Raw genomic sequence first — 264,147 nt, forward strand, 5'->3', positions numbered from 1 at the left:
ACACAGTTTCCACTGGACAAAAAGGGGATAAAAAATGTAATCTGAAAAGTAACTAAAGCCATTAGACAAATTTAATGGATTAAAATGTAAAATGTTTGCCTCTGAGATGTAGTGGAGTAGACCTATAAAGTTGCACAAAATGGAAATATTCAAGTACAAGTACTTGAGTAAATGAACTTAGTTACATTCCACCGCTGCTTAAATTAAACTTGTCTGACATATAGACTCAGGGAAGAGAGAAAGACGGTCAGAGAGATTTGACTCCCCGAGCTCTTTCTGGACTCTGCTCATTCAGGCGTGAAACCACACACTCATCACTGCACCAAACAAAGCAGTGAACACAACAAAAAAACACAATTACCACCACATTCCTGCTCTTTTTTTGGTTCATGTGTTTTTCATATCTGCCCACTCATGAAAAAGGACAAAAAGAACTGGAAGTGCCTTTCAGTTACCAAAACCTTTGAGTATGACATTTAATCATCTCGTAATAAATCTGTCAAGATACTGAATGGTTTCAAGCAACTTGGTGTAATTTGATTAAGAATCTGACGTTTATATAACAAGTGAAGACATGAAGGATTTTCTAAGAGTGTTGCATGTGTGCAGGAAAAAGGCAGAGTGGGAAAGAATGCTGTTAAAAAGGAGGGGAGATAAAAAGGATCCAGGGTCTCTGCTGGGCCTCAACTCTGAGCTGCTGTTGGACACATGAGTAAAAAGGCATTTATCTGGAATGGTGGCACATGAATAGAGAGACTTGGACGTGGTGCTCAGTGATTAATATGACAGTAATGTGTTTGATCCTGAGTGACCACGTGTTTTCTGCTGAAGGTCACAGTCAGATGGTCGAGAGAATCTGTAGCCTATTTAAATACAAAGCTGAGGTACTTGTACTTTACTTGAGTATTTCCAGTTTATGCAACTTTATACTTCACTACAACTCTGAGGTAAATATTGTACTGTTTACTCCACTACAATTGTCTGGATTGTGATTTTTCATCCTCTTCCTGTCCAGTGAAAGGGAAAATGTATCTCTACATTTGGTGTTTTGAATGTTTGTGATAAACTGAAGAATGAGGTGTCCCTTTATGGGCTGAGAAAATGTTTCTCCTTCTTCAGCTACATAAACAATTTAAAAACTAGAGGTTGATGGATTTATCGGTTCAGCTGATTAACTGGGGGCAACAGGACGTTTTACAAATGATAATTATTGGTGGAATTTGGCTCAGATAGTGGCCGATGGCTGAGCAGCCTCCCCCAGTCTAGTACTTCAACAACCGTGGTTGAGAAGGGGAAGGTAGTTTTAAGTATAAGATGCCGCATTGACATGTGTTTTAATGATGATTATTTATCATGTAAATACATACATATAAATTGTATTGTACTTGATCCAATTTAAAGGTCATCCATAGACCTTTTCATGGGTCCTCCCTTGGCCTTGGGCCAGCATCATCTGTACCCTTTGACCCCCCAATGGCTGGCCTGGATGCAGCTCCAGAGACAGCAGGTCTGATCTGCTGTGCGGCTGTGTCTGAATTTATTGTATTTTATGTATTTATATAAAGTTCTTGGCCAGACCGCAACAGCAGATCCAGCACTATAGCAACATAGTGCTTGAACAAAAGTTCGTGAGTCTGTGACTGAATAAAAATAAGTGTTTCAACTGTCCAGGAGTGTAAACAATTTAACAGCACAATGTAGCAGTCACGTGACAAACAAGGTATGTGGTCTTCTCAGCGAGCCCCATCAACAAACAAATAAAAACTTAATCCAAACCAGACAAGAACAGTTTTTTGCCAAGGACACTTTGTGCACATCACGCCACAGTTATTCACAAAATGGTACAACTAATCAATCTCATATTGCTCTGGATCAAATCACGGGACAGACTGTCTTCCCAGCTCTTTTTACTCTCAACTTTTACCCACATTTGCTAAGCATGTTCCCTGCACCCTAAAAAGAGAGAGGGACCCCTAAACTGCTAATTAAAGCCATGTGCAAATTCCACCCGTGTTTTTTTCCCCTCCAATCACAGCAGAGGTGGAGCCGTAAGGTCCTACCTCCCTAACTAGGTCATCAGTGTAAAAAGATACACATCAGAACATGTATGTTTGCATGTGAGTTGGTTGGCTGTCCTCCGTGTCTTTATGTGGACACAACCATTTTCTGTTTGAAGTCAAGGTCCTCAACTGTACATGCACTGTAAAATGTGCACACACACACACACACACACACACACACACACACACACATGCACATAACAGCCTACATATGTATTTCCACATTTCCTCACATATGTGCTCATGCATTCTCACGCAAGGCTGCACATTCATACTGCACCATGTACTTATATAAAACAGTGTACAGAGCTGGGTCAGTTATGTAAAAACTCAGTTACTTCATCTCAAAACACTATAATCTTAATCTTGGGTGACTTTGCCATATTTGAAAGTTCAGAAATTTCTTTTAAGTTTGCAAGAAAGTAGAATTACCACCTCTGGAAACTAGTCATGTTGCAGTTACAGTTTACGTCCATGTCTGTCCAGACTTATATATGTAGCCATGACGAATGATGATGCTTTAAATGTTGCTGCAAAGATGCTACATATTCTAAAAAATGGATGCTTCACACATCTTCAAACCGGCAACACAAAAGAGCTACACAATCACGGTTTTAAGGTTGAATAATGGCCAAGAAAGTGTTTTTACAGGACATTATGATGTCACAGTGAAGTTGACCTTTGACCTTTTGGATAAAAAAGTCATCACTTTATCATCTTATTCTATTAGACATTTGTGTGATGTTTTGTCATAATTAGTGGATGAATTCTTAAATTATGGACAAAAAAATGTTTTGAGAGATCACACTGACCTTGACCTTTGACCACCAAATTCTAATCAGTTCATCGTTGACTCCAGGGAGACGTATGCACGGATGGACAGACAACCCAAAAACATAATGCCTCTGGCCGCAGCTATCGCCGGTGTGGGGACATAAAAGGGCTTTTACTTAAAAGGTATTTTAGGGTGCTTTCAGACCTAGAGTTGTCTCCTTTGGTCTGAATCAGGGACTAATTTTATCACAAAGTTGTATAATTGCCTAGAGTTGGTTCGTGTTCTCACAACAGCATTTACAAGCGGACCAGATCAAATGCCTTGTGTGAGAAAGCTGCTCTTGATTGGTCAGAATTTCCATGTGGGAAAAATCCAGGAAGTAAAGCAAACGTTGAAGAAGAGTACACTTGCAAGATAAATGTGACACTTTCTAATGTCACAATGGAGGGACAACTACGCAGGTTGATTTTAGTGCTGCTCATCGTGGACTATATTGCTGTCATTGTTCATTTTAGTCAAACCATACAGTTTGAAAACGAGGCACAGCTCCAACTAGAAAACAATGTTTTGATGCATTGGATGTGCTGAATGTGCATATTAAGGCAGTACAGGAGGAGGTGCACATTAATAATCCTCCAGGACTGTAACATGCTCATGTTTAACCCAAACAATGTGTCATGTGACTGCAGTTGGTTCGGATCCAGGTCGGAACACGTTCTCACCACACATGAACTGCACCAGAGCTTGTTTGTAACCCTACTGAGACCACCTCTTCAAGAAGGCTCCGGTGTGGTTGTTCTGCTGCGCACCCAAGTGCGATTGCTGTGTTCACACCTACCCAAATGAACCACAGTTAGGGGGCAAACAAATTCATGAGGTAACTGTAATGTTTTGGTCACCTAAAAAAAGTCCTGTTCAGGATTTGGTTGTACTCAAAGACCCTCTAAGGTTTAAGATGTTCAGTTTTTCCAGTAAGTACATTTTGTTGAATGGTTTGAGGCTGACACAATTTTTCTCAATACTACTCAATATTTTAGAGTTGAAAAATCTGATAACAGTATACGCCCATTAGTGACAACATTAAAACCACTGACAAGTGAAGTGAATAATATTGATCATCATGTTAAAATGAAATGTTCTGTTGGGAAACCTTTGGTCCGGGCATTCATGTGGATGCCATTTGATACGCTGCAGACCAAGTACATCCCCTCATGGATACGGCACTCCCTGATGGCACTCGGCCTCTGGCAGGACAGTGTGCCGTGCCAGAAGCACAAAAAACTGCCCAGGAATGGGCTGAGGAATGTGACAAAGAGCTCAAGGCACTGTCCTGGCTTTCAAATTCCACAGATTTCAATTATATCAAGCATCTGTGGGCATCTGTACCCCAGAGATCCTGTGTCCATGCCACGATAGGTCAAAGCCAAATCCGATTCAAGGTGGGGCCTCTGACCTGTCGAGACATGGAAACCGGACATCTGGGAATGTCCTGTGGTGTCTGGCACCAGGGTGTTGGCAGCAGATTCTTTGAGTTCTGTAGGTTTCAAGGTGGGGTACTGGCACGTCCCACTTGGGGTGAAGGGGTGTACTTGGTCTGCCACGGATTTTGGGTGAGTAGTGTGTGTCCAGTGGATCCAAGTAAATGCCAGGACCAAAGATTTCCCAGCAGAAAATTGAATTGTAACAAGATGGTCTATGTTATTTACTTCCCCTGTCAGTGGTTTAATGTTGTGTTTGATCTGTGTATATCTCAATATTAATTTTTTTAACATAAAGCCATACCACAAACAACCTGTCTTGGTGAGGGTCCCTTGTGTTTGCTTATCACAGAATTGTGATTGAGATACTGTATGTGCAGAGGGGGGCATCTTACCAAAAAACAATCTTGCCAGTGCTCTCTAGTGGGTAAAATATTTGATAAAAACTATTTCTAAATTACTGCAAACATGCAGTATCTTTCCTGCATTCCTCATTATGTATTAGCCAACAAACACAGATATCTGTCAGGGCTCGACAGTGCGAGCGTTTCACTCGCATTTGCGACTAAAAATAGGTGTGCGTGAACTGTAAAAAATATTTAGGGGCACGTGTGTGCATAAAAAACACAGCCAAAGCAGCCTATATTTTTGTCAATAAAAAAAAATATGATAATCTAACCGCAAATGTTGGAGGAACTCCAGCCGCCTTCCCTCTTCCCCGTGTGACACGGTTATGGGCGGTTTTCAAAGCCACTGTCGGCACAATGAAAAGTCCCAATGTCGGCAGTGTGTAAATAAGTCAAAGTGTGGAGGAAGCGGCGGACCTATGTATGGGGAAGCCTGCTCCGTTCTCCCCGCAGTTAGGGACCGTTCGCCACTGTACCGCTGCTGGGCAGGGTGGAAATAAAGCCCTTTTCACACAGAGCGCGCAAAGCGCAGAACTCCGCCAACGAACCCATTCATTGTGTATGTGCTACTGCGGCACAAGAGCGCACCGCTCTGCCGCCGAGCTGATGCCGCGGCATCTGTGCGCCGCCAGCCTGCGCTCGAATTGAAATTTTTTTAATTTCACCGCAACGCGCTGTGACGACACCTCGGCGCGTCCAATAGCAGAGAAGAGCCTGAAGTAGACCCGGAAGTAGTCACCATGGAGCTGTAGCTCTTGAACGAGCCTGTACTCCCCCAAATCCTGTCTTGCGCGCCTTGCTCTCCGCTTGCTCTGCACTCTACCCCGCAGTGGGTGCCGCGAAAATTGCACTGTGTGTGAAAGAGGCTTAAGTCCTGCAGAGTTTCAGAGGACCTGGAGAATGTTTTAGGATAGTAATAACATTATATAAGATAATCATATTGCAAAGATAATATATATAAGATAATAACATTAAAGACAAAATTAAATTGCAATACTTTTTCAAAACTTGATGATTTTACCTTTCTGTACATTTTGTATACAAATTCATTAAATAATTTTGCTTGTAAATGTCTATTTGCATCACGTTTATTATGGAAAACACATTATTTGATCAATTTACATTGTGCCCCTAAAGTTCTTTGTGCGCTCCTTACTTTTTCAACTTAGGAGCACATGTGCTCCTTGGGAAAAAAGTTAGCGTCAAGCCCTGTCTGTGATAAGCTAATATTTGGCTGATTATATTGGCAGGCTGATTTATTAGTCAGAGTCTAATGGATCTACCTCTGTAGAGTCTCTAACCAATGGTCTAATGTAAATCCTCTGGTGTGTGTTACCCTCCACACATGTATGAAATTCCTGCCACAAAACATCTGAGACTTGTTTAACACTCGTCCCACAAAAATGACTGACCTTCCCTCATGGTGTTTTTCCCGCAAACAGCCACCTCCCCCACCTCCTCTTTCATCTCTGCTCATAAATGCCCTTCACTGTTGTAAGACAAATACAAAACAAAGACTTTGGACTCTCGATGTTTATAGCAAGAGTATTGACAGTTACAAGTAATACCTGCACTTTATATGCAATCACATAAACACACACGTATGTTTTTATCTAAAGTACACTGTATTTATAATATATCTCCAGCTGTTTATTCTGCATACTTTATCTATTCTAAATATAACTACCCATTCTCTAAATACCTTTGCACTTCTGGTTGGATGCTAAACTGAATTGCGTTGTCTCAGTGCTTGTACTCTGAGCAATGACAACAACGTTTAATCTAATCTAACATAATGTGGTATTGATTTGGGACACAGCTGGTGAATGGGAACCAGGATGCACAATATCAGAAATCTGAAACCAAACTAAATGGAATTAAGCCATTACATATTTTATTTTTAGATGAATGCATTTTTAGACATCTCTCTGACCCACTATCTTTCACTGATTTTTTCTGTCTTTATATGAAAAGTACGGTTTTCATTTAATTTCATTGCATTAATCTCAGATCTCAGACTCCATTTAAACTAAACTTCATGTGTATCACTGGTGGAATGCCCCTTTAAACGGGCAAACTGAATGATTATAACCTTTTTTATTGCTGCTCATATCAGCAGAGCGCATGAGAGGTTGGTATACTTGTGGAAATGTTTCCTGCATGGTCTCATATCTGCTTCTGTGTAAATGTTAACCCAAGCGTCCAACCGGACTAAATATAGTAATGAAGAGTGGAGCTGCAGGTCACACATACTTATGTAAGTATGTAGGTAGGTTGCCAGATATGTGGAATGACAGAGCATAAGCCATCCATTGTCTGAGGTGAAAGTATCCTTAGCGATAGGAAGCTTTTTTTAGCCATAACTGCCAAATATAATAGATAGCTCGATAGCTCGATAGATAGATAGACACTCACACATGCAGCACATACAGTATCTCACATAAGTGAGTACACTCCTCCCATTTTTGCAAATATTTCATTGTATCTTTTCATGGGACAACACTATAGAAATGACACTTTGATATAACTTAAAGTAGTCAGTGTACAGCTTGTATAGTAGTATAGATTTACCTTCCTTTGAAAATTACTCAAAACACAGCCATCAACATCTGAACAGCTGACAACATAAGTGAGTACACCCCACAGTGAACATGTCCAAATTGTGCCTAAAGTGTCAATATTTTGTGTGCCAGCCATTATTATCTAGCACTGCCTTAACCCTTTTGGGCATGGAATTCACCAGAGCTCACAGGTTGCTTCAGGAATCCTCTCCCACTCCTCCATGATGACATCATGGAGCAGATGGATGTGAGGACACCTTGCACTCCTCCACCTTCAGCTTGAGGATGCCCCACAGGTGTACAGGTGAGTTTAGGGCTGGATACATAGTTGGCCAATCCATCACCTTCACCTTCAGCTTCCTCAGCAAGGCGGTTGTCATCTACTAGGTGTGTTTTGGGTCATTATCATGTTGGAAAACTGCATTGCAGCGGGGCGATCATGCTCTGCTTGGAATTCATGTTTCCCTAAATGAACCGAGCTCCCCAGAGCCGGCAGCACTCATGCAGCCCCAAACCATGATGCTGCCACCACTATACTTGACTGTAGGGAAGGGACAGTTGTCTTGGTGCTCTTTCAGCATGTGTGGCACCTTGGTGAAGAGCACCAAGACAACTGTCCCTTGCCTACAGTCAAGTATAGTGGTAGCAGCACTCATGCAGTCCCAAACCATGATGCTACCACCACTATTGACTGTAGGCAAGGGACAGTTGTCTTGGTGCTGATGATCGCTCCTCTTCAGAAACTGGGCTGCAAGTTTTCATTATCAAGTTTTCCAACATGATAATGACCCAGAACACACCTAGAAGATGACAACTGCCTTGCTGAGGAAGCTGAAGGTGAAGGTGATGGACTGGCCAACTATGTATCCAGCCCTAAACTCACCTGTGCACCTGTGGGGCATCCTCAAGCCTGAAGCAACCTGTGAGCTCTGGTGAATTCCATGCCCAAAAGGGTTAAGGCAGTGCTAGATAATAATGGTTGGCACACAAAATATTGACACTTTAGGCACAATTTGGACATGTTCACTGTGGGGTGTACTCACTTATGTTGCCAGCTGTTTAGATGTTGATGGCTGTGTTTTGAGTAATCTTCAAAGGAAGGTAAATTTATACTACTATACAAGCTGTCCACTGACTACTTTAAGTTATATCAAAGTGTCATTTCTGTAGTGTTGTCCCATGAAAAGATATAATGAAATATTTGCAAAAATGGGAGGAGTGTACTCACTTATGTAAGATACCGTACATGTATGAAGTCAGTCTTATGGTTGTTGTTGTCTGACATCTAGTGGCACATTAGGAACATTACACAATTAGCTTCCTATGATTTTTTATTTCTATTGCCACATCACCACCTGCTGAATTAAAGTAGAATTTTGCATAAACCATGCTGGTCCAAAGAATTGCTGTCAACTGAAAGCTAAATATGCTTAAGTACTGTAATGTTTGGTGTTGTTGTATTTAATTATAAACAGGGCATTATACATTTCTATAAAAATCTCAACTTATTTTAAAGTGAACTACATAAACTCCAGGCAGTGGTGGAGAGAAACAGTAAGTAAATTTATTCAAGAACCAGACGTAAGAGCAATTTTGAGGTACTTGTACTTGTGTCATTTCATCCAATTTATACTCAACTACATTTCAGAAGGAAATATTGTACTTTTTACTCCACTACTATTTATTTGACACCATTGCTTACTTTACAGATTAGAAATACATTGCATTGCTGAAAAATTAAACCAGCAGTTTTCAACTTTGTTGGATTGTGACCTCTTACAAAAAGCAGAGTTGGGGCTTGTCATGTTGTAGATGTCTTTGTACTGTTAGCAGCATTTATATAATTGTACAAGGTCTAAAGAGCTCAAATTATCCAATAAAACAACAAAGATTAGAGAAATGTCCAAAATGTAATGTGAATTTGTGAAGCACATACATAATATATGTCTTTTTGTATGTAAACCAGTTAAAACTAGCTTCACTTCGACCAGCTACAACAGTAAAATGCTGCGTATTGAAGCTTCAATATTAATTTCAAATGATTAATACTATTATATTATATTATATTATATGTTATCATATACTCACAGGGGCCTGTTTTCTGCAGAAGTACTTGCAATGGAGTATTTTCGTATTACTTATATTTAAGTAAAATCTAAATAACGTTACTTCTTCCACAACTGGCCTATTTTAATATTTACACTTTACCTACTGAGCTATTCACTATTCATGACATGTACATTCATATTTAATAACTTTTTTCCTCCTTTTAGCTGTATGTTAATTATGTACATTATATTCTCAGTGGCCTTATAGGTAGAAAAAATGGTGGGGCAATAACTACCTTGCACAGATGCAAAACTATAGAATCATACTTTAATAACTGGGTATTTCACTTTCCCTACACAGTTTAGCACAGGTGATAATCCGACTGGACACATACCTGTTCTGTTCTGTTCTCCTGGATGTGCTGCTCCATTCTTCGTCAGTTATGGTAGCCATTCAGCGCGAGCAGAAACAAACGTCTTTCCAACAAGCTAGCTAGCTGTTAGCGTTAGCCATTTTGAGGGAGAGCCACTCCACATTAACCTGATTATTTTTGGGAGAAGTTTCGTTTTTTAACAATATCCTGGCTGGTGGAAACCGAGGTGTCTAATCTCAAATTTTCTTCAAAAGACAGACTTTTGAGTCTGTGTTGTAGAAGATAATCCACTTCATCTTTCACGGTGACAGCAGCGTAAACCATGCTAACGGCTCACAACAACAGCGACCAAATGACGTACTTAGCAAAGAGCCAATCGAATTGCAGCGGGCCAACTGCCGCGAGCATGCGCAGTGCTGTTTTCCCGTACGAAGTACTTGACTTTGTTAGCATGCAGCTAGCTTGTTCTTTACTTAGCAGAAGAGAGGGTGGCTTATTTTTATTTATTTATTTATTTATTTATTTACCCTCCCTGTAGCTACAGATATTTTTCCTTGAGCCTTCCTGAGTGACTGGCGGAAAACGGCGACCCTCCCTCCACCATAAATTAAATGTTAGATTTTTAAAACTTACCCGTTAATGTTTGAAAGAAAAAGTTTTAAGATGAAACCCTGCATTTGAAAAAGGCTCTGTTTGTTAATCTTGTGTGCATGCTGGTTAATTAGTGCAAACAATTTATTTTTGGCCAATTTTTAAATGAGACATAGAATAAAGTGATTTTGATAAAATATCAGTTTTAAGCTCAGATTTGTTGATGGTTTTTTTTCTGATGAAAGTGTTCCTCCATGTGATGTGTCTAAAGAATGTCAAAAATCCAATGATAATTTCTGTTTTTACACTTTCTGGCTGTGATAAATGGTGTAATTTTGGCAATTTTTTAAAGAAAATAGAGGCATGTTTTCTTTGAATATCTGCAGGAAAATAAATACAAAATAAATTAATTAAGAATAAATAATAAAAATAAAATTGCCAATTAAATAAATTAAAAATAATTACAAATAGATTAAATTGTACATTTAAAATTAATTTAAATGTATGTGTATGCCCTGCCCCTTCACCAAAATAAAAAACATTAGACCCTCCCCAATGGTTAAAAAGTTATTTGACATGCCTGCCCCTTTTTACACCACCCCTCCCCCTTACAAATTACGAACAGTCCCTAACAATGATGAATTAGGACATGATTTGTTATGTTGTGCATTGATCCAGAATTGTATTTTTTTCTAAATCATTCGGCACTACTAAAAGTATTTTTTTTTGCTGCCAGCAGGTGGTGCTTTACAGTGGTAAGTATTCAATTTATTTATTTATTTTTTTTTCTGTTACTCATGGATGCATATTCTTGTACTTCTGTTGCTTTGACACATATCCCTGCATTGGATCAATGCTTTTGTTTTGATATGCATTTAAAGAAGCTGTAAAGTCCCGCCCGCCTCTGACCGCAGAGCAGTTTAGTTACGACAAACACCAGGCGGAGGGATACACCCACAGTTGAACTCTTAATTAATAATCGTTAATTACATGATAATTGCTGCCCCACTGCGCCTCGTGTCAGCTGGACGCTTTCAAACCACCTGTGGCAGCTCAGGTGAGTATGAGTTATGATGAAATGCAACTTAGGCAGAGGTGAAGTAATTGTGTAAAGAGGAAACATGCGTTAACAAGATGTATCATAGTTCAGCCCTTTCATCGGAGTTCAGGCTTACATGTCGAGACAAGATGGTGAGTCAGCGTTCACCTGAGCTGTACCTGTCTCAGTCTGGGAGGACAACCTGTCTGCTGCTGGCTCTCACCTGTAATCATCAGCTCGAGCCTGTAAAGTACATTTACTCTATTTAAGTACAAGTTTGAAGTATTTTACTTGAGTATATCCAACTACTTCATACTTTACTACATTTATTTGCTAACTTAAGTTACTTTGCAGAATCAGATTAATTATACAAATTATAAATGATAATAAATTATGATGAACCCCACCTTTGCCAGCTGCAACATTTAAGTGATGAACATATTAATGCACCACTAATTGTAATCTAGTAATATAATATAGGTCTGCACTATCTGAAATGGGCCATTCTGCTTTGTACTTTCACTTATGTTAATTTATGTGTATTTTAATGCTGATACTTATGTAGGCTACTTTAAAATAAGATTGTGAATGCAGGACTTTTACGTGTAACCAGTATTTTACACACTGGTATTCCTACTTTTACTTAAGTTAAATATCTGAGTACTTCTTCCACCTCTGAGCCTCGGCTGTGTCTTGTGTTATGTGCTACTTTGCATTGCTGAAAAAACACTTAGGATGTTTGAGCTGTAGAAATGACAGCCAGTACCACAGATATTATAAACAGATAATGTCTAAATGTTTTTAAAGAAATAACAACGCTATGTTTAACATGTCTACGGCTCATTTTCACAATAATGATTTCATAAAATCTTACAAGTGACATCATGTGTTGACCTTTCTTACACCACCCTTCCCTTATACCAATAAACTCTGCCACGAACATCTCTTAACTCTTTCATGCTCAGAACAAGATTAACCCTTCACATGTAGGTTAACAGTAAAACAGTTATTCGTACAGTACACACTCTCTGACAGAGATAATACAGATTTTCGACCTGAGATTTTCTTAGTCTCAAAGTTTGGTTTTAGACAGAGCTGCTGGTGTTTTTAAAGTGGCACTCCAGTGATTTAATAACATAAATTTGGGGAACAAGCAGCAGAGGTTGAGACATGTTGAGTTTTAGTTTCTTATATCATGGCAAGGCTGTTGATGTATGTATACATTTATATACTTCCTGTGAATATAAATTAATCATATTTCTACTTGTACTTGTATCTACTGTTAAGAACTTGTTTTGGGCTGAGAAAATGCCCTCCAATGAACGATTACTTCGAGATCTCAAGGTGCAGCCGGGGGGAGGAAGGGATCCGGTTTGGGGACCTCAGAATTGCATCTCTGCTTTTTGCAGATGATGTAGTTCTGTTGGCTTCATCACACCGTGACCTCCAGCATGACCTGGGGCCGGTTTGCAGCCGAGTGTGAAGCGGTCGTGATGAGAGTCAGCACCTCCAAATCTGAAGCCATGGTTCTCTGCTGGAAAACAGTGGATTGTCCCCTCTGGGTTGGGGAAGAGTTACTGCCTCAAGCGAGGGAGTTCAAGTATCTTGGAGTCTTGTTCGTGAGCGAGGGTAGAATGGAGCGTGAGATGGATCGGTGGTTTGGTGCATCTTCTGCAGTGATGTGGGCACTGTGTCAGACTGTCGTGGTGAAGAGGGAGCTGGGTCTGAAGGCGAAACTTTTGATTTACTGGTCCATCTACATTCCAACCCTCACCTATGGTCATGAGCTCTGGGTAGTGACCGAACTAAGGAGATCATGGATATAAGCGGACAAAATTAGTTTCCTCCGTGGGGTGTCTGGGCTCAGCCTTAAGTTCCTGACACACTGAGCCGACGGTCGGCCGTTGACCAAGGTCGGGCTGTGGGTGAGCGTCTGCCGCCCTAGTTTTTGCGGTGTCTCCCGCACCGTCGGCAATTCAGCGTCGGCAGCTTTTCGGCTGATTGAGCATGTTGAATCGGTGGCGGAGCTTGTTGGTGAGAGAGATCACTCTGATTGGCTGTTCAGGTTTTATTCCCTCGCCCCTGTAGCGAGTGAATCTGCCTGTAGTGAAACCAGGGCTAACCGGTGCTTCCTCCTCAGGCGCCACTTCACTCAGCTGCCCGACAGACCTGCTGCTTCTTCCCACTTTAACCTGAATAACAAACCGGAGCTAGCTGTTAGGCTAGCGGAGCGTTAGCCGCAGCATGACCGGAGGGAAGCACAGCCAGTTAGCCTCCGCTACTCTCTGAGCTAGCCCCGGCTCTCTGTTTGGATCCAACCGGAGCACCGAGCCCTGGTTTGTTATTCAGGTTAAAGTAGGATGAAGCAGCGGGTTTATCGGGCAGCTGAGTGAAGTGGAGCCTGCGGAGGAAACACCGGGACCGTCGCGATGTAATAGTCCGTGGAGGTGCTGTGGTGCTCGGCTGCACAGATAGGAAACTCCTTGGCTGACAGGATGTACCACTCTCTCACTCCGCTTTCTCTCACGCAGGTGCAGAATGTACGTGCTACTTGGCCGTTGGATGTAGTCCGTGTAGTGTGTTCAAATGCAACTGACAGAGGGTGACGTGAGGCGACGTAGACGAGGCAACAGTTGGCTTTCGTCGCCACTAGTTCTTTGATGTCGCTTTGGTGTGTCCGCACCTTTAGAGATAGGGTAAGAAACTCAGACATCCGGAGGGAGCTCTAAGTAGAGCCGCTGCTCCTTCATGTCGAAAGGGGTCAGTTGAGGTGGTTCATCTGATCAGGATCCTCCTGGGCGCCTTCCGTTAGAGGTGTTCCAGGCACGTCCCACTGGTAGGAGGCCCTGGGGCAGACCCAGAACACGATGGAGGGATTACATATCTCATCTGGCCTGGGAACACCTCACGGTCTGCACCATTTCACAACACCTGCGGGAGGATGGAAGTATCAGATGGCATGTTGACATGTGTTTTAATTCTAAAATTATATTTAATTCATCATGTAAATATTTGTAAAACTTGCTGTAGTTGATCCCATTTAAGGGTCAGCTGTAGACCTTTTCATGGGCCCTCCCTTTTGGCCTTGTACTGGGGTCATCTGTACCCTTTCACCCCCCCCTGACAGCAGGCCTGATCGTGGCCTCCCTGAGTCTGAAGCTAATGACATCACCTGATGACATCACCTGAAGTTATTTTCTCAGACTTTAGAAAGCTCATCTGGAACCACAGAGATATTATACAACTGTTCATTGGTACTTCCTGTGACTAATAGACTGATGTTGAGGTGTAAAAATCTGGATTCCACTCTGACTCATACTCAAACTATACATATTACAACACGGACAAAAGTCGTGACTGTGATTCTCCTTTTGTTGAACTCTAACCAAGATGCACTAGAGGGAAGTTTGATGATAATACTCATCAGAAAAAACAACAAAGAGGAGCAGGATCGGACAGATTACTGGATTAAAAAATTTATATTTGTATGGGAAGATATCAGCAGTCTGTATCTTCTTTTGTTTTGCACGTGTCAGCAGATTATCTGAACACTGAATCAGGTTCCTGTGTGAACAATAAGAGAGGACTCATCCTTTCTCTTTCCTAATGACACTGTGAGTCACGTCACAGACGCTGATCTACAATGATGATTTCATATCAGATGATGAGTGTGTCCCCGCATGCAGTGTGTGTAGTTACCTGTGTAACTCATTGTCTAGCCTTTAACATGTAACTGGGTCATAAAGGATAATGGAGGTAATGGGCTCGTTGTATTGTGTGTCACTGTGAGCAGACATACAGGACAGCCATGTCATTAGGTACGTTTACTCAAGTACTGTACATGAGAACAACTTTAAGGTACTTGTACTTGAGTATTTCCATATTATGTTACTTTATACAGCTCAGGAATGTCATTTAAAAAATTTTAAAAAGCGAATAGACAGTAAAAATAATAATTTAACTGTGTAAACATACTATACAAAACAGTAGAAATAGAATTGACCTGCATATATAGGATAAAAAAATGCACATTTGGAAGAAGTCACTATGCAGAGTAAGATTATTAATAGCTCTATGTTGTATTAATACAAACACAACAACAAATAGATTATGATATATTATTCTACTTGTAGATTAAGCTACCTGGCAGTATATAAGGTAATTAAAATCAGCCTGTCCATATCCAGCTTCAACATTAAAGTGATGAACACATTAATGCATGAATAAGTAAATCCAAATATATATTTTACATGATTCTAAAATCTGCATATTGAGTGCTTTCGGTGCTTTAATTATATTTAATGCAAATAGTTTTGTGCTTTAATGTGAGTACAGTTTTGAATGCAGGACTTTTAATTGTTCCATTCTACCTTCACTTGTGAACAAGACCACAAGATACTTGAACTCCCTCGCTTAAGGCGGTAACTTTCTCCCAACAAAATTCCGATTTGCTCGTCCATCTGCGTCCCAACCCTCACCTATGGTCATGAGCTCTGGGTAGAGACCGAAAGAATGAGATCACGGATACAAAATGAGTTTCCTCCGTGTGGTGTCTGGGCTCAGCCTTAGAGATAGGGTGAGGAGCTCAGACATCTGGAGGGAGCTCTGAGTAGAGCCGCTGCTCCTTCGCAATGAAAGGGGTCAGTTGAGGTGGTTCGGGCATCTGATCAGGATCCTCCTGCTAGAGGTGTTCTGGGCACATCCCACTGGTAGGAGGCCCCGGGGCAGACTCAGAACACGCTGGAGGGATTGTATATCTCATCTGGCCTGGGAACGCCTCAGGGTCCCCCAGGAGGAGCTGGAAAGTGTTGCTGTGGAGAGGGACGACTGGGGTGCTTTGCTTGGCCTGCTGCCCCCATGACCCAGCCCCGGATGAGCGGATGAAAATGGATGGACGGACTTTTAATTGTTACTTGAGTGTTTCTGCAATAGAGAAAATGATTTACCTCCGTTTCCCAGAGCTAAATGGGATGCCTTCAGATGCCTTGTTTTGTCTGACAAATCATCCATCATCGTCATCATATAGTCTGCATACATCAAACCTGATGTCGTACACCAAGTTTATTAGATCCATGTCGCACAGTGTTGCTGCACTAAACTTGTAAGATGCTAAAATCGCACGGTCTGTTGGAGGCTTTAGGGGGATTTAGTGTAATCTAGCAGTGAGGATGGGAGATCAGCTGCAACCAGCTAAAACTTATACTGGTTAGAATTCTTTTAGTGTTTAATGTTCAGGAGGTTTTTAATGGGGAGCTGAATGATCTGCTCTTCCTCCCAAAAACAAACCAACATGGTGATTTAAACCGAAAAAAAAAAAAAAAAAAAAAAAAACACTGAATGACGCGGTTTCACATTACAAATTAGTGTTTCTGGGGACACATGCGAAACATCCGCTAATGTGTGCTCTCGTTTTTCTCTTTTAACTTAAGATCCAGATGTTCAGGAGGTTTTTACTGGTAGCTGAATTATCGGTAAAGGTTTCCTCCCCTCCAAAACAAACAGACACGGTAATTTAAACAAGTGGAACACTACATAAAGCAGTTTCACGTTACAATACTTGTGTTTTTCCAGTGCTAGTCCAGACGTGGAGGAGTTGCAAACTATGGTGGCTAAAGTGAAAACAATATTTGCCCTATCCAAACCCAGTGTTCAGTTTGTCCGGTCTGGGCTTCTGTAGAAATATGGCAGTGCAACATGGTGATCTCCATAAACAAGGACCCGCTCCCTATGTAGATAAAAACAGCTCATTTTAAGGTTATGAAAACACTTCAGTTGTTATTTTCAGGGGATTATACACTAAAGAAAACATACTTATGAGATTATCTGCCACTATATCCTGCACACTGGAGCTTTACATGCTGAAGTTTGAGAGTGAAAGAGAAAGATAAGATCAGCTCAAGTTCCTCAGTGCTTTCCCCACCTACACCTCCCAGCTATAAACACTGCAAGTGAAAATGAAACTAGCTTTGAGCCTTTACCTTGAGAATCCCAGGAATCCTGAGTGCAGTTGTTTGGATGAAGGTGAGATGAGGCCAGCCCCTCTCCACAGCCATCATGTGTTTGGGATTAAAACTGACTCACTGTTAACGTGACACTGATGGAGCTGAAAGTCTTAAAGGCCACCACAGAGCTGAGGTCTAATTATCCGAGAGGGCCTCGATGTAACCACCTCAAACGTGGCAGGAAGAGGGAGAATAGAGGAAGAATTTGTTTTAAGACGATTACTAACATATGTGAATACAACTAAAGCAAGTAGTCATCAGATAATGTGAAACTTTTCAAGCAAAAATAACAATTATTTGATGGTGTTGACTTCCCTTGTCTCAAATATTATAGTAAACTGAATATCTTTGTGTTTTGATGGTCGGTCAGACAAATTCGGATGTATGGAGACGTCACTTTGGACTCTAGGAAGTTAGGGTTGTGTTTCACTGTTTTCTGAGGTTTCACAGACTAAAATCAATCATTCATTAAGATGACTTAATGCAGTTATTTCATGTGAAAATATTATGATTACAATCACTTTATTGGTAATAAAGGTTTCTTGTGGTGTCATTTAAATAATCTGTGAGGCAGGAAACACTCAGCGAAAAAGGAAACACTGTTTTTTGAATAAGCACGAATAAAACACTATCCATAAATTCAGTGTCGCCTGAGACTTAAATTACGTGCAGGTATCGCTGAGCTATGGGCCTATGGGACATGAGTATAGGGTTTGTTTTGCTGTTTAGTTGGATTATGATGAAACTACTCTGAATATATCACATTAAACACTTTAAAGTAAAGCCAGGCTGTTTCTGCTGCTGAAGTAAAGACTGGAAAAGTAGTTAACGACTGATGAGTTTTATCTGACCGAGTGTAAAATAGCAACACTTTCAGCAATCACTGCTGACTAAAGTAAACTTTGCACAATTTTAAATACCGCTAAAATCATGTGTTTAGTGTTGTAAACTACCTCTGTTTGTTAGAAGCTCTGTTTTAAAAACCAGTGGGGAAAGAAACTGGAACAATTAAATTACTCTACTGACCTATAACAACATATAGACTCCTCTTTTTTTACCTGTCACTCCAGACTTTTGTCCATGGATACTTTTTTCTTCAGTGATCTGATAGGTCAGAGGTCGGAGTGTTGACAGGCTGTGGTCCAATACTCTGAAGTTAACCAGAGGCCTGTACTACGAAGCAGGATTTGGAGTTAGCAAGCTAACTTTGGAGTTAACCGGGATAATTCACAGTGGTAACTGATGCTGGAGCAGGTTAACTAACTAAGATCACAACCTGTCAACACTCTGACCTCTGACCAATCCAGTCACTTTAGAAAGCATTATCTATGGATGAAAGTCCACAGTGACAAGTAAAAGAGAAACCTTTATATTGTTATAGGTAAGTAGAGTCATTTAATTGTTTCCACTTGCTTTACAACAGAGCTTCGAACAAACACAGAGATCGTTTGCGCACTAAACACATGATTTTAGCAGAATTTCAACTTATGCAAAGTTTATTTGCAGTGACAGTGTTGCTATTTTACATTCTGATTTATCACTGCAGCTTAAAATAATGAGACACCTGCATAATGATAACTAGAGGAAAATAAAGCTAATGTATTTTGTAAAATAATCCACACACTGTTAATCGGCTCCCGTTATTATAAATGTGACATTTTGGACAGATAGACCTCATCAGTCATTAACTGCTTTTCCACTCTTTACTGCAGCAGCAGAAACAGCTCGGTGTTACTCTAAAGTGTTTTATGTGGCATATTCAGAGGAGTACTACAGCAAAAAATACTCCATATTAATGTCACTTAGTCCCATAGCTCAGTGATACCTGCAAATATTTTAAGTGCAGGATAACGATGACGTTTTGGATAGTGTTTTCAGTGTTTCTTGATTTTCCATTTTAAGATTACAAATTGTCGTTTACATCCCGCGCCTCTAACATGTTACTGTCTTGTAGTCGCAGACATTTTCATTAACGTTTCATCACATATATAAAGCAGCCTCCTTCATTCATGGTTCTGATGATAAACACTCTCGCCTCTTTCACATGAACGCGCTCGTGGCTGGATAGGAAAACCCAGAGTTGACTGAACTAGTTGATAACCAGCTTTGTAGTACCGGTTATCCAGACGGCCAATGTGAAGGGTTAGTCAAACCAGATAATGAGAAGATATCCTGGGTAAGCTGAACTGGCTTCGTAGCACAGGCCTCAGGTCGTCTCCCACAGAGTGAGATAATGGTACTATTTGCTGGTAGCAAACAAAGACGTAAGGCAGCAGTATCTTTTAACAGGCAGTATGAGTGAGAGGAATGATAACACTGCTTTAAATGTACATACGGGCACGTCAGTATTCTTTTTAAGACTTGGAAAAAAGTCATTTTTACTCAGGTTTAGTGGTTTCCTCTCCCTCTTTCTTTCAGTGCCGTCATCCAGGATTGTGAATGAGTCACATCCTCTGAAGTCTTGACCTTGTGAGAAAGTGGGCAGTCGATCATCAGTGGTTCACTCAACTTCCAGGAATCCAGCGTGGGATCCCCCCTCCCCCCTCTCAGCCCTACCCCCAATCCTCCCCCGCTGCTCGTCTGCCATGTCGGCTGCCCGGCTCACATACCTCCAGGCTGCTCTGTGCTCACACTGATTGGACTGGGAGGGAGAGCTCGTACCTGCCAGGTGGAGGTGAGTGCCGCTTCATTCATTGGCTGAGGGGAGTTGAATGGGAGCGGTGGGAACTCCTCCTACTTCCCTGTCTACTCAAAAGCAGCTAAGGAGTGAAAAAGAGAAGGAAATATACAAGTAGCAGCCGTCTGAACACACACACACACACACATCAGGGAGTAAAACAGCTGTGATAGTCTCAGGTAGGCGGTTTTTAAAATGTCTGCTCTCCTTTCTGACTTAAAGTGGAAACATGTCATGTTCAACTGATTTTTTTTAACCATGTGGTTCTTTGAAGTTTGAACTCAGACATCCATGAATTCCTTTCATCTTTTTAAAGACACCTTGTCGTGTTCTTTTAGCCTCAGGCTTCATCGCTGCTGATACTGTGGTTCCTTTTATTGCCTTTGACGCATGACTTTACAGCTTTGCATGAAGCCTGCACCAGTTTTACATGCTGCTTTGTTTATAATCTGAACATTTGGACAGAGAAGACCTGAGTTATCGTCTGGACAGTCACTTACATCATCCCTCATTTGTATTCATTTGTATTTGACGTAATTGGAGACTATGTGTGAACCTGAGCGAAGTGATGATGTGAGTAGGAGATGGACATTTAGCTAGAGCCGAAACAATCTGTGAAATAATGGGTTTAGTTAATTGACAGAACATAAATTCTGTAATATTAATGTTGATGTTTTAAGTCTTTTATGAAGACAAACTGACAAACGTGTTGTTTGCAGTCAGTATTTGCTGCTTTTCTTTGTTCTTCTGTCATTTTAAAATGAATATATTTGGGGTTTGGGACTTTTGGACAGAAGAAACACGATATTCTTAGATGTCACATTGGGTCTCTGGGAAATTGTCATGTGTATTTTAGCTCGACAGGTGAATTGTTGTTGTTAAAAATAATCATCCAAAACATTAGATGAGACTTATCTTGATAATGGGACAACTGATTAATCATTTATGCCATTTTTTTAAAGCAGAAATGACATAATTTGGATGGTTTTAGCATCTCACGTGGGAGACTTTGCGGATTCTCTTGTCTTTAACTTGTAGAAAAAGTAATATCTTTTGGTTTTGGCCTCAGATAAAACAAGACACACGAACACGTTTCACTATTTTCTGATGTTTTATAAACCAAATATGAATCAGTTCATTGAGGAAATAATCAGTAGATTAATTGATAAGGAAAATAATCCTTATTTGGAGGCTTACTGCTGTTATTTCATGAAAAAAAATACTACGTCACATTATCAGTTTCTTTGGGTGATATTTTAGCTGTCTCCATAGGTATAGATTTTGGGGGTGGGGGGGGGGGGGGGGGGGGACAGGGGACACCTCCCTGTCAATATCTAGAACATGTGCATTTGTCCTCCCCAATGTAAACATTAGAGCAGCAGAGGACTTTTATTTTGATGAACTGCTAGAATGTGACCTATAGATGCAACAATGCCTCTGGTCAGGGGCGTCGTAGTGGAGGGAAAAAGTGGGACTGATTACCTTGGGGCCCTTGAAAAGCCTGGAGTTAAAGGTTTGTTTGCAGTTTTTTAATTCTAAGTAATTAGTGCCATAACTAGATTAAAATTGGCTGAATTAAAAGGTTTAAAGACGGATGTTATATAGAAAAATGTGGAGGCTCTCTGAAGCTCCCCTCACCCTTTAAATGGTTTAGTCCGCCCCTGCACTAGGATTGATATCTGAACGCCTTAGACTGCTTTGAGACCTAGAGTCGTCTCCTTTGGTCTGAATCAGGGACTAATTTTGTCTCAAAGTTGTATAATTGCCTAGAGTTGGTTCATGTTCTCACGGCAGCATTTACAAGCGGACCAAAATGCCTTGTGTGAGAAAGCTGCTCTTGATTGGTCAGAATTTCCATGTGGGAAAAATCCAGGAAGTAAAGCAAATGTTGAAGAAGAGTACACTTGCAAGATAAATGTGACACTTTCTAATGTCACAATGGAGGGACAACTACGCAGGTTGATTTTAGCGCTGCTCATCGTGGACTATATTGCTGTCATTGTTCATTTTAGTCAAACCATACAGTTTGAAAACGAGGCGCGGCTCCAACTAGAAAACAATGTTTTGATGCATTGGGTGTGCTGAATGTGCATATTAAGGCAGTACAGGAGGAGGTGCACATTAATAATCCTCCAGGACTGTAACATGCTCATGTTTAACCCAAACAATGTGTCATGTGACTGCAGTTGGTTCAGATCCAGGTCGGAACACCTTCTCACCACAAAGGAACTGCACCAGAGTTCGTTTGGAACCAGACTGGGACCACCTCTTCAAGAAGGTCTCAGTCCGGTTGTTTTGGTGCGCACCTGAGTGTGATTGCTGTGTTCACACCTGCCCAAACGAACCGCACTGAGGGGGCAAACGAACTTGAGTTTCATTGAACTGAACCAAACAGGGCAGGTGTGAAAGCACCCTTAGTGACTGCTTGTGCTGCTGGAGCACCAATATACTGTCAAGTCTTTCCGCAAGAACATAAAAAAAGCGTGCAAAAGAAGACAAAAGGGGAAAAAAATTCAAAAGGTGCATGAGCAGGACATGGATCCAGAGAGGAAGGGCAGGGGACCCAAAGAGACTGCTTATGCATAGTGCCTAGAATTTGGTGCTACACCCCTGCCTCTGGTAAAGTAGGTGGTGGCAGTGTGCAACGTCAAAAGCAACAGTTGCAATCTGCCATAAAACAAAAAGAAGAAGAAGAAAGAACTATGCACGGCTGAAGCAGGACATTTCCGTCATAAACTGATGCTGAAAATGCAAAAATTGGTGCATAAACATTCACCAGAATGCAGGAAATTAAGTTTTCATGTTCAAAATTTCATGGAAGGACCCCCAGACAACCCGCTTAATATGTGTCCCTCCCAAAACCCTTCTTCCTCGGCAACTCAACTTAACACAAAAGAAACAGTGTTGTAGAAATTAACGAGCCACAACATCCCACAATAGTCCACCTGCTGGGTGACGTCGGGCCTGTATGAGTGGAGACCCTGGAGGCTCTGCCGTCACCAACATCGACCTCATTGTTTAATTCATCCGAAGCGTGTATAACTCACAGTTGACAGTTATTTATCGGAAGCCGACGGTGCTGCTGCATGTGTCTGCTCGCCCTCGGCCTCGAGGCTGTGAAGCTGCAGAAGCGGGTAGAGACGTGTGTAAGTGGGTTGTGAAAGTGTGTGTGTGTGTGTGTGTGTGTGTGTGTGTGTGTGTGTGTGTGTGTGTATACAAGAGGGTGGTTTTTGTGTGTGTGACACAGGCATATCAGTTGTCTTGTCTGCTGGAGTCACACAGGGAACAGATGGTCAATGTGCTGTGTGACACGCTCTATTGACTTTCTGACTCAGACACCAGGGCGGTCCATGCTGCAGTGACGGTGACACACAGTCAAATGAGGAGTTTGGCAAAATCTATTGATTTCTGGGTGAGGTTTGTACTGATGTAAAAACCTAACTGGCACGTCTGTGTTGAAAGCCTGTGTTTAACTACGCACATGAGGGAAGATCAGAGGTGAGTATGACATGTGTTCAGCAGAGTGAGAGGGATGTTATACAAGTTTAAATGTCCAGACGGGATGTTTTTTTTCAGCTCTTCACTTTTAGAGAAGGAGAAGGAAGTTTAAAAAACACCAGTCCATGTGCTTGTTTTGGCTCAACATGCTCTTTCTTTTTGTATCCTCAGAGTTACGACGTGTGTTCCTGGCAAGCCGACGAGACAGACTGATTGCTCAGACGTGCAGCAAAGATGGCCTCCGCCGCTCCGTTCAGTCGCAGACAGTGGGCGTCCCAGTCACTGAGGGTCACCGCCAAGGAGCTGTCCATCGTCTCTGCCCGGGGTAAAAACAACGCCATTGCAGAGCGCTTCTCCAAGTAAGTCAGCTCGCTCTGCCCCTCTGGCCTCAACCACGAGTTCAATTAATAATTTACCAGCAGCCACTCAGCAGATAAGTCTTCCTTTTTTGTCTGTCACGTCAGAAAACAAGGTCATGGGTCTAACTCAGCACTTTCTCACCACTCAGCTGTTTTCAGTTTCCTCTTTTCTATAAGACTATCACACCATCAGCTCCAACCAGTTACTCCAGTCGAGTCATTTTCTGGTTCACAGACATTAAACTAAAGCGAGATGAGCGAAACCACCATCCAGGGCTTTCCCCCTTTTACCTGTTCAACATATCAAGTTACTCACTTGTGAAGAGAGGAGGTGGTAGGATGTTTCCTCTCTGCACTTACTCCATCTGACCACTAGGAGTTAGTGCTGCTCTGTTTCTGGGCCAATAAATATACACTTTATTAAATATATATATTCCTTTATGTGAATAAGAAATGTGAAATATTGTTTTTGGATATACAGGCTAACTTTATCTGGAATAACATTCAGGAACAACAACACTCCACGACTGTTGTCACTGATCCACATCTGTAAAATACATAATCTTGCAGCATATTCTCAAAAATATATTTATATTTAAAGGGACAGTTCACCCCAAAATCAAAAATACATATTTTTCCTCTTACCCGTAGAACTATTCATCACTCTAGATTGTTTTGGTGTGAGCTGCAGAGTGTTGGAGATATCAGCTGTAGAGATGTGTGCCTTCTCTCCAGTATAATGGAACTAGATGTCACTCAGCTTGTGATGCTCAAAGTGCCAAAACATAAATTTGAAAAACACAACAGCAATGTCTCTTTCCAGAAATCATGAGCCAGTTACTCAAGATAATCCACAGACCTTGTTGTGAGCAGTTTCTACTAAACTTCACCTGCAAATCGTATCACTGTGCAGAAGGAAGCTGCATCTACTCATGAATGAGAGGCTCGTGCTCGTCATAGCATGAGATTTAACATTAATGGCGTCCTCCTGGGCTGAGCTGTAACCTTAGCTAGCTCAGTGGTGCTAGGTGAGCAAGCAGTAGATGCACACATCCTCCTGCACGGTGATACAGTTGGCCGGTGTAGTTTGGGAGAAAGAAAATAGTTCCTACATGAAACTGCTCACAACAAGGTCTGTGGATTATCGTGAGTAACAGGGTCATGATTTCTGGAAAGAGACATTGGGTGCATTCTGAATCACATTTACTTTTAGTATGTACTGCAGCTGCCCTCAAAAAGTACGTACCGTTGCGTGCAGTTGGGACATACTACTGTCTCATAACATTACGCCCTGAACTTCGACCCTCTTGCTTTTACATCCGTTACCTAAGAGATAAACAAACGCCACTGAGTTTGACAGAAATGGAGATGCGTAGTTTAACTTTAAAGTTATATGTGCACAGATTGTAGATTTTAACATTATGTTTGCGACTGTCGACATCTGCAGTTCTGTCGTTGTCATTTTCAGTCATGTCCTTTTGTCGTTTTGTTTACTTAATCTATCAATAGTCCCATTACGACTAGTTACCTTAATGCGCTGTCATTCATCATTGTGACTTCTGTCAGCTCTCAACAAGCTGTCATCTGTGTGCGGCTCAGTGGATGTGACGTATCGTCCGCTCTGCAGAGGATTGTGGGTCAATAGGCCAGACGAGCATGCTGGCTTGTATACTGCAGAATTGGACTGGATGTAGTAGAACATCCTGGTATTTCTGGCATACTGCATCTGACATACATCTTTTTCTGGCATACAAAATAGTATGCTGGTATGGAAATTGGAAAGCACAGATTGTTGCTGAGTTTATCAAGTGTTTTTCAAGCGCTTTGAGCACCACAAGCTGAGTGCCTTCTAGCTCCATTATATTGAAGAGAAGGCAGACATCTCTACAGACGATATCATCAACACTCTGCAACTCAAACCAAAACAACCTAGACTTTAAAAAAGCACTACAGATAAGAGGGAAAAATATGTGTCACACAATGACTTAGTAGACAGGAAAGAAGAGAAGAGAAACATGTTTCTTGTGAAATACTGAGTAGTTTTTCCTCCTCAGGTCTCTTTAAAATTCTCCAAACAAACAATCTGAGAACGCTTGAGACTGTGAAAGACAACAGAGTCTAGATTGTGTTTAGGTTTAGAAGCAGCAGTAAAACAAATCCACTTCCTGTGCCTCCTCTGTGTGACTCAACGTGGGCTGAAGAGTTTTCCATTCCGATTTACTGAAACATGAAATCATCTAATGTTTCTGGAGAGGAGCGGGGAGAGTTCATTGGTTTCCTGGGTGTGTACAGCAGGATGGTGCAGGACCAACAGTTCAGTTTGTGATGATAGTCTGACCACACATGTTCTCCCATTCACTCCAGACTTCCTCTTCCTCCTCCTCAGGTACCAGATGGCAGCAGAGGAGGGGAATGCAGAGAAGAAGAAAGCAGTAAGTAGCTTTGTAATTTAATATGAAATATGTCCTTCACAGAGTGGCAGATGTACTCAAGTGAAAGTATCAATACTACAATCCTCTATCACAAATCAAAGTCCTGCATTCAAAAATCAACTTGATAATATTAGCACATTATATCAACAAAATGTACTTAAGATATCAAAAGTAAAAGTACCAGGGTGGGTACCGAACATGGTGCTTTAAGGGTACCGTCGGTATTACTGAGTACTGGTTCACGCTAAATCATCAGTGCCAAATTTCGGTACTTGAGAGCACATCTGGGTAAAAATGCCAAGTTTAGACGAGAGGCAGGAGTGCCCTGAAGCTTTGAAGCCAGCCAGGGAGCTCCAGGGAGAAGCAAGGCTCGGGTCAGGAAGCCAGCCATGGAGATCTCCGGCTTCCCAGCAAGCCAAGGCTATTGCTGTGGCGCCTGTCACAATAATTTTGGCATCTGGACTATTTTAATTTCCATATTATTTTAGTAGTCGATGAGCAGATATGGGCACAGACACAGAAGCAGACAGAAGATTAGCTCTATGTGTGATTAGAAAAAAGTATGATGATATTATTTACGACACAATATAATCATTGTCCTCATAGGGAAATTTGTCTCGGACTCAGGAGCTGCACAAGCATTGATGCCTTACAATATCCAGTCCAGAAGACATGAAAATCATACACCATACAAGAAACACATACTACACAAAACAGTTCTGCACATCAGCCACTCATGTATTGCACACAACAGAGCAGCATAAGCAAAACACAAAGCAATCTTAACTGAGGTTAGCATAAATTAATTTTTAAAATGATTCAGTTTAAATTTGGCCGTCCTGTATCAACTGACTGAAGGTAAAAGCTTGTACTCAGTGTGGAGACTGTGATGATGATATATATCACAGAGCTGCCTGTCTTCCAGGACTCCATATTGAATATATAACATTAGTGTCGTTTTCTTTTAATGTAGCTGTTGAGGTCCTAAATCCAGAGTCCAGTTTTTGGGGGGAAATGAGGCGCAAGAAAGGAAAATGATCCCATCATCTTGCAGCTTTTATGAATTTTGTCAAACAGTACTGAGCGGGTTTGATCTCTTGGATGCAAGCTTGTTGAGAAATCAGTACCTGAAGTATCAGGTGCATATGACCAAGATGACCGTTCCCATTTTGTAGAAAAATTGCCTGTATTTTTTTTTTTTTTTTTTAAAAAGTAAAAGAGGTTTATCAGACAAAAACATTTATTCCATGTAGAAAAGGCCTCTTATACTTTTTCTATCAGTGTGCAGCCTTTTTTATTTTATTTTTTACAAGTTTTGTGATGAGCTTTTTTTAATTTTTTATTTTTTAAATTTTTTTTTTTACCATACTGTGCAAAATGTCTCTATAAAAGGTAAATCATGTGTCAGTCTCTAGCTCAGCAAGTACAGTGTCCACGCCATATAAACTAAGTCCTTTGCAGCAGCCTGGGTTTGACCCCAACCTTTGGCCCTTTGCTGCGTGTCAACTCCAGCCTCTCGCCCCCCTTCCTGTCACTCTGTAGCTGCACTGTAATAAAGGCAATAAAAGCCCAAAAAATAATCTTAATCTTAATCTTAAAAAAAGGTAAATCAGGCAGCAACATGCAGGAGCAGATAGCTGGTTGAGAAAGACTTAACTTGTGCTACTTTATAAACTGTTGTGTACTTCAGAGACCCTGCACACCCACAGGTCCACCAGACCCCACCTGTATTCTGACTTATATTTGATCTGATAACATGGTTTTTTTTTAATTCAGGGCTGTGTGGGCATGCACAGACAGGGCTTGCTTCATGCTCACTCGCCTTGCTGTCAGTGTTTTGCAAGACAAGTTACAACTTAATCGTTCTTATAAGTGTATGTATGGAGTTTTGTAATCCAGCACAGTCCAAACTGAGAACCAGCCACAGAACACATGTGTGTCCATGTGTTTTGTATGGTGAGCTATCTGTTGATTAACATCTCCTCACACACCAACTGTAAAGTAGGTGAGCCACATTAGCATCTGCTGTCATGCAGCGGTGTTAACAAGACGCCTCCATCCCACCTGATCTGTGTGGGAAGGCTTGTTAGACGCTGTCACTGAGGGGACGGAGCACAGCAGGGAGGGCGAGCAGGGTCACAGAGCTTCTTTACAGTCTCAGGTAGACATGTTGCTTCTTCTTCTCTGCTCAGCTTTACAGCCACATCGTGGTTACAAATTAAATTAAAGGAAATCAATGAGGAATTAAAGCTTTTCAGCCTTTTTGGTGTTTTCGGTTTGAGGGCATTTAAAACTTTGTTTGGGAGGTTTATGGTTTTCCTGCTTTGTTTGTACCACAAGTTACTTTCTATTTTAACAAATTTATATCTCAACAAATGTTGGATTGTTTTGAAACTTTGTACAGACATTCATGGTGTCAAGATAAATGACTTTGTTTATCCTATGATTTGTCCTCCAGCACCACCACAAGGTCAATCTTTGTGGTTTCCAGTGAAATATGAACAACTAAGGAATGTATTGCCACAAAATTTGTCTTAGACAGCCAGTGAGTGTGAGTTCTTTAAAATCCGATTAAGTTGGTTAAACTACTACTTCCCTCCGACAGGACTGAGCCAGTCGTGGTCCGTCTGCCTTTCCGTTTTATATTTGGAGAGCCTTTTTGTTTTTACGGCATTTTTAAAGAACACATGCCTGATTCTCTGTAACTATGGCAACAATAATGCAGACTAACAGACCTGTCATTCTCTGCTGAAAATTCTAAATCATTAGTCCTACTCGTACTCGTTGCCTTCCTGTGTTTGATTGGTTAGGTGTAGGCAAGAGGAGTGGGATTGGTTAGGGTAAGAATGTCAGGGTAAAGGCCTCTGCACACTGAGTCAGTTTTATCGGATCCATTTTTTTAATCCGACATCTGAAAACAAACGTTACGCACAGAAACCCTGCACACTGATGCCTCTCTCCGCTGTAGTTTCCGATCCGACTGTCACCACTCCCTCCCTGTCTTTCATTTGGCACCAAATGCCTCTAAAGGCTCTGACGGATGTGAAAAACACAGAAAATCGATCATTATCCAAAAAATTAAATGAGGGACGAAAGTTTTTGACTCAGTGTGTAAACGTGATTGACAGTCGCATGAAGTCGTATTTGTTTTTAGATGTGTGACAATTTTGGACCAAAAAAAAAAAAAACCTGTGCAAAGGCCTTTAGCCAGGCAGAGTAAGGCGGGCCATTCATACACCATCCTAGGATTCACAAATTCGCTTACTGTAGGATGTGCACACAAATACAGGACAAATTGCGTCGCTTATTGATTCAGTCTCTTCCTTTCACGTCGGCCATTGTAGGTAGCAGCTTCCTCCGCAAAGAACAGTGTAAGAAAAACACAGTTTTTTTTTTAAGTGAAGCTGCTTTATCCAGTGTTTTATGGGTTTAAATCATGTTGGTTTCGGCGAGGAACACACGTCTGTGGATAATTTAGCTCCCAATAAAAACCTCCTGAACATCTGGATGTGAAGTTATCAAACAAAAGATGAGCACAGATTAGCAGGCGCTAGGCTAGCAGCTTGTCTTTGACGTACCAAACAGCATCGAAGAATCACTGATTTGTAACGTGAAACTGCTTCATTCAGTGTTTTTACCGCTTTACATCACCTGGCCTGTTTGTTTTGAAGAGGAGGAGACCTGCGGATATTTCCACTAATGTTAAAAACCTCCTGAATAATGAACACTGAATGAATCCTAACCGGGAGTTCACGCTTTGCAGATAGTTTCAGCTGGTTGCGAGCTGCAGTCCTCACCACTGGATGCCACTGAATCCTACACATTCCTCCTTTAATGAATGTTCTGTGGCATTTTTCTGGCATTCATCATTGTCTTCAGTAGAGGAAGAAGAGAATGAGGCAGAAAAAGGTCGCCAGAGGTGTTTCTGTAGAATCCAATCTGTAAAGTAAACATCCAATGGAGATACAAGTCAAGACAGCTTGTCAGAAGATAATCATTTATCCAGGTTTGGTCTGCAGGGAAGTTCTTTGTGAAAAGTTTTTTCCAGCACGCTCTCCCTTTTACCTTTTCTCATTTCCTGGACTTATTTTCCCTCTTTGCCTCACTGTGTGTCTCTGTTTCTGATTTTCTCTCCTTCCCTGCCCCTCACCCCTCCTCACCCCTCGCCCCCTTCACTCCCTCTCTGTTTCCTTCCCTCCTTCCTTCCCTCTGTTGTAGGAGGGGGGTGGGCTAGTTACTTCATGCCGCTCTGATCACTTCTCAAGGCTTCTCACATCTGGGACAGCTTGTAGTCGGCCAGCAGACACACTCAGCACACACACACACACACACACACACTCAGACACACAACGCCAACTGGACAGCCGGGTCTTCAGCGTCTCTCTCAGGTTTTTAACTTTTCTACTTTGGTGGTTTTTCCAGCTTTTTGTGGTGTATCCAGCAGATCATAGATGTGCACGCTGAGCAGCTCTTTGTCTTTTGTGTTTCTGTTTCTCTTTCCTTCATAGCTCAAAGTGTTTCCTCGCATGAATGCTAACCTGTACTTTAACGTTTGTGTGGACAGTGTTGCATTCAGTGTTTTTAGTTTCATTCAGCTCTTGGATGATCTTGTAGCGTCAGTCCAGCATTGATAACATTCATTGAACAAAGCAAGAAGAGATTCAGAGAGCAGCTAACATCCCTTAGTGTCTCCACCAAAGCTTTAATAGAAATAATGAGTCATCCAATTTAAAATGTTGGTGTGTGACTGTTTGCATTGCTGGCAGTTTAACTTCTCACTGCTTGGTTTAAACACTCGTGCATCCAAAGTCTTTCTTACTTGCTCATATGCCCACATCTGTATCAGACTACTGCTGTTAATCCATCAAGCAGTTAATTAACTGTTTTACTTTTACTTAGCTTGTGTGACAGTTAACCCAGTGTGGGGGTTTTGGATTGTTGGTCAGACAAAAGCAGCAATTTGAAGACCTCACCTTGAGTTTTGGGGAAATTTTAATGGATATTTTTCACTTTTTTCAAACATATAATAGATACATAATCAATTGACTTTATGCTTGAAATAATTAAGTCCTAAATCTGAAGAAATGACAGACAGAAAAAAGTCAGAGGCCTTTTTTGTCTTGTAGATCAATCTACAACCTGTGGGTTTAGAGCTCCAATTGAACTAGTATGAATTGCTTTCTGATCAACTTATCAATTTAAATCATTTTTCAAACAAAAATGCCAAGAATGTTATGGTTTCAGCTTCTTAAATGAGATAATTTAATGCTCGTCTTTGTCCTTCCTGACAGTTAATTAATTATCTTTTGGACTATTAATCAAAATAAGAAATTTTAGGACCTCAGCTCGTGTTTTCAGGACATTGTGAAGGATGTTTTTTACAGTTTTCTGACATTTTATAGACAATAGAGTTGTTGAATGAAGAAAATAAACAGCAGATTAATTGATAAGTAAAATAATTGTTAGTTCCAGTCCTACATCTGCAGAGTCCAACTGTTAGTTTCCAAGTTGTCTAAATTATATGAATTTCTGGTACTTAAAGGGACACTTTCTGATTTTCAACCACCAAAATTCGCCTGATGATGCAAAACGCGCTATTTCTCACCATTCGGCAGATTTTAGCCAGTGGACGAGTGGGGAGCAGTGGGTGTGCCTTAATAATGTTCATGTGCACACAATGCTGAACTTATCAATGGACGACACCCACCTGTCACTCAGAGGGACCATGCTCTTAATTATGCATAACTTTAAGCCTTAATAACATTTAAATGGGCGAGTTATACAGAAATTAACCCCTGTACAGTTTTAACAGCTATAAAAACCAAAATTGTTTTTGTACCAGGCTGTAAATGTATTTATTTATGCTGTAAAGCTGAGCATTTTAACATGGCGGTCTATGTGACTCACTCTTGGAGCCGGCCTCAAGTGGCCGATAGAGGAACTGCAGTTGTTTGCACTTTAGCGTTGTCTTCATTTTTGTAACCCCCGAGGTTGCCGCTTGGTAGAAACCAGTAACCTTAGAGCTGAGAACCACAGACTGGATATCACAAAATATTGAGAGTCGGACGAACACATCAGTGATTCTGGTCTTTCATGAGATTTTATTTTAATTAATCAATTTAATTTATATATTTTATTAATCCTCAAGGGGGAAATTCAATCTTTTCACTCCGTTGTCATATACACATACACACAGGCCTGAAATACACACACACGCCCATGGACAGGCGCTCCGAGCAGTTGGGGGTTTTGGTGCCTTGCTCAAGGGTACCTCGGCAGTGCCTAGGAGGTGAACTTGCACCTCTCCAGCTACCAGTCCACGCTCCATATTTGGTCCAGGCAGGGACTCCGGTTCCCAAGCCAAGTCCCTGTGGACTGAGCTACTGCCGCCATTGATGCCAGCCTTATCTTGTAACCAAGACCTGGACCTTGAATTAAAATTCATTTTGGCTCTAAGTAACAGCTGGGTTCTTGTTTTTCTGCTCAGGTTGCAGAACCTCTTCCCTCCACACTGCGTAGCGGGAATCTGAGTGTTTTAAAGAAACGCTGGGAACAACAACAGCAGCAGCAGCAGCAGCCGTCCACCCATAGACCCCAACCTCAAGCCTTCAACGCTGCTGACCATCAGACCCACATCGGTCAACCAGCAGGCCCCACACCTAGACCCACATCACAGATCGAGAACCAGCCGCTCTCACAAGACCAGACCACTGAGGTGGAGACACAGGTTCACTCTGAGACCAGTGAGACCAGCTCCAACCAGCTGACAGACATGGAGGTGAAGCCCAGCAGAGAGTCAGAGGGAGCAGCAGCTGAAGTACCAGAGTCTGAGAAGCCCAGTGTTCCCCTCAACAGCCTCAAGATGATGTTTGAGAAGGGAGAGAACCTGACCCCAGACAGGGTGAGTCTTTGTCTTACTGTTACATATAAACAGGATACAATGCTTTCATTAGAACTGATCGGGAGTTTGGTTTCTTCTTCATGTGTGTTTGTGTGACCTCTGCTGGTTAACGCTGCTCCAATGTGAATGTTCCACGACATGGAGTAAGAAGATAATGAGTTGTAAATCAACTTTCTTTCTTTAGTTTCACTCTGACGAAAACAGGACCACGATTTGTCTCAGTTAAAGTACAAAAAAAAAGTCTGCTTGTTCTCAAAGAGGTCAGATCCCTCCAGTACTGTCATGCTGCTAGTCACATGGTGCAGCTTCACTCTGTCATCCCTCCCCTCAACACACACACACACACACACACACACACACACACACACACACATACACACACACACTCATGAGCGCACACACACTCAGCTGACTTGCACACCCTCTCGGCAAGCATCAGTGACTGGAAGCTTCACGCGCCCCGAGGCAGCTAATTGTTTTTAGTGGAGCATAAAAGTCGAGGTATTTAACATCCAGTCATGCATTCGCTCGAGGCCTGTAACATGTAAAGTGCTCACACTCGAAGTGTGACATGTTAACAACAGCCGTGTTGTGTTTCCTCAACACACCCATTTACGACAGGAAGAGAACATTACAAGCCTTTATATGGTGTTAAGAAGCGTACTGGTGTTTCTGTATTTACTGTGTTTTAAAGAGGACCTGTGATGCTTTTCCTTATTTTTTAACTTACATATAATGTTACGTATTCATATTAAATGTGACAAAGTTTCATATAATGAGGTAAAAATATGTAAAAGTCATCCCTGTGAGCAAAAATCACAGGTCTCTTATTGTGGTGAATATTGACGTCAGCTCGTGCCGGATTTCTTTATATGGTCATCTACTCCAGGCACACTACGGCAAGTGGTTGCATCAGGGATACTTAACTTGTATTGCCTGGGGGCCACTCTTGCAAAATGATAAAAGGCCAGCGGCCAGTCGCAGCAGCCCTGCACACGTATGCAAGGGTGTTTCTAGGATTTGGGGACTTTAGGGGCTGATCCAGACCTCTGTTGGGGGTGTGGGGTTCCTGTCGTGGCACATTTTTTGATTAACAAGCTCCATTTTGATGCTTTGTATGTGCACTCACACAAAAATAATTCCCTGTGTGAATCAATTTATCTTTTGTGAAATTAGGAAATGGTTGGGGGGCCACCTGGCACCCTATTAGGGGCCAGATTTGTTGAGGTATCACTGGTTTACATTATTTAGTCTTCACTGCTACATGTAGCTACATGCTAACACCAGGGAAACATGAAACCTTGGTTGCCAGTGTTGTTGATTTCTCCCCAAAATCAGATTATATTACTGCTGTAACATGTCCAGTTGTGCTTAGAAGCTTTTACTGGTGATTTTTCACCATAAAAAAATGCTGCTTTACTCCACTACAGTCATTCCCCAGCTGTAGTGACAGCAGAGAGATACAGAAGACCTGGAAACGCTGAGCCATCAGAGCAGGAGGGCTTAAAGAGACGGGCACTAAGAGTCTCTCAGACTGAGGGTGAATACAGGCGTTCCAGTCCAGACAGTATGAGATAATAAGTGTTTTTGAACAATAAAGCATGTAAACATGTACCAGTAGAAACCCAAAATACAAGTATGAGCCTGAAAATGAGTGTAATAGGTCCCTTTTAAAATCAACAACTTGAGGGACACTAAGGATCTACTGTGCTCTGTCCTCTGCACTATACTGAACGTGGCTCATCAGGAAAAATGGCACCACAGTAATGAAAGCCACTATGATCAAATTTTTAACTATGGATCACATGACTTGAAGACTTGTAGAGACAAACTTGTAACAATTATCCCTCAACTTTGCAGTGCCCTCCAGCTCCAGAGAGCTGTCGGCTCATTGTTTCGGTTTTCTGAAGCTTCATTTTTTATTTTTATCACTTCCGGCGCTCTTATATCATCGTTTTCATCTGCAGCAGGCGGCTGTTGTCAGAAAAAAAAAAAAAAAAAAACTGGTAAACTCCCAGTCCTCCAAGTGAAGTCAAAAGAAATGTGAAAGTAAAAATACTTGACTCTCTCTGAGTTTCCTTTCTGCCTGACTGGATGCTGTGAGCACCAGATACGAGCAGCTTCATTAGAGATGTTCAGTGAGCAGACAGCAGCTCCTGTAACCCAGAGACAACTCCTGAGCAAACAGCCACTCCTCCTAAAGAATTTCTGCTCGTCCATTCCTGTAAATCTTCTGTCTTATGAGCAGGAACTGTTTTGTCTGCCAGACGAGCATGCTCAAACATTACCCATCGCCAGTTATGGTTCATCTTTTTTTAAAGGATAAGGATGATGTTATTCTACAGTTTCTGCCCCAAAGCCCGTCGGTTACCACACGTAAACCTTTAAAAACATGTCACAGATATAAAGTTTTACTTTTTCTACAAAGTCTTAAACAGGGTTTGCTTTCATTCACTGTCATGCTAAGAATTAAATAAGAAAATTGACACCATCCTCATGTCTGTGCAGCCAATAAAAAGCTGCAGTCAGTTCGCTTAACTCTGCACAAAGACTGGAAACAGGGGGAAAACAGCGAACCTGTCTCTGTCCAAAAGATTACTGGGTTCAGTGGGAGCAATGGTTCACGTGGCTGAGGAGGGAAGATAGCAAAAGGTTCTGCATCATGTGTGGAAAAGCTAGCATGAGCAACAGATTTGTCCGAGGGTGCACAAAGACGTGAAAAGTGACCGTACAGTCTCTGTTTATAGCTGTAGATAAATACACATTTGGTGCTCCAGTGAGTTCTTGCATCAAGACGATACGTGGGATTGAGAATAAAAAAATATAAAAAAAAATCACCAGACTTGAAACCTGAGATAGTTTTTGTTGAGGTTTCATGGGATCCAGTACCAACAAAGGAGCGGCTCTTAAAAAAATTAAAAAATGTGCTGCTCTAACAAAGACTTTGTTTTCCCACCGCTCTCACCTCAGCACTGACCTCCTACAGCATGTGGGCTTTGTAAAAAGTGAGATCAGGGAGCACTCCGGGGAGCTGCAGGGTCTTTTACTGCATGTTGCACAGTTAGTTTTACTAAAGGGGGGATTGTTTAGGGGAAGTCCTTCAGCAGTGATACGAGATCTATACAGTTCTTGTACAATAGCGTCCACTGTATAGCCGACGCCGGGCCTTCTACTTCTCTTTGTTGAGCTGCTCTTCTTAGGGCCGATGATGTAATGGTGCAGGCTGGCAGGCTCATGACTGCAGACAGCTGATCTGCCCTCTGAGCCTCTTCAGACCGTCTTCCCCCTAAAGCCATCAAAGCTCTCCTTCTCCTCCCCTCCCTACCTCATCAATCACCCCTGTTGTCCACTGCTCTGCTCCTCTGCCCTCCGTCCATCTCCTCTGTTTTCTCTCTCAACTCTCCCTCCTCCTTCTAGACCTCGACCTCCACTCTCTTTCTTCTTTTTTTAAAGCCATGCTAGCAGCATCGCTCTGGGGATAGCAATGTTTGTTCGTCCATAACTGTGGTCCAGACTGAAATATCTCAACTATTTAATGGATTTCCATAACATTTAAAAATTGATGATCCCCAGAGGATGTGTCCTTATGACTTTTTCTTCAGCGCCACCAGCAGGACAAATTTCTCACCTATCTACTGGATGCATTGGTATTAAAGTTTCTACAGAGATCCCCAGAGAGTAATTCCTGACGACTCAATCCTCTGACTTTACCTCTGGCACCACCATGACGTTTACATCTCTGGTACTGAGTGTTTCAACATCTATCGGTTGGATCACCATGAAATTTCATTGGAATAAATTTCAATTTGACCAGTTGACCTTTTGCTAAGTCCCACCCCCCTTGGTTATTGTTGTCACAACTGTCAAGCTTTTGCACCCAGTGTCAGTATGCCTTTTTCAATTATATCAGTGAGCGATATTCCAGATGAAATAATAGCAAATTTCTGGAACAAAAGTCTTGAAATATCAGAGGGAAGTAGACAGAAGGGACTACAATTTGCATTTGAGAGCTACATTGACAATATAATTCGTCAAAGAAGTACTGAGTAAAGACGACGTTAAAATCAAGGGAAAAGCTCACCCGTCCAAATGCAAGCGTCAGACACCCCACAACCTGACAATGTACATGAAGGTAAAACTGGAACAACAATGTTCTTGCACAACAGAGCAATGGTTACATCCATACATTGTTTTATTTTGAGCTAAAGTTTAGTTATGACTCCTGACAGCTTTCATTAGCCTTTATATATGTTTTAGATCATTTAATTTTTTTAAATGCAAACAACCTCAAATTACTTAATTAACATTCAACCATCTTTGTTTGCGAACATGATAAAATAGCTAAAGTTAGTTAGCATCTTAGCTTGGAGGGGGGGCTATAGAGGCTAAAGGGGCTATAGCGTAGCATCGGCCAGCTCCGACAAGGGTTCGACAACTACACAGCTGTACTGCATCGACCCTAATGCAATCGTTTTAGATTGTCTTCATTATCAGGCTGGTTTTGTGGATTCAGAGCTAAACGTTGTACCAGGGTTATCCTGAGAGGTCGGAAGGACATTGGTGTTTCTCCCCTGTTCCAAAACCAAAAGCAAACCTTAGCCCCTTTTACACTGCCAGATTTTCCGCAAATGTTGGGCCGTTTTGCCAGCAAGCTGCGAGCGTTTAGACACACAGAGCTGGATTGGCGAGTTGATCCGAGGTCCCCAATTTCCGCCTCGTAGGGTAGACATATTGGTGGAACCCTTTTAGTTTAAAAAGACCGAGGCGGCCTTCTGCAACGGGAGGGGCTGTTGAAGACTTGTGGGAGGAGCTGTTGATGACGCCGCGCGTGCGAGCCACTGGCGGTGGATAAACAGGAAACAGCTGATAGCAGGAATTAGCGAGCAGCTAGTAGCAAGAGGGAAACGCAAACCTGACAGACACTGTAAAGATGAGCAACTGGGGAGACAAAGAATTGCGCGCCCTCCTTGTCCTCACAAACGAAGAGGCCATTAACCGTCAGATGACGGGGACGGTGAAGAACGGGCCGACTTATGAGAGAATCGCCGAAGGACTGACCAGCCGCGGCTTCCCTCCCACGTCACTGTTTACGTCACACGCTGAGCTACATGTTTTGTTACTTGCTCACGCCCCCCATTGCTCCAAAAAAGGCACATTCTGTATCAACAAAAGTAGGTAGGCGGCATTTGCTGCAAATTTGCACAATTCCTGTTTAAAAAGGGCTCTTGAGAGGTTTAGCGTTAGCTGGCTAGCTAGCTGATGGTGGTATAGCCTACTGTATGCATACATATGCTGCTTTTGCTTTTTAATGAAAGGAAATGGGCAAACCTTGTGTCATCACAGTGTGTGCAGATGAATGGTTTTTGTTTGCCTTTCCTGGAGGTCCCTGTCTGGCTGCTGGCAGCAGCACGGGGGCGAAGCCAAACACCGTTCATCTGCACACACTGTGATGCCACACAGCTGGTTCAATATCAGCAAAGTTTCCCTTTATAGTCATTGTCTTGTGTGGCGATCAGCAGTGATGTGGTGGTTCACTTTTACACTGTGATCTGTAGCCTATAGTTCGGCTTTAGCTTCTAACTATCTTTGTCTTTTTAACCTGTTGTTGCTGCTGAGTCAGTTTGACATCCTGGATATATCCTTCAAACACAGACTGTAGACCCCTCTGTCTGCTTCTCTCTGGAATCACTCTTTCATTTGTCCAAAAATATGATCATATTTCTTCAGGGAGTGCAGTTAGTTACAGTGTGGGCTCCATGCTTACTGCGACAACTTGGACCATCACAAAGGGGCGGGGCTTAGCAAAGGGTGTGTTGTTTATTTATAATTAGCTAATGTTACCATGCTAATGTGCAAAACTAGGACACTGAACGTGGTGAACATTACTCCTGCAAAACATCTGAGGATGTTAGCATGCTAATGTTAGCATTTAGCTCAAAGCACCAAGCTGCTATCATGGCTGTAACCTCTGAGTCTTGTTATTAATGGCCTCCCCCACAGCCTGTATATACATAACCCCCTCCCCACATGCTCCCCTCCTCAGGCAGGGAGAAGCATGCAGTCATGAGGCACTCTGAAATAAATTGACCCTCAGCCTGCTCGCCAAACACACCAACCCCTCCCTCCCACACACAGCTCAGCCCCACCTATCCCTCCCTCCCTCCCCTCTTTCCACCCACGGTCACCCCCTGCACCAGCTGCTCCTCCACCACCCTCCTGTCTCAAATGACTCCACCCCAAACCCCTGCCACTTTATTCTGAGGCTGGGGGGCCATGACAGTCAAAACAAAAACAAAAGCTGCGCACACACACCCTACCCATCTGTAACACCATGGCATACTTTGCCTCCCCTCCTGTCATCATCCCCACCTTCATCCAGCCACACCCCCCTTTAAGCAGCCCCCCCGGAACACCTGCTCCCTGTCGCCTCTTCCTCTTCCCACCCTGTCCCTGTTCCCTCCTCCTACTCCCCATCTCCAGAGGCCCTACCCCACATCTTTCCCCTGTCATAAGCCAGACTGGGGCTGCTCTGCTCAGTCTGTGCCTCCTCACTGCTGCTGTAAAAGTCCGGCTGGATTCAGTCATTCGATCCCTCCGAGCTGGCTTCACCTCCCCGTGTCTCCCTCTGCCGACTCTTTTATCCCTTGTGGCCTGTTTCTCCAGTCGCCTTCAGGAGAGGTAGCTATGGTGTTTCCATTCAGAGCGTTCAATGTGGGGTTTTTTGCTTTCTTTGTCTGGCCTCTGAACAGGCGCCCGGCTTCATTAGCCCGAGACACACTGTCTACTTTTAGTTTTTCTGTCTGTTTCTGTTGACTTCTCGGTTGGATGAGGACGTTTTCTCTGCAGCTGAAAGAGGCCTTTTAGTCTGCATGGCTGCAGAAGTGTTTGTGATGAAGACGGCTCCTCAAAGGGCCACTTCATGGGCGAACTTTATCACTGGCTCCTTTCAACTGTGTCAGCTCACTTTGAACAATATTATTGTGTGACTCAGGTAAATTACCTTGTTTATACACTCACGCTGTAGGCACCGTCCTCGTCTGTTTTTGTTTTGCCTAATGTAAGAACATGTGTTATTGTCTAACTGTGTGTGTGTGTGTGTGTGTGGTGGGTTCAGGGACAGGGTGGGGTTATTACTGCAAGTCAGTCTGCAAGAGAGCTTTAATAGTATCAGGATTAGCGGCAGATTCTTTGTCTAGCCCGCTGATCCAGCCTCCTGGGACCCAGCCTGGCCCTGCGTGGCCCGGCTGCTTGTTTACATCACACTGACCCCCCACACATGTTTACACCCCCTCCTCATATGTACACACACACTCATAGCAAACCAGTCTCAGACACCCCCTCTAGTTACTGTGCTGCACTGGAAGATAATCCACCCTCGGGGATAGGTCCATTATGATGATGATGGCGGTTTCTTTTGTCGGGATTTGACTCTCCAGTACCAGACACACACTGAGTGTTCATTTGTATGATTAAGAGTCAGCGTGTGTGTGATCATACTAACACATGAATTATTCATGATTGTGTGCTTGTATGTTTAACCCACTCCTCTTAGCGTCGTCTGTGATTGTCTGGCTCATCATAACTGCCCGAAAAAACGTAAGCGCATCATAGAGCATAAAGCTGCGATAATCGAAGAATTTATATGGCAGCGACTGCTATGTTCATGTTTCTTTTCCTTTTTTTCATGCCAGCAGCATGACGAGAGGCTGAGCATCTATTCTGTTGAAAATATTTTGCCTCAGCCGCTCGTCACTGTCACTTTTTACCTAGTCATTCAATAACAGTGGAGGGGGCGGGACAAATACCACAAAGACCAACTGTCACATCGCTGAACAATAACAACAATGGAGGAGAAATTAATACTAAACTCACACAGACCTGCAGGTCCATCCTCACTCCCCACGTGCTTTAGCCTTTCCCTCATTCAGATAAAGTTCTCTACCTTGTGCCAACATTTTAACTTCTCCAACTAGTCCATACTATAGCAACCATTCATTCATTCATTCTTTTTCTATTACCGCTTATCCTGTTAGGGGTCGCGGGGGTGCTGAAACCTAACCCTGGGAGAGAGGTGGGGTTCACCCTGGCCTGGACAGGTCACCAGACTATCACAGGGCTGACACATAGAAACAGACAACCATTCACACTCACATTCACACCTACGGACAATTTAGAGTCACCAGTTAACCTCCATGTCTTTGGACTGTGGGAGGAAGCTGGAGTACCTGGAGAAAGCCTCCCTTAATTACTGCAGGGGGATCTCCACCACTGCAACTGCTCTAATTTATATTAGTGCAATGCCGTTCAAAACATGCCTGTCCTAAACGTGGCCTGTGGTATTGCACACAGGCTGCACACAACTTCACAGTCAACACTGCGCTCCTGAGCAATACATCTGGGCCCAAAACAGCTGATTTTTTAGGATATTTAGATATGAAAAATATTAAATTGCATTGCTTATGTCATTTATTATACTCCGGAAAAAAATTAACAAAAGGCCGTCAAAGCACAAATAGGCTCCGCGGGGCATCAGTGGCTTAGTGCATAGAGCAGGTGCCCCATGTACAAACACTCTGTCCTTGCTGCAGTGGCCCAGATTCAATTCCAGCCTGTGGCCCTTTGCTGCATGTCGTCCCCTCTCGCTCTCTCGCTCTCTTTCCCCTCCACACTAAAACTGTCCTTTTCATTAAAGGTAAAAATGCCCAAAAGTAATCTTAAAAAGGCAACATAATGGTATAATACTTACTGTTTACTTTTACATTCTACGACTGCATTTACCTGACAGAGACATGTTACAGGCTACCAAGTGCATTGTAGATTCAAACACTGGTGAAACACAAGGTATTAAGTTCCAAATAGGTGTTTAATTATTTTAAGTTAGTATGGCAAAGAAAACACACCCAAGTTTTCAGCCACTCCCAGTCAGAAACAGTGTGAAGTACATCGGATGAACGTTTCTCAAGATATGTGCATATACAGACAGAGATCCTTTGCTTTGTCATTAGATGAATCAAATGACTACATGTTTGTGAAAGATGTCACTTGTAGACGAATCTACAGAGCATTAGCACACGACTCCATATAGCTGATGGAAACTAAGAAGTGTTTTGGCATTTTTCAGCTCAGTGTTTTGGTTTACAGCTTCAGCTTCACAGGTTTGGTTCAGTCTCAATACGTTGTTTCTTGGCTGCAGCAGGCAGCTTTGTTCAGAGAAACCCACAACACATTCCTGCTCAGCAGCGAACAGCAGACGGACAGTTTATCAGTCAACAGCTGGTGGATGCTTAGAACACAGCTTCATTCACTCAGCATGAGTGAAATAATTTAAGACACAAACTACTTGTGTTCATTTGTCGATATTGTGCAATGCCATGGTAATTACAACCTACTGCATCCATGGCATCACCAAATACTTCTTGGCGAGATGTTTGGCTGACTGATGCATCATATTCTTAACATGACGAAACTATTCATGAAGTGCGTCAAACATTTCATCGTGTGGTCTCTTAAAATTACTAATGCATGTAATCTCGCCAACGCAGGAACAGTTGACTCAACTAACCATGAGCGTGCACGCATGCACTCACGTCATAGGTGCGATCCGGTACTTAAACAAATAGCACTACTTCCCTGGTGCAGTTTAAAAACACAGAGGGAAGTGTTGTGTGTAGTTTGAGAGACCTTTTCAGTGATAACTGATAAGTGTTAACTCATCTGAACCATACTGTTGTTTTTCTGTGTTCACCACGACGCCCACTTTGTTTGTTTTCTCTTGTGAAATCTTTCCAAATTTCTACCTGCTGCAGCCTGCAGACACTCTGAGCCTGTCAGGACTCAGCAAGCAGCTCAGGTGTTTTATCAGGTGGAGAAAACAACCTGGCAGTCAACAGGGATGGAAAATCACAAGTACTGTACTAAAGTACACTGTTGAGAAGTATTTTCATTCTGTGCTGCTGTATACTTCACCACATTTCAGAGACTTCTTGTATTTTTTACTTCACTACGTTTATTTGACAGCTCTAGTTACTTTTCAAATTAAGATTCTGCATTAAAAACCTGTTAAAGGTTACACCAGTGGCTGGTCCAGTTTGGCCCCATTGTCATGTCTCAGATGTCTGTGTGTTGTGGTATTGTTTAAAAAATATGATACGTGTACCCTTAAAATGATACCAATACCAACAGAGTACTTCACTTGATACTTTTTTCCTACTTTATTTGATGCCCAGCATGTGAATAGAAGCATTCAGATGTGTAGTTTTGGTGGCATTTTGGCACGCTGAACTGCCAACTCAATCAAATACACCACACCACAGACTGTATGGGCTGTAGCTGCTTTGGTAGTGGGCCAGTCGCACGTCTGTTAAATCAAAGAAAACGTACAAATAGTCAATTGTTTTCTACATCTGGGTACAAAAAGAACTGAATGCAGGTATTGTTTGGCTTGAGAAGGCTGGCACTTCTTGGTACCGGGTTAATTTGGTTAATACCTTTTTAAAGGTATCAAGTACCGACACCCAAATATTATATAAATATATATAAAAAAGTCAAGTATAGTAATACAAACTTGAGTAGCAACACTTTGGCCCTGTTTCCAACAAACACTTTCGGTATGGTACCTTTGGAACCAACAGTAACCCTTCAGACATGGTACCTAGACTCTAACGTCTCCACCGTAAACAGTACTCTTAAATCGTCCACAGAACGAGGCTGCACGCCGACATTTTCAGAACAAATTAGAACAGGCTGCAGTGAGAGTCTCTCTCCATGGGATATTTAAAAATAGCAGGTTTGTGTATTTAGTCCTTCTCAGGCAAGCTCCGGGGTTTAGTGTTGCTGTAGCCCACAGGAACAACACTCTGTGACGCTTTTTTTTTCTCCGAGTGAGGATTAGAATATATACAGTTCACATAATATATATTTTTACATGCTTGAAGATCCACTCATTACTAAAAGTGTCTGTCATATAAAAACTAAAGTGATGATCAAAGCTGTCACAGTGAAATTTAAGGTGTGCTGATGGATTCATGTCATCAACTCATGCATTGAGTAACATTACAAGTTAACGTTCCACCTTAAAAGTCACCGGCAGTCGGCCCAGTGAATGAAGTTATTTTTTCTCAGACTCCAGCTGCTGTGAGAGGCAGCAACACATCCTTTCATTTTATAGTTACAGTTTACTAATAAAACTCTCCACAGTATGAACAGTGGTTACATGAGCCTCAAAACCAGACACAACTCAGCCCTGAGCAGAGTGACCGTCCTCTACTGACCAATCAGACTGCAGTGTTCACAGCTCCACCTTTTAGTACCAGATCTGTGTGCTAGGTACCCCAACAGAGGGGGGACCAAACATGGGGACGCTAAGGAACGGTTCCATTGGTACCATCCACAACTTTTCACTGTGGAAACGGAAACAAAAGCGTACTGAACTGTAACGTACCATACTGCTCGGTGGAAATGGGGCTTTCGTTTTTTTCTTCTTTCCTTCCCTCATTAATCATCTCGAGACCCCTCAGATTTATCTTGTGATGCTTTGGAGGGGCCTGACCCCTGTGTTAGGAACCACTGGACCACACTACAGAACTTCAGCTTTTTTAAGGAGGTTAAACTCGCTCCACCGACCATGTAAAATATTATAATAAGGTACCAAAAGTACTTGTTCTGCAAATTCTTTAATTACATTTTAATCACAATACCTCTTCTCTTTTACTAAAGATTTTAATGAATGAGTTTACTTGTAACAGAGTACATATACATCATGTTATTGGTACTTTTATTTAAGTTATAAATCTGAGTACTTCTTTCATTACTGGTTCTGAATCTTGAGTAAACACAGAATGGAAAGTTGCACCTTTTTGGGCGTTTCAGTGTTAATCTGTTCAGCGGTTGTTTGGAGCTGAGATGTTTCTCTGAAGGCTAAATGTGTAGAAGCGTCATCTGACCTATTGTGTAATCTGTACCTGGAGTGACTGACTGGAGGAGAACGATGTGTGTCCTCATCATGTTGGCATGACTGTCGGTGGGAGTGGTTTGACTGCTGCTGGAGAGTTGAGACCTGTCGGCTGATTCTACAAATCAATAAATTATATTCTTTCTAATGACAAAAGCTCCCCTTTTATTTTGGAAGGTGATGGCAGCTGCTGTCAGCCTTGTTCTGTTTAATTTAATTATCTGTTTCCTTAGAGACGGACCGGATACACACACACATATGACCCGGATCATATGAGCTGTATTAATGAGCACATTGTTTTAAAATTGGTTTTCAGATTTTTAAATGGAAGGTCTGAACTTTTTAGTGTGAAACAACAACGACAGATAAATGATCAGTTTGTGTTCTGGCCGGTGGTTGTTGACAGACGGGTGACTGTCTGAGGCTCCGTCTCTCTGAGCTCATAAGGGGATTAAAGTGGTTTGGACTGGACGTACACACACACACACACACACACACACACACTCTACCTCTGTGATTCTGTCTTGTCTTTGCGTTTCGCTCTACACTTTGATCTTCTTGATGGACAGTGTTGCTTCCAGCCTGTTTGCTCTACTGGCCGAAACATGTGAGCATCAGCAGGCTGTGTGTCTGTGTGTCTCTGTCTGTGTTTGTCAGAGGTCATGTCGGACACACTGAAGCTGTTTTTTGTTCTCGGGCTTCTGTTTTATTGCCTTGTGTCTGACCGTTTGTACATTTTGGTGCTTTTTGTTGTTGTGCAGGTGTCCAGAGAGCAAACAAGAGGAAACAACGGTAACACTGCCAACATGGACCAGATGCTAGGAGGTACATATTTCAAATGTTTTGTGAAGTAGTTCTGGGGCATTTTATATCTGTGTGATCAAAGGAAATGAGTTTGAGTTTGAGAGAGAGAGATAGGGAACAGCATACTACAAATGTCTCATACCAGACTCAGAGCAGGGACGTACAGCACTTCAGAAAAAGTCTACAACAAATTAATAAGGTTTATTATTATAAAGATAATTTTTATTTATTATAGACCGACACTAAGTATCCTTACCTAATCACATTTATTATTCTGGTGTATGCTGTGTACATACACTAGACTTGCTGACTTTGCTGCTACTAATCACACCGTTGTTAAAGATTCTTTTTTATGATTAAACCTTTTTTTTTGCCCTTTCAGCATTTGAAGATACACTACATTACAAATATACAAACTCTTTTATAGATTCTGTTTTTACTTCTATTTGATCGGGGTCCATACAGACCGGGGCGAGTCTAATGAAAGGACTTTCAAGTACTTTTTCAAGAACTAAGTAAAAAAAAATGTCTGATTTTCAAGGCATTCCAGTGCTCAAATTTCTGAGGACCAAATTCAATTACTTCAAGCAGCTCAAGCATCTTGTTCCAACCCTGTATTTTTTTATTTATTTTTTTTTACTTTTCTCTATTTATCTGTATTTATTTCTGTCCTTGTGTTGCTGTGACAGTTAAATTTCCCCTCTAAGGATCCATAAAAGCTTCAAATAACCATTTTAGCGTGGAAGAAATTCCCAATTGCCGACTAATTCTACAATTAATTAAAACTACAAGTATCCAGTGTTTCCAGTTTAATTGTGGAAAAGCCATAAATAGATATAGTCGGTACTTCCAAACATGATTACAGTGTTACTTCTTAATGGCATACATAAGTATTTTACATCAGAGTACAGTGATGTACTTTGTAGTTTACTAACATTTAGACCTATGAATATATAAATACTGAGCCTTCTTTTTCTTTTCTCGCTTTATTTAGCAGCTAAAGGACCATCTGTTTTTCTTGGATCAATATTTACTCTCTCCTCAGCTCCATTTTAAACTTACAATCATCAGCTGGTCTGAAATACAACCCTGAATGAATGATGATGTTGCTACACGTCTGATGGAGGTTTAAATAGGCAACTCTTCACTAACACGTTTGCCAAATCAACTTCAAAAGGTGATAGTTAATTTGAATGTTTGTTTTTTATAGTTTAATAAAGGTTAAATAAAAATATTCACATTTTAAGTATATGTTGGATACATGTATTTCTAATTTAAACCTAAAGAAGGGTATAACAGATTTTTGTCTGCATGTTCTGAACACATATTATTGCCTCTTAGGTGGATGTGGCAAACTTTATTTTACACATCCAGCATCTACAGAGCAACATTAGCATTTGTTTGGAGTCATGTTTGTGTCCAAATCATGAATGACGGTCCAATATTAACTCTCTTTAAGCTCTGTTTTTGGTCTCCATCAACTCCCAAGGGAAATATCTCTCTCTTTAGCTGTTAAACACTCCACTATGTTGACCAGGTAGCCTCTAACTGTGTTTGTCTGCTGTTTGCTGCTGAGCAGGTAGTGTATAGTGGTAGTTTTTAAAAGTTTTTTCTGCTGAACACAGCTGCCTGTAAACAAGATGGAGCCTTAACAGTGAACTTTGGAGCCAGAAAATCGAAACCGCACACTGAAAGATGCTAAAACACTCCGTAGAGCTGCAGAGCCCCGTGATAACTCCCTTGTGATTCATTGTTAACATGAAAATATTGATCATAGCTGCTTTAAAAACAAATGTGAAAGCTGCTCTAATGACCTCACACACCCAAAACCCTCATCTGCACATCCAGCATTGTTCTCTGGGACTTTTCAATTAGTCACAAAAACAACCCACAATGCGTCGTGTCCTCCTGCCTTCCTCTGGATGGATTACATCCTTCCCAGAAGTGAGCGCTGCAGAAACACAGTGATCAGCAGACCGCCTCAGAGAGCACAGGAAGTCAGACAAAACCCCCTCACTTTCCTCCACACTGCACACGACTCCTGACCTCATGTTCCCGTCCACAGCCTGCATGACTAACCAGCAGAGTCTGCACTCCGTCTGAACTGGGATGGGTGGAAAAAATAAAAATCCTGGACAGAAACGTGAAGTCTTGTGATGCAGACTTCACCAAACGTTCCCAACAATTAATAGAATGAGTTTGTGGTTTTGCAAGCTACAAGTTTTTCAACCAGTTTGAGGGAACAAATCTCAGCCGTGATGCTTGAAATGATGTCTGCTGTGCTGGGAAACCTCACTTATGTTGTTAAATAAAGTGAGGTTTTAAAGTACAAGCTGCTCTCTGTGATGATCTGTGGTTAAAGTTTAAGTACGACATTCAATCTTTTACATCGTCAGTATTTTGTGTTGTTGTACCAGATGGAAGTCTTGCAGAGTCGACTCCTCTCCGGGACAGGATGGCCCTCTACCAAGCTGCCATCTCCAAACAAGAAGTTTCTCCCTCCTCGGTCAATGTGAGTGCTCCCTGTCAATCACGCTCCGTCCCTCAAATTACCACTTTCAGCTGCTGAGTAACCTCAGCACACAGCATTTTATAGCTATTTATTCAACCTTGATTCATTCCTTATCATTGAGTATCTGATGCTTCTTTCAATGTAGCTTCTATTGTGTACTGTTTTTATTTAAATGTGTTTTAATGTGTCTTGTCTTGATGTGACACGTGATGACGCATCTTTTTAATAGCAGATTGTCCACATGCAAAGATGGCCGTAGAGATGTCTGCCTTCTCTCTAATGTAATGAAACCATATGGCACTTGGCTTGTGGTAGGAACTATTTTCTTTCTAGAGAACAACTGAATAACCACCAAGGAAGCGTGCATTTACCTACTCATGGACGAGAGGCTCATGCTCATGATAGCAACACCAATGGCGTCCTCCTTGGGTGGGCTGTAATGTTAGCTAGCTCAGTGGTGCTAGGTCAGCTAGCAGTAGATGCACACGTCCTTCTGCACAGTGATTCAGTTGGCGGGTGTAGTTTGGTAGAAAGAAAATAGTTCCTACATAACTCACAGCAAGGTCTGTGGATAATCTTGAGTGATCAGGTCATGATTTCTGGAAAGAGACATTGTTTTTAAAATGAGATCTTACTATATAATGATGAAAACTCTGTGTGTGTCTGTTCCATGTTTTTCTCCTCACTGACTTGGTCAATCCATGTGAAATTTGGCACAGTGGTAGAGGGTCATGGGAGGATGCCAATGAAGCAATATTACATCAATTGGCCAAAGGGGGGCGCTATAGCAACTGATTGAAATTGCAAACTTTGAATGAAACTTTGCACAGAGATGCCTCTCCTCATGAGGAACACATTTGTCTCAAGAACCCATAACTTCCGGTTATATAGATTTTCCGCCATTTTGGATTTTTTGAAAAACATTTCAAATCGATCTCTTCCTAGGAAGTTTGAGCGATCTGCATGAAACTGGGTGAACATAATCTAGGGACCAATATCTAAAGTTCCCTCTTGGCAAAAGTTGGAAAACTTACTAAAACTGAGCTTCTATAAGGCAATGAATATTGCGGAGGGCGTGGCTCATCACATAAAGGTGTATAACATCTCAAGGGTTTCACCCATCACCACGCAACTTTGTAGGCATATGACCACACATAATCTGAGGGGACCCCTCCATTATTGACCCCATCAAACAAAATGGGGGCGCTAGAGAGCTCATTTCTTATCTAGGCCTAACCACCATATGGATTTTTACTAAACTTGGTAGATATGTAGAACAGGACGCCTCAAGGTGACTGGAGAAATTTAACTCTAATTGGCAACTGGGTAGCGCTATAACAACAGAATAATGCTTCAAAATGGCTAAAATGCGACTGATCACTGTGGCTCCCCCTGTGGACCAATGTTGTTGTTTTTTTCTAATGTTTGGTATGACTAAGTCATGGTATGGTATGCTGTACATAATTACAGAAACTGTCAGTGTGTCATTCTGTCAGTCAGTCATTCTGTCTGTCCCACGTTTTTCTACTCACTGACGTGGTCAATCTATGTGAAACTGCACATAGGCATTGAGGATTGCGACGAAGACGCAGTGCGCGTTGAAAGCGTTTTTGCACCTTATTAAATATTTGAGTGAATCATGTCCTCCAGTATTTTCTTTGGGCGCAATCCCTGTAAAGTGGCTCATTGAACTGTTTGCAGTATTTTTATTTTTTTGGCACTGTGAGCACCATAAACCGAGTGCCATCTAGTTCAGTTGTATTGGAGAGAAGGCAGACATCTCTATAGCCGATATCTCCAACACTCAGCAACTCACCGCCAAAAAATGTAGACTGATAATGATGATGATAGTTTTTTTCTTTAATTTTGGGGTGAACTGTCCCTTTAAGTTTAAGCAGAAATAAGTGAAATGTCCTGTGTTAAAGTTTTACTGATGTAAAAGTACAAAAATATCTGCATCAAACTTTACTCAAAGTACCCATAGTAAAAGTACTCAGTGTGCAAAAGAGCTATTTCAGAATCACATACATTATATAAATGGTTAATAATTATGTACGCATTAACGTGTTCATTCATAATTCTGAACATCCTCTCATGTTTCTCTCAGAGTGATCAGCTGGACGGTTTCTGTGGGAAGCAGAAGGAGAACGTTCCTCCGTGCACTCTGGACCTGGTGAGGAGTCTAACAATAATTAATATCTGTATGACTTTAGATGATTATAAATGACTTCATATTTCAGAAATGGTGGATGAGTCACTTCCTCCCACGTCTGAACATGTGATGGTTCATGATGTAAAACGATTTAGCGATTGACCAGGATTGATTTGTTCTCTTGTTACAGACTCCAGAGTGTGAAGCAACCAGCAGAAAAGGTTTAACCTCAGAGAGCAACGGTAATTTACTTTCCATGTCTTCATATGACAGGAATTCTCTCCTCTAATGAGACGTTGGCGAGCGGCCCATCATTAGAGCGGATGTTTGGGTGTAGTTGATGGAAAACAAACATTTTAACCACCTAAAGTAGATTTTTTCAAAGAACCCAGTCTGTTAGAGTCACTCAGAAATGACAGAAACGTACATTTATTTATTTTTTGTTAATTTATCTACATTTTTAGTCCTGCACAACTGCTTCATTTCGACTCCTGAGCCTCCACCGTGTCGGTTTATATGTAAAGGTCAACTGTGCCTGTAATAAACATGAAAACAGCTCCATCTAGTGTTCAGAACACATCACTACCTTTTTCCTCATACTGGTCATGTTGATCCAACAGGTTCTGCTACTGGCACTCCTGCATCCTCCAATCAGAGAGACTCCTCTCAGCCCAAGACTCCCAAAGTGAGTGCTCACAGGAAATGCCTTCAAAGAGGAACAATACACATTAGTGTTGGGAATGAATGAATTAACTCTGTGTGTGTATGTGTGTGCAGGGCTTCCGTCTGCCTGCGAGAGAGACCTGTGTGTCGTGTCTGAAGACGGTTTATCCCCTGGAGAGGCTGGTGGCCAATCAGCACGTTTACCACAGCTCCTGCTTCCGTTGCTCACACTGCAACACCAAACTCAGGTGAGGACGGCATCGACGAAATGATGGTTTCAGAAAGAGAGACGGAGGGAGATGACTGTCTCTGGACTGAGTTCACTTTTTCAAAACTCTTCACACAGTTTTCTGTCAAGCACAACAGTTAATCCAAATTAAAATCGAACATAAGATAAACCTTCACTGATCCTCAGCAAGAAAATCAAGTTCTTGTAGCAGCACAAAGAGCAACAGGTACAGATTAATTGTGCTCTCAAACGTACGAGGATGAATGAGTTGGTTGGTTCTTGTCATTGTGCGTAGGTGTTTTAATATTTCTACATGTTAATGTGTATCTTTATGTTTTTATTTTGTGGTGGTTTGGCTATAACTTTTTGTGTGCTGCTGTCTTGACCAGGTCTTAACAGGACTTGCCTGGTTAAATAAAATAAAATAAGATGAGGTGAGAAAGCAAAAGAAATACATTACAAGAGGTATATAAAACTAAAATAAGAATCTAATTTTAAAATTAGAAACTATGCAAGAACATTTGGAGACAAAAATTACAGTGTAAAGCGACAGTAGTGTGACTGAAATGCACTAATGCAACCAAAGCAAGACGACTAGCTAAACTGGTAGCATGACACATTATATATCCCTGTACGTATTCTAGTTAACTTTTAATTTTATAAGCCAAGATTCCATCACATAAAAGGACACGTCTTTATAGCATAGATTGTGCGGTCTCACAGTGTTAGTCACAGAACTGCTGCTTTACTTTCCTGAACTCTAATGGTTACACTGCTAATGTTCAACCAGATGTGTGTCACCACAGTGTGGGGGAGTGTGTGCAGATGAAAGCTAGATGACTCTCAACACATTATTGATGATGTGTAATGACACCATTTGTGTCACGCGTTAGATTTTTGCTGACAGCACAAGCGGGAGTTCCCAGAATGCCGACAAGGGCGGGATGGGCTTCACATTCAGTGCTGTATGGCAATTAAAAAAATGTTATTGTAGGTTTTGAATATAAATTTAAAAGTTTTAAAAGAGTATGTAAACATGTAAAAACAAGGCCCTTAAAACAGTTTTGAGTTTGAGTGAGAAAATGATTCATGAAGTTTTAAAGATGTGTCGACTGCTTTTTTTTTTATTTATTTTGCGGGCTGCACTAATATGCAAAAAAAAAATCATTGCAATTATTTTTGACGGATAGTGACATTGTAATATCATGACTTCTTTGTGGGAATGGTAATTTTTTTTTTTTTTTTTTTTTTGCATTTCATTTTCATTAAAAAAAAAAAAAAGTATAAAAATGATGATGTGATTTTTTGCTGTGGTACCACACAGGCATGTTACGTCTGAAAAATGATTTGGGCGTCGGTGGCTTAGTGGTAGAGCAGGCGCCCCTTGTACAGGGCTGTTGCCGCAGCAGCCTGGGTTTGACTCCAGCCTGTGGCCCTTTGCTGCATCTCTCTGTCTCTCTCTCTCTGTCTCTCTCTCTCACTTCACTGTCCTATCAATTAAAGGCAAAAAATGCCCTAAAAAATATCTTAAAAAAAAAAATTTGCAGCTCCTGTGATTTGGATATTGCACTAGATAGAGTGATAATTGTGCAACCTGGGATTTTTTTTTTTTTTTTAATAAGGCTTTTTTTTTTCTTGATAATTCAATAAGATGCACAAAGCATCAACAAACAAACCAGAATGAACAAGGACAGAAATCAGCCCCACCAACCCAGAAACAACTGAGAGAGCCAGACCAGCGAAAGAAAATAAAAGACAAAAATGAAAAAAGAAAAAATAAATGAAAAAGAATATTACAACCAGAGCATTTATTGTGTTAAAATAAAAGTTCTCCACAGTTAAGTCCACACTGACTTACATTATTATTTGTGAAAAGTTTGGAAAAAGTGAAATAAGTACTTAGAAATGTACGTTACAAACAAATCAGTGACAGCAGGACATAAAATCTGGAGTACATCCAGCTGCTGTCAGCACTATAAAAGATATAATACTCCTCACCTTGTTGTAGCAGCTTGTTTGTATTTTCTAACTCCTGTTTCTGTTCCCCTCCTGGTTAGTTTGGCGAACTACGCCTCCCTCCACAACAACGTCTACTGCAAGCCGCACTTCTGCCAGCTCTTCAAGGCCAAAGGCAACTACGACGAGGGCTTCGGCCACCGGCCCCACAAGGAGCTGTGGGAGAGCAAAGGGGAGAGTGGCGAGACCTTGCCACAGCCCACTACTCAGACCAAGCCAAAGAGCCCGGCCTCAGACCTGGACAGCCCCAGTGTGGAGGACTCCCCGCTGGCTAAAGTCAACGTGCTGACAGCCAATATGGAGGCTCTGGGTCAGGGATCGGCAGAGAAGAGTGACAGACCCACTGAGACCCGCAGGCTGAAAATCTCCTGGCCGCCACGCACAGAGGGGGACGACTCACCTGGCCGCAGTGGAGCTGCAATAACCACAGAGGAGGGCTCCGCCAGCAAGCCCATCAGACCCAAGTGGCCCCCAGAGGACGACTCATCCCCAGAACAGCCCAGAGAGACGCCCTGCCTTCGCCGCACCTCCTCTCTGAAGGAGCGCAGCCTGCCCTTCACACTGGCAGAACAAGCTTCTGCTCCTGAGGCCAGAAAACCGCCTCCTCCTGTGGACGACCAACAGCTCAGCCCTGAACCCACCAGCATGATGGAGCTGCAGCACGGCGGCCAGTCGACAGACAGCCAGACACCCACCGAGGACAGCTGTGTGGACGTCCACACCAGCTCAGGAGAGGAGGAGCAGGAGGGGGAGATGAAGACTGAAAACATGCCGGACCATCAGGAAGATGACACCCCAGATGAACAACCTGAGGAGGAGGAGGAGCAGGAGGAGGAGGAGGAGCAGGAGGAGGAGGAGAAGATGGAGGATGAGGAAGATGGAGGTGTACTGGAGGAAGAGATGCCACCTCTGAAGCTGCAGGAGACGCCGACAGACATGTCGTCTCCTGAAGGTGAGGTGGAGGCCAGCCGGTCGTCTCAGGATGTGGGATTCTGGGACAGTGAGGAAGTGGAGGATAAGGAGGAGGTGGAGCAGCAGCAGGAGGAGGCGCTGACGGTGGAGGAGATGATCAAAAGAAACCGATGCTACGAGGACGAAGAGGAGGAAGAGGATGTATAAACTGATCTATCAACAACATGACAGCCGTGGACACCTGGAGGACTTCATGCCATTCCTTCTTCTTTTAGATGTTTTCTTCTTCTTCTCTTCTTAAAAGAGAGTTGCTGCAGTCTCTAGTGTGAACTCTACTGAATTCTTTGTGCCTCTGACACCTTTGAAGCCATTCCTACAGGATAGTTTTTACAAGACCGTGTCGCTCTGACATCGTTTGTTTTTTAATGTACAATATTTAAAATTACTCCCCATGTAATGAATATTTTTAGCACAGAAACGTCCAAATGTTATGAAACATAGAGAATTATTTTTGTGTACATGGCTTTTGTAATTTTCTATTTTCATTGAACGCCTCCTAATCTGGACTGAAACTGCTGTTATAAGCACCAGTAACATGATCCTCTTACTGTTCTTATACCGTGATATGGGATCATTACAGTTTATGTAGCGTCTGAATGGAGTCATTTTTGGTAGGAAAGCTACAAGACGATGTGCTAAATGTTGTAACACATGCCACTCTGTTTTAGAAAAGAAGCCCAGCACTTTGATCTGTAACCATAGCTTTCGACAACTTCTGTGGAGAATACATCTGTCACCTTCTTCTCTTTTCAGTTGCCATTCTGTATGTACGTGTTAAACTTAAAAAACGCTTTGTTCTTTTTGACTTACAACTGGATCTGAATAATGTTGTTCTGTTGTTTTTAAACCAGGGGACCAAATACTCTAGATTACTTACTGCTGTTTAAATAAATTGTTATATACAAAACATTTTGTCTGAGTGTCTAATCCTGTGTCAACTGGGACTTTAAGACTTTTTAAGACCTTTTTAACACCATCTTAAATTAAATTTAAGACCAAACCTGCAATGGAAATACGCATTATATACACTCACCAGCCACTTTATTAGGTACACCATGCTAGTACCAGATTGGACCCCCTTTTTAATTCTTGGTGTCACAGATTCAACAAGCTGCTGGAAACATTCCTCAGAGATTTTGGTCCATATTGACATGATGACATCACACAGTTGCTGCAGATTTGTCGGCTGCTCATTCATGATGAGAATCTCCCGTTCCACCACATCCCAAAGGTGCTCTATTGGACTGAGATCTGGTGACTGTGGAGGCCATTGGAGTACAGTGAACTCATTGTCATGTTCAAGAAACCAGTTTGAGATGATGTGAGCTTTGTGACATGGTGCGTTATCCTGCTGGAAGTAGCCATCAGAAGATGGGTACACTGTGGTCATAAAGGGATGGACATGGTCAGCAACAATACTCAGGTAGGCTGTGGTACTAAGACAATCTCCCCCACACCATTACACCACCAGCAGCAGCCTGAACCGTTGATACAAGGCAGGATGGATCCATGCTTCCAAACCATCTGAATGTGGCAGCAGAAATCCAGACTCATCAGACCAGGCAACATCTTTCCAATCTTCTATTGTAAGACTCTGAGTCTGTTTAGACCAGGGGCCGGATTCACAAATATATGGGAATACTCTCAAAGCTCCTGATTTAGCCTGAAAAAATTAATAAGGAGTCCTAGCTTAGGAGTGATTTAGGTAAGTTCTCAGAGCAACTCTGAGAAGGAAGGGAAAGAAACTGGTGACCTGTTCAGGGTGAACCCTGCCTGTCACCCAGTGTCAGCTGGGATAGGCTCCAGCCCCCGCGACCCCTATCAGGATACGCAGTTATGAAAAAATTAATGATGGAAAGAAGGGGGAAAGGGGTACAGTCAGTGTTGAGTGCATAAGCATAAGTTTGAATTGGTGGATTTGAAGGATGTTATGTTGTCAGACTGTTGAATGTGTGGAGGTAGGGAGTTGCAGAGCCTGGGAGCAGTGCAGCTGAAAGTCCTGGCACCCATGTGGTGCCACAGTAGTCAATAAGGGTTGTGACAAATGCATGGATCAAGACTTCAGTGCTGGACTGGTACAGTGATGGGCGGAGTCTGAGACCTCTACAGAGAGGTTATCAATGATGTGTGGGACTTGGGTGTCTTGGATTTTAGACGGGGTACTTTTTGAGCCAATGAGCAGGGCCGTGGTTTGCTGCCGTTGAGTTTCAAAAAGTTCCTGCTCATCCAACTCCTGGGCCCAATCCCAATACACCCCTTAACCCTACCACTTGCCCCTACCCCTCCGTTTTGCGCGTTCACACACAGGGGTAGGGATGTCCCGATTCTCATTGAGGCAGAGGGGAAGGGCGGAGTGCTAGGGCTATATGGCCCTCCAAACGGAGTTTTTTCAGAGGCACACTTCAAAAGCGAGTGCTACGAGAAATCTCCCAGAATGCCTTGTGAATCACCGGCAAGATGGCAGGGAAGGCTTCAGAGGCAATGAAAGAAAACCATAAATGTAAGTATTTTCTTCATAACTAAAGATTTAAAGACTATGATAACCATCGGAAATGTCGTTTCAATGTATTACATACAGTGCCCTCCAAAAGTATTGGAACAGTGAGGCCAATTCCTTTATTTTTGTTGTAGACTGAAAATATTTGGGTTTGACATCAAAAGATGAATATGGGACAAGAGATCAACATTTCAGCTTTCATTTCCAGGTATTTACATCTGGATCTGATACACAACTTAGAAGATAGCACCTTTTGTTTGAACCCACCCATTTTTCATGAGAGCAAAAGTATTGGAACATGTGACTGACAGGTGTGTTTTGTTGCCCAGGTGTCTCCCAATTACATTGATTATTCAAACAATAAATAGCACTGAATGTCTGAGCTCAGTTTCAGATTGGGTACGATAGGTTTTACCTGTGCAGACTGCATTTAGAGGTGAAACCAACATGAAAACCAGAGAGCTGTCTATGGGTGAAAAAGAAGCAATTGTGAATCTGAAAGAAGATGGACAATCAATCAGAGCCATTGCACAAACATTGGCCATAGCCAGTACAACCATTTGGAATGTCCTGAAGAAGAAAGAAACCACTGGTGTACTAAGCAACAGACGTCGAACAGGTAGACCAAGGAAAACATCAGCAGTTGATGACAGAAACATTGTGAGAGCTGTAAAGAAAGACCCTAAAACAACTGTTAGTGACATCAGCAACAACCTCCAGAGGGCAGGAGTGAAGGTATCACAATCTACTGTTCGCAGAAGACTTCATGAACAAAAGTACAGAGGCTACACCAGAAGATGCAAACCACTCATTAGCAAGAAGAATAGGAAGGCCAGGCTGGAATTTGCCAAAAGGTACAGAGATGAGCCTCAAAAATTCTGGGAAAAAGTTTTATGGACTGATGAGACAAAGATTAACTTTTTCCAAAGTGATGGAAAGGCGAAAGTTTGGAGAAAGAAAGGATCTGCTCATGATCCCAAACATACAAGCTCATCTGTGAAACACGGTGGAGGTAATGTCATGGCTTGGGCTTGCATGGCTTCTTCTGGGACGGGCTCTTTCATCTTCATTGATGATGTAACACATGATGGCAGCAGCAAAATGAACTCAAGTCTACAGAAACATTTTGTCTGCTAATTTAAAGAAAGATGCAACCAAACTGATTGGGAGATCCTTCATCATGCAGCAAGATAACGACCCAAAACACACTGCCAAAACAACAAAGGAGTTCATCAGGGGCAAGAAGTGGAAGATTTTAGACTGGCCAAGTCAGTCTCCAGACTTAAACCCAATAGAGCATGCATTTTACCTGCTGAAGAGGAGACTGAAGGGAGTAACCCCCCAAAACAAACAACAACTGAAAGAGGCTGCGGTGAAAGCCTGGAAAAGCATCACAAAAGAAGAATGCAAAAGTTTGGTGATGTCAATGGGTCACAGGCTTGATGCAGTTATTGAAAGCAAAGGATTTGCAACTAAATATTAAGTCTCATTCACTTTAATCTATTTGAAGTTTATATGTTCCAATACTTTTGCTCACCTAAAAATTTTGTGTTCCATTACAAATAATGCTATCTTCTAAGTTGTGTATCAGATCCAGATGTAAATACCTGGAAATAAAAGCTGAAATGTTGATCTCTTGTCTCATATTCATCTTTTGATGTCAAACCCAAATGTTTTCAGTCTACAACAAAAGTAAACGAATTGGACTCACTGTTCCAATACTTCTGGAGGGCACTGTACATTTGTTCTAACAAACATAACAAAAAAAAAAATCGCTAGTTGTGAGGTTTCTGGGTATGAAGGGTTGTCCCATTTCATAGGGGAATATTTCAACCCCTACCCCTTGTAACTTTGTTGCAAGGGGCACTCGAAAAAGAGGGGTAGGGGTAGGGGCGAAAATGAGAAATGGGATTGGGCCTTGATGTCCTTAAGGCAGGTGGCGATGGAGGTGGGAGGAAGGGCAGTGGAGGGTTCATTTGAGATGTTTATTGTATTATATCGTGTGACGTAAAACTCTTGATTCTGTCTTATAACAGATCTGTAAAACATTTAAAAGAATACTGATTAACTATCTAAAAAGCACACCTTATAAACCCTTCATACTGGCTGACCAAAATTAGCCACACAGCCAAAAAATGGTTGAATAACTTTTTACAAACCAAACAATCCACTCTTTGTTACATTACTGAAACCTTTATTGATGATCATACATGTACGGAACAAGGCCATTATAGTGCAAGTCAACAAGGCGAGGGATTATTACAGGAGTCCTTGGTGAGTAAAATCAGAGACGCTACAAAACTTTAAAACCAGATTTAGCTCTAATTTGGTTGAACCGTGACACATTTTGTAAACTGAGATTCTGAGTAAACTTTAACTTAAGTGACTTTAATACCCTGAACTTAAGACGTGGCCCGAAAAGTCCACATCAGTGTCTCGTTAATATCTTTGCACCGTCTAGCATAATAACAGTTCAGGCTGTAAAAACCTGATCTTAAGTCTCTGTCCAGCCCTGCAGGAGAAGAAGAAAAACACACGACTCATTTACATATGTTTACATCATCAGTGGCTCTAAAACAAAATGCATGACAACAGCTAAACACAAACATACAATCTCCAGCAGATATGTGATTTAATAGTTAACCCTGTGTAGTAATTTTACATCACGTTATTTTTCTAGCATCACTGTCTGCAGTGTGAATGATAAAACTACAGAGACCTGCTGAGAGCACCTTACGGGAAGGTGCAGAGGAATGTACATTATAGTTTATGTTGTAGGGATGATGTCACGGACAAACACAGATGTGGGGAGATGAAGAGGGACTGGATGATTTCAGCTAATTAATAATGATGTCATTCCCTTCGTTCTAAATAATTTATGTGGAAACCAGCTCCCACTCAAACTCGACAGTATTTCTAATCACCTGCACAGATTGGTTTAACTCTGAGGTCTGTATCACAAAGCAAGTTTAACTTAGTCTGTTCAGGTTATCTGGTTTAACTGAGCCTCACACGGGTAATCCTGGATAACCGGTGTTTACTAATCCAGCCTGGAGTGAGTTTGTTTAACCGTATTTACACATCAAAGTACAGGTATTTAAGAGTATTAAAATATGAAGACAGTTGTCAAGACTCCTTTGCTAACAGCTGGTTTGGTCAAAGGTACAAGATTAAATTGAAAAAATCCAGAGGGGTGGAGTTAGAAAGAAGTGAGCTTACCAGACCTGTGTAGCCCGCTCCTCATCTCTGCCTGACACTAGCAGCTCCAGGCTACACAAGCTGCTAGCATAACACACCTGCATCTCCACAGTAACTCTCTGCAGTTGCACTGTGGGTAATGTAGGCGGCAGGTTCTGGCAAAGAGAAAAATGTTGGGGTGCTTTAGTATTTCACTGGGTAGAGCATGTAGCATTAAGGCTAAGTCCTGACTGCAGCAGCCGGGATTCAGGTCTGGGCTCTTGGCTGCATGTTATCCACAAAAACGTCAATCAAGAGCCTGACAACATTTCTAGGAATGCAAAGCTAAATCAGTGGAGTACTCTTTAAGCAAAATCATAAAAACCGTTAGAGGAAATTCTTAATATGATGAGAGCTGAAACAATAATAATCTGCAGGTAGATGAGGTCGCTGCAGCAGCAAAATATAATCATGAAATACACACGTGTAATCACACAACTCGAAAAGCTGTGAAAAAAATGAGCAATAAAGTGACGTTAATGTTATAAATACATGTGACAATTTTCAAAGGATGCAACTCACAATCATTTTGTTATTATCAATTAATCTGCCTTTTTTTAAACAACAAAAATAATTAATCCCTTTAGATTATCAACATAAAAAAGAGTTAAGAACCATCATAACTTCCACGGAGGCCGGGGTGAAATCTTCAAGTTTTGTTCAACCACAAGTCCTAAACCCAAAGAAATTCAGTTTATTACTATGCTGTTAAGATGCGAATACTTTTTCACAATATTTTTGCTTGGAAGAATGACTAAAACTGTTAATTAATTGTTTTACACCACAAATTCTCATTTAGGATTTCAAAATACGGTCGCCATTTTCAACAATATTTTTTGTTTAGCCTGAAGCAAGTATATTTATTTCCTAAAGTGACATTTTAGTGCCTTTTTGTCTCATAATGACGAAACAATTATGAATAAGAGAAACCATTTCAAAGGAGTTTAAAGAAGGTACAACAGAGAGGGAAAGTACTGACAGTCAAAAACAGGGCTGAAATAAAGAATGGTAAACACAGACTATATTTACAGTATATAGGTACACAGCTAGGCAGCTTTCGATCGTTGATTTAGAATATGAATGTCATGCATGAAGCTTTGAACTATTCAGTGCAGCCATAATTTCTCAGCCTAGATAACAAAACATAGTTCAAAGTCTGGTTACTTCTCACTGGAAGTTTTAAAAGCAAACTCCATGACAGTATCATCAGATTGTCTTAGAAAATTATGATATAAACACTGACTACATTTATCAAATTATTAAAATTTCCACTGACTAAATCTTGACTAAAATAAAACAACTAAAACATGGATTAAGTGATGAAGACTAAACCTAAAATTCTTGTCATAATCAACACTGGTAACGATAGCAATCAAACCAAGTTAAAAGTGAGCCAGCTTTCTGATTTAAGTCATGCCCAAATTTAGATGACGACACTAATCTGTCTTTATGATACAGACCTCTGGTGCTGCTGTCGAATTCTGTGCAGACACACAAACGCAAACAAGCAGCAACCAAACATTATTATCGTTATCTTAAAAAACAAAACAATAAAACATCCAGCAGTTAATTCTACATCACATTTGGCATCACGGAGAGAAGGTTATCCTCTGACTACGAAAGCAAGAAGTTGATTTCAGCGGATCGTTTCGTTCTTTTAAACTAAACTGAAAAAATATCACATTATTCTAACTTTGTGGTAAAAAAAAAAAAGTGGGAAAAAGGAAAGATGGGAAATAATTCTTCATATTGAGAGCGAACATGCACAGTGTGTAAAGCTTATACAAGGAGAACAAAACATTAAAACACAGTATAACACATCGCAGTATGATGCTGTCCAATACCACAGCCCTGCAACTCGTACTCCTGTGTGAGGTTTGCAAAGGCAACTTTTCATTTCAGATGGTTACTTTTATGGCTGATGATTGTGCAGTTGCATCGGACTGCATTATACTGGAATGTTTTTGATTTCTTTTGTTCACCCACTGTATTCATGTCTGCCATAAAAGTCTCCTCAGCCTCCCCAAAGTGCAAAAACAGAAACATGTTCCCTGAACTTTTGACGTAGGAGATAAATTTAAATGTGTATTTACCAGAGCACTTATAGAAAATATACCTGTGGTTTGGCTCATACGTGAAACTATGAAAGCACTCACAAATCTTTTCAGCCACTCTGATCCAACGCTGCTCGGTTACAGCATCTTACGTGAGGTTGTGATTGCCAAACCTGTAATAATCCTTTACAATAATCTCATACAAAATGAGCGTTTCTGAGATACTGCAACAGATCTACGCTTCACTTCCAGCCAGCTCTGGGAAAGCAGCGAGCGAGGGAGGTGGGGCAACAGCAGGTCCCTGATCGCTCACAGGAGGGCAGCCTCACCCAGAGAGAGGACAGGGAGAGGGAAGTTGAGAGAGAGAGAGAGAAAGAGAGAGAGAGAGAAAGAGAGAGAGAGAGAGAGAGAGCAAGAGAGAGAAAGAGAGAGAGGGGGGGTCTATTCCCTGAAACATAAACCGCCAACGAGCTCTGACTCGGCACAACTGTTGGCCTCGCTCTGCTTTGCTTGGGGTCGTGACAAATAAAATAAACAAAGTGTGCCAGACCTCATGAGAGGGATTTAACAGCTCAGTGTTTGAGACACACACTGCATGCAGAGGGCGGTTAGATGTGAGGATGATAGCAGTACAGATTGCATAGAATTAACAGTTAAATATCTTCCGGGAGTTTTTAGCTTCGAGGTGCAGCTGTCTGGTCCGCATGCTGTAACCTACGCGGCTCATGTACGACCTCTCTGCTACGTCACGCCCAGGAGGACAATCCGGTTGTGTTGTTGTGATGACTGTGAAAATGTACAGGTCTTATAAATAAAAGCAGAGGCAGCGTCGAGGGCGACGACAGCAACGTGCATGTGTGCAACTGAGTGTGTTCTGACAAGTGTTAGCAGCATGCTAGGCTACGGTGGGTGAGCTCTACAGCGCAGCCAGCTGTTTGCAGGGCTTCACAAGTCCGGTCCACGCGCTCCGCTCATCCACTGAGGGGATGCAAATCAACCTTGACCTTCTCTCCGCTGCTCAGCATCCCCACAGTTGGGTAGAGTCCGCCAGGAGGAACCCCCATCTCCCTTCGACCCATCAGCTTCCCGTTCCTCGTGAAGAACACCTGCAGGACCACAGGGGGGCAACAGCAAGTTAAAACACACATTTCACTGTTGGTAAATCCACTGATGGAACAATTACTCATAAAAGAAATGTCTTTTCATAATGACTGATAGTAACACAAACTTCATTTTTGAGCACACAGTGTGCCAGCTGTAAACAGGAATTGCAGTTAGGAAATATCGTTAAACAAATAGGTGACAGTATAATGTCTGTGTTCTTGGAGCAGGAAAAAAGTCAATGTTTACAGAACATGTCTCTACTAAATCAGCGAATGATCAAACATTATCCAGCTGTTCTCAAAAGAACATCAACAAGCTTTTCAATGCTAATACCAAGGGCCTCTTTCCAAGTCTGAGAGCAAATACCGACACACTAAAACAACAAGTGAAGTACTGTGGAGTGTGTGCATTCAAAAAAAATCAGGCTGAGTCACTTATCAAACATTTACTGTACCACCCACCCGAAAAAAAAAGAAAGGCTTAACCGCTATTCAATTACAGATGAAGGGCGAGTGAAACTGCAACAGGCTTCATTAGTTTGAACAACACCGACACCCCCCACACACGCCTGCACACACGTGCAGCCAAGCCCACAGAGACCGCTGTGATGTCAGCGAGCAGTGCATTGAGGGTAATATGTCCTGCTGAATAAATATTGACAAATCCCTGGATTACGGCACAGCCTGTTCTATTCTCACCCACTTCGGTTTCAGTACCGCGTGCACTCACACCCGCTCGGTGACCCCCACCCTGGCCTCGACTTGCACAACTGTGTGGGCACGTTAGCCTGGCAGCTATGAGTCAAGACAAAGTGCAACCCGCAGTAATTAAAGCAACAAACAAACAAACAGTTGGAACATGAAGTGGTCAGATGAAGAGAGTGTAAAGTGACTTCCTGGACGTACGTTACAGCGAGAGGTGGACTGACATATAAAAGGTCACAGTGATGATACACCAGAATATGAAAGTATCTTTGTGATGCAAATTGCTGAGCTTTCTGGTCTTTTGAACAATATCAAAAAACTGCTGTATTCACAGACGGGTACACTTTATTTATTTATCTATTTATTTTTAAGGTTTTACTATCACTCTGCAGTTTCCCAGTAATGTTTCTCATGTATTCAAATCCAAACATTCACATTTTGGTCAAACTAAATGTTTTAGCATCAAAAATGTTATTTCACAAGCCCCGCTGAAAACGTTCTCCCATGTGACCTGACGTAGGTTTCTGCATGATGACGTTGTACATATAAACCACCCTGATGTGACTCTTTGTGACTGAGCCAAGCCTTCTTCAGGAATTCTGTGTAATCGATCTTCCAAATTAGCTTTAATCCTCTCAAGGCCAAAACACACCAAACTGACCTCAGAAAATTAGCAGTAACGAAAGCCTTCTGCAGTGTCAACTCATGTCACCTGCGTCTCAACCACAAAGATGCACATGAACACACTGCAAAGAATACAACCAACGGCCAGTTACCACGTATGTTTGTGCCTGCATGAGGGGAATACACTTCCACTCCAGCACACAGCGGTCGTCTGTAATCATCATTCAAAGAGAGACTGGAAGAACGTCTTGACCCTAGTCAGCCAGTTTACTCATCAACAACACAACCCAATGTTGACAGAACAAAGCATATTTACCTTACGCCCGTGAACAATAACACAAACCGTCAGGAAACGTTTCTGCTAAAGAAAAATAATCTTACTTAATGTCATAAGTTTGTTCCAATATCACTCCCTCCTGACTTTGGGCCTTTGTTTACTGTCCTGACTTCCGTTTCTCTTGTTGTGCGCTGAACTAAACTGCCAATCATAGATAGGCTCTGCCGATACCCTGACATGCTGAATCAGTGGGAAAAGGCTGACTAGTGCCGACAAGGGCCAACAGTGCGGAACACACCGCACCAACTTGGGCAAGGGAAGCTCACCGATGGCCAAACATTGACCAACAGCCAACTGTCAGCTTGATGCGTCAGGGCTTTAACTCCCTAACTGGAACAGAAGCTAATCAACGCAAAGTGGTGGATGCCAGGTAGGTTTGGATCTAAAAGTCACACAGCACTCAAACACACTGACACAGTGGTAGAGGGTCATGGGAGGATGCGAATGAAGCAATATTACATCAATTGGCCAAAGGGGGGCACTATAGCAACCGACTGAAATTGCAAACTTTGAATGGGCATATCTCATGCCCCGTATGTCGTAGAGACATGAAACTTTGCACAGAGATGCCTCTCCTCATGAGGAACACATTTGCCTCAAGAACCCATAACTTCCGGTTATATAGATTTTCCGCCATTTTGAATTTTTTGAAAAACACTTCAAATGGATCTCTTCCTAGGAAGTTTGAGCGATCTGCATGAAACTGGGTGAACATAATCTAGGGACCAATATCTAAAGTTCCCTCTTGGCAAAAGTTGGAAAACTTACTAAAACTGAGCTTCTATAAGGCAATGAATATTGCGGAGGGCGTGGCTCATCACATAAAGGTGTATAACATCTCAAGGGTTTCACCCATCACCGCGCAACTTTGTAGGCATATGACCACACATAATCTGAGGGGACCCCTCCATTATTGACCCCATCAAACAAAATGGGGGCACTAGAGAGCTCATTTCTTATCTAGGCCTAACCGCCATATGGATTTTTACTAAACTTGGTAGATATGTAGAACAGGACGCCTCAAGGTGACTGGAGAAATTTAACTCTAATTGGCAACTGGGTGGCGCTATAACAACAGAAAAATGCTTAACAATGGCTAAAATGCGACCGATCACTGTGGCGCCCCCTGTGGACCAATGTTTTGGTTTTTTCTAATTTTTGGTTTTTGGTTGATTTTCTAAGTCATGGTATGGTATGCTGTACATAATCATGGAAACTGTCAGTGTGTCATTCTGTCAGTCAGTCATTCTGTCTGTCCCACGATTTTCTACTCACTGACGTGGTCAATCTATGTGAAACTGCACATAGGCATTGAGGACTGGCATAGGTAGAAGGTGACAGAGCTACCAATGGGTATGGACTAGTTATTGTTATTATTATTATCAGCGCTGGCTGCTGCACTTGATTTAAAAGACTGAATGACAAAATAATCAGTAGATTAATCAGCTGCAGCCCCACTGTGAAGCATTTCTGTATGTCTCCCTTTGTTTACAGTATGTATATCTCCATATGTATGTACAGTATTTCTAACCTCCGGTGTATTAAAATATTTGTAGGACAGTGACTGGAAAAAATGATTTGTGTAATTGTGACCAAAACACTTTAAAAAAACTGCAGTGAATTGATCCAAGTGTAAACTGTGAATTCAAAGCCTGATACAGTATATCTCATTTCTCTGTGTTAAAAGCGCCATTGTTGTCAAAAATCTATTAAAAATACATAAATGAGAAACACTGATGAACTGGTTTACCCGATTAAACTCAGTAAACATCTGCTTAATCAATATCTTTATATTTGAAATGGATTAAATGACTGTGTGTAATGTGAAGGGAGACAAATGTCACCAACACTTCAGTGTCTTCGAGCTCGCTGCTTTGGTTTAAACAACGTTAAAGCTTGTTTCATTCTCACTGCTCTCATTAACCCATCATGACCCAGCTATCACCTGCTGGTGAGCTAATCTGTTAGCATGTTTACTGCTGACTCACCACTATTAGCTGAAAACTATCACAGTGTTATCTCACTGAACATACTGGCTGTGAGTTCGAGGTTCGCTGAGATTTTCTACTGTGTCATTTTCAGTGACAGTACAGACGTTCTAAAAACCTCACTCAACACGACTTATCTCAGCACCAGATAACAGAGACACAGAGAGACCAGCTTGTGAACACGATGTCACATCTAGCAGCTAAAGAGACAGATATTTCCCTCAGGAGCTGGTGGAGCTACAGTGAGAGAAAATAACTGTCACATTCATCAGGTGGCCACAAACATGACTCTAAATTAATGATAATGCTGCTCTGTCTCTGTCTCTGCTGGATGTGTAAATCAGCATCTGTTTGCCAACACGTTCACCACACAAAAATTAAAAGGTGATGACATGTCAGTGTTTACAGCATAGATATAGAAACGTACATACCTCACTGGCCGCTGGATTGTGCGTCAACGGCGACACCATATTTGAGAGTGCAAGACATGCCTATAACCAAAGTCAAGTAACAGGGGAGCTGCCGTGTTTCTGAATGAAAAGCACTATAAAGTTTATATTTGTCGACCAATTCCAATAAGTTGTTTTTATATTCAAGGGTTTATGATGTATGTGCAGTAGTTAAACAGAATCTCAATATTTAGGCTCTAACTGCTGCTGGATGCTCAATAGAGGAGTGTGTGTTCCACTTACATGAACTGAATTATTTACATGGTATAAAATAATTCCTTGTCTTAGGGAATTTTAAATTCTCATGTCTGTCAATCATGGATTTGGCTTATTGTCCTTGGTTAATACTTGAGGAGACATCCCTATATAATATAGTGTGGAAGTAGACAACATATTAACTTGCAAGCATGCTAGTTAGTTAACACTGTCCTCTTATTATTCCACTGATCATAACAGAATATCGTAACCTTCACCACCGCTCTTTTTTAAAAGACCAAGGCAAGAAAACCTGCTCTTTGTTTATGTTATTTAAGATGCGTTTAGAGTGGTTCCTCTCCATCCAGGCAAAATGAAAGGAAAGTGAAAGGCTCGCTAGCATTAGTGCGCTAGCTACGTTAGCTTTGACTGATCGCTAATATTCGGAAACAAACATATATGATCCACTGGCCCTTTGATAATCCAAACAAAGAACAAGCTATCTTGTGGTGGCCTTTCTAAAATCAGTAATGGTGAAAGTTACAATATTCTGTTATAATCAAGGATTTGATGAGTATAAAGCGTTAACTAGCAAGATGATAGGTTGTCTAACGTTACTTTCACATTAAAATATATTATATCGGGATGTTCCCACAAGTATTTAACTAATGAAAATAAGCCGAATCCATGCTTGACAGACATGAGTTTTTACAAATAAAGATCAGAAACCTTTAAATATAAAAACGACTCATTGCAATTAGTTGAGAAATATAAACAATATAGTGATTTTTATCCAGAAAAAAAAAACACAGTGGGGCGTCGGTGACTTAGTGGATAGAGCAGGTGCCCCATGTACAAGGCTGTTGCCGCAGCGGCCCAGGTTCGACTCCAGCCTGTGGCCCTTTGCTGCATGTCACTCCCTCTCTCTCTCCCCCTTTCATACTTGTCTGTCCTGTCGATTAAAGACTTAAAAATGCCAAAAAAATATATATATACAGTATATATATCTTTAAGAAAAAAAACACAGCTCAGCTGTTTACTGTCATTTGTGCACAGGCTGGCCTTGCACTCTCCAATATCAGGGTATCTGCAGATTTCAGTAAGTTAAATTTAAGACTTTTTAAGACCTTTTTAATGCCACCTTGAATGGAATTTAATATAATATAAGCGATGGTTGGGGGATCCCGCTGTACTATAACCAGTGCTTAATTTGTAAAATTAGAAGTGGGGGAACATTTTTTTAAGCGGCACCAGAGCCGCTTAACTGCGCAACTCCGAATGGAATGGTTGTGACATCTAGTGTTGTCACGGTACCAAAATTGGGACCCACAGTACGATACCAGTGAAATATCTCTATATATCATGGTTCTGAGTAGTATCAGGATACCACAGCGAAAATGAGGCAGATGTCCCTTATGTCATTTATAAAAAGATAAATCACTTTTCTATAATACATCAATGATATTTCAATGGAATAGATTACTTATTGACTTATTCATACTTCAAAAACAGCATCAATAAGTGATTAACATAGGGGGGATCAAAATAAAATAAATAAATAAAATAAAAATCAACCAGCCACCCTCCTCCCCTGACAAGTAAAGAACAGTCCCTTCATAAGTAGAGAACAGTCCCTAAAGTGCGGTGAGGTTTGTGGACCGTTACCTGCCACAAAGACAGAAATGTGAACGGCTCGTTTCTCCTCTGACACGCCACATACCTGTGTGCCACCACGGCCCGGTTGTCCAGGTACTACTGGGCAGTCATGACACCAACAAAGAGGAAATTAGGGTACTGGACCTGGGATCAGATTTCTCTGTCGCCGGTAGGGCTGTACCCAAATATTCGGATATTCGAATATTCGTTTCTATGGGTAGGTATTCTTTATGAAAATTTGGTATTCGATATTTGTTTTTTTATTTACTTATTTTTTTTATTTTTTAATTTTTTTTTTTTTTTTTACATATTTTTTTGGTGCTAAATGTAGTCTTTTTGTTGTTGGTAAATATAGGTTACCAATAAAAATCAAAACTTTTAAATTGCATTGTTAAAAATGTAAAAATATAGTACAGCCGTGGCCAAAAGTTTTGAGAATCACACAAATATTAATTTTCATAAAGTGTACTGCCTCATTTTTTATGATGGCAATTTGCATGTACTCCAGAATGTTATGAAGAGTGATCAGATGAATTGCAATTAATTGCAAAGTCCCTCTTTGCCATGAAAATGAACTTAATCCCCCCAAAAACATTTCCAATGCATTTCAGTCCTGCCACAGAAGGACCAGCTGACATCATGTCAGTGATTCTCTCGTTAACACAGGTGAGAGTGCTGATGAGGACAAGGTGGAGATCACTTTGTCATGCTGATTGAGTTAGAATAACAGACTGGAAGCTTTAAAAGAGGGTGGTGCTTGAAATCATTGTTCTTCCTCTGTTAACCATGGTTACCTGCAAGGAAACCGTGCAGCCATCATTGCTTTGTACAAAAAGGGCTTTACAGGCAAGGATATTGCTGATACTAAGATTGCACCTAAATCAACCATTTATCGGATCATCAAGAACTTCAAGGAGAAAGGTTCAATTGTTGTGAAGAAGGCTTCAGGGCGCCCAAGAAAGTCCAGCAAATGCCAGGACCGTCTCCTAAAGTTGATTCAGCTGCGGGATCGGGGCACCACCAGTGCAGAGCTTGCTCAGGAATGGCAGCAGGCAGGTGTGAGTGCATCTGCACGCACAGTGAGGTGGAGACTTTTGGAGGATGGCCTGGTGTCAAGAAGGGCAGCAAAGAAGCCACTTCTCTCCAGGAAAAACATCAGGGACAGACTGATATTCTGCAAAAAGTACAGGGATTGGACTGCTGAGGACTGGGGTAAAGTCATTTTCTCTGATGAATCCCCTTTCCGATTGTTTGGGGCTTCTGGAAAAAAGCTTGTCCGGAGAAGAAAAGGTGAGCGCTACCATCAGTCCTGTGTCATGCCAACAGTAAAGCATCCTGAGACCATCCATGTGTAGGGTTGCTTTTCAGCCAAGGGACTGGGCTCACTCACAATTTTGCCTAAGAACACAGCCATGAATAAAGAATGGTACCAAAACATCCTCCGAGAGCAACTTCTCCCAACCATCCAAGAACAGTTTGGTGACGAACAATGCCTTTTCCAGCATGATGGAGTGCCTTGCCATAAGGCAAAAGTGATAACTACGTGGCTCGGGGAACAAAACATCGAAATTTTGGGTCCATGGCCAGGAAACTCCCCAGACCTTAATCCCATTGAGAACTTGTGGTCAATCCTCAAGAGGCAGGTGGACAAACAAAAACCCACAAATTCTGACAAACTCCAAGCATTGATTATGCAAGAATGGGCTACCATCAGTCAGGATGTGGCCCAGAAGTTAATTGACAGCATGCCAGGGCGAATTGCAGAGGTCTTGAAAAAGAAGGGTCAACATTGCAAATATTGACTCTTTGCATAAACTTACTGTAATTGTCAATAAAAGCCTTTGACCCTTATGAAATGCTTGTAATTATACTTCAGTATATTATAGTAACATCTGACAAAAAGATCTAAAAACACTGAAGCAGCAAACTTTGTAAAAACCAATACTAGTGTAATTCTCAAAACTTTTGGCCATGGCTGTATAGCCTACCAACGGAGCTTGTGTGCACGGCACGCTTGAGCGCATCCGTCTGAGGCTGTGGATCAATGCCAAGTTTTACCACTTAACCACTACTCCCTCTAACTTGTAGCTGTTTTTTCGTTATCTTTTGAATTTAATATGAATTATGGAACCGTTTTTGTCAACGTTTGATTCCCCCGTTTTGTACAATAAATTGTTTAAAGTTTCAACAAGTTTCTTTTGGAGTGCGTGACACAAGTGTGTTTTGAAAACAACCGCGGACTGTCACCTGCTCAACGCATCAGTACCTTCGGATGCCATGACAGTAATAGATTATAGATTATAATAATAATAATGTCAAAATATCATTTACAGACCGATTTAACAGACGATTACTGCTGCCCGACCCGCAGGTCCATTTGCGGCTCCCGCGGGTTACGGGTCGACCTGCGCATCACTACTCAGCTCAGTCTATAAATGCTCCTACACAACAGTAGGCTATAGACATTATATTCTATTCAGGCCGGCAGAACCAGCAGCGCATCAGCTCTACAGTGCACGGCACTGCTGATTAACCATTTTATTGCAGCACAGAGTGTCTGCCAGCAACCAATTACTTGCAGAGGCTTCCTACAACTTGTTTCAGCGGTTCCGATTTAATCAGAAGACAAATTAAACAGGATGACTAGCCAATGTGAAAATCAAAAGAAAGCATAGAATAATGTACTGAAGGAGACTGTTGTGCCATCACATTTTTTGTGGTTTGAGAGCAAAGATCCAGTCGCTGCTGTGCAAAACGCAATATAATTAGGTCTGAAAAAACCCCGGAGGAGTGCTTCGCATGGAGTCTTTGAAAGGAGCCGAGCCTGGCGTAAAACCGGAGAGAGCAGGCAGCACGGCCACAGCACGCACCCGTTCGTTCCTGCTGCTGGTTGAAATCTGGACTCGCACTTGTGCTGAATGATTTATTTTGCTGGCACAAAACTATTTTTCGTTGCAAATGCGAGTAAAATGCTCGCACGTAGAGCTCTGTGGAAAACAAATCACTGCCGACAAGTAAAAAGTCATAAATAATAACTTTCACTGCTCAAAGATACTCACGTCTGGAAAACAAACGACTACAGCAGCATATTGAGTGTCAGGTGGCCAGCGCGCGCCGTTAAGCCCTTTTCACACAGAGCGCGCAAAGCGCAGACCTCCGTTGACGAACCCATTCATTGTGTATGTGCTACCGCCAACGTGCGCCGTTATTGGACGGCGCATGGACACTCACAGAAAAGTGCCGCGTGAATTAAAAAAAGAAAAGAAAGAAAGTCAGATTAAATATTCCTTCCGCAACAATTTTAAGACCTTTGAGTAATGAATTTAAGACCAATTTAAGACATTTCTAATGAATTTAAGACATTTTCAGGCCTTACTTTTAGATACATGAATTTAAGACTTTTTAAGACTTTTCAAGGATCCGCTGGTACCCTGAATATGGTGGCGCTGCAGACGTATTGTTGCAAGGGGCTGACACAGTCAATGCAGCGTTTACATGTCTATGATTCTGCAACCTTGGGCATGCGTGCCACCATTGGCACACCGTGTAAGTAATAGCACGCTAGCAATAAGTATGCAAGAGAGTTTTTCTTAAAGTGTAGAGTTTCCCCAGGTGGCTCAGGCATCTGGTAAGGATGCCTTCCGGACACCTCCCTTGGGAGGTGTTTCGGGCATGTCCAACCGGGAGGAGACCTCGGGCCGCCCCAGGACACGCTGGAGGGACTACATCACCCGGCTGGCCTGGGAACGCCTCGGGGTTCCCGCGGAAGAGCCGACGGACGTGGCTGGGGAGAGGACTGTCTGGGCTTCTTTGCTGAGGCTGCTGCCCCCGCGACCCGGACCCAGATAAGCGGAGGACGACGAGTACGAGTACGAGTAAAGTGTAGAGTTTCCCACACTTATTCATTTGTGGTGGCCTGTCACGGTAACAGCATCTGCCACCATGTATTGGTTTTATTGTGGAGCTGGACCGTTCATGAGGAGCGCTGTTCTAATATATAATGCCTATTCATTCATTCATTCATTCATTCACTTAAGCGCTTATCCTGTTAGGGGTCGCAGGGTAACACTGGGCATGAGGTGGGGTACACTTTGGACAGGTCACCAGACTGTCACAGGGCTGACACATAGAGACAGACAACCATTCACACTCACATTCACACCTACGGACAATTTAGAGTCACCAATTAACCTGCATGTCTTTGGACTGTGGGAGGAAGCTGGAGCACCTGGAGAAAACCCACGCTGACACAGGAAGAACACAGATTCATCTGAATTGCTTCAAACCCCCCACCCTGGGTTCAAACCAGGAACCCTCTTGCTGTGAGGCGACAGTGCTAACCACTGCACCACCGTGCCGCCTTAAGAACAGCCTACTGTTTGGTTATTCATTGTATGTGTACTCTGGGTGAAGACGGCACAGCAGAACGCCAGACAAAGTGAAAGTGAAATGTAACCGTTCATTGTGTTCACTCACAAACAGCTGCTCCTCTCGTCCATCAATCTGATCTGACCAACTCTGATCTGATCTGACCGGATTGACAGATCAATTATCCACCCTGTGACTCAAAGTCCACTGCTGGCGAGAAAAAAGAGCTCATGAAAAGTTTTGTGCTGCATTCAGGGACCAGCAAAAACTTCCAACTTTAGAAGAGGGACACAGAATAACGAAAGGGGACAAACACACAAACACACACACACGTAAAGTTTGCAACTTCTGCAATGCACTTGATGAGAATGTGGATGTAAAATGAAAAACCATGTTTTGCAGTCAGAGTAAGAAACTGTGATTTGACTGTCAGGGAGGAGCTCTGCCACTGCCTCAAACAACAGAAGGTGAGGACATAGCACATGTTGTTCTGGAGCATTTTAAGGAACAAAGGATTAACACCATCATGATATGGCACACCAAAAATGGTGCTTCATATCAGAAAAGTTGCCAGCCCTTGGTTTACAGCTTGTTCACTGCCCTCTAGTGGCCACACCAAACGCAAGTCACTGCAGGTTTGTATTATTGTTTAAGTCATAAAATTAATCTATAACATGCATAGCTATTGTATATGCAGCAATGCTTAACACAGCTGTGTTGTGTTTTCCTCACCGTGACCTTCCTGCCCTCCTGCCCCTGCTCTACCTCCTCCCCATCTTCCTCTTCCTCCTCTTCGTCATTGAGGTACAGGACATTCTGGACGCCTGCGTGACCTGGACGGACCTCCAGCCGTTCCCAGTCGTCCACGTCACCTGAGGACAAACCGCAGCACAGTGTGATTCACTGAAGGCTTTCATGTGCAGAGCGGATGAATAGTTGATACCAGGCCAGGAAACACAAGTCGAGAAGTAAGACAGCAAAACATGTTAATTAATGCCACAACCTGAGATGCTTTGTTTTGTTAGTGGGCCCTAAAATGAGGTTAGATTACACTAGTTGATGTCTTTGAGTTGTTATCACAGGTTTGGTAATTTGAAACGGATTTACTGAAACCACCTGAGAGCAGGAAAGCCTATATTTGTCCATCATGGAAAGTGGGGGGGGTGAGAATTTCCCGTTGAAGTGACTGCTCTGTTTTCAGTGCGGGGGATTTTGGTTTGCATCCAATTTCTTTCCCACATGCAACACAATAAACTCAGTTAAGACCGAATGTTGCCTTACGCTAAACCACGATAAGCAGGTTAAGGAGCGCACCCTCCCACAGACACACCAACCACTTTAATGAGTGATGGAGTAATTGCAGCACCTGAACCCTCTGCCCTCACCTTCTCCGTCCAGGATGTAGTCTCGTGGAAACATGATGCCGCAGCCCATGATGTCACCTTTGAAGCAGCGAGGGCCGAAAGCATCTCCGACCCCGCTGCCGTGGAAGATCTTGCCGTCATCTGTCAGAGAAGAGGTGAGAAAGGCACTTTAAATTGTGCAGATATTAGTTAATTCTTACTTTACAACAGTGGTGGAATGTAACTAATTATATTTGCCAGAGTACTGTACTCAAAGGGCGGGTTCATGTGAAATGTTTCAGAGCACTGATAACAATGACTAAAAGGGTTAGTTGAAGTTTATTTGAACATTTAGATAAAAAGAACAGAGAAAAGTAAAAAATAATGAAAACAGTTTAAATGTGCAGGTGAGGTAGAAACCCAGAAAGGGCTTTTTCCTGGTGCCTCACCTAAAGGGTGGATTAAAACGTACAGATTTAAAAATACAACATGATGCAAAGTAAAATGTCAATAAAGTTACATATCTTCCACACAATCTACCACACAAATAAACAGAACATCAAATAAACCAGTTATGATTTATACAGTACCACATCTATTTGTCATTAACCCACTTTTAAGTTTCTTTTCGTATTAAGATAAGGACATAGAGTCAGTTAAAAAGCTCAGTATCTCAATGAATACTGTCCTCTTGATGTCTGATTCATTGGTAGATAAAAGTTATTGTCTAGTTGGATAAAAATTAAACTGAGAATTACAGATAAAAAATCATTAAGCTTTCTGGTAAGTCATATTTGAAGTAGGTTTATATCAGATTTTATGAGGTACTTATTTATAGTCAGTGTAAAATTTTCACTTCAATTAAAGCCCAATATCACAAATCACAATTTGCCTCACAGGGCTTTACAGCATACGACATCACTCTGTCCTTTGGACCCTCGCAGCAGACAAGGAAAAACTCCCCCCAAATAAACCTTTAACGAGGAAAAAAAAAATCGTAGAAACCTCATGAAGAGCAACTGAGGAGGGATCCATCTTCCAGGACGGACAGACGTTCAATAGATGTCATATAATAAATTTACAGTGATCCATATGACAAAATGTTACATAAAGATATTTGCTGCTACCTTGCCGTCAGACGTCCCTTTCTGACGGGGAACTGAAGCCATTATCTCTCTTCAAAGTCACCAAACTCCTTTGACAAAAACTACAATTTCAACTTGCAAAATAGAGTTGCTGCACGTCAGCCGTGATCAGTTAGTCTGTGTTACTGTGTCACTTTCGGATCCAAACTAACGTGCCATCCACAGCAGTACATCGCTTAGCTTTCATGCCGGTTCAGAGGTTAGAGGAATAAAGTTAATTTGGAGGATTGATAATAACACACAATTCGCAAAGACGGCTTGGCTCCGTCACAAAAGTGGGTCAGTGTGTTTATAAGTAGCAAGCATTGAGGTCTTCTTGCATGTAACTGTAGAGGTTGAAGCTAACTCAGCTATGTGATGTCTGGATTTGATCTTTGTCAGGGTTAGGGATGATCTTACCTGGTGATTTGATCAAACAGTTGTAAATGTCAAAGTGTCACTACTGGCCATTCAGTGGGATCATCTCTCCAACATAAGCAAGGTAAGGAGAAGGGACAGTGACATGGACCGTCGATATGAGTTTGTCAATGTAACTTGTCCTGTGGTTGACATAAGGTGCTGTAATAATCCTTTGACATGCTGATATCTAATGTTTATAGCTAGCTACAGACTTATTTTGTCAGTGTTTCAGTTCTTGGTTGCATACTGTGGCGCTGATAGTTTTCCCCTTTAGGTGGGTGTATGACACATTGCGCTGTGTCTCTATAATCAGAACTGCGTCCATAAAAACAGCCTCTTAATCATAGCTATGGTCTGTTCTTTAGAAATAACAGACCATTGAATGCCTTAACTGATCAGAATTGTGCATTCAACAAAGCTGTGCAATAATCTATGACAATACCACATGGAATGTAATTTATCACCTGTTTTACGAGTATAAATGATGAAGCAAGATGGAAAGCCAGTACAGACAATACCGTCTACAATTAAACTAACTGAGCTTTAACGTCTCCTGGCAGCCTGCGATCAGATACAAAAACATTTAATAACAAACATTACTGCTTACTGCAGGCAAGAGATGATATCTGAGACTTTTGTAAATCAAATTCCAGGTTTAATACCATCTAAGGCCTCTTTTAAGGAAATGCAGGTCTTGAAAAATCTTCAAAAGCCTTATATTTGGAAACCCTGAGTGAGGTTATTTTTGCTCCTCCGTTATGTTTCCCATTGCTGAACTGGGCTGACATAAATTTCACTGTCTTTTAATGTGTTTACCACAGCGTGCAACATGTGTACATATAATGTAGTGCTAACACACAGGACATCCTGGCATTCCTGTCATTTTATGATGTGTAAAAAAAAAAAAAAGGCGAAAGCAGCGCTAGTAAAAACAAAAAAAGACATCAACATCCAAAGGAAATCATCAAAACAACACATACTACAGTTGCGAGAGACAACAATGGAAAAAAAGGGCAAAAGAAAAACATTGCAGAGGTAGCCTGCAGACAAGCGCTCCTCAAGCGAAGCGGCGTGGCTGCTGCTGGTAAATATTTATGGAGTTGTCATGGGACCCGTCCCCGGCTCAGGATACTGTTTAAACAATCTCTATCTGAGCACCGGGAGGGAGACGGAGACACTGTATCATTACAGCTCCCATGCGGGCCCTTGTCACAACACCACACACTAGGCAAACAGTGGGGCCACGCCGGCACAGGCGCAGAGTCGCTAAAAATAGCAGAGCAGGGCTGGCGCTGGAGGTGAGCTGGCGGTGTGGAAGTCCAGGTTTGGGCCTAAGGATGGAGCTCGTTCACTGGGACAGGAAAGGTGGGAGAAGCCTGGCAGAGAATCAAGGGCTGCGGCTGGAGGGATGTTCGCTGGAGGCAATCTTCAAAATTCTCGCACAGTTTGTTCGCAGTTTTATTTGAAGTCTATTTGTGGTTTCGCTAACTCCGACTACATTAACAGTTTGAAGACTTTACAACTAAATCAGTTCCTCTAATTATCCTTAATACATATGACTGATGTTCTCCCTTTAATTTAACAGATGGTGACTAAATGACAATCGGATTTTTTTGTTTTGCGTTTGCTACTGTTTATTTCTTGAGTGTCCTTAATACATGATGAGATCAGGGCTCAGATGATACTACACTAAACAAAAATATAAAGCAACACTTCTGTGTTCGCTCCCATTTTTTTATTGAGATTAAGTTTAACATCTAAAACATTGTCTTTGCACACTGTTTTTTTTGTTAGTGAGCTGATTAAACAGCATCACTACTAAACAGGTGTTCTTTGGGATGCTCACAATTAAAGGCCACTCTAAAATGTGCAGTTTGACCACACAACACAATGCCACAAATGTCCCAAGTTCTGAGGGAGCGTGCCATTAGCATGCTGGCTGCAGAAATGCCCACCAGAACTGTTACCCTTGAACTTAATGTTCCTTTCCACACATTAAGACATCTCCAATGTTATTTCTGTGAATTCTGCAGTACATTCAACCGGCCACACAACCACAGACCACATGTAACCATACCAGCTCAGGACCTCTACATCCAGCATCTTCACCTGCTGGATCGTCTGAGACCAGCCACCTGTATAGCTGAAGCAGTAATTGCTTTGCACATTCGAACATTTTCTGCACAAACCTCAGAAACCAGGAAGCTCAGGGAAGCTGATCTCCGTGGCTGCTCTTAAACAATCTTGCAGTTGGAAATGCTGCATGTGGAGGTCCTGAGCTTGTGCGCTTATACGTGGTCTGTGGTTGTGAGGCTGGTTGGACGTACTGCCAAATTCTCAGGAAACGACATTGGAGATGTCTTATGGTAGTGAATGAACATTAATTTCAGAGGCAACAGCTCTGGTGGACATTCCTGCAGTCAGCATACCAACAGCTCGCCCCCTCAAAACTTGTAACATCTGTCACATTGTGTTGTGTGAAAAAACATTTGAGAGTTGCCTCCTATTGTGACCATCCCTTGGCACACATGGGTAGTAGTGAAGCTGTTAAATCTGCATCTGTATATGCCCCACCTCAGGTGGATGGAGGATTACATTGACTCATTAACACGGATTACAACAAATCTTTGAACAAAAATAGAGAGAAATAAGCTTTCTGTGTTTCTTTGTGTGTGTCTGTTTTTCATTTTTTTTAAGCAACCATTCATTCATTCATTCATTCATTTTCCGTTACTGCTTATCCTGTTGGGGGTTGTGGGGGGCCTGGAGCCTATCCAGGTGGGGTACACCCTGGACAGGTCACCAGTGTCACAGGGCTGACACACAAAGACACAGACAACCATCCGTGTTTATATTCACACCTATGGCCAATTTAGAGTCACCAATTAATTTAGCATGTCATTAGACTGTGAGAGGAAGCCGGAGTACCCTGAGAAAACCCACGCTGACACAGGGAGGACATGCAAACTCCGCACAGAAGGGCTCCCCCACCCTGGGATTGAACCAGGAACCCTCTTGCTATGAGGCAACAATGCTAACCACTGCATCACTATGCCACCCAGGGCAGCAGCAGAGACCGAGATATCCTGAATTTTAGGCACTAGTATGTATGGGTCCATAGATGTATGGCTGTTTCCCACCACTACCGCTCATGAATGTTTTTAATTATTAGACCCCCTCCTGATGAGTAAACTGAACTTATAAAGTTTAATCAATTATTTGGAAGAAATAATGGATTAAAGCACTACATTTTTCCTGGTACAATAAACACTTCTTGTCAATAATCTCATCACACCACAACCTGTAAGTAACAGTGAAATGAGTTTTGGCTGGCAGTGGTGGAAGGCTATTTTTGTCTTTGAGCATACAACAAAAGTGTTCTGTTGCTTTTCTCAAGTGTGCTTTGGTACTTAAAAAGGTTGGAAATCGAGATTCAGGAAGCCAACTCAACTTGGAGCTCAGCTGTGGTGGAAAATGTTAAAAAATCGTGTTGGAGACTTCAGGGTTTAAAATTAGCACAGAGGTGTTGACCAAGGTTTGGCTCCGAGGCCGGTGAGAGTGTACAGAGCAGAATACTGGTGGTGGTGTTAATGCAAAAGTCAAGATCGTAAACTGAGGCAGTTGTTGGTAAAGCTAACAATGTTAGCTACTGTGACCGCCACCAGGTGCTGGATGTAAGGCTGATCCTCGCAGCAACCAGGAGGTGAAAACTGGAGCTGAGTTTGGGGTCTGGAGCCGAGCCGACAGGAGGAGAGGGCAGGCTCTGACTGAGGACTGAGACCAGCTGGGAAAAGGAAAACAGACTTTCTCGTAACATGAGACTTTGTCTGGAAAAAACTGGGCTTCCCTGCCCGGGGAACAATGACTTCACAGACTCCTAAAACATGAAAAATTAAAACAAAATATTTATATTCTTCCATGATTTCACACACATGTGAGTTTGTACATGTTCCTAAGAATTTACTCTAAATTCCATTTGCAGCTGCCATGTAAGTATATCACAAACAAAGCTGCTGATATATAATATACAATGTACTTCTTGGGTCCATTTACCTGCGAGAACCCAGCTTGTGAACTATATGAACAATACATTTAAATAATCTCTGGTTAGATCTTCTCCAGAGTGAAGTAGTGCAGCATGAGAAGAAGTTTACTGGGCCGCGAGGCTGTACAGACTCTTGTAATGTTATTGTGTCCTGCTCCAGGCTTTGTGGTGGGGCTGATATTACATACAACACTGTGTTGGTTTTAGAGCTTAAATGATTGGTTAATCCACAGAAAAAATACTTTGCAACTATTTTGATAATGAACTAATTTCCTTAGTTTCTTTTTACAAACATTTCTCTCGTTCCAGCTTCTCCAATTTGAGGTTTTGCTGCTTTTCTTTGTCTTGTGTGTTAATAAACTGAACATTTCTGGGTTAAGCTTTAGCTTTCTAATATCATCATCATTACTTTTCACTATTATTCTGACAATAAAGAGAAAACGATAAATAACTGGCAGACGACTCATCACTAGTGAAAGTATTTGTAATTTGCAGTCCTGGCTGGTTTGTTTACAACCACGTTGACCACCAAACATGCATGTATAAAGTGACACAGATACGCCACATATCATGGCAGACAAAGGGATATATTGCCTTCATGGTCCAGACACACCAGACTGACATCAAAGAACTACTGGCAGCAAAAGCCAACTGTTGTGTCACCTTATGTTGCCGTGTCTCAGCCAAAAGTTGCACATGAACACACCACAAAGACTACAGCTGACGGCCAACCAGCACGTACACTCTGTGCCTGTGCGAGAGGAAATAACTCTCCATATCAGCAGACAGCCGTAGCCTGTATTCGTGATTCAAAAATGGAAACTGGAAGACCGTCATGATGCTAGTTAGCCAGTTAGCACATTAACAACACAATCCATTGTCGCAAAGTGAAAGCATATTTACCTTGCACCAGTGAATAACACATACCATCATGAAATGTTTCTGCTAAAGACTCAATGGCTAAAGAAAAATAATCTGTTTCGATCTCACCCCCTTGACTTAAGCTCTTTGTTTACCTTCCTCACTTCTGTATCTATTCTTGTGCGCAGACCTAAACTGCCAAGTGAAGAGTGATTTCACTCACCGATGAGCTCAAAAAAGTCAATGGGGGCCAACAGGGCACACACTGCAAAGACTAGGATGACAGACACTCACCAACTGGTCAAGACTGACTGACAGCCGACCATCAACTCTCTGCTTCCAGCTTCTCTAATGTCAATAGTTTCTGCACTGTAACCCTGAACTTCTGTAGACATTACCCAGAGGAGCTGTATGTGATAACACAACATCCAAAATCAGTTGGACTGAACACCAGACAGACTTTACCTGCCAGCTCTCTGGTACAAAATCAACGTAATATCCGATTGAGCCCATGTGTAACTAGAGCAGGTATTGTCCGCAGAATTCTTACATGCAATCGTGTTGATGATGTTTCTATCACGCAACTGGCGCAAAATTAAACGAATACAAACATTCAAGGGTAAAGGGTCATTTACACAAAGAAGCCGACAGAAATGTCTAACTGGAGAGATAGCGAGAATTTGGGAAACTACTGTAAAGGAACGGCAGGAAACTTGATTGTTATGACCAAAATATACACTGGCTATGCAAACAAAACACAGCGTTTTCCATAGCATACTTTTTGTGTAATTTCCTGTCTCATGTATGATCTACCTGGGCGCCAACCCTCACCTAAACTAAACAAAGTATTCCCAGGAGGTGGGAACACATCTGACACAGGCAACCCTTTTGTTGTGTGCTACATGTGTGAAAGGGCAACTGGGGGCAACGCCCAGACCTGATTTCTCTGGACAATGTCAGGAGTTAATATGAGCAGGAGTTAATATGAGAACAGGTTATGATAGCTAAAAGAATCTTTGAGTTTTGGACAAAAGAATCTGAATATGTCAACTTGCACTTTGGGGACTGCTTCTTTCTCAGATTTTGTGGACCAAGCAATTAATTTATTGACTAACTGAGGAAATAATCTGCACATTATTCAAGACTGAGAATATTTTTCTGGCAACATCCACACTACAGGCATATGTGGTCTGGGTATAAGGGCTGGCCGATAGGGAGAAAATTAAATGTTATGGTATTTTTGACCAAATGCCTTGATATGGAAATTGTGACAGTAATGTAGGGTTGACTTTTGGTGCATTCACAAAATACTTACACAGTGAGATTTCTGATAAATAACCATTGGTAATGTGGATATAATGACAAAGGGGGTGAAGGCAAATAATAGAGCAGCTAGAACAGTCTGGTAAACTCAGATAATTACATCACTTTACTGTAAGACGATATCAAGTCTTGCATTATGATATGGACATAATATGCCCGGCCCAACTCGGCTTGAAATAGATAATGGTTAGTGTGTGTCATCCTTCTGTGCCTGTTGATGTTATAGAGACTCTGTCATCCAAATCCATTTTTGTCCCATTGAGTGAGATGGAAATATAATCCCCAAACACATCATGTTGGTATTGAATAATTGTTTTTGCAGAACTTGATCTGGAATCAGATTAGATCTCGTCACAGAAGTTAGACTGAGCCCTATTATGTGAGGCTGGGTTGGTGGTGAGGGATGAATGGTGGCGGTGGTGGTGGTAGGGCACAACCTTCAGCTGCGGGTGTTGAGTCATAGCACGTGTGACTCACTGATGGGGGGTTTGGAGGAGGTGACAGGGTTAATGAGGCTTGCTGAGGAGCACTCACTGGTTGGATGGCTGGTTGCTCCTGATAGGGCCCACAGGGGCCTGCAGTGCCCCACGGCCCATTAACTTGCGGAGACAAGCCGAGCCAACACGCAGGATGGAGGTCCACACTGGGCCGACTCCCAACACAAACACTCGTGGTAACACCAGCGCAGGCCAAAGAACTCTCCAACTATACAAGCTATACAAAGGAGCAGCGATATGGTTGGCAGGCATTTGTGTATATAACTGGAATATATCTGGAGTAAAATCACAACCTTTAAAGTCAATAATACACATTACATGTGATCCAGGTCAACACTGGTCGCGTGCCCAATACAACGCATCATAAATCAGGATGACAGAAATAGAGCTCAAACTGTATATGCAAAGTATAAATAAGAAAAGGAGGAATGCTGCACTTGAATCATTATGTAACTAATATAAGTACATAATATAACTCAAAAGACTAATCTATAGCCACTGTTTTCTTGAAAGATAATAAAATTACAAACACTCAAAGAGCACTAAGGAGCAGCGTGAGGTATGTTAAAAATATAACAATGAGTGTGTACAAAGTGAAGGCCTGCCAAGATTATCCTGGCATACATTTGCCCCTTTAGATACTGAGGTCAAATACAAAACTACCCATAAAAGTTAATAAACAGCGGTACCACGTGTCACAGAAACACCTCTTCACAGCATTCTTGGCTCGCACCGAGCAGGAAAACCAAGGTAACAAAGTCATTCCTTCTTTAAGCAATTTCTGCTGTGGTTACATGACCTAGTGCATACAATACTGTGTATACATTAAGCTTCTGTCACTCTGCCAAAGAGCGTCTGCATGCAATTCTTGAGGTTCCTGAAAGCTGTTCGGCGAAAATCTCAGAGGAGACATGAAGAAGAGGCCCCGGCTGTTGATTTTAAGTAGCTGGATCAGAGCCTGCACCTTAACCCAAGCATGGGAAGGCAAACCTCATACGCACAGCGTGGAAAACCACATACATCATTTTAGTCTCTAACAAATAAGATTAATGGGAGCTGTGCTGGGGCGTGCACATTTCTGTGGTGTCCAACGCACAGCAGCCAAACCAGGCGGACCGCAGCGCTAGACCTCTGGGACTGGCATGGTGAGCCTCTGTGAATGACTGGCCTCGTCTGTCACTCAGCAATGAGGTATCATCCACGGACCCCGGCAGGACGCACAGCATCAACTGTTATTATTATTAATGTATCCTAAGTATAAATGGAATCTGCAAAGGGATATGGGGATTTAGGACTATAAACATCAACTCGAAACATGAATGGAATGTGCGGAGTGAACAAGAAAATGTGTTTTGATAGCTGATTTGGAGGTCAACTGGAAGAAAGTATATAAACCTTCCTCTAAAAATAAAAATCATACACATCCCCTGGTGGAAAAACATATGACACACAGTGACATTTGTGGCGTGTGAATCATTCAGAGTGGCTAAGTTTACATGAACAGTAATGATTCACTATTTCTCCAAATATGACAATATTCTGAATTTCATGCAGGTCATGTTAACAGTATATTCCCTCTCAAATTTCAAATAAGGCCTTTTTCAGAAATGAGCGAATTCCAATTAGGACATGTGGGATATGTCAGTATTAGTGAGATTTTAATAGCATTCTTTAAAAACATGTATACAGGGGCGTCGGTGGCTTAGTGGTAGAGCAGGCGCCCCATGTACAAGGCTGTTGCCGCAGCGGCCCGGGTTCGACTCCAGCCTGTGGCCCTTTGCTGCATGTCACTCCCTCTCTCTCACCCTTCACACTTGTCTGTCCCATCCATTAAAGGCTGAAAAATGCCCCCAAAAATATCTTTAAAAACAAAAAAAAAAAAAAAAGAAAAAAAAAAAAGAAAAAGAAAATGTATACAGCACATTCAAAATATAGCATTTGTCATTATGACACTCTCAGGCAAATTAAAAAAGAGCCTACATCAGCAACCTGTGCTGACGGCATCACAGCATTAAATCCAACTCATAGAAGCAACATGACAACATGATTGATTAACATAATATCTGTTTCTAAACAGACTAACAGAGCAACTAGTGTCTGAGCAACAGCAACATAAAAGAGGTAAAATTTCAGTAGAGGTGGGAGGGGGCAGAGCTGGCCACGCTGTTCATTTACATTAAAGTTCATGTGTTTTTTGGGGTGACTGGAGGAGATAAAGCAGAGTTAGTTTCTCAAGCAAACTTAAACATGCGGCACTCATTTCCTATTGGGACGAAAGCTGTGTCTCAATTCAGGGCCTGCAGCCTTCGAGGCCCAATTTGAAGACCGACTGCGTCGCATCGGTGCGACCAAGGCTGTCCCATTTCCAAGGCTCCTTCAAATGCGGCAGAGAAACGCTGCTTTCTTTCCCAGAATTTGGAGGATGCAACGGATGAATCCTTCATGGCCGAGCTTACCCCAAGATGCATTGCGTGCCGGTGACGATCATATATTAAGTGAAGTTAAGAGTTGTCAACTAGCTAATGGTTAACTGTTGTTAACATTACTATTAGCTAAAAGCACACAGCTTAAACAATCTTAATTCATTAAGTTTAACTGAAAATGGTCCATCAGCCTGAAATATATCAAAGGGCTGTGTCTCCAGCAGTGAATCATCTCATCAAGTATTAAATTTAAATAAATATATATATATAATAACAATCTCTGGGTCCATGATTTAGGGCTAACTAACTTATTAGCTTACTCCTTATTTCGTCAATCACGGCTGGTTGCTAGGTAACAGGAACACTAACGGGACAGGGCGAGAACAACTGGTGATGCAACCAGGAAATCCTTGGCAGACCAGACCATCCCATTGACCGCTGATGCGGTCTTCAAAGGACTTGGCTGACGTAAACCGTGAAGGCTGAATTGAGACACAGCTACAGTGTTATTATGTTCCACTAGGGAGCGGTTTCTGAGTCAAGTGGGACACCTTGCAAAATTAGGTCCAGTCCGGTCCGGTCCAGTGTTTGGCTTGATATCCAACCAGTTTGAAATTATAACACCAGCCCAACCCTAATGGATATGTTGTAAACAAACCAACTCAACAACAGTTTGCAGGGCTGGTATAGAAATGCATGCCCAGCGGAAAAACCCCTATTTCTGGTCGAAAAGAGAAACACACCTATTTTAAACATTATGAAAGACCTGGATATCAGCAGGTATTTGGATACGCCAATATCACAGCACCAACATTTTCAAAACGGTGGTTGAAGGAGTGCAAGACGGAGGCTGTACTCGCTCGGCTGAACAAGTCTGCCGCCAGTAGGAAACGTTAAAAAAAAAAAAAAACATGTTGATATCAATCGTCGATATCGCTTATAATGGTGGAATATTAATTTTAATTAGCCACGTAAACAGCTCAGAGGGAATATTGTCTTTTTCGGAATGAGGGCAAAAACCATAATATTTTGTGAATGTAAACGCAGTGAGTGGGAGCAGCTGAAATCTCCCGTAAGAGAGATTGGAAGACAGTGGGATGCTTCAGACCAAAATAACGCAGATTTTAAAAAAAAAGCCAGCTAGCTCCGAACTGTCCGATAAGGACTAACAAGATCTTGACTGTGACAGTGGATTGTCAGATAAAGAGCTGGCTACCTACTGTAGCTTGTTCGGTGTAAAAACAACCACCTACCAAGCTTGCCGCCTCTCTCATATCATGGCAGCATTGTTGATAGCTAATCTCTTAGCACTGATAGTGAGGTGTGCTGAGACCTGGAATGGGAGCGGTGGGGGTTTTGGGCAGATGCCTGTGCAGATAACGTTCACAGGCCTGTTGTCGCAAACAACCAAGACTTAACATGTGTGGGAAGATAAAGATATCTTTTTTTTTTTTGTTGTTTTTGGTTCATTGCATGGAGAGATATTTATTTGACTCAGTATGAGAGAAAGAGACGGAAATACGATCCTTCTCCTCTTTCTGATGCTGTCACCGTCTGTTTTATCTGCTCTCTGTGCTTTTTATCTGCCCGCAATCCTCCTTGATCTCTATTTGTGCTCGGCACCTCAACGGGTTAGTTTGGGATTTTTGTGGGGTCGTATGAGGTACTTATATAAAGTCAGTGTTACAATAGGCCCACTTAAAATAATATATTTTTTCAACACTTTACCTCGCTGTCAGACAGCCCTTTTCTTTGGCACTACATTTTCTCAATCGAAAAATTTGCATCTCCGCTGCCGTGCATTGTATTACTCTGCAGCAGTTGAGAAAATTGAAAATTTGAGAAAACTGTTTTTTTTTTTTGTTTTGTTTTTTTTTAGGTGGGCCTCTTTTAAGGTGGCTTCTTTGATATCGTTTTGATATCACCCCCCGTCCACAGCAATGTAATGCTGAGCTTCCTTGGTGAGAATCCTGCATGCTGCTCCAAACTGTGGGCGTGCGGACCACCATAGACTTAGGGTAATACATTGACTATACATAAGTATCTTATACGACCCCACTCGAACTAACCCTTAGCTGAGATGGTGCCCTGTGTGTCTGCAACTAAAAGCAGCATCTAGATGCTTTGGAGGAAGTAGATCAGATTTGTTTTTTTATCTGAACTGCAGGGGGAATTCCACATTCATACAGGGAAATAACACACAACCCTGTTTCCAAGAAATGTATCTCTATGGACTGAAAGAAGAAATGAAAGAAAGAAAAGAAATCTCACCAGCATGGTACGCCACCGACCCTCGGCTCCATCCCGGGTGCCTGTTCTTGGGGTAGTCCTGCACAAAGACAAACAGTCACACAGGTCACAAATACACGTTTTCACAGTCATGGATATGATCAATTTTAATGTGTGTGCCATGGAAAGCCAAAAGTCTGCGGGTTCTGTTAAAATAAAAACTACACCAGGTAATTTAACTTACGACCAATAAGTGTTGTCAAAAATATCGATTTGATGATACATATCAATCCTGAATATTTGAAACAGCTTAATTTGCCAAAGTTAGTGTAAAAAAAAAAAAAATGCATGTACAGTGAGTTAAGATCTTCTAGCATAAAGAATTGTTTGTTTTTTATTTGCACTTTGTGTAACAATCTTCAGAGAATTCTGCACGTGCACACGGCCACAAGAAAAATATTGTTTTTATTAATGTAGAAATGTTTTATTGTTCACAGGTAGGGGCACAGGTAAAAATGAACTGCATACAGACAGGCAGCAGGTGAGAACAAAAATATATTTTCAATTTTTCAGAATAAAACAAAGTAAAAAGATGTGCAGTATATGTGTAACATTTTGACATCTAAATCATTATCAAGCTATCAAGCTGCAATTACTTTTATTTTGAAAGTCAATGAAACAAATGAAACATTTGACCCAGTTGGAAAAAAGCAACAAAGGCCGACTGTTGCACCGCCTCACTTTGGCCTGTGTCTGGGCCAAAAACTTGCACAGCACAAAGACCACGGCCAACAGCCAACTAACAAGTACGTCCTGCATTTGCATGACAGGAAATAACTCTCCATACCAGCAGGTGGCGGTAGTCTGTGTCATTCATTCAAAAAGGGAAACCAGAAGACTCAGGGCAGCGTGAACTGTTGTTATGATACATCAGGTCCCAAAAAAGCAGCTCAGCCTTGTGTCCATTTTTTCCCCAATATCCAAGATCAATTATGACCCTTTCTATAATGTTCTTTTTTTATCCATGGAGGTTTTATATTTGTAAAACTTTCTTTGAGACAGGAAAAGGGATTAAAAAAATCGCAGACATCATTGCAATGAGTCGTCTATGAGCAGAGCTGGAACTTGTGGGCGGGACCAGCAGAAGAAACACTATTGCGCATGTTCAGTGGGTCGCGTACTGGGAAAGCTACATACTGTTTTGGTGTATGCGTCTTGTTCGTGTCTTGTTCGCTCTCAGATCGCCATGATGTGTGAAAATATTTTTGTGTTGGAATGATCAGATGAGATGAAGACAACAAATGAGAAGAGCCTTGTGTGTGCCCTCTTGACTTTAGTCATTTCACTTCTATTTCCTTTCCATTCCTTTAAGCTGAACAACCGATCAAAGTGATTTCTCTCACCAACAGACTCTACCACCAATTCAACATGCCAAAAAAGCCACAGACGTTTACCAAAGGCCTAACATTGGCTGCCTACTGACTGTCAGCCTGGTGTGTCAGGGCCTTTAGCAAGCTTAAATTTGCTTATTATCACTACACACAAAGCTCAGATGAGGCTGATGGGAGTCTCATTAGTTTTGCATTTATTTGCTCATAAACCAAAGTCTTGCATCACCTGTCAGGGTTTATTTCACAATAATGAGCATCTTGCTGCACATCATCCCTCACTTAACATGTTAGTAAGTGTGAGGATTCCTTTCTCTTCAGGATATCGGTCAGTGTCTGAGGATGTGTTGGTCTCTCTCCATCTGTCCGCATGTACAGTACAGTATATACACCTTTCTCCAGGTTTCACCATGCCAACAGTAATAACTAGTGGGCCAACTTTCGGATAAGATCAGAGTATGACTCAGAGGTAATTACCAGAGATTTTTATCTGTCTTCTTGGCTGCACCTCCATTACTGTAGAAACACACTACTGAACAAAAGAGGAAGAGGAGGGGGAGGAGGAGGGCAGTGACATTACGCTCCTCTTTAATCTCTCTGTGGGCTACATCTTCTAACTGTTTTCTTGTTCACACTCTCTTTCAGCTGACCTCTCCCTACTGCATTGCTTTTCAGCTAGTATTAACGGACAAATAACAGGCAACCTTTCATTTCCATCTTGTCTCAAGAATCCAAAATATGACCAGGACGGTGTCCAAAAAAAGAAAACAGTCAGCCAAACAAAAGAACATCCACCGTTGACTGATGCAGAGTCTGAAGAGGCGATATATTACTCAAAAACAAAATAGTGCTGATGAAATTATTACTATTAGCTGCACCTGTGTGCAAAAATGAATAATAGGGACACTGCAGACAGACAGTGCGGTCGGGCCAGGCAGACTAGAGTGCAGCATTTGAGGACAGGACATCAGGGAAACATCAACGATCCTGTCTGACAACCCCATTGGGGCTCGAGGAACAGGAAATGGAGATGGATGGGGGGAAAGTGTGAGAGAGAGAGAGAGAGAGAGAGAGAGAGAGAGAGAGAGAGAGAGAGAGAGAGTAGGACAGAATGAGACATCAGCAGAGGAAGACAGAGAGACATGGAGGAATGCAGCTACTCCTCCAAGCCTGAAAACCCTTGATCCGCCAAGTCTGCTCCTCTTCCCCCTCGTCTCAACCACAAGCCTGAGTATTCCTCTGGCTGACTGGCATGTGGGCTGAATCTCCATGAGAAGAAGAGGAGAATCGGGGTGTTTTGCTGCCTGATTGATGACCCACAGACTCTGATCTGATCAGTGATTTAGGGGAAAACTCTGAAATAAGACAACATTAGGGACGGCTATACAAATAAGGGGTGGATTTATAGTGCTTTAATGTAAACCGCAGACTCTGATAAATGGATCAACTGTTGCATGTTTGCATAGCTGTTTTCTCGGGTAATTGTTGTGTCCATCATCTCTAATTCGAGACATGTACTCGTGCGCTCTATATATTCCATAAATAATGTGGGTTGGTGGGAAAAACTGCAGCAGCACTCCCTTCTCTACACACTGAAAGTAAAGTTTACTGTATTACAGCATCTCCTATTTTCAAAGAGTGAGACGGCAAAGTCACTCAGTCAACAACTTTGGTTCAAACTGAAATACTTCAACAACTGCTGGATGAACTGCAGTAAAAGTTTGTATATTTATGGTCCTTGGAAGATAAAGTCAACTGACCTCTGGTGATCCCCTAACTTTTCCTCTAAGAAAAAGAGACAGAGCACATTTAAGTCCCGCCCACACCAGAGAGGAAAAGAATACATTGCCCTCCCCTAACTTTTTTATTGCGTGAAGGTTTCATTGCGTGCAATACGACGTAAGGCATCAGCAGGAAGATATGGGAGAACTGTGAGATCCTGACACTTAGTATGCCCACATACAGCAACGAACTGTAGACAAACTGTAGAGGTTGAAGTTAACTCAGCTATGTAATGCCTAGTTTTGATCTGTGTCGGGTTAAATGCTGATCTTACCTCATGATTTGATCAAGTAGCTGTAAATATCAAAGTATGTCACAACTGGCCATTCAGTTGGATCATTTCTCCAAGATAAAGAAGGTAAGGAGAAGAGACAATGACACAGATCAACAATATTGGGTTTGTCAATATAGCTTTTCATCTCTGATTGACACATGGTGCAAACATAATCCTTTGACGTGCTGAAATGTCATGTTTTTTACTAGCTACAGGCATTTTGTTGGCGTTTCAGCTGTTGGTTGTATAATGTGGTCCAGAGAATCTTCCTCTCTGATGGGCGTGGTTTTCAGAGTATGACGCGTTACACTCTGTCTCTATATCCGTTTGTCTTGACAATTGAGCCTTTGCTACGCCCTACTCCTCCGTGATGGTCTATTTTTGGAAAATCAAAAAACGCAATTTCAGAGAGAACCAAACAGAGGGGACTACAAAATTTGTTTAAAGGATATATCCTAGATGTCAAACTCACTCAGCAGCAAAAAGAGGTTAGAAAGATAAAGACAGCTGAAAGCTAAAGCCGAACTATAGGCTACTGATGAGTGTAAAAGTGAACCACCACATCACTGGCGACTGAGACAGAGGACAATGAATATAAAGCTATAACCTCTGCTGCCGGACAGTAAGGAAGCCGTGGAAGAAGCCAAACAATGTTAATCTCAATGCAATGACACACAGCTTTTTAAATATCACCAAAGTTCCCCTGTTCCCCTTAACTGGTTTCTGTTCAGCAGGGTGTGTAGTTATTCGGTAGGCTATATCTTCAGTAGCTAGCTAGCTAACCCTACACTTTTCAGGGTTTGATTTTGGTTTTGGAACGAGGGAGAAACGTATATCTCTCTCCAACCTCTCCAGGTAACGAGTATCATTATTAAACCATGTCCTAGGGACAACATTTAACTTGAAATCCACAAACCAGCCTGAAGATTAAGGAAATCTGAAACGATTACATAAAAGTCAATGGAGCACAACTGTGTTGTTGTCGGACCCTTATTGGAGCTGGCCGGCACTACGTTATGATTGGCCTGACTGTGTCCGAGGGTTGGGACTTAGCGAAGGGTCAATTGTTGGATGGATTTGTCACACAAACAAAGTTTAAACCACAACAACCACAACTGTGTAACCCAAGATAGTGTTAATTTTTGCTCAAAACATCACATAATCCTCATCCTGGGAGTGTTGTCTTTTATAAGGTTAAATGTGAAAAACATAATATTGAAAATACAACCATTTATTTAAGCTGAGCCCCAATAAAAGGAAATATGTTGGAAGCAACAAAGTCTGATTGTGCATTTTTCCTGTTTTTTTTTTTTTTAACACTTAAAAAAAAAAGGACAAACTACCTCTATAATGCAACACAGGATAAATACTGTTCCTTATTTCCATGTCTTCTACATAGATTATTATCTAATGAGGATGCTGAGTTTTAGCATAGCATGTATGTAGCCATCATGTGCATATCTAAGACTTACACAAGATTCTTTTTCAATACGAGGCAGCTGAAGACATCACAAAGTCAGCTGGAAAATACATTTTTAACTGACTCATACAGCTAATGTTAGCATAATATGCTAGCTAGCTACAGCTGACAAATCTGCTATTGACAGTCATCATTTCAACTGAGCCTTCCTCTGAAATCAAGGACCCATTGTTTAAAAAAATTACAAAAATGTCGGGTCGTAGATGTGGCAATGTCATAACTGTAAACTGTGTGCCATGCAGCCTGGCAGGCATAACAAAAGTAACTAAGGCGGACATGGCTTACTGAACAATCAGCTGGCAACAAACAATACATTTTTGTCTTCAAACGAATTTGGCAAACTGAAGCTGCTGCAGTGTAATTCAACTCCATGTAGAATAGAAACGCCATAAAATAAAAACATCAGCATATCTTTTTTTTTTTTAACCAAGCGTTCACTGTGGTACATAGGGGCAGAATATTTTTATACAGCATATCTAAATACCAGAAAAAAACAATCTGACAGAGTAAAAATAAGATTTCAATCTTTCGCCTCTTCTCAGTGTGAATATAATGTTTATTTTCAGCCATAAACTCTGTAAAGCACAGATCATATTGTTTTGTGGGACTTGGAATGGCTTCCCTTCTGATAAAAGAAACATTCCAACCTATTGTGGTTTGGAAATTACAACAGTTAATGCTGTGATTTCTGTTTTTCAATCAGTGGTGGCGCCACTAAATCACACCTACACTCCTTCTCTATCAACATATAAAGGAATGCATTTAGACAGAGAGCACTGTGTTAACCAGCTGTTCCAATATCACGTACTGTAAAACTTTCGAAATATGGTCACTACCCCCTGTTGGCCTGCAGAAGCCATCATTGAAATGCAAGCTGCTCCTAAGAACAACAAACAGTGGGGTTGTGTCCACAGCATGGTGGAGCAAAGCCCTGCAGTATCAGATCCACAGCTGCTACACCGGTGTCATCAGAGCAGCCTGCATTTCCACACGGTGGCAGAGTAAACAAGTCTGAAAGAGTAAGAGCAGAAAAGGTGCGGGTCGAGTGGGGAACCATGAGGAAGCAGATACCCATCACCTACAGCAGCTATCACACTGGCATATCACAGAGCTGTCTAAAAATATGAATTACCACAGATGTGAGTGTATGGGTGTGTGTGTTGAGGGAGCATTTTGTAGGGAGGGAAAGTAGTGCGTTTCTGTTTGTACGTGCCCACACAACCTCACCTATAGGGGTTGGGCAGAGAGTGTGTAGGAAACTAATGCAGGTCTGTTTGTATAACCTGGTGTCATCAGGCTAAAACCTCCAGCTCCCCACACGATGACAGCAAGCGTCTGACATTATTAGAGACAACGACAGCATATCTGTGTGTGTGTGTGTTTGGGCATGTTCGTCATTTTTTATGGATGCAAGTGCATAATGCAAATGTTTTCCTTGACACACATAAAACTGATAAATTACTACGTGTGTTGTGTTATTTTATGAGTGATAGAAAAGGTGAAAGGACAAAGTACACACAGTGTTGTTCTGAGAACAAACAACTAATTTTCCTTTTGGGTTCTCCCAAATTTCATTTATGGGAGTCACTCAGGTACTTTCTGCATCAACTGCAGAAACCTGCGTCCATCTTTGATTAAAAGACAACAGCTTAGGTTCCTGCTCAACTCCCAAAAACACTCATCTTCAGAGCTAGTGGTGTCCAGTGGCCCACAGGGCTCCAGTCTAACTTTCCCACTGGTGCTACCAACTGTCAGCTGCAAATGATCTGGTCACACCCTTTTTTCATTATTATTATAATGATGTGAATAGTTTTTTAATATATATATCAAGTAGCTGAAAAAATAAATTAATTGAAAAATGTGTTACAATAGCTCTAATGCTGCTGCCTCTCTCTATCTCCGTTACTTCTCTTTAGCGTCACCTAATGTCCCGACCACAGCACTATCTGATTGGTTACACGTCGCAAACAGCAGCCTGCGAACACTGAGGGCTGCCGTGCCACGATGAGCTAAGATACTAACAGACGCAGACATTTCATGCACCAGAAGTATATAACGCAGACCTGCCAAGGGGCATTCAACCCACGCTACACTAGTTTCTAAGTCAGCTGTCACTTTGTCACCTTAGAGACTTTAGTTTGCGTCATGCACTGGCATGAAAGTGCCCACATGTCATTTATTCATACATTCACAATAAAGGGTCACATATGTGACCATTTTGGCCCCCATTGGGGGGGGGGCTTCTGAGGGAAATATTAATAAAGGCACACCAATATTGCTGAAGTAGTAGCAACAAGAGCCCCCTGCTGTGTCGCCTCCCAACGCCTGTGTCTCGGCCAAAAAGTTACACATGAACACACCAAACAGACGGTGAACAAGCACGTGTGTACTGCACCTGGCCTGCACCTGCTCCTGTGAGAGAGGACGTCCGTAATCATCATTGAAAAATGGGAAACCGGAAGACCATTTTGACGCTAGTTAGCCAGCTAGCATATTACCTAACACAATGCAATGTTGGAAGAACAAAGCATATTTACCTGGCGCCAGTGAACAATAACACAAACCATCAGGAAAGGTTTCTGCTAAAGAGCTCAATGACTACACAAAAACAATCTTACCTCGTGTAACAAGTTTGTTTCAACCTCAATCCCTCTTGACTTCAGCCATTTGTTTACACTCCTCGCTTGTTTTTCTTCCTGTGCGATGAGCTGAACTGCCAATCAGAGTGATTTCATTCGCCGACAGGCTTCACTGTCGCTGATTCAACATACTGAATTAGCAGAAAAAGAGCTGACTAGCACCAACAAGGACCAACAGTGTGGGACACACCACACTGACGAGGGCAGGGACCAACGGCCAACTGTTGGCTTGGTGTGTCAGGGCCTTTAAACTGTTATCTGTTAATGTCTCTTTAGCTGCAAAGTGCTACACTATGTTCACCAGCCAATAGCCAGCTGTGTCTGTCTGCTGTTTGATGCTGAGCAGATGATGTACAGTTGGTTTTTAAAGCATTTGAAAATATCTGCTTGTGAAAATAAAACAGTAAGAGTAGGGACAGTGAACTAAAACAGTAAAGTTAGGGGCCAGACAGCGAACTAATAATATAACTAGAGCCCATCCTTTGATGGGAACACTCCAGCTGTGAAAGTTTTTTGAGCCAGGGTCGTAAAGTTGGGGTGCCAATAGCCCATTCCCTACTTCCAGTCCCATGAGACCACACCCATCTTTAAATGCTGTGTTCATTTTGATCTCAACTACACACCTGTAAAATTATGTGACTATCTTGCACAGTTGCAACGTTATCACCTTAACAAAATCTGTCCACAGACAGACCGACATATGGGCAAAACAGGTGAAAACAATACCAACTGTTGCGATGTTGTTGCAGCTGGTAATAAATCTACACTTATGCTTGAGGCTTTGTGGTGCTGTGCTTACAAATGGCTCAACACGTCAAAATAACGTCAATATCAGAGCTTGTTATCCTGAGTGGAGCTGCAACTTATAATTATTTTCACTGTCAATTAATCTACAGATTATTAATTAATAAATTAAAACACTGTGTATACAAAATTATAAAAATGTGAAAAGCGCATGTTAGAATTTCTCTATTGTCTTCCATAGTCTTGTTTATACGACCAATGGTCCAAAACCCAAATACTCAGTTTACTGTCATATATGATACATAAAACCATAGAATTCTCACTTTTCAGAAAATGCAAACAGCAAATGTTTGACATTTTTGTGATTGACTAATCGAATGATTTATTAAATTGTTGCCATTAAAGACACGAGTTAAACCAAGAACCATGAACGTTGTGCTGGTGGTGCTGTGTGTTCTGCAGCCTCCAGATCAGAGGCCTTGGCACAGCGACTGCTTCTTTGTTTTATCCTGAAACGACCTTGTTAGAATAAACAGGTTCACAGGAGCAGCACTGTAAAATGGTCAGTAGGACTGCTGCGTCACAGGAGGAAAAGGGAAGAAAGCTGTTCCCAGGACCGGGGCATACCAGGACAGAGGAAGCACTGCCATTCCAGTCTCCTGAGCAGTGTCATTTTATGTACATGGAGAGAATATATAAATACAGTCATCAGAGACAGCGTGTCATGGATGATCTGAGAAAACAACCAGACACTGGCAGCAGCCGAACCACATATGTCTCCCATCAGTCCTCCGTCATGAATATGACACCTATCCATCCATCCCCCCCACAGTCAACCCCTTTCTCCTACCTGCTTCTTCACTTCCCCGTCCTCCCACAGGCTTATTTTTTTCTGTAGAATTTTGTTTGTTTTTCAGGACATAGGGGTTTTCCTGCTTTTTCTCCTGTGTTTTTCATATTCTGAATAGCTTCCCTTGATTTTTGTACCTCCCGACTTTCTACCTTGCAACCCCCCACACTTCCATCTACCCTCTACGCTCCTTCCACCCCATAACTAAGCATAGATCTCTCTTTGTCCCACAGCCTAGCAACCACCGTGTGTACCGGATGAAAAACAACCGTGCTACCAAGCATATGCATGCTGTACATTCATGGAGTCTCTTATCTTCAGAGGAAGTAGAGAGAAAGCGAGAGGTCATGTCAGGTCTTGGAATTGAAGTGGGGTCAAAACAGATCTTAGATAAGATGCACACTAAAAACAACACGTTTACCTAACGTACAAAACATTCACACTTATCACATAGCACAAATTCCTCTGACTTCCCTGTTGGACAGGAAACTGGCTACAGTGGCTTAGGGGATTCAAAAATTCACTTCCACCTTTTTTTAACCAGCCAATTTGATTTTAACGTCTTAAACCGCATCCTTCATTTTGTTTGGCACCTTTGCACTTTGACCAGAATTTAAACAAAGTACAGGGAAATTGTAAAATGTTTGGTCATGCAATTTAAACTAAGAGTCTGCAGCCATGCTGGTGGCTCTGTGAGGCTGTGCTTAGCATTTGGCTAAAAGCACCACTAAATATCTAACGTCAGTGGGCTAACATCTTTACATTGCTTATGTTTATAATGTTCACATCTTAGTGTTTGCACATTAGCATGCTGATATTTGCTATCTAGCACTAAACAGAGTGTAATTGAAGCTGATGGGCATGTTGTTAGTTCTGCAGGTCTTTGGCACTAGAGGAAAAGAGGGTCACCAAAATCATTACAGTTCATCTCGAGGGGAACGTGAATGTCTGAACCAAATTTCATGGCAATGCAGTAGCTGCTGAGATATTTCTAAACAACAAACGCTGAGCTCAAAGTGGCACTAAAGAAAAGTCAGTGGATCTTCAACATCATTCGGCTTCATCCTCTTGGCACCATGAATGTATGAACAAAATATAATCCCTGTCCATGAAGTAGAAGTAGGTATGTGACTGAATAACTGCTTGTGGTGCTGGATGTAAGGTTTGGAGATTACCAAAGTGAGCTTTGTCATCTGGCAACCATGAATGTCTGTACAAACTTTGACAGCAATCCATCCAATATTTGTTATGATATTTTAGTTGGGATTAAAGTGGTGGACTGATCAACTGGCCAACACTGTCATCACAGGAGCATGAAGCAAATTAAAATACTTCTCTTGTCTCTGTACCAGACCAGTACACCACAGTTTATGCACTTGACTCAGCAGCCGCCCCCAAGTGGAACATAATGACGTCATGTCCTTACAGTAAATTAGTGTCCAATTATCATGTTATCAGGGAAGCTGTTTTTCCACATTTAATTATGCACTCCTGTTATGTCATGTAAACAAACCACGTAGGCAACCTATCAGCTGTGCGCTTGAGATCAGACTGGAGATGTAACCAGTCAAAAGATGGGTAAGTAGCCTACTTGCTATCTTCCTATGTTTGTAACATTACTTTTGAAGCAGAAAACACACATTTTTATATGTGATATTTACTGGAACTGACCTAAAATATATCGCATGAAGCCAACAGCAAGTAGCTTGTTATTAGTGATGGTCATTTACCAGAAACTCTCAGCTCCCTGATGATCCTTCTCCAGCCAGTTGCCACCTTATTTAGGTGTCAGTGGTGAAATAAGGAGGCAAAGTGCAGATAACTTCTCATTTCAACTTCATGAATCAGTTGTTCCTTGTCCACTACTTTCAAAGTAAGCAACAGACATAAATAGAAACAGGGCGCCCCACAAAGGATCAGCTCCAAACTGTACACCCCATCACTGGCGGCCAGTTAGGACGCCTCTTTTGTCGGCTTCAAATCCAAAATGTTGTCATATTGGCACAGCTTTAGTTTCCTTGAGAGACTAACTCCGCCTTGTCTTTTCTCGTATCCCAAAATAACATATGAACTTTCTAGTCAACAAACACAACGTGCGCTGCTCGTCCCACCTCTACTGAAATTTGATCTCCTTCATATTGCCCTGTTGGCTCACAGCGTTTCAGATACCAGTGGCTCAATTAGTACGTTATTAAACAGACATAATATTATGTTCATCACATTGTTTTATTGCTTATTACTAATGCAATACATGTTGGATTTAATGTCATGACACCATCAGCTCAGGCTGCTGATGTAGGACACTTTTTAATTCGCCAGAACATGTCATAATGACAAATGTCAGTTCAGCTGGTTTTGATTTAATCAAACCAGTTTAAGCTCGCACACCGGACCTGCTTGGCAAAACTGGCAGTCGACCTAGCTCTACCAGCTACTGCGGATGTTTAGATGGGAAGAGAGAGTGAGTTGGCAAAGGGGGAGAAAGAGATTTGCAAAGTGAAGAAAATTGAGTACAAAGTTGAGCCTGAAGTCAGCAACCACAACAAACAGACAGAGAGAGAGGCAGACAGACAGAATCTGGCAGACTGTGAGGCATTAATGAGTGGATTTGTGTTTATATTCAGACCTTCTTACCATGGGATGCTGCGTGAAAAAGACCAGCATGCAAACTCAACTGCTGTTGAGTAAACAGTCATTACCCAAGCCCTTCAATTTGCTGCTTTATCACCTCTCCTGGACTTAAGCTTAATGTCTTTATAATGAAACCCAGATGCAGAGAGAAAAGTGGCGGAGCAAAAAGAAAGGAGAGAGGAACTCTGAGGAGGTAATGGGACTGGAGTTATCACCACTCTACTTCTTCCTCACCCATGGGAGCATCGTCTGTGTGTGTTTAACTGAGAGCATGTGTGCGCACATGTACTCCTCTTCTTTGTTTTTTAGCTCCATCAAAGGATATTCTGGTGGTTTTGTCTCTAAATTCACAGAAAATAATTCAGTAAATGTGAAAGATGTAGGCTTGGAGTTCAATGTCTTTAAAAGCAAACTGAATTTGAAATTATTTTTTTGCTAAGAAGGATTTTCATTCAGTACACACACACACACATATATATATATATATATATATATATATATATATATATATATATATATATATATATATATATATAGCCGGTAGAGTATATATATGTAATTGTTTTTTCGCACTTAATGGTGAATAGAAAATCTTTTTGACCACATTTTACAGACTTATGGATACGCTAGCAAGGTGGAAAAGTCAAGCACCTGGAATAGTTTCAAAATCTGGGTAGATGACCCTTGGCACAAATCTACCATGAGCTTGACATAAAACCTGAAAACTGTAAGTAACAGCTTAAGCATCCTGCAGAATGGCTAAATGTAAAGTTATTCTTGGTGCAAAGATGTCCACTTCTAGTCCTCGTCTCTCATTACCGGCAAAGCTTCGATTAAACACGGATATATCTTACTGAAGTGTAAATGACTCAAAACTGAAATTGGCAACAGCGCTAGATCTTGTTACGCTAATGTGTGTTCAAGTGTTAGTTTTTCTGGTAAGTTTAGTTTTACTTAGTTATTTCATAGTAGAAAAAGGAGGTCTGACATCATAATTGACAGCTGTGTGTGTGTCAATTAGTGTGCTCATGATCAACAGTGCTGCACACAATTGGACAGACGCATGTACTGGTGGTAACCTTGGCTCCACTTCCCTACTGCTACTGCACAGGCTCTGGCTTCAAATGATGTCACCAACACAAAATGGCAACAATGTGTTGCTGTCAACTGGACCCAAGACAGACAGCTAACGCTAGCTAGACCCCTCCTTTCCATCACGCAGTATGAACACAACATTAAGTGTGCAGGACTGTGTCGAAATAACACAAACAAAAAGTGATTTCTTGAGGGAATCAGTGCTAACCTTAGCAAGCTATGCTACCTAGAATCAGCCCAGTTATCCTTGCTTGCTAGCTTACACTTTCTACAGCAGGACAGTTCACCTGAAAGCCAATACTATAAAAAGTGAAAATAAACATTTGTATCAACGTCCATGTGTACGATACGACCTCGTCCTGTCAGTAGTGCACCACAGATATTGATAGTGTGTCTTCTAGCAACACCGACTCTCAGATGTCAGTCCACCGCTGCCAAGGGAAACGCCCACCCAGAAGCTGTTTCCGCAAATATGTCAAAAACAACCTTATCCTCTTTTGAAAAAAATGCAGAAATGTGCAAAGTAGCCGCAACATTATAGTTTATTTTTTCTTGTGTAAAAGCTTTAAGGGTGAAATATGGACAACACTGCTTCCAGCAGGGGGGTGGTTTGGCATATCTATGGAGAGCTTTACTGATTTATTGTGGCATCTTATTGCTTAATGTCAGATGGTAGACATCAACAAACCTAAACAGACCATCTACAACATGGATGTTCAGATTTTAATATTTGCCAGTGTTCAAAATTTACACAACTCAGATGGAAACCTGTAAGTAGGGCGCTCACATACTGTGTAAGTATATTTCCTCTCTGTAGGCATCTATAGCTCTCTTTGTCTTAATGTCATTCAGTGACCTGTGCATCCCTCTGTTCCCGTTTTATATAAACTGCCTCCGAGACCCTGAGAGATGTACAAGTTTCATCTTTTATTTTTGTTATTAAAAGGAGCAGAGTTTTGACCCTGGGAGAGACAGTGCTGGCAGCTCTCCACAGGCCTTGGCTTTGGCACTCACTAATATTTCACATTCATAACACTTTCGAGGCTAAACTTATAGGGAGTAAAAGACTCACAAATCATGAACCCATACTGTCGAAGAAATAGCTCCTGAGTCAGAAGAATAATATTAGGTACAAATGTAATGCAAATAGGTTTTGTGAGAATCCATCCATCAGAAAGCAGACATTTATACAAGTATAAACAAGTATAAATATAGTTTATATAAGTTTTATCCTGCCCTTTATAAGCTTAGTAAGCAGGATTCAAAACAGCCCTGCAAGATCTTAACTATTGCTGCTGATACTTTACATCCTTGCAGCTGTATTTTAAAAATGTCTTGCTATATTAACCCCTGTAACTCTCTGCATCTCTTAATGTGCATCCATCTCGTTGGATTCCCAAACAACTACAGGTTTGTCTGTTTTGTTCTTCAAAGCAGTTTAACACGGTAATAGTCACTCGCAGCGCTGCAATGCTAATGCTGAAATGGGAACCTCATGTGCATTCTTTGGAAAAAGAAATAAGGGCTCAAATGAGAGGTGTTAAAATTTCTCTAATTGTATTTTCCTCTTGGAGGTGTTTCATCTACGCAAAAGTAGGCCATTAGATCCAAAGAGAATGGTTGAGCTGCTGGATAATGGGGATGAAAATAACGCTTTCCACAAGACTACAATGTTTACTACTAGTAGACTCTATTTCACAAAGTCAATGTCCTCTATTAATGGCTTTATTGGTTTATCCACTCATCGTTTCTCTATACACCGAGGCCCTGTTCACACATAATTTTAAAAACAGGTATTTTTTTCTACATTTTGGCCTCTATTCACACGCCAACAGAGTTTCAGGTCACTAAAACTGAGATCTTTTTAGAACGCCTTTCAAAGCCCTGTACAGACCAATAATTCGCCACAAGACCAAACCGTTTTAGAACACTGCAGAGAAAAGTTGCAGCGGTGTGAACAGGCCGTCTGAGCTCGACTCAAGCTGGCTGATGGCGTCACCTGCAACTCAGCTGGTCAAATCACCAACGGCTGGTTTTGGAACATAAAGATCGTCACCTGTTTCTACAGCCAATCGGCTTGTAGTGAAGTCTGCTGGTCAAATCAAACTGACCGCAGACGGCTTGTTTGCTTGCTGCAGCAGGTGCTCTGTCCCTACTGACCCCTCTGTTTCCAGCCTGAAAAGCTGCAAACAGAGCGGAGGTACAGAGAGTTGTTGACTAGAGATGATACACTGTCTCATCTAGTTGCATTGGTGAGAACTGGTAGCCTGGAAATCCAGACCCAAGTCTAGAAAGATTTAGGGTCTGGCCACGAGTAATGAAAATAGCCCAACTCCTGGGGCAGCACCAAGCATGCATTTGTAAATATCACAGGATAACACTACTACCAATCAGAACAATACACAGGGTGACGTATCCAGAGCTTAGCTACCAGTGGAGCTAACTGGTAGATTAGACTCTTGCCATATCCGGTCGGCAAAACAACAAAAACGTCCTTCTTGCAAAGTAAAGACTCGAGCGCCGTCTTCTGTTCCTCTTTTAGAGAAAAAGCCAAGTCTAACTCACTCATTTTAGCGGCCAAAGCCGTTTCAAACAACTGGTGCTCATCTGTAGCCATCTTGCAATGTTTACTGACTGATTCCGGACTTTGTCGTCGCAGCGCTGTCGTCATCTGTTTAGCTTGCCTCTGGCCCGCCTATATCAGATACACCGATGTGATTGGTGCAGCTCGGCTACAAGGGCATGGGTAATGAGCATTATTACTGATTGCCAGAGTGACTCGCTGAGCAAATTCAAATTGTGCTCTCGCGAGAACTCTGGATTTCCAGGGTAGTGAACTGGTAGGTTTTAAGAACATCGCAAAACAGTGCATTGCGAGTAGTTGCGTGTTTCAACTCGTCTCATCGTGGTTCTTTGGTCTGAACTGGGCTTGAACAGGTGCAGATTTTTCAGAACATGGTAACGATGACATAATTTCCTCAATGCGCGCATGCATATTCTTGCTTTGTGTAATGAGCATACAACAGAAACAACAACATCACTGGCCGACTACCAGTTTTTCAAAGTTTTGTTAGCAATGCTTTGTCTAATGTCTACGTTACACTTAAACTTAGGTTTGTTGTGCCACTCCATGGATGAACGGAGGCCCAATGCTTTTGCTCCACCAAGTCATCCAGAAGCAGTGGTTATGGATCAGGCCGGTCGAACCAGCAAAATGTGGGAGAGTTTCCAGAGTGGGATTGTTGTCAATGAGGACTAGAGAGAAAACTTAAGCATGTCCGGAGCATCACTCGCGTTCCATTATCCTTAAATTGAACAGTAATCAGCGGCTATGAGATCTCTAGTAGGTGTTTTGAAGAAGGTAACGTTAACCTGTGAACACTGCTACCTTTGTGACGGGGGATACTGCTGAAGACAGCTAACTTATTTTTGCTTTCTAGAGCAGTAAAGGTCATATGGACAGAATTATTTTGCAAAATGCAGGGGAAAAGTATCTGTTTCATAAAATATCTGTATACGTGTACACTGGGCCTGACACACCAAGTTTGCAACATGTCCAAAACAGACCTTTAGGAACATTTTGCACACGCCAATTATGCACCTTATTCCCAATTCAGGATTTTGTTTAAGTTTTCCATCATTATCATGTTGTGAGCTCAACGACATGTTGAACTATGGAGACCAGAGGGGGAGATTGGAAGAGTCAGCAAATGGGAGGCTTATTCCTGGAGTCCACATCCCTTGAGTTCATTGGGCTACACTGGCTAATGTATAACACTGTGGAAAATGGGGGAAAGGGCCAAGTGAAAAAAAGAAACTTGCTTCTCTGTTGAGTGTAGGTGTGCGTTAAGTTGTCAAAAGTTGTTCTTTTCTTAGAAAGCTCACCCTTCTTGCCAGGCCCAGGGCGATGTAGCACTTCTCCCCAGCATCAACGATCTCCACCTCATAGTAGTGGCAGCGGGTGGTGAGTGGCTGGCGGGCCTGGGCCAAACCCACGTCCATGATGCTCTTTCCTTTGCCAACATACTCCAAGAGCTGAAGAAGGGAATACACAGAGGTGAGAGATAGACAGAGGGATTAATATGTAAAGAAACAAACAATAAAAAGGGTCTAATTAAACACAAGCATGTTGAGATACAGACTCACATTCCAACATGAGTTACTGACCAATAAACTCCAACCATCACTCCTGGACTGCTTTCCAAAACCAAACCAATAAGCTCTCCCACTTCAGACAACGATTGGCCAAATGTCCAGAGGTTAGTAAATAAACAGGATTTGAACTTCTCTCTAAAGCTCTCCCTTCAGCAGCCACCAAGCAGCATGTTTCTAGGGATGGCAGCGTGTATCGGTCCACCGCTGTGGTCCAGACTAAAATATCTCAAAAACTATAGGCTGCATTGCATTTGAATTTTGTGCAGACATTCGTGGTTTTATGATGAAGCCTACTGACTTTGGTGATCCCAAATTTTGCTCTAGCGCTACCCGACATGTTAAATATCAGTAAAATGGTCTGACAACGATTAGATGGATTGCTATCAAAATTTGATACGGATATTATTAGAGTCAAGAAGCTAAAGCCCACTGACATTGTTTATCCTCTGGCCTGTGGTTGCTACTGAGTCAGTCAATCTTTTTTATTTTGAGCCAATATTTGTTAACATTTTGGCAAATTTGCAACATTAAAAGCATGCCAAATTAGAAATTCCTGTTTCCATTGTACCCATGGATGTACAGATACCTATCACTGGATTGATACTGAAAAAAAAGAAAACTATGATTTTAAGGCAAGTACTGAAGTTATGATGTCTATTTTTTGTATGATTTCTGAGTTTAAAAATGCACAGCAGACTTAATGATATCCTTGGAAAGTGCGAGTCCCACTGAATCTAAAAATGTGTGTATCATTTTGACGCCAACTGAATAGCATAAAAGTGTCTTGTCCCTATGATGACAGGGTTTTTACCCCATCTTTAAGAGAGGCCATTCATTTGTTTTGGCCCCAAAAAGTTTGAAGAAAGGCTTTGCTAAAGCAACATGCTTGTTAATTCCAACTTGTTAGAGGCATTACTGTGCACTTAACACTGAATCAGGACCCTGTTCCTATTGAAATCCAGAGTTCCCACAGATGCATTTATTTGTGGTGGCCCACCACAATATCAACATTCACTGCCACATACCGACTTTCTATTTTTGGAGCTGATGGAGCGGCAGAGCACCAGGCACAGTGAAAGTGACATATAAGAGGTCATTAATTCATATAGAAATAGATAAATTACAACAGTAATCTCATTTTCGTGTAACAATTGTTTTTCCAACTCACTTTAGATGAAACCAGCTGTGCTCCCAGGCAAATTGTGCACCCTGAGGTCTAGGGCTGGGTCTAACCTATGTAATGGCAGCAACAGAAAGTTTGCCGATCCACCCCCCCATCAGCTATCGCCACATATAGACTTTAATTCTGTGGACACTGAAATCTGCTCACATCTCGATGCTAAGCTTCCTCTTTCTTTTAGCAATGACTGATGATTTAGTGCTATTCTTTTTTAACTGTGCTCAGAAGGATCTATGTCTCCTTCTTCCCTGTCAATTGTCAGTGTGGTTGAGCCATTGCACAGCGCTTTGTTCTCCATGTCTACAACAAACCCTTCATACAATATAACATCTGTTGTAAAGACAACTTTCGACAACACTCAGAAATATTGTCAGCCATCGAGCTTTTGTGGCAGGCGATTCCAAACTTTTTAACAGAAGTGTGCCCCTGTAAGTTTCTCATTAAACCCAGTTACTGCTGTTATTTAATTTTCTGAACTTCCTTTGTTTAGCTTATTTGGTTAGTCAGGAGACCAGGCCAAAAGGTACGGCAATGATGCAAGTCTTTGTAAGTGGGAAAGTTGAGATGGAGACAAAAGATTGAAGACACAGCAGATCAAGCTTGGGCAGGATCCTCGGCCCAATGTTGTTCCAGAGGTGACTTAACCACACAACCAGCTTTTGCAACTATGTCCTAAGTAAGTGGGCACCATGACAGATTCAGGCTTCCAAACCCAGTCAAACCTTCACTGAACCGCCCACGGTGACTCTCCTACAAGTATCAACAGCCATTTGAGATTGCATGTGCAGTACCTGCTGATAAAGCAATTACTTTCAGGTCTATTTCGGTCTTAAGGATCCAAACAGGTGAAGATGGGCGGGTACAGGTGAGTAGGTGGGCAGCTAGGCAACCACAAAGCCTTTAGGCTGAGCAGTGTTTCCATGCCATCTGAGTGCATGTGTTTGTGAATGCGTGAGCATGTGTGCAATGACGAATACGCCCCCAGTTTGAAAGGTTAGCATGACAGACAAGCTGGGGGTGGACAATATTACTTCAGTATTAAGCCTTTGTGTTTGCATTTGTGTGTGTGTGTGTGTGTGTGTGTGATTCACTTGCCAGCCACTTGAAGGACATACTTGGTGGGAACAGCTATTCAACATCTATGTCAAAAAAAGTCTCTCAATTAAGTTATTACCATTTTCCCTTTTTGTTATTTCCCCTGTTGCTTAGTGATACATCGAACTGAAAATAACTCAGTAATGAAGCTGAGGCGGTCAAAAAGTTTAATTTCACTCTTTCGGCTTGATGGTAGATTAAACTGTTTGCTGAGAACACTATTTATAAAGTTTGTGTGCAGCTGTAAATGATACAAGCTTGAGTTAAATGCCAACAAAAACAGAAGAGGTGGTTGGAAACAGCACTGTTTTTGTAACTCTGAAAAGTTGCATCATATGTTCATGTTCAGGATCATTATCAGTAACATGTCATATTATTATCACTTTTTATATTTATTTAAGTTGATGTATCAATATTATGTTTATAATTACCCTTTTATTTCACAAGTACATTTGTACATCTGTACATGTGTATATTTCATCTTTCTTTTAAATTTAGTTTTTGATGCATAAGAGGAAATGTTTACGTGTCTAACATGTTGCAGTTGCACTGTAAACTGAGCACATTTTTTTATATAATAAAACAAATCTTTACAAAAACAAATTCCATCAAAAATTCAGCACTGTATCAATGGCAACAACCACTAATGCACTGTTACACGAGCACTGTCTTTTTGTCCATATTAAACAATCAGAAGCTTTTTTTGTATTGTTTTATATTGTATTGAACATTATTCCAGATTTTAGTTGTCAATGACTGTCCATCAAACTTATAACCTATATTTATTTTTCAGGTTGTTAATGTTAATGGACATCATTAAGAAAAAAACAAAACAAAAAAAAATGGGCCTGGGAAATACCATGTCATTCCTGATCTCTCCCTCCCCTCTTTAAGTGGTCTCTCTCTACGGTGGACTATTAATAAAGGCAAAAGAAAATGCCAAAAATATTACAAAAACAATAAACAAAGTGGAGATCCAATCAAAATACACTGCTCCATACAGATGGACAAAAACTCAACATGATGCCTTTGAGAAAACATTTTACTGGCATCAAACAGCAGCTAAACTGAAGGTTTCTCGGGGAGTACATATAGGATTGTTTAAATTAACTTAACTCCAATCTCAGAACTCATCAGCTATTGTATGACAACAATAAAGCCTCAGTAAGGCCAATATTTTAGGCTGATCCAGTGTAGCTAGCGAATATCCAGTCCAAGACCTCCTCTTCCATGTGCCGGTCATTTCAGCTAATCTCTCTGAACAGACATCTGGATATGAATAAAGATAAATTCTAAAAAGGCTGATATAAAGCTAACTCATCAATAGGCAACTGACCTGCCACTAAACCCCGCACCTTTGTGATGGTATGACAAGCTGTCAGAGTAAGCATGGAGCCCACACTGTAACCAACTGCACTCCCTGAAGAAATATGATCATATTTTTGGACAAATTAAAGAGTGATTCCAGAGAGAAGCAGACAGAGAGGTCTACAGTCTGTGTTTGAAGGATATATCCCGGATGTCAAACTGACTCAGCAGCAACAACAGGTTAAAAAGACAAAGATAGTTAGAAGCTAAAGCTGAACTATAGACTACAGATCACAGTGTAAAAGTGAACCACCACATCACTGCTGATCGCCACACAAGACAATGAATATAAAGGAAAACTTCACTGATATTGAACCAGCTGTGTGGCATCGCAGTGTGTGCAGATGAACAGTGTTTGGCTTCACCCACAAACAACGCTGCTTCCCTTCACTGGTTCCTGTACAGCAGGGTCAGTATTTTTTTCACTGTTATAATCATTAAAAAGCAAAAGCAGCATGTGTATACATTCAGTAGGCTATATCTTCAGTAGCTAGCTAACCTACACTTTTCAGGGTTTGATTTTGGTTTTGGAACAGGGAAGAAACGTATATCTTTTTCCAACCTCTCCAGGTAACAAGTGTCATTAATACACGATGTGCCCCAGGCACAACATTTAGCTCCAAATCCACAAAACCAGCCTGAAAATGAAGGAAATCTGAAACGACTGCATTAGAGTCAATGGAGCACTGCTGTGTTGTTGTTTGAACCTGGTCTGAGTCGACTCGATGCTACGTTATGATTGGCCAGTCTGTGTCCAGGGGTGGGACTTAGCGAAGGGCCTGATGGGTTAAAAGTTTGCATTTCAGTCAATGCATTCAACCTCTCCACATGAATTGTTTACCTGCCATTCAAACATAATTGGTCAATACTACTCGGAATACAAACAGAAACCACAACGCTGCTGATAGCAAATTCTTCTCCTGTCATTATATGCATGTATAAGTGCAGAATCTGTTTATAGAGATTAAGTAAACTCTATCTTTCAGAAATAAAGGGCAGGCAGGCGATGTGAGGTGATCACACCATATAAAAAAATGGTCCTGGGTTGGAGTTAAAGGGTTATTAAACTCAAGACTTTGTCTACGGTTACGTAATTCTATCAGCTACCAGTTGTCCGTCTGGCAGCATCAAATGGCAGAATAATTGTCACAAATGGGCCTTGACCACAGAATATAAACACTGAAAATGCTGATAGACTAAAAGCAAAAGTAATTTTGTTAAACTTTTGTGGTTTGTTTACACCTTCAATGAAAGTTCGCTCTAACTTCTTCCTGTTGTCTCACTGAAAAGTGCTGTTGCTGTGCAGCTTTACACTACATGGATACAAAGGGAACCTCTTCACACTACTGGAAACACAACTGCTTTTCTCTATACTTCTTTAGTGCTCTGCTGATTAATTGTCCACATGGATATTAGTTACAGCGCATCCAGCATTAGCCTCCACCTTCATATGTACTCTCGAGTCTCCTTAACCTGCTGAACTTTCATGCCTGGACAACAACAGACCTTTTGGGAGACGAGGACAGAGTTTCGGTGTGATGAGCATTCAGTCACACCTTTTTTTTTGGCGTCTCGCTGCTGAGTAATGGAAGGAGAGAGACGAGAGGGCAGGAAAAAGAGAGACGTAGCCTTGAGCGAAGCATGCCTCACTGAGATAGCTGACAATCTCTCTCTTTCTCTCTCACTCCTATAATTCGGAGTGTTGAGAATGGTAATGGTGGTGTGCAAGGCCATGTTTTGTTGAGCTGCTGCCTGGGAAACAGATGTAACGCCCAGAGAGTGGTCCTGCCAATTTCCTGTCACACCTAATGGGGGAACTTAAAGAAAGGTGAAACTGAAATTAGGAGACCTCTTCTTTATTATGTGGTTCTCACTTGTCAACTGAACTGTGATCTGATTAGACATCACGCAACAGCTGCTGAGTCCATATAACACAGCTACTTAACTTTTATCTTAGACTTTAAATTTCTATTATTTTCATTATATTTTGGAGACATACCTCTTTGAGTATTTCTAATGTTTTTCACTTGTGGTCCTTTTAAGTGTGTTTGATCTCAGTCCTGCATATTTCGTCTTCATTGTTATTCCTTCTCTCATAATAAATCCTTACAATTCATGTGCTTAAAAACTTAAATGTGGACACTGAAATGTGGATGATCTGGGCCAAATGTGCCACTTAAATTTGGAAAATACATGAGCTGGCCTTGTCCTTGTCCAGAGGCTGTGATTCCCCGCTCTAATTCATCTCTTACTTCGGTTGGATGCCCTCCAGTAGCTAAATCTGACTTGTCCATCAGTCACTTTTTTGTGCATAAGGCGAGCAAGATGAATATCCTGATGGACTGAAAACCACCGCCATGATGCCACAGCTGGTTACAGCCACTTTGTCAATGACACTTTTTTAATGGGCTGGCAGCAAACAGGTGATGTTTGTACTTAATACATCCTTTGGTGCTGAACGGCATTAAAATTACTCTACCTAAACCATGCCATGACTTTGTTTATATTGCAGTGAACACATTACATTAGCTTGCCCTTTTGAGTTATAAATCACCTTAACAAACCTACTGCAAGTCACTACAGCTTATTCATTACAAGTTCTGATATTTTGAAACATTGCTTACATGTTCAAACTCAACCTAAACAGCAGGTTCTCAGCTGACACCTCCAGCACCCATTTCATTTTTATATGTGTACAAATTTTTGTTATTTTAAAAGGGTGCATCCAAAACAAATCACTCGCTAATTACAAACCTTTAACAACTTTCTTGTTGAAGCGTGTAATGCGTCACGTGATATCAAAAGTGCATGCTGTGGGTCTGACCTTGTTTAACTGGGTTAGGAAGTTCAAAGAGACACTTAGTATCAAAAATATGTAAAAATCAAAACAAAACCTGTAATTACCATAGCACACTGTAAGTGAGGTGGAGTAAGGTGAACAAGTATTTACTGTTAGGAAACAAGACGGTATTTGCCTGAATGCATGCAGCGTGCCTTACGGCAACATCCCCACCTGCAGCAACACTGTGTTTAAAATTCTGCAAGATAGCAAGTGACTACCTTTATGTTCTGACAGTGATCTGGAATGACACGCTTGCAATAACATTTGAATACTACGCAACCACCACAGTTATTTCACAAAACAACGCCCTACAACAACAGAGACACGCGTAGTCACTCTGCAGGTTTAGTCAATCAATCATCCCTCTGAGATTTCCCAAACCTGTGAGAACCATGGAGCCACACTGTTGACCTTCACAACTCATCACTCACTGCCCATGTGGAGCTTTTCATCACCTTTTAATACACTCTATTTATTATCACCATTACCACTGCTGGGAAGATGTTGCCCAAATTAACTTGCGGCTCCAATGCCAGCACATATTGCCACCAGTGATGATTTATTTTGACAAAGTCATAAAAAGTTACAGCTTTACAGGAAGGTTGCCACCTTAAGAAAACATTTTAATCCTGGGGGTGAGAGATCAGTAGCACCAGAGAAAGAATCCCATGAAAAGATGCCAATACATATTGATGTAGAATAATAAATTCAGTTACTTTATTATGGCAAACTAGTGTTGTATGTTGACACAAGTGCAATATTCAGGGCAATAAGGAAGGTTTTTTATAACAATCCTCTGGGATCCAAGTCAATACTTTTGTCCAGAGACTAAACCTTCATTAAAACGTTCACCTGTTCAAAGTTGCAATTTGCTATCCATGTCTCAAGAGGTCCAGATTTACTACGTTCAGTTTAGGACTAGCTGGTACAACATGAAGCCACAGGTTAAATCTGCACCAACACTGAGAGTACTTACCACCAGGTTTACTACGGCAGCAGCTCATGATCAAGCGGCAACCTCCAGGGGTAGAAAACGAAAGCAGCACAGAAGCGCCAAAAAATGCAGTTCCTCACATGGCCACTTGAGGCTGGCTCCAAAACCAAGTCAGTCCCCATAGACCCGCATTTTAAAAAGCACAACTTAACAGCAGAAATTATAATGTTTCAAAATTCTGCGGTGTTTATTTCTTGAGGTATCATCGCTGCTCTGCTGCTCCATTGCTAGGGACGCCATAGCAACAGTGGCCTTAGACTGAGGAGCATCAAAATCAGTTAACGTTAGTCCACACAGCTCTCCCAAGCTGGCCTGGAGAGCAGGGAGATCATGATGGTCACTGGCCATAAATGTGAGGGCAGCCTTCGCAGCTACTGGGCACCCAGCATCTCCGACCGGGAGAAGTGGAGTAAAATCCTCTCCTCCGCTCCAGAAAACAGCTGCAGTTTGTCTGGTGAACGCCTCTCCTCTGTCAATTAGGGTTGGGTCGGTTCTCGGTAATACCAGTTCGGTACCAGTATTCCGTCTTGGACTGGGTTTTTTTTTTTTTTTTTTTTTTTTTTTTTTGAGACCGACCGGACCACATACGTCATTTTACGGTGGAACGTACGTGGAGCAGACTCCGCGGAAGTCCGCCCAGACTAAAAGCGGACGTCCGCAAGCCCTGTGCGCACAAAGCTCAGATTTTACGACCGCGCGGACTCCACTCCACGCACCAGTGTTACACAAAAGACTGGTTTTAAGTTGGTTTCTGCTGGGATATTAGGCTTTAGCATAAAAGTCAACCACGGTAGACTGCAAACGCACCATGCTAACCAAGTGTTAGAGCCATTTCAAGCAAGTCCTAGTTTCCTATTATTTTCTGAGTCACTCTAATGCGCCATCTGACCTGGCATCTCGGGAACCTTTAAATAAAGGCAGGTGTGCTGAAGTTAATGTGTAGCGTGGAAGACGCCAAAGGGTTACAGTCTTCAACCGCTGTGTTTCTGGTTAATCTTCCTTTTTTATGGTTTGATGAAGTTGTTTAATACCCCACTGATTTGAACTTTGTTTTTGTAAAGGCCTGTTTATTTGGGGAATGTTTGTTTGGGGATTTTGTATTCATTTTTGAACGAGACAGTCAAGACAGTCAGTTAGCGTCATCTTCGATTCAACATACATACTGCAAATCAGTCAACTCTAAACCAACCGAAACACCTGGATCATCACACAGTGAGTAAAACTAAACCAAAGACAGTGAGTTCATCATATTTCCCGTTATGGTGTCTGTGGGCGGCTATTTTTGATCTTATTTGGAAGCTGCAATACCAAGTTAGCAGCTAGCATTAGGGTTAGCCCCACGCTCTCGTGCAAATGCGGTCACTTCTGGCTCAAAGAATCCAAGATAGTGACGGCCAAAATGCCAAACTCAAGGCTTCAAAACAGTAATCCCCAAACCAAGGGATGATGTCACAGTGGCTCTGTCCATTATTTTATACAGTCTATGCCCATGAGGCATTCAGTTCCTGGGACTGCCCTCCAGAAAAATGGTAAGTGCACAAGTAAAGAAGAGATCACTAAGTGGAGATCAGTGGGGAGATTTCTGAAACATCACAAAGTTCAGGAAAAAAAAGATATTATAGTTTTGTGATGCTGAAATAGAAATTAAATGTGCCCCGGGGGGAGGGGTGTTCTTGTAAATAAACAAAAGTTTACATTCAGTGTTACTCGCCAAAGAACATTGTGTGTATTCTTGAGCTCTAAAAAACATGCTGAATGCATTTCCTTTCTCATAAAACATCCACAAGCCAAGTTTTAAGTACTTTAAATCCAGCTTTGTTGACATTCATATTCACTTGTTAGCAGTCTTCTTCTTCCATGACTTTGTTGGTACACTGCAGAATATTTTGGCATGTTACTGCCATCTGTAGATCAAGGGCACAGTGTGACACCATTAGTAGGACTTTGTAACGCATCATCTGCCTGCACGCGTGTGAACATGCATGAGATAAAATGGTGATCCATTCATAGCAAAAGGTGAAAAACTCCACAGTGAACCTTTCAGTAAAGCTGTTTAAAAACATTTACTGCCTTCAGTTTGACTCAACCTGAGAAAAAAGTCTGGTACTTAATAAAATGAGTACAGTATATTCTCAGGTTTGATGAATAACATGCACAACTCCAGGTGCAGAATGAGCCAAGCACAAATTATATTTTCCATGTCCATACAGCCGCGAGGGTCCACATGATGTAAAGTTCTTCATCTGCCACAAGGTTTGATGCACAATGTCCACGCACAGCCCAAAATGTATTTCCATGCAGACTGTACATGTGTGTACACAGCTGTCTATGCAGTAAAAAACACAACTCTGTTGGTGTCCACTGTCCATGTCGGTATTGTGGATTAAATCTGGCTGCCAAGTGAAATCATCATCATTTGATAGTCCAGATCTCTGTAAAACGATCGGGCCACAAAGCAGCACTTTCTATGTTTGAAAAATGTGTGACATAAAACCAATGGACCAATAATATCACTATGATCATAAATATTTCACATAGTCTAAAAATGTTCAGACACAGGTGTTGGATTCTTTCCAGAGCACATTAAAAAAAAAGTGAGAACATTCGAACACCACAGAGAAGTGATTATGTTCTCTATTACCCTGTAGGAATATTAGGAACCTGAAGAAGTCTGTGAAACTGAAGAGAATGTTGGAGTTGGGAGAACCGCAGCTGACGTGCACCTCCTCACAAACTACACACTGGGGCAACGGTGGTGATGGAGACACACATCACGGAAAACACAAAAACTGTGACTGGTCCCTTTGTGCTGCCTGTGCTTTGCTACACAATTTTCTGATGCAGGTGGAGATTGTTGAGAGTGACGGCAACATCAAACAAGTTAAGGAAAGACTCTCAGTACTCTTTTTCAGCAACACACATCTAGCAAAGCCCTTACGCTGCAGACCTTCTGTTCATACAAGTGTTGTTCTGCATGAATGAATGAACCCAATCACAGCAATTGCATGCGGTGCTATTCAGTAATGAGGCAAGGTGAAATGATATAAGTTACCAAATATAACTCTAATTACATACAGGGATCCCACACATTTTTAACAATGAATTTTCAAAACTCTCTCCAAGGGGCTGTACACATGCCTTGTTTTTTGCACTTTCAAATTCACTGTTTTCAATGTAGATGTGCGGCAGCCGCGCTCCAACACCAGACACCGTCACGGCGCTATCGCATTTCCAAGCACTTACTTTTTCAGGGCGCAATGGCTGTGCTTTCAGATAAACCGAGCTCAAATTTTGGAATGCAGCAGCACACACCGCATGTCATGTGACAAGGACCAATCAATCACAGTCAACAGATATCTTTCCCTTCTTCCGTAAATATCAGTCTGTGGTAAACATGGAACAGCTGATCATTTTGGTGCAGGGTTGTCAGAGCTTTACATCTTTCCCACAGAAATTAGGCCTACATACTTATAAGCAGCACCTGGATGATGCGATTTCAGGTAAACAGGCTATACGTTGCTTGTTAAGGTTGCTTAGCAACCTCAGACGCAACCTGGTGCTGCACTCTAGAAAGCTGGCTCAAAAAAGGCACAAAAGTACCGCCCAACACCTGACCTAACATTTTCCAGGTGGTTAATGACCCGGCATGTGTACGGCCCTTAACTTTTCCACGATATTTCACCCCATTTCCATGACATTACTTAAGTAGTTTAAAATGGGTAGGCCTATTAAGCAATATAGCCAAAAAAGATCCTTGTATCCTAGTAGATGCCACTGAAATCTGAAGTGTGTTTGGATTTTAATTTTGACAAGTATGCATGTATTTATTTCTTGTTAAACAAAGCTCTGTTTCCCACCCAAACTGACATTAGTTATCCTTCAGCAATCTTATCTGCCTCAGATCTCGTGAAAGCCTTGGTTAACCAACAACAAGACAGGGTTTCTGACATTTCCTGTTCCTCTCCTAATGTGGTGTTTCTCTCCCCCAAAAAGGGGTGCGGCAATGACGCATTGCTGGCTCTGGTCTACGTGTGCTACGTGATACAAGTGATGTTTCAACTGGTCACAAAGGAACTCCAGGAACTGGGATAACACATCACTGTGCATGTGGATCCTTAACTTCCTGACAGACAGACACCAAGGTGGTGAGAGCGGGCGGACACAATGCTTCCACCCTCATCCTTCACACTGGAGCACCCAGGGCTGCAATTTGAGACCCCTGCTGTACTCCCTGTACGCACATGACTGTGTGGCCACTTCAGACTCCAGCACCATCATCAAGTTTGCTGACAACACAGCTGTGGTGGGCCTGATCACAGATGGCAATGAAAAGGCCTATCACAAATACGTAGAGGACTTGACCCACTGGCCTCAGGAGAACAACCTACTCCTGAACGTAAGCAAAACTAAGGAGATGATAGTGGACCTTAGGAGGAAGCAGTTAAGGAACCATGCACCCCCTAATATTGACAGGGCCTCAGTGGACAGGGTGGATAGCTCCAAATTGTACCACATGATACTGTTGATGTTTCAACGGTCAGTGCAGCATTAGACTTTAAATTAGTAATACAAGGAATGTATATTGCACAACATTAGACATGTTTTGGGATATTTATGAACATAACGATTTGTATTCAAAATTTTCCAAACAAACATTCTGTTAATTACAAACCATTTCCAATCCTAGAAAACACTTTCTCTAATCTTATAACTTTTCCAGGAATTTCATGGCCGTGAGAAACCCGTATATATGTATGTGTGTAGCTCATCATCACCCGATATCACAATTATGACAAATGTTAACACAGTTACTGATGCACCCTGGTGTACAATACAAGCATCTAGTGTTACAGTGTGAAATCTGACGCCCGACTATAAATCAAGGTGGGACTCCAGTACTCTATGGTCGACTATAAATCAGGCTTTACTCCAGTCATCATGTGTGACGCAGGCCTGCAAAACCAGCCAGCCAGCCTCCACTCAGTCAGTCCACTAACTTTCTTTGGATTAAGTTATTCGTAGTTTCCTCCTTTCTCACGCTGCTCAGTTCAAGAGAACTGGGGGCAACCATGATGGTGCCACTGCTCGGCCTGGGAGGCTGCAACCATAACAACTTGATGGGAAAGTTGTGAACTTTCATCCAAGAGCAGTGTCATGTTGGGATTCTTGACTATTGTTCCCAGAGGAAGGAAGGAAGGAAGCAGGCAACCTTAGTGGGGCGTTGGTACTACAGCTGGCTCTGGCAATTGGAAAAGGTACAACGAGGAACGGAGCAATGATTATTATGATGACTATTACTCAACAATGATTGACATGGTTAAAACTCTCGTAAAGGAAATGCTCAGGAGAGGATACTGCAGTGTGGAGCCAAGTTTAAAAAAACTTTTGTGCACCTCTACAGCACAAAAATGTGTGTCAGAGAGTAAGATGCATACATCTAGAGGAGTTTTAATCTCTGTATGGTTTGAGGGAGGAGAGAGGGGGAGGGAGGGAACGTGAGATATGGGCTGTGAGGGAGTACCAGTACACTTGGGAAAACTGATAACTGCAGACTCAGGTGCTGTCCATTTACTTGTCGGCCCACTCATCCGCAGCTGAGGGGATTAAGTTGGTGGGCACAGCGACTGCTGTGACAACAGGAGGCAGAGGATTGGAGGCTCGTGTTCTCACTGAGCCGCACGTACGCAGTGGAAAGCCAGCCAAATGTCTCCTCTCCAGAAAAACAGTAGAGCAGGGATCAGGAGCATGGTGGCATGTGGATTTTTATCAAACACGTGATGTTTGCCTAAGACACCTTCAGATGACAGACATGACAAAAAGACAGTAAATCTGTCAATGCATGCACAATGAGGTAATCTCACACACATCAAGAAGCCAGATCATTTGTAAAGGAACATTTAATTTATTGGTGTCCAACAAAAGCCTTGAAAACTAAAGCCAACAGATCAATCAAATCTTTCGGTACAGTGTGTTCATGGTTTGAGTTTTCAGAGGAGCTCAGGTCTGTTAATGTCATGTGATCAAAATTATTTTCTTTTCTCTATCACAAGGTCCAGCATGAAGAATTTAGGGGATATCTGCAGAAATGTACTACAATACAACAAGTATGTTTTCTGTGGTGTATACTCCCCTGAAAATAAGAATCATGTTTTCGTTACCTTAGAGTGAGCTGTTTATATCTACACAGGGCACAGATCCTTATCTCAGGAGACTGCCATGTTGCAACGCCATGTTTCAACAGTAGCCCAGAACGAACAAACAAAACACTGGCTCCAGATTGGGCTATTCGCGTTTTCGCGTAGGCCACTGTAGTTTGCAACCCCTCCATTACAATTCAGAAAAACTGTTTACTGGTTTAAATCAGCTGATACGTTTGTTTTTGACAGGAAGACAACTCTGCAGATAATGTGGCTTCTGGTAAAAACCTCCTGAACATCTGGATCTTATGTTATCAGAGAAAAAGGTTGAGCAAATATTGCTAGGCTAACAGCCTTTCTCTGGCATGCTAAACAGCATCAGATAAACACTGACTTGTATTGTGAAACTAGCTTTTCAGTGTTTTTCCAGTTTTAATCACCTGGTCCATCTTGGAGAGGAAGAGACCTCTGCTGATAATTCAGCTCCCGGTACAAACCTCCTGAACTATGAATACTGAAGTAAATTCTTACCAGGAGCAGTCCTCATCGCTAGATACCACCCTGAATCTTCCACACTGGACCTTTAAAAGAGTAAATGATTTAAAAAAGCACTGCCGTCACACCCAGCCATGAGGTACTGTTGCACTATAGTACACCATTTAAAGGTCAAATTTTTGAGGCTCTCAGATTGTATTAAGTGCTGAGTGTCTGATGCACAGGCAGCACTTTGTAAATAAATATTATATATATATATATATATATATATATATATATATATATATATATATATATATATATATATATATATATATATATATATACAGTACAGGCCAAAAGTTTGGACACACCTTCTCATTCAATGCGTTTTCTTTATTTTCATGACTATTTACATTGTAGATTCTCACTGAAGGCATCAAAACTATGAATGAACACATGTGGAGTTATGTACTTAACAAAAAAAGGTGAAATAACTGAAAACATGTTTTATATTCTAGTTTCTTCAAAATAGCCACCCTTTGCTCTGATTACTGCTTTGCACACTCTTGGCATTCTCTCCATGAGCTTCAAGAGGTAGTCACCTGAAATGGTTTTCCAACAGTCTTGAAGGAGTTCCCAGAGGTATTTAGCACTTGTTGGCCCCTTTGCCTTCACTCTGCGGTCCAGCTCACCCCAAACCATCTCGATTGGGTTCAGGTCCGGTGACTGTGGAGGCCAGGTCATCTGCCGCAGCACTCCATCACTCTCCTTCTTGGTCAAATAGCCCTTACACAGCCTGGAGGTGTGTTTGGGGTCATTGTCCTGTTGAAAAATAAATGATCGTCCAACTAAACGCAAACCGGATGGGATGGCATGTCGCTGCAGGATGCTGTGGTAGCCATGCTGGTTCAGTGTGCCTTCAATTTTGAATAAATCCCCAACAGTGTCACCAGCAAAACACCCCCACACCATCACACCTCCTCCTCCATGCTTCACAGTGGGAACCAGGCATGTGGAATCCATCCGTTCACCTTTTCTGCATCTCACAAAGACACGGCGGTTGGAACCAAAGATCTCAAATTTGGACTCATCAGACCAAAGCACAGATTTCCACTGGTCTAATGTCCATTCCTTGTGTTTCTTGGCCCAAACAAATCTCTTCTGCTTGTTGCCTCTCCTTAGCAGTGGTTTCCTAGCAGCTATTTGACCATGAAGGCCTGATTGGCGCAGTCTCCTCTTAACAGTTGTTCTAGAGATGGGTCTGCTGCTAGAACTCTGTGTGGCATTCATCTGGTCTCTGATCTGAGCTGCTGTTAACTTGCCATTTCTGAGGCTGGTGACTCGGATGAACTTATCCTCAGAAGCAGAGGTGACTCTTGGTCTTCCTTTCCTGGGTCGGTCCTCATGTGTGCCAGTTTCGTTGTAGCGCTTGATGGTTTTTGCGACTCCACTTGGGGACACATTTAAAGTTTTTGCAATTTTCCGGACTGACTGACCTTCATTTCTTAAAGTAATGATGGCCACTCGTTTTTCTTTAGTTAGCTGATTGGTTCTTGCCATAATATGAATTTTAACAGTTGTCCAATAGGGCTGTCGGCTGTGTATTAACCTGACTTCTGCACAACACAACTGATGGTCCCAACCCCATTGATAAAGCAAGAAATTCCACTAATTAACCCTGATAAGGCACACCTGTGAAGTGGAAACCATTTCAGGTGACTACCTCTTGAAGCTCATGGAGAGAATGCCAAGAGTGTGCAAAGCAGTAATCAGAGCAATGGGTGGCTATTTTGAAGAAACTAGAATATAAAACATGTTTTCAGTTATTTCACCTTTTTTTGTTAAGTACATAACTCCACATGTGTTCATTCATAGTTTTGATGCCTTCAGTGAGAATCTACAATGTAAATAGTCATGAAAATAAAGAAAACGCATTGAATGAGAAGGTGTGTCCAAACTTTTGGCCTGTACTGTATATATATATATATTAAGATTTCTGAAAGTATAAATCAGTACAAAATGTATAAATGTCATGTGTCACATTGTTAAAACCAGTGGTTCTCTGTATTTTGTAGCATACGACTCTCTGCTCTTAATTACCATCATTTTGCTACTGGGGCGGCGTCAGCAGTGATGCAGGCACTTAACCGGTCCGTTGTGGTGAAAAGGGAGCTTAGCCAGAAAGCGAAGCTCTCGATTTACCGGTCGATCTACGTTCCAACCCTCACCTATGGTCACGAGCTCTGGGTAGTGACTGAAAGAACGAGATCGCGAGTACAAGCGGCCGAAATAAGTTTCCTCCGCAGGGTGGCTGGGCTCAGCCTAAGAGATAGGGTGAGGAGCTCGGACATCCGGGAGGGACTCGGAGTAGAGCCGCTGCTCCTCCACATCGAGAGGAGCCAGTTGAGGTGGTTCGGGCACCTGGTAAGGATTAAGGATAGACCGATACATCGGCCGGCCGATATATCGGGCCGATATTTGAGTTTTTTACTTGTATCGGCATCGGCCGATATGCGTGTGGGTTCGCAAATTTATTTTTCCCTGGCATGATTTACAGACAGGCATCCACGGGCAGCTCTGTGTTGCCGGAAGACCCTGCAGCGCACATGCAGCGAATCCTACTGTGTACAGTAGTTGTTGTTTTATTTATGCTTCAGCTTAAATATTTGTTTATTTTATAAAGACATTACTGGAAGATTTAAGAGCACTGAACTCTTTTTTTTATTTGAATGTATGATAATAATAATAATAATATTCTACCTGTTGTACCTCAACTTTCCATCTTGTTTTAGTATTTTTTACTGTTCAGTAAATGTTTCTTATTTTAAACTTGAGACCTGTAATATTTGTTATCATTGTGTCATTTTTTTGATGTAAATTGAGGGAGCAAAAGCAGTATCGGCCCCAAATATCGGCTCAAGAAAATCGGCAGTCCATAATCGGTCATCGGCTAAGGGTGATGGAAAAAAATCGGTATCGGCATCGGCCCTAAAAAATCCATATCGGTCTATCCCTAGTAAGGATGCCTTCCAGACGCCTCCCTTGGGAGGTGTTTCGGGCATGTTCAACCGGAAGGAGACCTCGGGGCCGCCCCAGGACACGCTGGAGGGATTACATCGCCCGGCTGGCCTGGGAACGCCTCGGGGTTCCTTCGGAAGAGCTGACGGAAGTGGCTGGGGAGAGGACTGTCTGGGCTTCTTTGCTGAGGCTGCTGCCCCCGCGACCCGGACCCGGATAAGCGGAGGACGACAAGTACGAGCATGTTACTAAACAGAGTCTATCTTAACACCGAGTGTGATGTCACACTGCAGAGAGCTAAACCTTTGTTTGAACTGGTGTTGCCATTTAGGAAAGTTAATAAATTGAGAATATTTGCTACAAGTTCATGTTTACATTTTGCAAAATGACGCACCTGCTTTCATCACATATCAAGCTGTCAGTGAAGCTCTTTATAGGCAGTACAGAGCCAACAAGGGCACAGCCATCAAATTAAAATCCAATCCATTTACTTCAGTTTTCCCACTCAAGTAGAACCATGAGGGCAGAATATTCATTACCCTGAACAAATGGCCTTCAGATGAGTGATTAAAAAGTTGAAAAGGAACAAAGAGCACAGCAAAATACAGGACGATCAAAATGAAATAAGGAATGAAAACAGTAAACTCCCTGTAAAAGTACAAAGTTTCTTTTTAAACCAACTTTATCAGAGCAGTTTCAAGGACAACCAAGATTCAATAGCAAGAAATAGAAAGAGAGAGTTATAAAACAGATAAACATATGAGTAGATAGAATAGAAGCAAGAGGGGGGGAATATTTGGCAAGGTAGGTGTGATGACAGTGGGCAGAAATCTAGGATCAGATACCCACCTATCTAAACAGGAGTGGCCACCCCCCCTACTGTAATGTAAGCAGTTCACAAAGGCAAAGTCTTAGCTGCAGACAAGTCACTACCATCACCATTGTGCTCTTTGCATTCTGCGGCTTTGCACTCCTCGGAACTGCCTCATCAAAAGCATACCAGTCAGAAAAGTCATTTATCTTGCAGCAATCTTTTCCGTCACCCTGCTCTTTAACAATCAGCAAGGATAGCTATCATCCGGAACAGTTATTATCTACACTTATCAAACAACAACGTGTAAAAACTATTTCCCTGTTTTGACCAAATGTTCACGAGGTGTCGTTGGGTGAAACAAACAATCAAGCAGCCACAGAGGTGTAATTCGTCTGTGGCAACCAAACGATAGATCTGTAAATCATCGGAAACCACCAAGACTGGAAATATCTCTTGCGTAGCCGCACATGTGAGAAAGGAGGAAAAATATTTCCATGCCCTTTAAAATATAGCTCAGAGCTATGGGCTCGAGAAGAAGGAGAAAACTGCCACTGACATCCATAAGAGGAGAGGACACAAGGATACAGTGAAGGAGAGGAAACAAGGACACAGGAGAGGACAGGTGAGAGACAAAGATATACAAGAGGAGACGGCAGGAAGCAAGGACAGAGGAGATAAGAGAAAGACAATGGAGGAGAGGAGAGGAGAGGAGAAACAAGGTGAAAGGAAAGGATAGAGGAGAGTAGAGCAGGAGAAGAGACTCAAGGATACAGTAGAAGACACAAGGGAAGAGAAGAAAAGATCAGAAGAGGAGACAAGGATAGAGGAGAAGACAAAGGGGAAGGGGAGAGGAACAAGAAGGAAAGGAGCGGAAACAAAGAGAGAAAAGGAGACAGAGGAAAGGAGGAGAAATAAAATAAGAGGGGCAGAAACAAGCACAGAGGAGTGAAAGAAAGGAGAGGAGACAAGGATAGATGAGAGGAGAAGAAAAGATGAGATGAAGATAGCGGAGAGGAGAGGAGAGGAGAGGAATGGAAACAAAAAGAGGAGAGGAGATAGAGGTAGAGGAGAGGAAACAAGGGGTGAGGAGAGGAGCAAGAGTGAAAGAAGAGAAAACAAGGAGAGAAAAGAAGACCAAGGAAAGGAGGAGAAAGGAAGAGAAATAAAAAGAGAGGATAGAGGAGAGAAAGAGAAGAGTAGACAAGGATAGAGGAGAGGAGAAGAAAAGATTGAAGAGGAAAGGCGACAAGGATAGATGAGAGGAGGTGAAACAAGCATAGAGGAGATGAGATGAAGATAGAGGAGAGGAGAAGAGAGGAATGGAAACAAAAAGAGGAGAGGTGAAAGAGGTAGAGGAAAGGAAACAGGGATAGAGGAGAAGAAAAAAGAAAGAGAAAGAAAGGAGAGGAGACAAGGACAGCTGAGAGGAGAAGGAAAAAAGAAGAGAGAATGATAGAAGAGAGGAGCTAAGGATAGAGGAGATGAAGATAGAGGGGAGGAGAAGAGAGGAAAGGAGACAAGAAAAGGAGAGATGACAAAGATAGAAGAGGAAAAACACGGACAGGAGGGAGAAGAGAAAACAAGGAAAAGAGAGGAGGGAAAAGAGGAAGATAAAAGAGAAGAAGAAACAAGGATAGAGGAGAGGAGAGGAGAGGAGGAAAAATGAGTGAAGGATAAAAGAGAGGAGGAGGGGAAAGGAAAGGAGGAGAGAGGAAGAGAGGAGCAGAAACAAGGATAGAGGAGAAAAAGACGCAAAGAAACAAAGAACAAAGAGAGGAGAAAAGAGTAGAGAAAGATAAAGAGGAGGCGAAGAAACAAGGACAGATGCGAGGAGAAGAAAGAAGAGGAGGGGAAACAGGTTAAAAGAGGAGAGGAAACAAGGAGAGCAGAGGTGATTAGAATAGAAGAGGAGAAACCAGGAGAGAAAATAGTAGAAGATAGGAGAGGAAACACGGAGAGGAGAGAAGGTTCCTGTGCTCACAAGTAGACACTTGGAAAAGTTGAGACAGTTTCTGGTTAAAACCACACAATGAAATGAATTAGAAGTCAAAACCAACACAGAGATTAAGTGAGACCACCTTGTGGCTGACATAATGTTCTCCCCTCAAAGCATAATCTTACCTCATACTAATTCTGCTACTTAAACATTTTCTGCCTTCAAAACAAACCTCGTCTTTCCCTTCACTTCTCCCCCTCCTCCCATCTTTTAATTTCCTCCGCCGCACTTTCCTTTTATTTCTCTTGTTGCTCGACAAACTTTCTCTGTCTTTCCAGGAAGCAGCAACTGTTTCTGTTGTCCCACACCCTTCCCCGTCTTCAGTGTCCTCACTAAATCCTTGCACTTGTCAAAACTTGACAGCCTTATCAGTCTGAGTATATCGCCCGCCTAACCCCTCACAATGATGACTACATCGTGGATCTAAAGGGCTAATGGTAGCAGGAGAGAAAAGCAAAAAGAAAAGGAGAGGAAAGAAAAAAGAAAGCACTGCTGGACTGCTGAGCGGACCATGCAGCCCGGCACCCCAGCTGTGAAAACCTCCAACCACATGAGAAAGAGTAAAAGATTCCTTAGAGTCCCGTTACTCCACTTATTGAATTTTTACAACCTGGTGGACTGCCAGGCACTTGGCTCCACCAACACGTTTCGTGCCATTGCCACTCCTCGGTCCAGAAAAACAGAAGGGAGAGACAGACAGAAAGACAGAGCAAGACAGCTGGTTGAATCATCCCTCTCACCCACGGCTCTCTGCTTTTATGACCTCTGTCTGCTTTCAGAGAAGATGACGGTCTCTGTGCTGTATGTGTGGCAGACGATCATGTACCACCGCCGAAAGACATGTTAATCACGTAACCACATACGGGACCCACACACAGCCGGGCCTCCATTTCTCCTGTGTCAATGAGAGACCTGCCTGTAGTCTTGTGGTTTTGAAATTGGAGGAGGGGGGCGACGAGAGCTCACACCTTCACGCAGAACAAAGGTGCTACAGTTTCACTACTGTAAAGTGGTGGGAATACCGCATTGTGATATGGCTGATGATGACACAGTTGCTGCCAACAATGAATTCCATTCAAGTGGCTCACAACAGCTACTTGAATCATAGTTGAGTGTGCGTCTGAGAAAACAGCCCTGAACATGAACTCTAACCCTCTAACCCTTTAACACCGTGACCAACACAACCAAATATTCAGCAGGGTTCAAAGTACAGGGGATCAACTGTGGGGGGAGTATTGCCAAGTAAAACTTAACTTAGTAGATGATACAGATGTTGACAAAGTTTTCCTTCGGGGACATTATTTGCAGCTGAAACAGGTTGCAATATATTTTATTGCAATACTCAGCATATTGCAACACGTTTCAAATCGCAATAATATTGTATCGTGACTGAAGCATCATGATAAAATCGTACCGTAGAGCGTCTGGTGATTCCCACCCAAAGGAGCTGCATGGAGCTACGGGAAGCTCAGCCCCCCAGAAAGCCATTTTTTTGAGAATCTAGGTAGAGTTAAAATATCATCATTTTTGGTGCCACTGGTTTTTTTTCTTCACAAATTACATTTTCCGTTATAATTAGGATCCTGAATCACATAACAAGCTACAAGTAAAACACTTCTCAACCTGTGTGTTTATAAGCAAATAACATTTGAGCCTTTGCTAAGTCCCACCCTGAGATGCAGACTGGCCAATCATAATGTAGCATCGGGCTGACTCAGACCAGGGTCCAACAACAACACAGCCATGCTCCATTGACTCTAATGCAATCATTTCAGATTTCCTTCATTTTCAGGCTGGTTTTGTGGATTTGGAGCGAAATGTGGTGCCTGGGGCACGTCGTGTATTAATAGCCCTTTTTTTGATAGGAATTGTGCAAATCTGCAGGAAAGCCCAATCAGCCTTTTTTCAGCATTGGCAGTATAAAATCAAAATCGGGGAGTGCAGCAAAATGCCACCTACCTAATTTGGTTTATACAGAATGTGTCTTTTTCGGGGCAATGGGGGGCGTGAGCAAGTAACAAAATGTGTAGCTCAGCGTGTGACATAAACAGTGATGTGGGAGGGAAGCCTCGGCTAGTCAGGTGGCGCTAGTCAGGTGGAGATTCTCTCATAAGTCGGCCCGTTCTTCACCGTCCCCGTCATCTGACGGTTAATGGCCTCTTTGTTTGTGAGGACAAGGAGGGTGTGCAATTCCTTGTCTCCCCAGTTGCTCATCTTTACAGTGCCTGTCAGGTGTGTGTTTCCCTCTTACTACCAGCTGCTCATTCCTGCTATCAGCTGTTTCCTGTTTATCCACTGCCAGTGGGTCGCACATGCGGCGTCCTCAACAGCTCCTCCCACAAGTCTTCAATAGTCCCTCCTGTTGCGGAAGCCCGCCTCGTTCTGTTTAACCTAAAAGGGTTCTGCCAATATGACTACCCTACAAGGCGGAAAATTGGGCGCCTCGGATCAACTCGCCATTCCGCCTCTGTGTGTCTAAACGCTCGCAGCTAGCCAGCAAAACGGCCCAACATTCGTGGAAAATCTGGCAGTGTAAAAGGGGCTCATGATACTCGTTACCTGGAGAAGTTGGAAAAAGATATATGTTTCTTCCCTGTTCCAAAGTCAAAATCAATCCCTGAAAAGTGTAGGGTTAGCTAGCTAGCTACTGAAGATATAGCCTACTGAATGTATACACATGCTGCTTTTGCTTTTTAATGATTATAACAGTGAAACAAAGACCGACCCTGCTGTACAGGAACCAGTGAAGGGAAGCAGGGAAACTTTGTGATATTCAACCAGCTGTGTGTCATCACATTGCACGCAGATGAACGTTGTTTGACTCCCCCCGGAGATCCCTGCCCATCTGGCGGCGGAGGTCCAGGTGCTGGCAGTGGCACGGGCACAAAGCCAAACACCGTTCATCTGCACACACTGCGATGCCACACAGCTGGTTCAATATCAGCAAAGTTTCCCTTTATATTCATTGTCTTCTGTGGCGATCAGCAGTGATGTGGTGGTTCACTTTTACACTGTGATCTGTAGCCTATAGTTCGGCTTTAGCTTCTAACTATCTTTGTCTGTTGTTGCTGCTGAGTCAGTTTGACATCCTGGATATATACTTCAAGTGCATTTTTTATGGATATAATAGGTGGGAATGTGTCAATTGGTCTGACCAAAAAACTTTCCCAAAACTTTGGCAGCACAGTTTTTGCCCTTGGAGCAGTCTATAACAGGGTGCATAATTTCTAAAAGTATTCAAGTAGCATGACCACATTTTATAAAAAGACACAAAAACAGACACCATTTTGCCATGTCCCTTTGATAATTCATGGACTGGTTGTTGTTGGGTGGCATCACTGTATATGCGACATTTTTTTTTAAATCGAATCAAATAACAGGTGACGATTCTGGCCTGTTGAACAAAGTAACACACACCACTGCCTGTACGCTATTAGTGGTATTAGGATTTTTATTGTTTCTCGGCAGACAAAAATTTTAAGAAAAACACAATTAAAACAGCAACAGTGAATCACTTTTCTGTTTCTTTGTCCCACTAAGCTAAATATCCTCTATGTGAAGTGAAATGCTCTTAGGTAGGCACATTTATATCTATACACAAGCACGTGTACAGTAACCTCCCACCCCTGAAGAATGGGGCTCCTCGGGAAGCCACATTTGAACCAGAGTCCTGTACGGTTCTGATCTTCAAGACTCAATCCCGACTTGGAAACGCAATGTACAATACCACACCTGCCTTAGTTCTGCAACCAGATCCAACCAGCAAAACTGTGTAACACTTGCCTCAGCCCTGGTACAGAGAAAGACCAAGAATCTATTAAAAGTGCTTTGAGCTAAATGGTATCATTCTAACATTTGGCAGCTTTGTTGTTTACTAAGTTCAGTTTAGATGTTAACATTTGCTAATTTGCACTAAACACAAAGTGTGACATCTATTGCATGTCTGTCCCATCCCAAAAGAGAGAACCTTCTCTGTTGTGGGGAGTTTTCCTTAAAGATAGAGGGTGTCATCTGCTGTTCAGACTGTAAAGCACCTTGAGGCATATTTGTGATTTGTAATATTGGGCCATATAAATAAAACTGTCTTGAAGTTATGGTGCAATCGGCCTTTGTTAATGGTATTAACAACACCTGTGCTTTTCCTACTGACAAGTCAAAATACTTGCTGTGAAAAGGCCTATGACAAAGACCTTTTAATAGTTAAAAGTAGCAGGACTTTCAATTATGCAAATTTTCCAGGCAAAACATTTTTTTAAATAAAGACTGACCCTGAACATTTGAGAAAACAAACTAGGGCACCAGAGTCATCCAGGTCTGTCAATGTATCTGTCAATGTCAATATATGACGCTCCCACCTGGTGTAGGAATCAGACTGATTTGCAGTTTGCACACTTTAATTATAAACCCTAAAGTCTTCACATTCTCTCATTCACTTTGTGAGAGAGAGCAGCAATAGCAGCTAACAGATAGTTTGCACTGAGATGGCTCTGAGAGATCACAATACAGAGAAGTAGATCACTGAGCCTTTCTTGCTTAAGCATTAAGTACAGTTGTCAACAAAGAGGGATTTGCTAAAGAACAGGCAGTTGAAGGATCTTGTAAGAGCACAAAACAAACACGGGAACTGGCAACAACCACGCAGAATTACAAGCAACAGAAAAGCCACACTGTAATCTGTCCTATTAAAAAGACATATGCCAGAGAAACACTGAATGTATGTGATGTGTTTCTTTTCACATACACTGTCTCTGTGTTCACAAAACAAGGAAGGCAACCAACCACTTATATACCAGTATGCTATACCATTGTGTTCAATATTTCTGTGCTTAAAGGATTAATAGACTGCTCATTTAGTAAACTGAGAAATTCTATAGATTATATACTGTATGGAGCCTTGATCTTAAAGTGGTACAGCCTCAAACAAGAGGAAGACTGGTTTGCTTTTCTGTCTCATATGAATGAATGGTTGTCTGGCTCCGATAATGCAATTGTTATTTTCACATTTTACAGTCTAAATCATAGTTGCTCAAAGTGAGGCATGGCCCAGAACCATTTTGTGCAGCCCCTGGACGTGACCTGAAAAGCGTGCATTATATTTAATCATCCAAGGTCCATTTCAATAGCTTGCATTGAGTTATCTACTCAGCGAGCTCTGGGCGGGCGTAACATGATGACTGCACCGTAGGAGTCAGAAAGTAAACAGCCAAGATGGCAGCTGCTGAAGGACCGCGTCCATTCAATTTAGCTTTGGAAGAAACACTAAGCCAACTACACTTTTTCCTTGAGAGAGGAACTGAAGACTGCCCTAGAAGCCTTCATTTCCAGGAAGGAAGTTTTTGCCTATGGGATACGGCAAAAGCGTAATATATCAGTTAGCCCCACTGGTCAAAACACACAATATAATTACTCAATCTTATTTCATTTATAACGCTACAACCATTTCATTGTATATTGTATATATTTCAGATTGTCTATTTTACTATTTTATTATTCATTTTATTTTATTTTATTGTCTACTTTAATATTTTATTTTATTTATTTCATTGTCTATTTTAGTATCTTATTTATATCTTCATCTTTATCTGCTGTTTCCATTCATGCCGTATTTCTATTTCTACTTTGCACGGAGCATTGGAACAAAAACAATTTCCCCCCGGGGATTAATAAAGTATTCTGAATCTGAATCTGAATCTGGTCGGCAAACAAATGGAAAAACCTTGTTTTTTGCTCTGATTGGCTATTGTGCTATCCACTTGCGTGCGGTGGCATTTAATATGCCTCAGTTAGTGCCACCCCTTGGGTAGGAAGGGTGTATGTATCGGTGAGGGCCAGACTCAAAATCTCTCTAGATTTGAGTCTGGATTTCCAGGCTAAGGGCTGTTGGCTAAAGTTAGAGCAATTTTGGTAGTCAAGTTGACAGTTTAACATAGAAGTGGTATTTGTCCATTTTCCAGTGCATCTCTCAATCACATGCTGGCTCCCACAATTGGCACTCAGTCGTCAAACTTTGAGAACTCCTGGTCTAGATTATCTTTTTTTTTTTTTTTTAAATTCAACAGATGCGGGGGTCATATCACAGTCAGAATTTTCTAAGTTGACTTGCAGTCGACAAATCTGGTGGGGTGGATGTTTTTCCTTCAACCTACAATGTATTATTCATGGCCTCCACTAGGGCTGGTTACTTGATACCTTTATGGTATCAACCGAAATAACCCAGTATCAAATAGTACCAAACTACACCACTCAAACAACACCTGCATTTGATCCATTTTGTACCTAGATCTGAAAAAATAACAGTGTAATAATGGTTTTGCTCCCAGACAAACAGCACAGGCAATCTTCCATTTAATGCAACATGTGATTGGCCCACTACCGCAGCAGCTACAATGCATACAGTCTTGACATTTCAGTGTGCAGACTTGCCACCAAAATGTCTGACAGTATGACTATGCTACACGTCTATGGTATTTGGTGGCATTTTACGCAACTTAATGATTTCATCCAGATGATGGATATTGAAAAAAGTCTGTACATAAAGACGGACAACATGACAGTTCCCCAAAAGTGAAGCTGAAACATCTCAAACGCCTCCTGGTGGCTAGCTGCAGTATAGTATAGTATTCCACTTGATACGTGGAAATTGCAACTGGGCAAACTGACTCCGAAAGACATCATCAGAGCAACATGGCAACGGCCATATGCGGGATATTTTAGCTTCACTTCTGTACAGTGGGGGTGAGTGGAGACATGTCATCCATCTTCATATACAGTCTATGGTATGGAATAAAAAAATAAAGAATCAGATTAAGTATTCTATTTATACAGTTGTTACAAAAAGTGAATCACACTGGACGGCAGTGGAGGGGATTGTACCAGCGTTTGGTTCAAATGTAGTTTAGCTGACTTTGTTAACATTCAGAGTGGCAAACAGAAACTAGTCATGCTGCCTTTTCATTATCCTTCTCTGGTTCCATCACAATAAGTTTTGTAGTTAGGTAATTTTGAGACAAGGCTGAGTTTACAGCAGTGCAATACTCTTATCCTGGGTTGCGCTGTGTACAATGACTCAGCTTAGAAAAAAAGTGCAATGATGAGACAAAATGAGATTAAACGACGCACACGACGATCCCAGTCATAGACGTTTAGGGGGCAGCCCTAACAGATTAATTGATTATTAAAGTAGCTGTAGCTGCAGTCCTACCTGGAACTGTATCTAACCATAAGCCTGCTCACCATCAACTGAAAACTTCCCTAATGTCCCTGCTTAGAGAAATATGGTTATTTACCTGAATACTCTTGCTACTAGTACTACTTCTACCATGAGAAAAACAATAGGGACTTTTCTACTTCTTACCGTGCCGCTAACCCTGACGTCGTAAAGCCGCCCCCAGTCATCCTCGTGGCTGTCCACCATCATCATACTATCGTCTTCCTCCAGGAACCACTCCGCCTGCAGGTCAACCTTCACCTCCTCCCCCATGGAGTGCATCCCTACGGCAGGGAACAGCCCCTCTGCCGACACTGGAACCTCCACTGAACCGACCTGTATAGTGGAGGGATGTTAGAAAACAATGGGTGAAGAAACAAGAGACAACACAACACATACAGACAGCTCAGCCAGAGCGTGTTTGCACTACAAACATTACCGAATGTCATTGTGACTAAAAACGCCTACCTCTTTGCCATTTTTGGTGAAAAAGACTGTAGTAAAGCCTGCATCAATATTTTCTGAGTGTATTCCACAGCCAATGCGGTCACCACGAGCACACTTTGGCCCAAACTGCTGACCCACAGGGTTGCCATTATATAACCTTGAAAGAATGAAGAGATGAAAATCAAAATATAAAAACTAGATAGTTACTGCAACAAAACAACATTTAAATAATTATTCTTTTTACAGCTAGAGTGTTCTCCAGGTAGACAGCAATCGCTGCATTAGGGCAGCTTCCTGCTTGTGTTCTCTGCTGCAAGTTTTCGACACCAGTAGAGTAACATACAGTACAGGCCAAAAGTTTGGACACACCTTCTCATTCAATGCGTTTTCTTTATTTTCATGACTATTTACATTGTAGATTCTCACTGAAGGCATCAAAACTATGAATGAACACATGTGGAGTTATGTACTTAACAAAAAAAGGTGAAATAACTGAAAACATGTTTTATATTCTAGTTTCTTCAAAATAGCCACCCTTTGCTCTGATTACTGCTTTGCACACTCTTGGCATTCTCTCCATGAGCTTCAAGAGGTAGTCACCTGAAATGGTTTCCACTTCACAGGTGTGCCTTATCAGGGTTAATTAGTGGAATTTCTTGCTTTATCAATGGGGTTGGGACCATCAGTTGTGTTGTGCAGAAGTCAGGTTAATACACAGCCGACAGCCCTATTGGACAACTGTTAAAATTCATATTATGGCAAGAACCAATCAGCTAACTAAAGAAAAACCAGTGGCCATCATTACTTTAAGAAATGAAGGTCAGTCAGTCCGGAAAATTGCAAAAACTTTAAATGTGTCCCCAAGTGGAGTCGCAAAAACCATCAAGCGCTACAACCAAACTGGCACACATGAGGACCGACCCAGGAAAGGAAGACCAAGAGTCACCTCTGCTTCTGAGGATAAGTTCATCCGAGTCACCAGCCTCAGAAATCGCAAGTTAACAGCAGCTCAGATCAGAGACCAGATGAATGCCACACAGAGTTCTAGCAGCAGACCCATCTCTAGAACAACTGTTAAGAGGAGACTGCGCCAATCAGGCCTTCATGGTCAAATAGCTGCTAGGAAACCACTGCTAAGGAGAGGCAACAAGCAGAAGAGATTTGTTTGGGCCAAGAAACACAAGGAATGGACATTAGACCAGTGGAAATCTGTGCTTTGGTCTGATGAGTCCAAATTTGAGATCTTTGGTTCCAACCGCCGTGTCTTTGTGAGACGCAGAAAAGGTGAACGGATGGATTCCACATGCCTGGTTCCCACTGTGAAGCATGGAGGAGGAGGTGTGATGGTGTGGGGGTGTTTTGCTGGTGACACTGTTGGGGATTTATTCAAAATTGAAGGCACACTGAACCAGCATGGCTACCACAGCATCCTGCAGCGACATGCCATCCCATCCGGTTTGCGTTTAGTTGGACGATCATTTATTTTTCAACAGGACAATGACCCCAAACACACCTCCAGGCTGTGTAAGGGCTATTTGACCAAGAAGGAGAGTGATGGAGTGCTGCGGCAGATGACCTGGCCTCCACAGTCACCGGACCTGAACCCAATCGAGATGGTTTGGGGTGAGCTGGACCGCAGAGTGAAGGCAAAGGGGCCGACAAGTGCTAAACACCTCTGGGAACTCCTTCAAGACTGTTGGAAAACCATTTCAGGTGACTACCTCTTGAAGCTCATGGAGAGAATGCCAAGAGTGTGCAAAGCAGTAATCAGAGCAAAGGGTGGCTATTTTGAAGAAACTAGAATATAAAACATGTTTTCAGTTATTTCACCTTTTTTTGTTAAGTACATAACTCCACATGTGTTCATTCATAGTTTTGATGCCTTCAGTGAGAATCTACAATGTAAATAGTCATGAAAATAAAGAAAACGCATTGAATGAGAAGGTGTGTCCAAACTTTTGGCCTGTACTGTACAAGGAATTTATCAAGCAAAAATGTAAAACACTGGTTGGTTCCAGCTCCTCAATTATGAGGATTTGCTGCTGTCTTTGAGGTTATTTGGGTTTTGGATTATTGGCAAAGCAAGAAGATCTAAGAGGTCACCTTGACCTCTGGGAAACTGCAATATGCATTTTTCACTATTATCAACTTTCTTTTCTAGTACTATAAATTCATGGACTAAAGATTTATGCTGTTGAAAAATGCAGAGTGAGAGCCATATAGGGAATGACTGATGTAGTTATGTGTGGATGCAGCACCAACAGGCCACAATCCATTTTCTCAAACCATGCAAGAAACCAATGCTGTACCGTGGTGAATAGATGACTGTGGTTTGACTTACTTGCCGTTGTCAGCATGGTAAGCTACAGAGTATGGCAGCCAGCCAGGCTGGTGGTCCAGCCTGTAGAATTTAGGCACCAGGCCCACAGCAATGGTCCCCCTCACCCCTGTGTCCACTATTGTCACCTACACACACACACACACACACACACAAAGACAACCATGGCACCAATTAGCAACACTTGGAGCAGGCCTTTATAGAGCTAGTATGTGTTTTTTTTAAGGTATTCCTAAAAAACGAACAGCATGAATTTACAGCACAGAGCCAAAATCAAAACACAAGTCTTATATTGAGAGAAACTTCAATTTCAATGAAAAGCTATACTCAGGGAAAGACGCCCCCCCAGTAAATCTCTGCCTTACTGAGCCCTCATTCTGTCTGGTTGTTATGGCTCCCTGCCAGGTGCACAGAGTCTGACTCCCTGCACGGGTATACAGCTGTCCAGAGTAGAGATGTGCTGGTACACCAGTTTAACCACATACCATCAGCTATTTCTATTACTGTCAATACTGAGATCAACACTGTTTTCAGAGGGCCAAGTGAACACAGCACGGTACAGCAGGAAACACTGCAATGCTCTTGCACTCTAGGAAGTATTACAGTATGGTAAGCTGGATCATAACCCCCAAACAAGCCCTCAAAATTCCAGCACAGTAACGTTACCGTAAACCACCAAAAGTGTCAAGTCAAGACTTTTTTTTTTGTTGTTTTTGGATTCTCCCAAAATACCTTTGCATTCTCTCTAGGGCTGCCCCCGGAAAGTCAGATACTCGAATCATCAGTCAGAGACCCATCAGTCGACTACGACTGATTTGTTTTTTGTTTTTTGCTTTTTTGGCTAGTCAGGTTGCTGTGCAGTGTTCTTGTGGTGAAGTGACAGCTTACAGATACTTAATACAACAGTCTTTGGCTTTTGTTTGATATCTAGTGTTGGCAAGAAATGTTGCACATCCCCGACCTGTCGTTAGCGCAGTTAGCTTGTCTACTATGTTAGATGAATGCCGCTGTCACCCTGAACGTCCCACTGAGCCCGTTCAAATCTTAAAACTTCATATGGAAAAAGAACAAATCCTTGAATATTCATATTTAAGGGCTGAATCTGATTGGACTGGCAAAATTCAGAGTTCGGTACAGCCCTAGTTCTTGTAATACTTTTCTTTACTTACTTTTCTAGGATTAGTTCAGGGTTTCCCACACATTTATTTATTTTTGGCGGCCCTCTGTGACATCAACATCCGGCACCTTCTGGTTTTTTTCTAGTCTATTTGATGTCCAACAAAGCTGCAATTTACAGTTCAGTGTTTAGTTTGTAAGGTTTAATTAAATCTAAGACAACTGTGGTGTAGTGTAATTCCTGGAAAGTCTGGTGTCTATGGCGATAATACGTTAACCGTGATATTTCGGCCACAATAACTGTGGCATGTACGTACACCAGTACATCTCTCATCCAGAGATCCACAGTCACCTCATCATCTGTGGCGTTACGCCAGTCTGCTAGTTAAGTCAAATCAGGGCAAAATGACACACACTACCAAGCAGAATTAGGCGAAAGGCAAACACAAGAAAATAGCCCCATTCGGTGTTCTCTTCCTTTGTCGATGACCTCTCCAAGTCATCTCTCACCCCTCTAAATTCTCTTCCTCTCCATCATTCCTTGCATGCCCTTTTCCCCCTTCCCCACTTATCTGCCTCCCTCATTCTCTACCTCCCTCTTCAGCCCAGACCCTCAAATCGCTGCTCCTGCATTACGGCACATGTGAAACCAAACTTCTTGGGTTTCTCTGACTGAAAATTCCTGGCACGGTTCCTTTCCAGTTTGGCACTTTAAGGATAATACTCTACACCCCTGCTTTGTGAAAGAGCTAAATTCTTGGCCCTGGCAGGTCATCACTTCCACAAGTAAACTGTTAAAATACCATTTGTGTCTGTACGATGGGAATAAAAGTTAGAAAAACATGTGAAATGAGGACAGAGCCGGAATGTCCTCATTGATGAGCCGTAAAGTTATGTTGATATGAATTTTTTCAAATAAGTCTATTAAAACAAGTGGAATGCTGCAGATGTTCAGCTGGGCTTGAAGAAGACAGATGATGAAAACTGGAGAACGTGCAGTAACAGAGACAGAGGAGAAATGAATTCCTTGTGAAAGCAGAACGAGGAGAAACATGAGGATAGCAGTGACGCATACCTCAACGGAAGCCTGACCTTTATCAGAATAAATGCTCCCAAATTTTCGAGATATCTTGGAAACTGACACCATGTGCGTCACACGGTGGAGAATAATGTAGCATAAAACTCTGGGTAATGACCCCACTAAAATCCACTTGTTTAAATGTCAGAGAGATCTATCAGGCTCCAAATGTGATTCTCATTTAAATATAAACGTTGTTATCGTTGAGATTTTCTTGGTAGGAAGGAGAGGGAGTGATCTGGAGGTCAGATGAGGGTTTGACATCACATTTAATGGAAATGTCACATCTGGCACAAATCTGGGACACCTCATTGCCACGATAAATAATGTCAAAGCACGTTGTCAGCCTGTTTAAATGCAAATCTGAAATGTTTCAACATATGTCCGAGGTTGTGCTTCTCATCTGAAAAAGAAAAAAAAAAACCTGAAAAGAGTAGTGGAAGAAGTAAAGCTTTTACGCTGATGCTGCATGGTCCTGTCTGGCTCTATTTGCAGCTTGGCAGAATGACGTAGGTTTTCAGGATAATGTATAGCCTAATGTTTCCCCTGAAGCCTAAGAACACAGACAAGGAAGCACGTCTGCCTCACCTGTCGTCTCTTAACCACACGTCACAATGCCTGCTCTGACGTGCACCATCAACAAACAAGCTGGCTCATAAATAAAACACTGCAGCCCTCTGCACCTAATTTATGTCCGAACTCTTTCAACTTTCCCGTGCTAAATCATAAAAATACTTTCTACCTCACACTCTTCTGTATGTATGTATGAAAACTATTAGAACGGCCTCATCACATTTGCTAAATAAATGTCCAATAGTTTCTCCTGCTGCCAGCCTGCCTGTCCATCTGCTGAAAAACACTGTGTGTTAGACTAATCTTTTTGCTCAAAGATACCACCTAACCCACACCCTATCCCTCATTCCAATGCAGCTCGGACATTCTTGAGGTAGTGGTTTTGCACTGGTGAACTGGGACTGTAGGGGGGCACTCAGAATTTAATATGAAGTTGACAAAATTGTCAGCAATGGGATTCCAGGGGATAAAATTGCTGGCTGGATGGTAAAGCAATCTTGGGCACACACAGGGGCGATGGTATGTGGTGGTGAGCCTATCATATTGTGAATAATCCCCCACCCAACATTTCAAAATGAATGATTGTGCAAAGGACTAACAGTCTACTTATTTCCTAATGATAACCACATATCCACAAAAAAGTAGACAGAGGTAGAAGCTGAGCTAATGATACACAAATAAATCCAGGGAGAGCTAACAGTCAGGTCCTGCAACTCAATCAGAGCTCAGTCACAATTACAATGTCAGACTCTGACTTACAGCATCACTATCAATGAGCCTTACCTCAAAGTAGCAATTTCCCTTTGATAAAGGATGGCCAGCCACATAGCAACCCACCTCTTCAGAGTTCCCTTGGTAACTAAAGAGAAGAAATTACAGGTTAACAATAGGTGACTTCTAATAGGTCCAACTGCTGTATGTACAATCAGAAATACATCTCGAAGAACAACTTCGTCTTTTCGATGAAAGACTGCTGAGACACGTGCAACAGAAATGAGACTAAAATGTGCACACATTATCAACAGTTATGTAACAATGAAAGCTGATTTAGAGTTGCCCTTTAGCCAATGACTATCGGAAGATATATTAAATGCCATGCACTTGATTATTGGCTGTTGCTTATTTGCAAGATACGATGTCTAACAGCTTTATATCAGAAGGGAAGGATGTTTTGTTAAGGAAGGGAAACTGGAGATGCAAGGACAATCCTGTTATGAGCAGCTGAATCATTTGCCATCATCTTTACGATAAGGAATCACATTCACAACTACAGTAAACTGCATGGTAGGTCCCTGAGGTTTACAGTCAAACAAAAAACTTGGTTCAAACAAAACAATCTACAAAAACGTATTACGTGTCATGTTATGCTGACCTAGAAACAAGCCTCCATTGACACTGACAGTGGCTCTGAATACAGTTGCAGCGGTATACTGGTTTCAAAGTATACCGTGGTATGAAAATTGAGGGTTATCATACCATGTACATTTGCTTAATTACGGTATAGAAGAAAAAAGACAACCAGACAGAGAACCTCACCTGCCCGAGCACACTTAGTTCCTTTCCTCCTCAACTGCCTGTCAGACTTTTTTGTTTTGGAGGCAGCCAAAAAAAACCCCCAGTTTTCATTCCTTTAAGGGTCATTTGTAACTGACATTAATAATAGTAACTGTGTAATACTATGTACCATGATACTGTGAAACTGTTATATCTTTTGCTATACCATTTTTGCACCACAAAATCTCATACCACTGCAGCCCTTGTTCTGAGGTATGCAATTGACGAGTTTGGGTTTATCACTGTAACGTGGAACAAACAACTCCACAAGCTGTTTGTCTTCCATCTCTTACCTCCATTGTGAGTCAGTGATATTATCACCCCTACTCTTTCTCAAATACAAACATTAAAATGTTTTAAATGGGTACAATCAGGGTCCAACGTTAGTACCCACCACTCGCTAAATACGAGTAAAAACCTACATTGCCAAATAAAATAAATGAGGTAAGCCTCATAAGAGAGACCGCGGATGCAAGCGGCCAAAATGAGTTTCCTCTGAAGGCTCAGAGATTGGGTAAGTAGCTCGGACATGCGGAGAGACCTCGGAGTAGAGCTGCTGCTACCTCGCATCGAAAGGGGTCAGTCGAGGTGGTTCGGGCATCTGATCAGGATGCATCCTGATGCCTCCCACTGGAAGTGTTCTGGGCTTGTTCAACTGGTAGGAGGCCCCGGGGCAGACCCAGAACACACTGGAGGGATTATATATCTCATTTGGCCTGGGAAAGCCTCGGGATCCCCCAGGAGGAGTTGGAAAGAGTTGCTGGGGAGTGGGACGGCTAGAATACTTTGCTCAGCCCACTGCCCCCACAACCCGGCTGAAGAAGGACGGCCAGACTTGAGATGCTGCGATAAGGATTCAGCCTACGCGCTTTACCAGGTAAGCTACCAGGGCGCGGCATGCTCATTTGTTTGTGTTCTTTTTAATTCTATACAGTTTCATGGCCGGTTAAAAAGTATTTTGGAAGGTAATTCTTTTCTGTTTATTGGCCACTGTCAGATAGACCAAAAAGCTAATTTTGGACCCTGGGTACAAACTAGTACAACCCTCTCATAGGCCAAATAGCTCATAGCTAGGAATACACTGATATGATCTTAGCATACAATGGGCTAGCTGTTGATGCTTAGCAACACTCAAACCCTTCAGGATTTTATTTACAGCAGTGGCTTCAGAGCCTTTTTCTATCTTAAATGAATAGGAAAAACGCAGCCCATAAGAATGATTATAAAACAAGAAAACACGCCCGCCCAACATCTTGCCAGGCATGACCAATACAACAGAGAAAATACTTGAAAATATGAAATAAACCCACTACAGCACATTCAAGTTTCAAAAAACACCAATGAGAAGGCAGAGAAACCAACACAATAAAACACAGAAGGATCTTTTGAAATAGACCCAAATCAACAAAGCCATATTTCAGCTCCATTTCAGTTGAAGAACAGGCTGACCTGAGTGTGTCTCCATCCTTCTGTAACCTCATGTACCGTTCCTGTGCTGGGCGCCCATCCCCAATATCTCTGATTCGACGCCTCAGATTCAGGAGGCATCTGTGGTGCAGGACATTGATGTCATCCATCTGAATCAAAAAAATGGGGGACAAAAATCGTACATTACCACAATTTTTTGCAGACTGTACAAAGAAAAACACAGCTGGGAGAAAACATGCATTAGATTCTATGTGCCAACAGCCCAGCTACTCTCAAGCATATGCTCCCAATTCTTCTATTCAATAGCTGCTTGAAAGTTTACACTCTCATACAATATTCCTGTAACAATATCAATATGTGGCCACGATGATGGCACTGAGGCAGATTTAACAATTGGAAACATTAAATTCTACTGTTTTCACATTGGTACTGATTAAGAAATTCTTGACATATGTCCTGTGGTTTTCTCTCGTTTTCTCGTCCCTTTGTCACATCATACTTTAAAGGTACTGGATTTTCAGTGAGAGTGCAATGAAGCAGAGACACGCAGACAATAGCAGCACATTTTAGATTAACACAAAACAAGGTCAGAGAAGACTTCAACAAAAGGACACCCATTTCATGACATAAAATTTAGCATTTAAATACTGCAGAAAGACACAAACTTTGACAGTCATTACATAAAACACCACTCAGATGTACAGTCAGCTCCAGAACTGGCAAGTCTGAAACAAATAGCTATAGCTTAATGATGCATTTGCATATAAGATGCCTCTGTGTCTATGTTTCTGTTGGGAATTCTAACTAACTTCTAACTATATGTGTTTACTGACTTTATTAAGTAATCTTTTGGTAAAGCAAATCAAGTATGTATGTAGGACTACAAGTAACAAATATTTTCTCAAATGAGGGATGAAATGTTTGGTCTATAAAATGTTAAAAAAAAAAAAAAAAACAGTGGAAAATGCCCATCACTGTTTCTTAAAGCCTGCGGTGACGCCTCAAAATGTTTACTTTGTGCATCATACATTTTAAAATCTAATAAAACCAGTTTACAGTCAAATAAGACAAAGAAAAGTAGCAAATCCTCACAACTGAGAAGCTGAAACTAAGGAGCGTTTGGCGTCATTTTTTCATCAACTGACTAACTGATTAACCCACTAATTGTTTCTGCTCTAGATACATAATTTGAAAGGTGAAATGTTCAGTTTTTATAATTAAGTGTGTGCATACAATAAACAAAGAAGACACAGTCTACTGACAAGCAATTATAAGCTTATATACTGTATTTATGTATTTGCACAGCCTCACTTTCACTTCCTCTGTATATGTTAATATATGCAATGTATTATAATCTTACATATTTCTTTATCTCTCTCTGTGGAGGTTTACTGTTCTTTCACACACTACCACTACTGTTATATTTTATTCAGGCAAAGTTTGATAATGAACTCATTAGCTCAGCATGTTCATATAACCCCCATGTGACATAATTGTGTGTGATGTTATTTATTTATTTTTTTGCAGTATTACCTTGCAGTGATAAGAGATGATTTTGGGCCTCTCTAATGTGCCAATAAAACACGCATTTGCAAAACCAAACAGGTGACTAGCCCCAGAATGCACGAAGACAGACACACTGATGAAGCTGCCGTAAACAATACTCCTTATATGCATTGATTGTAATGATTGTATTCAGCTGTTTTTGGTTTGGGATGTTGTTAAGTGATGGATGATCTCATGAGAGCACAGCAAACATGATCCCCAGCTCAATTTAAATTTAACTTTCAAATACAGAGGTCTATATCAGTATAATACTAATAAAAAATAAATATTAACTATATCTTTTTCATACTACACATTCAGACCCTTTAAAGGATTTTATGTACTTCCCTCGATCAAATGTTAAATGTACGTTTCCCTGGCTCAACTTGTTGAAATTACCCACCTACACCTTGCTGCCTACTGATGTTACACTCCTTTAAACCTACGTCTTCAGATTTAAAGGAAAGACAGTTATCTTGCATTTAAACATTTATGTCTCCACAGTGGCTGCACAGATTTTTACCAAACTGCATTTGAAATGTCCACTTCCCTTCTTCTCTTGCAATTGAACTGTGATGACAGCCCTTACCAATCTCTGATCATGTTAGTTTATATATAAGAGACATATGTAAAATAAGATACAACTTTATCCTGAGGGAAATTGCTGTGCAGCAATTGCAAAAACAATGCTGGAGAACAAAGTGTGCAATATACAAGGACTAAAATTACATAGCAGAAAAAGCAAATGTAAAATATAATATACATCAAATTTAAACTAAATAATACAACTAGATAACAGTACGGTGCAAAGTATAAAAACTAGCTATCAGTAAGATTAAGGCTCAAAGTATAAAAACTCGCTAACAGTAAGATGCAAAATACAAAACTAATCTAAGAGTAAGGTTCAAAAGAGTAAGCTGCAAATAAGATGCAGTCCAGTACACCTGCAACGACGCAAACAGGTTGCCAGTATAGATGATAAATACAATATGGTTGCTTATATTTTTTTGCACAGTGTCAGATCTGAAGGTTGTAAGAGTGTTTTATGTGTTATATGGAGGGAAAGCAGAACAGGGGAACATAAGACCCTGTGAACGAAGGAATGACCCCCAGAAGTCTACCCAATATTAAAACAAAAGACGTTTAAAGTGCCGCAACGAGGGGGAGGTGGGCGTGCCAATGTTTACATCCTGACGCTGTCAAGCTCTGCAAGCTAGCTCCCGTGCTAACGGTAAAGCTAACCTAAGTTAAGCTAGCATGAATGTCCACAGCCAACTGCCGCCATTTAAGCTGACATGGATTACAGCCAGCTGCGTGTTACAGACATAACATTTTAAAAAGGTACGTATTTGTTTGTCAGTTGGTGACGAGGCGCGAATTTAGTCGCAAAGCTAAACATGGGTTAGCAACATTAGCGGCTAACGTGATAGCTTCTTTGCTTTAAAGCAGAGGTTCGGCGCTCCGCAAACAGGAGGACTGTTCCTAACAGTGGAGCGGAGAGCAATGATTAATTACAGGTGCCAATATCGATTAGTCGAACGCTTACCTGTTATCTAGGGGGCTAATGTGACAGAAACTCACTTTTGTCCATCAGCTATCCATAGCTCCTCATAAAAACTTTGGAAACTAGAGTTCGGCGCTTCTCAGTGACGTCACACCCGCGTTACTGAAACAGCCAATCGCATTGAGTTTTGGGAAATGGTGACAAGCTTTCAGCCAATCATGTTTCTCGGATTGTGTGCGTCCGTGTGTATGTGTCAAATTTGCCCCACATTACTTGAATAAAAGTGGAAAACTATTATGCTAAAGCACCAAAAGTAGAAGTATTCATTTTGCAGATTCGTCTATATTATATTACTGAATTAATGGAGCATTAATGTGTGCATTAATTTAATGTTGCAGCCAGTAAAGATGGAGCTAACTATTTTATATACTGTTGGGTATCTTAGCCTACAATAATACAAAATGATTTATGAGTTGATTTACATCTTGTATTAATAATCTGAATCCACAAAGTAACTAAAGCTGTCAGATAAATATAGTGAAGTAAAAAGTGCCTCCACAATGTTGTGGATTAGAAGTGGCATAAAATAGAAATATTCAAGTAAAGCACAAGTACCTTAAAACTGTACTTAACTAAATGTACTAAGTTACATGCCACCACTGGTTTCATGACCCTAAACTGAAATATAATCACCGTAGCAGAGGTCAGGGGTATACTACTCCACAGAGCAGTGTCCCACCACAGGGTTTTGTGTGGATTCTGGTTGCTATGTTGAAGTGGCAGCAGAGAGACCTTCCGAGCCAGCTGGGATATAATTGAGCCAGGGAGGCAGAGAGGAGGAAGAAACCGTGTGGCTAGAGGAGGAAAAATGAATAACCCAAGGGCAATGTGGAAAAGAGAGCCCCCGTTGGTCTGACGTGTGTCCTGGAACATCTCCTGATGTGTGGAAACAGAACAGCTAGGGAGCTGATGGGAACACAAGACGGCAGGTGATTTCTGCCCTCCTTGCCAGGATTAATTAGACCAACAGCCCACTGATGGCAAAGCAAATTGTGGCCTTATGTGGCCCCAAATTCCAGTGGGAAGTACAGGCCAGTGGGTTTGTCTGTGTGTGCTCTGTTATGTCTGCATTACTACTGCAGGAGCAAATGTGACCCAATGCCAGGCAAACTGTGCACAGCACATTTTGTGTCTGTACGTAAATGTCCTGCTTATTTCAAAGGCACCAGTACAAGTCAGCATTGTTACATTAATATCCAAATTCTGCTTATGCAAGCGTTCTTTTTTTGGTATCATGTTCATATTGCATCTGTCCACAGAGCGCCCATGGCAGCAAGGCACTGTCAGATAACACAGGAGACAATGAGGCTCCAGATAAGAGAGGAATTCTTCAACACTCTACTGATGATCTTCGTGTGCAGATCCTTGGCTTTGCTTTCATTTTCTCCTTTTATACATACATATATTCCTGCAGTGCCACAGTGTGCTGTGTGGAAGTAGAGCGTCCTTACTGCAGTTATCAAAGTATAAAAATAACAAATATTTTGCACAAATAGAATTGCTGATGCCATAAATGTTATATTGGTTATAATAGAAGACTCTTCCTCACATTTTTCTGGGACAGTCTCACAGAAAGCTAACAAGCTTACATAAAAAGTTTCTAAACTTCTCAGAAGTGGAGGTTGGAGAATACTTCACAGGCTACTGAAGTACTTTAACTGCAAAGTAACTTTTTGTGTCTGTATTGAAGAGTATAAAGACTTTGCCCTGTATATTTAAGGATAACAACATCATTATATACGCAGCAAATAACCTGTATTTTTTCTGTCACAGAACTGTTCAGACATGGAAGCTGAATGGCAGGATCAAATGTGGTGTGTTAAGTCGTGGGTCAAGGACTCAGTAGCGATCTTTTGAAGATGGCACCCGTTGTAGAAAATCCCAGCTGGCTGAGTGGAGCAATGGATTGCATTATTAGCAGCTTGGCTCGGGCTGGTCGATGTGCATTCCTGCAAAAGTGAGTCCTCCTCCTCCTCCTCCTCCTCCTAATTATCCAGATGATTACTCTTCCAATTCAAACAACTGGTGAGCAAACTCCTTCGTTGCCCTCACACTTTAACATTTGATATGAAGTGAGTTAATATCTGATAGCTGATGAAATATAATCTAGAAGTTGAGTTGCTTATTAAAGACAAAATTAGCCTTCTTGACTCAGCAGTGATCTGATTATGCGGAGCCACAGTTTCACTTGTTACATAAAGTAATGTCACACTTCTCTTTGGTAATATACATTTTTAGGGAATCTAATTTCTTTAATGTTTAATTTATAATGCATTCATTCAACATCCTCTAAACTTTGATGTGTGTTTCTGTCATTTGGGCAGAAAGACAGAGGTGTAGATCTCAGCTGTGGTGTTATATGTTTCTCAAGGAAATATTCTCTACATGATCCGAGCAGGAGAAATCACACAGCTGTGTATTTATTGTAGCAAATGGCATTGCAGTGGCGAGGCTGATGGAGGCACATATACATTTGTATTTGTTACCATGGCAAATACTATTCCAGAAAGGTCTCTGACACTGGAAAGAAAGTGCAAACAGCCGAAGTATTTGAGCGTTTGTAACGTTGAGCGTGAGTGGAAGAAGAAGGCTGGATGTATGTGTTAGTATATAACAGGAAAGGGTGGAGAGATTTTGATAATTTCTGAAAGGAACATAATCCACCCCCCACTTGCTCTCTCCCTCCCTGCCACCTCCCTCTCATTCTCTCCCTCTCCGTCTCCCTCTCCCTCTCTCTGAGTCCCAGCCCCTGAAGGTGTCATAACTGTGCTCTCTCTCTCCCTCACTCACTCACTCACTCACTCTCTATCACCGCCTTTCAGATCTTTAAAAGCTGGTGCTTTGCTGTGTCTCTCTCGATCTCCATTTGTCTCCTCTGGCACTGCAGGGGACTCAACCGGCAAAGCACCAAGGAACAGCTACTGTATAGAAACGGGAAGAAGACTGAGGAAAGGGGAGAGAAAGGGAGAGAGAGTGAGGGAGAAATATACATCCAGAAATAGCATCAGCCACATTTAACTGACAGAGAGGGACAGAGTGGAGAACCTGAGACCTGGACAGAAAATGCCTATCCTTTCTAACTTAACAACCGTTGTTTTGTTGCTGATTGCTCACTGCGGATCATGGACCGGGGCAAACCGCTTGGGCCCCTTCAAGGTCTGTCCCTCCTGCAGGGATCCACTGGGGGCAGGTCGGCCCCCCAGGGACCATAATGCTGCCGGCAGCACGTCAGTGTTGGCCCAGGGAGAGCCCTGTGGTGTGTACACCCTGAGCTGTGCCAAGGGGCTCCGCTGTGTTCCCCCACCAAGGGAGCACAGCCCCCTCCAGGCTCTGTTGCAGGGAAGGGGCATTTGCGCCAAGCACAGCAGGACTAGTCCCACTGAGAGGCCCCACCCCACAGGTAAGATACTGTATACACACACACGCACACGTGCATGAAATCATGTATGCACACGCACAATGCATGCACCTACAGATGCACACAGACACATGCATGGACACTGCAGGTAGGCGAGACATGTGCATTGGCACAACCACCACACGTTACTGTAGTGCCGTGGATTGCATGTGATGCTGTGTCACTCACCAACAAAAAGAAAGGCCAATTAGTGTGTGACATTTAAGCCTGGATGCATTTGTGCACCGCAGATGAATTTGCAGACCTCAAGCATCCACTAGTGCTCAGCAGTGCCTCTGGAGTCACTGTGATAAAAATGTCATTTGTCATTACAGTCCTGTTGTAAAGGACTGTGATCTGTTAATCAGATATGATGGCAAATCACATAAAACAAGGAGCTTTGATTCAGTCTCTGGGTGCTGCAACAGTGTGTAAGTGAAGATGCATTTCCCTGCGTTTATTTGATTTGTACATATATTTGATCCATTTAAATGACAGGGGTGCATGACAATCATCTGTCCTACAAGTCAGCCTCTCTGTAGAGATTTAAGAATGAATGTGAAACTGTCACAGTGTCACCTACATCCTGATCAAGCTGCTTTTTATTGCAGTGATCTCCATCTACTGTTCAAACTGAGATACTGCGATTAACTATCTGAAAAGGAAACATACTGATGGAAAATTAGGTCTCTCATTGAATGACCACCCCAGATAGATCTCATCTGAGTGACTGCTCAGAACTGTCTTGTGCAAAAATATGCAAAGATTGTCTAAATATCATATATGCAGCTTTTATTGTAAAATGTGACATTGGATGTGGTTTGATGTTGACAGCTACGACAGTTTTATGTCAGATTCTCATGCCCGTGTGTCGTTTCCTCTCAGGTCCCCATCCCTCACACAGTGGTGACATTGAAAAAGTAAGTTCATGCTCTTATTTTACAGTCTTTAATGGGTGAAGCTGATGGAGCATCACCTAAATGATGAAAAATCTGAGATATATAAAGCATTTTATGTGGCAAGATTGTGTTAATACACATCATATGTGATGGAGAGGGTTGTACATCGAGCTGCATTGTGTTACAGAGAGTTATTACCATAGATCCTCTGCTGTTTGGGGTGTTGCAGTGGCATGTACACACACTGCCCTGAAGCCATGCATTATGGTGCATGATGTGTGTGCTGCTATGCGGCAGAACTAATTGAGCATGATGTGAATCAGGAAAGTTTCAAGTCGGCCGCTGCCGCCACAGATTTCTCACTTTGCGAGCCGGGTGATCTGCAGCATTTGAACTAATATGTGTTGTTGTGATCGTGGGAACAACGATAGTCACAGAATTGATCAAAATGACATAGTTTAAGTGACACAAAAACGCACAGTCACTTCAAACCATTCAGTGACCTGAAAAGCCAAAGGATTGTGTAACAATATGGTTATATAATGTTACACAATATGTGACATCTGATATATATAAATATACATATTCCCTGCTTCTGGCTCTGATGCTGCATCACTGTAGCGAATCCTTTGTGATTCACATCGACATGTGTTGTGATCAAAGAGGATTTCTGCCAACACAACCACCTGAGGGGAGATAGCAGCTTGCCTCTGCCACTCTTTAGATGAAGACAGGTCTTCCCTCTTTGCCTCTGGTGATGTTTGAAGTCACACTCTGCGTTGCTGTTTTCAGGCACCCTGCCGCAAGCTGCTCAATAGTGTCCTGAGGGGTCTGGAGCTGACAATCTTCCAGTCTGACCGTGACATCTATATACCCAACTGTGACACTCGTGGCTTCTACAGGAAAAAGCAGGTAGAGTGTTACAGTCACCTGAAGCATTATGAGACATGTTAACTTTATGTGATGTGAGAATGTGTCTTTGCTGCACCGACTTGGTGTCTCTGTACTGTATGCATCCCTGAGAGCTGCACTCCACTGCAGCTTTCTGTTCGGTGCATCCAGAGATTTGTCTGTGACCATAAGGGGCTGAGAATAACTGACACTTCTCTCTCTGAGCCTCTCAGCTGTGAGCTCAGGGAATCAGTACTGCGCTATGATGACATATCATTTTCTCTCTCTTCTCTCCCTCACCACCTTTCCCCACGCTCCCACTCAATATCCACCCTCCTTCCCCTTTCAAAAAATCTCCCTCTCTGTCTTTTAATCTCACACAGTGCCGCTCCTCCAAGGGCATGCAGCGTGGCCACTGCTGGTGCGTGGATGAACTCGGCACGCCCGTGCCCTCACGTGCCAGCGAAGATGGTACTTTACCATGCGATGGGGAGTGAGGGATGAGTCTGTCCTATTGCTCTGAGCCTGGAGGAAGAGGAGAAGGTGGTGGAGGAGGAAGAGGAGGAGGTGATGGAGGAGCAGGAGCACAGGGAGAGGGGGTGGCTTTAGCATGTGCTAGACACTGCCTGGACAGGAGGTAGCAGGGATAAACCACTTCCTATGGAAAACACACACCAGTTAACGTTCATGTCCTCTCTAGAAGCAAGACACACACACTCTCACAGTCCAGCAGCAGCAACAATAACATCTGCCTGAATGTTCAACAGTTGCAGCAACGTCCTCTGCGTCGTCCAGTGACATGCTGCATGCTCACATTAATGCTCCGTGAACTGCCTCAGTGATCCAAGCGGTATTACTCCGAATGATCTCTATATTCCCTGGCTCTTGTCCCGGCTTTCTGGTAGAATTTTATTTTCCTTTTTACTTTAGGATAGCTGACACTGCCTGTGTTTGTTCTGATCTCAGTGGGCTGAAATACTGTTACGCAGGTGATGTGACACAAATGTTTGAAAAATGTGTCTCCCTCACCGTCCTCTCTCCCTCTCTCCAAAGATACACTGATATCAACATACCTAATTGACAGAATATTTCTTTTTCTATTAATTTATTTTTGAGTATGTGTTTCCATCAAGTACTGCTTGAATCTTACAGTATCTTATATATATGTCAAGTCAGAAAAAATAGTCATACAGATATGATCCTGGATGCTTCTGTTCATTTTATTCGTCAAAATGGCGTTCTGACTGCTTATTAGTTGATTGTTTGTACATATGTTGGAATTTTGTGGTCGACTGTGTGTTCTGAAGTGGCAGACAAAAAGCTTACGGCTGTTACCCTTTTCAAAAAGTTGTAAGGCATATTTTTATACACGTCAATATAATATTTTATATATGAATTGTTGGTTTATTTAATGAACTACAGTACAATGCCATGTATTTTTATATTGTCAGCAGTTTCTTATTTAAAGACAGAGATTATTTTATTTCATGTTAGGGAGAAGTGTTGTGCTCTAAAGGCACCTTTATGGCAAAACTCATCACACTCATCAGAGCTCTATTCAACTGCTGCACATCTTATGGTTATATCTCATGTTTTTAAGTTCCTTTTTATTTATGCTTTGTTTATTTGAGAATTGAGAATGTCCATGTTACTATTATGTTTTATTTTTTTTTGGCACATCATACTACAAATTCTGATTTCAGTAGAGGAAAAAAAAGATCAAATTTGTTATTGTTATGTCTTTCCCAAGTCCTTGCAAAAGTCATGAAATTGTGTGCTATTAAAGTGTGATTAGAATTTATCTATTTCTGAACAATCTTGTTGTGCCAATGTGTGTGCCGTGATGATAGGTCCATGCACAGAGGACCTGTAAGATTTGCAAATATGAAAATAAAACATAATGATAATAAAAATGGAGAAGAATTAAACATATATTAATATAACGACAGTTGTTGGGTGTTTTCTTTCTGTGACTTTGAGTACTGCTGCTGCTGCTGATGATGATGATGATAAGGAGAGGAAGATGAGAATAACAATTATGACTATGATGATGTGGGATTATTTCAGGAAAGCAGAAAAACATGTTTAAAGATAGCCAGCACAAAAAACACAAACAACATAAACCAGAAAACCCTGAGTATGCCAAAAATCTAGTGGTTGAAAGTAACCAATTAAATTTACTTAAGTAAAACTTTCACTTTCTTGTTCTTATATTTATGCTACTATTCTTTGACTGCACTGCATAAATATTGTACTTTTTCCTTCTCAACTTTGATTAAACAGCAATAATTACGCCTTCTAGTGACTTTAGGATTAATATTTTATATACAAAACTGAATCGTTCTATGACACAAAGTTGAGCAACTCTGGGCAACAGTTAATAAAGTAGTTAGCCAGTACTATACTTCCACATTAAATGCTGCCTACATGTGATGATAATATTAATAATAGCCGTGATACAATAAACTCTATATTATGAGTACTTCTACCTTTGATGCTTTAAGCAGGCGACATTGCCAATAATACTTCTGTACATTTACATATGTAGGATTTTAAATGTAATGGAGTTTTTCTTACAGGCTAAGGTTACCCCACGATAATGTTTAGCAGGTAATATTTACCATGTTCACCATTTTAGTTCATTGCTTTAGCATGCTAACATTCACAAATTAGTTCTAAACACAAGGTACAGCTGAGGCTGAAGGAAATGTCATTAGTTTTGCAGATATTATGTCATAAAGCAAAGTACTGGACAATATTAAATTATGACCTGATGATGGCCCTAAAGTAACAATCACAGTAATAATAATTCGTCCGAAGAGGGACATTAATGTCTGAACTAAATGTCATAGCAATCTAAAACTTGTCAAGACATTTCATTCCAAACCACAAATGTCGACCCCATGGTGGTGCTAGAGGAAAGGTCAGAGGATCACAAAAGTCCAAGAGATAACTCGTCTGGGAACCATGGAAGTCTGTATGAAATTAAGTGCCAATTCGTCAAGTAAATGTTAAGATACTTCACTGGATAAGGGAAAACTTTGAACTACTGGTGGCACTAACTGAGAAGCCAGGGGATCACTAAAGTCATCAGGCTCTTCTTGGCTCCACATGAGCCTTTGTACATACCTGGATATGTGTACCAAATTTCATGGCAATCCATCCAGTAGGCGTTTCACCCAAAACCAAAAATGTCAACCTTGCGGTGGAGCTTGACGAAAAGTCAGGGATTGACTCTGACTTCAAAGCAATCCAATATTTGTTGAGATATTTCAGTCAGGCCCAAAGTGGTGGACCAACCACCAGACTGTCATCGTCAACCATTGAGCCGTGCTGCAAAATGATAGGAATACATCTGAAGCAATAACTCAAAGGTCAAGTGTGTAGGATTTATAATCACCTGAAAAAAAAAAAAAAGAATTGTTGTTCTAGAAAGAGTCATTGAATGAGTCTACATATGGAGCAGGTCCTCTATCACAGTGTCCACCATGTTTTTTCTACAGTAGCCCAAAGCAGACAAACCAAACACTGGCTCTAGATGGGGCCATTTGTGTTTTTGTGTCAGACAGTGTAGTTCCTCCTCCTCCTACCCTTTCATGCTTGACACATGGGAGAAGTTTCAGTCTTGCAATCTCACAACTAGATCAAAACTTCAACAGCCAGAGGAGAGACTGTTTCTGCAGCAATGATTTAAATTCACAGAAACAGAAAAATTAAGTTTTGCAATTTCAGATATGCTATTAAATGTAAAAATACAAGGTCTGCCCCACTGGATCCCTGCAGGAGGCCTGAGCAGTTTGTTTGATCCACACTCACATGAGAAAAATCAATTCACTGTGTCAGTCCGACTACAACAGCACTTTTAAAACACATGTAAACATGTTAGTCCGACTGAAATTGTACCAAATCGAATTTCTAAAAGTCAGACTACCACACCCAGATAATGTGACTGGGAGTTGAATTCCTCCTGCATGTACACAGCCAATTAGACCCAAACTGGCTGAGGCATCCTGCGCATGCGCCACAGTTTCCACCTTCGACCTTGAAGACAAAACGTCTCAAATGCATAGCAGAAGAAGAGAAGAAAAAGTAAAGCTAACTTGTATGTCGATTGTTTGATCTGTGACTTAATAGGTCAAAAGGAAAAAGGTCCAATACTGACAACCTCAAACAAGACATATTGCCACTCATCGTAGCAGAGTTGGACATACTTTGGTCAGTTAATCGATTCCCCTCCCCTGCTTGTATATTGGGACAAGGACAGTAGTCCAATTCGATGGCCTAGTCTAGCTGTAACCGTAGCTCGACTTCAGCAACAAAACCACAATTGTTAGAGTAATATTGTGCAAGAATTGGTATTTTTACAATGTGACGCCACTGCAGTGTCGGTGCAGGGGTTTGTGCTGGCTGAATTTAAGTTGCTATAGCCCCGAACTGAAAGTCCGCTTGGTAGGGTAGTCTCCTACTGCCTCACTCACAGGGCGCGCTAGCTAGCTAATTCTTGTCTCCCATTTCTAAATTAAATTGGACATTGGCAGGGACGTCCATTCTGCTGTCAGATTGCAAAGTTTTTGTACTGCCCTGACGTAAAGTGCAATCTGGCTCACAGCGAACAGAAAGACAACCATGCACTAGTTTGCTCAGTTACAAGGCATAATTCATGCATTGCTCGCAGTGTATTAGGTTGGGAGATTTATAACAACAGTCGTTTGCCTCTGCCATGACGAAAGTTCTGAGAATACCGAGCTAGCTTCTTCTTATAACTTGCTGATGGCATGTGATGTAGTGCCGAAAAACGTTTCTCCCAGGTGATCCTACCAAAGTTACATAGTTCAAGAACAGGTGGCACTAAAAGAGGCGCCATTCTTCCTATTACAAGTCAGTGTGCCATCAAAATGACCTGAAGCTGTAATTTCAAGGTAGAAAAAGTTGCTTTAATTTAGAAAGGATAGTCATTGTTCAGGTCTCAGAGATGCAAAATAAATAAATAAATGAATAAATAATTCCATCTTTAGCTTTCTCACAAGCTGCTGAATATGGAGCTTTACAGTCATCTGGAACAAACCATAAATATTTATAAGCACAAGCGCGCTCAATCTTTCTGCTGGGATGGCTACAATAGTGATGAAGATGATGAAGTGTGACACTAAATCAGTTGCCAGTCCCATTAACAAAAACAAAGACTTCTGCACAGTCACTCCTGGAGCTCTGACTGTTGTTCATATGAGCAGGTTACTGTGTTTTACTGATTCAGTGTGAGGCTCTCTGCCCTCTGCAGTCACAGTAACCAGCAGCAGTGAAACAGAGATTATACATTAGAGCACATTAGAGTCATGCTGCTTTCCTGCCATTACTAGGCACATAAAGGATCATTCTCTCCTGCTTCGCAACACAGGGACCAGATACATGCCTGTTTCCAAGGTAACGGCATAGAATATCCCATTTGTCCATGCATGATATGAAATGAAGGCCTCGCAGAAAATGAAGGAGGAAGCATGATCCTTTGTAGAATCACACCACCACACGTCCTACTTCTCTATCTAGGGTGGTTTGCTATTCTTGGAGATTCTTTTCTGTGCATTGAGCATGAGATGAAGCCAGTGATACGTCTGTCAAGCACAATACATCCACCTACTATTCTGTATACACTGTTAGTATGTAAGTATGATGTGAGTGAAGACTCAAGCACATTTCTGTTTTGAAATTACAAGAGTCTTCGATGCAGATAGGCTCAGTTCTCTGGGTCAAGGGTTAGAAAATGTCCAGATTTTAAGGATGATAATTGGCAGAAATTCATTATTATCTTAGATATTTCTATAGCACATAATCTACTTGCGCACAAGCAGCAAGCAAAATGTTGAAGAGAGTCGATACCAAAACTCCTGCACTCATTTTGTCTTCATAAGGGATATTACCTTTATATTACTTTGTTCTGGTATTCATTAGGGACAATATATATAACACATCAATATGATGTACATGTGTCAGACTGAGCCAAGGGGCAATAAAGAGCTTTTCACACAGACAGTGCTGTGTTCGAAGAATATGGGAAAAAGGGAACTTCTAATACAATACATTGACAACAGGCTATCAATTTGGAATACACACACTAAACAAATACTTCCCTACATTCAAATAGATAAATATAAAATACAAAAGAACTAATGAAGCATCCCCTGAAGATCTTGTTTTTGCTTAGCTCCACTGGTTTAACTTCTCACCTTGCTGCAGTGATGTGCACGTATACTCCAGGAACCCATGACACCACTGTTGCATGTGGTTACAGGTTCAACCAAGCACACAAGTGACACTTTCAACCAGAGAGGCAACTGAAACACTGATTTTCAACCTGGTTCAGTGTGTAAGATTTAGGGGGATTTGAAACTCCCAGTTAAAATTCATTGTTCAGTAGGTTTTTACCAGGAGCTGAATTAACTGCAGAGGTCTCCTCCTCTCCAAAACAAATGGACCTGGTGATCAGTGTTAGTGCTCGCCCATAACATGCTACTGCATGCTCACCCTTTTTCTCTTATAACCTGATGTGTGCTTGTCCTTTTTCTGATCCAGACATTGAGGTGGATTTTACCAGGAGCCGAATCATCCACAGAGGTCTAAATAAAGTAGTTTCACGTTACAAATCAGTGTATCTCCAGCGCTTTTTGGCATGGATGCTAGTGTGTGCTCGCCTTTTTCTCTGATAACTTAAGATCCAGATGTTCAGGAGGTTTTTACCATGAACCGAATTATCCACAGAGGTGATTTAAACCACTAAAACACTAAATAAAGCAGCTTCACATTACAAAGTGGTGTTTTTCCAACACTGCTTGTTGCATAAGGGCCTCTAACAACAGTGGCCAATGCGAAAAAGCAAATACTTGAAACCCTGAATGGCCCTATCTAGAGCCAATGTTTGGTGGTTTGTCCATTCTGGGCTACTGTAGAAATATGGCAGTGAACATGGCTATATTCGTAGACAAGGACCTGCTCCCTATGTGGATATAAATGGCTGATTAAAAGGTGATGAAAACACAACAATTCTTATTTTCAGGTGATTATACACTTACATTCCCTTTCTGCCAATATATCCCCCTAATTCCTACACACTGGACCTTTAAGTTACTCTTTAAAGGTATGTAGCATTCAGAGCACTGATAGATAAACAATTATTGAAAACATAGTGCCCACACTCTGGTTCCCCCCAGTTAACACTGTTAGCTCTGTTAGCACTATTGTGTAGCATTATTTATGGAGGCAGCACCGTCAGCTGTGTTAGCTGCCGGCTTAGCTACCTCCATGTTGAGAACTGTATGCAGATAACTCGTACACTCTGAACTTGAAAGTACAAGAAAGTAAGGTGAGTACAGAGAATTGCTAACAATATGCTTATAGATTATCAGTTTATAATTTCTTACGTTCAAACTGAAGACAATGACTCCTGTGAAATGTCTGCCACTGAAGCATTAAAGGAGCACTCCATTGATTTTACACGTAAAGATCTGGTTGGTCCTACTCGGTGCGTGAAAACCAGGCCCACAGGAAGTGTGCCAGGCTTTAGGCCCGTTTCCACTGAAGAAGTTCCGGGTACTGTTTGGGGGGCAGGAACTACTACAGGAACGTCCTCTCGCTCGGCCCTCTCAACCACCGTGTCTCCACTGAGAGAGTGGAGTAGGAGGAAGGTTCCTGTAAATTTACCAGGCTCTGTATGTGATGTAATCGTTGCGCGACCATTTTGACCGGGGCGACGTAGGGGCGTAGGGACGCAGTTAGCCATTAGCGGTGTCTGTAATTACTCCGGTAAAAAAAATATTTTTTCCAGCGGATGTCTTAGTTACAACATGATTGAGCTAACAGGAGTAGTTTCATGTCGTATCCGACAACGGGAGGCTTTTAACAGATGACGTCCTGATGTTAGCTTTGCTGCTGCTGTTAGCTGTCCCTGTCAGCTGATGCTTTCTAGACATCGTGATTTCCCAAAACTGAATAAATACCACACATAGCAACACAAAACTGCTTTGCTAGCTCAATTATGTTGTTACTAAGATATCCGCTGGAAAAAATATTTTTTTCACGGACCGTGACCAAAGTTATTACAGACATCGCTAACAGCTAACGGTTAGCCCAGCTAATCTACGATAACCATGTTGTCATTTACAAAACTTCCCATCCCTCCTTGAGTATATCCAATCAGCACCAAGTAATCCCCAAGCCCCAGCCAGGAGTTTCTCGGGGCCGTTCTGAGTACCTACTCCGAGGCAGGGACTTGTTTAGCCCCTGTAAAAGTTCCGGAACTCTGTCCTTCGGGGGTGGTTCCTGCGGTGGAGACACGCACCAACGGCCCCGGCCCCGTAAAATTACCCTTAAGTTCCTGCGGTGGAAACGGGCCTTTTGAAGCCAATTTTCATAGTGGTCACACAGTGGTACTGCAATTTCCAGGGTCCATCACGTGATGCCCTGCAGCCCAAAAAGACTTCTTATCATAGACTTAAATCCGGAGGGAGATGACTTTAAATCCGCAGATACATTGTTGGAGAGTCTCAAACCCCGTGAAATGACTAACAACATTTGGAAAAGTCTGAAAGTGTCACTTGACTGAATTGTTTTATCCCCATTTACATTAGCAGAGCGCTGAACCAGGAGTCAGCCACTTCTGGCCGTGCTTGGATGTGCTCGGTGGCTGTAAGTCTCTCATGTGCCTGCTCTATAAGCCCAGCACCGATCATCCGGGTAATTTCATATCGCAGAAACAGAGCTTTTTTGGCTTCATGTGCCACTGAGCAACTTGGCAGGGAATGAACAGGGCCCCACTGCCAATGCTGTATCCAAATCTCTTGATACATCCATGGTAAAAAAAAAAACAAAACAGTTGTATAATGTATTCTGTGGCTCTACAAGGAGAAAATAACCCTGATAATATCAGAGAGAGGTCATCAGGGTTCAATTTATATTTAAGTGTTGTGGCATTTTTAGGATTACAAGACGCCTTTATTTTATAACCATCTTGTGGTCTTGCACGTACAAAACAAAACATGTGGAAAAGGAAAGAAAGAAACAAACAAACACAAAAGAAACACAAACAAGTGAAGAGACTACCAAAGACTTACAGATTATCTTGATAAAGCGCCGTCTTTCTTATCCACCAGCCTATCTCCAGATAAGTGGCTGATTTGTTCAAAGTCGTTCAAACATAAACAGATATTTTAGTCTTGGGGAGTCTTCTACATTTACAAAATTGATATCTGGTTTTTATGATACTGAACAAAGTATCACAGTTACCAGTAATAAGGACAGTAGAAAACAAAATGGAATTAATTTTCTAACATTTATAACTGAAAGTCTGTCCTTCAAACTGGAGGTTTGGAGATTCTTTACCATATAAGTCTGGATATCTCAAACTCTGCAGCACAAATATTGACCTTTTATTTTTTATCTGTCTCTCACACATCCACCAATAGTTTTATGGAAGTAGAAAACCACATTGCTCCAACACCCTTTTTAATAAAACAATACAGGTTCATATAAAACTGTGGCCAGCTCTGTTTCTGTCAGAGGTTTATGTACAGTAGTTGTACTTTGTTTAGGGATCGTACTGCCCCCTAGAGGTTAAAAAGCTCCTCTCATGTTGAAAAGCTGCTGTATCATTTATAGATCTGTGTACATCTGGGTTCCTCCAGGTAAAGTAGGACACCAAAACAAATGGTCAGAATGATAATGCATGGTTTGAACCAGCCAAGCTCACTGTCTTTCCAGTTTCATCACTCAATCATCATCCATCAGTGGTAAAAGAAGTTTACTACTCTTACTGAAGTAAATGATCTTAACATTGGCACTGTACACTAGCAGTAAAGTAATGGAATAGAAGCATAAATTAGCATATGATATGAACACCCAAGTGAAGTGCAAGTACATAAAACTGTACAGTAGGCTACTAGTTACTTTCCACTGTCGCCCATAGTTACTGCCAGTCCAACTTGTCTCAATGTTTAAAATCACAAACCTCTTTTAGGGTTAAGGGTTCAAGTACCATGTAACAGATAACCGAACAGCCCCGTTGCTGTGTTATCTACACCTTCAGCAGGTGAGGTTTACCTGGAAAAAGTCCTTTCACAGTGACCAACTATAGAGACTGTCTGCTGCACCAGTGGACTTACTTTAATGCATTATCTGCATGGTTTGAGTTTATTTAAGGAGGAGCAATCCCTTAAAAGGAAATGAGTTTTTCAGTCAAATTCAGGGCTCAAAGATCTTTGAGTATGTGATCAGTACGTGCACATCAGCAGCTGCTGACAGGTTAAAACTCTTCTGCAGCTCTGAGACATTTCAGCTGAGATATGCATCACTTCACATGTTAGGAAAGTTTATAAAATGTTTTTACGCATCCTAAAAGAAGAACCACACACGTGTCACTCTGAGCACTTGTGTCCAGTTCAGATTTATTGTATGAAATAGACTGATCCTGGTTCAGTTGGTTTGACTCATTCAAGACAAGCTTTTTTATGATAAGAAACACTTTCAGTAATAAATCCTCTGAGCGCTGACAGAAAAAAGTCCAAGTGATTTGATTCCAGGTGAATCTCACACACAGGGGGTCAGTCTGTCAGTGTGAATGTGTTTTAATGTGAATCTGATTTAGTGTAAAGTCTGCAAACTTTATTTCTCTGTATGTTCATAAAGATGAAGTTTCTGCAGCTTCATCCTGATCTTCTTTGTCTCACTAGGTCTTTGTATGACTTAGTGCTGGATGATGGCCCACTGGTGAAAGACATTGACTGCCGACATAGAGGGGTGTCCTTGCAGCCCAACTGAGGTTTGTTACAAAACTGTGTGTGCTGAATGTGTGTGTATTTTGTCTGCTCAAAACGACACAAACTAAAGATTTCAAACACAGCCACCATAAAAACTGTTCATTGAGGTATTGCGTCGATTTCAACTTGCAAATTTCCAAAAATTTCCAGCATTGACTTACGAGGAGGGAGCAGAGAACACAGAAGTCCATGTGAGCTCAGGAGGTCGAGCCAGCTATAGCTTGACGGACATTCTGGATGCTTTTTAAATTTTAATCACCTTACATCATCTGTAGTGTTTTAGTCCGCAGGCTGTTCAGCTGACAGGTGATAGAGGAGCAGATAATGTGACCTTCACCCTCATATTACATATTATGCAGTAAAACTGTCTTATTAAGGCTTTTTAATTGATCATCTGCAGGCTTTCAGTTAAAATGTAACTGAACAAGAACAATTATTAATACAAACTATAAATCAACTGATACCTTACATGTATTAAACCATCCAGCAGTATATAAAGTAGTTGAAATCTGCTCCAGCTTTACTGGTTGCAACAGTAGTGATGCACACAAATTAATGTGTCACTCTTTATGATCTAATTATGCAGCATTTGCTATTCTGAAATGAGTCATTTTGCATACAGAGTACTTTTACTTTTGGGACTTTAAGTACGTATATATATATATACATATATATATATATATATATATATAATCATTATTATTATTATTATTATTATTTTTATTATAAGTCATTTTGATGTATATTTTTACTGGAGTAAAAGTACAAAGGTACTTTTTATTTTATATACTTTCTATATTTTTATTTAAAGTACATTCTGATATTAATAATACTTCTGTACTTTTACTCAAGTAAAACAGTATTTCTTCCACCATTGAAGTAATGTACGAAGTGCTGACGTCACAGTCAGAGAGCTGTACCCACCCACCAGCGATCACGTGACACCCCAGTATCGCTGTCATTGGTCTCTGTCATCTGTCAATCATAAACTCACCACGTGGTTGATAATAACAAGGGTGGGCTCGAGGGGGCGGTGGAGGACTGTCAGCGATGATTTGGGAACAAGAAGTCACGTATTAATGAAGTGAAGTAATGATTCATACCGCAGGTTGAGAGTGTGCGTTAGAAAAATAGCGTCAGTTTAACAGGACAGCTCGAGAGGTGACCTTTGGTTTGTGTGTCCGTGTGTGTGTGTCCGTGTATGTGTATGTGTGTGTGTGTGTTTGACAGAGACCCGGGGAGGAGCAGAGACAGACACGTTAGCTAGTTTAGCTTAGTAACGGTAGCCATCAGGAAGAGGTGTCACCGCCGCCTGCCGCACCAACAAGGGACAAGGAGAGCCCGTCTGTGGTCATGGCCGCCCTCGGTAACTCCGGGGCCACTTCCAGTCCCATGGTGGTCCTGGCTCCGAAGACTAAAACGAAGAAGAAGCATTTCGTGCAGCAGAAGGTCAAAGTGTTTCGAGCCAGCGACCCCGTCCTCAGCGTCTTCATGTGGGGCGTCAATCACTCGGTGAGTCAGTGCAAGCTAACTTAGCTTAGTTAGCTGTTAGCTGTTAGCACGCGAGCCTGCTGCTGGTGTCACAGCGAAATCTGTGACCCGGCAGATTCTGTGACACCACAGGATCAAACTGTAGTTATAGACTAATGTTGGGGCTACATGTCGACAGATGGCGTGCTCCGGATATACTGACCGGACACAGACACACCTAGACACACGTTTACACCTGTCAACAACAAGCAGCACCTGGATATGGGGTCACAGTTGTTGATTAAAATTCCATTAAAATGCTATGGATATTGGTAATAGCTATCAAAATTCAGTAAGGGACAGTGGTAACAAATGTCCTATTTCAATGAGTCAAGTGCAGTGTTCATTTCCTAAATTACTGTACTTTACTTCAGTACAATTGTAAGCTACATGTCCTTCTTATTCTACCATATATTTCTGCTCCACTACATTTTGGAAGCTAGTATTGTACTTTTTACACCACTACATCTATTTAACATCAATTACCAGGTACTTTAAAAGTTTAGATTTAATAGTTATTGACTAATAAATTGCAATTGATTATTAAGAATTACTCAGCAATACATAAAGTAGTAATAATATGCTCCACCTTTACCACCTGCAATGATTTACACATCAATGCAGCTATAATTATACTAAAAAATATAATATACATTACTCCAAAATGGGCCATTCTGCATAATCAGTACTCTTACTTTTGGTACTTTAAGTAGCCTATATTTTAATGCTAATACATAAGTACTTTAACTCAGATTTTTTGTGCAGGACTTTTACTTGTTACTGCTTTTTTTACTTAATAAAAAATGCGAGTACGTCTTCCATCTAACGTTATAGTCTCAGGTGTGTACATGGTGACACAGTTTGAGTGTCAGTGAAGACGCCAAGTCAATATTATAGATAATGCTTTCAAAAATACAAATAGTTTAGACTAGATCTGCAGTTGATCGACAGAATATGAATCTGCAGCATTTGCAGCTTGTTCCTTTCTGACATCATAGTACATAAAATATCTCTTAGTTTTTAGACTATTGGTTGGGAGGATTGCGGCAGTATCGCAGTACACAGTCACCTAATAAACTATTATTATGTTTTAGAAATTAATTTTAATGACCCTTAATAGAATGACATCATAAGGGTTTTTTAGGTTGCACAAAGGATTTATTACAGTTGAAACTTAATAACATGGATGACGTTTCGGTACTAGACCTTCATCAGATTTTTTTTGCCTGATGAAGATCTAGTACCAAAACATCGCAAATTAATTATATATTGCAAGTTAGACAGTGTGCGTGAGTCCTTCTGCAACTTTTTGATCTTCTCTCTCCAACGCACCTGTCTTGTTTAATAGATGTGCTAAGTGTTTCCTTTGTTCTTAATAAAAAGAAATAAAATGGAGGTAAGATTCACCATCTGGTTGCATTTTTTTTCTAATACCGTAGATAAGCAAAATGTTCATAATAACTGTCAAATTTCATATTACACAGTAACCCTTAAAACCAGTATATTGTTGCAACCCTATTCAAGATCAGTCAGACAAGACATTTGACGACATCACCGTGGGTACTAGGATGGACATTTAAAGTGTGTTCTGACATTTTAGAGACCAATCAGTTAATCAAGGAATTAATATAGGGCTGCAAAAAACAGAAACCCCAGCACAAGGTCCCAAAGCCAAATGTGACATCTTCATATTGCTCGATTTGTCCCGTCTACAGTTCAGACCCTCAGTATATTCAGATTATGATGACAAAAATGAGAAAGGAGATAATCAGACGCATTTCAAATTGACTGTCAAAGTATTATCTACTAATCGTTGTAGCTCAACAGAAGATCACTTGATGACATTAAATGTTTCTCGCAGCCCTATTTTAGACTTACGTGCTGTTTAATGGTTGTCTTATAGCAATTCCTTTTCCATCTTTCAGATCAATGATCTTAACCAGGTGCCTGTTCCTGTGATGCTGCTGCCCGATGACTTTAAAGCCAACACTAAGATCAAAGTCAACAACCATCTCTTCAACAAGTAAGACACAGACATGAGTAAATACTGAAGCAGGAATGGTTGGAAGTACCAGACACTGTCTTGTCTCCTGCTATTCATAAACAGATGAAGTCATGACGTCTTAGTTGGACTGTAGAGTTTAACTGGTGTTTTGGTTTATTGGAAATTTCTCAAAGAGTGTGTGAAAGATTTGTTTGTGTGCCAGCCTCTTCTCACTTCCCTACCTCTTCCCGTTTTGCAGAGAAAATCTTCCAGGACATTTCAAGTTCAAAGAATACTGTCCTCAAGTCTTCCGTAATCTAAGGGAACGATTTGGTATTGAGGATCTGGACTATCAGGTACGTGTCTGATTTACGAAAAGGATGTATCATTATATCTAAATAATTCTAATTTGAATAAGAAGGTAGCTGATCCCTTCACTTAACTGTGTGCTTCATGTTCTCCAGGTTTCGTTGACCCGCAGCCCCCCGATGAGGAGTGCCGATGACCAGGGAGATTGTCTGCTCCTCAACTCCTACGACCGAACACTGGTCATCAAGCAAATCTCCAGTGAGGATGTTGCAGACATGCACAGCATCCTGTCTGAGTACCACCAGGTAGGATCTGGATGGTTGAAGGAAGAGTCTGGCAATGTTCTCTATTTTTCTCATTATCAGTAAATCTCATGAAAGAACCAAAAACCAACAATGTGTTAATTTGGTGTCTATATTATCCTGTCCTCTCTGTGGCGCTCAAGACTTGTACTGTGAATCTTTTAAATGTGTCACAAATATATACTTAAATTTAGGGCTGGAGCGACAGCTACACAGAATTTAACCTATTTTAAACCTGCTGTAGTTTTTGGGGGCTGTTGCGATTCCAGGTGGTTAGCTGACTCTGGCTATCTCGAGTGACTCTAACAGTCGCATCTCCGAGAGGAACAGATGGAAAAGGGTCTCTGAGCGCTGATTTGAGCCATTCTGTTTGTTGATGAGGCGTTACCTGTCATGAGAGTTGAATCCTCGAAGGGAGTCGACTAAAAAGTCTGCTGGTTCTGCTTTGTTCAGTCTGTTTCTATCTGCTGGGTATCGGACACTAACTAGCCAGCTGTCCGCAGATAGTATGCTGTTGTCATGAAACACAATCAGCTGCAGTTTTTTGCTCTGTCTCTGCTGAAACTGATTTTAAAAACTGGGTGTCCATGCTCTACTTGAAGCATTTGGGATATATGGTAACATATATTTTGTCAGCTGTGCAGGTGTTTTCCATGAAGGACGTTTCAATCAGGTCTTAGTCTAGTCTACTATAAAAATTAAATTGTCAATCATCCTCAAGCTTTTATTTTTTTGGCCGTGTCACCCAGCTCTGGTTTTCATTGTTAAAAAGTAATGCTGAATTCCCTTTAAACAGCTGGGTGTTGTAGTTTTTAACAAACATTAGTTAAACAAGAGGAAAATAGTGCATTTGTTGGGGACTATTTTCTACAGCAGATTTATCCACATGTGATGCACTAGGGAGTATTCGGGGCTTGCCTGGGTCCCGACATTAGAATCCACCTACTCCAACGAGTTGACCGATTCATCTGACATCGTGATATGAAACAGTGATTTCTCAATTAAAGTAAAAACCGACCAGTGAACTCCACTGGGGGACTAACAATTAGCCAATCAACACCACAGTTGAGATTAACCAAGCTGTTTTCAAGCAATAGGCAAGTTTGAGAGTAGTCTCTCACACAGATGCCGATGACGTCAGCACGCTGGCTGACTCTGTCGTCTGTGGACATTCCCATAGGAAAGTTGTAATAGAACTAGGGCTGGCTCCCAGCTGCAATGATGTGATTGTTTCCAAATCTGTACTTCTGTACTTCCTCGACCAACGGCTGATTAGCTTTGCCTTACACCCCTACACCGGAATTGCTGTTCTCCGAATTGTTGTCCATAGTACAACAGAAAAGGAAGTGTTCAGTGAATCGCAAGAAGAGATTAAAATGGATATGATTTCATTTGATTCAGCTATATTGCAGAGCTGCAACGTCTCTGTTACATGTAACACAGGTGCTGTGCCTATGGCAACGCCGTCTGGATATCCCCGCCTATTTCGATTACAAAATGAAGGACTAGCTGTGAAGTCATGCAAAAGTGGACAGCGATACTCTCACGAGATTGAGTTGGCCGCAGTTTTTAGAGCCTGGTGCTGAAGTTGCTTTCCTGCAACTGCAAGACCCAGGGCATGATGGGAAATGCCCGGGTCTCACCTGATCTAACAGCTGATTGGTTTAGTGACTCAACAATATGACGTGTTAGATAAAGATTTTTATTTTTGTTGAATTTCAGAGATTGGTGAAGTTTAGTCGTCAGAGACTTAATACACTTATCATAAACTATACAGAGTCTACTGTACATTAAGATTGGACTGTTTTAATTTAGCATCACACTTCACTTATGGTCAGTGGGGTTTGAGAATTCTTATAATAACGTGTACAGATGTGAAGCCCTGACTGTATCTGACTGATCTTTAATGAAAGCTGTTGTCTTGTGTTTTTTTCCTCTGACAATACTGACCTTATAATCAGACACAATTTATTTAGCCTCTGTAGTTGAGGGGACAGGTCAAACTGATATGATGCTGATTTACAAGAGAATTAGTATAAAATGGAGGTTGAACCATGAACAGAAATTACAGATCGCCTGTAAAGCCTTTTAATAGGCTACTTTGTCATAATTATTAATTAATTAAAACACTCGGAGGCTGCGAACAAACTGACATTTGGTTCTGATAACATTTTAAATAAAGTGGCATCAGATCTTCTGTCACTTCCTGTAGAGACTGTAGGCTGCTGGAAAAATGTCCGACTTAGGCTTTCTGTCACCGTCTTCTGCTGCAGCTGCCCGATCTCGTTCACTTTCCAACTTTCATCTCAAACTAGCCTAATGTCAAACTGTGTGCCGGAACCAGTTAGGAATGACAACAATAATGGCAAGCACTATAGGTGAGATTTTCGCTGCCATCGTTCTAAATCCACATCATCCTGATATCAGCCGGCATCTTAGTTTGTTTTTACTGTACTCTGCTCCACTCTTAAAACCTCAGTAAGGCTAGCAAGTTGGCATGGCTGTGCATCAGCGTGGACTTCAAATGATGTTAGATTGAGGAGGATATGTGGGTCTCCAGTGATTGGTTAGAGAAAATTGAATCCCTTCCCCTTTGCAGATTGGTTAGAGTAGACGCAATGTCAGACTGAAGATGAAAACACACTGTAATGAGTTGACAATTCTGTCTAATATCAGGCAAATTAGGGGCAGTAGGAGGATGTATATGTGATTGAGTAGAAACAAAACTACAGTATGTGTGTGCTCATGGAAAAGAATATCACTAGACAGTATTCAAAGCTCACACATGACCTGGATTTGAATTAGATTTTGTCCATGTGCTGCAAGATTATTTATTATTCTTGTTAACTGAATTAAATCTGGACCCAGATGTGGCTAAGAGTTGGGTGATATGAATTTGGGAATAAATCACAGCTGATGCTGCCGCGAAAATCAGGCTATAGTTGAACTGCTGTCTGCTCATTCAATTACGCACTCCATCATTCATTTAAGGTTTGCCTGTCGGTCTCCAGACGTGGTAACATCACACACAGAGCCAGGAACACTCACCTCCCGTCTGCTTCACTGAACTGTGTATAAAGCTGCACATCTGCGGCTCTGTGTGTCCTACTTTCACAGAACATTCTCTTTAACCTTTGTCGGGACCTTTTGTTAGCCAAAACCCTAAAAAACCTGAGTTCCTATAATGAGCACTTCCTGCGGGATTTTTTTTTTATTTTTCTGCCTCGTAGGTGAGGGAAGTCGACCCAAATATGACTATTTTTAGATTTATACATCTTGCGGAGAGCAGCACAGTGGTACAGTGAGAAGGAAGACGTGTTTGAGGATGGCAAACATCTGTCCTGCTGAAGTGTCCCTGAGCAAGACCCTAAATGTGGCTTTAAGGTGCCACATTTAGTTAATCTGATTGCTGACCTCCCTGTGGGGAAACTGAGAATACAGACACAACAAAATCCCTCGTCATCAAGGTTATAACCCCGCTGTGCGCTGGGAACAAACACTCTGTTATGTGATTGCTGGTGTATTAAAGATATGCAAATGCTCATATCGACGCATCTGTGTTCATGTAAATAGCAGAGTACATTTGTAGGAGAGATAAGAGCGAGGTGACACACTTTCACCTCTGTTTTGTTTGTTTCTGTGAGGCTTTATGTCACATTTGCTGCCCTGCCGTGGTATCAGCACTCGTGTGGATACTTCAGAACTGGGGCTCACTTTGGCCTAAACACACCACTGTGTAAACTTTTGGCTGCTTTGAGCTCCTATTGGAATGTGCAGCCTGTGGTTACGCAGCCTACATAGAACTGGGAGGGAGATGAGGAAAAATGGCAGCTCTGTTTCAGAGTGTTTTTTAATTCACATGGCCCTGAATGAACTCATTGTTATCAGAGCTTCTGCGTTGGCGTTGCACAGTTTCCCTCATTCATCATCACAGTTTGCAGGTTGCATTTTGTTGTATCAGTTTTCTTGTCAACATTAACTTTGACGTGTGCGTTACTGTTTGATATTAACCGAGTGAAATACTGAATTACTTAAATATCTTTGTTTTTCAGCTTCAAAAAACTGAATATTGAGATACTAAATACTAAAAGTTTTAAGCCTGACATGACTGCTGTGCTGCAGAGGGCTTTATTATTGTTATACCTTTGGCTTTGAGGCATTATTTGGATGAGTATTCAGTGTTTAGGATGAGACTTTGTGTTTTTTAGGTAGGTGTATAGATTTGATCTTGAGACCAGCTTCAAACAAACATTTCTGAATTGTTTTTGCACTTAAATAATTCAATCACAGCCTCTAAAGACCAGATAAGTTATGTTTTAACCACAAAATGTTGGCAATTTTCCAAGCGATTTCACTTTCGAATTTCCAATGTCAGAATAAAACCATGAGAGTTTCACCTCAGTTGGTGCGCTCCCTGATCTCGATTGTTTAGTGTTAGGTGGTCATAAGCTCAGTCTGCGCTGTCTTAAGTCAGTCTTTTTCATGTCTTGATGTTTCAATAAAACCAAACAAACATAATATTATTGTGAGTTTTTAGTCTTGACCATAGACCGTATATAAAGATGGACGATGGATCTCCACTAACCCCAACTGTGCAGAAGTGAAGCTAAAATATCGCGGATATGGCCGCTGCCATCTTGCTCAGGTGATGTCATTTGGAGTCAGATGGTGTTTCTTAAAGTCAAGAGAGGCAAGGCAAGAGTCCTTCCTACCATTCAGTGAACACACATTGGACGGGCTAACGAGTATCCCCAGGTGTGTGTCATTAACCCTCAGCGGACTGAGAGGGTCTAAGGGTACTGTGATAATTTTGGACTTTGCTCCCCCCACTGATGTTTTTTCCAATTTTGAAAAAATGTCAGCAGTTTCTTTCAGAGTCACATGACTTTTTGGGAGAATATGTTTCTGCATTATACTTTAAAAAACAAACAGGTAGGCTCAATGAAATGTTTGGGGCACATCACTGCTGTAAATGTGCTGTAAAAGTTTTTTTAGGTTTATGTACTGTATGTTAATCAGGTTATTTTAAAAATCTCATTATGTGGCAGTGGACACATTGGAAAGTGCAAATTATGAGGTTTTTGTCAGTATTTTCACGCTTGTATGATAAAAACTTGTGGAGACATTAACCCAAATAAATTACATATTCATTTAAACCCTGCCAAGCTGCCGCAGGTTTCATTGAAGAGGCCCTGCCTTCACTTACAGGAAATCGTGTGCAAAGCATTGTGGGGATTTTATACCCACTGAGGATCCACACGTGCATTCTGGGAATTTCTCTGAAGGAAGGGCTCAGTCCTTGGTAAAAATCCAGAAGGATCCTTGATAGAGATGCACCGATCCAGCATTTTCAGTTTCGATACCAAACCCGATGTGGTGGCTTTGAGTATCAGCCGATACCCGATACCGATCCGATACCATGGTTGGCCAAAAAAGTTATATACCTTTACATGTAGAACAGAAAAGACTAGAGGCATCAGGCATTGATGACTACACAGTTCTTTCCTAAGATAAAATGAAACAAGATGAAACAGATTAATGCAATGATGAACTATTTATTTTTAACAAAAATAAACAATTGTGCAACAGCAGTTGAAATAGTGTGAAATGCCTCCACACAGCAGATTCTCTCCTTCGCTCCATGACGTATGACGTAGCTCGCGTCGCAATAGATTTAAAGGAAAAGGATCGCCTCAGGTATAGGTTGCATTTTCCGATACCGGATCCATCTATTTTGATGATATCGGGCCGATATTCGATCCAGATATCGGATTGGTGCATCCCTAATCCCTAAAATAGGAACAGTCCTTGGTGGAGATCGATGACATAGCGTCCTTCAAATTTGGCCATTCGAGAATCCTTCCTTGACTTTGAGAAACACCCAGTCTATAGCAGTGGTTCCCAGCTGGTGGGTCGCAGTCCAAAAGTGGGTCACAGGCCCATTCTGAATGGACCACAAGTGATTCACGAATCTGTCAAGTTTATAAACAAACACACTTTTTTTTAAGTACAGGGATTTTCCAGCACAAGCTTTTATTTTGAAGTGCCGTTTCCTGTTGTAGAGTGAGTGACTAACAAACAGCATCACAGAGACAGCAAACAAGCTCATCGACATGGCCAAACACAAGTATGACATTGAATATACCACAAACTGTGTGGAGCTTGAACTAATGACTAAGAAGAAATCTGGACCCTGCGGCTGTACGAGTTGAGAATCACTGTTCTATGGTCTTGTCTCGTGCAAATACTGACGTGAACGTTGTCAACCATCAATTATTGCGCTGTCTCCAGCACCAAACAGCAATTAACATGCGTTAATTAGTCCATTAACACGGAAAGAGGCCCAAGAATGTGAATATTATATTATATTATTGGGTGATAAATTGTGCAAATTGTTCAAATTTGGTTTATCTTCATGGATTATATAGATGCCGACTTGACGAGAATACTGTCGACATATGACGCCTTTGATCTTGTTTCTAGTGCGATGTGTTTTTATGGACACATAAGTCATTATTAATATGTCATATTTCTTAAAGGGAGCTTGGTGTAAGATTTTCTCCAGGAGCAAGATGGGAAATAATCTCAAAAGGAATTTAATTGTGACTAAAAACTCACTTGACATGTGTCAGGGTGTCAGACTTAAGTCTCTTGTAGTGTATGGAGGGCATGGATTAGTTATGTGCAAACCTTTGTTATAAACCTTGAGCAGAAAGCATTAATAGTGTTAATTGAGTTATTTAGTTCTTGTTTAGTGTTAATCCATGTGGTAAAAGATTTGAAATAAGAATATGTATTACAATATGTAATTTTGTACTGCTATAAATGACAGACGATTGATGTTTAATTAAAAGCTAATTAAAAATAAACAGATTGGAATTCAACTAAATAAACACCTGCAAGAAAACTAAAAGGGATTGCTGTCATGATATAAATGATTTGGCAAAGCATGTACTTTAAACAAATATTATCTCAAGGTGCAGTTTGTGTTTTGTCGTATTGCACCACTCTGCCGATGATGCTGGGTTGAAGGCACCATTTGTGTTGCTGCATTGTGCTGTTGTCATTTTCTTTTGTGTAGAGCTGCAGTGATAAATAGATCACAGCTAATCGACTGGAAAATTAAGTTCTTCTCAAGCTAGAGGGCCAAATATTTCCAACCTCTCAGTTTCAGGATTTGCTGCTTTTCTCTGTTGTCTGAGATCATGAACTGAATATCTGGGACAGACAAACATTTTGCAGCATTTTGAAAAGGTCATCTGAGGTTCTGGGAAACTGCGATTGGCATCTTTTTGTAGTGCTTTTTATGCCTCCCTGCCAGCGACAGTCATGGCCGGAGATTTTGTTTTGGGGTTGTCTATCTGTCTGTCTCATTCTCATGAAAGAGATTTTCCAGCAACACCATCAGGGAATTTCTTCAAATTTAGCACAAATGTCTCCTCAGACTCATCGATGAACTGGTTTGAATTTCATCGTCAAAGGTCACTGTGACATCATAATGTTCTGCAAAAATACTTTTATGGCCATTATTCCACAGCATGACTCAGGAACAGAGGGGAGACATTTGGTCGAATACTGAAATAGTGACACTAATTTTGGGTGTCCATCTTGAGACTGTGCTCATTGTATTTTTCTTTTGTGCTGCGAGGTTGAGGATGTGTGTAAAGCTTTCATGTTATAGAATTTGTAGCTTCTGTACAACAACATCCACAGTTAAAGCACTGTCTTCTGTCATGGTGACAACTTTTCTGTTCTCTGTGGTTCCTCTGGTCATCCACTACAGGCACATTGGTTCTGCTGGTATTGAGCTTCAGGTTATTGTCGTTGCACCATGTGATGAAGCTCTCTATCAGTCCTTTGTAGTCCTCTGTAAAATAGTCTCTAAGAGAAGACAGCATGTTTCTCACTTGAAATTATTCACAGGAATCATGTCTTCAATTTTGTGCCACCTGTTAATGACGCTGTGGGCTAATGGGCATGTAGCTACTTCCATGTTTCAGATGATACGTCATGTTTGTAGTCGACCAATGAAGATGAGTTTACATATCACCTTGGGTTCGTCCTTCACCTTCTCAAAATGATCCCACACTTTGGATCAACTATTAAAATAATCGGTGACTATTTTAGTAGTCGACTAATCGGTTTGAGTCATTTTTCATAGAAAAGCACTATAAAAGTACCCCAAAATACTCTTACTGCAGCTTCTTACGTTCAGATATTGGCAGCTTTACACACTCTCCTGTGACAGTGAACTAAAACCCTTTGACGTGAGTATGAAACAAGACATTAGATGATGTAATTTTGGGGTTTGGGAGAGACAGACCAACATTTTTCAACATTCTAACACATTTTTCGATGAAATGATTAGTTGACTAATCGAAGAAATAATTGAGAGATTAGTCGACAATGAAAATAATCGTTAGTGGCAGCCCTAATGGCAGATGCTGAATATATACTCCCTATCTGATGCTGTGGCTGTTTGTGGTTGGCTGAGAGGGATGGAACTCATTAGTTTGCAGCTGTGTTAATCAAATCAGGTTGGGTTTCCGTTACGCGTGCCAAACGTGCCAAATGGTGCCAATCCCCTTTGATCTGACATCAGATGTGACGGGACAGTCGATATAGAGATACATTTATGTGTTGATTGCAGATAGTTGCATTGAATAGTGGTTTTTGTGGGTATTTATTGCATCGTTAATGTGCCTGACATTCTGGAAACCTGCCTGTGAGGTTTTGGTGATGTGTGCGCACTGTCCGCCGGTCAGCCAAACTACCACTACACCAGCTGCGCTCCGCGTGCGCTGACAGTAGACCTGGTTTCAGCTGGCGAGCTTTTAGCGCACCTTCGGCGAAGCCATTTGGCACGAAACTGTCACTGCGCCAAGCTGGATCTGTCGACACCTCCCTCTGCTGCGCTGCCACAGCCATCTCAGCGCACCTCGGTCTGCCAAACTACCAAACTGAGCGCGCCTTGGGTTGCGCTGCTCGAAACTAGCTCTGCGCAGGGTTCGCCACCCTGCGCCGTGCCGGGAAACTAGAGCCCGTAGTCTGGACAGACATGGATATAAACTGCAACTTGACTGGTAAACTGAGGCACACAACTGCAAGGCAGTAAGTTGGTGTCTCAAATACAAAACGATAAATTGATCAATAGATAAAAATAATTGGCAGATTAATTAATAATGAAAGTAATAATCAGCTGCAGCCCCAGTTTAGTGTGTGCTGAACACGGGTGGACAGAAAGAGACCCCACGATACTACTGATGTCCATGTTGTTGCCAGCTTTCCCTGCTGCATGGGGAGGGTGTAGACCGCCATGTGTCTCCTCTGATACCCAAGCAGCCATCAACTGCCTCCTCTCACCTGCCAGAGGAGAGTGTCACAAAAATATTCAGGTGCCTCATCCAGCAAGTACGAGCTGCTGTTGCAGTGACAGAAACATGATACCTGAGTTTTCACCAGGGCTCCAGGATAACCCTGAGGCACTGTAGCTGGGGATAGAGCCTGGTCTGTTGTGGTGTTGAGGTGTTTTCCACTGTGCCAGGAGCCCAGGGGTTAGAAATTAAAAAAACAAAATGCATAAAACAGTGTTGAGACAAGAAGAGCGGCGTCTTTTTACATTCTGCCCAGTGTGTTTCAGGGGACACTGAATTAGGTCAGTCTGAAGTTAGTGTCTATTTTAACTGACAGAGCATGGCTCAAAGTTTAATACACTCAGTAATTGCTTTGCGTTCAAAGTGACCTTTAAATATGAACAGATGTAAACCTGTAAAGGGACAGTCCACCCCAAAATTAAAAACTTCATATTTTTCCTCTCACCTGTAGTGCTGTTTATCAGTCTACATTGTTTTGGTGTGAGTTGCTTAATGTCTGCCTTCTCTCCATTATAGTGGAACTAGATGGTACTCAGTTTGTGGTGCTCAAAACGCCAAAATACATTAAAAAAAAAAAAAACCTCACCAGCGATATCTCTTCCCAGAAATCATGAACCGGTTACTCAAGATAATCACCAGACCTTGTTGTGAGCAGTTTCATGGAGGAATTAGAGATGCACTGATTGTGAAATTCTGGGTTGATACCAATACGGATGTTTGAAATAAGAATTTGGCTGCCTGCAGCTAACGTTAACCATCTCTCCTCCCGCTGATGTCAACTCAGATTTGTTGTTTACAATGTAGTGAGTTCACTGCGTCCTTATGTCCTGAAGGCATCTCGGGGAAGTAATCGGTTCATTCCAAACACATTTTGTATCGTCTCCATGATGATGTGACACCATTAGTCTGGAGCCCTGCTTTTCAGCCTATGCAAAATTGATGTAACACAACAGATAAACATCGGTCACTGCCATCAGGGGAATGACAGGCTGATAGCAGGCAACAAAACGAATATCAGCCTGTACCGACATGTGGCCGATAAATTGGTGCATCCACCTACCAACTGTATCAAGGCACAGAGGGAATCATGCTCTAGAACTAGCTAGGAACTGAGCTATCTAACTTTACAGCTCAGCCGAGGACAACACCATGAGTGTTTACAGTTTCTCCCATGAGTAGATGCATTCTTCCTCCTGCATGATGATACAGTTTGCAGGTATAGTTTGGTAAAAAGAAAATTGTTCCTACGTGAAACTACTCACAACAAGGTCTGTGGATTATCTTGAGTAACCGGGTCATAATTTCTGGAAAGGAACATTGCAACTGAGTTTTTCAAACATACTGTTTTTGGCGCTTTGAGCACCACAAACTGAGTACCACTCACACCAAAACAATCTAGACTGATAAACAGCGCTACAGGTAAAAGAAAAATATGTGTTTTTGATTCTGAGGTACTGCCCCTCTTACTCTTTTACTCTATTTAACCATCTGTATATTTAACACTGAGGCTGCCCATGCCAAAGAGTCCACTCTCTCTACCTGCCATGCAAATTCACAGTTGTTTCCTCTCTGCAGCACATAGTCAAGTGTCACGGCAGCACCCTGCTGCCACAGTTCCTGGGCATGTACCGGGTGAGCGTGGATAGTGAGGAGACCTACCTGATCGTCATGAGGAACATGTTTAGCCACAGACTGGTGGTACACAGGAAGTACGACCTGAAGGTGAGGAGGAACTGCACGCACATCCTTATTCTCATCTCTGGTTCACAAAGCAATGAGGAAGTTATATAGCAGTTATGTCTAACACGGTCCAGAGATGGTTTGGAGTCAGGCCATTGTTACCTTTTTCTCTCAGAGCAAAAGCAGTTTCATCCTCCTCTGTGTTTCTGTGTCACAATATTTATAACAGTTTATTCTTGCAGGGCTCTCTGGTGTCTCGAGAAGCAAGTGACAAAGAAAGGGTAAATGACACATCTCACTTCATATCCATTTTGTATCATGATGTGAGGCTGTCTCCTCTTTATGTCCCGTGTGTCCTGCTAAAGATTTATTTTACTCCTAAAGGTAAAAGAGCTTCCTACCTTCAAGGACATGGACTTCAGGAACAACATGCAGAAGGTGTATGTGACCGATGAGCAGAAGGAGAAGTTCATGGAGAAACTCAACAGAGATGTGGAGGTAGCTGACCTTTTACATGTCTTTTAATGTGAAGCCTCACTGTTGTTGCACACCTCCACCACACAGAGGCAGCAGCAGCACATTAAGGACGCACCACTCCTGTGATGCCATTTTGGCAGCAGGAGGATTGAAGTAAAATTGATTTATTAATAAAGAAGGCAAACTTAGATATCAAATGATTTGATTGAACATAAAATGATTAGTAGATTACTTGATTCGTCAAAGATTAATCAGCAACTATTTTGATCGTTGTAAAAGTCATTTTTTAAGCACAGTGCAAACAATTAACAGGTTCCAGCTTCTCTATGTGAATTTTTCAAAAATACTATTATGTTCTCTTTTCCTCCTACAATGAATCATGAACCTTGTTGTCAAACCTTCTTAACGCAGTACCTCTTCTGTTTCCTCCAGTTTCTGGTGAAACTGAAGATCATGGACTACAGCCTATTGCTCGGTATCCATGACGTGGGTCGAGCTGAACGGGATGAGGAGGAGGGTGAGGAGGTGTCCAACGAGGAAGAACCGGAGGCGGAGAACGGCCTGGCACCGGGTGCTACGGTGGGCTCCTATGGCAACTCTCCGGAGGGAATCGCTGGTTACATGTCTTCCTGCAAACCTCTGGGGCCCGGGGAGTACGACCCTTACGTGGATGTGTACGCAGTCGGGAGCTGCCCAGGTGAATACTTGGTTCAGGTTCACAAGATAAGGACTGAAACAACATGTTTTAGGTAGGGCTGTTTTTCCTCCTTTGTTCTCAAAGAAAATCTTGTTCACACAAGCACTGTTATAAAAAAATCTCCGTCCAAGTGAAGACACAAAAGCACAACTGAAGAGGTGTGGAGAGCTTGCCAAACCGACAGATGGTGAGGTCACCCTAACCTTAAAGCCAAGCTGAAAAGAAGAAGATGTTGACTTATCAGAAGCCAAAAAACAAAAGAGCTACTACCAGAAGTCGTGTTGTGGGAGTGTTGCAACATGTGACAGTGACCTCTGTAGCGGATTCTTGCGCCTCTGTTTCTCAGTATAGTCGAAGAGTAACTGTACATTTATGTGTCAACATGTAAAAAGTCCTGTCCTAAGAGCCAGCACTTCATTGGTTTGTCTGCAATTCCACAAATATCTCCTTACCTGCTATGCTTCACAAAGGATATAATGGCACGTTACATGCCTAAAGTTCTCCCTATCCACACATGAACACTGCAGGTTGCCCTAGGCAGCCATTTTGATAAGCTGCCAGTCAGTTTTTCTTGATCTTCAAGTATATGTTTTTAATATTTGCTGCAATAGAGATATGTAAATATTGCTGTTGCAGTCAGAGGGTGGCACAGTGGTGCAGTGGTTAGCATTGTCACCTCACAGTAAGGTGGCTCCTTGTTTGAATCGGGGGTTAGCCCTTCTGTGCAGAGTTTGCATGTTCTCCCCATGTCAGTGTGGGTTTCCTCCAGGTACTCCAGCTTCCTCCTACAGTCCAAAGACATGCAGGTTAATTGGTGACTCTAAATTGTCCGTAGGTGTGAATGTGAGCGGATCATTCTAATAAAAGTTAGCATGCTGTAGTCCTTTACTCCAATCCTCAAAAGTTTTATCTGCAACTATTTTGATAATTGAATAATTGTTTGAGTCACTTTATAAGCAGCAATGCTAAGAATTTACTCCTGAAATGTGAGGATTTCTCTCTGTGATATATTGCCGTAAATGGAATATATTTTGGGGTTAACCTACTGGATGCATTTAAAGACGTCTCTTTAATAATTTTCAAACATTTTATTAACACAATATTTAATCGATTAATCAAGAAAACAACCTGCAGATGAATCGTTATTTGTAGCCCGTCCAAAGACAGAATCTGTTGTAAATGTTTCTTTGAAGTCTTTGATATGTCTGTTACAATATCATCATCTGTGTCATCTGGAAAATAATGATACACTTTAATAGGCTTTGATATTTATTTCTTACCAGGGAGCTTTAATCTCGATGACACATCACGACTGTCACAATACAATCTTGTCAGTACAAGCCCAATACAATAACCCTGATTGTTCTCTGTCTTTCATCTCAGGAGCCCCTCAGAGGGAGGTCTATTTCATGGGCCTGATTGACGTACTCACTCAGTACGACACCAAGAAGAAAGCCGCTCATGCAGCAAAAACTGTCAAACACGGGGTGAGTAGCGCCAGAGGGGAAGGAAAGAGGTGGAGAGGCTGCCGTCGGGTTGTTGAAAACACTCAGCCGTACCTGCACAGAGGCCAAACGTTTGATGTTCACTCTCGTGTCATGTCATGAAATGATGTATACAGATGTTGTTTGTGACCTCTCTTTGTCTCCATCTCCTCTCTCTGTGTTGCAGGCCGGTGCTGAAATCTCCACAGTCCACCCCGAGCAGTACGCCAAACGATTCCGCGACTTCATCTTTAACATCTTTGCGTAACACTTGGCGACGAGCGCCGCCATAAGTCGATCCAACTGAGAGCTAAACGTCTATTTTACCATTGACCAAAAATAGTATGCACACACAGATCGCTATTTAAAGACGGTGATCTGAGGCGAGACTACTTAACATTGTAGCAACATGATGTACTACTTCTGATGCATATATTTATTTTTAAGATTTAAGATGCGTTTCTTATAGATATTAAGCACTCTTTAATGGAATAACTCTGGAGCATTAGGGTACATGGAAACAAACTGCTGTTGATCAGTGTTAGACCACATCAGTGCGAGATCAAATATCATTTTCTTTTTTTTTTTTTTTTTTGTTGTCAGTCACTTTGCTCTGGTTTCCCAGGCATGAACTAAACTTACCGAAGGAGTTTGACACGTTTGAAAAGTGCGCTTATTTGCTTTCTTGCCAAAAGTTAGATGGGAAGATTCATATCAATACCGTGTGTGTCTGTTAAAGGTTTCCTGTGGAGTTTTTGACCTGTAGTAGTGTTTAGAGTCATATCCATGTCCCCATTTTGTGTCTCGTACGTGAGGACGCATATGCACACGGTCTCGCTAATGGTGTCACACTGCTTCACTGATCTACAGGGGTCAGTAATACACCAAGATATGCAGCAATGAGGCAGCAAAGGAAGTGAAAAATAAGACTGTAAGACAGCAAGTGAACGATGTAGGATTTAAAATGCTTAAAAAATCAGCTTTGCAAATGTTTAATGAAAGCGAAAGATTTGTTAGTACTCGAAGACAGAGACTGTGGCTGCTTCCGAAATTCCTTACTAACATGCTACTTAGTGGGCTGAAACAGGAAGTGAGATTTTTTTAGTACGTATGAAACCAGTATTTTGTGAAAAGCATCCTATTTTCGGTGAAACATTACAGTATGCAAACACTACGCTACACTGGCACACGTCACACAATGCAGTAGGGTAGTGACGACAACGTTTATGACAACGGACAGCAGCGGAGGCAGCTCTGTAACGTCAGTAAGTAATAAATGCCTCTCTGGAGGTGAATAACAGTGGTTATAGCCTGATGTGCAATTAAGTGCTGCAGGGATGACGTTTTTCTGGAAGTTAGTGTCGCTCTGGTTCCCTCATCAAAAGGCCTGTGGGATTTTTATATTGGATTTTTGAATATTGCAGAAAATAAACTTTGTGTCAAACAAAAGTTTATGATAAAAACTAACATCATATAAGACTACCCAGGTGACTGCTTCCGTATTGTGCGGCTCATAGAGAAGGCACGTTAGAGACTTCTGCCGACCGATCTGGCTACATCCGTTTTAGGGCTCCATTTACTTGAATGGGACTAAATTATTTAATCGTGCAGCTCTTCTAGACTTTCCAAATGCTACGGGACCAAATCCTGCCAGTGAAACGTCATTTTCCTGGGGGTTGTGATGCTCAAACAAATGTATCCACTGATTTACAGACGTCTCCTTTGCCATTTAAGTCAATGGAATAAAATATTTTTGGGCCGCGGGCATCGTGTGAGTGACCCAGAGGTTCCGCTGTTTCGCCATTACGAAAAAATGGCTTCAAATCGCGGTGCACCTCCTGGAGGCCTGGCAGGAACTAGGTAATTGCAGCTCAGTACATCCTGTTTATGTCAGGCCGCCTTGCTACGAATTTTTCCCAGTGACCACTCGTGGTATTTCAGTGAAAAGAATCCCCTGTGGCCCAAAAAGCATTTTCCCCATAGAGCGCCATTATAAAAGAGGCATCTGTAAAAATGTTGACAGGACACCTCAAACTGCAAACAAGGTCAATTATGAATCTTTCTATTCTGACTTTTGTGTCCATAGAGGTTTTATATTTGTAGAACTTTCCTCAAGCTGAGCAAAGTGATTCAAAAATCTGTCATCACATTGTAAAGTCTTTGAGTCAAATAGGAACTCATGGGCGGGGCCAGCGGGAGAAACACTACTCCGCATATTCAGTGGGCCGCATACCGTGGAATTAAACCTGGAAGCTGGAAAACATTTTTTTTGGCCTATGCACCAGGCGAGCAACTCCACTGGAATAAATATGCACCATCTTTGAATCCGATATCTATGCATTACTATAAAGCTATGGTTAATTTAAACAATAGTTTGTTGAACGATGGTACACATGTTGGATATGTAGTGCATAGTATGTGATTTTGTAGTGTAGAAGACTCCACGGGATCCCCTTTATAAAGTGAAGCTATAGGAGGACCAGGAGATGCTATGCTAAGCTAGTTTAGCCTAGCATAAATACTGAAAACGGGGGGAACAGCTGGCCTAGCTCTGTCAAAGGGTAACAAAATCCTCCTGCCAGCCTCTAAAGACGACAGTTTGCAGTTTATATGATGTTATGTGCACGACTTGTACTTTTTACATCTTGGTTTTTGTACAGATTAATCAAATAAGATATAACATGCTAATTAGTGAGCTTTAGAGGAGCTGTTTGGCAGAGTTTTTATCTTTAAACAGAGCCAGGCCAGCTGTTTCGTTGTTTCCAGTCTTTATGCTAAGCTAAGATAACCAATGTTTCTGTCCGCTCATCTGACTCTTGTTGAGAAAGCAAATAAACGTAGTTCCTAAAATGTGAAACTTTTCCTTAAATCCTAGAATAATCTTTAATGGAGATGGGTATTAAAAAATGGTAATAATGGTAGTCTAGACTTTGCATATTATTATTGATCTATTGAAGCAGGCCATTTGAATTTTTAGTGTGCCAAATGTGTGGGATCAAAGCTTTATCCGAGCAGGATTTGCACTTTGCAAACCGTAAAATCAGCTCTGTTGTGACCAAGCGGTTCAATGAAACACAATTCGAATGAATCTCCACCAAAGTCTTTGCTAAATTTAAAAGTTAATGTACAGAACAGCCTTGTCAAGGGTTGGAAATTAGCGTCATCCACCTGCCTAATACTGGTAAAATATGCAAGTGGCTGCAAGATGTGCATCACTCACCAGCCAAAATAATCTACTGAGTGGCTGGTAGAGTTTGGAATCCACCGGCCACAGTGGCAGGTGGACAATGAAGTTAATTTCCAAACCTGTGGTAGATGTGTGTTGTTAAATAGAAAGCATATCAAATCACTTGGCCTGTAAACATATTGGGCGGCCCTGCATCTCTCAGCTACCACAGCCTGTAAGGAGGATGTGGGGTGACTGACCTCGGAGCATTTACCCACAAAGCTGGGCCCGTGTTAATGAAGTGACTCGTCCAAATGTTCGGATCAGTCCTGCCTTTTTACTGACATACCTTCATGTGTCGATGTGTGATTTGACACTTTCTGAAAATGAGCCCTTCCATCATTACTCTGGCGAGACTCCTTTTTGAACATGGTGTAGTGTTTGTGCATTAAAAAGACAACTGTGCGCTCTGTGAATCATTGTGGTAGGATAAGACTTAGACAGATATAACAATAGAACTATCGTCTGTGTATCGTGATGACATTTGAGATTTAGTGATAACCAGAGTACTGTGGTAAACGTCGACAATAACACTACATTTCAGTAGCTTCTGCAGTTAGCCTTAACACAGTGACATGATACAGCATTCCTAAACACTGGCAAGGCAGCGTAGATACAGTTCACTCTGTATGATGCCTCATCTCCTCGATGATTGCACATGTTGTATTTTTGCAAATCAGCTTTTGGACCAAAATATATTTTACAAAGAATTTCTGAAAGATCTTTGAGTCATTATTGTTTGGAACGTGTGTGTGTGTGTGTGTGTGTGTGTGTGTGTGTGTGTGTGTGTGGGTGGTGGTGGGGGTGGGGGTTGGGGGTGTGTGAACATGGTGTAGTGTTTGTGCATTAAAAAGACAACTGTGCGCTCTGTGAATCATTGTGGTAGGATAAGACTTAGACAGATATAACAATAGAACTATCGTCTGTGTATCGTGATGACATTTGAGATTTAGTGATAACCAGAGTACTGTGGTAAACGTCGACAATAACACTACATTTCAGTAGCTTCTGCAGTTAGCCTTAACACAGTGACATGATACAGCATTCCTAAACACTGGCAAGGCAGCGTAGATACAGTTCACTCTGTATGATGCCTCATCTCCTCGATGATTGCACATGTTGTATTTTTGCAAATCAGCTTTTGGACCAAAATATATTTTACAAAGAATTTCTGAAAGATCTTTGAGTCATTATTGTTTGGAACGTGTGTGTGTGTGTGTGTGTGTGTGTGTGTGTGTGTGTGTGGGTGGTGGTGGGGGTGGGGGTTGGGGGTGTGTGAACATGGTGTAGTGTTTGTGCATTAAAAAGACAACTGTGCGCTCTGTGAATCATTGTGGTAGGATAAGACTTAGACAGATATAACAATAGAACTATCGTCTGTGTATCGTGATGACATTTGAGATTTAGTGATAACCAGAGTACTGTGGTAAACGTCGACAATAACACTACATTTCAGTAGCTTCTGCAGTTAGCCTTAACACAGTGACATGATACAGCATTCCTAAACACTGGCAAGGCAGCGTAGATACAGTTCACTCTGTATGATGCCTCATCTCCTCGATGATTGCACATGTTGTATTTTTGCAAATCAGCTTTTGGACCAAAATATATTTTACAAAGAATTTCTGAAAGATCTTTGAGTCATTATTGTTTGGAACGTGTGTGTGTGTGTGTGTGTGTGTGTGTGTGTGTGTGTGTGTGTGGGTGGTGGTGGGGGTGGGGGTTGGGGGTGTGTGAACATGGTGTAGTGTTTGTGCATTAAAAAGACAACTGTGCGCTCTGTGAATCATTGTGGTAGGATAAGACTTAGACAGATATAACAATAGAACTATCGTCTGTGTATCGTGATGACATTTGAGATTTAGTGATAACCAGAGTACTGTGGTAAACGTCGACAATAACACTACATTTCAGTAGCTTCTGCAGTTAGCCTTAACACAGTGACATGATACAGCATTCCTAAACACTGGCAAGGCAGCGTAGATACAGTTCACTCTGTATGATGCCTCATCTCCTCGATGATTGCACATGTTGTATTTTTGCAAATCAGCTTTTGGACCAAAATATATTTTACAAAGAATTTCTGAAAGATCTTTGAGTCATTATTGTTTGGAACGTGTGTGTGTGTGTGTGTGTGTGTGTGTGTGTGTGTGTGGGTGGTGGTGGGGGTGGGGGTTGGGGGTGTGTGAACATGGTGTAGTGTTTGTGCATTAAAAAGACAACTGTGCGCTCTGTGAATCATTGTGGTAGGATAAGACTTAGACAGATATAACAATAGAACTATCGTCTGTGTATCGTGATGACATTTGAGATTTAGTGATAACCAGAGTACTGTGGTAAACGTCGACAATAACACTACATTTCAGTAGCTTCTGCAGTTAGCCTTAACACAGTGACTTGATACAGCATTCCTAAACACTGGCAAGGCAGCGTAGATACAGTTCACTCTGTATGATGCCTCATCTCCTCGATGATTGCACATGTTGTATTTTTGCAAATCAGCTTTTGGACCAAAATATATTTTACAAAGAATTTCTGAAAGATCTTTGAGTCATTATTGTTTGGAACGTGTGTGTGTGTGTGTGTGTGTGTGTGTGTGTGTGTGTGTGTGGTGGTGGGGGTGGGGGTTGGGGGTGTGTGATGACACTACCAATTTTAATGAAATTATGTGCAAACATTCATGCTCCCCAGATGACGAACCCCACTGACTTTGGTGACCTCTGACTCTTCCTTTAGCGCCACCAGCAGGTTCATATTTGCGGTTGTATGTAAAATTTCTGAACAGCTTTTTAAAGGATTGCCATGAAATCTGGTTCACATATTCATGTCCCCCTCAGGATGAATTGTAATCACTTTGATGATCCCCTGACTTTTTATCTACTGCCAAACTCAGGTCAAAATATTCATTTCCAGTACTTTTTTGTTTTTACTAAATACCATGGACCCTATAAAAGAAGTGGATGTAGACATTGTGACATCACCCATTAGTTTGTTATGCTGTTTTGATGCTGTGAGTTTGGCATTTTGACTGTTGTGATCTTAATTTTTGGTGCCAGAAATGTCCATGTTTGGACCAGAGTGTCTGTAGGTCCATAAAAAAGTCTTAAAATGTCTTATATTCAATTTAATAAATGTTAGGGCCTTAGACAATAGCTCATTCATTCATTTTCCATAACCGCTTATTGTGTTAGGGGTCGCAGAGGGGCTTGAGCCTTTCCTAGCTGACACTGAGTGAGAGGCAGGGACTATCACAGGGCTGACACACAGAGACAGACAACCATTCACTCTCACATTCACACCTACGGACAATTTAGAGTCACCAGTTAACCTGTATGTCTTGGAGAAAACCAAGCTTACACGGGGAGAACACGTAAACTCCACAAGGAAGGGCCCTTCTGTGTGGCCTTGAAAGTAGTAATTTCTAATGTTTGAAATCTTTAAAGGTGCTGAATGTAACTGAGTGAAAGATAGATGATTGTTGACTCTCATTGAGTCCCAACCCAAAGTGTCATCAAATACTGACGCTTTGGGTTGGTGGTTTGGTTAAAAATACATTAAAAAGGTCTAAAAAAAAAAAGCTTTAAATTTGAGCGTCTGTACACACTCTGTTTGAGGGTAGAGCATTTAAAGGGTGAGGACACAATCTGCACACAGCCTGTCACTCAAAGCAGCCTTTATAACAGTTAACCAGGTGGGTTATATAAAAATTCACTCACCATATGGTCGTCATGAACGGGAGAATTAGCTGCAGGGACCAAAACCGTTTTGGCACAAGGCTGTACACATGTCTGTATCTGCTGTAAAGTTGGGCATTTTAGTTCAGTTGGTTTCATTTTCTGGCCCCGGAGGCTGGCGCTTGCTAAATACCTGTAAAACTAATGACATTCCCATCAGCCTTAGCTTTTTATTTTTATTTTAGTGCTAATTAGCATGTAGCAGCACAGTGGTGCAGTGGATAGCATTGTCACCTCACAGCAAGAGGGTTCCTGGTTCAAACATGGGATCGGGGAGTCCCTCTGTGTGGAGTTAGCACGTTCTCCCCATGTCAGCGTGGGTTTCCTCCAGGTACTCCAGCTTCCTCCCACAGTACAAAGACATGGTGACTCTAAATTGTTCGTAGGTGTGAATGTGAGTGTGATTGGTTGTCTGTTTCTTTGTGACACTTTGGTGACCTGTCCAGGGTGCACCCTGCCTCTCACCCAATGCCAGCTGGGATAGGCTCCAGCCCTCCTGGGACTTCTAACAGGATCAGGAATATGATTGACATTATACCTGCAAAACATCAGCATGTTAGCACTGTCATTGTGAACATGTTAGCATGCTGACAGTCAGCCCAAAGCCTCAGAGTGCTGCTTGCATGCTGCAGATTTCTGTATCTTCAGTAAATGGTATTCTCAGGTAGTTTACTGGTAACAAAGGTGTAATTTGCAGGTCTGAATATCAGGTAAACTGTAGATGTTTTTTGTTATAGTTGTTCTAAGATAACATGGTTGAGGGAGGGTGGCTGGTGGCTGCTTTTTGTCTCCCCCTTCCAGAAGATGTGTTTTCGCTGACTGGTTCCTTCCTGTTTCATCAGAGACAGAATTTGCTGACTGGTTCCTACTTGCTTAACCAGAAATTCACCAGAATAGGACAATAGGATTCAGGCAGGATGAGCAGCGAGACAGAAGAAGGGGGCGATGTTGAAGAGGTCAGCAAGCAACAAACTGCTGACGATCTGGAGAGCAGCAGTAGGAACACGCCACTTCCAGGGAGCAGATCCCATTAATCAGTGTGAATCGCAGCCAACACAAACGTCCCTGCGTTCTCTCTCCATATGACGCTGACCTCAGTCGTGACCTTACTGAGGACACATCTAGGCTCGCTGCTGCTCTGGTTTGCCCAATGGCATCATTTCATCAGAGGGTATGAAAAGGTCACATTTGTCACTTTTAAGGACACTCTCTGGTTTAAAGAAGCAGATCTGCTCTGTCTTCACCTGCACGAGCTGAGGTGAAGCCGAACCGCGGCTTATTGTTAGTGTTGAAAGAATGTGATAATGAGGATGTGTGTTTCTAGGTTAAAGAGCCCCCTTCCTCAGTGATGTGCCCCCAGGCGTCCCATCTCTCCTATTCTCTGCCCGTCACTCACCGTGCCCCCATACCACAGGGGGAGGGGGGGCTTCCTGTTATTGTTCTCTGCTATGTGGGGCCTGTTTTTCTGTTTCTACACCATTCCTGCCTTCAGTGTATGTACACACAGGATCATGCAAGGTAAAACACTGAGAACACTCACCATCATGGAGGTCAGGCAAACCAAAACTGATGATCAAATGAATTCTGATCTGTGGGAGCCAACTCATCTAAAGAGATTTTTGCTAGAAAAATCAGATTTGTATTTTTATAGAACCCCCTGGCCCCCCGCGGATGGTTGTACAGAAATTCTTCTGTTGTGTAAACCAGTCGTTACATCAGCTCTCCAGGTGGCTGGTATCCGCCGATCTTGCAGGTGAAGATGCTGCGTGTGGAGGTCCTGAGCTGGTGTGGTTACTCGTGGTCTGTGATTGTGAGCTGGTTGGATGTACTGCCAAATACACAGAACAAACATTGGAGATGTCTTATGGTTGTGAAATGAACATTCAGTTCACAGGCAACAGCTCTGGTGGACATTCCTGCAGATAGCACGCTCCCTCGAGACCTCTGTGACATCATGTTGTGTGATCAAACTGCACGTTAGAGTGGCCTTTTATTGTGACCATCCCACTGCACACCTGTGCAGAAATTATGCTTTTCAGTCAGCATCTTTTAACAAATCTGCGACCAAAATTTGAGAGAAACATATCTACTGACTGAATTAAGCCTGAAAAAACAAAAAAAAGTGTTCAAATTTTTTGCTCAGTGTAGATTTACTCAGGTACTCCCCTTAAGGGAGGGCCTGCAGGCCAATTCTAGCCTGCGATGTAGTGCTGGGTCTAATTTACAATGAAAATAAATTGGTTCAAACTCTGATATTTTTTTGTACTTTTAATGAAAATAAGATGCCAGAGTGCATAAAAAAAGCTTCAAAATGGAGTTTGACTGTGATCAGAGTGGTCAGAGGTCCAGGCTAATTATTTGTTGAGTATTCTAGTGAGGCGGCACGGTGGTGTGGTGGTTAGCACTGTCGCCACACAGCAAGAGGGTTCCTGGTTCGATCCCGGGTGTGGGAGCCCTTCTGTGCAGAGTTTGCATGTTCTCCCCGTGTCAGCGTGGGTTTCCTCCAGGTGCTCCAGCTTCCTCCCACAGTCCAAAGACATGCAGGTTAACTGGTGACTCTAAATTGTCTGTAGGTGTGAATGGTTGTCTGTCTCTATGTGTCATCCCTGTGATAGTCTGGTGACCTGAATAGAAATTCTGAGAAACACATTTTATGATTGAAAACATTTTTTTCCCCAACTAAAATGAACTTCCCTTAAGCCGTGTGGGCGTCCCTGGGCCTTTACACCACTCCCCATTACTGACTGAGGATGTCCTGTTAGGGGTGTGTGTGTGTGTGTGTGTGTGTGTGTGTGAGAGAGAATGAGAAATGGGAGGGTAGACACTCGTTGCTTACTTGATTGCTCAGATAGCCCTCAACATCAGAGCTGGAAGGAGCCATCTCGTGTCTGTAGGCTCCACTCGGAACAGAAGATAGCGAGGCCTCAGGGGGGACCTGCCCTCTTCATCTCCAGCACACTAATCATCATCATAATCATCACAGCAAGGTACAGTAAATTCCAATTGTATATTTGTGGAGATGTAACAACCTGTTTCCACCTTAAATTTGTATAAAAGAGGAACTCCACTGATTGTACACATAAATGCAGTTTACAGGTGTTGGGGAGAACTACTGCACATGAAATAAGTTTGGAGTCAGATAAATTGCTTTAAGTGATGTCACTTGAGTCAGCATCAGTTTTGTCTAAAGCAGTGGCTCCCAACCGGTCCAGCCACGGGGTCCAGATTCCTCCTTAGTCATTAGTTAAAGGCCCACACATTTTAATACATTCAGTGTCATACTTTGGCCATGTTGTCAAGTTAGTTTAACATCCCTGTCATGTAGCTATCCGGTAGTCACTAACTCTACAGCAGGAAACACACTTCAAAATTAAAACTGTCCATGTACATGTTTGAAAATGTAAAAAACACTGCAGGTGTGTAGTTAGAAAGAAGTTTGCCAGACGTCTGTAACTCACTGCTCCTCATCTGATTGATGCCTGTCTACACGTATACAGATACTTTTGTAAACTGATGTTTTCAAACCTGACAGCAGGTGGCAAAAACAAAATCCTCCATCAAACACAAATATACATACTTGAGCCCCTACACAAATTAAGCGACACAAGATTATGTTAGCATAAAATGAACTTAAAAACTGCTCAACAGCGCTAACACACGGAAATTACCACAAGAGCAATGTCACTTACCTCTCCCACAAAGCACAACAGCAAAAGGGGAGAGGCAAGGTGAACGTAGGGATATGAGTATCAAACGTTCCACATGTTGAGTACGAAGGTTGATGCGTGTCAGGTAACAACTGAAACAGATTTTGTGTAATTGATATACTTGACACTACAAATGTACATCTGACCTTGCCACACACATTACTGCTGCACAACTGACCCTGTTACACCTCAAAGTGACAAATATGTTCTGAACCGCATGATGTTGGTTGTGAAATGGCTTTCTAATAATCTGTTGTGGTGTTGGTATCCACCCCTGAAAATCATTTGAGTAACATTTCAACCCAGCACGTCTGCCACCCTCCTCCTCCTCCTGTGCCTCTGTTATGTAACGTCTGAAAACATAATCAGATTAAACCCAAAGTAAATCTGAACTCTGTCCAGATATGAAACAGTTTCCTTCTGCTTCTCACTCCAGACCATGAGCGCTCACGAGCACAACCACTCACTGGACCACTATAACGGCACGCCATGGTTTATCTTCGAGTGCACCCTCCAGCTGGACACCGCTGTAGACTACCGGCGCATCTGCCTCTTCCTGCTCTACCTTTTCATCTTCATGGTGGGCCTGCTGGAGAACGCGCTGGTCGTCTGGGTCAACTGGCGCAGACGCCACTCGGCCAACGGGGTTCTCTTCTGTATCATCAACGTGAGCCTGTCGGACCTGATGGTGATTGTGATCCTGCCTTTCTTCATGATGGAGGTGACCGTGGACAAGGTTTGGCTGTGGGGCCGCTTCCTCTGTAAGGTCACCAACCTCATCTATGTGGTCAACTTCTACAGCAGCTCCTTCTTCCTGGCCTTCATGACCCTGGAGCGCTACCTGTCCCTGACCAGACCCACGTTCCCTGCCCTCTTCCCTGTGGTGGGACAGCGCCGCTGGTTGCTCTGTGGAGGCCTGTGGGTGCTCTCCTTGCTCCTGGCTCTGATGGAGAACGTCCACGTGGATCTTCTGGAGTGGGACGAGCCGGGCTGTTACATGATGCCTGAGCACAACTACACAGAGTGGTTTGCCTCTGTGGCTTTCCTTTGCCTGATCTTCCAGTTCCTGGGCCCTGCTGCCGTCATCATCACCTGTAACGTGCTGATTGCTCGTGCAGTTAAAACAGCACCAGATGTGCAGGGCCGACGGGACGTGTGGCTGGTGCACGTGTACTCCCTGGTGTTTGTCGTGTGCTGGCTGCCCTACCACCTGGTCATGTTCCTGATGATCATAGACGACCTGGACCCCTTCATCCTCAGCTGTAACACCATAGAAGTCCTCTACTTCACATTCAGCGTGGTGCAGGGCATATCTCTGTTCCACTGCGTCGCCAACCCCATCCTCTACAATTTTCTAAGCAAGAGCTTCCGTGACAACATGATCAACACTGTGATGAACTACATTCCTAGGGATGCAACTATGGTTCAGACGGGAGCAGGAACCCAGCCAAACGCTCCCAACGGAGGTGGGGGAGACCCGGGGAAGCAACGCAAGCTAAGTAACACCAGCACCAGTCAGTCTGATGTCGGATCATAAAAATGAAGCTGAGATAAGAAAGGCGAGAGCTTCAGGAGTGAGACGTTTAAAGATCTGACAGAACTGAATCCACTGTTGGTGCTTCAGAATACCAGAGGCACAGACTGTACGTCTCACTCTGGTCAGACTCATTGCGCTGTTTGTTCCGAAACAGATGGGCTCACAAACACCTTCCTCTCATAATCCACTTCCTGTTTTTTTTCCCTTTTCTGTCATTTATCTGATCACAGTTTTAAACGGAGGAAAGCAGGAAATGTTTGATGTTTTTTTTCCCCCCTCAAAGCTGCTTGACTCCCACAGGAACTCATGGCAACCTTTAAAATCTCCTGACACAGAAGAAGACGAAGAATAGTGCCACACCAGGAATGTGCATAAACAAATCTGCTGTCCGTCTGTGGAGAGCCAGATAAGAGCAATCCTCATAACCACATAAACATCTTGCAAATGTGAAAATGTAACTGTGTTGTTTAATTACAAATCTAGCAGATAATATATAGTTCAAATTATTAATGCGAGAGGTGTGGACTCAAGTCCTACATGTGATGACTTTAACTAGACCTGACAAAATCAAAAATGACTTGGACTTTGACACCAGTGACTTTGACTTTACTTGGACTTGAGCCTTTTGACTTGAAAGTACTTTATATACTCCCCCAAGCCCAAATATTAAAAAGTATGTTATTTAAAAATAGTGGAATGAATCAATTAATTAACCTTCATACAGTAGAAGTCAGTCAGCACGTCCCAAGTTAAGATAAACAGACTGTAATCTGACATGGAAGCTAAGCAATGTACTGCTGTGGACGGGTCAGCAGCAAAACATATTTTAGCCACCTTAAAAAAGCCCCACCTTAAAACACCAATATCAGTTTAAGTGTGCACTCTATTGAGAGTCTTTTCACTGCTTTACCTTAATGTCAGACAGCGATGTCTAACAGGAAAATTAATCTGTTACATCAATCTTCTTAATGCCAAACTCCATTGAAAAAAACAGTGATTTAACATGGCTAAACACAGGAGCGGCTGGTCTACCGCTACTTCCAACAGTTATTTTGTTTGTGTTATTGTGTCACTTTGGGGTTTAAAAGGGTTAGTGCGAATTCACCAAAGTCACACAATAACACAAAGAGACTAACTGATCAAAGCAGTGCTAGACCAGCAGCTCCTGTGTTCAGCAAGCTTAAATTACTGTTTTTCTCAATGGAGTCTGGTGGCTTTGATAAAAACATAAATGGGCCTTTAGCGCCTACCCCACTGACATGGGCTGTATGATGAAAAGCTAAAGCAGGGACAATACTCTCAATATGATGTACATTTAAATGAATATAGATTTTTTTAGGTGGCTAAGTTATGTTTTGTTGCTGCCCCTGTCCACAGCAGTACATTTTTAGCCTCCATGTTGGACTCCAGCCTGCTTCTCCAAACTGGGGGTGTGCTTGCTGACGTCTACTGTATGTAATACACTGACTATGGATAAATACCTCATATAAACCCACTTAAAAAAATCTTTATTATCCCTTTAATTCATCAGATGATCCACTTAGTTTGTACGAATCCGACAGCATCCGATTAAGTCGCAGGAAAGAACAACGAGAGCTAACGTTACTTTACTGAACGCCAGTTAGAAAAAAATTTGTTTATGTATAAAAACTACACAGGCTCAACAAAACTAATTGCAGAATTCAAAACTTGAAAATTGAAATTGAAAATTACAGAAGAAGCAACAACTTAAGACTTTGTTTGACATTTTAAGTTGCATAAAGAACAGTAAGCCAAGGCTAATATAAACATAGTTAGTGAGCTAATGCTTAGCTAACGTTAGCTTAACGGTTGAGGAACTTTTAACAATCTTGTTTTAACAAACAGCTCCTAAAAACTAAGTTAGATTTAAGACTATTTAAGGCTTTTTAATGCCACTGGAAATGAAATTTAGGACCAATTTTACTCTAACTAAAATTAAAGGAAGAAAAAAACACGAACCAACATAAATTACTTAGGGCTCAGGACAATTTTTCTGAAATGTTTAATGTAACATAAAACCTGACATCTTCGGTAAATGACCTAGCATTTGTTGGTTGGTTTTCTTTGCAATTTTGTGTTTCCACTGCCTTAATTCCCATTGTGACGCAAGTTTGAAAAACCTATTGCATAAAATATAAAGAGCCTCTCAAGCCAGTTTTCGTCGAATTTGCATTTTCTCATGTCAATCATCTCCTCTGAGCATCGCGGCCGGAAAATGTGAGTGTTGTTGTTTTAATTATTCTGGTCCGCGGATGTAAATGCAAGAGGCATTCTGTAAATTATTTTTAAAAATAAATTATGCCAATTATTCTGAGATTTTTTCAATGCAACATGTTGCTAATTGCCTAGCATTTTTAAGACTTTTGACAGACTGATATAAGACATTTAAATTGTTAAAATTAAGGCTTTATATTGTAGATTAATACATTTAATGCCATTCAGAACTTTAATGAGCTGCAGGAGCCTTTAACAAATAAACACAAATTTTTAAAAGCACTTGTGATTTTTGTAAGTGAACTATTGGCATTAACTTAAATTAGTTGACAAGTGCATTGGGACTTGTTCAGGACTCGAAGCTCAAAGTTTAGGACTTGGGTTTTAAATGAGAAGACTTGAGACTTGCTTGTGACTTTAAAAACACTGACCCACCTCTGCTAAATGCCTATTCATCTCTTCTATGGATGCTGCTGTAGTCTACATGTGCTGTAACATGGCCGCCTGTTAAAATGCAATAAAACTCCATCAAGCACTGATTTTATCACTTCAAGCTGCAGAACCTGAGTTTGTACTTTGTAATCACGGAGGCACAGCAGTGAAAATGAACAAGCCTGGGGACGTGCGTGTTCGGAAACTTAATGTGTTTATTTAACGGAGACACTTTGCTGTTGTTGCACTTAACTATCTCCCTTCTCGCAGTCTTTTTCACATTTACTTCCATTTCGGTCTTCATCTGGAATGTGTCGACAGTTTAAATGATAAGAAGGCAGGAGGAGGAAAAGGGGGTGTCAGTCCACGGATGGCACAATGGCAGGAAGAGACTGGGCTTTAAAAAGAGGCAAAGGTCACAAGCCCCTGGAAGCAGGAGGTTCACAATACTACGCAGATTTCTGCAAGTTCATCACTGAAATTCTGATGATGGATGGATTTTGTGGATCAGGTCATTGAAAACAGATTAAAACATCATGTCCGGGTGGATAACAGTCTTCCTAGAGGCGTTTATTTAATTCTTTTCAAAAACAATAATTTAAAAAAAAGGCCAACATTCATAGATAGCTTTAGAAACAGATAATGGCATGTATAAAGGCATTAAAAAATAACACATAGTTACAATGTCATCATAAATATGAGGTAAGCCACAGATATCACACAGACGTGATGGGCACTTAAATAGTTCTACAGAACGACATGCTTTAAACGCTCTAAACAAGTGAATACAGCATGTGACTAATGGCAGATAGACAGCTTTCATAAAGACGCCTCCTCAACATTAAAAACATGTTTTATGTCTCAACGAGAAACAAAATGAACTTCATAACGTGGCTGGTCATGCTGTATTTGTAAAGTGAAAAATGAAACTTTAAAAGACATAAAAAAGTGTGAAAATAGTGACTGCAAATATAGGAAAATAATTTCTATGCTACAATGAGGTGCTACTTTAATAATAACAGTGTAATTATCAACCACTGACATGAAAACCTATCGTCATATTTAGGTTGTAAAGATACAGACTTGTTCAGAGTACATATTACAGGCAGAGCAGAGCGCTGCATGGCGGTCAACGATCCACCAGCTTCCCTTCTCTCACTGACACAGAACAGGATACACTGCCACCAAGTGGCTTCTTTTTATCTTAGTTCAAAGAGGCCAAACCTCTGAACAGGTCGACTCAGTGAACGGCATCTGACAGATAAGATGTCCACTACAATCTAAAAGTCTAAGTCTATTACAGAGCTGATTAATCGATTAGTCGACTGATTGAAAAGTAAAATGTACTTTAGGAATAAGAAGGAATACTTCACCCAGAAAATGACCATTTGTGTATATATGTCTTTAACCGTTAAAGGATTTTTTGAGACAGACAGACAGAGGGATGTCGTACGCAGTAAAGCCCTCTGAGGCAAATTGTGATTTATGATATTGAGCTTTATAAATGAAATCAAATGGGACTGAATTGTATATCAATGACTTACTGCGTGTTACAGCCGAAATACATGGGACACAAAGGCTTGTCCATGTGTGCACCCCACTGCTCATTGTTATATGTACGCGGCTGGTGTATTTTTTTTTTTCTCCGACAGGTTAAAAACTACATAAAACTGTGTAAAAAACATGTACAACCTGTCTACAAATCATTAAAAATACCTCATTGTACAAGAGGCAATGATACCAGCAGAGCAACCGTGTGTGTGGTTTTAAATTTCACTTTAAAATGAATCAATCAAATCAATGCATCCTGTAGTTAAAACACTCCTTTTAATTAATTTAGCACCAGTTAATAAGGCCTATATCAGTGGTTCCCAACAGCTCCAGCCACAGGGTCCAGATTTCTACGTAGTCTTTAGTTCAAGGTCCACACAGTTTAATATATTAAGCTTCATACTTGCATTTGGCCATGTTGTCAAAAAGCTAGTTTGCTGTTTCTGTCAAGTAGCTGTCCATAAGTCCCTCACTCTACAGCAGGAAATGGCACTTCAAAATAAAAGCTCTGTGCCAAAAATTCACTGCACTTCAAAATAAACTGTATTTTACAAATTTGACACATTTGCGAGTCACTTACGGTCTATTCAGAAAGGACCCATGACCCACCAGTTTGGAACCACTGGCCTATATGTTTCCAATCCCGGCAGACCCAACTGCATCATCACCCGGAAAACTCACTGCACACACAATAAAGCTGGCAGCAGCCACATGCTACTGAGACGAGTCTGTGTAGCAGGTAAAAAACCCTGCTCCGCCCCGCCTACCTGACACATCATATCTGTGTCCCATGAATTTCAGCTGTTACCTTGAATACCTGAAAGAAAACAGTTCTTCTTCAGGCCTCCACGGTGAACGGAGAATCTAAAAAACGTTCTTCATGAATTGAAGTAAATGGTCCACATTTAAAAACATCATTTATAAACTCTCACACAACTCGTGCAGTATGATCCAAGTCTCATTTATCCAGTTGCACGCTCAGTTCTCCAAAACATTACGATTTAAGACATGTACATACGACCAGGTAAGCTCAGGTTGGGCTACTGGTAGGTAGAAGTGATTTATATTCTTACGTTTTAGCAGAAATACATCTGTTTGGGAAGTGCTGAGCATAAGACTGGATATATGAGACTTGGGATATACAACACAAATTGTGTGGGAGTTCGTAAATGGATGTTTTGATGTTTTTTTGTTGTTAAATGCAGTCTCTGTTTACGTCAATTCATGAAGAATGTTCACTTTTTTTGGATTCTCCGTTTACTGAGGAGGCATGTGAGGAAACAAAAGATTTCTTCATGAATTCAAGGAAACGTGGTAAGTAACTGATATACTGTCATTTTGCAGCTGAAGTATTCATTTAAGACATTTATTAAGAAAAGATGATGATTTGCTGCATTTTTTTCTATCATCATAAAGTGAATATCTTTGGGTTTTGGACTGTTCGTGGAATAAAACAAACAATCTGAAGCTGTCACCTGACATTTAGAGCAAAAGTGACAACCATTTAAATTTTTTTCAGGCATTTTACAGACTAAACGATTAATCAATTCATTAAAAAAATCAATAATAAAAATAATCATTATTTTCAGCCCTACTAGTCTATTGTATACAGTTTGTGGTCCACGACAACCAGACACAGGAAGTGTCAGAGAGAGGGAAAAGGGACGAGGAGAGGAACACCACGCCGACACATCAGGCGTCCACAGTGGGCAGCGGTTCTTTAGAGTGATCATTGTACATGAAGGTCTGCTCGATGTTGAAGTCCGGGGGCAGGTGGTCCTTGTGGAGCTCCATGTGCGATGACACCAGCTTCAGCGTGGAGAAGTAAAGGCCGCAGACGGTGCAGCGGTACATGAGGGCACCGGCGTGCGTCTTCAGGTGGCAGATCATGGTGGAGCGGCCTCTGAAGAAGCGCAGGCAGACTTTGCACTGGTAGGGTTTCTCCCCGGTGTGGATGCGCAGGTGGTAGGTGAACTCACCTGAGTGTGCGAAGCGTTTGCCGCAGTAGCGACACCGGTACCATTTCCCACGGACGCCTGCTGCCCCGACTCCTCCGTCCTGAACTGAACTCCCATTGGTCAACATCCCAGAGGGCAGGTTGTGCATTGACCCTTGGAAAAACTTATCTGGTATGCTGAAGCTCATTCCCAGCCCCAAACCTAGGCTGCTCATTTTGACAAGGCCACCGACTTCCCGTGGAGAGGAGGAAGACGGTGGGCACTCCAGAGACTGGTCAGCTTTACGTTTGCCCAACCAGCTCGGACTCCCGACACCTCCCCCGGCCCCCAGGGACTCGTTGGTGTGCAGGCTGAGGTGGTACTGAAAGGCAGAGGAGGAGCGGAAAGTCTGCGGGCACAGGAAGCAATGCAACTCCTCCACTCCCGCCATACCACCTCCCCCGACTCCATCCGCCCCGACTCTGTAGGCCCTCAGCGCCGACCGCTCCCGCTCCTTAGCCGCCGCCTCCTCGGCGTGTACAGTCATATGTCTATCCAGCAGGGAGCGCTCTACGAAGCAGCGGGCGCAGTGCGGACAGGTGAAGACGGGCAGAGAGAGGTGGGCGAGGGCGTGCCACAACAGGGAGCACAGGGACAGCTGGGGGAGGTGACACACACCACAGCTCAGGCTCTGGGGACACACGTGGCCCAGCAGGTGGTCTTTGACCGTCTGTGTAGGAGGTAGGAAACATAAAATAGATATGAGAATCTCATGATTAAAAAGTGACTCCATATTTTTAATATCTGTCCACATTACTGTCAGATTTGTTTTTGTGAAATCAGTTGTATGTAGTATGTATTATGTTCCATTTTAGATACTGTAGCTTTCCACTTTATTTATTGGTTCTTATATTATTCCAAGAATAAATAATTATCTGCATGCTACATCTACAAGTTGTCTTGAAAGAGAATGAGTCTGATCTAAGCTTCCTGCCGAATTAAACAGACTGTATCATATATACAAAATATATTAAGGCTGCAACTAATGATTATTTTTTAGGAATAATTAAGCTGTAGTTGTATTTTATGATTTAATGACTGTGCTTACATGCACAAAATATTCAGGATTGTGACTTTAATCCTAAAGAAGACAAGTTTCCCCACTAAACTGTTCACATGGCTAATGAAAATGAATACTGACCCTTTACATGCAGCCGTGCACACTCGGATTAACATGCTCTCATGTGTAAAATATTTAAAGTAGAACAGCTGTTGCTTCTGCCAGGATTTTTGCAAAGTTTTCCAGCGGTGGCAGACTTGTTGGATCGCACAAACGCAGCCTCCCTTGTTCATTCCTTTAACAAGGAAAAGGTCGGCCTTGTGATATTTGCGCATATCTAAAGACCTGTTGGCATCCAAGTCTTTTGTGATGTTTAAAAGTGTGTGTTTCTCCTTCTGACCAGATATGCGGATTTTTGTTATGGGCATGCATCTCTACCACAACCTTTTAAATGTCCACTCACCTGGAAGTCCTTGCTGAGAGTTTTGTTGCACACTGCACACTGCAGCTCGGAGCTCGGCCCCTGGCTGCTGCTGGTCAGCGCCCCCTGTGGTATTGTGTAACTGGAGGCTGTCTGGTGGTGGTGACGCAGCAGTTTGTTTTGGCTGCAAAACTGCAACTGACACATGTCGCAGGTGAAGAGCTGCAGCCCAACGTGGGAGAGGGAGTGGGTGACACCGGCGGTGTGGTCTGGGAACGAGGCTCCACACAGTCTGCAGAGCCCCAGCTCCGTCAGGTGAGTCTCGGCGTGTCTTCTGATGGCGGCAGGGTCTGCTGGCAGAGGCACCGCGCAGGCTTTACATGACAGTGTGTTCCCCGTCACCTGGAGGAGTGAAGAGGATTATTTCTGTCGTGTGGACTTGCGTTTATCTGAATATTTTACTGCTGACAAATGCAAACATTACCTGGCTGCTTGAGTTCCCTCCCTCTCCATTCTCCACGTACACAAGGTCATCTTCATCTTCCTCCTCATCTCCTTCCTCCATAAAGTTCTCATCGTCGCTCAGCTCGATGATCTCACCTGCCAGCTGTCTCCACTGCTCCTCCTCTGTACCCTCTATTGCTCCATTCCCTTTCAGAGCCTCCCTCTCCTCCTCACTCACTCCCGCTTCCACCTCTGCAAACATCAGCCTGCCGTCCCTCTGGACGTCCACCACGCTGCCCTCCACTGATCCCACCTGCAGGCTGGCCAGAGGCTCTCCTGAGGATGACGTCGGGTCACACGCCTCAGCTCCGAGTTGAGCCGAGGAGTCAGGGAAGGAGCAGGAGACAGACTGTGCAGCATTGCTGCTCTGCGGCAGAGAGCTTCCTGCGCTCTCAGAAACCATTTGTCCATCTGTGTCTCTGTCCTCACACCTGCCTTCGGCCTCATCTTCCAGCCCCTGCTCTGTCTTCAGCTGCAGCACAGGCCCCGGAGGCAGCACGCCATCACTCTGACTGGAATGACTGTTGGCTAGAAGACTGTGTCCTCCTTGTAGTTGATGATCTGCTGCCATCTGCCCGTAGCCGATATGAGACTGCATGTCCTCTGCCTTCAGGTCCAGAGACAGAGCCACACTGTGAGTGTCCCGGCTGATCCTGGCTGCCCTGGCTTGGAAGAGAGGTGAGGGAGCGGCAGCAGGGGTCGGGGCAGCAGACGGACCAGCTGGTGAAGACAGAGAGGAGCAGGAGGCGGCAGAGGAACACACAGATGATGCAGATACAGAAGCTGCACTAACAGCAGCCACTGTGGACACAGCAGCAGCAGCAACCATGCTAGAGTCCAGGGCGAGGTCTCCAGGACTGCCTGCTTTACAGTTTGCAGACACTGAAGTCTGCAGGTCTGGGAAGGTGGCGTGACAGGCCCTCACCAGTTCACTAACGCCCAGCCTCTCTGCCAGCTCATACAGCACCCCGACATCTATGAGGTCAGTCAAGATCTCCCCCGTGTACACAAATGTCAGCACCTTCTCAAAGTTGGCTGGGGAGATGAACTCCAGAGAGAAGGCAGCGCTGGACGAGGATGGAGCCCGGGCAAACAGGTTGCGGAAGTACGACCCAGCACAGGCCAGCACCGCACGGTGTGCTGCGAATGTGCGGTTACCAACCTGCAGGAACACATCGCAGTATCGACGTGACTGGCGGCAGCTGTTGAGTTCAGCGAGAAGGCTGGCAGCATGGCTGGGACCCTGCAGCCGGATCCTCATCTCTGCTGCTGCTGCTGCAGTCCTGGTGCGCTACAATCTAACTGCAGGAGCAGAGAAGACAGTCAGTCACAGCACAGGAAGAATATGTGTGGTACGTACTGTAACAGTCAGGTAACACTTTCTCTCTTTCTTTCCGAATGATACACTTCAGATTTGAATGATTAAAGACATGTTTTCAACCAAAAACCCCAGAATGTTCAGTTTACAATGACATACACCTATATAACAACACTGCTAAGTGACTATGGTCCTATGAAATCACCAAGTATGAGAACAAATCAATGACTGGATGTGACTCGGGCAGCTGTGGCTCATTCGGGAGATCAGCTGTTCGATCCCCGGCTCCTCCATTCTACATGTTGAAGCATCCTTGAGCAAGATACTAAACCCCAAATTGCTCCTGATGGCTGTTCCGTGAGTGGTGGTGCGTGAGCGTGGTAAAGCTGTGTAGGAGGTGGCACCTTGTACGGACCTTGTAGCCTTGGCCACCAGTTTGTGAATGGGTGAATGTGACATGTAGTGTAAAAGCGCTTTGAGAGACGCTGTATAAGTGCAGGTCCATTTACCAAAAATGAACCAGAGATAAAAAACAGACGTAACTGTTTTTGGAGCCAAAGAAGAACAAGTAAAATTCATTTCTCTGCTCTACAAACCAAGTCAGAAAAAGGTGCAGTTGTGGACTGACTCAAAATAAAAGCCTGAATTTCAACATCCACATTAAGACAATTCTAAAATCTAGGCACTATCATCTAACAAATATTTCAGAAGGATTTAGGTTTCCAGCAAGACTTTAATACCAAGAACGATCAGACCACTCCAGTTCTCAGACCTTTTTTTCGCTGGCTTCCTGAGTGTCAGAGAATTAATATTTAGAGCCTGCCATGCACACACTTCTGATCTGCTGCTGCCTTACAAACCATCCAGATGTCTCAGATCATCTGGGTCAGGTCTGCTCACTGTCCTCAGACTCAAAACTAAACATGGAGAAGCCGCAGTCAGTTTCTATGGACCACAAATCTGGAGCCAACTCCCAGAAAACTTTAGATTTTCTTCAAGTCTCAAGTTTTAAATTATAACTTAAAAATTTTGGGTTTCTTCATTTACATATTAAAGCTTATTTTTGGTCTAATTTTGGATTTTACTCTTTTAAATCCTCCCTATGTCTGTCTTTATATTGCTTCATGCTCCCTTTATGTTTTGTCTTAACACCTTTTTATCTCTTTTGCACTACTCTTTGAATAGTGGTTGTAATGCATCAGCAAGTACTAAGTAGAATAATTTTATGTGGCCTTAAATCAGTGACTGACAACTCCAAAGTGCATTGCCATTTTTAGATAAAGTAAACGTGAATAAGGAATAATGTTGGCTTTGGAAACGTCATGGATATTTGTCACTTAGGTTGCTGTCTTAAACTGTAAGTGGATTACTTGAAATAGCAAATAAAACATTGATTAATTTACAGTGACATGTCAGAGAATACAGAGTGGGTGCTGGATTTATAAGCATTTAAGACCTTTGTTAAGAGATATTTTAAAGTGCTTAAGAAAAGAATAACTGTCATTAACTGTACAACCAGTGATGAAGAGATAAATGAAGCTGTGGTTACTCCTCCTCCACCTCTAGCACTCCATCACACATAAAAACAACTGTATGTTTCCAAAGAGCCGCTGTGTGACATCAGTTTGTTTTGACATGCTTTATATTCTTAATATACATTTTAATTTCAGCTCTTTATCATGAAGCTAACGGAGCTTAGCCAGTTTTTTCCCCCAGACACGTTATGACAACTCAGTTCACTAAATCAGACACATTTTACAGAATTATTCGGAACAAAAATCTCCCAGGTTTTAATATAAACGTGTCGTTAGTGTTAATATAATTACTCACTCATTAATAAAGATGTCTGCAGGTGACGATTACTCCTCTCTTTGTTTTCAAAGGGAGTCTGGTGATCGTCCACGGACTGTAAATCTTATAAATTATTACAACCCCTCTGATCGACCGTCGCTTTTTGATGACGTATGTCAACAAAACTGTACTGAGGTCGCCCCCTACAGTCTGACAGAGTCACTGCAGTGACAAGGCTCACACAACACAGTGGGTGGAGGAAGTTTTATAGTACATATGCTCCAGATTTTGATTATAAAAGTGGAAGAAAAAATATTTTAGAATATAAAAATAATGTATATACTACTACTACTACTACTACTACTAATACTAATAATACTAATAATAATAATAGTTACAATAATAATCTTAAAAAAGTCATTTAAAAAATAATTAATAATTAAAAAATTATTTGAAAAATTATTTAAAAAATTAATAAAAGCCTAACCCCGACCCTACACCAAAAAAAAACTAAACTCAAAAAAAAAAAAAAAAAAATTCCCACCCAAAAAATATTGAAAAAAACAAAAAACAAAAAACAAAACAAAACAACAAACTTTCAGGATCTGCTCAACACATGGAGTGAAAATTAAATGTCAGCTAAGTGCAGTATAAGTGCAATTTATAATTTTTGAGTTTTTAGTTTTCAATAGTTGTCAAATATGTTTTAAAGTTGGTTTTGAAATGTTCCTCTGTTAATTAAACCAAAAAGAAGCAGCTTGAAAACAATCTACAAACACATGTTCACTAGCTTTCCCAAAGTGGTGGAGGAAGTATTCACATCCTTTACTCAAGTAAAAGTAACATGGTAAAAGTACTCTGTTACAAGTTAAAATCCTGCATTCACAATTCCAATGGTAAATTAGTCATTAGAAAGTATTCATATTAAAATATACTTACTAACTACCAAAAAGTAAAAGTAGGTCTACTCAGTATGTCAAATGGCCCATTTTAGAATAATATACAGTACAGGCCAAAAGTTTGGACACACCTTCTCATTCAATGCGTTTTCTTTATTTTCATGACTATTTACATTGTAGATTCTCACTGAAGGCATCAAAACTAAGAATGAACACATGTGGAGTTATGTACTTAACAAAAAAAGGTGAAATAACTGAAAACATGTTTTATATTCTAGTTTCTTCAAAATAGCCACCCTTTGCTCTGATTACTGCTTTGCACACTCTTGGCATTCTCTCCATGAGCTTCAAGAGGTAGTCACCTGAAATGGTTTTCCAACAGTCTTGAAGGAGTTCCCAGAGGTGTTTAGCACTTGTTGGCCCCTTTGCCTTCACTCTGCGGTCCAGCTCACCCCAAACCATCTGGATTGGGTTCAGGTCCGGTGACTGTGGAGGCCAGGTCATCTGCCGCAGCACTCCATCACTCTCCTTCTTGGTCAAATAGCCCTTACACAGCCTGGAGGTGTGTTTGGGGTCATTGTCCTGTTGAAAAATAAATGATCGTCCAACTAAACGCAAATCGGATGGGATGGCATGTCGCTGCAGGATGCTGTGGTAGCCATGCTGGTTCAGTGTGCCTTCAATTTTGAATAAATCCCCAACAGTGTCACCAGCAAAACACCCCCACACCATCACACGTCCTCCTCCATGCTTCACAGTGGGAACCAGGCATGTGGAATCCATCCGTTCACCTTTTCTGCGTCTCACAAAGACACGGCGGTTGGAACCAAAAATCTCAAATCTCTTCTGCTTGTTGCCTCTCCTTAGCAGTGGTTTCCTAGCAGCTATTTGACCATGAAGGCCTGATTGGCGCAGTCTCCTCTTAACAGTTGTTCTAGAGATGGGTCTGCTGCTAGAACTCTGTGTGGCATTCATCTGGTCTCTGATCTGAGCTGCTGTTAACTTGCCATTTCTGAGGCTGGTGACTCGGATGAACTTATCCTCAGAAGCAGAGGTGACTCTTGGTCTTCCTTTCCTGGGTCGGTCCTCATGTGTGCCAGTTTCGTTGTAGCGCTTGATGGTTTTTGCGACTCCACTTGGGGACACATTTAAAGTTTTTGCAATTTTCCAGACTGACTGACCTTCATTTCTTAAAGTAATGATGGCCACTTGTTTTTCTTTAGTTAGCTGATTGGTTCTTGCCATAATATGAATTTTAACAGTTGTCCAATAGGGCTGTCGGCTGTGTATTAACCTGACTTCTGCACAACACAACTGATGGTCCCAACCCCATTGATAAAGCAAGAAATTCCACTAATTAACCCTGATAAGGCACACCTGTGAAGTGGAAACCATTTCAGGTGACTACCTCTTGAAGCTCATGGAGAGAATGCCAAGAGTGTGCAAAGCAGTAATCAGAGCAAAGGGTGGCTATTTTGAAGAAACTAGAATATAAAACATGTTTTCAGTTATTTCACCTTTTTTTGTTAAGTACATAACTCCACACGTGTTCATTCATAGTTTTGATGCCTTCAGTGAGAATCTACAATGTAAATAGTCATGAAAATAAAGAAAACGCATTGAATGAGAAGGTGTGTCCAAACTTTTGGCCTGTACTGTATGTTATACTATTGGATTATAATTAATTGTATTAACTGCTTCATATACTGCAGGCTAACTTAATCCATAATAATACATCATATATTATCAGTTGATTATATTTTGTATTACTACTCTGAATCTACAAACTAACTACAGCTAATAAATATATGTAGTGGAGTCAAAAGTGCAATATTGGCTTGTAAAATGTGGTGTAGGCTAGTAGTATGAAACATGGGCAGATTATGAGACAATGGGCCCCCGGGCACAGGTATGCAAGAGGCCCCCGCACCTCTCCTACATGTGTGAGACACTGACTTTGTCGTGATTATGCGTCTCTTCTTTGTTGTAGTTTTCATCTTTTTGTCATTCTGTGTCTCTTTCCAGTTCCTTTGCATCTTAATGTGGTCTTTTTGTCTCTCATCCTGGTAGGTATGTGTTAAATTGAATGAACTTTTTGGGTGTCGGTAGCTCAGTGTATAGTGCCAGCACCTAGCGGTGATGCCTCGCCGCAGCGGTCATGAGCTTGACTCTGGCTTGCAACCCTTTGCTGCATGTAGTACCCCTACTCTCTCTCTCCCCATTTCACACTGTCCTGTCCATTAAAGGCAAAAGCCCAAAAAATAATCTTTAAATTGAATGACATTTTGCAGGTGAAAGCCAGTGGGCCCGACACTGGGCCTGTGCTCGGTAGACTTGTTCAGTTCTCCATCCGTGAGTATAAAGTACTTTACAAGGGCACTTACTGTAAGAACTGCACCTGAGTAAATGTTCACATACATTCCACTAATACTAGCTTGGTTAAAAACACACAAATGCTATGCAGCAGACGGGTCGAGACACCAAGACAAAATGAAACACACCAAATGATCGTAATAATGCTACTTAAAAAAAGTTTATTTTATTCCAGTAACCATTTGTTTTAGCTCATGAGAGATTCACACAACCCACAAAGTGTCCGAAATAACAGTGACACCTGCAACTCCTCATACTTCACTGTAAACTCATGGGGCAGACCTACACACCAGTAACATGAATGTGAATAATGTCTTTATGTTGTCGTCGTCATCGTCCGGCCATCCCAAATCAAACTGTTAACAAATAGCCACATGTTTACATCATGTAAAAGCATTTTGTTTACTGGTTTATGCCTTCATGACATGTAGGAGAATAAGAAATTATGAGAGACAATGAAAAAAAAAAAACTTGACATATTTTCAAAACTACCAGTAGAAATCATTTACAAAATTGAGTCTTTGATTTTTCAGTTGTGTCTTCGTTACAGAGTTTAACATTAAGTATGTAGTATAGGTACATTTACAGTATATTAAAACGCCATATCTTTGACCTGTGAGAGTAACACTGACATATTTCATATTCCAAACCATTCATTTTTCTAGTCTAAGCAGAATAATCTCAGCTGATTCGTCACTGAAAAACAGTTTATATTGGCCAAACTGGCCTCGATACTGCTGCGACAGGCACACATAACTAACAACATGACGTACTGTAGGGTTTATTCGTAAAGCCAAAGAAAATAAGAGCTGTTTTGGTCCAGTCACAATAAATTTGAGTAAAAGCAGCACCCTCTCGATGTATTGACGGTACAGTCGTCTGATGCGGTTCGCTCTAAAACTTGTTGCTTTTCATCATCATAATTGGATTATTGCACTTCTTCTGGAGGAAGTGAAACAAGACGCAGTTTGCCTGCTCTAAAATTACAGAAGACGGCTACAAAGTTCTACTTGAGTCATTCTGAAATGAGGTCAGCAACAACACAGTATTTCAGCAACATATCTGTCATCAACAAATCGAATGAATATTGCTTTTAAGTTGTTTGATATGTTGTTCAGTCTTCAGGAACATTTTTTTTTTTAAATCCTCAGTACTATGATATAGTCCTGTCATTTTCTTAAAGTACGCCCTTCTCCAAAGTATCCAAGTTTTTAAAAGGTTTCTAAACATGAAGCATCCTCCAGTCGTCACCAGCACCTTCGGTTTGCGCTACGACACCCGTTTCCTGGAGCTGGTTCGGCCCAGGCTGGCAGTGCTGGACCGGCGGGAGAGGATGGGTGTGGCAGTGGTGGGGGACGTCTCGTTGGGACAGCCGTGTTGGAGCAAAATATCAATGCAGCCTTTGCTCCCTGTTTTTCTTGCTATCCTCATGGCTGTCTGGCCCTGGTTATCTTTTGCTTTCACATCAATTCCGTACTGTGGAGACGAGAGAACATGATGTCAAGTCATTTATAAGATTATATACACAGCAAATATGGATTAAAGGTAGAACTGTGTGTGCAGAGAGTTGCAGCTCTTTGCTATGTGCTGCTGAAAACCAACAGCATCAAGTGCATTTCTTATTAAACCACATGATAAGTATTGCAGCACCCACGAGACAAAGCAGACGAGCATCTTTGTCTGTAAGACACAAGACCAGAATACTAACAGCAGATAACTCCCAGGCCCCAGAGTCCCACGTTAACTGCATGTCAATTAGTTTTTGGAAATTACAATATGGACTAAGGCGAGCCGTGCATTATTAGCTAATCATGTGTCTTGCAGAGTGGAGGGGCTCTTTGTGCAAAACTCATTTTAAGACCTTTATTAGTTTAGATTGTGCCTTGATGTTGCACATTCCTAAATCTTCAAGTTGTGTTAAATCAAATAGAGCACTGCAGGGATGAAGCTTTCTTGCAGGCAAACCTGGACGTTAGCATCACTGTCATTCCCTTGACAAAACTTTTGAATCATTACAGAAAATAAGCTCTGTGGCAAACAAATATTTGTGATACATACACATTTAGTTTAGCTAGTGTCAGGCTATAAATAAACTATATCACGGCCTTCTTCTGACCTGTAGTGCTATTTATCAATCTAGACTGTTTTGGTGTGAGTTGCAGAGTGTTGCAGATATCAGCCGTAGAGATGTCGGCATTCTCTCCAGTATAATGGAACTAGATGTCACTCAGCTTGTGGTGCTCAAAGTGCCAAAAAAATACATCTGAAAAACTCAACAGCAATGTCTCTTTCCAGAAATCATGACCCGGTTACTCAAGATAATCCACAGACCTTGTTGTGAGCAGTTTCATGTAGGAACTATTTTCTTTTTACCAAACTACACCGGCCAACTGAATCACAGCGCAGAAGGAAGTGTGCATCTATTCATGTGTCCTCCTCGGCTGAACATTAACATTTGTTCACTCAGTAGATGCACGCTTCCTTCTGTGCTACACCAACACTCTGCAACTCACACCTAAACAATCTAGGCTGATAATTAGCACTACAGTTAAGAGGAAAAATATGTAATTTTGAATTTTGGGTCAACTGTCCCTTTTTGTGATGTTAATCATAAACCTTATTTTCGGTATTTAACCAAAAATGCTATTAAAAACTCACTGACTTCGAGGCAAGGAAACTGGAAGTGCAAAAATGCGAACTCATATCTGGGTATTAGGATTCTTTCCTGCAGCACTGGAGTCCTAGTTGGTGTCTGTCTGGTCTGTGGGCATATGACGCTGCCATGGAACCCCTTTTAACTAAAAAAGTTCAACCTGTTCTCACCCCAGGTCATCAAATACCAATGAACTGTCACTCCCTCTAACGTCTAACAGCGACGCACTGGCCACGCAGTTGAAACACATTGTGACACTTTGTGAAAGGGTTGCAGTTAGGTTTAAACAACAAAATACTTGGCTGGGTTTAGAAAAATATGTAATGAGATATATAAGTATGTTTGTAAGGCTATGTCACATAATTTCTTGAAAATATATCACATGAGTGACATTATTAGTGTGCAACGATTGTGTGTTCATTGCGTTACGTTGAAACAACACTGACTTTTGGTTTCACACTGGACACAAACTGCGGTCTCCTGCATGAAAGTCCTGTTTTGTTTGACCCCTACATCCTGCCCTACACAGACCTTCTTGCTCTTTATAATACATAATTTGCTCTCAGTGTCAAGTTGGCTCTGGAATTCTCTCCCCGAGGAGATGAGGCTGGCTAGCACATTATCTGTTTTTAGATCATTGCCTCAAACATATTTCTATAGGAAAGCTTTAACTTTCAATACCTGATTCGCACTTTTGTGATTTGTAACTTCTGCGTTTTATTTCTTTTTGTTCTTTTTTTGCCTCTGCACACATTAGTCATTTTTTTCTAAATATCGTTTAGTTATTGTTGTCTGTTTTCATGCACTTTGTGAAGCACTTTGTAACCTTGTTTAGATAAGTGCAATACAAACACAATTCTTCTCTTATCATTCGAAGTATTGCCTCAGATGGGTTTATCCTGTAGTTGGTTGAAAGCCCAGTGCATCTCATAAAGACGTCACAGGGATGCCTTCAGTGTCGATATCGACAAGTGACGCCTTTGGAATGAGAAAGGGCTGAAAAGTTTCAGGGACTTTTGAACCACAGAACATAAAGTCCCTGTTGCACGTTTCTGTTCTAACACATCTGAAGAGATGTGTAGATGAGGCAAATTAGGCCTATGATGCATTAAAAAAAGAGGAAACAACAACAGTCGTGCTGTTCTTCTGTGTATTTCCTGCTGCGTATCTCTGATGATTCTTTTACACCTGGAACTAAATTAACCCCGTGGTTCCTCCAGTTGAAACAACTTCCTGAGTTCCTCAAAAGGTTCTTGGTCCCCTGGGGAAGCTGCTGCAGTGGAAACAACTGTGTGCAACATGTGCACTGAACTTGAAGGTAACAGAGTACATTCACAACATAAAGAGGACAGTAGGTGACCAACAGGGGCCATGGCAAGACCATCTCAGTGTGATCCACGTCCTGCTTTATCATGAACATGTTTTGCCTTTTACAGCCTTTCTTTCTTGTCATTTATGAGCAGCTAACAGTGCACAGAGGCCAGACTATGAAGAATCAAAGAAGGACAGTGAAAAAGGAGAAACCCACCCAAACGAGCAGCTGGGTCATGACTACATCTCCCAGCTGACAGGCAGCGTGCAGGGCAGAGCGAGGCGGTGAATTCGACCCGGCTGGCACAGCGTTGATCTGATCCTTGGTGCTGTGGGCCAGAAGGAGCAGCAGCTTGGGCAGATCTCTGTCAGTCACCGCTGACAGCAGCCACGTCGACATGCCGTCACCTGGAAGCTGGGGCCCCGGGGCCGGCTGAAGAGGAGGCACAAACGCCTTCTGTTCGTACTTAGCACGAATCCACGACTCTCTTTCCTCACTAGGGAAACAGGCACACACAGGACAGGAGTGAGTGACCACAGTGACCATAGTGTGCACTGAGCTACCTGTCTGAGGATGTAGGCTCTTTAAAACAGATGTTTCACAATCAACACAAGTGCAAATTCAGTGTAACTGAAGTACAGATTCATTTGTATTTTGGATTTAAACTCACAAATCTTAAGAATATACTGTACTCTTACAGAAGTAATCCTTATGACCCAATACAAATGTGTAGCTGTGTATTTTTCTGCAGAGACACCGCCCTCTGCCTGTATTCTTCCACCATCATTGGTAACTACTACAAGTTGATTTAGATACTGCACAGACATAAACTGAAACCATCTGCTGCCTCATCAATCTGAAAAGCTCTGTTCCTATATATAAATGTGGTGATACCCACCGTGTTGCATTAGGTGTGGGTTTGGTTCGGCCCTGGGTGCAGCTCTCCCAGATGCTGTTGGCCATGTGGTTTCCAATGGCAGCCAGGACTTGTGTGAGCTCCCCGGGCCAGTCATCCAGGTCCAGCGAGCGGACACGAGAAAGGTGAGTGCCCAGGTTTCGATGGATCCCCGAGCACTCAATGCAGATCAGCGCGCCCAGGTTGAGACTGGCCCAGGTGGGATCTGCAGGGCGAGGAGAAGAGAGAGACCAGTTACAGGAAGTCACAGGTGTAGATTTTGGGAGGGATGCACATCCCATTTAATTCTTAGAACATGTGGGTCTGTGCCCCCAATAAAAACATGAAAAAGACATTGAATCAAACAAAAATAGAGACATTTACGCCATAAATTGAAGCAGAAAGTAATAAATTGGTGCAATAAAAATTCACCAGGATGCAGGAAATTATGCCCCAATTTCAAATGTGTGTCCCACAGTTGTAATAAAACCTACGCCTTTGCAGGAAGTACACCCATATTGAACTAACACGGACTGCTGAATAGCAGTGGTGGGAAGTGATTAAGTAAAGTTACTCAATTACTATACTTAAATATAATGTTTAGGTACTTGAGTATTTCCACTTTCAGCTACTATTTACTTCCACTCCATTTCAGAGTATATTGTGATTTTTACTCCACTACATTTTATACGTTACTAGTTACGTTGCAAATTCACATTATTAATACAATATAAAAATTCACAAGTTACTCAGCAGTATATAAAGTCATTAAAATTAGCTCCATTTTTACCACCTGCAACATTTAAGTGATCAACAATCATTTTAATCCAATAATATAATATATGTTATTCTGTAATGTGTCATTCTGCATATTGAGGACTTTTACTTTTGATAAGTTCATTTTGATGCTAATACATCTGTACTTTTACTCAAGCAAAATTTTAAATGCATGACTTCTACTTGCAGCAGTATTTCTGTGCTGTGGCATTGCTACTTTAGTACTTCCTTCTCCACTGTGGAGTGGATATAAACAGTGTGAAATATGTGACACCCCCGCAGGCTGTGGATGGGGCATGAAAGCAGAATCATCCTCCAGAGTAAATCTGCACTTGGAGCGAGAGACACCGACATTTAAGAACTCACTTGCTGCTTCACAGTCGACACACAGACTGTTGCCCTTGGCATTGCGGATGGCCTGCAGCGCTACAGCCTCACTCTGGCTGCTCCTCCGAGCCTGCACAATTACAAACAAACAAACAAACATATCTGAATCATTTATTTCTCCACACCATAACTTACATTACAGAGGACAAATTGTATTCAAAATCCGTGTTACGTGTGTGCTGAATATGGAGACACTGTATTGTAACACCCCTGCCCCTCTGCCCCACTTCCTCCAGCCATGTCACAGGAACTCTCCAGACTTGTCATTCACTTCTCCATCTGTCCAGCAGATGCCCTCAGACTTTCCCACCAGTCCCAATCCTCTGACTCCCACATCCACCTGCTCACCTGTTCCTCATTTATTATCCACCTGCTCTCTTTGCCAGATTGTCAGTGTTGCTTTGCTTTCCAGTCACCTGTACCTGGACCCTTATCTGTGCCTGCCATGTTTCTGTTCATCCCTGGATTCTAAGTTAAGGCCTTTGCACACTGAATCCGTTTTTTTGGATGCATCCCCACAACCCCTAACAGAATAAGTGGTTATGGAAAATGAACATTTCCTCCTTTGCCTCTCTCCACTGCTTATCTGGCTGTCACCACTCCAACCCTGTCTTTCATTTGACACCACAGCTGCACAAAGGAGTAGAGCTGTCCTCCCTCTCTGTCTCCACATTGTGTGTGCAGTCCTCCTCCTCCTCATTATCATCCACCTGAATATTACTATCTGACCTGTTGAACGTGAGCTATCTATCTGAGCTATGAATTGATTCTGTGCGCCCTTCCTCTGTGAAATTTTCTTCACTGATTCTTAGTCAAACAGTTCTTTAAAGGCTTCTGATGGATGCGAAAAAGCAGAAAATGGAACCTGTTCCAGAAGTTTTAATGACGTATGAAAGTTTGGGACCGAGTGTGCAAACATGATTAACACAACATGAGGTCATATTTCTTTTTAGACGACAATTTCAAAAGACTCAGTGTGCAAAGGCCTTTACTCCTGTTTGTACCACAGACTCTATTGACCTTTTTCACGGCAGACATTTTGACGTGTCATAGTAGGAAAAGCACAGGTGAAACTGATAACATTAACGATGGTCCAGTTCCATTAAGTTTCCCAGTAAGTTATTCCAGTGAGCCAGCATGCAGAATACTAGAACGTCCCCTAAGTGGAATGCAGCCATCATCAGTGTCATTGACTACACCTGCGCTTTTCCTACTATGACAAGTCAAAATGTCTGATTAAAGGCATGAAAGTGCTCAAAATAGTGAAGCCAAATCATCTCAGTCGCCCTTGGTGGCTGGCTGCAGTATAAGCCATAGACCCCCCCCCCCCCCCCCCCATGTAAGCAGCTATGACATGGGCCAAAAATAAAATCTCAAAGTACACGTCAAATGACTTTTTCCTTAAGCTGCTTTTTGTTATTGTATGTAGTTCTCATCAGGCTGGTGAACGCACAAGTGTCAATTTTAATTAAGTTTTAATTAGTTAGTTGATGACATAAAAATTGTGTTTGACGTCATGATTGACAGCTATATGTACCAATAGGTGTGCTCGGGGTCAAGGGCGCTGCTCGTGATTGGTCAGTCGGATGTATGGGCGGGAACTCAAGACGGCAGAGATTGCTGCTCAAGATGCGACTGTGTATAGTGGCTGCGTCACTGTGCTCAAGATGGCGGCGGGATATTTTTGGCTTTATTCTTTCATACTGGGTGAGTGAAAACGCTTTGTCCATATTTATATACAGCCCATATTCTCACCAGAAAGTGGGAAGATGAAACTTTTGTCTGAAAAAAACTTTGAGACTTTTCTCAGAAGTTGTTAGTAAACAACTGTAGCTGGAATGCTAACTGCTAACATGCTCACCAGCTGGGATTTAATAGCATTAGTCAGTCACAAAAGATTTCTGAGCTGCTTTACTGTGTCTTCACAGTATTGTTCAGCATTTCATTCAATGAAGACTTTTATTGAAGAGAGGAAAAAATAGCTCTCGGGATGCTAATAGTCAGTAAGCTAGGTCATTAGCTTAATTTGTTCAAAAGACATAACGTTATCTGTACCATTGAGTCCTGTCTCAGCAGCAACTGTAAGTAAACCATTCTTCCTTTGTGTTGCAGTGTATACTCCATCAGAGGAGACTGAATAAAACAAGGTGTAGACAGGAAAGATAGCTTCCAATACTTTGGACCAAGTGGCACCTTCAGGGGCTTTAAAATTAAGCCACAAACTGCAGTTCTTTGAATGACCACTTGAGGCTGGGTCTGGAAACCCGTTAATCCCTTAGATTTTAATAATGACCAGACACTGGATGCCAAGAAGCCACCTATTCATTCTAATGGAGTTGCTCACTTAGCTCATATGCCAAAAAAGTTTTCCAGCTTCCAGGTTTACTTTCGCGGTATGTGGCCCAGCGAATATGTGCAGTGGTGTTTCTCCCGCTGGCATCGCCTGTGAGTTCCTGCTCAGCTACATATGCGTGGTAGCCTGGAAATCCAGACCCAAATCTAGAAAGATTTAGGGTCTGGCCATGAGTAATGAAAATGGCCCAACTCGAGGGGCAGCACCAAGCATGCATTTGAAAATATCACTGCACGCAACTGGATAACACTACGACCAATCAGAACAATACACGGGGTGACGTATCCAGAGTTTAGCTACCAGTGGAGCTAACTGGTAGATCAGACTCTTGCCGTATCCGGTCTGCAAAACAGCAAAAACGTCCTTCTTGCAAAGGAAAGACTCGAGTGCCGTCTTCTGTTCCTCTTTTAGAGAAAAAGCCAAGTCTAACTCATTCACTGTAGCGGCCAAAGCTGTTTCAAACAACTGGTGTTCATCCGTAGCCATCTTGCAGTGTTTACTGACTGATTCTGGACTTCGTCGTCGCAGCGCTGTTGTCATCTGTTTAGCTCACCTCTGGCCCACCTATATCAGATACACCGATGTGATTGGTGCAGCTGGGTTTCATGGGCATAGGTAATGAGCATCATTACTGATTGCCAGAGGGACTTGCTGAGCAAATTCAAATTGTGCTCTCGCAAGAACTCTGGATTTCCAGGGTATATGCTTGGCTCACAGACTTAACATTGTGATGACGACACAGGTTTTTAAATTGCTTTTCTCGGCTTGAGGAAAATTTTACTTATATAGAATCTCCATGGCTCAAAAATGCAGAATAAAAAGTTTAATAAGTTTTACAGATTTCTCTTTTACAGTGGTGGTCTATGGGATTAACACTTTTTTGGCCATTTTTTCCGCTGCAATACTGTGAGTGGCCATTGGGAAAATATGCTGCAAGGCTGACTGGCTCTTGGGGACCTGGGAAATCCCCATAGACCTCCATGTTAAAATAACCAACTTTCCAACTTTACAGCCTGGTACAAAAAATCGTTTAGGTCTTCATAGCTAATTTTCCTGTTTATGACAACTGTGGGGGGGGGGGGGGTATTTATTTTTATTACTTAATTGTTTACATTTTATTCCACCCCTCACTTCCACACAGCACCAGCCTATCATCCAAATATGGTCCATTCTAGCTCCAAAATATTAATATGCCATTGGACAAAATGCCATACTTGAGTCTTCAAAATGGCAGTCCACAAACCAATGGGTGATGTCATGGTAGCTATGTCCATGTCATGGTAGCTATGTCCATTATTTTGTATAGTTTGTATGTTTTGTTGTTGCGATTTTGCATTTCATAGGATAGCGAAAGAATGGCCTCTGCCTTACTCTGCCTCTGATTGATTTACCTTGGCATTTATACTCAAACACAAACCAATCCAGCCAACAAAAGCAACAAGTACTAGCCAAGTATAGGCAGAGTAGGGCAGGTCATTCCTTCACTATCCTTACAAACACAAATCAAATTTTTCCCTCAAAGATCAGCACTGTTGGGTGGCTTGCTATTTGTTAACAGTGCAGATTCACAGGACAAAGATCACCAAAAGTGGACTCAACATGACAATGGCCACATGTACCCAATCCACAGCGAGTCATTTGGATTTGATTTATTGATTTATTTTTCTGCAGTGTTTAAATGCTGTGATGTCTTGGCCTTCCCTCTCAAAATCAAATATCAGGTTTATCAGGACTGTGTGAGTGTTGTTTTATCAGATGTGATTGACCTTGCTGGCAGCAACCAAACGGCTGTCATCAGATTTTGACCCACATCTTGCCAATCTAAAACTGGTGCTCTAAAGCTAAGCAAACGTGTGTGCATGTAGGATCCCATCACTGATTGATAAAATAGTTTTCTAGGACCTTTTTAAAGCTTGTGTACCTTGTTTCTGCCGCTCTCACAGGACTGCAGGCTGGCCAGGATCTGGCTCTCTATGGCCGTCACCCACGAGTCCCGGTCCTCCAGGCTCTGAGCCTCGAAATGCCACGTCTGCCCGGTGAACGACACTATGATAAAGTCTGCATTCTCTTCCTCTGCGAGTAGAAGGGAAACAAGTAAGCACTCAAGTAAGACTTGCATGTGAATAGACATTTAGTTAACAGTGGATTAGTATGATGGACATTTTGAATCCAGACTCGGTGAGGGATGTACAAAAAAATCAAATGCAAAACAACAAAAGACAGCTGTTTGATGGAAGGTGAGAACAGAAAAATCTTTGGTTATTACAGTGAAAACAAGTCGAATGAGCAACTCAAGCTCGGAATGTCAGACACACTGAGGAGGATAACAGACAGAGGAAAGATATTGTATGTAAATCAGCACAAGCTGATTCAGCTCCATCACCCTCACTTGTTACCTGTCTTATTAATGTTTCTCAAGCTACCAAAGCTCTTTAATTTCCACATTTTGCGTTTGGCTGCGGAGCGAGAGATAAGCACAGGAGAGGAAAAAGAAGAGAAACAAAGAGAGACAAGGACGACAAGTGTTAAGAAAAGGCAGTTAAAAATGTTCAGAGGAGGACAAACACTAATCTATATCCTCACTGAAGAGACAGAGGTAGAAAATAGAGGCATTAGAAAAAGGAAAATTGCGTAGGAATGTGTAAATAATGTGAATATGTAAACATCATTATTTTGATGAGTTCAAGTTGTTTATAATAACAAATGCTGTTCTCAGAAACGCAGCCTCAAAAACATACTTTAATCTTTTATTAATGAATTAATTTTCTATTGATGCACTAAAAAACCCTGACGCTTTTAACCACTCACTATAATATCTGTGTATTTGTATATTTACATAGTCAGCATAACAACACATAACATTTGAAAAACACAAACTGAATCTCTGGGTGGAGTTACCTTCGGCCTGCCCGACAGCTGCATCTCCTTTCTGATTCATGCTCTTCTTCCTCCTGTTCTTCTTCCTGTCGCTCATGGGAGATGACTGGCCGGGGTCTTTTCCAGCAAAAGGACTGGCTGCTCCTTCAAGGGCATCTGACGTGTGGTGCGAAAGAAACGAATCATGTATACATACTGTATGTATGACAGCATTGAATTCAGCCTCAGTGGAGCTTAAAGGGGAACACCACCTAAATTAAGTTGATTAATATGTTATCTCCATGGCCTAAGGAAGTTTAGTCAATATCCATGAACATGATTCACTCTCCCTCAAAGCCAGAAACCAGAGAAGTAAGTTTCAAACTTGTGACGTCATTAAGTATAAATGGGAGCCTGATTTTGTGGACCCACCCAAATGACCTTTATGATATAGTAATGTTCCAGGCTGTTCTCATGCACTGTTTGTACATTTACCTACCAAAAGTAATGCTGCAAAATTCTTACATATCCTTGATCCCAGTTCAGACCACTGCACTGCCATTGTTGGGCTTGGGAGAGTGTTGTACATGTTTACCAATATTTTTGGAAAGTCTTAGACTATAGGAATAACGTGTGAATTTTTAAAATGGGTGTACCTCAAGTGTTTTTGAGCCTGTGGCAATGACTGAACAGTTTTTAGTTCCTGTTATACGTACCGACACTTTGTGCTTTGGTGGATAGTGAGGAGGGGCAGCGTTGAAGTCCTCTGTCTCCTCCTTGAGGTGACAGACCGCCGGACCGATCATCAACCACAGACAGAGTGGCCGGACACAACTGAGGAACTGACAGCGAAAAAAGGAAGTGAACAGTTTATATACAGCGTGTCATATTTATATGATGTACAAGAACGAAATCCTCTCAGTCGACTTATTTTAGAAGTCAACTGTCTTTACATATCAAGTTTCTCCTCCTTAATGGTGCTGTTGTAACTGATGTAGATCCTCTGTAGATGCTTGTGAAGCTCAGAGACTTGATATACGAACATTAAATTTTCCAAGCACATGCAGTGGGACACATTTATATTGTAAGTCAGGAAAAAGGAGTTGGAATTTTTAACTTTAAACTTGGATTGCAGCAATAGAACTGACTTGTTTGTGAGTGACACATCACCAATAGGGAAGTCAGGGAGTATTTAGAGATGGACGAACATGATGTTGGTTTTGGTCTTTTCACTGGTTTTGTTAATGGTAGGAAAAATATATAATAATGCTAGTGTTCTTCTTTAAATGAAAGGCTCAGTGACATGTGCACAAGAACAAGTACCTGTGCTGATGCTCTCAGCAGCTGCCGGCTCCTTGCTCAGCCCGTTGACTCCAGGTACAGCACCAGGGGGGACAGGTGAGGGCCCCGCGGGAGCGACGGCTCTCGGAGGACGTTTCCCGGGAACTTTAACCGTCACACGCAGCAGGTCGATCTCTTTTCCGTGGATGTTCTGTGTGTAGTCCTGAAACAGACAACATGTCACACATATTAGACACTGTCACCAGGAACACAGATGAACAAGACTGTGTAACATTTAGAAAAAGTCAGTCTTCCTACTGCAAATTATAAGATGTATAAATTGGTGGGTGAACAAAACTTTGCTGCTACAACCTGATATCATAGCAAACTTAGTACATAAACTCAAGTACTGTACTTAAGTGCAATTTTTGGGTACTTTTACTTGAGTATTTAAAGTTTGTGCTGCTTTATACTTGTAGTCAACAACATTTTAGAGGCTAATATTTTACTTTTCACTCCACCACATTTATCTTTCATCTTAACTTACTGCACAGATTAAGATTTTGCAAAGAAAACATGTGATCAAATAAAAATATGACACTGAGCTATAGATTAAACATAGAGATAAAAAGTACTCAGATCTTTTACTTGAGTAAAACTACTAATACCACAGAGTAGAAATACTCTGGTTACAAGAAAAAACATGCATTCAGACTTTTACATTAGTATAAGTACAGAAGTATCATCATTAAAATATACTTAAAGTACCAAAAGTAAAAGTATTCATTATACAGAAAAGCCAATTTCATGATTATATATATTATATTACAAGATTATATTTATTGATGCATTAATGTGCATTAAGCTTGTAAAATTGAGGCTAAGGATCAAGGATCTTATCTCAACCTGTAATAATGCAAAAAGATAGATATTTGCCCCTGAAATGTAGTGAAGTCGAAGTATACCGTACCATAAATTGGAAGTACTCAAGTACAAGTACCTAAAAATTGTACGTCAGTAAAGTACTTGAGCAAATGCACTCAGCTACAAACTCAATCACAAATATAAATGTCAATAGTACGTAAAAGTTTTAAATTGATCTCTGCAGCTTTGTATTGAAAACCACTGAAGCTGAAACTGCAGTTAAATCTAAAAAGCTGCAGATTCTGTTTTCTCCACAGTGAAAACTCTTCATCCTTCACTGTGTGTTTCAGTGCTGCATCGATCCGTCCTGTGGTGTTCTCTTACACTGGAGCTGGAGTGGTAAGACAGCGTGCCATTGTTGGACAGGGTGACGTATTTCTTCTTCCACTCTTTATTCAGAGAGCTGCCGCTTCTCTTCCACAGGATGCTCTGTCAAAAACAATAAGCAGGGTCACTGCACTCACTTGCAACACACCACGCTCTGAATCTGCCTAAATTTAGAGCTGAGACAATTTCTTCAAAGTGTAAAGTGCTCTGACAACAATAGCTGAAAGCACAGTATAAATAGAACACCCTTGAGAAAGGTTGAAACTGATTTTTTTTTTCCTGGCTGCTTATGTAAGATGAAATAAATAGTTTGTTCCCACCTTGTTGCTGAAGAGGGAATTTGTACACATTACTGGGCTGCGAGCAAACTGATGCATCATTGAAAATTCAGTTTATCTTGTGTTCTGTTTTGTGATGTTAAGCAAACCTGTTTGATGGGAACGCCCCGCACGCTGCTCAGGTCTCCTTTAGTATCACCGGATTTTTTATCTGTGTCCCGATTCTGAAATGAAAAGTGTTTGTTTAATAAGAGCAGGAGATTCATATGAAAGTCCATCTCTGCCAGTGTGATGACAAAAACATCCTGTAGTCATTATAATGAGAGGCTTTCTCAAAAGAAATTAGTTACTATCTCAAAATAATGTCAGGAAATCAGGAAAGAAACCATTTGCAAATGTTTATTGGTCCAGACAGGGTTATTATATACTGAAGATATTTTTGGGGACTGTAGTTTGTTGTCGTTCCAGGAAAACACATCTAAATTTAATGTTCTTATTTCTTATATTTACAATTAAGATTATCTCTCATGACATATGGTGGTGTGCCACGGCAGTTTTTCCTGAATAATTGTGGTTTGTTTTGTTTTTGAAGACTATATAATCATTTACTTTGGGTAACTACTGATGTGCTGCAAGTAAAAAACACCTGGGATAGAAAGGTTATGAAAATTATTATTTATAAAAATTTAGCACACCAGTCGATTCATCTCAGCGTTATTCAGAGGGCCTATGCTGCGACTTATAAACTTTATAAAATGCGTGTAGTTTCCTCCTATATCTTCACTTTTTGTTCTATTAATGCCCCAGTACATTTTTACATGTGTTTTGTGACTGCGATTTGGAAATTTGTTAATCAGATTTGACTGGTTGAGCTATGATCCAAACTGATTTCTCTGCCTTCTAAATGACCATTCATACTTTGGTCCTAATCAATATAGGCAGCACCCTAAGGGTGCTGTCAGACCTAGAGTCGTCTCCTTTGGTCCGAATCAGGGACCAATTTTATTACTAAGTTGTATAATTGCCTAGAGTTGGTTCGTGTTCTTACGGCAGCATTTACAAGAGGACCAGATCAAATGCCTTGTGTGAGAAAGCTGCTCTTGATTGGTCAGAATTTCCACGTGGGAAAAATCCAGGAAGTAAAGCAAACGTTGAAGAAGAGTACACTTGCAAGATAAATGTGACACTTTCTAATGTCACAATGGAGGGACAACTACGCAGGTTGATTTTAGCGCTGCTCATCGTGGACTTTATTGCTGTCATTGTTCATTTTAGTCAAACCATACAGTTTGAAAACGAGGCGCAGCTCCAACTAGAAAACAATGTTTTGATGCATTGGATGTGCTGAATGTGCATATTAAGGCAGTACAGGAGGAGGTGCACATTAATAATCCTCCAGGACTGTAACATGCTCATGTTTAACCCAAACAATGTGTCATGTGACTGCAGTTGGTTCAGATCCAGGTCGGAACACCTTCTCACCACAAACGAATTGCACCAGAGTTCGTTTGTAACCATACTGGGACCACCTCTTCAAGAAGGTCTCGGTCTGTTTGTTTTGGTGCACACCTGAGTGTGATTGCTGTGTACACACCTGCCAAATGAACCACACTTTGGGAGCAAAGAAACTTAAGTTTGATTGAAGTGAACCAAACAGGGCAGGTGTGAAACCAACCTAAGACAAGGGGCATGGATGGATATCACAGCTGCCCTTGGTGGTCTATAGACTTAAATGCTTTAACCTCATCTACAGCCTTCCTTATCTCAAAATAATGACACAATTACTATTTCACAAAGTCATTCATATGTTTTCCTACAAAAAGTAACATGCCCAAATTCTTACATATCCCACATAAACTTTTTCAACATAATGAGAAAATTCTCAACATAATGACATTAGTTTGAGATGTTAAGTGAATATTTTGTTATACTAAGTCATTCTTTTGAAATACTATGTTGCTATTTTGAGATACTGACTCATAATTTCGTGAGAGTTTCTCATCATAATGTCTTACAGGATTATTTTTTTCCATCTCACTGGGGGAAATGGGTTTCCATAGATTTCAGCTGAGAGTTTCAGACATAGAGCTGAATGGTGTGAAATGATAGCGAGAGATGACAGGAGACTGAAAGGTGTGAGACACTCCACGGTTGGCAACAACTGACCTTGAAGAGGGAGGGCCGTCTGGGGATGGTCTTCAGCTGACGTGAGTTGACACTACCTCCCCCTTCTCCCTGTGCAACCCGCAGGTCCCTGTGACCGATCACAGGGGTGGAGGGGAGGGAGTAGGCGTAGCCACAACTCGGGCCATTACTGGCCTGAGCAGAGGAGTGAGGGTGGGGGAGGAGGACAGTGGGGTCAGGAGGTCAGGAGGATGGGAATGGAGGCGTGAGGGAAAAGATGGAGAGAGTGAGAATGAGCTGGACAATGAAAAACAGGTGAAATAAATTCACAAAAAGTGGGTGACGATTGACGGCATGAATTTTTTAGCCGTCGATCATTGTGAACGAGGGAAACGTGATACTGATGGAGCTGAGATGGATGTGGAGGGAGTGATGGAGCGTCTTGGAGATGGCATTTAAAATGAGATTTCAGTTTGATAGATGATTTTAACTTTATAATGCATGTAACTGCCCAGAGAGAGTGTCACATTCTCACTTTGAATCCTAAAATCTTACTTGAGTCACGTTTTAAAAGAACTACATGTATTTTTTTCCATTGAATACCTTTTTAAAGAGATAATTATGTCTCTTTTATTCATCAGTACCGAAATATGCAGGGAAAAAAAAGAGTGTATTGGCATCAGGACGACTAAAAAAAAAAATGCTCCAGAAGCAGAAAATGTGAAAAAGTATGTTAATTTAGAAAACAACACCAGCATGGCAACAGCAGAAGACTTGCATCTGTGGCCTATTTTTATCAGGTCTTATGTAATATCTGTCTAGACTGGGAAAAGATTGTGTTTACCCAAACAAAAGAACAATAACAACCTGAATGTGTTAATAATCAGCGCTCTAATATCAGCAGAAATATTCAGGAGAAATTTCCTATGTGTGAATCTGTGCAAGACAGGGCTGTTAGATTTATTCTGGGTATGAGCAAAACTTGTCTGTACAGTGGGAGATGTGGGATGGGAGCAGTGTGAGGTCACTGGTGGATATGTGTCTCCATTTTTTTATATATATTTAGGACAGTAAAATATATAAAGGATACAGAAAATTATGTTATATCTATTTAAGAAGCAAAGATTTTAATGTGTTCAATTTTGATATGGTATTTGAAAAAGTAGCAATATGATAATGTAAACATGCAAAATCAAGTTACTAATATTCCTTAATATACTTGAAGTACCAAATGTAAAAGTACTCATTATGCATCACGTGTATTTTAGTATTCATGCATTAATGTGTTCATCGCCTTAATGTTGCAGCTGGTAAAGGCGGAGCTAATTTTAACTACTTTGTGTAATTGTGCGTATATGTACAGTAATATCTGATTTATATTTTGCATTAATAGTTTCAATTTTCAAAGTTACTAATGCTGTCAAATAGATTTAGTGCAGTAAAAAGTACAATTTTAGCTTCCAAATGTAGTCTAAGTTTAATGTATAAAATGGAAGTACTTAAAGGGATAGTGCACCCAAAAATGACAATTCAGCCATTATCTACTCACCCATATGCCGAGGGAGGCTCAGGTGAAGTTTTAGAGTCCTCATATCATTTGCGGAGATCCAAGGGGAGAGGGCGTAGCAACACAACTCCACCTAATGGAGGCTGACGTTTTCCAGATTCAAACGTCCAAAAACACATAATTGAAACCACAAAATATCTCAATACTGCTCGTCCGTAGTGATCCAAGTGTCCACCATGTGTGTTCACGTGCTTTCGTTGGTCTCGTGCAAGCGCGCACACGTGAACGCGGTGCACAGGGAGGCAGTTAGAGCTACAGGCTACAATGAGGCTAAAAACAGAGCTCAAATGACGTTTTTTGAAAAACAACTTTTTATGTCGGGGCTTCAGGACACTTGGATCACTACGGACAAGCAGTATGGAGATATTTTGCGGTTTCAATTATGTGTTTTTGGACGTTTGAATCTGGGGCGCCATAAGCCTCCATTAGGTGGAGTTGTGTTGCTACGCCCTCTCCCCTTGGATCTCTGCAAGTGATGTGGGGACTCTAAAACTTCACCTGAGCCTCCCTCGGCATATGGGTGAGTAGATAATGGCTGAATTTTCATTTTTGGGTGCACTATCCCTTTAAGTAAGTGCCTCAAAATTAAGTAGAGGTACTTGAGTAAATGCATTTAGTCACTGTATAATAGTGTCAAGTATATCACATTATAACAGATATTTTATTTTTAGCTTTGTTACCAGAAGATGTCTTGTTATATTTTTCATGTTTTCACATACAGTATAACAGTGTCTTGTAATCCCATTTGGGATGAGCCAAGTGTTTGCCACAGACATAAACACAAACTACAGCTGTTAGATGAGGTACCTGTCCAGGGAACGATGCTGATCCTGGTGTGGAGCCTCCAGAGTGACTGGGAGAGTTGGGAAGAGACTTGCAGGCCTGCAGCGCCGCCTGCTTCTTCTGAGCTACAATCTTCTGGGCAGCTGGAAAACACACACCAGATGTTAAACTAATAGTAGTTTCTCCTTTATGGTGAGCCAGGCCTTTCCTCCTGTGTTTTAACAGATAAAATTTTAGTCAGCTCACCCTCTGAAAACACTCGGTCGACGTTGAACCCGTAGGTCGCGCAGGTCTCATAAAACAGCGAGTGACGCACATCGATACACAGCTGTCTGGCTCTCTGATCCTCAATCACACGAGGGTTGGTGCTACTGATTTTATCTGGAGGAAAACAAACAAGATCAGTGAATGGAAAACTGCAAACTAGGATAAAAATTGTACTATAAAGGACCTATATGACACAGTCTTGTTGTTGTAGTTTGCTTCTAGCACTGTTATTCTAGGCTGATGTTTTCTTTACTGATTAATCTGCTGCTTATTTTCTTGATTAATAAATTAATTGTTTACTCTACATGTAGAAAAAACAAATCAAAACAAAAAAGCCTTTGGTGTTGTCCTTAAATTGCTTTTATTTTGTCCAACCATTGATTTGGGTTGAACTGTCCCTTTAATTATAATAAAGGTTAGTATTCTCTTAAGTCCCACTTGTAATTAATGCAATTAATCTAACGGTCATTAAGACATGTTGTCATTATGTTGTTCACAACTCATGAGAAGACTATCATGAGAAACTATCTTAAAATGTTTTACAGTGTACTGTATGTGACATGTCCTCCATGATTTAATCACAGAGTAAATCTACACGGTTGTGACGACTCGTGTGCTGACCTTGGGTGCCGACCACTATGACTGGGATGTCCGTGCGGTGTGCGCTCAGCTGGCTGTAGAGCTGGTAGAGCTCCTGGAAGCTGCCCTCATTCTCCAGACTGAAGACCAGGATCACTGCGTCAACCCAGCTGCTGAACTGAAGGAGGGAGAGGATGATGGATGATGAAGTCTGCAGGTATTACAGCTTTGCACACTGACTGTCTCTCTCTCTCTCTCTCTCTCTCTCTCTCTCACACACACACACACGAAGAAGCACCTGTGCATCGGGTGGTCCAGCCTCCTCCCGGATCAGTAATAAATGACTCTGTCCGTCCACCAGCACTTCCTTTTTATACCTGCCACCTGACCGGGACAGTGACAGACAAGTTATTCAGCAGGGTGACAGATGGAGGAAGAAGCCATCACACATCAGCCCGCATAAAATATTTCCCCTAACAAAAACAATTTGATGTGACACTCAGAAGCAAGAAGCCAAAGATATATTTTGTTTATATGAGTTAGTATTTTAAACCAAAAACAAGTTTAAACCAGCAGTAAAAAAACAACTACAACTACTTAATGACTTAATCAGCAGAGGTTTCTTCCTCCCAATACAAACTGACCAGGTGATTGAAACTGCTAAAAAAAACTTGTTACAAATCAATGTTCGACTCATCGCAGACATGCCGCTAACCTAGCACATGGACCCAGATTGTTTGCAGAGGGCTCTTCCTCTCCAAAACAAATGTACCAGGCAGTTTAAACTGGTAATTGCACTGAATAAAGTCATATTTTTCAGATGCGTTCCACACAAAGGGACTGTTAATTGCGGTGAATGACATGGAAACACAAATGGCCCTATCTAGAGCTAGTGTTTGGTTTGTCCGTACTTAGCTACTGTAAAAACATGGCGGACTGTGTGGACGAGGACTCGCTCTTTATGTAGATATAAACAGCTCGACGACAATTCTTATTTTCAGGCGATTATTCACTAAAGAAAACATAGTTATTTTATATTCCAACTCTGCCAATATATCCTCCTAAATGCTATACGCTGGACCTTTAAAGTATCAAAAGTTAAAGTATTCGATGCAGAAAAAAGCTTCTATAGTATTATATATTATATCATTAGATTATTATTATGACTAGTTTCATGATTATGGATTAATCTGCTGATTGTTTTCTCCATTAATCGATTTATTGTTTGGTGTGTAAAAAATCCTGAATATAGTGAGAAATGCCGTCACAATGACCCAGAGCCCAAAGTCACACCTTCACAATGTTTGTTTTGTCCAACCAACAGTCCAAACCTCAACATTATTAAAAGGAAATTCAACCTTGAAATGTTTTTGCATAGTTTCCACATTTTTGTCAGTCAGTTAACTTATCAATTGTTTTAGTTGTACTTGTACATTTTTATATATTTTGTATGCAAAAATCTTAATTTGTTAAGTACCTAAAGCTGTCAGATAAATGTAGTGGAGTAAAAAGTGCAGTATTTCCCTCTGGGATGTAGTGGAGTAGAAGTATAAAGTGGCATGAAAAAAGAAAAGTACATCTACGTCATGTTTTGTACTAAGTACAGTACTGATCTAAATGTATTCAGTTACGTTCCTCCTCTGTAGAGGACACACGATACAGAGGATGTGTTTAATGTTTCTTACCATCAGGCTTCTCAAGTGCAACATAACTGCCCGTGATGTATTTATTCACCAGCGCTGACTTGCCGCTTTTTAGACTTCCCAGAATGCCCTGAGAGAAGAGGGAAGGAAATACAACACCATGAAGTTTATTCAGGGTCAGCGTGCACGTTCGACCACATTGTGATGCCTCAAATATAACTCTCAGACTGAATTTAAACACACAGTTCCTCTATAAAATTTGTTTTTGTTCTGTTCAGTCATGATTAGTCGTCAGTCTGTCAGCAGATCTATAATTTCTGCCATTAGACTGCCTTAATGTTTATTTCATCCATATATGGAAATATAAATGGTGTAGAGTATTCAGATACTCTCAAGTAGCAATATGATATTAGAAAAATATAATATGACAAGGAAAAGTACTGCATTTAAAATATTTTTTATGTGCATAAATATAGTATCATCAGTAAAAATGTACTTAAAAGTTAAAAAAAATCATCACTAAGTGACTTTATTAGGTACACCTGTACAGTCTGCCTGCCATAACATCTATAAGTTTTTGTTGACATTTTCTCAAATGTGTAAATTAATTTATATGTTAATAGTTAAAGGTTGTGTTGTACAGTAACAACATTATGTGGGGAGATGTTTATTCAGTTTTGTTCTTCTTATTTACACCTCTGTAGTTGGGTTCAGTCCAAAGTTAGTGCAGACTTTAACCAAATTTATGGAAAATCTGCTTTAGAAAATGGGAAAATAGGTGAATATTGGGAGTCGTTTCGTTGAGATAAGCAGTAGGTGGCGCTAATTCTGGTGCACATGAGATGACACAATTTAAAGAGCACCAGTCAAACCTTGAACAAAGAAAAACAGTTGATGTATAATAATGGAGGGCACACTGGACAATGGAAAGAGAGAGTTTTGAACTAATATTACAGCCCTGTAAGAGATGACAAAGAACGCCATGACTGTGCATCACGATGTACGTCATCATTTACTCGCTGAATCTGTTTCTATCGTCACATTTGCCTTTTATCAATACACCAACTTTTCAACCTCCCCAGTCGTGATAACTTTTATTTTTTGTTGTCAGTTGAAAAATGCAGCTAAAAGAATGGGACGGAAACACACCCCATGACAGTGTGGACATAAAAAGCATCATTAAATCAGACTTCATGGTAGAAAAGTTGCATTAGACTGTATAGGTGTACCTAAGATAGTGGTCACTGAATATATGATATAATATAACACTCAAGGATATTATTATTGCTGATGCATTAACATCTCAGCAGCATTTTAATTTGGTCAAAATGGAGCCAATTATAACAACTTCATACACTAGTGGGTAGTTTAATCTGTAGCAATTAATCATATTTAACAAGTTAATCATATATTTGAGGGCTTTATTTGCAAAAATGGATATTCCTGTTCTTATTTTTTCTCCTAAATCATGTTTTTTTGTGAGAATAACATCAAACTGGTGTTGGTTTACTCATTTTAAGAGTAACTGCAGCTGTCAAATAAATGTGGCGTGATGAAAACAACAGTATTTCACTCTGAAATGTTGAGCAGTGCAAGAATAAAGTGGCAGAAAATGGTAATAGTCTAATAAAAACATTATAACTTAAAAGACTTTTCTAATAAAGTGGCACAATTCCGCTTAAATAAATCCTTCTGTCTCTGATGCAGGTGTGTACTGGTTATGAGTGGTACTGTAACTAGTACACTTTTTGTCTCACCAGTCTGAGCTCTGGGATGGATCGGCTCAGGGTCCACTCCTGGCTGTTGGCAATGTTTACTAAAGAGAAAGAGTGAGACAGAGATAAACAGTCAGTGACGCAGAGACGCAGAGAGAGATTCATCATTTTGATCATGTACAGTAAAAAAGGGCAGCCATCATAACGGCCTGTAGGAGAGCAATAAATCACACAGCTGCTGCGTGACCGCTCGCCATAAGCACACGTGTGGCCTCGCAGGTTGCCTTAATGAATATAACCTTTCAGTCACGACGGGGGAATCCAACAAGATGCAGCCGCAACACTCGTTACCCACTTTGCTCCCCTTGTGCATTAAATGACGGGCAGCTGTGAGTTACACTGGCCTTTACTGGATGCTTCAGTTCAGCTGCCATTCAAACACTCAAAGACTTGTCTGTGGATATGAACCGGATCTCCCCTCTGAACGAGAGCTGCTACTAACAATTACTTTTTTTGATTCTTGGATTAACCTCTTGACCATGATGTGTCAAAAAATAGCAGAAAAGGCCCGTCGCAGTTTGATCGAGGTGACGAACCAATGGTCCAAAACCCACAGATGTTCAGTATGCAGTGATATAAAACAGAACAAATCCTCACATTGAAGAAGCTGGAACCAGATAATGTTTGTCATTTTGGCTGCGTGCTGTTTGCTGGCACTTGTTTGCCTTTTTTTTTTAATCTTCCTTCTTTGTAGCTCAGAAGGTGATTATCATATCGCAAGCAACCTCTTAAACAATTACATAACATAACACAGCCTAAACTCACCAACATATTGAAAGGAAATACACCAAACTTCATGTTCTGCATGACCTTCATCCCTTTCCTAACAGCACAACTACATCATCTTTAATCTCTGTCATTAACCTTTATTGTTGTTAATCATTTCACTATGTATGTGTGTTGTGTGGTGAAGGGGACAGTGGAATCTGCAGACCACTGCTCGAGACCAACAAACAACAAAACCAGACATCAGCCGAGATTGTGCCACTAAAACCGGCTATTTTACACCAAAATATGATCTTTACCTAACCGTCACCAAGTTGTATTTGTAAATGTCACCACACATTAATTCCAGTGTTGTTAAAGTTTTGAACTTATCCACTATATAATAATATATAAATGTAACATATCCATGGTTTATAGTAACATACAGTGCCAACATTTATTCTGGTGATTGGGTTGGGTTAATAGCAGCGAGTCAGTAAGTCTAGTCTAAGTGTAATTAGTGTACACCAGTACACCAATATATAATGTGATTAGTGATACTTAGTGTTGTCTGTATTAATATAACAACATAACAGAAATATATACTATATGATGTAGTAAGACAGTAATACAGTATAACACATTACCATGATATAGTACAGTATAGCATAGTGTGGGATATAAGATATAGAATAAGGTGCAATCTAATAATAGTATAACACACTTTACTTTAAGTATTAAGTCTAAATTAGCATATCTTAGCATAACTAGCATTCATTAATATGTTGTAACACAATGTGACTTCTCTGTATGGGGCTATTTATGATTGATTGCTACTTTAAATTTGTAGCGTTGGCTATGAAAGTAAATGGTAAATGGCCCTGCACTTGTATAGCACCTAGTCTAGTCTTCTGACCATGTAAAGCACTTTAACACTACATGTCGCATTCACCTAATCACACACTTAGGTTGAACAAACATCTTCTTTTGCCCGGACATGTCCACTTTTCACGTCCTGTCCGGGGGGTGTTTATAAATTGATGATAATGTCTGGTTTTCCTTGTGTGTGTGTGTGTGTGTGTGTGTGTGTGTGTGTGTGTTAGAGTCCAGCACGGGCCACATATTTCTGTCCGAACCCATCCAAACCCGACAGTCATTCTGTTTTGTTATGTCCGCAACCGAACCGAGCCCGACATTATTTAATGACTAAAGCACTGAGTTTGTGTCACACAGTTGTTATGGTTAATGGGCTATTTAACAGGCCGGGGGGTGCGCCTAGGTGCTCCGCGGAGAGGGAGACCTCCGTGTTTGAAACGGGAGCGGGCGGCGGGAGGTCCGAGGCTTCCAGCGAGAGGAGGGGTAGAAACAAACAGCCAATGTGTGTGTGTGTGTGTTCTGTTCAGGTGTTGTCACGTAAATAACAGTCCCCAAGCAATAAACAGGACAGACAATAGGATTTTATTTATTTTTACACTACATTTTCACTGAAAGCTGACCGAATCCGACCCGAGCCCGAATACAATTTATACATTTTTGACCGAACCCGGCCCGACCTGTCGGGATCCGTCGGGACCCGTCGGGCTCGGATCGGGTAGCCACACTCTAGTGTGTGTGTGTGTGTGTGTGTGTGTGTCCCCTATCTATAGGGGCCTATCTGAATTTCTGTCTTTGAGAGATATAATTTTGTAATATAACTGAATATTCTATCCATACATATAAACTTTAAATATGTTAAAATTATAAGGCATCTTTGAGTAAACTGCGAGTATCATTTAAGTAGGCTATCTCGTGGTCACCCTACACACACTGATGTCCAAGGCTAACATACAAGCTGCCACCTGCTATACAGCTTATACGCACTCACACACCAATAAAAAAGCCACTGGGAGCAATTTGGGGCTCAGTATCTTGGACTGGAGGAGCCAGGAATTAAGTTTGCTATTTGCTATACTTGTCTTTTTTGGGATTTGGAATCCATAGCTAGCCTAGCCAGGGAGACTCAAGACATGCTACCGCTAGGTAGGTTTGGCAAAATGTAGAGGAAAGGCAGCAGGCTGTGTATGCACACTTTAGTTGCTGGCTGCACGTTGAGGCCACACATTTTTACAATTGATGAATGTAAGAATCACTTTAGGCCTACAACAATGATAAATGAAAATTAAAATGTTAAAAAAAATATATATATATATCCATTATTCATTTCCATATACAGTAATTTTGTGTTAAAACCACAGGAAGTCACTGGAGGGACACACAAGGCTCTATAATATAACATAATGTAATGCAACACTATAACAGAATATTAAATGTAATATGGTACGTCATGGTGCAGGGTGGTATAATAAGATATGATATATGTTACAAAAAATTGCAGATGAATTTAATATGTAGTTGTTTACATTACAGTCATCACTGCTGACTGTCTGTGTAACACATTGGCCACACAGTCCTGCTATGTGTTAGGTTTCGATCTCGTCCTCTTGCTTGAAAAATGATTGAATTGATAATCAAAATCTTTGCATTAATTTTTCTGCCAGTTAACTGAACAAATAATCAACTAATCATTTCAGCTTTTGGTGCGTTGGCTGCAAAATTGTGAGTGTGTCTTGGTGTGTGCTGGAGAAACTACATGAACCTTCCCATGTACACACACACTCACATACTGTGTCGACCACAGGAGGAGTAGCTGATATCTCTGCATCAACTAATGGGGATCCTAATAATGCAAATCCACACATGCACATCATACAGTACAGCAGTCTAGAGGGGTCGGGCTGCGAACAGCTGTGCCAACATCCCTACTGGGTAGGAGAGAGGTGGCATGCCCCCAGTGTGATGTGACGCTCACACCCAGACGCCCAGCTGCAGCTTCAGAGGGACCAGAATAGAGAGAGAAAAGATGAGCCCGAGGAGGGACTAAAACTGATTCACAGACAGAAAGAATATACACTCATTTGTCAGTTTATTAGGGACAGCTAGATAAAACTAAAGTGGTCTAATACAACAGTCCTGCTGTTAATCCTTCATTGAGGTTTTAATGTTCAGTTGTGTTGAACCTGTTTTAGAGACGTGGATTTATTTGTATGATCGTTTTGGAGGCTGTAGTTTGTGGTGCTGTGTTTGGCCTACTCTTATTGATAATAATAGAAACACCTGTCAGTATAACACAATACAATTCAAGAACAGCACAAACTAGATCCTCTTAAATGATCATATTGTTGAATCAACGCCTCTCTAAAACAATTTAAACACAGACTGGAGGGTTTATCGCAGAACAGTTGTATTAGACTGCTTTAGTTTTAGCTTGGTGTACCTAATAAACTGGCAACTGAGTCTACAGCCATGCTTGCATTTTTTGAGGCCGTACCGAGGGCTCTGAGGAAGAGAGCTAAATGCTAACATTAGCATGCTCACAATGACATATGTTGATGTTTAGCAGGAATACTGTTCACCATATTCACCATCTTAGTTTACACTGTTAGGACACTAACATTTGCTAATTAGCAGTAAACACAATGTACCACTGAGGCTGATGGGAATGACATTTGTTTTGCGGGAAGTTTTTTTTTTCAGACAAATAGGAACTGGAAAATTTCTGACCTTCTGACCAAAACCCCTTTTGCATTGTTGAGCATGTTGGCACCACTAGCTGCGCTGACACTGCTGACTGTGCTAACAGAGCTAATACTGATAACATAGTTAACATTGATATAGAGAAGTTGCAGCTCAAAATTTAGGCACTTTTTCACTGGGATGACCTCGGGGGAGACCACAGGCTGGACACAATGTTTTTTGCGCAGCAGTGTTTTTGGATTGGTGCGGCATTACAAGCAGTGATCACCTAATAAGTGGTGCCGCTAACTAGCTCTCATCGCAGCGCATTTATGTGCAGTGCAGTATAAGGAGTAGCAAAATGAACCTATAAACTGACATGCGTAACAATCAAAAATATTCTTAGTGGTTAATTGATTAACAGTTGACCGTGGACATCTGTAGTTGTAAACCAAAGTGGAAGACAAATTGTAATTTTGAGCTGATGATTGCATTACTGTAGATAAAAAACCATTAAGACTCAACGTCTGGGCGCCATGAATGTCTGTACAGAAATTTATGCCCATCCATGAATTAGATGTTGAGATATTTCACATTATATGTGAATTTTGACCTGCCAGTGGCGCTAGAGGAAGAGTCAGGGGATCACCAAATCATGCTGGGGAACATGTTGTTAAAACTAATTCAGAAACAAATTAAACACTAAACAGAAAATACAAAAAGAATGAAACAGAGAGAAACAACAGAGGGGACAAGGAGGTTTTGGCAGACTGTAGTGCCCGCTATCCTGGGTGTGAATGTGTGAAGTGTCCTTCAAAGACAGATGATGATTAAACTCGCGCCTGCCTCTAAATCTATGGAGCGTCCAGGCCAACACTGCACAGATGCAGCCAGTGATGATGTGCTTCACATGAGAAAAAAGGGGGCTTATATATATATATATATATATATATATATATATATATATATATATATATATATATATATATATACAAGCTGCTGCTGCAGGCAGCTCTCTGGGAAAAAGGGCATGTCCTACCACACAAACAGACACACACACAGAGTTTGTCTATCTTTGTCTGAGTCAAAGCTCTCTTTATGCCAAAAGTGATCAGACAGTGTGATCCTTCTGCTGCTTCGACACACAGATTTATACAGAAAGCCAATTATCCACACTCCCTGCTCCAAACCAATCATGTGTGATCCACTCTGCAACCCCCACATGTAGCCTGTAGCTCACATTCAGAAACTGCCAATTTTCTAACTTAAATCTTTTTTGGGAGGAATTTTGTCACAATCCTCTCAGTAGCCTGTGTGTCAATGCACGGTCACACACACACACACACTCGCACACACCGCCTCCTCCTCCTCCTCCTCCTCCTCCTCCACCACCCCTCTGTTTCATCAGACTCTGCCTCTGTAGCAGTAGAAGCAGCAGTCCTGCCGGTTGCCATGGCAACACTTCCTCCTGCCCTCAGTATGTGTACGTGGTGTGCAAATGTCTATGTGTGTGTGTGCAATTGGCGGGGCTAGTCTCACTACTTGCGTGTGTAACAGTGTGAATACACAATGAGTGAATGAATACATAAAACACACACACACACACACACTCACTCCCACAGGCTGACACTCGCTCTTTCTTTGAGCAAACATGTTTGTGAAAGAGATGCACTGTTGTACGCTACAGCCGCCGACACACAGCGAAGACGGGGGAGAAAAAAAGCAGCGATGGCAACTCATTGATCCTCAATCTTAAAATGCTACATGAATGCTTCTGACACGATGGTGGTGGAATTTAAATTGAGTGCCTGACAGAGACAAAGACAGGAGTGCGAGGGAAGGAGAAAAAAATAGCCCCATGTAGTGGTAGAACATGCAGTGGGTGGTATATCAAAGACAGGATTAGAAATGTTCTTGATTGGCTGAGAATGCACACTTCCCTTTTTGACGTGGGTGAACAAATATCGCCTCATGTCTTTCCCTCTTTATGGAAATAAAGCTGAGGCAAAAATCAACCGGAGGAGCGCAACCCAGCTGCGATCATGCCACCAGCTCCTCTCCCCTTTGGCTTCATTATGAGATTTAAACCCATGCTGGGAATGCCGCTTAAATTTGTGTGTGTGTGTGTGTGTGTGTGTGTGAGAGAGATTACCCCTCCAGCGGTGTGAAATCTGCCCGCACTCTGAGGGGAATTATATTAAAACTGTCCAAGACGATTCTATTGTCAGTTCTCAGATCAAAGACCTTCATCTGTCGTCGATGTGGCTTCGGGAAAAATGTTTCTCGACACATGACGGTATTAAACCCTGTAAATGTATTCTGTGTGGGGTTCTTTAAAAAGATCAACCCCACCCAACCCCATACCGACTCATTTTAAATGGATGCCTGTGCACAGATGAAGGAGCCACATGTCTGATAAATGTTTGGCAAAGGAACTAAAGACCGGAGTGTGTCTGTTAATGGTTTATTGTCATGGATGAAGGCAACATGAAGAAGATATAGAGCTGAAGAGGTGACAGTGATGTTGCGTTTGTGACCTCCTACCTTCCTCCTCACTGGAGTCCCTCTGTATATAGACAGGAGGCGCCGTGGAGGATGACCCCGCCGCCCCCGAGCTGCTCTTTGTGAAAATGCCACTTATGAACTTGAGCATCTTCCTGTCTTTAGCAGAGCCTCGTTGGCCCTGCTGCGCCTGCTGGGCCTCCCTGGCTAACCCCAGATCTTCAGAGAGGCTGTTCAGATCACTGTTATCCAGCGTACGGCTTTTACCTTTGCGTGCCGGCTTGTTGCCCTGGGTAACAGGCCCGGGTAGGGAGGCCGAGCCTGTCTTTAGCCTCTCCTTCCTGGGGATGTCCCTCATCACTGCGGCCATGCCACCTCCAATCTCCAGAGGTATTCCAGGTTGAGCTTCATCCCGCATGTCCCTCCATCCATCGGGCCTGCTCGCCTCGGCCCACGAGGCCCTGCAGGGGCCCGGTGAGCGTGTCTGCATGCGGCAGTCCTTCCGGTCCAGGCTCTGTGCTGAGGTAGGGCTGCGCTCTCTACCGTCCCTGGATTCGCGGCCACGGGTGGCGACACTGCTGTGAGACTTCAGGAGACTCACAGGACGCTGACCCACAGGACGGATAGGGAGGCTGGTCCTGGTTGGGGTGCGACTGGGCTCCACCACCTCTGTTGAAGGTGTTGTGGTCAGTGATGGTGACCTGCATTGCTGTGCCTCTGGGGTGGACGGTGTCTTCTCAACTCGTGTTAAGTCGATCTCTGCAGACTTCGTCTTCTGAACCGTCGTCCTCTCAGCAGGTAAGGGGATCGAGAGGTTGCATGGAGGCTTTTCACTTCCTTTACTCTGCTCAGCAGTGGAGGGCAGTTTATCTTTCAAAGGGCTGAGGGGTTTTCTCTCTCCATCTTTGAATTCATCACTTAACTTGCCACCTTTCACTATAGCAGCATCCTCAGCTCTTTGTGGTGGTCCAGCTCCATTCTCAGCCCGTGCTGGGGCCTCACCTCCTCCCTCAACTCTCGTCCCGGCCTCTTCTTCAGGCCGGGCCTCCACCTCCTTCCCCTGGGTGCTGTTCTTGGCCTCCCCTCCATTCTCCTCCACAGCCTCTACCTTGACCAGGGTGAGGGAGATGAGGTAGGTGGTGCGTTGCTGCAGGGCGCCGCCTCCACTCATGTGGTCAGGCTTCAGTGGACACACAGCAGATGAATGAAACCAGACAGAGCGACATGAACGACTGACAGTTTGCCAGCGTGTTGGGATGTGAGGGAATCTGACGGCACGACTGAGACAAAAAACTTACATGGAGGGAGATTAAGTTTCTCCTTGGAAGATACAACAGCAGAGCGGCTGTTGGTTTCATCCATCCCCCAAATCCCTATTTCTTTGTTTCGGATTTTAATTTCAGTCACGGATTTCTTCTCTGACTGTAATTTTCATTTCTCTGGGACACAGAAAATAAATCCACTCTTCCTGACAACCTTCAGCACACTGTCAGTGCAGTCCAAGCAGCTCTTTTGTTCCTAGAAACACCCAATTAAAATCTAGTCGCTGCATATGTATGCTGCTACTGAGGCTAATAAATCTTCATTATGGCGCTTCATTCCTGATGGTAATTATTTACTTGACCTTATTTTTATGTGCAGCAACCCCATCTCATATGTTGCTCAGTCCATCCTCTTCACTCAGAGCAGAAAAGAAAAATCAGGATTCAATTCAGGATAACAACTTCCCCGCATCATACGTCATCAAGAATGTGATCAAGAGCAGCTGTAAAGGTAAAGTCTTTAAAAATTCATCAGTGTCACCCTAAGCATTGCACAGCACACCCAGAGCTGTATGCAGTCCAGTCCAGATCATGGGCTCTCACTGCAAGCCACACATGTGTGTTGACAGCAGCATCCATTCAGAGAGCGCAGCGGCAGGAAGGCAGGCAGCCTCACGGAGACGCACAGGAAGGACATTGATGAGGGGAGCTGAAGGGGATCAGAGGAGGAGAAGCCAACAGAAGCCCGGGCGGATATCTGGAGATGCATGACCGAGTCAGGGCGCGTCCGGCCATCACGCCCCTCTCGCTGTCTCCCGGGCAGCCTGTGTCCTCTGAGCGCATCAGGCGTTGAGCATGACAACACAGCGCCGGCACAGAGGAGGTGCTGAGGCGAGTCACTGCTCCGATAGAGACACCGTCGCACAGGTTCAACGAGTCCAATCACACACACACATACACACACCCCTCACACATGCACAGCTCACACTCTGCGTTTCTCTCCCTCGCCAACACACTGATAGGAATCTCCGATGTCCCTCCCTCTACATGCCCCTCCTTGTTCCAATAGGCAATCCATACAATGCAGAAGGATCCTGCTTCTCTCTTTCCCTTTCCCTCCTTTATTTTCTCTCTCTCCCTCTGCTGCTCCTCTCAGACTGTGCAGGGTCCCTGCTCTTTATTGCTCATCCCTCCCATCCCCATCATCCCCTCCCCTCCATCTTTCTCCCTGCGTGCCGGAGAGGAGGGGGAGAGGCAGCGGGTAACGGCTGGTGGTAAAGCAGCAGTGCACACACAAGCTGGACCTGCTAAATGAGGGGAGACCGCAGGAGAAAAGATCAGCAGCAGGGAGTGGAAAGCAGGCAGGGTTTGGAAATAAAAGATGGATGCATGTTAGTGGAGGGAAAAATACACTAGGACAGGGTGTGTTTTCCAAGTGTCTCTTCCCTGTCTCATTTATACAGCTGCCAGAATAGTTTCATCAAGATCATCCATCTGTCTTCAGCTGTCTATTTGTGTTTGTGTGCTGCACAAGTGTGTGTGTGTGTGGCTCTGTGTGGCTCCTCCTCAGTAGGAGGCTTGGCTTGTTTGTTGCTAAGGTGTTACAATCTTCCTGGCTCTGGTGGCACAATCATCTCCTCCATGTCCTTCCTGCTCCTCCTCCCTCCCGTGGTACATTCTGTATCGCAATCGCTTCCCAGGATCTGTGTATCAAAATGGTGTTTCTCTCTCTCTCTCTCTCTCTGTGTGCAAGTGTCTCATTGTGTCGTACATGTGAGTGAAAGAGATTTCCTGTGAGTGTATTGATCTGTAGTCTATTGCCTACTACGGCATGTGTTCATTAGCAGAAGTGGGTAAGCTCTGGGCTCACAGCATGAAGCAGAGCATATTGGACATCAATAGCTGGACCACAGAATGCAAAAAAATTAAAACATGTACTGTGTGAATAAAACAAATTAATTTCAAACATAGTGTATTTATTTTTCCATATGATGCATGTAAAAAAAGATGTGCTGGATTACTCACCTGTGATTAAAGTCTGTTGTGCAAAATACAGTACGAGAAATAAACAAAATTAGGGCTACAACTAACAATTATTCTGATTAACTCCAATTATTTTGTTATCAATTAATCGTCTAGTCCGCAAAACCTCAGATAATAGTAAGAAAAATGTCCAGAACAATTTCCTAGAGGCCATGTTGTTGTTGTTGAGTGCCACGTTTACTCTCAACAGTCAAAAAACAAATATATTAAGTTACTAAAATGTAAGACAAGACAGTCTGTTCTCACTCCCAACTCATCAAATATTGCCGCTGTGTGATGTCGGCCAGAGGCATCGATGCATAGAGATACCTTTTGCGTAGTTTGATACACACCAGGTGCATCAGTTTTAGAGGCAGCGGGCAACAGCTCAAAAAGTCAAATATCGCCGCTCAGTGATGTCAACGTCAGACACTGGTGCACAGATACACACCAGTCAGCAGCAGTTTGTAATGCTAACAGCGACTACTGTTAAAGAGTGAGAATGTCAGTATTGGGAGGGCGGGAGGGGAGGTGGATGTGTTTAACAGACTCCAGGCTTTCACCTGGGAGCCTGCTGTTTGTTTCCTGTGTAAAATTTAAGCCAAAGCATGATTTTTTCTAATCTTAACTACATGCTTTTGTTGCCTAAACTCAGGTACGGAGTTTTGTTGCCTAAACGTAAGGAAGTAAATGTTAAAATGTGTGGTTTACCCAGAGGCGTAGCATCAAATACTGGGCCCTTTGCATGAGCAGTCTCTGTGGCCCTCCGCCCTTCCTGTCTTGATCCATGTCTTTCTTTTTTTTGAAATTCTCTTTTTGTTGAGTTATTTCCACAGACTTTTAAGCCCTATCTTTCCAGGCCCTCTGTAGGACACTGTTAGGGCAGAAGGAAACGTAAAAGTGAGATACAGTATGTAATACAGAAGCTAAAACGGACAGATAAAGTAAATGTAAATACAGGTATGAACAAAGAAAAACAAAGATCCATGTCTCTTTTTTGCACCTTTAAATTTTTTTAACAGTCAGATTGCTTTCTTTCCTTTTCCTTTCTTTCTTTCTTTCTTTCTTTCTTTCTTTCTTTCTTTTCTTTTCTTTTCTTTTCTTTTTTAGGACCCCAATTTCCCTTTTTTAGGGAAAGAAATGAGCAGCAACTATTTAACAAAATAGTTAACCTTTCTAATCAATTTAACGACTTGCTGTGTACAAACGGAAATTAAAATACAGGAATAACTGCAAAAGGAACTGCTGCAATTATGCCACATGCAACAACAGAAACACTGCAGCAAACATGATCACACATCCATCACTTGAATTATTACCGGGTGTAATTTCATGTTAATTACTCTCTGATTAAAAAAAAGGAAAGACCTTGATGTGAAATCAGAGGATGCATTTCCCCACAGTGCACCAGTCTCAGCCTCCCACCATCATCCAATAATGCACGATCTGACTGTCCACCTGCTCAGCCCGCTTTCCCCCTCCTCCTCCTCCTCCCCTTTAACAGTCAGTGAGAGGGCAATAACTACTCTCACTGAATACAAAAGACCTCTGACAACCAACCGCCTTTGGCTCAAGGGGAAAAACACACGACCTGAAAGAGGACCGCAGCCTCCAACACGGAAGAGGAGTCATGAATAAAACCTCAGAGAGGAAGCTGCTTTTGAAAACAAAACAATCCAATCACACTTTCAGGGCGAGTGACGTTATGCGTGTGTAAAACAATCCATTTTTAACAAGAGGCGTGAGGACATGACTTGTCTGTGTGAGTTAAAGTGCACGTCAGGCTGCTGCAGCTCGCAGTGCTGCACGGTGAATCTAATTATTTTGAAATAGACACCCACATATAACGCAGAAAATCAGGTTGTCTTCAGGCAGACGGTTTTTAGAAACACTCTTTTCTCTCTGTGAAGACACTCGCATGCATGCATACAGAACAAAGCACACACACACACATTGACACCTATGGGCGGGTGCTGTCAGATGGACACTGGCCAAGGGCAGTGGTCATGCTGGGTGATTTTTCATTTCTCCTTCACTGGGAGCTGTCCTTTCTGTCTTTCTCCCCCGCTTGGCTGCCATGCTGCAGTGAACACTATACCAGTCAGAATCACATTTAAATGTCTTCATTTAGCTCCACCTCACCCCTTTTTCCCCCTCACCATCCCCATCTCTTTCTTTTTGTGTGTTTTTTTCTCCCAGCCTTTTTCTTGGCACACAGTCAGTCGACCACATCCCACTCGCTTATTAAGTCCAAAGAAGATAGGTGGCTCTCTTTTTAGCACCAGTGAACTCTACACTCACAGATCCAGGCCCCACCGAGGATACACTGACTTTGATCTTCACTCCAGCAGCCTAATTATACCCAAATAAAAATTTCAGCTGAATGTTTTAACACTGGGGATGTGCTTCTCAGAGCGTGTCAAGATCTGCCAGATCCTAAAAGACCTCAGAGCTCCCCAAAATTCATTAGGGGGCTGATTGACCTTCAGTTCACACACAAACAGCTGATGAATAACTTGATTAAATTAAAAGGTAGGATAGTTATTTGATAAGGTTATTCCTCCCAGTCTGACCTCACTAGTGGTGGAAAAGTACATTTACTGAAGTACAGTTGTGTGGGACATGAATTTTATAGGGATATTTCCAATTTCTGCTGCTTTATGCTTTTACTCCACTACACTTCAGAGGGAAATATATTATTACATCACTACATTTATTTAACTGCTTGTAATGGTGTGACCGTCCCCGACCTCTCTTAAGGGCTGAAATAAGAAGCCAATTAAAATGCCATAAACTGCAGTTCCTTTAATGGCCACTTGAGGGTGGCTCCACGAGTGAGTCAATCCACATGAACATTTTAAAATGTCCAACTTTACAGCAGAAATAAACATGTTTACAGCCTGGTACAAAAATTGGTTTTGGTTTCTAGAGCTAATGAACCTGTTCATGACAACTGTACGGGGGGGTGAATTTTATATAACTCATCCATTTACATTTTATTAAAACTTAAAGTTATGCATAATTAAGCGCAGGGCCTCTTTTAAGTGACAGGCTATCTGCCAGATGTCACAACAGTCTGGCTTCTCCTACAGCTTCAGCCTCTCATCTAAATATTGTCATTTCTGGCTCCAAAAATCCAAGATGGTGACAGCCGAAGTACCCAACTCAACTCCACAAACCAATGGGTGCCGTCATGGCAGCTACATCCATTATTTTTATACAGTCAGTAATTAAGGGCGTGGAAGCTTTAAGTGACAAGTGGGTTCCAACTCTTGAAAAGTTGCCACCATGGCTACAACGTTGGTTGGGTAACATAACCATAGTGTAACACCACATTTGCAGACTGTTAGAGTAGCCGTAGCTCATAAAAAAGTTTTGTTCAGCGTATGGTTGAACTTTAAGACCCTCTCTGGATTTAGATTTTCAGTTTTTCCTTGTAACGTTTAGTCTATTTTGTTTCAGTGGTTTTAAGCCCACGAAAATTAGCATTAGCATTACCACAGTTGACCCATGCTGTAAATGCACTGTGCTAACCAAGATGTCCAAAATGCCAAGCTCCACGCTTTAAAATGGGAGTCCACACACCAACAGCTAATGTAATGTGGCTATGTCCATTATTTTATTCAGTTTATAGTTTTTCCCCTTTGCAGGTTGCAGAGCCATCAACTTAATGTCTTTCACGCTGGGCACACAGGGCCTGGGTTATTTCAGCTGGCTGCTCATTCTGTCTCCCTCCTGCTCACACTCATCATCTACCCTTCTGGTCTGGTTTTCTTATTTGTTTGCCTTCACAACACCACACATACATTCCACATTACAAGCAGCACTGACTTACAGACTACAGATTTATTTATCTGTAAGCGCTTACTTTACAGGGTCGTGGGGGGTTAGAGCCGATCCCAGTTGACACTGGGAGAGAGGCAGCGTACACCCTGGACAGATCTTTGGACTGTGGAACCCAGAGAAACCGGAGAAAACCCACATTGACATGGGGAGAACATGCTAACTCTACACAGAAGGGCCCTAAACCTGGGTTCAAACCCGCGACCATCTTCTTGTGAGGTGACAGTACTTTGCCACTGTCTTTCTTTTCAGTTTCAAATACATTTCTGTTCAAACTACTTTAAATCTTTTGTGATCTCCCCTTTTGTCCAGCTCACTGAGCTACGCTGTGACAAAATGGCTCCCCTGGTGGCTGTGGCTCAGGAGGTGGAGCGATTGTCTACCAGTGGGAAGGTCAATGGTTCTGGCCCCATCAGTCTACATGTCAGTGTCCTTGGACAAGGTACTGTACCCTAAACTGCTCTCAGTTTGTGCCATTGTTGAGTCCTATAAATGTCTACCTGATGAGCAGGTGGCATCTTGTATGGTATGGTACTATTACTGATTGATTATTGTACATACAAAACACGATTAACTTACAAAATAACAACCATTCACACACATTCACACCCACGGCCAATTTAGAGTCACCATTTAACCTGTATGTCTTTGGACTGTGGGAGGAAGCTGGAGTATCTGCAGAAAACACACTCACATGGCAAGACAAACCAAGCTCTGCACAGAGGGGCTCCCCCACCCTGGGGTTCGAACCCTCTTGCTTTGAGGCGACGAAGCTAACCACTGAACCACCGTGCCACCGTCAGTTATGTGTCTGATTAACCCTGCTCAGGTCTGTGTTTTACTTAGATATAAGTTCAAAATGTAAGAAGCAAAATGCACTTAAAGTATCAAAGGTAAGTGCTCCTTAAGATCAGAAAGGCCCCTGTCAGACAGGATCACTGGTGTAATTTTTAATAATGTGTTTTTAATGTACAAATCTTAATCTGAAAAGTAACTAGTAACTACAACTGTCACATAAAGTTAGCCGAATATAATATTTCCCTCTGAAATGTTGTGGTGTCAAGGTGAAGTAACCACCTGGTAAGTACGATTAAGTAAATGTACTTACTCTCCATCGCAGGTGGACAAATTATTATGTTGTGTGCGTAAGATAAAAGATATTATTTTTTAGAACCTTGGATTCTCTATGATTAAACACTCTGAAAGGTGCCATTTTGCACACTGAGTACTTTTACTTTTGATACTTTAGGCACATTTTGCTCTTGTAGAATTTGAATGTAGGACTTTAACTTGTAACAGAGTATTTTATCATTGTGACGTTGCTTCCTTAGTAAAAGATCTGAATACTTCCGCCACTGGACGTCACCTGTGCTTGTTCTACAGAAAAAGGTTGCAGATGAGACGAACAGGGAGTTTGACAGTAACACATTGTGTCACATTAACAAGAAACAGTGGGAAGTAGAGATAAGAGGAAATGATGTAAAACTGATCAGCTTCACATGTAAAGGCCCTGTTTGTCTGAAAGGAAGTGGCTTTGAGGGCAGTTGCAGATTGGCAGACAGGAAGTAGGCCGCACAGCAGGTCTCATCCTGCTGCCATGGCAATGGCTGCTGAGGGATGTTGCCATTGGTTGCCCGTGTCCAGAGGCTGACTGATAGTTAAATGCCACTACCTACCAGACGCCGGGAGGTGAATTTTTGCCCCCGTAGTGAAATGAGAACGAAAATGAACATCGACTTCCCCGAAAAAAGACACTAACTGAGACAGGAAGCACAGAGAAAGATATCAATCACCTGCACTATCATGTTTCCCCACACCCCACGACTAATGCCGATGACAAGAGTAACTAAACTTACCGTGAACCAAAATCTGTACAAGATTTTTCCTGTTTATCATATCAAGATATGCATTAAAGTGAGCACCTTGAGAGTCAAACCATGCTGCAAATTCTTATAACCTGTCAGTCAGCGTACAAGTATATGTGTTGCTGTCTTCTCTAAATACAAAGAAACTATGAGCTTACCTTGAATGCTGTGGAGGTAAACTTTAAGACCTGAGCGCAGCTGTTGATCCGCAACTCTTTCAAACTGCTTGGAAAGTCTGTTGATTGCACTCTGGAGAGATTCATGCCTCTTGATCTCTGCTTTTATTGCAGTGGAGTTTACTGATTTGCTGTTGCTGGTCATCCTGACACATGGATCTCTTTGTACACTGAAGCTTAAGTGCCTCGCTTCAGCCCATTTGAACTCCCTTTGAACGCTTGTTTGTTCTACAAGATGAACACGAACTCTAAGACACAGAAGCAGCAGAAAAAGAAGCGGCGGCGGCGGCTCAGGGTGTCTCTCTCTTGCTTGCTCGCTCTCTCGACCACAAAGTCAGCTCATGACAGTGTGTCTCAGTTTCCTCTGCAGGTTTGAACTGAACTGAATTCACTTCCTTATTTCGAACTATATTCTTCGCTACACGGCAGCTCTGACTGCTGTGGTGGCCACACCATTGAAAAGGCTGCTGTTTATCTCCAGTAACACGCTCTACTGCTACTAGTAAAGAAACAATCATTTTAAAACATATTAACAACTTTTTAATCACAGTTGATGTGTTTTGGCTCTAGATCAGAAGACAAACTAAGTTTTTAGCTGTAAAATATCCACTGTTTCATATTTACACTTCTCATCAGTACACGTGCCAAAAAGTATGTGTTTCTAAGGAAGCCCAGTGTTCTCTTAATTGATGTTTTGACCTGTCATAAGGCCACACATTGGGAACCAGCGTGTGCTGTCATAAATCTACTAAGGCCTCTCACAGGTGACATAAACCCTGTGAAATACAGGATGCTTTTGCCTCTTCAGGCCTAAAAAAATCATTCAAGTGAAACAACCCGAGAGGGGAAATGTACTCTGATTTAACAGCTGTATGTGAGATCACTAGTAGACAGTTTTCACAGGTCGAAAAGGTTGAGAACCACTGCTCTAATCTGTGATATCTCACTACTGCAGTGGTGGGAGAAGTATTCAGATATTTCACTTAAATTAAAGTAGCAATACTACGGTGTAAAAGTACTCTGTTACAAGTAAAAGTCCTGCATTCAGACTCCTACTTTAAGGTGCTCCAGAGGGCATTCAGACCAAATCTGTGATTCACAGTTTTATCGAGGTTGTCTGCTCACAGTTTTCAACATGGAGGTGGCTGAGAAGGTGATGGTGCTAACAACAGAGTGGTGCAGGGATGACATTTTTTTTGTAGGCCCACGCTGAAGTTAGCGTCACCCTGGTTCCCTCGTCAAAATGCCAATAGGGTTTTTCTGTTGGATTTTATATTAGTGCAGAAAATTAGTTCTGTAACAAACAAAAGTTCATGATACTTTTGTTACTTTTGTTCAGCACGATAATCTTCACAAATATACACTGCTTTTATTGTTTTTTAAAGTGTAAATGCAGTCGCCAGAAGTAAAAAGTTAACGTTAAGCTGTAAACAAACTACACTACGGTCTCATGACTTTAACTTCACCACCACAACGAGGCTGTAAAGCCCTGTTTGGTATGATGAAGTTCTGTAGTCTGTAGTTCTGTAGCCAAAAGTTTCAAGATTAAAATATTTATTCTCTGCTGTTCTTTCCTCTGCTGGGAACACCATTACTCCACTACAGAGCAAATAGTGGATTGCTGCTGTATTAATGTTCTGAATTTCGTATACACAACCTTTAATTAAAAGTATTAGTATCAAAAAGGCCTACATAAAGTACTTAAAGGACTCATTATGTAGAATGGCTTATGTCAGAATCATATTATATTATTGGATTATAGTTATTTATGTATTAAAGTGATCACTTTAATGCTGAAGCTGATAAAGTTTGGGCCAATTTGAATGACTTATGCTAGGTAGAGGCGTCTGCAGTGATGCGGGCCGGACCATCGTGGTGAAGAGGGAGCTGAGCTGGAAGGCAAAGCTTAAGATTTACTGGTCCATCTATATCCCAACCCTCACCTATGGTCATGAGCAACTGAGAGAATGAGGTTGTGGATACAGGCGGCTGAAATGAGTTTCCTCCGTGGGGTGTCTGGGCTCAGTCTTAGAGATAGAGTGAGGAGCTCAGACATCTGGAGGAAGCTCGGAATAGAGCCGCTGCTCCTTCATGTCGAAAGGGGTCAGTTGAGGTGGTTCAGGCATCTGATCAGGATCCTCCTGGGTGCCTCATGTTAGAGGTGTTCTGGGCACATCCCTCTGGTAGGAGGCCCCGGGGCAGACCCAGAACACACTGGAGGGATTGTATATCTCATCTGGCCTGGGAACGCCTTGGGGTCCCCCAGGAGGGGCTGGAAAGTGTTGCTTGGGAGAGGGACGTCTGGGGTGTGTTGCTCGGCCTGCTGCCCCCGAGACCCAACTTTGGATAAGCGGGTAAAAATGGATGGATGGATGCTGGATAGCAGTATATTAGATTAATAACTAAAGCTTGAAAATATAATTAGCTGGATAAGAGGTACAATATTTGCCTCCAGACTGTAGTGGAGCAGAAGCAGAAAGTAGCATGAAATGGAAATACTTAAAACTAATAGCTACATTCCACAACTGCACAGCTGTTCATTCAACTGAAAAACAGATCAGATACAGTAGATGAAAACAGTGAGCTGTCAGAAGGTGCTGTATGTGAAATCTTCTGGTCTACAATATCAATCCACCAATCTGGTATTCAATATGAGCAGAGCAGCCACAGGATGTTACAGATTACTCTTGGCTTTCTGAACTCTGGCTTTGGTCGAGTGCTGTTGTGTGCAATTGATCAAAAATCAAATTTATGAGTGAATAAATGTCTGCAAATGTAAAACAGAGCTGAACATCTCTCTGTTTTTCTTTGTCATGCTGTATCACAGATGTCTCCCTGATGTATTACCAAGCCTATTGTGTAATCCTTGTGTAACAAGTGTCCTGTCATCACCACATAGGGCCTGCTGATAATACTCACTGTGCTCACACAAATTGGGAATCCTGTCATCCAGTCCTTTACATAATCGTCAATGTTAAAATGTTACGTATATCATTTCTATTTATTGTTTTCACTGATTTTAATACCAGCTTTACTCACACAGTGAAACTCACAACAGGTTTATCTTTGCAAACGCACAATGTGGTTGTGAGTGTTCAAGGTAGCAAGAAGAAATTGAATGAATAAATGAATAATAAATTAAATTAAGTAAAGATAAATTAAACTGGAAAAAGCTCCAGTTACATCAGTATTAAAGGTTCAGCAGCTATTTTTTACTGTCCCTGTTATATGACAGCTGATTTCGTCCTCTGCTTGAGAGTAAGGAGCTCCCGGACCTTACTGTCTCCCCAACTTGTTTACAATTTAAGCTGCTTTTTAAATCTCATGGCGGTGGGTTGTACACACAACACATTGTCGAAATGTCACACCTGTCCTGTCCTGCCAGCTGTCCCTTTTGCACAGACGTTAATTTAGCGCTGTTACTACCTCCGCAGCCGGCTTAAAGGCGAGACAACTCTGTCCCCTAATGCTGCGATTGTACCTTTTATAAAGAACTGCAAGGTGGATTAATGGCGTGACATTCCCGCCTTGAACAGGCAGTGCCAAGGGCTTAATACATGTCAATCACTGCTTGTGCACATGCTGCACTGCCAACATCATATACAGCAAAGACAAGTTAAAAGAAGGAAGAAAGAGAGAACACAGATGACGAAAAGCTCATCTTAACTTCCAATTTCACAGAAGAAGCAGAAGAAGACCGACGTCTTCTCTGATTGGTTGTTTTCATTCAGGTGCGGTGGATTCTTGCAAATTCCATAGGTACCACTAGGAGGAGCCAGAGGGACATGATTCTTCCTAAGATTATCTGTCTCATGTAGTACTGTCAGGATATAGTGACGGTTTGTTCTAAATTAAAGTTACCTACTGTAGCTTTAATGCAAAAAAAAAAAAAACAATTTTATTTTCAATTCATGTTGAGTATTTAATTTTCTGTGTAAAAGATTATAATGCCATATGAAAAGATTTGACTAAAAGTTGGTTATAGTTTCATCTGTGTTGAGACTAAAGGAACAAACAGGTTTAAACCCTTAAAGTGTCCCTCCCCTCTAAGGTGTGTTTTGCCTGTTTACTTCTTGGTTGTTTACTTTGGCTGTACAGGATGAAGTGTGTGCAGAGTTTGATACCAGAAAGCTGCTCTACCTGCTGGGGAAAGTTTCCTTGAGTTTAAATGTTTGTTTTACACGTGTACACACAAGCAGGTGTTTGTGACAGCTAGAGAGCCATTCATGGTGCAGGACACAACTTAGACAAGTGTGATGCGGAAACTTGAACCCTCTGGTGCACATTTCAGTGAAGTAAAGGACATCTTTAAGTCAAACTTTTAAGAATGCACCATATTTACATATTAATAGATTCTGGATTTTTTATTTAGTGTGTTTACATGTGCACCAATATCCTGGTTAGGATAGTGTTTTTGGAAAAATGTGCTGTGCATGTAAATATATCTTACACTGGTTTCAGAGCCCTCGATAAGCCATTATTTCAGTTTTGAGAAACCTAGATAGTAAAGCACAGTACAGTACAGTGGCATGTTAACACCATGTTGTCCAGATTTCTGAACACTCTTTGTTCTAGACAGTCTCTGCTCTCCAAATTTGGTTCAGAACATAGAGGCTGAGATGGCAAGAAACAAAGACACAACTGCACAAATATGATCAGAACCCTGCATACTGTTAGAATCATGTGTACACGTACATGAATAACATGTATCATGTTCCATGTAAACATCATATATCAAAATTAAGACCAAAACCAGAATGAGGCTTAAAACTGGGGTACTAAGGCACATATAAATACACTCGTTGAGGGAGAAGGAGCAGATCTAATTAAATTAATTTTAATTTACCTTTTTTAATTTTTACCTTATTTACCCTTTTTTCCTGTGGAAAAAAACCACAGACTTATATTATTATTTATTCCAACCAGAGTATTTTTATATGTGGTTGAACTGTCGACCACATGTCTGTAGGTAATCATTAACCTTTGACACAACATTAATGCAGACCATCACTTAGTACCATTACTTAATATATTGATAAAGTGTACACTGTTAACATAGACTTACTGACTCTGCCAAGAATTACACCGCTGTCACTTCGCCTTCTAATTTTTGCTTCCAAGTGTTCTTGCACAGCCCAGAACTTTCTTTAAATCTATTCTTTTTTAATTTATTATTTTTTTGACAGCAGTTTTTATAACAAATTGTGAGAAACAATAATTTATCCTGCTGTTTAGATTTTTTTAAATTTAAATTTAAGAACTTTGTACATTTTTGGAGGGATAAAATGTACATATAAGTGCCATGACATATATGCCAGGGGGAGACTAGAGGAAAAACAGAGTAGCAGTCAGTGAGGTAGGGTCTTTTGCACAATACCACCCCAAAATCAGGCCGTAGGGGTCACGTGTATTTCACCCTCTTGGCCCAGCACTGAATGAACACATTTTTCTGAAGATGATGCAAAAAAAAAAGTATTAAATATGTTCTTATTTTAGTTTTATACACCTCTTATTATTTATTTATTTCACTTCCTGTAATTATCTGTACTGTAGCTGTCGTTGTGCTGCTGCAGTAACTGAATTTCCCCACTGGGGCCCAATGAAGGTTTATCTTATTTTATCTTGTCTGCAGTAATGAGCAATATCATGAACATGATAGTGAATATTATTAACCATGCACTCTTACTCTAACCTCTAATTTCAGATCTGATACTGTACATATATCTATACACAGCCAACCTGATTTTGGCATTGTATTAGTCCATATTTTGGATGTACATCTTTTTTTCAAGTTCTTAATTTATGTGTCACATGCACAGCAATTACAGCGAAGTAGAAGAAGCAGGTTGGAGTCCAACACGGAGGAGTCAGCAACAAAGCAGATTTTAGTCACATAAAAAAATCCCACCTAAACAATATCAACATCAGTTTAAGTGTATGCTATATTTATAATATTTTCACTGTTTTATGTTACTCTCAGAGATTTCCAATGGGAAAATGAGGCTGTTATATTGCTATTTCTAAAGCCAGACTCCATTGAGAAAAAGAATGATTAAGATCGCTGAACACAGGAGCTGCTGGGCTACTGCTGCTTTGAACAGATATTTTGTTTGTGTTATTGTGTGACAGTGTGTTAATTCAGATTCACCAGAAAGTCACACAATAACACAAACTAACTAACTGATTGAAGCAGATCTAGACCAGCAGCTCCTGTGTGAGGCGAGCTATAATTACTGTTTTTGTCAATGGAGTTTAGTGGCTTTAACAAGAGCATAGATGGGGAACTGAAGCTGCTAACGGTCTCTCAATATAACATTCATTTAAACTGATATTGATTTCTTAGGTGGGACTATTTTAAGGTGGCTAAATTGGTTTTATTTTGTTACCCCCGTTCACAGCAGAACATTGTTTAGCTCCCATGTCAGAATCCATCTGGCCTGCTTCTTCATACTCAGGGCATGAAGACTGACATCAACTGTATGTAATATACAACCTATGGATAAATATCCTATATAATCCAACTTAAAAAAATCTCAGGTTCCCTTCAACAATGACAATTAAATATATATAAGTAAATCTATCTATCTATGATATTATATCTTTAAATAGTTGTCATATGTCAATATTTCCTTTGTTCAGCATTGTTGTCCTTTTTAACAGTTAGGTCTATTTCTATGTAGCGTACACTGACAGGAACACAACCTGGAGTCAGTTCTGTGTAACAGGACAACCTGACGTCACATGCGGCGCAGACGTCATCTCATACGCCCTCAGCGCTGACCAAAAACATTTGTGTCCAGACGTTAGCGCTCCGGAGAGCCCGACAACACTGGCTTTTTTCCTTTTATTTAATCAAGTCTTACTCACAAGCCGATAGAGGTTCTTCGAATATGGTCTGTGGCGGTTTCACCTGTTCCAAAAATGCGCTTTGTTCCCTGAATGTGGTTTATATGGTGAGTATTCAAAATGGATCATCATGCTAAGTTTTAGCGAGCTACGTTAGCTTAGCCTCAATAGCTTCTGAATGAACTGGCGTAATGTAAGCTAGCAAGTTAGCTACAGCGCAGAAAGATAACTGATTGTTTAATATTCCTCTGTTTCCATTTTGCAGCCGACCAGTGGTATGGGTTTATTTCTGTTCATTACATATTACAACGTTAGACATTTGTAGTGTTTGTTAGCTAACTAGACATAAATGTAGAAAGTAGTAATTTTAGCTAAACTTAGCTAGCTGCTAGCTATCGCCATTATGTGTATGGAAGCTACCGTTAGCTGGGAGGCCAGCTGACCCAAAAACGTGAAAGTGACATGCTTGAATGGTTTATCTCCCACATCCTCTGTCCTTCTTACTCACAAAAAAAAAGATTTAATCGGCTCATGTGTTTGTTCGTGTTTCAATCATGTGAGTAGTGATAGTCAACATGTTGTCTCAGCTCGGTTAACGTAAACTCACCGTGAACTGATGGTTAAATTGAGATTAAAAATGAAATATGGAAACCACTGTTTCACGGTACTTCTTTTGATAGCAGTAAGTATGACCTCTCTATAACTTAACATTGTGAATAGATGTCTGAGGGGAGGTTAGACTTCATGTTTTGGCTGTGGTTCCAGTTGTTGTATGTGATCATATTTTCTTGTTCCTGTTAAATATTCTAAATTTATCATGTACACAGCAGTTACTGAAAAGCAGTCGTTGGCAATGAAAATAAGTCTCAGGCTCCCTCAAACAATATTATTAAATATGTATCAAAAATAGATCACGCAAGTAGAACAAAGAGAATCTACACTAAACATAAGGGATGAAATATAACATAAGTAATAATAAACAATACTAATAATAAATTTAAATGCATAATATCGGCCTAGGTCTTTCTGTCTCTCCCTCTCTTTATCCATCTATCTATCTATAGAATAGCAAACAGTTTTGAATACTAAATAGTATTTAAAAAAAAGAGTGGCCATATGAGTGTAAATGACACAGGTAGTAAAGCCTCAAATATGCACCTGAGTTAACACCAAAACGAAAAGTCTCACCAAAAATCAACCACTATAAAGTAATGTTGCATTTATTGCAGGGCTGTCGCATTGCATCACATTGTACAGCTGTTTCTATTGTTCTTGTCTCTAACTGTGTCACTGTTGCTTAGTAATGTGTTGTTTTGTGCCTCCCCTGCCATGTGTTGAGTATTGTTGGTTGATGTGTGTATTGGGCAACAGAACATTAATGTTTAACTGACCTGTCATGTCTTTTTATCTGTCGTGCCTATTTTTATTGTCTAGAACTGAGAAGATTAGTCTAGTAAGATAAGATAGAAGTTTTTATTTTTCCCAGAAGAGCAGCTGCCGTACAAAGTAGGAAAGAGTGCACATAAAACAAAGTCTAAACAAAAAGACTAGCAATAAGGTGCAAAAAATATAACAAATTAGTCAATTAAGATTAAATGAATAACTATTCTGATAATTGATAAATTAAGTCAGTTTTTTAAGCCAGAATACCAAACATTTGATAGTGCCACTTCTAAAATGTTGTGTTTGCTTGTCTTTATTATAATAAACTTAATATCATCGGTATAAAATTGTAGATTAGACAGAATAAAAATCAATTTGAAGATGTCATCTAGGGCTGTGGTAAATTGTGGTGGGCATTTTCCATGTTTTCCGATGTTTACACACCAGTTAATTGAGTAAATACCTGTCACATTGATTGGAAATAAGGGGTTTTGGCTATTAAAAGTAAATTTTGTCGTCATACTAACTGACCCACGTAATTTTCTAAGCTGAATGAAATGTGGATCCCTCTGTGTGAGTCAAACATGCCTTCCTAATCATTCTATAGACCATTATTTATCCACAGTTTGGGTCAGACATAACTGAGCTATTGAGTCAAAAACATCTTGATACTGTTCGCCTTACACTCTCCTACCTGCTGTCTTTATCCTTCTTAAGTCTGCCAGGTATGCATTATGTGAAAGACATGGGAGTAAAGGTAGCACTGGATCATTTACCTGCTGTTGTGACACACTAGCAGCCACACAGTCATCTCACTGTTGAAAGAAACACTAAGACTAAGACACATCCCACCCAGTCAGAAAACTTTGGAACGTGTTCACATGCCACCAATCATGTTGACAGCTGAGCTGAGTCACTGTAACTGTCACGAGTGTGATGCTGTAGTTGCTGTGTAGAATTAGGACAGCGACAGCAGTGAAAGAAGACGTATAAGAGCAAGAAGGACAAATAGTTCCCTCGTGAAAGGATGAACCCGTTTGAGTTAGACGTGACAACCAAATGTGAATTCTGTTATGTTTTGTCAGCTCCCTTAAAAGGTAAAGATCAGTATTTTAAGCCGTTAATATCACAGGAAATAAGCAAGACTGTTATAGTTGAGATTCTGTTAAAAGTAATCAATGAAAGGAACAAAGAAATGTGACAAAACATTACAGTTAAGTCAGTGTTTCTAATTTGTTTCAGATGATTCAACAGTCTCATGATCCAGGGCCTTGTGAAGAATTGTTAATATCAGAATCTGAACTCTTAGTCAGCCTGTTTCCTTCTCTTCCACCCTCGCTGTGTTTCACTTGTGTTATTTATTGGCAAACACTTCAGCTTGAATCATCACAGAGCTAACTGGTGTTTAAAGGATAACTGTTGTTAGTGGTGATCAAAACTCCGTACTATGACCACGTGATGGCTCACTTCCATCTGACGCAGCCTGCCTCAGCTGACTCTGGTTAACTTCGTTCCCTCTGCTCCCTGCAGCTGGTCGGGCTGCTGCTGATCGGAGTAGCAGCATGGGGGAAGGGCTTCGGCCTGGTGTCGAGCATCCACATCATCGGAGGGGTCATTGCGGTGGGCGTCTTCCTGCTGCTCATCGCTATCGTTGGCCTCATCGGAGCAATACACCACCACCAAGTCATGCTCTTCTTTGTATCCTTTCCTCACATTGGCACTGATATACAGATGATTATTGTGCTGTTTCCACTGAAGTGTGACTTTAAAAATGTGGTCATGTCGATGTTATATTCTTCAGTTATGTCTTCTTTACTATGTTTTTGCACCGTTGTTTCTTTGACCTCTTCCTCTCAGTACATGGTCATTCTTTTTATCGTATTCCTGTTCCAATTTGGAGTTTCCTGTTCCTGTTTGGCAATGAACCGTGGACAGCAGGTGAGAAAACTCTATTATGTCTGCAAAAATAAATAGTTTTAATGGTCCAGTATGTAGGATTTAGGGGGGTATAGTGGCAAACATTGTGTATAATCACATGAAAATCAGAATGATGGTGTTTTCTTTACCTCAGAATAAGCCGTTTATATCTACACAGAGAGTGGGTCCTCGTCTCTGGAGTCCACCATGTTTCTACAGTAGCTCAGAACAGACAAACCAAACACTGGCTCTAGATAAGGACATTTGTGTTTTCTCGTTTTTGCGATAGATAGTAAACAGCCCTTCTGCGGCTAGCAGCGTTCGTAAACAGATATTTTTTAAGTTCACACTTTACTCATGGGAGAAGTTTGAACTGGTTGCAGTCTGCGATCCTCACCGCTAGATGCCATCAGATCCCCCACACTGTTCCTTAACCTTCTGTGATTTATTTATTTATTTTAACAAGAACTTAGCTTCAATTTATTCATATTCTTTGCTTTTCCAGGAGGCACTTCTGAACTCCGCTTGGGGAATGTTGGTGAACAACACAAAGACTCACCTGGAGACCCAGCTGGACTGCTGTGGGCTGCTCAACGTCACTGCCAGCCGGGTACAGTTTGATCAGGACCTGCAGAACTGCCCCGCTGTGAGTCTTAGATATCAAGTTTTTCATCACATTATTGAGAAAAATGCTATTACTTAAAGGGGACCTAATATGCTTTTCATTATTTTCAGTGTTTGAGTGTCTGATGTTCATAAATGTGGCTTATTTTCAAATAATGAGGTAGACAGGCTCTAGACCGTTCTGAAAACTCTGTGTTCAATGTTTCTTTCGACTGGAGACAAGCTGATTTCTTTATATGGTCATCTGCTTTAGGTACACACAAGTGCTTACAATACATACACTGCTAACTGTAGCTACATGCTAACGTCAGGGAAACATATAATCGTGGTTATCACTGTTGTTAATTTCTCCCCAGTTTCGGATCATATTCCTTCTGGAATAATTCCAGTTGGGAAGATTATGGTTTAGAAGCTTTTATTGGTGCAATGTTGGTGCAGAAATGCAAAGAGCGCAGATACTGAAGACTTTGAAACGCTGACCAATCAGAGCAGACTGGGCTTTTTCAGGAGGAGGGCTTAAAAAGACAGGTGCTAAAACAGAGCATCTCAGACAGAGGGTGAATACACGTGTTCCAGCACAGACTGTATGAGGAAGATGAAGTGTTTTTTAAACATTACAACACGTAAACATGTTCTCGTAGAAACCAAAAAGTATGAACCGGAAAATTATCATAATGTTGTGTTCACACTGGGCGCGAATAGAATAACTTACACCTGGTGTGAGCACAACATAAGAGGTCCCCTTTAATAGAAAACCAGCTTGAACAGAACTATTGCAGATTTGCTGCATAATAAAACTATTTTTTCTGTTTCATTCACATTATATATCATGTTATTCAAATAAAATGTTCAACTGCATCATAGATAGACACTGCAGTTTCACAACATGTTCTCAGTTACACAATATGCCCCACTGAATAAAATCACGTAAGCACTTCCCTTAACCAGGAGAAGTTAAAAGTAGGCCACTTTCTATAGACCTCAGAATAGATTTTAGTAGCTAATACTGGCTTAGCTGATGAACCGTTGACTCATACTGCTGAAGACTAAAGGCCTCTTCTTCTTTTGTGTGTCTCTCACTCCAGTCATGCAAAAAGACACCCCTCGGCTGTTACACCTGCGGGGAGAAGATGCTAGATCATGCAACAGAGGCTCTGAAGATCCTCGGGGGCGTTGGACTCTTCTTCAGCTTCACAGAGGTGAGAGTCCGGTCTCCAAACCTACATCTGCTCACCATTCACTCATGTAACTAGTCTGATACATCTTTGTAGGACAAGAGAGAGACACTGAACTGAGTTAAATGTTGCATTCACATTCAACTGATTGCTGTATTTAGGCAAATGGATGTGCACGTATCCCCAAATTGGCATCTTCGGAGGGGTGGATTGTCTGTCATGTTTAAATTGAGGGTTTCTCAGAGATTTTTGTTGAGCAAATCATCCTGTAATCACAAGTTTGGCAGTTTGATTTCTTGTTCCCCCTAAAAAAAAAACAGATCACACCAGAATTAAAAAATGTCAAAACTTGTTGAGAAATTATTTCATTTTAATAAAATCTCCTCAATCAATTGACCTGAATCACAATCAGGGGCATCAAAATGTTTGACTATACATCATTTATTGTTTTTCTCACTGTCGCCTCTCCACACTAACTGTTTACCCGCTGCTTAACTGTTACTGGTCGATACCACTTGGACTACAAAGCTTAACCACAATGCGCCCGATACCACAATCTTGTCCCAATCTATAAACAGATTCTGCATATGTATGCAGGCACAGTTTAAAGAGACAGGCACTAAAACAGAGCGTCTCAGTCAGAGGGGTTAGCCAGTACAGGCAGTATGAGGAAAAGAAAGGGTTTTGGAACATTAAAGCATGTGAACATGTTCAGGTAAAAACCCAACATACAAGCATGAACCTGAAAATGAGCACAATAGGTCCCCTTTAATCTTTTTGTCTTTCATGTCTTTCACAGATCCTGGGAGTGTGGCTCGCCGTGCGCTACAGGAACCAGAAGGATCCACGAGCAAACCCAAGTGCTTTCCTATAGTCGGTCCCACGTGCGCAGCTCAGCGCTGCAGATGCAGTTTCAGACACACTGGTACACATAGAATCATGCACATCTAGAGGCAGACACACAGAACAACACCACACCAACCACAACGACACGGAATGGACGAGCGCACGCAGCACCTGACTTAACACTGAGAAACGAAACACACGCACACCTTCACCCGAGACTGAGAAACTACGCCCACCTGTCCAGAAATGATGCCAGAGCTCCAGCTGGAAGACCTGGATACTTATGTATGAAAGGATAACTTGTAATACCAAGAAGTGTGACTTGTTGGTGTTGCGACCCAGCCTTGATTTGAGTACCAGATCTCCTGCTAGTTTCCAACTATGTAACAAGGGATGAGACGTCTCTGCATGTGTCCTACGCCTGCACAGACAAACAGCCTCTCTGTTGATTTCATTCCACACTCCAACCAAATGACTGTGCCGTGTCCAACAAAATAACTTGTATGCACCTTGAAATTTTTTCCTCTTGTCTCTAATGTAGTGCCACCACTTAAAAGACGAATATATTCCTCTGGTCAGTGCTATCGGTGATGTGTAGAACTGTAAACCCAAACATGTCCAGTGTGATGAGTTTGTGCGAGGGCGGAAAAAAGACGGCACGTACTGGACATGTGGTGTAAAGTAGTTTTCGAATTGTATGTAAATGTTCTTTTGTTTTTTCAGATGCCACAAATGCCGGGATTAAACAGGATTAGGAAGCAAGAGTAGATGTTAGGTAACGTAGTTGCTAGTCTCTCGGGTTCAAAATATTTATGAACTGTAACTGAGCCAACTAACTTTTAACAGTCGGAGATATTAGGATGCCAACGGACTGCAACCTTGATGTTGTACATAATCTTTTAGAAATCATTCTCGATGGGTTTGCCGTGTAGTTGTCCCTCTCGCTGGGAGGTTTGCCTGCATAGTTGAGGTCTTTGACGGCCACAATAATACACCCCTCCTGTATTTAATATGTTCCTTTGTGTCGCACAGTGATGTTGCTTAGTGTAGACTCTGGTAGTAGAGAAGTGGATTCAGGTACGTATCATTTTACCTCCTGTCTAACTGGAAGAAATCACAAAAAAAAAAAAAAAAATAGTGCTGGTTAATTTGAAGTAATTGGGTAAATTTGGCCGAAACTGCTCATCGCAAACCCAGTTTTGTTTTTAATGATGTTTATTGTAAATGTGCTCTTGGTTGCAATTATTTTTTGAATATTTTGAAACAATTATTTAGATTATTTGTTCTCAGTTGCCATCCGCTCTTTTTGTTCACCAGTGTTAAGATGCTTTGTAAAAAAAAAAAATGTGTTAAATATTTCAGGATCTATTTAAGTTAAGTTTGAGGACGCACACTAGGCTGAAGTTATGTCGTAGTTTTAATGATATAATTTTGATGCCTTGCTCGATGTTTGACATTTCCTGTTTATAAATCACTGCTTATTAATTCTCTCTCTTAAGGTGTTTCTCCTCTTGTTTTATTGTTGAATTGCTTTTAACTTAAAGGACTAACACAAACTGTAATTACATGTCTTACTTGAACCTGTCGACTTGGCTGGTAATGGATTTCCTGCTGCTGATTCAGAGTCATCGCTGGTGTAAACAAACATTTTGACAGATCTTAAGCATTATGCCATATATTAAACCTCACTTTGAATTTGTGTGCACTTGTTATTCAAATGTATCTTGAATTTTTGAGACTTAATTTTCCAAATAATAAAACCTCAGATTGGAAACTGACGCACTTGAGTCATGTTTAAGTAAATATGCAGCCTGAATGGTGTAATTATGTTTTTGATGTGTGTTCTTGCTCTGACAGTAGTAATTATGGGTCATTTTGAAGCTCGGCTACCAGCGAGGGGGAGTTACTGAGTACAGTTTAGAGGTTTTACTTTTAAGTATTTTGTTTTACTCTCATGCCACTTTATACTTAGACTCCTCTACATCTCACAGACAAATATTGTTAGTTATTTGACAAATTAAGACTTTGACTGGGTGACTGCAGGTTCTTAAAAAGTCTTTGAATGTCTCCCCAGCAACACTTTCCAGCTCCTCCTGCGGGATCCTGAGGCCAGATGAGATATATAATCACTCCAGTGTGTTCTGGGTCTGCCCCGGGGCCTACTACCAGTGGGACGTGCCCGAAACACCTCGAACAGGAGGCACCCAGGAGGATCCTGATCAGATGCTTGAACCACCTCAGCTGAGCTCCTTAGACTAGGTACGCTCCATGATCCACTATCTCATTCTTTCGGTCACTAGTACTTTCATTTATCCATCATTTAATTTCTTTTTGTCATAATGAGTCAGTTAAAGTCCACATTTCTGAAGTAACAAGTCTTAAGACCTACCACTGAACCTAATAGTCTTTTAACTTTACAATTGCACTTAGTTACCCACATTCCTCCATAAAATCTACCCCTACACAGGACCACATATACAGTGCCCTCCAAAAGTATTGGAACAGTGAGTCCAATTCGTTTACTTTTGTTGTCGACTGAAAACATTTGGGTTTGACATCAAAAGATGAATATGAGACAAGAGATCAACATTTCAGCTTTTATTTCCAGGTATTTACATCTGGATCTGATACACAACTTAGAAGATAGCATTATTTGTAATGGAACACAAATTTTTTAGGTGAGCAAAAGTATTGGAACATATAAACTTAAAATAGATTAAAGTGAATGAGACTTAATATTTAGTTGCAAATCCTTTGCTTTCAATAACTGCATCAAGCCTGTGACCCATTGACATCACCAAACTTTTGCATTCTTTTGTGATGCTTTTCCAGGCTTTCACCGCAGCCTCTTTCAGTTGTTGTTTGTTTTGGGGGGTTACTCCCTTCAGTCTCCTCTTCAGCAGGTAAAATGCATGCTCTATTGGGTTTAAGTCTGGAGACTGACTTGGCCAGTCTAAAACCTTCCACTTCTTGCCCCTGATGAACTCCTTTGTTGTTTTGGCAGTGTGTTTTGGGTCGTTATCTTGCTGCATGATGAAGGATCTCCCAATCAGTTTGGTTGCATCTTTCTTTAAATTAGCAGACAAAATGTTTCTGTAGACTTCTGAGTTCATTTTGCTGCTGCCATCATGTGTTACATCATCAATGAGGATGAAAGAGCCCGTCCCAGAAGAAGCCATGCAAGCCCAAGCCATGACATTACCTCCACCGTGTTTCACAGATGAGCTTGTATGTTTGGGATCATGAGCAGATCCTTTCTTTCTCCAAACTTTTGCCTTTCCATCACTTTGGAAAAAGTTAATCTTTGTCTCATCAGTCCATAAAACTTTTTCCCAGAATTTTTGAGGCTCATCTCTGTACCTTTTGGCAAATTCCAGCCTGGCCTTCCTATTCTTCTTGCTAATGAGTGGTTTGCATCTTCTGGTGTAGCCTCTGTACTTTTGTTCATGAAGTCTTCTGCGAACAGTAGATTGTGATACCTTTACTCCTGCCCTCTGGAGGTTGTTGCTGATGTCACTAACAGTTGTTTTAGGGTCTTTCTTTACAGCTCTCACAATGTTTCTGTCATCAACTGCTGATGTTTTCCTTGGTCTACCTGTTCGACGTCTGTTGCTTAGTACACCAGTGGTTTCTTTCTTCTTCAGGACATTCCAAATGGTTGTACTGGCTATGGCCAATGTTTGTGCAATGGCTCTGATTGATTGTCCATCTTCTCTCAGATTCACAATTGCTTCTTTTTCACCCATAGACAGCTCTCTGGTTTTCATGTTGGTTCCACCTCTAAATGCAGTCTGCACAGGCAAAACCTATCGTACCCAATCTGAAACTGAGCTCAGACATTCAGTGCTATTTATTGTTTGAATAATCAATGTAATTGGGAGACACCTGGGCAACAAAACACACCTGTCAGTCACATGTTCCAATACTTTTGCTCTCATGAAAAATGGGTGGGTTCAAACAAAAGGTGCTATCTTCTAAGTTGTGTATCAGATCCAGATGTAAATACCTGGAAATAAAAGCTGAAATGTTGATCTCTTGTCCCATATTCATCTTTTGATGTCAAACCTAAATATTGTCAGTCTACAACAAAAATAAAGGAATTGCCCTCACTGTTCCAATACTTTTGGAGGGCACTGTATGCCTTAACCTTATACTTACCTGCAATGCTATAAGCTAAAGAGTATTTGTCCAAAAGCAGTCTTAAGTGTGGTTAAAATTATCTTGAATAGTTCCTTAAACACAGGCAGATTATGAGACAATGGGCCCCTGGACACAGTCATGCAGAAGGCCCCACCACCTCCCCCACACAGAAGCAAGACACAGACTTTATAGTTCTTTAGTGCCTTTTTGTTGTTGTATATCTTTGTATTTTTGATGCATCTCTCTGCGGTTTTGTGTCTCTTTGCAGTTGCTTTGCATCTCTTTGTCTTTTTCTGGTTATTTTATTACTTTTTGTAAGTCCTACTGCGTCTTTTTGTCGTCGTTCTGTGTCTCTTTGTAGCCATTTTGTGTCTCCTTGTGGTTGTTTTTTCCTTTTCCATAGTTGTCGTGAGTCTCGTTGTGTCTCTTTGCAGCTGTTTTGGGTCTCTTTTTAGTGTTTTTGAGTCTCCTCCTGGTCACTAAGTGTCTCTTTGAGTGACATTTTGCAGGTGCAGGCCAGACGGGACCCCTGACACTTTGGGCCCTTGTGCCTGAGCCCAGTAGCATTAGAATTAAGAGTCTGCTACCTGTAGAGAAACTGTTTGAATTGCATTACATTTATTTGATAACATCACCTACTTTGCAGTTTCAATTTATAAGTACACAGTATAAATTAGTTTCGATATATATTATTATAGATTAAGCTGCCCAGCAGTATATAATATAATAAAATTGAACTCCATCTTTACCAGCTGCAACATTTAGGTGACAAACATTTGTGTACATTTAGTGTTTGTCACCTAAATGTACTGTACTTTAATAACATTTTGAGGTACTTGTACTTCACTTGAGTATTTCCATTTTCTGCTACTTCATAGTTTTACTCCACAGTATTTATTTTAAAGCTTAAGTTACGTTGCAGATTCAGACATTAATACAAAACATAGATCAACTAATGAATTATGATGTTTAGATTAAATCACTCAGCAGTATGTTAAGTAATTAAAATTAGCTCTACCTTTACCAGCTGCAGCATGAAAGGAATTTTACCATGTGAAATGATGTAAACATTAATTATTACTGTAGATTGTTGTGTTGCTGTTACAGTACTGTACTTAAGTAATGTTTTGAGATACTTGTATTCACTTTAGTATTTCCATTTTCTGCTACTTTATACTTTTTACTCCACTACATTTATTTTAAAGCTTCAGTTACTTTGCAGATTTAGATTATTGATACAAACTATATATCAGCTCATAAACTATGATGTATCAATAGATCAAACTACTAGCAGCATATAAATCATTAAAATTAGCCTCACATTTACCAGCTGTATCATTTAAGGGCTGCTTTACCCACAAAACAACCATTTGTAAATCAGTTAGTCAAACTGTGTTACCTTGAATTTGTGAAGAAACATGCCTCCACAGAAAACAGCAAATATATTGATTCATTGACTGACAGGGGGCCACGTTTAACAAACGGCATCTGTTTACAAACTCTCACACAACTGGTGCAGTGCAAATCAAGTCTCTTTTATCCAGTCGTATGCGCAGTACTTCCCAAACACATGTACTTTCACTAAAAAATCTTAGTATTGGGGTATAACTTTGAAAAGAGCATAGATAAGTTTCACTTTCAGTTCAGTTTTAAATATTAATATATTAATAAATCAGTATGTTTGCAGTTTTCTGTAGCTGCAGGAGAGAAAAAACAAAGTTTTCAAGGTAACACATCATGAAGTTGATTTACAGATGGTTATTTCATGGATAAAATATTCCTTTAGGTCTCCTTTAATTAAGTATTTGCATTTTTTTCCTACTTTATAATTCAACTCCTCTATATCTACATTTGTCTGACAGCTTTAGTTACTTTGCAAATTTATATTATTAATACAAAATATAAATCAACTATTAACTCAACTATAATCACACAAATGCATCAGTAAATACAATTCATTTGCATTTGTATTATTATATTTTGTTGCTAACACTTGTACTTTTTGTTACGATTTTAAATGCTGGAATTTTACTTCTAAAGAATAGTTTTACCACATGATGGCAGCACAGAGTCTCTGCAGCTGCCGTTTCTTCCTGTTCATACTGGGTGTTATTTCAGCCCTGCTCTGACATGGATAAATACCTCCAGACAAGCAGTGAATCTATACACAGAGGTGTCTCTTTCTACTGACTGTTATCTTACAGATTGATTGCATCCAAGCTGAAGGTGGATGGCATCAACATGGCAGCTGTAAAATTAATTTACTCAAGCAGTAGGTTTTGATTCCCTGTGATATTCCTTCAGAAGGCCATTAATCCCTTCAGCTGGGACGGGTCCAGTAATGTGGGGGTGGGTTGTAGAGGGGAGGGGGGGCAGAGCAGAAGGAGAGCTCAAGTACACTCTGATCGGGGAATAGAGACAACACACAAGGATATTATCCAGATACCTTTCAACCAAGGTTGTCCTAAATGAGGATAAACTGCTCCTCTGCCCTCATCCTAATGGCCCATGGCAGACTGTCACCATCACCGCTGCCCCCCCTTCACGAGAAGGCGTGACCTAATCTCTGGCGTTGGTGCACCCCGCCAGGGAGCACCTGCAGGTTCACTTTCCTGAGACGCAGGAACATTTATGTAAGTGAAATGTGCCTGGTAAGGGCTTTGGGTCTTGAGTGTTGCCGGTGGCTGGGGACCAGCATTTTTTTTTTTGGAAAACTGCACCACATATCGCATCCCCTTATCCTGTCAGCGTGCTCTCCTGAGGGCCCGGTGCCAGTCCCCACCCTGTGATGCATGTCCATATGCCGGGTGTATTAGCTCGGAGAAGCTGTGGAGAATTGCACCAACAGGGATGGCCATCTGTCCTCTTACAGATATAGCATGGGCTCTGCGAGCGCATGAAGGCAGGATCTTAAAACATTTGGTCCATTATATCACAGCGCCATGGCGAATGGGTTTTACAAGGGCTCGTCCTATAGGCAGAACTAATTATGTATAGCTTTTCAGCATGGGGCAAGATAGGCAGCCTTCAGATCAGTAGGGACCAATACATTGTTTCTTATAATAGAGCTATCTCCAGTGGAGAAGGAAGTATTCAGACCTATTACTTAACTACCAATACTGTAAAACCACTTTTTTAATTAAGTCCTGCATTCAAAAGCTACGTGGGTAGTACACATCACATAGCTATATTGGTATGTTTTGTTTTGCTTCTTTTAAAAGTAAAAATAAAATAAGCAGCTAAAGCAACTCAGGGAGACAAAAAATAGACAAAACAATGATTAAAAATAAACTAACCAAACAATAAATAACTCTGGACTGTACTGAGGTACAGTCCAGAGTTATTTAGAGGAGAGTCTTCTGGTAAAAGGTTGCCATATCCTTAGATTTTCTTTGGTGATACCAAATTATTCTGTGTATCTTAAACCTAAATGTTAAATTCAGATTTGCTTCCAAGTGTCTAAAATTCAGCTTTAGGCCTTAAAAATCCTACAGGTCAAGTGTCAAGTGCAGGATTTAATATTATATATATATATATATATATATATATATATATATATATATATGTATATATATATATATATATATATATATATATATATATATATATATATATACATAATATATACTATATACTATTGGCAAAACTGGACTTTAATATAGTAAGTATGTTTTCGTTAGTATATAATGAAGTGGAAAAAAAAAATCATTGTGTTCTTGTTACCTCAGAATGAGTCGTTTATATCTACATAGGGAGCGGGTCCTTGTCTCTCGAGATCACCATGTTGCATCGCTATGTTTCTTCCTATATGTCTGGTTTAGAAATAGGATGAGCACACATTAAGTTATCAAACACAAAAGGTCACCACACATTAGCAGTAGCTGGGCTAGCAGTCGGTCTCTGATATGCCAAACAGCATTGGTTGAACACAGATCATTATTAATATTATTTTTATTTATTTAACCAGAAGAACCTATTGAGATTAAAAATCTCTTTTTCAAGAGTGTCCCGGGAGTGACCAGCTAAGACACATCGTGACATCGGCATATAGAAGATAGTGCACAAAAATTTTGCAACAGTATTTTGAAAAGCCGATTTGCAATGTGAAACTGCTTTATTTAATGTTTTCACTAGTTTTAATCACTGGGTCTGTTTTATTTGGAGAGGAAG

At 41.6% G+C, this 264,147-nt stretch overlaps 8 protein-coding genes across 15 annotated transcripts; 5 read left to right on the forward strand and 3 right to left on the reverse strand.

Moving 5' to 3' along the window:
- The first annotated feature begins 19,862 nt into the window (after positions 1-19,862).
- lima1a (LIM domain and actin binding 1a) lies at positions 19,863-55,407 on the forward strand. Of its 4 annotated transcripts, none has more exons than XM_033629371.2 (11): positions 19,863-20,009; positions 23,682-23,869; positions 26,256-26,301; positions 32,789-33,202; positions 45,914-45,977; positions 48,374-48,468; positions 50,576-50,641; positions 50,811-50,862; positions 51,241-51,305; positions 51,398-51,531; positions 53,570-55,407. In XM_033629371.2, exons 2-11 carry the CDS (start codon positions 23,745-23,747, stop codon positions 54,645-54,647), a joined length of 2,139 nt encoding a protein of 712 aa, XP_033485262.2. In that variant the 5' UTR covers positions 19,863-20,009; positions 23,682-23,744; the 3' UTR covers positions 54,648-55,407. The 4 variants fall into 4 exon arrangements, with proteins under 4 accessions (XP_033485262.2, XP_033485260.2, XP_078025904.1 ...); XM_033629369.2 differs by lacking the exon at positions 19,863-20,009 and adding an exon at positions 20,038-20,191; XM_078169778.1 differs by lacking the exon at positions 19,863-20,009 and adding an exon at positions 23,283-23,424.
- Positions 55,408-59,170: 3,763 nt separating this feature from the next.
- On the reverse strand, positions 59,171-143,890 carry spryd3 (SPRY domain containing 3). Its single transcript, XM_033629166.2, has 11 exons — positions 143,770-143,890; positions 140,700-140,827; positions 138,480-138,555; positions 134,933-135,057; positions 132,613-132,748; positions 132,292-132,480; positions 104,747-104,896; positions 88,021-88,078; positions 75,099-75,218; positions 74,446-74,585; positions 59,171-63,394 (listed from the first exon to the last, which is right to left on the reverse strand). The coding sequence occupies exons 2-11, from the start codon at positions 140,825-140,827 to the stop codon at positions 63,260-63,262; spliced, it is 1,257 nt and encodes a 418-aa protein (XP_033485057.1). The 5' UTR covers positions 143,770-143,890; the 3' UTR covers positions 59,171-63,259.
- Positions 143,891-146,600: 2,710 nt separating this feature from the next.
- igfbp6b (insulin-like growth factor binding protein 6b) lies at positions 146,601-150,917 on the forward strand. The gene is made up of 4 exons (XM_033628319.2): positions 146,601-147,187; positions 148,070-148,104; positions 148,876-148,995; positions 149,358-150,917. The coding sequence occupies exons 1-4, from the start codon at positions 146,851-146,853 to the stop codon at positions 149,469-149,471; spliced, it is 606 nt and encodes a 201-aa protein (XP_033484210.1). The 5' UTR covers positions 146,601-146,850; the 3' UTR covers positions 149,472-150,917.
- Positions 150,918-160,792: 9,875 nt separating this feature from the next.
- On the forward strand, positions 160,793-182,007 carry pip4k2ca (phosphatidylinositol-5-phosphate 4-kinase, type II, gamma a). Its single transcript, XM_033629365.2, has 10 exons — positions 160,793-161,288; positions 163,232-163,329; positions 163,550-163,646; positions 163,755-163,904; positions 174,851-174,997; positions 175,198-175,236; positions 175,340-175,453; positions 175,865-176,129; positions 177,513-177,616; positions 177,801-182,007. Exons 1-10 carry the CDS (start codon positions 161,130-161,132, stop codon positions 177,879-177,881), a joined length of 1,254 nt encoding a protein of 417 aa, XP_033485256.1. The 5' UTR covers positions 160,793-161,129; the 3' UTR covers positions 177,882-182,007.
- Positions 182,008-187,368: 5,361 nt separating this feature from the next.
- On the forward strand, positions 187,369-192,605 carry ackr5 (atypical chemokine receptor 5). Its single transcript, XM_033628527.2, has 2 exons — positions 187,369-187,560; positions 188,717-192,605. Exon 2 carries the CDS (start codon positions 188,720-188,722, stop codon positions 189,815-189,817), a length of 1,098 nt encoding a protein of 365 aa, XP_033484418.1. The 5' UTR covers positions 187,369-187,560; positions 188,717-188,719; the 3' UTR covers positions 189,818-192,605.
- Positions 192,606-192,703: 98 nt separating this feature from the next.
- Positions 192,704-201,221, reverse strand: zbtb39 (zinc finger and BTB domain containing 39). The gene is made up of 4 exons (XM_033628259.2): positions 201,106-201,221; positions 197,938-199,259; positions 197,496-197,855; positions 192,704-196,702 (listed from the first exon to the last, which is right to left on the reverse strand). Exons 2-4 carry the CDS (start codon positions 199,216-199,218, stop codon positions 195,728-195,730), a joined length of 2,616 nt encoding a protein of 871 aa, XP_033484150.2. The 5' UTR covers positions 199,219-199,259; positions 201,106-201,221; the 3' UTR covers positions 192,704-195,727.
- A 3,259-nt stretch (positions 201,222-204,480) lies between these two features.
- agap2 (ArfGAP with GTPase domain, ankyrin repeat and PH domain 2) lies at positions 204,481-243,332 on the reverse strand. 5 transcript variants are annotated; one of them, XM_033629357.2, is made up of 19 exons: positions 243,029-243,332; positions 227,102-227,160; positions 225,387-225,474; positions 224,000-224,085; positions 223,744-223,879; positions 223,102-223,236; positions 222,880-222,998; positions 220,548-220,700; positions 218,531-218,605; positions 218,101-218,205; positions 216,895-217,075; positions 216,288-216,413; positions 215,614-215,748; positions 215,112-215,171; positions 214,637-214,788; positions 210,342-210,432; positions 209,202-209,424; positions 208,520-208,799; positions 204,481-205,814 (listed from the first exon to the last, which is right to left on the reverse strand). In XM_033629357.2, exons 1-19 carry the CDS (start codon positions 243,189-243,191, stop codon positions 205,608-205,610), a joined length of 2,574 nt encoding a protein of 857 aa, XP_033485248.2. In that variant the 5' UTR covers positions 243,192-243,332; the 3' UTR covers positions 204,481-205,607. The 5 variants fall into 5 exon arrangements, with proteins under 5 accessions (XP_033485248.2, XP_033485244.2, XP_033485246.2 ...); XM_033629353.2 differs by lacking the exon at positions 243,029-243,332 and adding an exon at positions 233,921-236,278; XM_033629355.2 differs by lacking the exons at positions 220,548-220,700; positions 243,029-243,332 and adding an exon at positions 233,921-236,282.
- A 6,467-nt stretch (positions 243,333-249,799) lies between these two features.
- On the forward strand, positions 249,800-257,615 carry tspan31 (tetraspanin 31). The gene is made up of 6 exons (XM_033629964.2): positions 249,800-249,999; positions 252,806-252,973; positions 253,133-253,213; positions 253,698-253,838; positions 254,902-255,015; positions 255,791-257,615. Exons 1-6 carry the CDS (start codon positions 249,937-249,939, stop codon positions 255,863-255,865), a joined length of 642 nt encoding a protein of 213 aa, XP_033485855.1. The 5' UTR covers positions 249,800-249,936; the 3' UTR covers positions 255,866-257,615.
- The last annotated feature ends 6,532 nt before the right edge of the window (positions 257,616-264,147 follow it).

This window comes from Epinephelus lanceolatus, chromosome 8 (genome assembly GCF_041903045.1).
Source record: "Epinephelus lanceolatus isolate andai-2023 chromosome 8, ASM4190304v1, whole genome shotgun sequence".
Taxonomy (NCBI): Eukaryota; Metazoa; Chordata; class Actinopteri; order Perciformes; family Serranidae; genus Epinephelus; species Epinephelus lanceolatus.

Excerpts from the sequence above, each read along its gene's own strand:
- lima1a (XM_033629371.2), top strand. The coding sequence starts at position 23,745 with ATGGCCTCCGCCGCTCCGTTCAGTCGCAGACAGTGGGCGTCCCAGTCA. Across the intron at positions 45,978-48,373 it reads CATGGACCAGATGCTAGGAG|ATGGAAGTCTTGCAGAGTCG; the intron begins GTACATATTTCA and ends TTGTTGTACCAG. Across the intron at positions 48,469-50,575 it reads TTTCTCCCTCCTCGGTCAAT|AGTGATCAGCTGGACGGTTT; the intron begins GTGAGTGCTCCC and ends TGTTTCTCTCAG.
- spryd3 (XM_033629166.2), bottom strand. The coding sequence starts at position 140,827 with ATGGATGACATCAATGTCCTGCACCACAGATGCCTCCTGAATCTGAGG. Across the intron at positions 135,058-138,479 it reads AGGGAAATTGCTACTTTGAG|GTGACAATAGTGGACACAGG; the intron begins GTAAGGCTCATT and ends GTGTGTGTGTAG. Across the intron at positions 132,749-134,932 it reads TACCATGCTGACAACGGCAA|GTTATATAATGGCAACCCTG; the intron begins GTAAGTCAAACC and ends CATTCTTTCAAG.
- igfbp6b (XM_033628319.2), top strand. The coding sequence starts at position 146,851 with ATGCCTATCCTTTCTAACTTAACAACCGTTGTTTTGTTGCTGATTGCT. Across the intron at positions 147,188-148,069 it reads TGAGAGGCCCCACCCCACAG|GTCCCCATCCCTCACACAGT; the intron begins GTAAGATACTGT and ends GTTTCCTCTCAG. Across the intron at positions 148,996-149,357 it reads GCTTCTACAGGAAAAAGCAG|TGCCGCTCCTCCAAGGGCAT; the intron begins GTAGAGTGTTAC and ends AATCTCACACAG.
- pip4k2ca (XM_033629365.2), top strand. The coding sequence starts at position 161,130 with ATGGCCGCCCTCGGTAACTCCGGGGCCACTTCCAGTCCCATGGTGGTC. Across the intron at positions 163,330-163,549 it reads AACAACCATCTCTTCAACAA|AGAAAATCTTCCAGGACATT; the intron begins GTAAGACACAGA and ends CCCGTTTTGCAG. Across the intron at positions 163,647-163,754 it reads TTGAGGATCTGGACTATCAG|GTTTCGTTGACCCGCAGCCC; the intron begins GTACGTGTCTGA and ends CATGTTCTCCAG.
- ackr5 (XM_033628527.2), top strand. The coding sequence starts at position 188,720 with ATGAGCGCTCACGAGCACAACCACTCACTGGACCACTATAACGGCACG.
- zbtb39 (XM_033628259.2), bottom strand. The coding sequence starts at position 199,218 with ATGAGGATCCGGCTGCAGGGTCCCAGCCATGCTGCCAGCCTTCTCGCT. Across the intron at positions 197,856-197,937 it reads GAGGGAACTCAAGCAGCCAG|GTGACGGGGAACACACTGTC; the intron begins GTAATGTTTGCA and ends TCACTCCTCCAG. Across the intron at positions 196,703-197,495 it reads CTCTCAGCAAGGACTTCCAG|ACGGTCAAAGACCACCTGCT; the intron begins GTGAGTGGACAT and ends CCTCCTACACAG.
- agap2 (XM_033629353.2), bottom strand. The coding sequence starts at position 235,049 with ATGAGTGGAGGCGGCGCCCTGCAGCAACGCACCACCTACCTCATCTCC. Across the intron at positions 224,086-225,386 it reads TGCACTTGAGAAGCCTGATG|GTGGCAGGTATAAAAAGGAA; the intron begins GTAAGAAACATT and ends TGTCCCGGTCAG. Across the intron at positions 208,800-209,201 it reads CCCACACCTAATGCAACACG|TGAGGAAAGAGAGTCGTGGA; the intron begins GTGGGTATCACC and ends CTGTTTCCCTAG.
- tspan31 (XM_033629964.2), top strand. The coding sequence starts at position 249,937 with ATGGTCTGTGGCGGTTTCACCTGTTCCAAAAATGCGCTTTGTTCCCTG. Across the intron at positions 250,000-252,805 it reads CCCTGAATGTGGTTTATATG|CTGGTCGGGCTGCTGCTGAT; the intron begins GTGAGTATTCAA and ends TGCTCCCTGCAG. Across the intron at positions 253,839-254,901 it reads ACCTGCAGAACTGCCCCGCT|TCATGCAAAAAGACACCCCT; the intron begins GTGAGTCTTAGA and ends CTCTCACTCCAG.